This window comes from Vidua macroura, chromosome 6 (genome assembly GCF_024509145.1).
Source record: "Vidua macroura isolate BioBank_ID:100142 chromosome 6, ASM2450914v1, whole genome shotgun sequence".
In the NCBI taxonomy this organism is placed as follows: Eukaryota; Metazoa; Chordata; class Aves; order Passeriformes; family Viduidae; genus Vidua; species Vidua macroura.
This window is the reverse complement of record NC_071576.1, coordinates 4,335,895-4,613,379: the sequence shown is the minus strand read 5'-3', so window position 1 is coordinate 4,613,379 and position 277,485 is coordinate 4,335,895. Positions and strand designations below refer to the sequence as shown.

Below are 277,485 nucleotides of genomic sequence, written 5' to 3'. Positions count from 1 at the left end.
AGGTGCAGTGCTGCTCTGGAGAATTGATTTTGGTCTCCTGGACAATCTGGCTGCCCCATTAACTTGGGAGGTGGCACCTCCTGCATGGCTGAGCCACCCCCTCTTCTCAGCTAGAGCCCTTGGCCAAAATGAATTGGCCAGGACAGAAGCTGAATCTATGAAGTGTTTTGAGTCCCTAATCCAGGAGTTAATGGTGTTTAAAACACATGAAAAATGCAGCTCTTACCTCTTCCTTCCCTCCCACCCCATCTCCCCTAGAGGAGAGAGGAAACATCCTTTCTTTTCACATATTTCTATTTTATTTATGAAGATGCCACAGCATTAGAAATATTGATTGATGAATAATTTCCCCGGATTTTACAGTTCAGAGAGGCAAAGCCAAAAGGGGTTTTCTCCATTGTTTTGAGTGACCATTTCCTCCCCCAAGCCTAACTCTGAAGTTCTTTCTGATGCCTTTTGTCACTGGCTGTCTTTATTGCTGATACAGGCACTTTGACACTTTATTTTCAACTCATGCAGGGGTTAGCAATATTTCCCTGAAAAAAACCACCCTAACGTGCAACAAATCTGTCTTTTGAAAGTTTTAATATTGGATGCACAGTGCTGCAACCAAATGAATTGGGTTGGATCCAGTTTGGTTGGAATCCAGTAGAAAACACACTGCTTCTCTAAAATTAAACAGGTAAAACTTTGGGCTGTGTTTAGAGACACAAAGATAGTAATATAAATGTTATTACCAGTAGCACAGTGAACAGAAAAAATAATGAACCATTTGTTGATAAGGAATATCTCATTTTCTTCCACCATTTCTGTTGTTTATTTAAAGAGCTGAACGACCTGTGACAGCAGGTTACATCTCCCTTTGTGTAGAAAAAAAGCTTATTTTGTAGTTTGTTATCATAACTGGAAGATTCACTGATTAGCTTCGCGTGGTAGAGCATGTTCATCAGGAAGTCAAGATTTTAACTCACCTCTCCTACACCTTCCCTCTAGTCCTTCCTAGCAATTCCACCCCCCAAATTCCCCCCACCCCAGCCATTGCCTCCTGTGAGAGATCATTATTTTTGGTCTCTCCTCACCTGTCCCTGCCCAGCTGAAACACCTTGCACCTGCTGCAGCCCCACTCTGAATGAGTCCCTGCCTGAGAGGGCGTATAAAACCCTCTGTGTGCAGCAGGGACCCCGTGCTGCCCTGGCACTGGGCTTGGGGGAGCAAGAGGAAGCTGAACCACTCTCATCTTTGGGGTTTGGAGTCAAGGTATGGGCTTCTGATTTACTCTTTGGCAAAGTGAATTGATGTGTGAGCCAGGACCTCGTGGTCTAAATGTTTTCTTCTCTTGTTAGTTATGGGGGTTTTTTGGAAAAAAAAATGGAGGAGGAAGGCACAATTAAAGCTGTTTATCTTTCGCTGTACTGGCCAAATAGGTGCTTAAAACAAAGCATCGAAAAAGGAAAATTGAATAAAGCTCTTCTAATTCGGATGTTGTTATTTAAGAAGTTGTTCTCCTTTGCAGAGGGTGTATTAGGGGAAGGTGACCTCTGCAGCTGAAAACACCGGAGGACAATCTGTAATAGATGGAAAACTACTAAAGGGTGCCTCAGGCCTTGTTTTTACAGCTCCTTGTAAGCAAAGAGCGGCACCTCCTCGGGTCGGGCGCTGAGGAAGAGTTGGGCGCGGGAGCCGAGCGCTTGGATGCTCCAACTTCCCTTTGGAGAAGCAGCAAACGCCAAACGCGGCTGCGGGCGGCCCCTCCCGGGGGCTGCGGGTGTCGGGGAGCACGAAGCCCACCAGAGGCAGGCGGGGGCCGGCGGTCGGGCGGAGCGGGCCGGCCCCCGACACCGCCCGCCGGTGGGCGGCCCGCTCCGCTCCGCCCGTGCGGCCGCGGGGCTGGGGGAGCGCGGCGCCGAGGCACCGGGCGGCGGCGGCGGGAGCCAGGTGAGGCCGGGACACACACGCACGCAGCCGGCATCGCACCCCCGTGCCGCGTTTGCCCCGGCGTTGCGCGTTTTGAATTGATTTGTGGCTTTTTCCGACGATGCTCGGCTGCCCGCGGGGCAGCGCATCCTCGGCGCGGCTCTTTGTTCCCGGCGAGCGGCTGGCTGGTCCCTGCAGCCCCGGGGGATGGGGAAGGGGCAGCGGGAGGTGCCGTCCTGCCGGGATGGGGGGGTCCCGGTGGGCTCCCTCGAGAAGTCTTTTGGGGCGGGTGTGTGTTTCTCGCGGGGGTGGTTTGGGGGTGACCGCCGCTGTCCCTCTGTCCTGCTGCGGGCCTGGGCAGGAGGAATGCCCGGGCGGCTGTTCGCACTTGATCCCCTGCTCGGTGGGGAAAGAATGCAATTCTGGGCTGTAAAGTCACCTGTAAATATGACTAAGGAGGACGGGGAGATGGATCTGTGCCCGGCAAGCAGGCGTGCTGGGTGGAATCAAGCCTTGAGCCAGCGCTAATCCCCTTCTCTGGACCCCACGCAGGTTCTGCCCAATCCAAAAGCTCCCGACAAGGTGCATTTAATCTGCCCTTAAACCTTCACCTGCAGGGACTCACGCTCCTCCAGCTCTCCTGTGTGGTGTTTCTGTCAGCGTTAGGTGAGGCGCTGAAATCGGTGAGCGTTTCTTGCTGATTGGAACCCGAGTGCTGTCCCTCTGCTCTCAGGCAGGCTGGGGAGCGGCGTTTCTGTCCTTCTGCTGCTTGGAAACTGCTGCACCCTTTGGCCTCATTCTTCAGCACCCCCCTCCTCCTGTCTTAATCCCTCAGGAATTCGCTAGACCTTAGACTTTTGTGGTGCCGGGGACCTGGCACGGGTCAGAAGCCACGGAGAACTATGCAGCTTTTACTGGCAAATCCAAGTAGGGTTTTCCATAGGTGGTCCGTGTGCAGTTCGGAACAAAGCAAATGATCGCTTGATGGCTGGGGGAATAATGCCTAAAACATGTCATGTCCCTGGCTCCTCAAAGAACTCCAGCTGGAATGCCGAGGCTGGAAGTGGAGGTGATGTATTATGTATTAAGGTGCCTCACTGGGTCTGGTGGGAAGCTGGCCATACAGAATATTAATCTCTCATTTGTTTGCTTTTAAGGATGCATCCTCAAGGGTAGGTGAGGATGTGCCCCTCGGATGTGTGCTTGTCGTAATTTTTCTCACCTGACTTTGTGTCGGTGGCTGGCGTAGAGTCGTGTCACTGCTGGGATTTCACCGGGCTGTTGGAGGTGGTCGAACTGGTCGAGGTCTGTTTACCTGAAGTGTGTGCTGGAAGGGCATCAGATCCCCAGTTCACTCGGGGTTGAACTGGGCAAGGACATAAAGCGAGATGAGATGAAGGCATTTTTCTCGGCTTGTGCACAAAAGTAGGAGTTGGAGCTCTGCAGTGTATTATCTGCTACCTTTTGTATTCAGCACAAGTAATGAGGCTTGGATGGCATACATTAGCACCCTTTAACAGAGCACTTGACGGCTGGTAGTTGCTTGAGTTGTATGTTTTGGCTAAATCTTCACATTAAAAGATTTGCTGCTTTTTTGTCCGGTTCCCTTACGAATTTTAAGTGAATTTCGAATTTTCGGTGAATTTCGGAGCTGAGCACACCCAGGACTGTTCAGGCAGCCCAGGCTGACACCACGCTTGTGCTTGGAGGTGTGAGAAGCTCTTTTCAAAGGCAAGACAGATTTGGCTGGGGCTGACCTGTTCTCTCTGCTTTATGATGCATGCAGCCACTTCAGCTTTCCAGTGTGAGCGTCCTCCCTGTGTCAGAGGGATTGTTAGAGCAGAGTTATTAACTCAAGGGAGTTTAAAACTTGGTGCTTGTTTTTTCCACACTGTTTCAACAATTTGGGTAGAAACATAGCCATAGCTTGTCGAAGACAGAAAATAACAGCTCATTTTTTTTTTTTTTTGGGGGTGGGGGGGGAGGAAGGGAGTTGTTTTCTCTCAGTAAGCTGGCTGGGTGAAGCTCTTAAAAAGCTCTGAGCGGGAGTAGCTGCACACAGCTGGGACAGAGGGGGAGCTTAATCCTTTGCAGCATGTCTCCACAAACCACTGGTCCATGCAAGGAACAGCTATTAAAGGAGAGACATCTGCTCTGCTCTGTGCTGGTCCCCTGCAAACCTGCCCTGCTGGAGTGACCATAACAGGCTGGGGCTCCTTCTGAGCTGGCTTTTGTTGGGCCCCCCCCCAAGAGCTGATCTCAAAGAAGTCCCCAGAATTCAGAGGGGTTAATGGTTTAATAACTACTGCAAGTGCTAATTGTATGGAGCAGGCAAGCAGCCTGGCTCAGAAAGATCCAACTGAGTCTGAGACTGCCTCAGCTGGTGACCAATTTATATTTATTGTCCCTCAGCTTCCTGACTTCCCCATAGAGGTAGATGGTTCTTATTCTTGTGGGCAGCTCCTGGAGATGTCCAGTTTTGGCCCGTTTTCAGCCTAGCAGTCCTTTGTGTGTTTTTTTCCAGCCTACCAGGTGTTAAAAGAAAAGTTATTATTTTCCATGCTGAAGATAAAGCTCCCTGGCTGGCTGCAGTTGCGCTGCCTTTGCGGCTGGAGGAACTGCATCTCCTGGGATTTGCTGTTATTGAGTGCAGGGGAAGTAGCTGGCACTGTCTCTTGCCCTCAGTGTGTGCTTCCTATTGGAAGCAAGGATTAGTTTTCCACTGAGAGCTTGGCCAGTGCTTGGCAGCTGCCTCCAGGGCTTCAGCTCTGAGGATGCCAGGTGAAATCTGGGGACAAGGAGTTCCTGCAGCATGAAATATTGAGTTACTACCTTCAAGCTGGTCACAGGAAAGCTCAGGCTTACTACAGAGGAGGTGCTTGGTCAGGGCAGCGTGTTCCAGCCTGGCTGGGGCTGGAGAGCAGGCTGGCTGTAAAAATAGCCAGATGGGAGGATAAATGTAACCTGGTGCAGCTTGAGGAACAGCCTGCTCTGCAGCCAGATACCTGCAGCTTCTGCATTCAGTGGAAGTGCTTCAGCAAGGTGTCAAACTCTGCTTAAGGAGATAGCCAGGTCACTGCTGTTCATACACTCTCTAATCCAGTCTCTTCCTAAAGCTAAGTAGATCTTAAGCCCTGACTAATCTTCTTTGAAGTGTGAACCTGTGCCATTATCCTGCAGCAAGCTCTGTGCCACTACCTCCTGCTTTCACTCAGTGTGAAGGTCTAGGTTAGCTTACATCTGCCTGTTGTGGATTTCCTGAGCAAATAACTCTCCAATATGATTTTTTTTTCCCTATAGAAATGTAGGATTATGACAAGCAGGGCTTTTCAGACTGGTAGAAACAATATGGAGTGCCCTGAAGGGCCCCAGGAACTCTTTTATCAGGCTGGTATTGAGTGCCCATGTTATCTACCACCCAGAAGGAGGAAAGGGTCTAGTAAATATGGAGTATTTAAATATGGAGCATTGCTGGGAGGAGATGAGCATTTTGGTTCTTCTGCTAACCATGTCCTGAATATTGTGGGCTATTTGAGAGCCTAGAGCTAGAAAGCTACAAAATATCTGTACAGATGTGTATATACATATGTATAATGTATTTTACTGCAAGAGAAGTGTTTTTCAAGTGCAGCTGGAGTTCTGTTTATGTTTAAGCACTGCTGAAAGCATTTGTGCCACCTAAATGCTCCTGACTTCTTGAGAAGTTGTATTTAAAGCCAAACTATTTTTTTAAGTAGAGAAAACTCAACTTCTTGATGTTTCAATATGCCTGCTCATAACAGGCACTTGCTAAAGGGATGTTGAGGTGAACATGATTTATATTCATCTGCATGGTGAGGCAGATGCATGTAGTTAGGCATTAACAATTTAACTTGCATAATATATTCTTAATTCTTTGTAATTAAAAAAGTGCATAAAGAATTAGCCTGGGAAAAGAGCTAAATATTGTCTGTTTTCAGCTATTTTTTTTTAGGGAGGGGATAGAGAAAATAGATGGGTGGCCACCCATCCTTCAGAGATAGAAGATGCTAAAAATAAAATGGAAGGTGTCTAGGCTGGTGAAGAGCTTTTTGGTGGCTTCTGCTTGTCCCTGAGCACCTGGTGCATGTGTGTGGCCTGTGATGGGGAATTATTCCAGCAGCTCAAACTACTGGGAATGAGGCTTCAGGGAGAATGGAAAAAGTGACTCAGTGTGCCCTGAAGGCTCAGCCAGATGCTGGAGCCTGCAGTGGTTAATTCTGAGCTGTGTGGCTGCACTCTCTGGGTACAAATGTGAATAATATTTCTGGATGTGCTGTTTGGGTGGGGAAATGAGGAGTGTGGCAAGTTCAGGGATTTATCCTGGTGCCCATGAGCAGGGAGACTGCACAGGGTGACCATTGCTGGTCTTTGGAAGACTGAGGGGTGGTTCTGACCAACCCCAAACTCTTTCCTTACTGATATTTGTTATTCCTGCAGCCCAAAGGGAAGAGCAGTTCACTTGGGAATGATAAAATCTCACCTCATTCCACCCTTTGCTGTGGGTACCTTCCACTATCCCAGGGTGCTCCAAGCCCCATCCAGCCTGGCCTTGGACACTTACAGGGACCCAGGGACAGCCACAGCTTCTCTGGGTAACCTGTGCCAGGGCCTCACCACCTTCAGTCAATAAGTTATTCCTAATATCTAATCCAAACCTACTCTTTGTCTGGTGAAAGCCATTCCTCCTCGCTCTGTCACTCCATGCCCTTGTCCAAAGTCTCCCTCCAGCTCTCTTGGAACTTTAGGCACTGGAAGGTGCTCCAGTGTGTCCCTGGAGCCTTCTCTTCTCCACCTTCCATCTCTCTCAGCCTGTGTCCATAGCAGAGGTGCTCCAGCCCTATGATCTTCTTGGTGGCTCTTCTTTGGACTTACCCCAACAGGTCAAGCTCTTCCCCATGTTGGGGGTCCCAGAACTGGAGGAACACGTGAGAGAAAGAACTTGAAGCTGCTGATGGCTGGAGGCCCTTGCAGTAGGGCTTGCCTGTGCCCCTGGGCAGCTGCCTCCTGAGCAGCACACCAGATCTGCTGTGGCAGAGGGATGTTTGCTGTGTGGCACTGGCAGGGATGCTCTCCTGCTCTGGAGTGGTGGAGTGGCAAGCCCAGGACTGAGGCACGTGCCCAAGGGAGGTGGCTGGGAGCTGGAGCTGTGTGCCTGGAGGCAGCAGAGCTTGCCAAGGGCAGGCTGTCAGCTGGCTGCATCGCTGCTGGCCCACAGGTTCAGCGCTCTCTTGGAAACCCTCAGCTTGCACGGTGGTTCTGGACATGAAACTTTCTGGAAGTGCCTCCGTGGTGCAGTGCAGCAAGGGCACTGTGCTAATGCAGCAGTGCTGCTCTCTGGGCTGGAGCTTCCCCTGTGGGGCCAAGGACCTCAGCCAGGACATGATGCAGCCCTAAAGCCTCCTGGTGTGGCGCTGGTGCTGGGTTGTCCCCCACAGACCCATCTTGTTCTCTGTGCAGGTTCCTTGGTCTCCTCCTGTGCCAATGCACAGAACGGGGCTGGCCAGAACGAACCTGAGACTTCATGGCCCTGACAAGGATAATTTTTGGACTTGGCTCAGGACAAACAGGTTGATCCACACCATTGCTTGCAGGTCTGATGCCTGCTGGTTAGAGCGTAGCACTCTGCTGCTGGGGTGTGAGAGCTGGGCAAGGTCTGTCCTGGGATTCAGATCAACATTTGGTTTTTGTCTGGCATCTTCAGGTAGGGTAGGCTGAGAAGAGTAAAACAGATGGGGGAATTCATTGTTTGGGATGTGTAGGAGGGGGGGTCTGCTCACAACAGGCCATAGACTTGGTCTCCCATTATTTAAGGCCCCGGGTCTGTGGTTGGTTATGGGTATGTGTAATCTTGGTTCCTTTTTCCCTTTCCAGGTCTCTGGATTTGTCAGCCTTGCAGGCTTCTGGGCACATCTCCTCCCAGCCATGAGGAGATCAAAAGGATTTAATATCTGTGTGGTCACCTGCAGCATCCTGCTCTTGTCCTCCAGCCTGCCATGCCTTGCTCAGCCTCTGGAGGAGGTGGATGTGACAAAGGTCCAGCATGGCCCCTGGGCAGGGAATGGGCTGGAAGATGAAAGGACAGCAGTGGTGGACTTGAAAAACAATCTGGGCCCTTCTGAGCAGCCAGTTTCTGAAGAGCCATGTGCAGTGTCAGCACAGCCATCTGGGACACCCTTAGATGAAGCTTTCACTGCAGAAGAAGTGCTCCCTGCCAGCCTGAGCCGTGTCGTGCCCAGCAGCCAGGGCCTGGGCGGTCACCCCTCTGCTGGGGCACTGCCTGCTGGGCATGAGGAGGAGCTGGCTCCCACTGAGCCACAGCTGGATGAGGATGAAGCCCTCGGGGCCATGCTGACCACAGCTGTGACCACGCTGAGCCCTCCGGTCCAGGAGGAGTCTGGTGGCCGCGTTGGTGAGGCCACAACAGAGAGTGGTGTGGCAGTGGAGCCCAGCTCCGCTGGCCCCTCAGCAAACCCCCTTTCTGAGACCACTGTGGAGGAGGAGGAGGAAGCAGAGAGCAGCTCACACCCCTCAGCTGTGCCCCAGCCCACACTGAACCCCAGCTCTCCCAGCTGGGAAGCAGCAAGTGACCACCCTGTCATCCCAAGTCCCCAGGCTGCAGGTGTGACCTCTGGGCTGGAAATGCTGAGAGCCCGCACAGGGAGCCCTCTGAAATCCCTGGCTCCACCAACATCTGTGGCTGCTAAACATCCCCTTGTGGCAACTGAGGCCTTCCTTCCCCCACAAGCAGGGACAGGTGTCACACAGCAGGAGCTGCCCACTACGGCTGGCACTGTCACCATCCCCCCTATGGACACTGTGGCACCTGACTGGGATGACACAAAACTGGGGGACATCAGTCAAAGGGGAAGCATGTCTCATGAGGAGGTGACAGAGGAGCTGGGGACAACAGAACCATCCCAGACCACCCAGGAAGGTGTGGGGGAGGAAGAGGATGCCACAAGAGCAGTGCCCTCCCCAGTGTCCCCTCCACCAGCGCCTGAGCTTGCCAAGGAGAGCAACTGCACAGTGCCAGTGCAAGGGGAGGAGCTGCCAGCAACTTCCCCAGGCAGCAGTGCTGCTTTCCACGCTGGGAACCTGTCAGAGGCAGGCACAGCTGATCTTGGCTCGCTGGAAAACATAAGTGCAGTCACAGCAGAGGAGGAGAAAAGCGTCCCACCGTCACAGCCGGAGGCTGCTGTGGTGACAGATACCCAGCCTGAGCTCTCTCCTACTCCGGAGAGTTCATGGAAAGGTAAAACTTGCCTGTTACAGACACTTGCCTCCCATTTCTGGGATTTAAAGTGAGCTGTGCCAGCAGCCTCTGAGCCACTGATGTCTCAAATGCCTTTTCAAGGGTGCTCAGGTCTGGAGGTCTGTGCAGAGAGCTGCTGGCACTTCTAACAGCAACTCCTGCTGTGTTCTCCTCACCCCATGGTGAAGCTGTGGCTGCCCAGTGCTTGTCCCAGCTCTTACCTGCAGGCAGAACTCCTCCTGGACAGCCTGCCACAGGCTGATGCTGTCACCTTGCCCTGTACATACCTCCAGAGGTGGCACCTTCAGCCTCATGACAGTATTCCTACTTGGTGTTTAAAATGTAAAAGGAATGCTAAAAAAAAAAAGCTGGTCAGGTGTTGGGCAATGACATGCTTCTAGGTTGATGAGGATTTTTTAATTGCTGGGCATCTTTATTCTTTCCTCTTTGGCTGCAGATGCAAAAGGATGATTTCCCTTCACTGCATCCAAAGGACCTAATTTTTGCTGTAAAAGAAAAGAAGCTAATTGCAGGCTGGTGCTGCAACCTGACTGATTAATTTCTAGATTAATTTCGAAGCACTTGACTTGTCAGCAGGCTGCCTTTCTGCTGTTCCCCAGATGTTGGGGAAACAACACTGTCTATTAAGACTTGTGCAACAAAAATAAACCCTTCTGCATAGCTGGGAGCTGGACACTGGAGGCTGGACCTGCTGCTGGCCCTGTGGCTCTGGAGTTTTTAAAGCATGGAGTTCTATTCCTTTCGTATTGCTTCAGATGTGTGCTCTGCTGCTGTCAGCTGTCCTGTGAGCCTGCCCTGACTCATGTTCTTGCTGTAGGTGCCACTGAGGAGGTGACAACAGCTGCCCAGGAGGCTGATGCTGCTCTGTCAGCTGTGACAGAGGTGCCTGGTGCCACCCAGGGGGCAGGGGCTGCCAGCTTTCCTCAGGAGAACAGCGGGGAGGACACCCAGATGCTGACGGCTCCCAGCGCCACTGAGGTGCTGCTGGCAACTGGTGCTTCCTCCACGGGGAGCCCTGTGGATGCAGAAGGTAGGATTCTGCTTCAGGGACTCACTTCCACACAGGATGGGATGGTACATCTGAGACCAGTGTCACACTCCACTCTTAATGCAACACCCAAATTTAAGTGACTTTTTTTTGCTAACCTTCTACCCTCTGCCTCTAAACCTGCTACTGCTTTCTGCTCATGCCATGAGATGTTGGAATTTGCCAGCATATGGATTTTTTTTGCCCCAAATAAGTGGAGTAGAGGTTAAAAAAAGCCACCCCAAACCAAACCAGCTCCCTACCTGTGCTTGCTAGCAAGCTTCCTTTAGCTTTAGACACTCAAACAATTTTTGATTTATGGAGGGAGAGTTCTTAGTTCTGGAACCCAAGGCAGCCCACAGATTGCTGGTGCTCAGTCCAGAGGATGAAAATGTTTCATCAGGGTTCCATGGGAGCCATGGTGGGGGAAGGACACCCTCCTGCAGTGATATTCCCCTCCACTGAGGAGTGGTGGGTTGTTCTCAGGCTGATGTAGCTCATGCAGAATTGCTTTAAGCATGTTCTGGTAGCTGCTGCTTTGGTGTCACCTTGGCATGTCCATGTTGGAGCCTGTCTTCCTGACAGGAGTGTAGCAAGGGCTCCCTCAGCACGAGGCTGACTTTGAGCTGGAGTATGTTTCTGTAGTAGTGGGGGGACCATTGGAATGAAAATGCTGCTGGGCAGCTTTTCTGGCAATTCTTGTGTTGCAGAGCATAAAAAAAAAAAGCTGTTTACATTGTATCTCTAAATTTAGGGTCTGTTTGTAAGGGGGAGAAGGTTCTTTTGGCAGTTTCCACTAATTGAATTTGCTTCTGGGATTTAATTATTATAATAAAATTCAACCAAGTTTTATCTTTGTAATGAACTGTTAGATCTGTCACTTGGCTCAGTTTTTAACTGGTGGTTTGGTGCTCTGATCTTGCAAGGGTGTGGTGATGAGTAGTCCTTAAAGCAGTGGAATTAAAACCTTTAAGGGTTCCCCCCCTCATTAAAGGGGAACCTTCTTTGCTGGCTGCCCTGGAGGAGAAAGTTTCATTACAGCAGAGTCACATCTCAAAGGAAGCAAAAGTTTAGTAACTTCCTTTGAGTTAAACTCCCATTAATGAGTTTCTTGGGCTTTTATGAAATCTTGTTAGGCTGAATGGTTGCTGTTTCCTGTCTCCTGTAGATCTCACAGATGGGATCCTGGTCACCAGTGAGAAAGCTGTTCCAGCCCCTGGTGGGATGTCTTCTACCCCAGCTGGACAGACAGAGGAGCCAGCCAGCAGAACTGTGGTCCTGGTAACTCCAGCATCAGTGGCCTCCTCTGCCAGGAGAACTGCTGTTCCCCCTGCCAGGAGGACCAGCACAGCTGTGACCTACGGGCTGGACCGCCTGGAGTCTGAAGGTACCCCTGGGCCCCAGGGGCAGGTGGCCTCCTGTGGAGTGCCAGCCCTGCCCTGACAGCCCCCAGTTTGCCTGTTTGGCTCACGCCTGTGTGCACATCTTGCTGTTCCCAATAAAGGTGTTGGACAGCCTGTGCTCTCCCAGGAGGCACAGGAAGCAAGCAGTGAACAGTGTCCTGGAGGCTGCCTGAAATTCCAGTGGCTGTGGTGGATGGGGCTGGGTTTTTTCCTGGCTAGGGAGCAGCACTGGTGTTGCTGTTGCAGCAGGCTCTGGCTCTGCATGCCTGTAATGCTGGTGTGTGCATCCAGTGTGCCAGGGAACACCCACCAAGGGGTGCTGAGGCAAAGCAGATCCTGCCCTGGAGCTGGTCTGCAGCTCTGATCTGCCTTCTATTCACCTCAACCACGATTTTTCCTGCAGAGAACTGTTCCTTGCTCTTTTTCCTACTTGAACTCCTCTCTGCTTGCTCATCCATCCAGTTCTGTGCTCCAGTGTCTGGGCTGATACCACCTGGCAGGAATTAATCTTTCTGCCTGTTTTTGCTCCCCTTCCTTTATCTTGACCTTCTCTTGCCTTAGTATTTTACTGCAAAGGTTGGCAGCTCTCCAGGGGTGGCACTGCCAGATGGTATTTCTCCTCTGAGTAGAGGTGGGGTGCTCTAGACAACAGCTCATCAGCATCTTTTCTCTGCAGGAAGCAATAACTCTCACTCCTGTTAAGTTTAGAGGGCAGCAGAAGCTGGGAGTCTTCCCCACTGCATGTGCCTGGCTTGCTGCTGGCTTTGAAGCCTTCCCTGAGCTCTCTGGGACTCCAACTGCAGCATTTTGCCCTTGCCAGGATGAATCTTGGATGTCTCTGGCAAGGCAGGGATGTGGTACTAATGGGAGAGTGGCAGCATGGGAAGGAAAGGTCGTGTGTGTGGGGAAAACCTGATCCTTCAGGCTGGGAAATAAGGTCTCTGCTTAGCAAGAGCAGTGTGATTCAGGAGGCTAAAGTGTTTTATGGCCCTCTGGGATCTCCTTTAGAAGCCTGGGTTTCTGCATGGGAAGATAAGAGGGATTTCAGTTTCAGCTGAGCATTGGTCTCTCTCAATTTAATGAGACCTTCTGCACAGGCATATAAAAAAAAAAATATATATATATATATCTGCTCCAATACAGGACGGATGCAACTTTCTTGGGTTCCTACTGCGCTCTGTTTTCTCTGCTCTGGGCTCCTCTAAAGGCAAATGTGTAGCTGGGGCCAGGTGCCCTCAGTGATGAGGACTCAAGTGGAAATCTGGGTTTCTTGGCTCTGCAGGTGCCTGTTCTCCAAGGGACATGGGGCTCTTTGTGCATTTGACAACTGGCACAGCTTTTGTGGTCTGAATCTCTTCTGCTCAGCATAAACCTCTGTGCAGGGAGACAGAAGGTTCCCTGGTGCTGGGGAGTATGAATGCACATCTTGTGGAATGGGACAATTACAATTATCATTTGGGGAAAGGCTTTCTGCCTGGGGATGGTGCTGCCCCAGTTAAGCACAAAGGAAGGTTTTTGAGCTACAACTCTGCTCTCTCAACATCTTTTTTTTTCTTAATGGCAATTGGGGGATATCACATCCTTGTGTCCTCGTGGTGGAGTGGCATTTGGAAGCTTAGCTCCTGAAATTACAGTTCCTGGTGTTTACTCTCAGAATATCTAAATGCTGTAAGATCCAAGATATTTGGGGGTGCTTTCCTTTAAAGCTACATGGAGCTCCAGCCAGGATACTCAGGTTTTTGGGGGATGCTGTTGCAGGCACATGATCGGGTCCCTAATGAGGGATCTTGGCCCTTTGGGAGAGGTTCACTGTTGGAAGAAGTGAAGGAGCTGAGTGAGCTCTGCTGCCTTCAGTGGGGTCCTGCTGTCTTGCCTCACTGAAGGCCTGGCTCATCATTAAATATAAACCCCTGCTGCTCAGCTCACTCTGTTTCTTGGGGACCATCTGTGCCAAAGTGCCTGTGGTTAATTGCATCTGTGTATTCACCTACCTGGCTTGGATGCAAAACTGTTTTAAAAATCAAATTGCACAGGCAAAATGAAAATATGTCTAGATGAGCTTATCCTCCTCTCTGGTGGACTCTGGAGAGATGAGCTGGGTGACAGATTTCCTCCTGCCTTGACTCCTTGGTGAGCTGGGTTCTACTTGCCCTTCCTAGTCAGAGAAATCCTATAAAGGGATTATAGGATATGGGGACAGGACACAGCAGAGGATAAAGCTTGCTTGTCTGGGGGAATTGATTATGTATTTTGTCTCTGTGCCTAGACTTTGTCTGTCTCCCTAGCAAGCTGAGCACTGCAGCTTTCTCTGTAGAGCTTCTGGTCCAGAGCTGGCTTACTGAGGATCATTGTGGGAGCCTCCCAACACCCTTCAAAAAGTGACTCTTTGGAAAGGAACCAGATTCCTTTTCAACTTGATTCCTGTGCTGTAACATCTGCCATGGTATTGGCAGAGGTGGCTGCACATCCCCAGCGTGGCAGGGTTTGGCAGGTGGGACTTTCTGAAGTGGCAGGATACGTGCCATGCTCCACCTTCTGCAGAGTCCTTGCAGTTTCCAGCTGGAACCTGCTGGGCAGAGCACACCAGACTCTGGTGCTGTCACTGTGGGTGAGGGTGAGTCTGTATCTGAAAACTCAAGATTTGGTTCTCTTGTGTGCCACCACCCTGCCTGGACAGCAGAGAATTGTGGCACCACAAAAGGGGTTGGGATGGAAGTGACCTCAAAGACCTTCTCATCCCACCCCTCTGCCATGGCAGGGACAGCTCCCACTATCCCAGGCTGCTCCAAGCCCCTTCCAGCCTGGCCTGGGACACTGCCAGGGATCCAGGGGCAGCCACAGCTCCTCTGGGCACCCTGTGCCAGGGCCTCACACCCTCCCAGGGAACAATTCCTTCTTGCAGTCTGTTCTCCTGCTGGGAGTGAGCTGCTCACACAGTTCAGGGGTCAGGAGAGCTGCTGGCTCTGGAGGGTGCTCAGAGCTCTGATTAAAGCAGGAGCTGCTGTGCCTGGTGTGTGGTGTCAGGAGCAGCCAATAGCTCTGAAAATGGCAACTTAAAATCAGTTGCTCCAGAGGAGGAGGCCTTAACCGAGTGGCTCTTGAGTGTGGAGTGTTCCCAATTAATTAGGATGGCTCTCAGCTGGCAGAATTTGGAGTTTCATGTGCATTTGCAGCCTGCTGTGAACTATTTTGTGTACCACAGAACAGCTTAGGTTGGAAAAAACCTTCAAGACTGAGTCCAACTTTTGACCAAACACCTCTGTGTCAACCAGACCACATCCAGTCTTTTCTTAAACACCTTCAGCCATGGTGACTCCACCACCTCCTGGGCAGCCCCTTCCAATGTTTAATCACCTTTTCTGTGAAGAAATTCCTCCTGAATACTTCAGAACTTGTAGCCATTTACATAAATTTATAAAAGATGCTTCAACTCCCCATTTTTCTTCTGAGCTGTGGCACAGCACAAGGAACCTTCTCTTATTTTTTATTGGATGTGAAGGTATTTTTCCCAGAAATTAAGGCTCTGAAGGGGATTGCTATTTGGACCTTGACTGTATGGATTAAGATCTGCCTCATTAAATCTCTACAACCCTGTTAAAAATTTAAGTTAGGATGCAGAGGTGTAAATAAAACAGGCACTTAACCCAGCATGGTTAACTAGCCTGATATTATAGTTCCTCACCAGCTCTTTGGATCTCAACTAAATTGGCAAGGAACATAAGACTTAGAGCACATGCAGAATGAATTATTAAATGGTTTTTGTACACACTTTCCTCTTGCATCTTCTTTATTGCTACCACTGAAATGGGAACTGCTCTGTGTTGACCTCTATCTTCTTCACAGCAGGTGGTGGCCCATTCCTCCTTTTCCTTTGTAGCAGAAAATGGTGAAAAAAGTGTTAATTTTTTCTATCAAACCCAACTTTTTTTTCTTTTTTTCCTCCTCTCTTCTGGAAGTGTTTGATACAGACATGCACAGTTTTTCTGTACAACCAAAGCCAGGGGCCTCACTCCACTCATGGGCAAGAATTCCTTCCTAATCTCCAATCTAACCCTGCCCTGTGTCAGGTGGAAGCCATCCCTCTTGTCCTGTTGTGCACTGGTCCAAATTCCCTCTCCAGCTCTCTGGGACCCCCTTTAGGCACTGGAAGGGTCTCTAAGGTCTCCCTGGAGCCTTCCCTTCTCCAGGCTCTCTGTTCTTTGTAATGTTCTGCCTCCAGCAGGTATTTCTTAGTCTGACCCACCTTTGTTCCTGTTCTCACCAGGCTTTGTTTGAATTTTGAACTGTATTAGATTTTTCATTTGTCCAAGAAAAAAAAAGAGTTCACTTAGCTACAACACTGAATTGATATTTTTCTCCAAGCTTGAACGAAAACAACAGATAAACTCCCCCAGTTGCTATTATTGAAATGTAATTGGGCTGTGTGAGTGAAAGTTTTTAATGAGTTTCTGTTTGTTTTAATCTGAGGATTAAGCAGTTTGCCCTCCTGGCTCGGGGGAGGTGGGTTCAGATAAGCAGGGCTGTGGCAGTAAAGCTCTGCAAGGAACATTTTCTGCTGGAGTTGCTCATGGCTGGGGTTCTTGAGCAGGTGGGAGAATGCTGCTCATGGGGCTTTTTTGGGAGCTTTGGGACCAGGGGTGCTGCAGGAGGGGGATCAAGGATGGGAAGAAGCAGGAGCTCAGACTAGAAATGAGCTGAGTGGACTCAGTTGTGTTCCCTTTGGCTCCTCTTAGTCCTCACAGGACTTGAGTTAAGAGACTGTAGCCCATAATAACAGGCCTGCTCCCCAATATACATCATCTCTGATGGTCCAGCTGGGTTTGTCTAGAAAATAAAGCTGAAATTAAATGTTTTCTTAACTCTTGGCCTGTTGGTTGCTCTGTTCCCAGGCAGTGGGGTTGAATTGAATGCTTCTGGAAGAAAACACCAACAGCTTTTTCCAATGAAAATTGAATAATTGAATTAGTGTCTCTGCTGGTGTTTTTTTTGTTGTTGTGGTTTTTTTTTTTTGTTTGTTTTGTTTTGTGGGTCTTTGTTTGTTTTTTGGTTGTTAGGGGATTTTTTTTTTTTTTTTTGGTGGTTTGGAAAAAAAAAGTCCTATGCCCACAGCCCTTCTCCTGGGGAAAGCATTTTGTTAAGAGGTGTTGTAAACTCTTTATCTGCCTTCATCTGTCTTGTTCTGTCCTGTCCACTCACAGGTCATGGTCATTAAATCTGGACTGATTTGACTGCCCTCACTTGATAAATCACCCCTTTCTTGTCTTCATTTTTGTACTGATTGGTTCAACACCTGTGCACCCAGGGGCAGAAGAGCTGTTCTGCAGCAAGCCAGGGAGCAAACTTGTTATATGCAGTGTGTTCTGCAGCATTTTGGGTATTTTTTTCCCCTTTAAAATAGTCTTGTGTTGCTAAACTGACTCTCTAGCCTGGCTCAGTGTGAGAGCAATTTTGGAGGTGAATGCTGCTGGAGATACAGTTTGGATTCGTTTTAGGAAGAAATACTTGAATTTGGATAAGAGAAAACAACTTCAAGTTCCACCAGGGGAGATTTAGATTGGATATAAGGGCAAAATGTAATCACTGAATGGGTGGTGGTGGAGTTGTCAGCCCTGGAGGAATTTAAGAGATGTGTGGATGTGGCACCTGGGGACAGGGGTTCGTGGTGGCCCTGGCAGTGCTGGGGGAATGGTTGGACTCCATTTGAGAGCTTTTCCAACTTTAATGATTCTGTGATGTGTCAATCTCCCGAAGCTTCTATGGGTGGGGTTATGTCGCCCTACTTTGTGTGTAGGATCTGACCCACCAGGTTTCCTCCCAACATCCTTTTTCCCTGTCCCTGTGCATTTGCCCAGATGCTGAAACTTCCCAAGAGATTGATTTTTTTTCCAGAGCACAGCCAACACCTCATCCTGCAGGTGCCTTGGATGGCTTTGCAGTGCAGGTGCCTGGGCTGGCAGAGCTCATCCCAGGGGGTTTTACCCTGATGCTTGGCAGAGTTTCTGTGCCTGGGTTCTTGCCCCACCATGGCCCAGCACAGGAGCACTGCTTGGTGACAGCCTGTCCACCTTCCTAGCAGCTCTCTCCTTCCAGGCTGGCAAAGGCTCTTGGCAGCATTTTGGAGCTGTTGGATGGTGACATTGACTGATCACGTGAAGGCAACACATTAATAATAAAGGAGTTGTCCTAGAAAGGCCTTCCTGCCTTGACAATCAGCTGTGATCACAAAAGCAGAGCAGAAAGTGAACCTCAGTGGGAGAAAACACTTGGCAGAGGCTCCTGAGTGCCTCTCCCTCCTGCTCTGGCAAGAGATGGGAGCCACAGACCCCCCCATCCCTAATCCTGTTATTTACACAGCACTATTTACATATTTACATGGTGGGATTAGCACACGGGGGTGACCCTGCAGCACTGAGCACCACATGAAATCACAGCTTAAACTGGCACAGAGCACAGCAATCCTCTGTGGTGCCATGTAGACATCTTCATCCACTGAGCCTGGTGTGAGGGAGGATGGGCAGGGAAAGGACAGAGCAAATGACAACTCCAGGTTTTGTCCTGCAACTTCATTCCTTTTTTTTTGGGTGTTTTTTTTTTTTTTTTTTTTTTTTGGGTGATTTTTTTTTTTTTTTGGGTGATTTTTTTTTGGGTGATTTTTTTTTGGGTGATTTTTTTTTGGGTGATTTTTTTTTGGGTGATTTTTTTTTGGGTGATTTTTTTTTTGGGTGATTTTTTTTTTTTTGGTGATTTTTTTTTGGGTGATTTTTTTTTTGGGTGATTTTTTTGGGTGATTTTTTTGAGTGGTTTTTTTTTCGGTGTTTTTTTGTGTTTTTGTTTTTGGTGATTTTTTTTGGTGATTTTTTGGGGTAATTTTTAAAAATTTTTGTTTGTTTTGGTTTTTGTGGGTTTTTGTTTTATTTTTGTTTGGTTTGGGATATATTTGTTTGTTTTAGTTTGGGGGCATGTTTGTTTTGGTTTTATTTTGTTTGATTGGTTTTTGTGGGTTTTGGTTTTAATTTTTGTTTGTTTGGGTTTTTGTATTTTTTTTTGTTTTGTTGTTTTGGTTTTGTTGTTGTTGCACTTTGAGTTCAGTTTGTGCCTCTGAGTGAATCTGTCACCTTCCACTGAGAGCCTCTCACTGCTCAGGACACAGCGAGATCTTTCTGCTGTGTGTTCAGCCTGACAAAATGATGGTTTCCTGGCTCTCCTGAGGAATACAAGTGTTTGCAGACATTAATGGAAAATATCTAAATATAGAAACATCATTCTTCAGTGAAGTTTCTTCAGCTGAAAACCTGGTGTAGCTCCATTGCCTTCAGCAAGGTTATGAGCACCGTGGCTTCAGCTCCAGCATCTTCCAAGCCATCACATCCCCAAAAATTGCTTCTGAGGCTTTTACCTGCTGGCTGCTGGTGGTTTGCTTCAGATCCCACAGGCTGTGGGCTCCTGCTGGGTCAGGGAAATGCCTTCACAAGGGAGGTGTGAGGTGGTCTCATTTCTCCTGCCTAAGCTACAGAAATCATCGTGGATGTGTAGTTTTGTGGTGCAAAGCCTCACTTTTGGAGCAAGCACAAGGTGCTTTTGCCCCCTTGAAACAGCAAATTCCATCCTCTGGATCTCACCTGGATCTGGATCCATTCAGAGTCCCCTGATAAAGCCCACTGGTGGCTGTTTCTATTAATAAAGCTGGAACCCCCCAAAAACTCTGCTTAAAATGTGTTATTTTATCTCAGACTCATTTCCCTGAGGCTCCCCTACAGCTTCCCCAGGTAACAAATGCTAGGACAAGAAGAAACAGCCTCAAGCTGCACCAGGGCAGGCTTAGGTTGGATATCAGGAAAAATTTCTTTAACAAAAGGATGGTCAGGCATTCTGCCAGGCTGCCTGGTCCCTGTCCCTGCAGAGATTGAAAAGATGCGTGGATGTGGCAGTTGGACTCAGTAATCTTAGAGGGCTCTTCCAACCTAAACCATTCCATGTCCCACAAAAATAGTTCACATGGAGCTGCAAATGCACATGCAACTCTGGATTACTTCTGAATTTGCTGGGCTTTGCCCTTTCACTCCTTGCTGCATTCAGCCTTTCCCAATAGTTTTCTTTCAATCTGCTGCTGAGGCCTTTTGAAGGCCAAAAGGTGCCAATTTAGGAGGGAAAAGGTGACTTTCATAGAAGGCTCTTGTATGAAGCACAAACCTCCAGCTTGAGCTTCAGCTGTGTGCTGCTCACTTCCATTTCCCATCTTTATGGGACTGCCCAGCCTGAAGTTGAGCCTCCTCTGCTGAAATCCCACCCTTGTGAAGTTTGTGGGGGTTTTTTTTGGAAGTGTAGCTTCCTCCTTGTGACCACCAAGTGGTGCTCTGCACTGCACCTTGCAGCTAGGCAAGCTCTTGGCATTTCAGGATGGGGCTTAAAAAGCTGTTTTCAGATGCAGGAATGAGCCAGAGAGGAGAAGGGAACAAGCTCAGAGCCTTTTCCTCCTCCCCCCTCCTTGCAGGGGCTGTGCTACAAGGATCTCATTATTCACAGCTTTCTGCTGTGCCTGCCTGGTGATTGATGAGGCTTGGTGATCATCAGATGTGATAAGTAGTCTCAGCACTTTCAATTTGGGTGTTCAGCTTGGCTGCCTGCAGGCTTTGGAGACAGGGAGATGGCTATCTGTGGCTTCAGCACTCCATCCTGGCAGGTGTGTGTCACTTGGATTGCTAAAAATCACAAGAAGCTTCTAAAACCCTCGTCCCAGAGTAATTTTTCAGAGATAAAAATCCGATGCCTGTTTTCTCTTGGCTGGTTTTTGCACCCAGTCTAGGGAAAAGCTCTGTTCATGTGCCTCCTCTCTGGTGTTCTGGCTGTTCATAGTCTCTGCTGGTAAGTTTTGGGATTGTTGATTGCTGTATTTCCCTCTCACAGCAGAGGGAAAACACCTACATTCACTTGTCTTTGCAGGTTTCCTGTGAGCACTCTCCAGGTGCTGCTCTCAGCTTCACAGTTGTGTGTTTTGTGTGAAAACGTGCATTCTGACAGAGAAAATTCTTCTCTTGATTCTAAATGCTGGGCACATTATAATACAGAGACTGCCTATAAAATGTAATGGGAGTTTAATCATCCCTGGGAGCTCCATTAGATGCTGTGTGTGGAAGGAATGATCTTTCCAGGTACCAAAAGCCGTGCTCTAGCAGGATGATGCAGCTAAATCCCAGGAGCAGCTCATTTGTATGGAATACAGGGCTAGGAGTGAAAGGCAGCACTGGGATTGTCTTGTCTGGTGAGCTGAGGAAAACATGCAGTGTTTGGAAGCAAATCCTTGAATTACAGGGGAGGGAGGTGCCATGGCACAGCAGAGTGGGTTTATAACTTGCACTGATTTCTCATGTTCCCATCTCTTGTGATATCCCAATTTGTGGAGGTCATTTAATCCAGGCTGGATTGCCACCAAACCTGTATGAGGTACAACCATGTAGGAATACAAAAAGGTAAAAGACCACATAGGTTTAACACTAACAAAAGGACTTCTATGAACCTCAAACAATACACAATAATTCATTATTTAAGATGGAAACCTTTTCTATCCTTGCAAAGTATATATCTAGGACTTTTCACATCTTGAGCTATCAATAAGTTTTTGTTCTTTCTTGTTCCTTATGATAAATATAAATGTATTCACTTGGTCCTTAACTTCCTAGCTTTCTCGTGAAAAGGTTTAGAAATTTCCCAGCCTTTCTCAGCTTTAGAAAGTGTCTTTTACCTTTTTATATTCCTACACAACCACAGCAGAAATAAAAGAGATATTTGGGTAACAAAGGATGGTTTGGCTGGATTGTTAGTTTTTAGTGCCTGATGCAGGGTGATGGGCTCTCCCAGGCTGACTACACCAGGAGGGAATTTTTCTACAGGGCTGAGCAGAGTTGGTGTAAATTAGATAAAAGTGCATAAATTCTATGTTTCAATTCTCAGCCTTGAAAAAGGAACTGTGAGAAATTCAAAGCATGCCATTGTTCCAGATATTATCTTTCCCTGGTGGGTGGCTCCATTGGCAGCTATTAAATAGCTCCAGTGCAAATTCTGGCATAGGATGTCCCTGAGACTTTGGTAGCTGTAACTTGGGAAAAGAAACTGTGGGAAGACTGGCTCTGTATTTGCCCTGCTCTAGACTTCCTTCAGCATCTGCAGCCAGTTGTGGTTGGAAATAGGAAAAAATAGGAAAAACCCTTTGGTTTGATCCAGTACAGTGGCTCCTGTGTTGCCATTTTAGATTACAGTGATGAAATACTGGCTTAAATAAATATTTTTCCATATGCTAACAGTACAGACAGTTTTGGAATAAATGGGTATCTGCTGTAGTGGAGAATTCATGGAATCACAGAATGGTTTTGGTTGAAAGGGAGCTTAAAGCTCATCTTGTTTCAAACGCCCCCCCTCCCATGGGCAGGGAGACCTTGCACTGAATTCACAGGAATTTCCTCACAGTCCCATTTATCAGCTCTCCTGGGAAGTGTTGGCTGTGCTGCCTTCTTTCCAACACTTTCCAAGGCCAGGTGGGATGGGGCCTGGAGCAACCTGGTCTTGAAAGCAGTGCCCTTCCCAGAGCTGGGAAAGACTCAGTCAGAGTTAAACACAGAACCAACTCATTGCTGCCTCCAAGGCTGGAAATCAGGGGAAGAGCTCTCACTTGAGCTGTGATTAGTTGAGCAGGGAGCTCTGTAGTTACAGATGCCCAGGTGTTGGTGCACATGCACATCCTTGTTTGCACCCTGCTGCTAGGATGCAAAAGATTACTGTATTTGCCACTAATTGGAGAGTCTGAGACAACATCTCCTTGTCCCCCAGCAAGTTGCAGTGGTGATGAGCTCCTCCAGATGAGCCCCTGTGGGTGTCTTTCCTGCCAGAGAGCAGGCACAAGTTCCTTCAGCTGCTCTGCCTCTGGGGGAGCTCAGCCTGGTGCTCCCCTAGAGAGATCTGTGAACTTTCTGCCTGCTGAGATGTTCCCTGACATTTCTTTTCTGTCTCCCTGGGCAGAGGGTGAGGAAGAGGAAGAGGATGAAGAGGAGGAGGAGGAAGAAGAAGAGGAGGAAGAGGAAGATGAGGAGGACAAAGACATAGACCTGATGGATGAAAGCATGGAGGGTGACACGGAGCTGCCAGGCTTCACACTTCCAGGAGAGACCTCCCAGGAGCCCCTGGCTGGCCTGGAGAACCCTGTGGCCCAGCTGGCTGGGGTATCCTACCAGGTTCCTGACACCATTGAGTGGGAGCAGCAGAACCAGGGTCTGGGTAAGAGAAAAGCCCCTTTTTCCTTTACCCCTCACCTCTCCTGCTCTTCGCTCTGCACAAGACAATCCCAAATACCAGCCACGGGTTGGCTCTCAAGCTAACCACAGAGCAGGTTCATTCATGTGGAATCCCAGTTCCACCAGTGAAACTGGGATGTGTCCCAGGCAGCGTGACCTGGCTTGTCATTTTGGGGAAAATATGGACACTCCAATCCTGCTCATTCATTCCTAGAGCTTGGTGTTGTCTTGCTCCAAGGTTGGACAATAAAAAACTTCTCAGCTGAGATTCCTGGGCAAATTTTGGTTCCCTTTGGCCAGGATGGGTTGGTGCAGGGATATTTGTCCTGTGGGGACAAAGGAGTTGGGGATTTGCTCATTAGCCTGTTTGCTACTTCAGCAGCATTTGTCTGAGTTCCACTTTTCTGACATTTTAAGAGGTGCATGGTCCAGCCTTGGGAAGTTGTGGTGGCACAACACAAGTTGTGCTGGCAGTGTGAAGACAAACCTGCAAAGCCTCTATGAAGCTTTATACAAATTATTCCTGCTGTACATATGTGGGAATCCAGGGCATCCCTGTGGCTGCCCTGGAAGGTCTGGGACCCTGGCAGGGGGTCAGGAGCCCCTTGTACAGAGCCCCAGGAGACACTGTCTCTGATCTCTGTCCATGGAAAAGAGTTTTCAATCTTACAGGATGAATTACAAGCTCTGAGTGTTTGATATAAGTAGTAATTAGTGCGGCACGGGTGCAACAGTAGAATTTTAGGATTCTAGATAAGGGGTTAAAAGAAGGCAAGATGGAGGAAATTGGGCGTGCCTTGTCCTTTTTCTTCTTCTTCCTGCCTTCCATGTTTCATTGTGGTGTTGGCATTTTTCTATTGGTTTAGGCTGGGGACTGTTCAACATGGGTGACGGATATTGGCACGTTATTGTAAATATAGCACACGTAGTTTCTAGTATATAATGTTTGTAACATTGAGGGGCAGAGCTCTGCACACTGTCCTGCCAGACAGACCTGCTGCAGGTCAGAGAGAAAATATTTTAGATAAGAAGAAATAAACAACCTTGAAAACCAGCACAGAGGAATTACCACTCCTTCCTTGGCAGCAGGGCTGAAAGACAGAGACTTTCTACAATCTTGGGAGCATCTAAATATCACATACATATAGGCCCTGTGTTTAATGTCTGGACTGATTTACTCCGCCTAGGAGTCAGTGTTTATATGTGTGAAGTCCATGTGATGCAGGTCAAAGCTGGTGTGGGACAAAGGAGATCTTAGGAAGGAACTTGTCCAGCTTGGCAAAGGCTCTGGAATAATTTCCCAGCAGACTCAAATCCCAAGCCAAGCCCTGTCAAATGCAGTGGGAACGTTTCAGGTGAATTTGTGGGAGCTGAACCACATCTACACAGAGGTTTTTATGTCTGACTGTTAGAGTTAGCTGTTCTGAGAAGCCCATCAAATAAAAAAACCTCCAAAGTCTTTTATAATGTTGTGTATCACATATATCTATGTGGTTTCTATCACTTCCCCTGAATGCAGAATTCTGATTTAACCTGGAGGTTCTCCTCTGTGATGCTGTTTTCAGCCTGCTTTAGTGATGTTGGCTTCCTTAATTGAATCAAACACTGTGTGGGTGGTGGCTGTGTCAGGGCTGTGTCACATGTCCTGGTGTCCCCCCAGGACTTGTGTGAGGGGAATCATTCCAAGTCCTTAAGGGTTTCTGCTTGTCTTTGGCAAGCTGGGTGAAAGAGGCATGTGATGCTGTTGTATGTGACAATGTTTGCCATGAACTTTGGGGTCACAGAGGAGGTTCTGTGTCAGACACAGCTCAGCTCATGGTTTGTGCAGGTCTGGACTGGAGTCACAGCTGCATTTCCAGCTGCTGGAGGAAGAGGCTCAGGGCAGGAGTTGCATATTTGGTACAGCAGGCAGGTGAGAAAGCAGCGACCAGGGGCTGATGCTGTTCCTCAGAGCCCTGAAAGGACATCTTTCCAGAAGTTTCAGACAAGGAATAAACAGACTAGGTGGTAAAAGGCAGGATTTCCCCCTCCACCTTACATTTTATTGACTTCCATGCACATTGGAGGAGCCCCTGTGAAGTGTGGGTTGGGTCAGCATCAGAGTGATGGCTCTGAGCACCTGCAGGACTGGGCAGACGAGGATTTTGGTCTTCTCTGGAAGTCACCAGATCCAAGTGGTTGGGATTGCCTTTTGTTTTTAGGCTGCTTCAGCCAGTGCAAGCACCCATGAGGGAGAGGATGAGGCTGTGGCTGAGCTGGGTTCATTTTTAGGAGTTAGATGGGACTTTTGTGCAGTGCTGGCAAAAAAAGAGGGGACGCAGTGGGATCAGCCTCTCTGCTTGTGACTCACCCCTCTGATTCCAGCAGGCAGACTCTTATGTAAAAAGCCATTTATTCTTTTCCTGTCTAGATGACCTCAGTGGCTCTGTGACCCTGCTCCTTCCCCATCTGCAGTGTGCTGGTGCTCAACAGTACTCCTAAGAGAAAGGGAAATTATTTATGTTTTAGAGGCGCAAAGAAAATGGAACTGGATGAGGAGATGAGAGCTAAATGATCTTTAAGATCCCTTCCAACCCAAGTCATTGCATGATTCTGTGATTCTGTGAAAACCAAGGGCTTGTGTGAGCTCACACTGATAACCTAAGGCCATGAAAGGAGCTGAGCCCAGGGGATGAGAGCTGATTTCCTGGGAGTGAGTGAGGAATGGGAGCTGCTTCTGCAGGAGTGCAGCCCTTGCCCTCTCCAGCTTGTGCCAGGTGAGAATTTCTGCCCTGCTCCCAGCTCTGGATTTGTGGGCACACATCAGGCTGCCTCTGTGTCCATACCTGGTCCTGGCTATGTGCTTCTTGATGGAGTGGATTTGGGAGAACAGGAAAGGTGGGAAAAAGCACACAGCTTGTGTCAGCACAAAGTGGGTTGCTAAGAACAAGAGAAATCCCCCCAAACCTGGCAGGAAGCTGGAGGAGCTGCTCCCATTGTTCTGCTGGAGCACCTGGAGACACTCACTGTAAAAGACTTGTTAAGCTTTAGATCTGCTGGCTGGGCTATTTTTCTTTGAAACACTTTTTCTCCAAGTGATTTTCATCTTTGAAGATCCAGTTTTTAAAATCTGGGGACTGCTTTGTAACTGCTGGACATCCCCAGAAGAGCTCTGTGTGTCTCTTCCTTCCCTAAATAGCACTGAGACGTGAAGAATTTCCCTTACTGTGTAAATTAAGCAGGGTTTGGAAGGGGAAGTTGTTCTGCTGCACCTGGGATACAGCCTTGGAAAGGGAGACCTGAAGGAAGGTGACAGCACCCAACAGAGAGCAGGGTGAGGGGACAACATCCAAGCACCAAACTTTTACAGTCGGCATTTTCCATTTTTAAAAGACTTTGCACATATTTCTTCCTCCTGAGGATGCTTCTGTCCTCTAGCCTTCAGAATTCTGACATTTAATGCTAAAATCTATAGTGCAGAAGAGCCCAGAAGTGTTGGAATAGCTGTTCTCAGGCCAGTTATTATCGAGTCTGCTTGCTCTGATGGCTGACACAACTGCAAATCCCTGGAGAAAGAGGAACTTGATCCACAAAACAGCTTGGCAGAGCAAGAGACAGTTTGGATTTTTGTAGTGGTCAATGAGAAGACGCTGGAGGAAACAGAATCATTAAAAATGTCAGTTCTGGGCAGTCAGATGGTCCTACATTAACTCCAGCTGAGCAAAAGCCATTTATTAGTGCCAGTAACGAGACTGACAGTTTTACAGCCCATCAACTGGCTCTCTAACCAGCAATATACAGACAAAGAGTAAAGCAGAAAATGAGAAAATGTGTGCATTTATAAAATAGAATTTGACCATCCAAAAGCCATCCTGCTATCCTGCAGCTCTGGGGAAGCAAGGTCTGAATATGGTTTGGGGTCTGGTTTGGTGTCCTGTTCAAGTGCTTTGCTTCCACAGGTTGCCAGTGAAGGACAGAGCAGCACTTTTGGACCTCTCTGCATTCTCTGTGAGGTGGCTTTGGTGTCTCTACACTTGTTTCTTGATTTGTGTGTAGGTGATATGTGGTAGGCAAACACTGAACACCTGGAGAGCGTCAGAGGAGCACAAAGACCAGGTGGATGACTTGAATTTTCAGGGAATAAATAAAAATACCTGATCTTCCCCTGCTCCATCTTTTGTGATGCATTACCAGGAGAACTGCAGTTGGTTGAGGTGGGTTCAAACCTGCTGAGCAGTTTATGGTCCTTCAGTTATTCCTCATGCATCTTAGAGCGGGTGGTCTTTGCTGTGCAACTCCAAGGAGATCAAACCCCTCTGCTTCTGTTGGTAGTGCCTTCTTCTCCCAGTTCTCAAGAGTGTTTATTCTCTCAGTTCTGTGAGAATTCTTAATTTAACAAGAATGAGCCAAGAGGGAAATGGCCTCAGACTTCCAAGCTATTTCCTGATGCCTTAGTGCTTGCCTGCCATCCACATCCCAAGGTGAATAACTCTAGGGAGCAGCAGGAGATCTAGGGCAATTTACCAAGCCTTTAATTTTACCACACTGGGGCATGCAGTTGTTTGCTTTGTGCATTTAAAATGTATGGAGCTGGTGTTTTATTCTTTCTCCATTTGGGGCCCACTTGATGTAATTTTTCTATGTTTGCTAACACGGCTTTGCACCTTTGTCTTCCTCAACTTATAGTTCCATATTACATCTGAATTTCCTCTCTGTGGTGGCTTGTGTGCATGCTAGGTGCTGTTTTTTATTCTCTGTTTTAACCTAAATTAATTTTTGTCCAGGTCTGCCTTTCTTTAGCTGACCCATGGGGTGCTCTTTGCATCCACCTGTTCATGGCAATGCCACATTACAGGGTTGCAGCTTGTGAGAAGCTGCCTGGTTCCACAGCATTTGTTTTTGATTTCCATCTGCCCATGGAGGAATTGTACACAGGGGAGTTTGGACCATCCCTGTGGATAGGATTTAGAGATTAAACAAAAAAAAAAAAAAAAAAAAAAAAAAAAAAAAACAAAAAAAAAAAAAAAAAAAAAGCAGCAATTTAGGAAGAAGTTATGAAGTGTGACAATATAATTCTCAACGTGTCATTTCCAAAATATAAACCATGTCTGTGTTTCATGTGCTTCTGTGGGTAGGACATTAGTTCTTACTGTAATGGAAGGTTGTATAACTCTCTCAGGTAATGACAAGACACTTGCATAATAAACACACTTCTGGAATGTGATTTTTTTTTTTTAATATAATGGATAAAAAATATTTGCAGCTCTGAGCAGCTACTTACAGAGAAAATAGCTCTCGTTGTATTGCAGATCTGTGGTCACAAATTACACTGCATAAACCATATAACAGATGCCTCTGGTTAATGATGGTGAGGCAGAGGAGCAGAAGGACAGTAGTGGAAGATGATGAATGTTTGAAATGTCATTTTAACAGGAAGATAGGATTAATGCTTTTATGGGCAAAAATAACCAGCATTAGGAAGGCAGGAACTGAGACTCAGAAATTAGTAATATGTTCTTTAATTGCTGCCCCAAATGGATCTATTTTAAGTACTCTTACAGCTTGTGGCATTGGAACATCAGAGTGCCTTTTAATCTTTAATGCATTTATCTCCTTAATCACCCTGGGAAGGCTCATCTGTGTTTTAAAGGTGGTGAGAAAACCACAGAGAGGCCCAGTGACCCCTCTGGTTTCACAAGGGAGCCTTTGCAGAGTGGGGATTTGAAGGAGGGGAATTAAATTACTGCTTGGGCATTGCCTTTCCCTTCTGGAGGCAGGATGTGCACACCTGCATTTCTCCCTGGAATGGACACTCAGAGAGTCACCATCCTGACAGTCCACAGGAATCCCAGGTGGGAGAGGCTGGCAGCAGCCAGGATGAGGAGAGTAACCAGCAAAATTTCCTTCCTTCCTTCCCTACATGTTTCAAGTGCAGCTGCCTGCAGCAACCCTGCCCTCTGTGGCCTTGCCCCATCACAGGTCTTTATGGGAGTTTTGTGGCCATGCAGGGTCTGAGTTCCAGATGGCTGCAGACAGAAATGAGCAGTCTCAGGAACAGAGATGATTATTCTTCCTGTCTTTCTGGGTGCTCCAAATAATTTATACAGTTCCATATGTTCCATGCTAGCTCCCCTTCCCTCTCCCAAGCAGCAGTGAAGCTCCCACCATCAATCTGTGCCTAACTCAGATTTCTGTCCCTCGTGAGGGATGTGCACTCCCTTTGGAATTACATCTTTTTTACTTAAGAGATTGTCCATGGTTGCATCTTAATCCTGGAGCAGACTCATATTTAATCGGGTTTGTCTTGTCCAAGGGAATTCCGCATGCTGTCTGTGAGCAGTGATGATCCTCTCTGCCAGCTCGGGGTGACATTTGCTTTATAACAACAGAGCAGCTCCCAGGAGGGCACAATTCACATCAGAGATGGCTTTTGTTCCTTGTCAGAATCTAATTCCAAGGTGGTTTGGGGAGTGTGTCTCTCTAATATTCCTTCTTTCTTCAACCTGCTCGTTCCCTGCACGGCCCTGTGCTGGGGTCTTGGTCAGTGGGAGACACAAAACTTGGACAAGTCTGAGCCCTGTGGTCTTGACCTACCACCCTTTTGTGCTCTTCCCTTTTTCCATCCAGCACAAGACTGCTGTGCCCTCGGGAAGGAGGCCAGTGTGTTTCCAAGGGAGGACAGGAACAGTGTGTCTGCTCTGTGAGCTGGGATTGAGGAGATTCCAACCACGGAGCATGAACCCCTGATGAGCTGGAGCCACGTCCTTCCTCCTGGAAGCACCTCAGCTCTTGTCCTCAAGGCAGAAATCAAGGCTAAGGGGATAGAGATGAGGGAAGCAATTAAGTCCCCATCCCTGGAGGGATCTAAAAGCTGTATGGATGTGGCACTTGGGGACACGGGTTAGAGGTGGCCTTGGCAGTGCTGAGGAAATGGTTGGTCTTGATCTTTGAGGGGCTTTTCAAACGAAACAGTCCTGTGATCCTATGAGTAAATCAGAAGATTGGAGGGTGTCTTGGTGATTCCCAGCTCAGCTAGCAGAAAGAGGTGACATGAAGCTGTTGCTGACAATAATCGGGCTGATATTTTACCCTGACGTTTTTGTTGGAGTGTATTGGGAAGCAGCAGCACTAAAACAACCTTGGATACATTACTTTGAAACACCAGCCCTTCCACAATGTTTATGCATCCAGTTAAACCTGTGTCAGAGGAAGACTAAGCCCATTTGTTGCCAGCCATTAAGTGCTGCCTCCAGGGGCTGGGGGAGGATTTAGAGGCATTTTCTCATTTTTGGCTCTCCCTGCCCACGGAGAAAATGGAACCCCATCAGACAATGTATTAAACTGAAGTTACTGGCTGTTGCAGGGAGTGAAGAGATCCTGTCCATGGCATTTCTGCTGCTTTTGCTTCAGTTTGGAGCGAGTTGGAATCTGAAATTCAGGGACCTTTCAGAACTTTAGGCCTGTTAAGCCAAAGCTTAGAATTAAACACAGGATTTGACCTGAGACCTTGGAAGAGGTTTCCAAACTTAAGTGCTAGCATAGAGAATGTGGATTTATAGTTTAAAGCAGAGATGTTAAATTAAGAAGAGGAAAGTTTAGAGTTTTAGAGTTTAATATATAGAAAAAAGCAAAGTAGTTACAAAGGTAAACAAGAAGTTTAGAGTGCAGCACTGTAGGTTTGTGTGTCATGATTGGCTAAAAAAAGCTTACACTGTAACATGAGTCCATAAGACAAAATATTTAAGGATTGAGTCAAAAACATAAATATACTTGTTAGCAGCATTTTATTGGTCAATAAATCCTTAAAAAGTCTTGTAACTAAAAATCTTGTGACCTCCTGAACCATGCAGTGAAGATGTGAGCCGATCTCACCCTTCCTGCCTGTGTAGAAGATAACAAAAATAAATCACATAATCTAAAAAACTCAGAGGTCCCATCTCTAACTAATTCAAAATTCCTTCAAAAATCCCCACAGAGAGAGTTGGCATGAAGGCATGGAGAAATCATCTGCCAGGCTGTGGGAGGAGAAAGAGAATTTTGGTCACCATGGCTGGTGTGAGAGGTCCCAGTGACTGGGGAAAGTTTCCAGTGGATGAATCCAAGTCTGAGGGCTGCTGCCAGTCCTGCCTGCCCCAATCCCCACTGCCCTGCTAGGCAAAAAGTCCCTGAAATACCTGCAAGGAGGATTCAGTTTCAGCAGCTTTTCTGGTGGAAACATCTGTGGAAGACTCCCCTGCACAGCTCAGGTAGGGGAGTCTTGGGTGATGTCTGTGTACAGAGAGCATTAGGGAAGGTTTAGTAAGGGGAACCCTTCACCAAAAGTTGTCAAGCTTTGGAACAGGCTGCCCAGGGAAATGATTGTGTCACCAGCCCTGGAAGTGTTCAAAAAACTCGTGGATATGGTTTAGTGATGGAAATGGTGGCTGGTGCTGGGTTGGTGGCTGAACTTGATGATCTTTGTCATCTTTTCCAGCCTTAATGATTCTATAAAATTCTCCCTCTTTGGCTTGCTGGGTAGCACAGCAAGAAGGGCAGCTGCAGCAGCACCAGGCTTCTGGACTTTCCCAGCACAGGAAGACTCCTAAAAGGCTTTCTGCTGCTCCTCCAGTTGCTCTTGTCAGCTCAAAAAAGCAAAGTTGGGAAACTCAGGCACGGATCTGAGCGTTTCTGACCTTCCCCAGCTGTCTGCCTCTATCCATCTGTTTGACACATCCTTTAAAGTTAGGATGTGTCAAAGTTAGTACCTTGGAGCATGACTTGGCATTTGCTGCTCCAGGTAATTTATCTTGGGTTTTTTTTGTTTTTGCCTGGATTCAAGGACAGGGTCCATTAGCCAGTGCAGAGCTCCGTGCTCTGAAGGCTGGGCTGCATCTGCTGCCCAAGCACCATCCAGGTTCCTGCACAGCACAGGGAGGCAGGAATCCTTCTGGGCTGTCAACTGCCTTGGATTGCCTGTCCCCTTGCCTGTCAGCCCCCCTGGAATGTAAATCATGGTGTCTTTGCTCTCTCTTTAGTCTGCAGTAATCCTGTCCTTTGCAGTGCACACATGTCACTTCTCAGTGTGCTTTGCCTCTTCTGCCCCCCTTCACTTTGTACATGTCAGGAAACTTGGCTCCATTTAGGCAGAGGAGCTGGTTTTGGGCCCCTCTCTCCCTTTGGACTTCAGCAGTCACTTAGCTTGATTGAAGAGCCCAGGCAGGGCTGTGCCTTCCCTGGGTGAGAGTTACTCATTTTTCCTTTGTGTGCCTGTCTGGGTGGCCTTTGCCATGTAAAAAGAGGCTTGTCCTTACGTTGGAGAAATCACATTTATTTTGTAATAGTGATCTATACTGCAGTGCCAAAATCTGTCTGTTTTCATGGCATTCAAAAAATGGAGAGAGGGGAATGTGAAGGTTCATCAGCCTTGAATTGCCTCTGTCCTTCTGGGGATTTACATCAGAGGCTGATCTTTGGGGTTAAAATGTTGGCCCCATGGCAGAGCTGCTGAGAGAAAAATGGAGGAAAAGAGCTTTTTGCAACAAGTAGCAGGAAGAGAGAGGGTAATTTATTGAGAGGGTAATTTTAAAATGTTCCTTCCTAATGAGAATGTAGATGCACTTTCTGCTTGGACAGTGCAAACCACAAATGACTGATGCTAAACCTGTCTCCCCTCTGGTGTTCACTCTGATTAAGACCCCTTAAGAATCAAAGGAGATCCGAGTTATTTCCTGGAAGGATGCTCTCTCTCTAAATATATATAGATATATTTATGTAGAAATTCTGCTCTGCCTGAGAGCGAGTTAGGAACATATATTGGAAATAAGCAAGTTGCTCAGATTTTTGTCTGACAATAAAATAATTACCTCAAACCTCCAGCAGTTGTTGTCTTGCAAAGATGCTGAGTATCAACATTAATCACAGACAGGGGTCGATATAGTGAGAATTACTGGAGGCTTTTGCTTTCTTTTTTCTTTTCCCCTCCTTGTTTTTGAGCAATTCTAATCACAGCCTCACCCGAGCCTGGGCTGTAATAAAGTTTCAGCCAGGCTGCTCCCTGATAGCCTGTCATTTATTTTCATATACCAGCAGCACCATCTGTGCTTGAGGCTTTATCAGTGTGAAGTGAGGCCAAGAGGTTCTCCACTCTGAGTCCTTTTTGAGGCTGTTTTTCCCAAATCCCCCTTCCCCCTCTGACCACTCAGGTGTGTGAATGGTTTTGCAGGAGTGGCTGCTCACTCTTCTGTTCCTTGTCCCTGTTTATTTAGCAGTGTCACATGCTGTGCTACTGTCACTGTCCCCTCCAGCTGGATGTGCTGTTGCACCTCTCATTCCAGCCAAGGTGATCCAGAGGATTCTCCAAGGTCCCTGTCAGGAGCACGGCCCAGGAAGCCACCCCTGGCACATGTGGCATCTTGGTGACCCTCCTGTGCTTTTTTTGTGTGTGCCAGTTATTCCAGCATTTCCTTCTGTGCACTTTGGGACAAGTCTGACACCGGCAGAGGATTTCCAAGACCCCTCAATGGCTTTGGTGTGTGCTTTGGTTTAGGACTGAGAAGAGACCTCAGTGTCTGCCCTTCCAGTCCCACCAGAAGCTGTTTCTTCCTGAGAGTGAGGGAGTTACTTTGCCCTGCTCATTCCTGGCTTTCCTTACAACCACCCATAAGAAAATTCAGGAAAATGATAAGATAGAGTTCAGTATAAATATCCTGTCAGGAAAATAACTTCCTCGTGGGTTTTATAATTTTCTGTTGAATCCAACTTAATTTTCTGGTTAAATACAGTCTCTTTTGATTTTTTAGGTTTTAGGGAGTGTTGGGTAGAGGGTCAAGTATCATGTTAGCCCTGGTGAGTACCCTGAGGGAAGCTTTCTGGTTATATCTGCTCTCCCATAGCTAGAGCACGTTCCTGTGTGTGCTGTTTCACCTCTCCAGTCACAGTTTGCAGTGACTCCATGGTCAGTCAGCCCTGCTCCAGTACAGCTGGATGGATTTTTCCAACCTAAACAACCCTGTGATTCTCTAATTGCAGTCTGGAGCAGGAGAGGCAGGGAGTTAATTTAACTTCTGGTAGACAGAGGCAGCCAGGAGCATGTTTTGCTAAGGTGCATGTCTTAATGGAGCAGACAAAGTCAGAATCTGAGCTGGCAAAACTCAGCATTGCTCTGGTGAATGCTGTGAATCCCACAGCCTTGCAGCTGCAGAGGGATCTGCGATCTTTTCTGGGACCATCAGTGGCTCCTTGTGTGTGATTTCAGCCTTTGCCTCCTGACAAGCTCAGAGCAAGAGCCACAGTGGTTGTTTGGGCCAGGTTGAATGTCCCAGACCCTGCCAGATCAGCCCTGCCTGGCTGCAGGCAGGCTCTGAGAGCACCAAGCAGACAGAAATGCCTTTGGGGCAGTGCAGGGCTTGGGCTGCAGCTCCAGGACTCCTTCCCAAGGCACTGCAGGGGATTCTGTCCCACAGCTCACACCCTGGAGCTGTGACTGCAGCTGGTGGGAGCTCCTGGGGCAGTGCATGGGCATGGCCTGGCACAGACAGTGGGACTGGATGATCTTGGAGGTCTTTCCCAGCCCTGCTGGTTCTATGAGATGCTGCAGCACCATCCCTCCAAACCAGAGCAGGCAGCCCCGAACTGGAGTCACCTGCAGGAGGAAAAGCACATTCAGGGGCACTAATTAACAGCAGCAGTGATTAGTTATTAAGGTTTGGTTAGTCACTTCTGTGTGGGCTCTGAATATGAGGGTTTAAAGAACAGGGGGACTTTCTGGGGTTTTTTTAATATAATCTGAATGTTCTTCAAGCTCCTGCCAGCAGCTCCCCTGGATATATTACATAGTGTAGGTGGGCAGGAGAGTTCCCCTGTCCTCATCTCCCTGGGATGAGCCAGGAGAGGTCTGCAGCTACCTGGATTGCTCCTGAGGGTGCTGGAGTCCCCTCTGATGGCCTGACAGCTCAGGTGTTTCCCTCCTCTGCTCTTCACTGCACAGAAGTTAGATTGGATATTATGAAAATATTCATTAACCAAGGCACTGTCCAGCACTGGCACAGGCTGCCCAGGGAAAGGGTGATGTCCCCATCCCTGGAGGGATTAAAAGATGTGCATGTGGCACTTGGGGACAGGGGTTAGAGGTGACCTTGGCAGTGCTGGGGGAATGGTTGGGCTTGGTGATCTTAGATGTCTTTTTCAGTCTAAACAATTCTATAGTTCTGTGGTTCTAAAAGCAGATTTCAGTAGCAGGGTTCCCAGGTGGTGAGTGTTGGACCCATCCTGCCCTGTCCCCAGCCCTGAGCAGGGATGCAGAGATGTTCCCCACCTAAGATGTTCCCCACAGCCCCTCTGAGCTTGGGATGGGTGGGTGTTAATGCTCAGGGTAAATAGGGCTTATTTATGCCTGGGTAAGTAGGAAAGCTTAGATACTGTTTCTGAAATCCTGGAGAACATCCAAGGGACAGTCAAGTTCCAGGGGGAAATTTAGGCTGAGAGTTGTTTTTGTTGTTATTCCTGTAACCACAAGAGAGTGAATTTCAATGGCAAACTGGGGACATGTGGCAAAAAGGAGAAATTAAAGCAAAGCCTCTGCTCCAAATCCTTATGAGAGAAAGGGGAGGATGATATAGTAGGAGCATTGGCCTGGAGGGATGTGAGGGGATAAAGAACAGAGAGAAAAATTATAACCAGCATTTTAACTCTGAATACTCTGTGCCATTCTGCCCCTCTGTGCATCTGGAAAGGGATTGAGCAGAGATGAAAAGGGTTTGAGGAAGAAGGAGGATAATCAAAAGGATAAATTAACATGGATAACCAGAGGAAAAATGGGATTCTGTGCAAGGAGTGCCTGCAGAGATCTTGTCCAGAACCCCAGAGTGACAGGGGGATGTGCAAGGGGAATCTTGCTGTGTGCTGTCCCACCCATAAACTTTTCCTAGGAAAATGCTTTTGGTCACTGCCAGCCTCACTAAGCCAGCCTGACCTTTGCTCTGGCCCAAACTGCTTCATCTCATTACAGCCAGTGTTGCTTTTTCATCTGAGTCCTGGGGCAAATCACTTCCCCACCCTGTGCCTGAGTCCTGGTGTTCACAGGTGGGACAATTCCAGTGCTCTGTGGGGGCTCATTCTTTTGGCTGCTTTTGGGCAGATCCTGGCTCTTTTTTGCATGTTTGTAGAGCATTTATCACGTGTGTGTGTGGTCTCAGGTGGCCTTTCAGCTCTCACAACAATGGAAATTAAGAACAAGAAACTCAGTCTCTCCCTCCTGTGTTACATTTTGCTCATTAAATGCTCGCAGTTGCTGGGACAAAAATCTGAAGCCTGCTGAAGTGGAAGGCTGTGAGCCCTGGATCAGCAGTGAATTGGTGCAGGTAGGAGACTGAGGAAGGGCAGTATCAGCTCTGTTTGCCTTTCTCTGGGAGCATCTGCCTTCAGAGATGGGATGTGGGGCTCAGCTGGTCCAGTACAACCATCCTTATATTCTCTTCCTTTGGCACAAGGTTCCCTCTCCAGCCCTTAACCAGGTGCTGGGGACAGAAAACCCAAAACCTGTCTGGTTTTGCAGACTGGCAGGGAGCTGTGGCTCAGGAAGGGAAAGGACCTTGCAAAGCACTTCCAGTGTCTTTCAAATTCACCAGGTGAATTCACCAGCTTTCATGCCTTTATACAATTTCACAGCACAAAACTAACCAATATTTTGTTCCTCACACAAAACACCAATTTTGTCAGATTATGCCTTTTCTGTCCCAGAGATGGAGCAACTGAGAAGCATTTTAAAAACTTTTATTCTATTTTCAGTCTTATGTGAAGGGTGAGACAATACAGATGTTATAATTTGCGCCATCACAATCAGTAACCAACTATTTCCTAATTACAATATATTTATAAGTGTTTCTTGGCCTATCAGCTTTAGTCACCCCATGCTGTAGGTGCCTTAAAGCCAATCATCTAAAATTACCCCTCGTGAGTCCTACTCCAATGCATCTTTCATAGTTCTATTTCTCCAAAGTATCCAGTCTTATTTGCAAGGCCATCCTTTGAAACTTGTTTCTAGTTCCATTTCTCTCTTAACAATGTCTATCCTATTGCATAGCATTTCTAAGTCAGCATTTCTTATCTCAAAGTTTACATACAAATACATACTATGTAAGCCTTCTGTCAAGCTTTAAGAATTCTCTACAAATCCATTTCCCACAACCAGGGTCCACATAAAACACTTTTATACTGAAGTCAGAGATGTCACCTTGTCAATAATTTAACTGAGAGACCAAAGACAGGCAGCTGAGTGCAGAGTTCAGTGGAAGTCTGTGTCATCCCCTTCCCTAGATGAGGATTTTGCATGTTTTCTTTTGTGCTCAGGCTGCCCTGCAGTTGCTGTTGGACTGAGTTCATTTCCCTCCTGCATGATCTTATCTCAGCTCTTCAAGGCAGAGAAAGAAGCTGGTGCAATAGCACAGAAAGTCATGGCATTTCCAGCAAGGCACCAGGTTTGCTCTGCTCAGCTTCCCAGGGTCTTGTTTGCTGTTCCCAGATACCAAATGGAAGTTTTCCTGAATGCATAAATTACCTGTGGATCCCCAAAGCTGGTTATGGGTCCAACAGCTCACATGGAAATGTGTGTGTTGTTGCTCCTTTGGTTTTGGTAGATCTGTTTATCTCTTTGAAATGGACTTTAAAAATGAGGCTTCAGCTCCTGTATCCCTTTGGGTTCAAGTGAACAGATAACAATTCTCAGTCTGGAGAGATTGGTAAATCAGGATGTTGTGATGAACTGCTCTGAGTCAACAGTTCTTTGGGTCTGTCAGTCAAACCTGTAACTAGGTTATTCAGTTATTGCCCAAATCTGTCAACTGATTCACAATATTACAGGGTAAGGCCAGTAAACTGCTTCTCATGTTTAGGACCAAATTTCAGAAGTGCTCTGCAGTTTCATTGTTTTCTGTACCTACAAAGAATTTCAGATTTCAGGTGGCCCATAGAGGTTTTGTTTGTGCTGTGGAAAATGCAGCTTTTCCCTTGGGAATTCCCTGTGCAGAATATTTGCAGTTAAAAACAAAAACATTGCAGCTACTTCTTTAGAAGACTAAGGGGAGATTTTGACAACTCCAACCTCTTTCTTTGCTAATATTTGTTAACGTTGCAGCTAAAATAAGAGCAGTTCACTTGTGGATCATAGACTCTCACCTTATTTCACCCCCTGCCATGTGCAGGGACACCTTCCATTAGACCAAGTTACTCCAAGCCCCATCCAAGCTGGATTTAACATTCCAGGAATGGGGCAGCCACAGCTTCTCTGGGCAAGCTCTACCAGTGCCTCACCACCCTCAGCATCAAGAATTTCTTCCTGACATCTAATCTAAATAGATTCTCCTTTTAAAACCACAGTGCAATCAGGCCACTACAAAAAATGAGATTAGAAAGTGTCTTCTGCTTATTTCCTCCTTCTGGTTTGTCAGTGACTTCTTTCTGTGTCTCTCTCTGCAGAGTTTGTCTTCCTGGAGGGTTGACACCACCCTTGTCAAGCCAACAGAAAATTTTCTGGCCCATTTGGTGGTCTTTGGAAAGCAAGCAGTACCAAGTGGCCCTCAGCACTTAGATCATAAACAATTGCTGCCTCTTTGAAGGCAGATTGACCTCTGAGCTTTATCCAAATAATGTTGTGAAGGTTCTCTTGCATCAAATTGGTTCTTCATTATTTGAACAGATGATGGCAGCAAAATCAGGAGTTCACTCAGAGATACTCAAAATATCTCCTCAGAGCCACATCATATCACTGTCCTAATCAGAGGGTGGGCTCTGACCTGTTCCAATCAGGGTAATGCCCTTTCAGGGTAAGTAAATTGTTACTGATTATCTTAATCTGCTCGGAGAAACTCCAGATCTGTTCATTTCTGAGCGGAAGGAGTGGGATGGGAGAATGCCACAGCACTGGGTGTGTGTTTGGGATGTATTACATTGCACAGACTGGAGTCACACAGGAGCAGTGCTCTGTGCCATGTGTGAAATAAAGTGTGGATAGCAGAGGACCTGAGGATAAATCTGCCCTTTCACTGCAGGGCTGTGCAGAGCTTGTCTGGGAGGTGATGGTGATTTTATAAAGTTCAGTGGGTGGCAGCAAACATCACCAAGATTTTGGGATATTATTTCGTCTGCAGATTCTCACCTGTAACTGTTGGTAAGTGCTGCAGAGAAAAGAGAGGTTTTGCTTCACAGCAGCCCCTGGAACAGAGCCTCTCCACTGCAACCAAACTTCTTATATGAGGACCTAGGTAAGAGGTACAAGACCAGAGGGATGTGGAGGTAGAGCTAGTGCTTAGTTATGGGGATTTTTGAAGGAATCTTGAATGAGTTAGAGACAGGACCTCTGAGTTTTTTAGATGATGTTGTTTATTTTCTTATCTTCTACATAGATAGGAAGGGTGAGTTCAACTCACATCTTCACTGCATGGCTCAGAAGGTCACAAGACCCTTATTTACAAGACCTTTTAAGGATTTATTGACCAATGAAACACTGTGAGCAAGGATATTTATGGTTTTGACCCAATCCTTAAATATTTTGTCTTATGGACTCATGCTACAGTGTAAGCTTTCGTAGTCAATCATGTTATGACAAACCTATAGTTCTACATTCTAAATTCCTTCTTTACCTTTGTAACTGCTTTTATTTTTTCTATATCTTAAACTCTAAAATTCTGAACTTTCCTTCACTTGATGTGTCTCTGCTTTAAACTATAAATCCACATTCTGGTTTCTAGCACCTAAGTTTGGAAGCCTTTTCCAAGATCTCAGATCAAATCCTGTGTTTAATTCTAAGCTTTGACTTACAGGCCCAAAGTTCTGAGAATTCCCTGAATTTCAGATTCCAACATTTAGTTTGGAGTTTACCCTCTCAAGCCAGGGCACCTTTCTCAAGGGTGGATAAAATCTGAAGGGGACCAGGAGCTGCAGACTCCAAGTGATGGCCAGGCACTGCTCCAGTTTGCTGCTGAGTCCTACCAGTAGTTTTGCACCATCAGCCCTATGAAACCAGGTTTGCTTGTCTGGGGGTTGAATTTGGCCTTGTGCTCTTTCAAAATGCAGATCAAAAGAGGCCAGGTCCTACCATAACCCACACCTTGAAGCTGCCCATCTAGCCAGTAATCAAAATTGCTCCTCTTCTTCAAAGCACTTCCCTTCAGAGTTCTTTTGAAGTGTTTGAAATCAGCCAGTTTTCCCCATGCAAGCTAAAAATGGAGCTGCCTTCTCCACCTTTTGTCTGCCCAAACAATAGCTCCTTCATTTGGATAGACCAGCAGAAGTCACATTCTGCCTCCTGCAAGAATTTTTGTCTGTCAAACTTGCTTTCTTCTCAGCCAGCATAGGCTCAGTGAAGCCTTTTTGTTTGATTGCCATCATCAGGTGTCTGGGTTGTTCTTACTGAGAAATACACATGGAATTATAGCTGTGCTGAAGATATTTTCACATTTTCCCTCTGTTTTCTTTGCTGGCTTTGTGTCTCCATTTGCCTGTAAATGGAATCAGAGAATCACAGAATGGTTCTGGTGGGAAGAGACCCTAAAGAGCATCACTTCCACCCTCCTGCCATGGGCAAGGACACCTTCCACTATCCCAGGTTGTTTCAAGGCATGTCCAACCTGGCCTGGAACACTTCCAGGGATCCAGGGGCAGCCACAGCTTCTGTGGGCAGAAGCCAGGGCCTCCCCACCTTCACAGGGAACAATTTCTTCCTAATATCTAATTTAGCCGTGCTCTCTTTTAGTTTGAAGTCATTCCCCCTTGTCCTGTCCCTCCAGGCCCTTGTAAAAAGTCTCTCTCCACCTCTGCTGTCAGCTCCCTTCAGGTACTGGCAGGGCACAGTGAGGTCACCCCAAAACCTCCTCTTCTCCAGGCTGAACACCCCCAGCTCTCCCAGCCTTTCCTCCCAGCAGAGGGGCTCCATCCCTCTGATCATCTCAGTGGCCTCCTCGGGACCTGCTCCAGCAGGTCAGTGTCCCTCCTGTGCTGGACACTGCACAGCTGGGTACATCCTGTCAGTGCTGCCAGCTTTGGATTCCCAGCCAGCAGATGAAGATGCTTGTTTATATTAGAGAACTGTTGTGAGTGCAATTAATAAACTGCAAAGCAGTTGAAGAGCTAAATATCATTATATAATCAGACCTCCTTCCCAGTAAATGATGTGAAAAATGATTTCTTGTGAAGAATAACAAACTGTGGTGGCTTTTTACCCTAATTGTAGATGCTTGATTCTAATTTGTTGTTTGTCATTTCCATGTAAATGAAGAGTTTTAGCTATAATTACTGCATTTATGGCAAACAAGATACTATCATTTTCCAATGCTCAAAAAGCACTGGCATGTTTAGAAATAGAAGAACTGAATAATTATCCCCCTGGTGCAGCTCTAGGGAGGGGTCTACAAGTCATAGTATCCAAAGAGGTCTTGCACAAAGGCAGCTGATGCCATTAACCCTCCTCTACATTTAGGGAGCCAGCTCAGAAACATGAAGTGACTTTCCCAGAGCACTCAGCAGTGTTCCAGGTGCCCAGATCCTTCTGGGCAGCATCTTCTTGTCATCACTCTCACAACACAAAAGACAGCAGAGACACAGTTTTGGTTGGCACTGAATTTCCTGGTTTGTCCCAGTTATCCCAGTTCAGAGAAGCTGTGGCTGCCCCATCCCTGGCAGTGCCCAAGGCCAGGTTGGACAGGGCTTGGAGCAACCTGGGACAGTGGAAGGTGTCCCTGCCCATGGCAGGGGGTGGAACTGATGGTCTTTAAGGTCCCTTCCAACCCAAACCACTGTGTGACTCTGTGATGATTCTCTGCTCCACCAGAATCTGCCTTTTCCCTTGCACAGTTTCCAGTGTCTGAAGTTACAAATCAGAATTCTGAGGTTTCTGAGCACGGGAGGCTGAGCAGCATCTGACCTGACCCCACACCACTGGCTTGGGGTGAGCCCACATCTGTGTGAAGGCCTCGTTGTGACAAAAACCCAGAGAGTGTATTGTCCCATGGAAACATCAGTCCCCAGTCAGAAAAGAGCTGCAGGATGTCACAGTGTCAAAATATGAGGACTTGTAGTGCTGGGTTTCACCCCATCCCACGCACTCTGCTCCTCTGGAGTTCAGGCTGCTGCCAGTGTTGGGCACAGTGAGACCTTTGCCTGAGAGGTGACTCCAAAATCACCTCAAAATATTCCCCAACCTGAGCCTTTTTCCCTGGGGAACTCTTTTAAGGCAGCTGCCAGGCTCTGTGTGGGGCCTGCCAGCAGTGGGCACGTGTCCCCTGGAGGGGCTGATTTCTCCTGGGAATGGATCCATCACCCTGGTGCCTGGGGAGGGGTGGTTGCCCACAGCCACCCTGGTTCCTGTAAGCACCAAGCAGCCTGGTGGGACAAGAATGATGGCTGATGGATATTTCATTTCAGCCAGAGCTGTAGCAACACTTCCTGATGCATCAGATCCTGTTTGCTTGGCTTCTGCTTGAGCCAGCTCTACATCATCACTTCAAGGAGATGCCTCAGGTTTTAGCTTTTCTATTTTCCAGATTCTGTGCTTCAGTGTGTGGGTCTGGGCTTCATATGAGGGGATGGTGATTTTTCTTCACAGAGTAGGGAGACAAAAACAATTCCTTCTCTAGCTGGGGACCAAGGACAAATGATCCAAATCTCAGGCCCAAGAGTACAAACAACGTGGGCTGAGGAGAGAAAAACAGCAAGGATGGGACTTCATGGGCTAAAGCTGGAATTGGACAATTAAATCCAATATGCAAATGGAGCAGAACTTATAAAAGTGTGAGACCCCATGAGCAGTTGTCCATTTTGTGACCATTTTGGTTCACCAGGGGTGCAGCTCTGGCTGGGCTCTTGTGCTGCCCAAGGTGGATCCATTGAGGCCTTCTAATAAATCTCTGCTTTATTCTTTAACTCTGTCCAGTCTTTGTTCTAGGCCAGCCTTCTCAAGGCATCACAGGGACGTGCACAGGGTGCTTCCCTGCCCCACTGCACATGGCAGGGTTCATTCCAGGAGCAGGGCAGGGAGGGGAAGGCTCATTCCCACCCTTTGGCTCCATGCCCTGTGCCATTGCCTCCCTGTCTGCCTCAATTCCACGGGCCATCGCTTTCCTAGAGCTCAGAGCCTCGGCAGCAATCTGCCAATACCTGGCTCTCCTGTGACCTTCCTGCCCTCCAAGGAGTGCTGCAATTCCTGGAGTTTTCCTGGGTTTTTAGGGGATAAAATCTGTCACTTACTCAGACATTTGTAGACAGAGGAATAAATCGCTGGCAGTGTAAGCACAGTGTGTAAAGTCACTATGCAACTCAGGAGATCCTGCTGTGTCCATGTTCTCTCCTCACTTGGTTTGCTTTGCCCTTTGCTCATTCCCTTTCTTTCTCTGTAATTTTCTGAGGGCCCATTCCCATAGGAGTACCTGGAATGTTAAAAGCAGTTGGGAATGGTTTTGGGAAAACTGACAGACAGCAGGTTTAGATGGGATATTTGGAATAAATTCTTCACTGTGAGGGTGGTGAGGCCCTGGCACAGAGAAGCTGTGGCTGCCCTTGGTTCCCTGGAAGTGTCCAAGATCAGATTGGATGGGGCTTTGATCAACCTGGGACAGTGGAAGGTCTCCTTGCCCATGGCAGGAGGGTTGGAACAGGATGCTTAAAATAATGGCATCCTAAAGAACATTTGTTTACAAAAAATCCCATTTTACTGTGATTTAGTATTTGTACTGTTTCAGCTCCCTGAACATCCCACACAGATGGAGGTGTTTCAGTAGGGGCTATTAAACTATGAAGGAAGGGGCTCTGACACAAGGGAAAGAAACACAAGTGACCTACTAGATATGAGCTATTATATCTTTAATATTCCCACAGTAAGGATGGAAAATGGAATAAGAGACCAATTTACTTGCCCACAGTTATACAAGAAGTCAGGGACAGGTGTCAGGAACTTTAAGGCTCCATTTGGTGTTTGATCACAAGAGAATCACAGTGGGAATTGTTGCTCAGTTCTGGATGCAGGAGGAATGTGGGATAAGACTTGTCCTGTTAGCAAACATAAGCAAGTTCATTTTCCTTTTGTGACTAACACTGGACAATGCTGCTCTTCCCAAGATTTGCAGGAAAATGAGTCTCTGTGATAATCAGATCTTATTTTTAGCATCTAATCGATGCTCAGGGCTTTGTGGTTTAATTAGTGGAATAATTGTTGGCTGAAAACACAGTCTAATACCTGTTTTTTCCTTCAAAGGTCAACTCCATCATTTTTCTTTCCAACCATTTAGCCCTTTATTGATCTTTATGTCATTTCATGGGGAGTGCTGCATCTTGACAGATGAAATAAAGGCCAAAACTTGAAATAAGAAAAAGATATCCTTTTTTTTAAACACAAAAATGGAAAATTCCCTATTTCAGCCCTTGCTGCTGGCAAATCCTTCATACTGTGTCCCAGGAAATAGGATTCTGAAAATTACTTTTGTTCTTTATGGAAGAACGAAAGCAATGGAATTTCCTTCTTTATGGAAGGAAAAAAACAAACCAAGATTCTTTTCCGAGCCTGATTAATATCAGACATAAACTGAAGCACAAAAAGAAATTTTGCAGTGTAGCTGCTGATCCTTTAAAGTAGATAAGGCCATGAGCTCCATCAGGAGGGCAGGAAGATCTCTGTGGTTTGCATCTAGGGAGGGCTGAATGAGAAATGCCCTCTCCTCTCAGTATAGGGGAGTGTCACGTGGCTTCAGCTGGAGCTTTGGAAGGTATTTAATCAAGTAACTGATGCCTTAAGTCTTAGCTTTCACATTTTCCAGATTCTGGACTGCCTTAGTGTGTGACTCTGAACTTCATATAAAGTGTCAGCAAGTTCTCCTCACAGCTCAGTCAGACAAAACAATCCTTTTCCAGCCCCAGAACCAAGGACACCGCTGCAGCTTCAGTCCCAAAAAGTGCAAAGAACAGGGAATGGAGGAGAGCAACCTGGGAGGATGGGACTGCACAACCTGGAGCTGTAACTGGACAATTAACCCCAATATGGAAATGGACCAAAACTTATAAAAGTGGGAAAACTCGTGACCTGGGGTCCCTCTTGGATCCACCTTGGCTGTAGCCACAGCTGGGCTCTTGCACTGCCCAAGGTGAATCCCTCAAAGGCCTTTTAATAAATCCCTCCTTTATTCCTTTAGCTCTGCCCAGCCTCTGTTCCAGGTAGCCTCTCAAGGCATCATAACAGCCACCACTGTTCTGCTGCTGTCCTCCAGCTGAAATGAGATGCTTTTGGAGCAGAGGGATGTATGAGGTGCTCTCCACCTGCAGCTTCTCCACCTTTTCCACTCCTCCCGTCGCTGCGACCTGACATTTAGTTTTTCATTTGCAAAAATCTACTCTGTCTTTGCCAGAATCTGTTCAGTCTTACACCAGACCATGGGAGAGACTGCTGGGTTATGGAGCAGAAAACAGACTTGGAGAAAAATGGACATTAAAAGACAACACAGGACCAAATTCCATCTTGGGCTTTTTTCCTGTAAATTTACAGGGTCAAACCCTCCAGTCATCCCTCAAAACCAGCAGTGATTTTAGAGGGACTTGGTGTCAGAAAGAGCTAAAATATTGGCTTGGGGTAGGCACAGAGATCCCCATATGGTTTGTGAGCTCAGCTCTGGTGTCTGGGATGGGATGGTGCAGTTTTCCCAATGTTTGACCTGCTGGTTCCCTCTGACCTGAGGGGCCTTGGCCACACTGACAGCACAACACGGAGCCTGCTGGCAGGAGGAAGGATTTCTCTTCCAGGGCTGCATCCTCGGCCACTGTAATGTAATTTCCTGTACAAATCAGGAAATTAAGGATGGAGGATCTGCAAAGTAAGGATTGCAGTGCACCTCGAAGCTTCTCCAAAATTCAGCCAGTAAGGTTGAGATCATGGAATCTCAGAATGGTTGGGATTGGAAGTGACCTCAAAGACCCTCTCTGTTCACAGCCCTCTGCAGGGTGGTGGCCAGGGACACCTTCCACTAGCCCAGGTTGCCCCAAGCCCTGTCCAACCTGGCCTTGACTGCACTTGCTGGGGAAGGGTAATGTTTCCCCTCAAGGCATTGCCCTGTAACTCTGCACAAGCCATGCCAAAATTTGTTGGATTTATATTCTGTTGTATTCTAGTTCTTGATAACTTTACCAAATTTTAACTGTTTTTCCATGGTGCTTGTCCCAGACTTTTTAAGAAAACTGACTGAAGAAGTTCATCTGCTCCAGTGGATGAATCATGGGAAGAATAAACCATTAATTTTTTTTTTTTACTGGAGACCTCTGAGAAAAAAATAATTGCACAGCAAAATTTTAGAATTGAGAGTGCAGGGATCAGAAAAACTCTGGAAGAGGTATATCAGTGCTCTGGAAAAAGCACTGGAAAAGCCTGGAAAGCATTCTTTCATAGAACCTGTCTCTTCAGCTGCTGCTTCTAGGTAGTTCTGTTTGGATAGTGGTTTGTAAATAAACAGCACACAAATGCCACCCTAAAAAGGTTATTGGAGCTGCAAAGTCAAGGCCCATGAGTAAAGAAAGATTTTTTTTTCATCTTCAGCAGGATACAGCTTTGATGAGGAGCCTCCAGGGAGATCTCAGAGCCCCTTCCAAGGCCTCAAGGGGTTCCAAGAGAGCTGGAGCACTTTGGACATGGACATGAAGTGACAGGACACAGGGAATAGCTTCAAACTGCCAGAGGGCAGGGTTAGATGGGATATTGGGAAGGAATTCTTGGCTGTGAGGCTAGGCAGGCCCTGGCACAGGTTGCCCAGAGAAGCTGTGGCTGCCCCATCCCTGGAAGTGCCCAAGGCCAGTTTGGATGGGATTTGGGGCAACCTGGGCTAGTGGAAGGTGTGGGGGTGGAACAAGCCTGTCTTTAAGGTCCCTTTAACCCAGACCAGTCTGTGTTTCTCTGAAAGCTGGTGAATATGAACATTTTCAGCAGACAAGAAGCCCATGAGCTGAGGCAGGGTGGGTTCTCACTGCTGGCAAATCCCTGTGTTGCTCCAGGAGCTGTGCCAGGGCAGAGTGAGGGAGAAGCTGATCCCACGTGTGCTCCAGCAGAGGTGTTGCCATTTCCATAAACAAAGTTTGCGTTTCCTCTCCCAGAGCAGGCACAGCTTTTGAACACAGCGTGATCTGTAAATATTTAATCATACAACAAATTGTGACAGCCAGTTCACAGCAACGTCCTGCTGATGCCTTTTAGGATAATGGGAGATTTTATACCTTGGCTTGGTTTTAACATCTTGCACCTGTCTGGGGCCACTGAGGGAGAAACAAATTGTGTGTAGATGTCAATATGTGTTTTGAAGGCCCCACAGAAGAACTGAGTTCACAGGGAAATGCCAAGGCACAAGGAAAGTGCCTTTGCCAGCCTCAGCAAGGGGCTACTCACTGTGGGCAGATAAAGTGGAAAACAGCTTAAAAAGTGAAAGGGAAAAGGAAAAGGAGGAACCAGACCTAATGCCATGGGGAAAGGAGTGTCAAAAGGTCAGGGAAGGAGTTGGGAAGCCCATTTTAGTTCCTGCTTTCTGGGTGAGTGTGGTGAGTTGTCTCCCCATCTCCATTTCTTTTCCAAGAGATTTGGGCAGGTTGAGGCAGTCTTGGGTTGCAAGCAGGCTTGGGTTGCAGCTGGACAGGCAGGGAAAAGGGTGTAGATGGTGCAGTTCAGGGACCAGACAGTGCCACGGTAGCTGTTAAAGTTCACTGGGTTAATTCAAAGTTCACCCAAGCAAAATTTTTATCTGAAAACATAAATGGCAATTGTCAGTTTGACATGTGTTTGATTATCCAGCTGTTGTTCAAGTCTTCTCGAGTTCGGCAATTCATGCATCAACATTCCCATCAGGTAGGTGTAGTTGTTCTGGAATTAAAAATATGCTGCCTTCCAGGCAGATGCCATTTTCTTTATTATTTATTTGTGCTAGTAAGTAAATTGGAACTTGTGCTTTTTTAAGGGAAAGGAGCAGATGCACCCTTGTGCTATTAAGTTGTCAGAGCCGAGTAGATGAAGCACGAAGCATTTCTGCAAAATTGTTCTCACAAGTCTCATTTGGGGAAAAAAGTTTAACCTGCAAGAGAAAAGGATGAAATTGTAGTGGAACAGGGCAGGGTGCTTGGTATATACAGACTGATTGAAAGTAATCAATCTTTTCCTTGTTTTCTGCACTTTAACCAGCTCTCCTTTGCTGAGAGAGTGCAGCTTTGGAGTAGATATAAGAAAAAAATTCTTGACTGTGAGGGTGGTGAGGCCCTGGCACAGGGTGCCCAGAGAAGCTGAGGATCCCCCATCCCTGGCAGTGGCACATTTTCACCACTGGTCTGGGGGTTGTGTTGGAGAGTTATTAAAAGGAAAGGTGATGGATGAACCTTCATCAGTAGCAGGATGGAGTTCTGGAATGAAGCTGTAAGTGCTGGATTTGAAAACCAGGCAACATCTGCAAGGATGAGTGATAACGTGCCATGGAAAAACAGAATTGCTTTAACTGATGATTAAAACAGAGGATATGATTAAAACAAGCTGATTAGATGAAACCAAAGTGACAAGATAAAGCAGCAGGGCATCCAAGAGGGGAGGGAGGAGACACAACTGATGGCAGTAGGGCATGAATTATTGATTGAAATCTCCACCAGAAGTCTTTGCATTTTCTTATCTGGGAAGGGAGAGAATGAATGAGAAGAGAACAGAATTATTAAACAGCTTTATCATTGCACTGGAGTGGGTAATTAGGCAATTAGGATTACTAAAAGTTGGCAAAGCAAGAGGCCCCGAGGACTTGTGCTCCTGATTTCAGAGGAGGGTGGAAAGCAAAGCAGGGAAAAGCCTTGGGTGAGAGATTTGATGGTGCCTTGTGGTGAGGCTGAAAGGCAGAGCCAGGCTCTGGCACCCAGCCCCCTGCAGCTGCCAGGACACAGGGGGGCACAGGAGACCTGGAAAATGAATTTATCTGAAGATGGACAGTCCTTGGAACAGCAGCAGGGAGGGAGATCAGCGGTGAAGGCCTCAACATAAAAGGGATCTGGACCCAAGTGAGTCCAGAGGAGACCACAAAGATGCTCTGAGGGCTGGAGGCAGGCTGGGAGAGGTGGGAGAGTTCAGCCTGGAGAAGAGAAGGCTCTGGGGAGACCTCAGAGCATCTGATTTTGGGCATGCAGTGCCATATACCCTCAGGTGTCACCTGCTGTCCCCTCCTGAGCCTCCTGCCTGCATCTGCCAAAACCTGAACTTCCAGAAGGGTTTTGCTCATGGGGGATTGTAACTGAACCTTTGGGCCAGGCCCCTCCAAAAAGGGCCAGGCAGACACCACAGGCTGCTGCTTACCTCTGCAAATGAGCCTCGCTTCTTTAGCTGGCACCGGAGCTGCTGAATAGCTGGCTGCACATTTTGAAGGGGAAAGCTGGGTAAAACTGCCTAAAAATAGCATATTGCATCTGTAACTGTCTGAATTCATCCTGGGCTGCTCTGAGGCCAGTGCCAGACAAGCATGCTCCTCCTCTGTGCTCCTGACTGGCTTAATGTTAAGCTATATGTTATTTAAAATGAATTTGCAGAGATGCAGACATTATATAAATCACTGAGGAAATGTCAGATTATGGATGTAATTTGCAGAAGTGCTCCACACTCATCTTACTTAGCTCCCCATGAAGCCAAGGGATCAAAATTAAGCTGAGGCAGAGAGTTAGGAGCAGTCACCATCCTAAAAGTGCTGTGGAAGATGAGCCAGCACTGCGGACACTTGTTAGTAATTCACACCCAGATACTCTTGGAATTTCTTCAGGACATTCAGCGATCAGAGAAAGGAGGAATAAAGGGGATGATGAAAAATACATGGACTAGAGTATTTCTTACTAATTATTTGCTTGCCCTCATTGGCGAGTCACCTGGTGTTCTTGGAGAGTGCTGCATTTTCATGGGAAGGTGCCAGCCACAACGTTCCTCTCCCAAGACCAAGCCAGAATATTAATTATGGATTGTGTTGCATAATTAGAGTCTGAAGCCCGGAATTAATTGATGGTAGCTGCTTAGCATAGATATCAGTTCTACCTTGGAATAATGCTCTGTCTCCTAGCCACACACAGATGGGTAAATCACTGGAGCAGCGAGTTCTCAGTTTTGGTGACACTGTGGCTTGTGATCTCCTGCCAGGTGTTAGAACATTGGTGCATTGGTGACATGAGAAGTGTTTGTAATTCATGGTAACCCAGTGCTCCTTGACTTGTCCTGGCCCCAGCCTGACAGGTCTGGGACCTTGGCTGTGACAGCTCCACACTCTCTGTCTGCTCCTTCCTGGTGCAGTCCTGCCAGAGCATTGAAGATTTCTGACCTCCTGGGACCATTATTTTCCTCTAGCCGAGGTCAGAGGCTGTGGCTGCATTAGAGCATCCCCTGGAGAGGCACCTAGTCAGGGAGAGTCGCCTTGGGTTGTTTTTCCTGTGGCCTGGGTTGATTTCCAAAGGCACCTCATGGCTGAAAACAAGGCTGGGTTTAATAACAAACAAATGCGTAATAGCAAATAAAGATTTGTACTATCGAGCTGGTGGGCCCCAGTGGGCGTGCTGCTGTTGTTTGGTGGAGCAGAGGAGAACAAAGCCAGAATCTGTGTTCATTAAAAATAGGTAATAGAATATTCTTAGCTCAGCCCCTGCCTCTGCCTTGGCAGAAATGCTCTGGAGTTAATTGCTGCCGTTGTTCAGCTGCAGGAAAGTGGGTCGGCTATTGATGAGATCACTGCTCCCATGGAATTGTTGGGAGAGGTGTAAAAATAGGCTTTGTGCTCTGTCAGAGTCCAGGACACCCCTCTGGCTGCCCTGGCTGTCTCGAGACCCTGGCAGGGGGCTCAGAGACCCTGGCACAAAGTCAAAAACATCTGTGCCTTCGATTTTAGCCCATGGAAAAAACTGCCAACTTTGTATGAGGAATTACAAGCCACAAGGGTTTTAGTAGTGTGATATTTGAACTAACACAGGGTAGAAAAGTAGAATTTTGGGATTTTTAGACTGGGGTTCAAGGGGATACAAGATGGAGGAATTTGGGCGTGTCCTGGCCTTCTTCTCCTTTGTCTTGTCCTTCATGTCTTGATGGTGGCACTTTTCTATTGGTTTAAGGTAGAGATTCACAGTCTAACACAGATGATGGGAATTGGTAAAGAAATTGTAAACATACACATGTAGTTTTGAGTATATAAGGTGGGAGCCACCCAAGTCTTGAGGGCAGATGGCCGTGGTGGACTTGCTAGCCAGAGCTCGGCAGGTCAGAGAAAGAATGTTTAGGTAAGAAGAAATAAACACCCTTGAAAGCACAATCAGAAGCGTTCCAGGCTCCTTCTTTGGCTGCGTTCGGGCTAGGGAAGCAAAGACTCTTTACGATCGCTCGAGGTCACCCAGACCTTCAGAACCCCGAGAGAAATCAACAGTGCTCAGCTGGGGTTTGGACAAGCTGAGCACTGTGGGTGCATGTGTGGACGCTGTTCCCAAGCCCTGTGGCTCTGCAGCTGTGTGGCTGAGCCACTGTCACCACTCCTCCTGGCAGTGTCACACCCGGAGACCCAGCCCAGGGCAGCCATGGGTTTCCTTCCTCTCCGGGATTCCACTGGGAATTCCCTCAAGCTGTGCCAAGGGAAATAAAGGTTGGATATCAGGAAAAAGTTTTTTACAGAAAGGGTGATAAAGTTCTGGAATTGTCTGCCCAGGAGGTGGTGCAGTCACCATCCCTGGGTGTGTTTAACAAAGCCTGGATGTGGCACTGGGTGCCAGGGTTTAGTTCAGGTGTTGGGGCTGGGTTGGACTTGATGATCCTGAAGGTCTCTTCCAATGCAGTGATTCTGTGAATCTGTGAATCCAGGGCATGCAGGCTTGGGCTGGCAGAGGAGGATTGTGGTGGCACCTCCATAGATTGAGTTTTGTATGGCTTAGCCTATGCAGGCCAGGACTAATGATGGGGAGAGCTGATAAAACAAAACCTCTTGTCCTCTTCTAGTGCTGTGTGTGTCCCTCTCCTGGATAATTAATCTTTTTTTCTCAGCTCCCCATCAGAGATGAGTGCACCTGTGCCTCTTTCACCCATGTTCACCTTTAGCTAATTTGGGATCCTTCTGTTTGGAAGGTGTTGCTAACACTTCAAAGGGAGTATTCAAATGGCTTTGAACATGTGTTGTATCTGAGACATAAAATAATCATTTGCTGCTGGCCCTCCTGTGCCCCCTCCACACTCACAGCAAGGCTCCTTTCTGAAGGGTGCTCTGAGTGCTGCAGGTGCACCTGCAGACACTGATATTGCTAATTCAAGCTTTGAGGGGACGCTTCATAACAAAGCAGGCTTGGAAATCAGGTCTAAATCCATAAACTGTGTGTTACATTTGGGATTTAACACACCCTGGAAAAAATATCCCTCAAAAGGACATTGCTGCATCCAAGAGTCCCCTGTGCCTTTAGCACTGTCCTCCTGGAGAGATGAGAATCCTCGATAAAACACACTTGCTGAGCCCCCCAAAAACCCAATATTTAACTGTTTATTGCTTCTTACCTATGAGCAGGAATTTGTTAAAATCCTGGCAGATCCCTGTGGGCATTTTGCCCTTGGTGCAGTGCAGACACACCCAGTGCCCTGTGGTGTTAGTGAGTCCTGCACCCACTGCTGAGCCCTTGCAGCTCTTTGAGATCAGTGACTATTTCATCCCAAAGCACCTGCCTTTACACAATTTTAATTCCCAGCTGTCATATTTCATATTTAACTGCCAGGAGAAGAAAGTCGCAGTGCTGGCAGCACAAATTTGCTTGGGTTAGTGATTTAGCACCTCCAGTGCCATCCCAGCCCTCTGGAGGCTTCCCAGAGCAGGCAGTGGCTCTTCCAGAAAATCAGGGGAATAAAAGGCAGTGAATAATACATTTTTAGCCATCATTACAGGCTATTCAAAATACAGGGAAGAATATCCACACAGAGGAGGCCACTGGAAGGGGATAACTGCACTGCAAGGTTTTCTCCTGCTCAGACACCGTGGTGTGTGTATGAGAAGTGATGGTCAAAAATCCACAGCCTGAAATACTGGTTTTTATTTTCCTTTTTAAATCACTCTGAAGATGTGAATTGCTCAGCCAGAGGTGAGCTACTTGCCTGCCAACTCACTCCAAGAGTTTCTTGTGTTGATTTGCTGCATTTGTTTTTTTCTCATGAATGAGAAAAGAGGAAATCTAATGTTCAGCCTTATCAGCTTGTCAATTTAATTGCTGTCTATTTTAATGTTATCACTATAATTTGTTACTAATTAATAGCAGTAACATGACTGCAGCTTTTATTTTTCCTTATTTTTCAGTGAGAAGCTGGATGGAGAAGCTGAAAGATAAGGTAGGAGCCTCAGTGTTTCAGTTCCTTTCAAAGCAAAGCCACTTTTACTTGCAGGAATAAATAAATTCTTGTCAGTGCAGTTCTTTATCTCTATACAGACAGTTGAGAAAGGGCTTAAATTCTTTTCTGGGAGGCAAATGAACCAGATGCTGCTGGTATAGAGTGGTGTGAATCCACAATAAATCCCTGATGTTGTTGTAACTAAGGGCAGGAGGGACAGAAGTGTTTGATTGATTTCTCTGCACCAGAAAATGAACTTGTCAGATAACCTGAGTTATTTATTTTTTTTTATTTCCCCTTAACTTATCCTAGAATAGTTTTGGTTGGAAAGGGCCTTTGGAAGTCCATCTAGTCCAGCCCCTCTGCACTGAGCAGGGATATCTTCAGCAGACCAGGTGTTTAGGACCCTGTCCAACCTGACCAAATGTTTCCAGGGACCCCGGGGTAAAGAACTTAGTTCCACCCCTTTTCTCTACGTGCTGAGCTCAGTTCTGGATCCAAATCAAGAGGCTCTGGTGCTGCTCTCTGGTGAGAGGCTGCATGCCATGCCAGTGCCTCTGGATGAGGCCTTTCCTACCTGCACGTGCTGCAAATCCCTGCAAGGAGAATGATCAAACACAGTAAAACTGAAAAACAAGGTACCAGACCCTGATCCTTCCTCCCTGGCATCACAGTGGGCTGGTCCATGGAATCAAGAGCTGTGCCAGCCACAGGCAGTGATGGCTTTTTAAGCTCTGCTGCCCTGGAGCAAATATTGACATTTCAGAATGGTTGTGAAGCCTTCCAAGTGTTGTGTTGCTGACAGCAGAGCCATGAAGCTGGAAATGAGGTGACAGCAAGAACATCTTGTGACTCAACAGGCCTTGGAAATTCTTGAACAGGATCAGAGTCAGTAGAAACAAAAGCCATCACAAGGAGTGGGAGTGATCTCTGAAATCACATCTCTAAGCTTAGGCAGACTCACCTAACCAGCCCAGCCCTCCCACGTGCCCCACACCAAATTTCAGCAGCACTTTTGCCATCAAATCAGAGCAGAGAAACAGGCTCTGGGTGTCTGTTTTCCAGGACTGGGGGGTGGGAGGGTTTCAGGTGGGTTCCTGCCCAGCCCTTGTTGAGTTGCCTTTCTGCCTGCACTAGGAAGGAGGCAAGTCTAGAGCAAGTCTAGAGTCTCCTTGGCCTGGGATTCATCCAGAGCAGATGCTGAAAGGACAGAGAATGGTTTTCCCAGCCAAGGTAAAGAGCAGCCCCCGAGGCTGGTGGTGTGCCTGGAGGGATTGCAGCATGCACAGGTCACCTGCTCATGCCAACACGTGGCACAGCACGAGCTTGGGGACATCGGTGTCTTCTCCCTGGAGCTCTCACATCTTTCCTCTTGTCACCTTGTTGGCCACCCCTGTCCTTCCCTGTTGCAGAGGGGCTGCAGGTTCCTGTCTCCAGCAGAGCTCTGGAGAGTCTGAACCTCGTGCAGGCAGACCCTGGGCTGTGTGGCAGTGCCCAGCACAAGCACTGCTGTAACTGAGGAGCCACTGGTGTCCACTTCAAAGAGAGACTCACTCCTGAGCCACCTCCCTCCTTTGGGATCGCTCACCTGGCTCACATTTTTCCTTAAAAAAGCCCAACAAAAACACTCCCCACCACTCCCAGCCAGTTGCTGGTTCAGCAAATCACTTCCAAATAAACCTGTTCACCCCATTCCCTCCTTTTCCTGAGTTTATCAGCACCAGTCTTATGTGCCCCTCTCATTTGCCCCATCCTCTGTTTTATAATCCCTCCACCCAGAAGAGAATTCCAGCACATCTCTGAGAGAAATGTCCTTCCTTGTCCCTCAGGCATGGGGCTGTGGGACCAGGAGCACAGGGTCAGGGACAGATTTATGTCTGGCCTCCTGCAATCTCTGTGCAAATGCTGCATTTCATGGAGTTCCTTTCAAGTTGTCCTGCTGTTATCTCAAAGCCCAGCAGGGCCAGGAAGGGCACAAGCATGGATTGGGTGTATTAAAAGCATCCCTAAAGAAGCTACATTTTCCACATAAAGGGGTGAAAATGTGGCTCTGGCCTGTGAAATGGGGTTTTCTATCAAGAAAGTGCAGAAGCCCTCAGAAGTTGAGCTGCAAGACACAGAAGGGCTGGATTTGCATCACATCACAGGTTTTTGGGGTATAAAACATTGATCTGGGGGCTGGGGGAAACCTGTAAAAGGCCATGGGCTGGTCAGGTGTGAAAAAGGCTCACAGGCAGGCTGAGGAGTTCATTGTCATTTCTGACATGGACACTCAGCTGGGCAGCAGCTAAAAGCCATTTGCAGCCTCCCCTCACTGCCCGTGCCAGCAACAAAGTTCCAGAAATAGAAAACCCCACGCTGCACTAATTAGGTCACCCAATTAAGGCACCTTAATTGCCTCACGGAGACACAGCCTTCAGCTGTGTCCTCACTAACTCTTTTTTCAGGAATTGGGCTCAGGCATGCAGCCCCTTCCCAGCACCTGAGCTGAACAGGGCTGGGGTTTCTGGGAGGTGTTCAGGGAATCTGAACGATGCAGCTGAAGATCCCTCAAGCTTTGGGATCCAGACACAGAGGAGCTGTTATTGTTTAAAGCACTGAGAGGGATCTGGAGGGGCTTGGGGGAGCAAGCCAGCCTTCCCTGGCATCGTGCCTGCCCCAGATGAAAGCAGTTGTTGCCATTCTCCAGGTAAGTGTACAAAGGCAGGCTAGTGCACCTGAATAGCTTTTTTTTTTTTTTTCTTCCTCCCACTCGGATTATGGAGGAGAAGTAATGATGGTGTGTGTGCTGTGTTGTGTTTTGAGAGCACAGCTGAAGACAGGTGGTTGTAAGCAATGGGCTGAGTCTCGCTAGGAGCTGTCTGATAGTCCTCAGAATTGGTGCCTGTGTCCCATGGCAGGTGTCAAATCGATTTTTGGGGGGTGTAGCAGGCAAAGGGTGAAGCTGTAGTGGCACAGCAGAGGACTGTGGCTGCAGTGTGAGGAGAGGCAGAGCTACAGAGGGGGGAGCCAGGCTGTGCCTGCCTCCCTTGCAACACTGAGCCCACAGCCCAAATTAGGTGAGGATTCTGAAGCAATCTGGCACTTTAAAACTTAGGCTCCTTTTCCTTTAAAGCAGTAAAATATAAAATAGCAAGCACTTGGGAATATTTTCCTGAGGATTTAGCGTGCTTAGATGTGCAATTTTAGATTAGCCATGCTGTCTGTATTTTTTGTTTTAACGGGCAGTGCAGACATGTGGATCACAGTGATTGAATTAGGGCTGGTTTACTTTTGCTGTGCTCCCCTTAAGGCCACCTGAGGGTGCGTGTGCCCTCCCTCTATGTCACCATCCTGCTGCCATGCAGGGAACCCCTTCCCATGCAAAGCCAAAGTGTTTGGCTCAAGGATTTTGAGTACAAAGCCGAGGAGGCCTCAAGATCGCCTTCCTTTGGCAGCCAAGGTTTTCCTTCAGAACAAAAACCACTCCCCCACACTCCCAGCCAGCTGCTGGTGTAGCAAATAAACCTGTTGACCCCATTCCCTCCTCTTCCCAACTGAATTTATCACCACCAGTTTTATTTGTCCCCATCCTCTGTTTTATAATCCCTCCACCCAGATGAGAATTCCAGCATGCAATGGCTCATCTTTGAGAGATCTGTCCCTCTCCTAAAAGCAGGCAGGCACTGCAGGGTCTCAGCTGTCACCAGTAAATATCTCTCAGGAAAAGCTGAGCTGTGCTGAGGACTGGAGTGGGGAATCATCCCGTGCAGGCAGGTGATGGGGGCTCAAATCCAGTAAACTTTGAGGAAATCACTGCAGGGGTATATTGCAGTCCTTGGCTGGTGAAAATGGCTCTGAAAGGATGGCTTTGGGAGTGTTGCTCTGCTCCTCTCTTCTCCATTTAGGCAGGATACATGTCAGGGATGCTGGTTCCTGTGGGAGTTGGAATAGCTGGAGCCCTCTTCATCCTGGGAGCGCTCTACAGCATCAAGATTATGAACCGCCGGAGGAGAAACGGCTCCAAGAGACACAAAAGGAAGGTATGGAAACTGCCAGGGGAAGGTATGGAAACTGTGAACCCTTCTGGCTGGAAGGCAAACACGGCCTGGCTGGGGTCTGTCCGAGCTGGGGCACCTTGGTTACGGGATGGGGACATCTGAATTCTCTGCATTTGGTTCCTTTTTGCACGTGGACCTCTCTGACGTTTGTTCTCCTCCCCCAGCAGAGGGAATTTAACAGCATGCAGGACCGAGTCATGCTCTTGGCCGACAGCTCTGAAGACGAATTTTGAGTGGAACTGCAGTGCCCTTGGGAGAGCCCGTGACTTTTCAGAGGAGGGAGAGAGGGGGGCAAGAAGAACAAGCGACTTTTCTGCTGCCTCGGCTGCCCCGGGCAGGGGTGGTGTCCCCAGCCCAGTGACAATGACAATGCTATGCTCTACGTGTGCCACCCGTGGTGTTTGTTTTGATACAGTAGTGGAGATCTCACACTCACCCCCGGCGCCTCATTCAGAGCCACAGCTGGAGCTGATCCATGTGGATGATTATTTTCCTCTTGCCCTGGTGTACTGTTTTGGTCCTGGCTGGCAGTAATCTAATCATAACAATAGCTCTCACCCATCCCAGGAATGGAAATCTTTACTGTGAATGACTTCTGTCCAATTCATTTTAAATGTTACATTACCTGAGCTAGAGTTCGTTAGTGCTAAGATTAGCTGCTCTGCTTAATTAATGAGTTGTAAGCCTGAACTGTACCCCTGGCTGCCCGTGTACAGAGGTGCCCGTGTACAGGGCTCTTGACACAGTTTGAAGCACATTTCTGCCCTTGGGTGCCCCCACTCTCACCCCTTTCTTCCTTCAGCTCTGCTCCACACTGCTTGAAGACACACAGGAATGGCCTCAGCACTGATTCCACCACGAAATTCCGTGTCCATTTTCAGCCAGCACTGTCTGTTACAGCACAATAAATACCAGCGCTCACCTACTGACGGGTGCTCTTGCCTGCATCTCTTGGCTTTTGGTCAGTGTGCAAGGAGGTGAGAGAAGAGGCAGGTCAGAGACTTCCCCAGCTTCTGCCTCCTCTTGGAAGGTCACTAGCTCCAGGTTCTTCTCCTTCCAAGGCTGCATTCCCATAGGGATGAGAGTGGAGCTTCTGTGCCCCTTGACCCCACTGGAAAATGCATTTTCAGCCCCTGAAGGCTGCGTGAGCAACAGCCCCTTTGGGGGATCTGGATGGGTCTTGTCTCACAGAATCACGGAATGGTTTGGGTTGGAAGGGACTTTTGAGGGACCTTTCCAACCCTGACACCTTCCACTAGACCAGGTTGCTCCAAGCCTCATCCAGTCTGGCCTGGAACACTTCCAGGGATGGGGCAGCCACAGCTCTGGGCAACTGGTCTCCAAACCATGGAATACAGAAAGGCCCGAAGGTTGGGGAGCAGGTGGCAGTCTCTGCTGAGGGATTTGTGGCTAACAGTGGGAAAACAGCAAGAGCTGGAGAGATGTCAGCTGTGGGGGGTGAGATGGCCCCACTGGGAACCCTTGGCTGTAGGGAGAAAGGTGAATTCATAGCACAGATGGGTGCAGGGGGTTGTGGAGGTGCCCTGTTCGTCCTGAGTACTGAGGGACACAGTGCTTGAGGTGTCATAGGCAGGGGAGAATAATGTAGCTTTGCCCAGAAATGCTGTCAAAATAGCCAGGAAAAGGGCTGCACCATTGAGCTCTGCTTCCCACTGTGGAATTACTCAATCTGACATGCAAAACATCCATGTTTCTGAGGTGGGAATCGCTCTTCTGTGGGGAATCATCCTTCCTGCAAGGAACAGTGACTGTTGCCAGAGGAGAAGTGAGCAGAGAAGTAAGGGCAGACCCCACATCTGCTGAGATTCAATCCCTCTGAGCCTTTGGAGGAGTGGGAGGGAGGAGAGGTTGAGGAGGGGCAGGAGCAGGATCTGGTTCCCTGTGGAGGTGGAAAGGCTGTCAGATGGTGGGGAAGTGTCTTGTGGAAGTGTCTTGTGGATTGCAAGGCAGAGACGACTTTCAGGAGCCCCTCCTGAGGTGAGCTCTCTCTTGAGAGGGCCAGGGCCTGCTCTGGACATTAAATCAGATGTGATGGTCAGCTCTGAACAGCCCCTGCTCAGCAGAGCCCAGGCACTCTCCTGTGAGCCTGTGAGCCCCACTGGGTCACCTGGACAAGGACAGGTGGGACACCCTAGTTTCAAAACGCTGCTCTAATGCTCAGTCTTCCAGTCCAACAGCCCTGTGTGGTACCTCAGTCATTCATCCTGCTGGGTGCATGGGGAGCAGGCTGGGGAGACAACGATTTTGGGGGTGATGGGGGGGTCTTCATACCCTAATCTCTCCAGGAGAGGCTTCCCCAGACAGGGCTCCATGGTGCATCTCTGCCTTTTTGTTGCTGAGATGTCAGCCAGGAGGATTTTGCCTAACAGCAGCCCCACATGTTTAACTGACTGGCAATACCATGAAATCCAAAATTCGGGCCTCTTTATCACACAGTAAGTGGTCACTCCAAGTTAAGATGAAGTTTTCCCTCCAGACTGATTTCTCCCTATTTCCTTCTCGTTCCTAAGTCTGTTGGAGCTTGGGGGTGCTTGGGAGGTGTTAACAGTCCAGCTGATCATTCCTGGCTGTCTTGCACTATTGGGAATTGGGAAATGCTGTCCCTTGGGCTCTTGGATGATTTATTCCCAGTAAGGCATGGTGGGGATTGCAAGGTGATAAAATATCTGATAAAATATCTGATAAAACACAGAGCTGCTGGGTCAGTCAGGAGGAGGAGGAGCAGGGATGGCTGAGGAAGGCTGCTGGTTTAAGTAGCCCAGCTCTGGCAGCTCAGGAGGATCCTTATGGATGGCTTGTCAGTTTGATGGGTGGGGAAGGAGGGTGGGGAGGTGCTGTGGCCTTTTGTTGTGCTAATAAATCCCCAGTTTGGGAAACGCTGCCTTTCTGCAGGGGCAATCAGTTTCCCTGTCTCTCTTCTCCCTCTCCAGCATAATGAATTTGAGGAATTAAAGGCAACGCTGCCAGTCAGAATGATGGAAGTGGGGTTTTACTGCATCTGTGGGGGGGGCTGGTGTCCTCAGAAGCAGAGAGGACGTGGCAGGGGTGGCTTGGATGCTGGAAGTCGACAAGGAAGGGAGGACCAGCTGCATGCACAGTTCAGTGTGGGCTCTCTGGTCTCTGCTGGAGACAGGCTTAGGAGTTTGGTGGATTTCCCAAGGGTTTTTCTTGTGATCTGCCTGCACTGCCAGGCCCAACTCTGGCTCTGCAATCCTTTACCCAAGGATGGGACGTGAGCGCTGCTGGCCAGCAGTGCAGGGATGCCAGCTGGTGGCCATTTGGAGGGGAGCTTTCTGTGGAATACTTGGTTTTGGTCAGCCCTGGAGGGTCCCCACGTCTCCAGCTTAACCTGGAAGCAAGGTGGGCAGTCAGAGCCAGCCATGGGAAGCTTGTGGGAGCCTTGGGAGCTCAGAGTTTCCTGCAGTGTCTGCAGGTCCTTAAAGCATAAACACCACTCAGCCCCTTCCCTTCTCATTCAAAGCCAAGAGACTTTGGATTGGGCTCTTAAAGATATCCTCTGCACAGCTCCTGGAGTTGGATTCATTCCCTTGGAATGACCAGATGGCAGCAGGGAGGGGATGGGGGGTTCAGGTGGGAGCTGAAGCTCCAGTGGCCTAACACTGCTGATTTAAACTTTACCTCTGCCTTGCCAAACCAGCAGGTTCTTTTGGAAGAGGCAGGGCATGGAAAGCAGCCAAGAAAAGAACCCTCCTCATCCTCAGTGCTGGGTGAACTGCAAGGCCCTGAGTGCTGAGGGTGGTGACATTGTCACTGCGGTGTCACTGCAGCAATAACAACCCCTGGACCCCACACAGGAGCAGCCACTCACCTCCCTTTGGCATTCTCCTGATAGCACAAGCCAGGATTTCCCTGCAGGCACTGCACAACAGCTTTGGCATCTCCAGCCCCATTTCTGACAGGAGGAACCAACCTGCCTGGCAGCTCTTTCCCCCTTGGAATGCACCTCCACCACTGAGCTGCTGATCCCTAAAGGTGCCTCTGAGGCCAGATCTTCACCCTGGTGAGGCTTCTCTGGACTGCACAGAGTGGTGTGGGCAGTCCTCGTGCTTCCTTGTGGTTTTCTCTTGTGGACAGGAGCAGCTCCTCATCCTGTAACTATGGAATGTAGCACTTTGTTAAGTGAAAACATTGGGAAATAAAAAGCTGTCCATCAGAGCTGATTTTAAGTGCCTGTCTCCCTGATCTGTGCTTCATTCAGTGTCCCAGGCAAAGCTGTGAAGTGATGCTTGGAAGATTTGAGTGTTGTGTTTCTTTCTCCAGGCTGGGCTTGCAGGGGTCAAAGGAGCCGTGGAGAACCTCAGGCTGGCACTTTTTGGGTAGGATTCACCTGGAAGTAGGTGCTTGCCATAGGCTGTGATGACCCCAAAGTGCCTTGGTTTGCAGTGGCAGAAATGAGCCCCAACAGTGACATCTCTGTGCACACCAGGACATTTTTTCTTTCTGTTTTCTGTTTCTGATTTCTCTGTGCCCAGATCTTCCAACACGCCAGTACCAGGCTGTCTGCCTGCCCTTCTCCCATCTCCCTCCACTAACAAGAGCCAGCAACAGCTATTTGTCACTGTGTGTGTTTTCTCTAATGGAAAATGTCTTGTTCAAAACAAGAAATTCCCACGGAAATAGCTGCTTGGGGATTGCATGAACACAATCTTTGCTAATTGGTAGTTGCCAAAAACAATCTGTATATTCATGAAGCTGTTTGCTGCACTGCTGGCTTTTTCCAGTGAAAAAAACAAGACCTGCTGAAAGAAGATAAACAATGACAATGTTGTTTTTTGTTTGTTTTTTTTTTTTTCCCTAGGTCTATTTCCTTAGGAAATTACTCTCTGTGATCTTGCTGCCTCACTCTGAGCCTCTGTCCATCAGCTGGTCTCCTTCTAATGTCCCTGACTCTGCCAACCAAGCCAGGGGCTTGTGAAAATGGGGGAGAGAAGAAACCATAATAAAAAAAACCCCAACCAAACCAAACAACAACAACAACCCAAAAAAAACCCAAAAAACCAAAAGAAAACTAAACAACAACAACAACAAAAAAACAAAAACAAAAAAAAAACCAAACAAAAAAAACCCCAAAACCAAAAGAAAAAAAAAACTGACCAAAAAAAAGAAAAAAAACCCCACAAGAAAAGTGTGTGTGGAGCTGTTCTGAGGCTGCAGAATTCCTGCATTTTCAGCATTTATATGTGGCTTGATGGAGAGGACAAGCTGGGTGTCCTGCAAATCACTGGGGTTCCTGCCCTGTGTGGGTTCCTTGGGGCTGAACAAAGCCCAGGGATGAGTCTGGCACTGGGCTCAGCCTATTTCAGTCACCCTGACTGTGCAGAGCAGCACAGACAGCCCAGCTTGGGGCTGTTTCCATCAATGTATTTGGGAAGGACAAACCAAAGGCATTCCCTGCATGTCCTGGTGGTAGAGGCACACACCAAGATCTGTACTCAGAGCCAGGCACAAAAAACCTCCTTTATCTGAGGCAAATCTCATCCTCCCTCCTGTGAAACCCCTGGCACGTGGAGGGGGTCACAAGCACTTTAAGGTGCACAGAATTTCAGTGCACAGAATTTCAGCTTCCTTAAGGCTTACAGAGGTTTCCCCTTTTTTTCCCCCAGTGGTGATGCCATCCCAAAGGAAGGGTTTGGGTCTCAGCCAGCAGCAGAGAGTCAACAGAGATGTTCCCAGCAGGAATGTTTCCTTTCTTAATGATAAGTGCTGGGCACCCAGTGCAAATCCACATGGTATTTGCAACCCAAGTTTTCCACCTCCCAGGCACTATGGTTTTTTCTGATTTACTTTAAGTCTTTTTGGCTTAGGTCTTAGTCTGATTTCCTGGTAAAAAATCTCTTTCCAGAGCACTGGAAATGTACTTCTGTCCAGAAAATGCTTCTTAGCATGGGCTGAAAGACCTCGATCAGCAGAGCCTTGAGGTCCAGGCAGGAATATTCATGGGTGGAGGGGAGTTGTTCTCTTCTCCCAAGTAACAAGCCACAGGACAAGGGAAAATGACTTCATGTTGCACCAGGGGAGGTTTAGGTTGGGTATTAGGAAAATTTCCTTCACAGAAAGAGTTGTTAGGCAGTGGATTGCTCAGGGCAGTGGTGGAGTGCCCATCCCTGGAGGGATTTCAAAGCCACGTGGATGTGGCACCTGGGGACAGGGGTCGGTGGTGGGGGAAAGGTTGGACTTGATCTCAGAGGTCTTTTCCAGCCTTAATAATTCTGTGGTTCTCTGACACTAAAAAAGTTGCCAAAGACCTGAGCAGCTCCTGGCAGTGCCGGGCTGCAGCTGGGCTGTGCAGGGACATAAATGGAGATTAATGGCAGCTTTTGACTGTCCTTTCCCAAAAATATACCAAAAAAACTCCTGGGTCTTGCACTTGGTGCATGAAGAGGAGTGTAAACCTCTGAGTTGGGCCAGCATTTGGGAGTGGAGCTGTAGTTTTACTAGTTTTCCAAATCTTTAATACAAAGTGACTGGAAGGGCAAGCTACAGTCAACAAGGTTCTTCACTAAGGATTTCATTTCATCTGAGGCAGAGGAAATGGAACTGGGCAACAAAAGAGGCTGATGTGAAAAGATTTTATTTTTCTTTAATGGAGGGAAAATTTGTAGTGTGTTAAAAAAAATTAAATCCCTGCAAAAAAAGTGACCGTACTCATATAAAAAGAAATTCAGAATTAAATCAAGAGTGTCTGATGTAAATTTCAAACATCTTCTCTTACACAAGCAAAGTCTCAATAATGAAAACATTTGCCAGGATCAGGCTGTAACCTGACCTGGGATTTGCAGTCAAAATATTTAGATCACTGGATTTAAATGTACTTTAGATCAAGAAGCTGAAAAATCCTCATTTTAAATAATTTGTCAAGTAGATGTTTTTTTGAATTTTAGCTCTTTTCCCAAGGTTCATTCTTGCTGGTCGATATGCCCTTTAAAAGTTATTGATTTACCTCTGGAAATCATCTGCCCATGGAGTTGTGCTTTATTCTTTCCATAACTTAATCTGCAATTATGGAAGCAATATCAGGATTTCTGATTTAATTTTTTTCCCCAGATTATTTATACTTTTTATTTTTAATATTAAAAAATAGCAAATTACAGTCTTCCATTCCACTGACTTATTGCATGACATTCCTGTCTGGTTAAATCTCACTTGGATACAGGCTGGAATTTGATTGAAATCCCCAGAAATTGGATTTTTGTTACAAGAGCAGCAGCAGGGCTGCAGAATGGGAGCTGCACTGTTGCGTGAACATCCAGGATGGTTTTGTGGTGACAAGGTAATTTGGGCACAAGGAGCTGTTTGTGAGATTAAATAACACACCAGCAATGTCAGTCCTGCATCCCAGAGGAGTTTGGAGCTGCCCCCACTTCAGCAGGAGCAGGAGTGAAGAGTTAACTAGAAAAAAATTGATATTGTATTCAAGACATGGCCAGGACCAAGGAGACCTGCATAAAAAAATACTCTGGTCTTGGGTTTAAAATGGAAAGGAGGGAGGAAGTAAAATGCATCATTGAATCCAGGCTGGAATGAGGGAAAGCTGAGCTGTGCCTCAGTGCTGGGCATGTGGAATTTATTTATGGGCAGGAGGGTGCCAGGACTGCTCCTCTGGACCATGGATTGCATGAGAAATGGTGGCAGAGGTTTGTTGGGTGTTTTGTCCTTGCTGGAAGGGACAGAAGAAGCTTCCAAAGCCACCATGGCTCACAGGATCTGCCTGCTGGGCAGGGGGTCACTGCCAGGGGGCTGCAGGAGAGGGATGCACAATCCAGGGAAGACTTTCCTCTAGAATTGAAAGTGAAGAATGTGGCTTAACAGCATGAAAAACAAAAGGCTAATCAAGGGATTTGGCTGCATGCAAGCTGTACAGCATCTATTAAAAATAAGTATTTAATTGGATATTTGTTTTGCTGTCAGCACGCTGGGCTTAAAAATACACAGCTATTACCCTGAAACATCTGAGTGTGGAAATACTGAGGCAAGAGATACATGGGGGGATTTTTTTTTTTTTTTTTTTTTTTTTTTTTTTGGATAGCAGAGTACAGACTTTGAGGAGACAGGAAATAGGAAAAATATATTATAATTTCACATTTACCTTATAACAAATCATAGTGTTGTGAGCCGCACCAGGGCTTGTGGTGTTGAAGAGCATCCACATTATAAGAATCTGCACAAGACTCTTCTGGACACCCCAGCCTGACAGAAATGTGGAGCTAAAATCTCAGTGTGGATTGCTTGTGAGCTTCACTGCCATGGCAAACCCCGAGCCCTGACACTGGTGCTCATGAGAAAAGCACAGTTTGGGAATTTTCTGTGGAAGAGGGATCTCAACTATGGAAATAAAATGTTGGTGTGATTCTATGGGCTGAACATTGAATCTGAAGAATGGTGAAGGAAAGGCTCTTGCTTACCTGGCTGTTCTTGAGGTTATAAACCCATGGCTGCTGCTTGTAAGACAAAATTGAAGCAATATATGTAATTTTGGGTCTAGTCAGCATCAAATGAGTGTATAAGACACCAAAAATTGATGCAGTGCAGAAGGGAAGTGGTGCAGTGATCAGCCTGGATTTACCAAGTGAACCTGAGCACTGGAAATGCTGCAGATTAATGAAAATCTGCATCCAGCAAACCCAGGGACATTGCCATGGAGCTGCCTGGACCTGCCACACTTCAGGAAGCAATGGAAACGTTTGCATGGCCATGTAACTACAAGAGGCACTGCAAGTGTGAAGTGTCTGGGCAGACACACCTTCCACAAATTCATTTTAAGTTGATTTAAGAGATGGGGAGGGCATGCCCTGCATAGATAAAAGTACCTGACAGAGATTTGGTCATGGCTGAGCATCCTGACAGGTCTTGTGCCACCTGGGAGGAGGGAAACTTGTTTCAGGGGACAAAAGGATGTCTCTGCTTTTAGGAGAGCAGCAGGGCATGAGAAGCCAAGCCCTGGCTGGGATGAAGAGACTGAAGGTCCCATGCCACAAGATTACTAGGTGATCCACTACCAGATTAACTTCATCAGCCTTGGTTTTTCCTTTTCTAAGAGGAAAAGTCCCCTGGCATGCTCATGTCCATCTGCCCACAACAGTCAGTGCTGCAGGGTGTTTTTTCTAAATGGAAGTGCAGTGTCAGAAGACAAAAACGTTTTTCTCTGCAGTTTGTTTCTTCCTCTCTGGTACATCGGAGTGTCCAAAGACCAAATTGAGCACAGATTAATTTTTTTGTTTACTAAAGCAAATAGCCAGCTCCTCACAGGGTGGGTGAGGTGCAAAACTCAGCACCTTCAGCCCCACACCTTCCCACTGTGCTTCCTCCTCTGAAGAAGGAGCTGAAGAAACAGCTGAGACCTGGGTGCAGCAGAGCCCACGCTCGTTTCTCCAAGTCCTTTTGCCCATTTGCCTGCACCCTGCAGATCATTTAGCATGAAGAAAGCAATTTTTTGCCTTTGTTACTGAGAGCAGGGAGAGGGGTAATTGGAGCCTGGGAGGCTCAGTAGCTATGGAGCCATCTCAGCCCTCACAGGTCTCTGATGCGCTGTAAATGCAGAGAGGAGTTACAATTATTACCCATTTCTTGCCCTGGATGATGATTTATCTTGTAGCCACATGAAAGCAAAATCTCTCTGATCTGGTTCTTTTTTTTTTCACCCCTGCACCTGATCAGGATGTGTCATGTTTCAGATTAAAGGGATTTTCTTTGCCAGCACTGAAGGAAAACCTGTGTGTGACGTTCGATTATTCTGCCCTTTAAAATAATATCCCCTGTCAGAAGGGAGTTGTTGCCATGCTGGTGTCCTGAGAAATTGGATGCTGCAGTGGATACCTGGAGCATCTCATGGGGAACCACAGAGCAAATGGTTTAGTGGATCTTTTTAAAGCTCCTTTGGAGGGGGAATGACGATTCATTTGTTGAGGAGTGACCTGGGATGCAGCAAACGAGGCCTGAGTTTCTTCTATTGCTGTAGGAGCAACAGGAAAATGAGTTACAGGCAGGACAACAAATTTGGTGGCTGCCCTGCGACATATGACCTTTGGAATGCCAGAGTGGGGGAAATGTCACACGAGGTCAGAGCCCTTCACCATCCCCTCCCCTGTGCTCTGGTCAACAAGTGGCACTTCAGGATGAGATGTGGGGATTAAAGGAGCTAAATGGGGAGCTTCTGCCTTATTCTGGGATTGGCTTTATTTTTACTCAGGTGACTCCTCAAGAGCTGGGTCCTGAACTGCTTCTTGGGAACAGGCAGCAGCCTCTACTGCATGTCATCACAGCCCTGTAATAGCATTACACCTCTGGAAATAGCCAAGATGTTCTAAACTTGACATTTTCCCTTCCTTTCATGGAATATAATAGCACATCACAGGCGTGGGCTGCATGAGAAACCCTCCTGGCAAGCGGCAGTGCCACTGATGGGGAGGATCGTGCCTGTGATGTCTCTTTGTCTGCTGCTCCCCTCCAACTCCTCTCTATTAACAGATGCTTTTCAAGGCAAAGAGAGAGGCTGCACATAACCTGAACTCCCACTGCTTCAAGGCAAATCAGGCCCTTTTCTTCCAGCAGCCTTTGGAAGTGCAAGTCACAGACTTGCCAAGTCTCACACACAGAGCAGGGGGAGCTGATCTGCTTCTTGCTTCTCCTCCTGGCTCATCCAGCATCCCTCACTCCACTGCAGATTCAGCTGATTTGGGATTCAGCTGATTTCAGTGTCAAGACAGAGAGGAGGTGGCGGCCTGGGGGGTTCCCTTCATGAAACAGCTTTGGGTGGTGACATGGTGTTGTAAAATCACAAATCACAGGATGGTCTGGGTTGGAAGGAACCTTAAAGACCATCCAGTTCCACCCCCTGCCAGGGGCAGGGACACCTTCCACTACACCATGTTGCTTCAAGGCCCATCCAAGCTGGCCTGGAACACTGCCAGGGGTGTGTCAGCCACAGCTTTTCTGTGAAAAATAATGATTTCTGCTTTAGAGATGCTCGAGATGATCTGTAGGACCAGCTGTAAGAGAGGGGAGAGGTCCCAGGAAATAACAAGGATGTTGGCCCAGCATGGTTTTTACGTGCTACCACAGGAGAGCTTCAGCCATGGGCCTGGAGAGCTTTGGTGTCACTGAGGCTGTGAGAGCTGTTTGTGTTTCAGGGCACAGAGAACACCCTGGCTCTGAACACGGATCAGAAGATGCTGCTGAGGAGCAGCTTGTCTCAGTCAGAGATGCTCTGTTGCTCTCCTAAAGTGTGGCAGGCACATTTTCTTTCTCTCAAGATTTTTTCATAGAGGAGCACAGAGAGAAGAAAGAGAAAACAATTTCTATTTCTACTCCTTGTTTTTCCCATGTGGAATGTGTTTGAAAAATTGTTTGCCTGGGGTGATTGCTTGATTGGATTCTGGTGAAGGTTGTTTGAGCCTGATGGCAAATCCAATCCACCTGTGTCTGGACTAGAGCAAATTGTAAAATAGTTAGATATGGTAGTTAGAAAAGTAGGTTTGTAGTTTTAGTATCTCCTTTAAATAGTATATGAATGTATTATAGCATAGTTATAATAAAGAAATCATTCAGCCTTCTGAACTGGAGTCAGACATCAGCATTTCTTCCCACCAAGTTCACCTGCATTTACAAAACTGAAGAAGCTCTCGTTTGGGATGGGGATGTTGCAGCAGGATGCCACCAAATGCTGTCATGGCCACAGAACCTGTTCACACTGTCCTTGCAGCCCCTCTGTCAATTTGTGGTGGCTCCTGGTGAGGTGGACACTGAACCACTGTTTCAATGGTCTATTTAAAAGCACAGAGTCCTTTCAAAAATAGTAATGGCTGCAAATGAAATAATTTGCTGGATACAGACAAGAAGAGGCATCTAACTGCCCATAAAGGACATGATGTCCACCAGTAGCTCTAGAGGCCATAGATGAAATGCTGCTGTGACCTGCTCTGCTGTGACCTGCTCTGCTGAGCATTTCCCTGAGAGCATGCACATTACATTTTTTAAAATAGATATGGCTGTGCCTGCTCACAGGCAACAGGATTTTTTCTTCTGCTCTTAAAAACCTGCCAAGTGCCAGGGGAGTCATCACTAGCTCTGAGAAGCAGCACAGCCTTTCTCCAAAGAAATCAAGCAGCAATGTTTCATGGCTTTATTTAGCTGTATTTATGAGAGACCTTTGCAAAGAACAGGATCCACCCTGGGAGCACCTTTGCCACCCTCATATCACCTGCACAGCTTCCAGGGTTTGGTTTCTCCCAAGAATGGAGGAGTCTCTCCAGCAGTGGAAGCTAGTGAGTGTCTGCTGGAGCACCCCCATGGACCCTCCACTGCTGTGCATCTGGATTAGGGAATTACCTGGGTAAGAAATAAACCTGAGAGTTTGCAGATTCTTCCTCTGATTTACTGCCAGTCCTTGGACTGAGTGCTGGTGCTGAAGGCAGGGGGAAGAGTGGTAAAACAAAGAAAGATAAGGTTTGGTTCTGCTAAAGGAAGCAGCTCACACCACCCTGAGCAGTGTGAAATGGGGAGAGAAAAGGCTCTGCTCAAGTCCTTGGAGTGATCCAACAGGACAATTCAGACTAATAAGGGCTCCTCTGGGCTGTCCTGCACGATGCTCTGCATTACCTGAGCTGGTGCCATGTCCTGTGGATTGTAAAATATATTTCTTATTCAAGGTCTGTGATCCTCTCTACTGCTCTTGCCATTGGTCTGTGCCAAACTCCTGGTGCTGGGAGGGCTTTTTGGAGGGTGCCTGTGGGCCCTGGTTTGGGGCACAAGCAGCCCCTGCTCTCTGACAGCTCAGTCAATAGATGAGTTTTCCAAATGCCAAGGGAATGGAAGCAAGTTTTTTTTTCACCTTCGAGAGCAACTGGTGCAGGTTTTCCCCCTGAATAATGCTTTGTAAAGCCAATGGTTAGAGGGCTGTGGCAATTTTCTTTCTTTTTTTTTTCTTTGCTCTCTGGGTGATTGCTGAGCAGACTAGAGAAGAGCCTGCGGGAGGCGAGCCTTGGATGGTATTTCCAAAGGAAACAGTGCTGAGATCAAAACATCTCCAGCAAAAACTGTCACTCCTGCTGCTCAGATCCTCCTCCCACAGCTCTCCCAGGCTCCCCTGCCTGCTGGGTGACAATTCCAGCTCCTCTCTGGAACTGCCTTGGCTGGAGAACGGAGTTTAAAATGCTCCCAGCTGTGGGAATTTCGCTGTAGCACTGTCCCTGGTTTATGAATGGAGATGGATCTGAAAAGAAGCCCAAACCTCCTCTCCAAGACCATTTTCATCAGACCCTGGGCAGCATCAGGCCCTTTCCAGGTCCTGGCCAGAGTGAGGAGGAGCTGGGGAGATGAGGAACTGGGAAGCTGCCAGGGAGAAAGATGGGAGAGTTGGCTTTGGCCAATACTTGACCTCTCGAGTGCTTCTGCAGTTTTCCAGCCCCTGGGCTGTAACAAATCTCCTCACCCTTGTATGGATTCCTAGGAACTGCAGTTTCCTCACGTTTCTCTGGGGCAAAGGAACCAGCACAGGCTGGGGCTGCACATCCCTGGAGGGCTCTGGAAGTACAAGGTGAACTTAGGAATGGTCACAGAGCCTCAGGGTCTTTTGGAACTTGAGATTTCCACTTACAGACACTTCTGACTCCCTGGGATAAAGTGGTCTTGAACAGAAGGAACAGAGCATTATCTTTTCCAGGGGAACATATGGAAAAATTCAGTTCAACTGGGATTGTGAGGGGTTGAGCTGGCAGGAGCAGCAGAGGACTCAGGTCAGAACTCTGTCAGTGTTGAGCTTCATCCATGGTGAGAAAAACTAATTGATTCATGGTTGTGAGGGCAGATGAAGCAGGGAGCTGCATTTTGAGGTCACCTCTCATGGTTGAAGGTGTGGGGCCTCCTTATAGGGCCGAGACAGGGTGAGTTTCTCTGTCCTGTGATGGCAAAGGGAATCTGTGGAGAATGAACAGCTGCTGAGTGAACGTGCTGCAATTTCAAATCAGCACTGTGGAGCCCAAACTGGATTATCATGGTGAAACAGAGCAGGTAGCAATTTGTTTTTCATGGGATTGATTTCTGTAAGCTGCAATTTTATGGATATATATTTTCCTTTAGAATGATCGGAGATGCATCTTCTCTCCTGCTGGGATTTTACCATAAAAATTTCACCAAGTCTGTGGCATTACTCATGATTACTTCAGCTGAGGCAAAAGGAGAGGTGGCTGCAGCTCTGCCAACACATTTCCATTAGGCAGACTTAGGTCTCCAGTTGTTCATCATTACAAACGAAACCATTATCCAGATTTTTCAGATGGAGAAAGCGAGTCACATTTTGGTGAAAACCTTGTCAAAGTTTATTTGGCCGAGGTGGAAATAGCCCAATGGGTTTGCAACAACACTGCAGCAGCTCATATGTGTGCAAAGCCCAAGAATATCCAAATGTGAAATTAAATCACTAGTGTGAAGAGCTGAAATTCAAGGAGTCATAGCAGTAAAAATCAATCAAGGAGCAGCTTTATTCATATAGTAACTGGAACATGCATAAAATTGCAAACAGGTTCTTCGAAATGTTGTCCAGGGGTGGTTACATGCTGTGATGATTGATGGGTTGAATTCTTAATTCTCCCTTTGGGTTTACTATAAGCTGCTCACACTTATTATGGATCTACTATATTTAATTTTGTTACCAAGTTAATTGTATTTTCCCTAAGAGCTCCAGTAGCCTGCTGTGTATTTCTATGTCTTTGCCAATGAACTGCTCCACTGATTGGCTAATAACTGACTGTAAGAATTTTTCTTTATAAATGCAGTCCCCTTAAATGTTTCTGGTAACGTGGTCTGCATAAGTATTCTTCTGGCTTCTCTTTCAGTTTGCCTTGCTCTGAGCACAGCAATACTTTGAGCTACTTAAAGGTTTAGTGCCCCTTTGTCATATTTACTATCAGGATCTGAACTGCAAATAGAAAAATGACTGCTTTGTAAAAGCCACTCTAATTGCTCCCAAATCTCCCTTAGCGCAAGTGAATCTTGAAACAAAAGCTTAGAAAGACTGCTTTTGTCAAACTGTGCAGTGTAGCTTGGAAATATTAGGGAAATAGCCAGGGAAGCAAGGAAAAACAGCCTTTCAGTACCTAAAGGGGCTACAGGAGAGCTGAAGAGGGACTTTTGACAAGGATCCTTGCTGGATCTGGCCTGGAGATCCAGTGGCTTATCCTTCCTTCACATCCCCTGTTCATGTAACCTCACCCTTTGCTGCCCAGGCTGCTGGAGTGGGTAATTAGATCTGAAATGAAAACCTATAATGGATATGAATCATCCTCTGCACACAATCAAGGTACTTACAAAGGAGAATAAACTTTTAGGGGAGTCTATAAACTTAGGTTTCTGTCCTGGTTCTGGCTGGGATAATTTCTTCTTAGTCCCAGGCTCAGCTTTGAATTCAGTAGGAGAATAAAAGGTTGAATCTTTTATTTTTTTCCATGGTGATAGTGACTGTCCCTTTGGGAGAGTCACTTTGATATTCTCCATCAGGAGAAATCTCAGGGAGACAGGAGATCACACTGAGGATATGCACAAGCTCTGGCAGCCTGGGAGGTTGAACTTGGAAACAGCTGGACAAAGTTCTCTGGCCTCTGCCATGCACTATAAATGCATCTTTTGTTTCACAGCTGAGGAAGCCTGAGGCAAGAGGAGTTGAAATTTGGCCTAATGTCACACTGGCAGCCAGACATTTCCCATGAGTCACAAATCATGGGAATTATTGGGATGCTTTCTAAGACTTTTGAAATTTTTTTTGTTTAATTTTCCTTGAAGTACCAGTTAGGACATGATGCTGAGTGACAGGCATCTATTCAGGGTGTCATCAAGGATCCTTCCCTCAGGGTGGTTAAAAGTGCAGAGGAAATGGTAAGGAAAGGATCTTCAGATACTAATGAAATGGTAAAATGCAAGATGACATTCAAAGGTAGTATGTACAGAGGAATATAGACTTACAAAGCATTTACAAAGAGAAGCTAGCTGTGAGTTGGCTGCTACAATCCAGAAAAGAAATCTTAAAATCTGTGCCAATACTTCCAGAGGTGCTGAAAAATGAAAACAGCATGGGAGGGTTATTAGTAAGAGCAGATAGCAAATCAGAAACCATCACTTGGCTTTTTCTGCACATCCACAGTGTGCAGAAAATGTTGTGTGCAGTGCTGCTCCCCTGGCTCAGAAAGGACATCTCAGATAAAACAAACCAGAGAAAGGCACAGTGAAGGACATCAGAGATGGCCAGAGATATGGAACAACCCCTGTACGAGGAAAAGGGAAGTAAATAAGACCCTTCAGCCTGGAACAGAGATTAACAGGGAGAGAATATGATAGAGTCATGTGAAAGCAGCAGAAGCTGGAGAAGATTTAAGGGAGCAGTTCAACACTGTTTCTCAGAATGAAGAGACAAAGGGACACTGTCTAGTGGTCAAGTGGGAGGTTTTAAAGCAGCAAAATAAATTAACTTTTGCAATATGCATTTTAATGTGAGGAAGTTCTTGTTGTAAGACTGTGTTTATAGAAACACCTACAGACATTCTGAAAAATCAGGGAGGAAAAGTCCTTTTAGGTGCAGCTTAGCAATCACAGAAAAACATCTTGCCACCTGTGTGAGGCATTTGGCTTAGGATGGGCTGAAGCACCCTATGGAACTGGTTATCTTTCTCCATTAATTGCAGCAGGAATGCAAAGCTTCAGTTTAGACTTGACAAGGATGTTTGGAACACCTAAAGGAGGGTGTGATAATTCTTCTCACCCTTTCTGACAAGTTGTTCTCCTTGGAAGTGACTTGCACAAGGCCTGTAGGAAGATAAATCCTTCCAGGTACAAGCTGATGGGCCCAGCTTGTGATCAAGTCAGCAAAAAGCTGGATTCTGTGGCTCAGTGTTGGAAAAGCACAGGAACAGCAGCTGGTGTCCTGGAAAGATAAGAAGCAGATCCAGAAGGGAGCAGAGGAAGGTGGAGGGGTTCAGAGTGCAGGTGGCACAGGAGGAGGGACAGCCCAGCCCTTTGGTACACAACTGGCATTGATTTTTGCCAGGAAATTCCTGGCATTCCATCATTTCCTTGAAAAGGAATTACAAGTGCTAGCTTCCATAATAATTCTGTGTATTACAGATCCCTCTGGGTTTGGTTTGATGTTCTTGTAATCTCTTAAGTAGCAGTTTGAGGCTACTTTTCAAAGTGGTTGCTTGTATTTCTGTTTGGTTTTGGTTTTTTTTTTTTTTTTTTTTTTTTTTTTTTTTTTTTTTTAACACAGACATGATGTGTCTCTGCCTGCACCACATAATTTTGGTCTGGTTTCCCTCCTGTATCTCACTGAGTGATGCTGTCCCAGAGGTTTTGGTCTCTCAGGCTCTGTTAAGATTGATTTTTGGTCCAAGAAAGCAAAGCCTTTGTTAGTGTTTCATTGCCAGGCAAGGCAACCAAAGCAGGAGGAGGGATGATAAGCAGGTTTCTTATCCCCTGTGGTCAGTGATTATCAGTGATTTGTTTTCTGAGGTCCACTCAGTAGGCTTGATTTGGGGATGGTTTGAGCTCTCCAAGCCACCCCTGAAGACACTGAGAGCTGTGCCTTGAACATAGAAAGTGCTAAACCACAGTTCAATATCTGGAAAATTGGTACTTTTGTCTCTGCACCTATGTCCCTACGTGTTAAATGAGGGCTTTCCATGCTAGTGGTATGTTGTGATGTCCAAAAAGTGATTTTGTTTGCAAAATTCCCAGTTTCTCCTGTGATGAGCGTCCCACAGGGAATAATTCATGTTCAGTTCAGTGCAGAGGTTTGGTGCTGTGTGGGAAACAGGGGCTCAGCTCTCCCACAGAGCGTGGAAAAATGATCACTTGGTGTCTTGTGCCCACTGTGTCAGCAGGAAAGAGACTTGCAGGAAAAATAGTGTACAGTAATTTCATGGAATGTGGGCTTGGATTTGGGAGGATAAGTAAAAGCCAGCTTTGAGGCTGGGCTACTTTTTAAGCCTTGGAGATGTGGGAGGGGATGTGTGTGGAAGGAAGGATGGGAATGGCTCTGTGTCCAAGACAAGGGGGGAGAAGGGGATGAAGAGGAAGAGCCATCCTTCAAACTGGGCATAAATAACTCTACCATAACATGATTTAAGGTGAATAACACAGATTTTGGAAGTGAGGCCGCTGCACAGAATAGGGGGGCTTGTCAGGGCTGCTTCATAACAGCAGAGTGGGTACCAGGAATGATTTCACAGGTGGTAAAAGCCCACCCAGCAGAGTCCTGATGGCACAGACAACCTAAAGTCTGGGGCTTCTGACCCTTTTAGGGCTTGGCCTTACAACCTTAACCTTAGTAGTCCCTGTTCTTGATGTAATAAATGGAGAGAATCAACAGAAGTTTCAGATACTCATGACATCTCCTTGAAATGGAAACATTTGATTTATACTACAATTGAATAGCTCACAGGGAGGTAATTTAATAAAAACAAAGGGAAATTACTGGAAACCAGTTATTCTTCACAGCAAATGATAGGAAATGGTTGTTACTTCTCCAGATTTCAATAGTGTCATAGTAACAGCCCTGAGTTTAGTAAATTCATTTCTCTTGAAGATTATACAACAAAATGTGTCACCTCCACATCACACTTGAAATAGAAACCCAGCACTGCCCTGGCTGTCTCAGAAGAAAGTTTCCTGCCCTAGAGTGTGACTTCTGCCAAGTATCACATTAAAAAAATAAAAAATAAAAAAAGAAAGAAAAAAAAGAGAGAAGAGAAGAGAAGAGGAAGAGAAGAGGAAGAGAAGAGGAAGAGAAGAGAAGAGGAAGAGAAGAGAAGAGAAGAGAAGAGAAGAGAAGAGAAGAGAAGAGAAGAGAAGAGAAGAGAAAAGAAAAGAAAAGAAAAGAAAAGAAAAGAAAAGAAAAGAAAAGAAAAGAAAAGAAAAGAAAAGAAAAGAAAAGAAAAGAAAAGAAAAGAAAAGAAAAGAAAAGAAAAGAAAAGAAAAGAGAAAAGAACCCTTCTACAGAACCAGTGCTTTGTGGTACCCTTTCATGTAGATCTCAGGGCCACCCCAAGTACCATTTTTGTCATTGAAAATTGATGCTGCCAGCAGTGTTGGGTATGAATTGAACATTTTTTTCTTCCTGGGTAAAGAAAAATTCCGGAGTTTTTTCTAAAGATAAAGATTCACACATGGCAAGAGGGAGCAGCAGAAAATTAATCACCTCCAGACACTGAAAACATTGTTCATGGTAAGTTTGCATTACTCTGGAAAACAGCAAGAAGTGTTACAATTTAAAAGTAATATACTTAGCTAAAAACATTAACAGCTGGCTCTGTTCTTGACGAAAGGTTTCATAATTTATGTGATTAACAGCAATCAGTTTGGACATTTTCTGGATATTTCAACATGACAGCTCATTCTGGCTGCAGAGCAGGTTGGTCTGTGCTGGTATTTGACAAACCCTGTTAGAAACAAAAGCCAAATTCTGATGACTCTGAAGACCAAAGACCCCATCTAAATGACTTCACTGTAATGTGTGTGATCACTAAAGGAAGAAGCATATTGCCATTTCCCCCCTGGCAGTTTCAATTAAAAAAAAAAAAAAAAAAAAAAGTGTGGCATTTGGCAAACACGGGATAAGGGGCTTTGTAATAAATAAGAATATCAGATGGAAAGTTGCCCAGGGCTTGTTGGCAGTCTGGAAAGCTCTCTAAATAAAATATCAGTGAGAAGGAGAAAATGAGATATCTACACTGGGATCCTACCTCTGAGGGCTGAAGCACAGAAAAGAACCAAGCAGCAGACTCAGATATCTTGAAGGAAGAAGTTTTTAAATGCTTATGGAAGCAGGAACAAATATCATCAGAAAAGTTTGGGTAGCAGCAGAAATCTCTGTGGACACAGAAATAAATCTCCAAATAGAAGAGCTCACGCAGAAATTCAAAGACAGCCATAAAATATGATGGGGAAACCATGGATTTAATTAGAAAACTGTTGGTAAAAGAGATCTGTTGCCCCTCCCAAGCTTCCTCCTTGGACACAGGGATAGATCTCCAAGCAGCAGGGCCAGGTGAGGTGCTGGAAAACAGGAACAGCTTTGCCTCTGGTACAAGGTACTGGCTGAAAAGTTGTACCAGCAGAGGGAGCGGGACACCAGATTTCTTTTCCTACACAAGTGTCTAACTCAAGGAGTTTCCAGACAGAAACCAGATTCTGAAAAGCAGGCTTTACCCACTGATCCTTTAGAGAAAGGGTCACTTGATGTGGGTTTTCTCCCATGGCTATGAAGTAGCTGCAGAGGCAGAAGAATAAAGTCTCCAAATCTGCTTTGCATATTTGCAAAGGAAATGAGGAAAAGCTCATTATATATATATATATATATATATATATATATATATATATATATTTAGGGTACTGGTCAGACTCTTCCAGTGTTGTTTTTAATGTCCTGTCATGAAACATCTCAGATTGGAGGCAGATGAGATTCAGGAGTGAATACTCTGGGCAGGGGGGCTGCAGTATGTGATGAGACCTGTATAAGTCACTGGGTCAAGCTCCTGGGGTTCTTTGGGGGAAGGGAACTGGGCTCCTTGGGCAGGGACTTTGGGAGTGATGCAGTGCTGCTGCTGGGGCCACACACGGAGCATCACAGCAGTCACAAGTCCTACATGTCCATTTGTGAGGCAGAAGAGAAGTGACAGCGCTGGGCTGCAAACCTGGCGTGAGGTGTGCAGGGCTCCAGCCAGATCTGTCACATGGCAAAGGTGCAAAAATGTGACAAACCCGACTGGAGCACATCCAGGCAATCTGAATTCCTGAGGTCCTTCTGCAGAGGGGTCAGGGATGTCAGAGCTGCTTGGCAATGTGACAGAGCCAGCAGGCTGGGCCGGGCACTGAGGGCTGATTGTGATCTGCTTGACTTAGCCCAGCACAGCAAACAGATGGAAAGCAAAGGATAAAAATCAACCTCACCTCCACAGACAGCTCACGCCATAAAAACCTCATTCCCAAGAGCAAAAAGGCTCAGCTTGCAGCTGTGCTGCTCCAAAGGGTGATGCACCATCCTCCTGAGGCTGACAGGGAAAGCAGAGCACAGCTAAAGGTACCACCCCCAGCCTGGGAGCTTTTCTTTCTCCACATATTTATCTTCCTGACTGACCAGAATGTTTTGAAAGGAGATATGCACACACACAGAGATTAATCTGAGTGCTTGCCCCAGGCCTCTGTTGAGTTGTGCTGCCCTATCCCATTCCAGGTACAATTTGGGTAATTCAGAACAGGCAATCAGCAAATCCAGCCTTGGGACACAGCAACAGTCTGCACTTGTGCCTCCTGGAAGTGACTCAGGATGAGACATCCCCGCCCTCAGAAGCACCAGGATGATGTTTTTTTCCCAAGCCAAGCCACTCAGGTATTTAATGGTGACACTGAGGGCTTCATTCACGCAAAACTTCAGAGCAATTTTGGATGTGCTCTGGTTCAGTCTCGGACATCAGAAGGAGCTGAACCTCCATCCTTCCACAGGGTGATCTGAAGGGCCTGTGAAGGGCAGGGGACAGGACTCATTTTACTGCTGGGGCCAGGTCACATCACTTGTTTCAATCTCCATGTTTTGAGAGTGGGTGTGGAGAGATCACTTTCTCCAACAGCACAAGATACTCCAAAAGGAAGGAGGCAGAAGGGGAGAGCTTTCATTTTGGCTTTACTGTCCAGAGTGTGGAGCAGCCTGAAGGAATTGATCTGATGTAGGCAGGGAGAAGTGTGGGAAGGAAAAGCTGAGGATAATACCTTATGTATCACTGGGAACTCTGAGGAACTACAGAACAGATCTGAAGACACCAAAACCTTTGCAGTGATGTGAGATAGATGCTCAGGCCTCAGCCCATCAGCATCTCTCCAGTGTACACAGACAGGAAAGCTCTGCCACAAGGAGGTGGTAGAGATTTTTGAGTTTTTCATGATACTTTTCATGAACTCTTTATCTCCTCAAAACATCATCTGGGAAACTCCATAGGTGCAGGTGTATCAAAAGAGCCAGGAGTTTATCATTTGCAAGAAAGCTGCCTTTAGAAGTGCCCAATAGTGCAGATTTATTGTGTGTGCTCCCTTGTGGGTCCTGCTGATGTCAAAAGCCATTGAAAAACCATCACAGACAACCTCAGAAGAGATTTCTGACACCACATCATGAGCTCAGTACTGTCCTGACCACCACGCATCCAGATACTTCCATGTCAGTGCATCTGCCTGGTCACTTCCAGCCTCTAGACCCAGGGCAGGGATAAATACACAAAATCTTTACCAGATGCTCAAAAAACTGGTGTGGATCTCATGCCAGCTGAGTCCTGAGCCTCAGCACAGAACTCCAGTTCCAAAGCCTGCTCAGGGATCAAGTCCTGGTTTGAATGGGAAGGGCAGGAAAGCAGCTCCTTGGAAATACCAACACAGATTTATTCCAAAAAGTACCCTATGTCCTGTACAAATAATGATTTCATTTTCCTATCCCTACCACTGCAGTCACACTGGAATCTGGAAGTCAGCAGATTTTGTCAGTCTGAATTCTCACTACTCCCAAGAAAGATCTGCCGGTGCATGTGGCCACAGCTCTACTGAAAAGAGCAGAAGAATTTAGTTGGGTGGTTTATCATTCTCAGCTGAAGAAGGGGGAGTTGAAACAATAGAGCAATGGATATTGCTGTGTATCTCTAGCTGCTAAAGGAAAAGGCAAAAACATGGGCAGTACTTTGTAAAAACAGGTCTCAGCCCATCTCCAGGGATGCAGAACACAGTGGCCACGTGCTATTTGCATTTATATGGAATTCTGTAACTTTTAGTCTGATTTTGTCATTGAGACTGAGCAGTCTGGGATGATCCTTAGGGAGCAAATACCTGCAGCAACCTGCTGCAATTTCAACTGAGTCTCTTCTCTGCTTCCCTCCCTTTGAAACAGGCATCAATACATTGACAGTGCTACTGCTAAATAAATGTTTCCAGGAAATGTTTGAGTGTGGGCTCAGGGGAATAACTACGTCCCCTTGCTATTTGCAAACAAAAATGATGAGTGCCCTGAAAGCTCCTTTCTTGCTGCCTTTAGTTGAATGAATGCACTGAGCTGGGGGCTTTCATTTTTATCCAGCGTGGGGGAAATTGTTAATTGCCCTCCCAATTCCTGGTGTCCCAGGTGGATCAGAGCATGGATACATCCATACAAACTGCTTTGGAACATGCAGACTGCTCTGGCAGCTTTCTCCTCCATCCTTAATGCCTTCTTTGTGCCATGGTTTTGGAAAGAATTGATTGTTTCTTGTTCTGCCTCCCATCAATGAAATCAACTGGCATTAAAAAAGCTGCCTCGCTCATTGCCAAATCAGATCCTTTTAATATCTGGTGGTGCTCTGAAGTGTGTTGGAACTGGGTTTCCACTTTTGGTCCAAGCTGGAATCTCCCCAGTGTTCAAACAGAGGTGGAGGGAAAGCTCTTAAAACTGAGCTGCCAACTTGAGGCATCTTTACACTAAATAATTCCATATTGTCAAGGAGTCCTTTCGACCTTGAGCCCATCCTTCATCCTGGTGTGCAGGAGGCAGATTAAGCAAGAACTGGCTTTGCTCCAGTGATTTTCATGGTGCCACTTCAGAGGACAATTAAAGGAACTTCAAATGCCATAGATTTTCTTTTCCCTATCTATGGGTCCAGCTTCTTCATGTTTATGCTGGTTTTACACCAGTGTGATTTGTCTGAATGGAGAACTGGATCCATAACACACAAAATAATTTTCTCCAAATGACAGGAGAGAAGTCCTCTTGGCCATGATTTTTTAAAGGTTCTTTCTAAGGTATAATCCAAGCCAAAATGATACATTCTTGTTTAAAAAAAACAGTGTATTGGAAGGATGAAAACAGCTAATTTGGAACGATCAACTTGTAATTAAGTTTTCACTTAAAACTCTCACTTGGCATTAAACAATCCTCTGTGTGAGTGCTTTTTTCCCTTTTTCACACATTCACAGGCTCACAGGTAAGCTGCATGACAGACCACAGCTGCCTGTTGTTTTTTCTTTTATCTCTCAATCCTCATAACAACACAGGGCAGAACCTCCTCAAAGAGATGAGATGACAGGTTTGGCAGCAACCTCAGCTCATGGTGAAAAATATCCCCACCTCAGGTGGACTGGGGAGGTAGGTGGAGGATGATGGAGGAGAAGGGCATGGAATTGGCATGGGAAAGAGGAGAACTGGGTTGTGTTCCTCAAAGCCTGTGGTTGATCTGCTAAGGGATCTGAGGCAAACACTTCAACTCTCAGCATTTTTTGCCCCCTGCATCTTTCCCTAAATCCTGAAGTCATCAGGCTCTGGGGTGACCTTATTGAGGTTTTCAGTACCTAAAGGGGTTCCAAGAGAGCTGGAGAGAGAATTTGGATAAGGGCATGGAGTGACAGGACAAGAGGGAATGGCTTCACACTGCCAGAGGGCAGGATTAGCTCAGATTTTAGGGAGAAATTCTTCCCTGTGAGGGTGGTGAGGCCCTGGCACAGGGTGCCCAGAGAAGCTGTGGCTGCCCCATCCCTGGCAGTGTCCCAGGCCAGGTTGGGTTGGAGCAACCAGGGATAGTGGAAGGTGTTCCTGCCCATGGCAGGAGGTGGAACAAGAAGATTTTTCAACCCAAACCACTCTCTGTTTCTCTGCTGCCCATGACCATTTGGGCTGTTGGTCCAACATGGGGAGCTCTGAGCTGTCACCTTTGGGTCTTTAGGGTATCTTGCAACACACATAAAGAACTGAAGGAGGAAATGATGCCTCTTGCCTCACAGAGGTGGTGTGGTCAGAAAATGGGCAGATGAGGAGAGGTCTGCCCTTCAGGCTCTGCTCACATGAGGACACTCATGGTCTCATGACAGCCCCATCCAGAGGGATTTGAAAAGCAGCTGTGAAGTACACCCAGACTCTTGTTCCTTTCTATTTGAGGCTGTCTGGGAAAGCTGTGAGCAGCAAAAAAGACACTGGGGCTGTCTGCAGAATCAGCAAGATGATCAGGAGACATTTACATTGTTCTCTCACTTGAGAAGTTATTTTTGCAACCATATGGCCTAGAGTTAAGTGTGGGTTTTTTATTTAATTTTTTTAAACACTGTGGCCAAATTCTGTGGCCAGTAAGGCTTTTTTTTTTTTTTTTTTTTTTTTTTTTGAGAAAAACACTTATTTGTGAGATCTGGGGGAAATTCACCCTGTACAATAAGTTACAGGTTAAATTGATGCTTTTAAAGCTCCTTTCTGGATCAACCCTCACATTTAAGTCACAAAATGGTAAATGCACAAATCTCTCTGCAAAATGACTTCAGCATATTTATGCAAATAGTGACTTTGATGGCCCTGTTAACTTGAAGAGAGGAAACAAATCCCCATGTGCCCCTCACCATGTGTCTTTTTCTTGGTAATAAATGTAGTTAATACATCTTGCTCACCAAGGTTTCCTCTGCACACCTTTAATTGTATCTTGCAAAAAGCCCAATTGCAGAGAAAGTAATTTGCTTGATCCTTCTGAAAAGAAAAATAGTCAGCATAGTATGAATTCAGAAACAATACAGAGCTGCAATTCATTATAAGCTTTCAACCAGACAGAAGGTATCACTGTGCATCCATTGCACAGAGTGATGTTGGAAGGGAACCACAGGCAGGAGCAATTTCAAGAATGGCTTTGCTTGTATTATCATCTAGTGATGTTTAAACATGCACAGCATGTCCTTAAAAGCCTAGGGATAAGAGGAGGAGAGGAGATGAAAAATTAAGCCTGAACTAAGGTGTTTGGAAAGCTTGAAGCTTAGAGTTGTTTCTGGGTACATCAGTTTAACCTTCAAATGAACCAGCCATTCCTTTCCTTCTCTTCAAAGTAACACTTTCAAGTCCCAAAATTTGACTTTGAAGCTGAGATCAATGCTGGTAATGTTCTCATAACACCAACTCCCACTGGAGGTGAAATTGGGAAAGGGGGGGAGACTTGTGGTTTGTTCAGAGATTCCACACAACAAACGAAGCAAGTGATTTTTGCATCAACTGTGCTTCCCTAAGTAGGACAAGGAATTTTAATCCTGCAGAAGAGCTTAGAGTCTCACCAGCTCCTACTGAAGCCCTCTCAAAGCCAACTAATATCTGGTCAGCACCTCTCAAAGCCAACTAATATCTGGTCTGGGTCTCAGCTGCTCTGTCCCACAGTCTGGGAAATCCTGGAGGGGTGAGGGCTGCTTATGGCACTCCACAGATTAGAAGTAAAAGCAAGTATCAGTTGGTGTAAATTTGCCATGCAGGGGTCTGTGCTTCTGTTGGACAAATACAAAAAAGTCTATGCATTGAAAAGCATGAAAAGTCACTGATCTTGTTTCATAGCTATTTTAAAAGGGGATGGTGAAATGAGCTGTGCCTTGAATTCCTGAGTTATTGTGGTGGTTTGATTTATGGCTGATTTGTAACTGCCCTTAGTATTACCCAGCACCAGGGCAAGAGAGAAGAAATCAAGATCAAAAGGGTATTTAATATTGCAAGTGCATTTTCATATCTGCATCCACACACCACAAAACCTTGATCTTCAAAGCACTGTGCAAACACTAACCAGCTAATGACTCCCTGAGCAAAGCTACAGCAACGGCTATTTTTAATACATCTATTATTTGTTTGTGCTCATAAAAGGCAGTTTTGTGCCATCAGCTTATTTAGCCAAGCACAGAACAGAGAAAAACGAATGTGAGCAGAGGAAGAAGCAAAGGATGTGGAATGTCTTGACTGGGTTCCCCATGTTCCAGTTAATGAAAATGACTGGATGGAAAAGGTGTAAGTGAAGGTAAGCGTGACACAGCCACAAAAAAAAAAAAAAAAAAGTGAGTTGATTTCTGGATAGAAGTACAGTTTAAAGGAAAAAGGCTGGTTGCTAATGGTCCTTTCAGTCTAGCAGAGAGAAGCGTGGCAAGGACCTGAGGCACGAAAAGTCAAGTAATTCAAAGCCTAATTGTTGCCAGAGGCAGAATTAGCTTCTAGAATTAGTACCAAATCCAAATGGTGAATTTGTCACTTCTTTTTTTTTCAAATGCAGGCAAGGACTTTGTGGACGTTGTACGGAGAGATGTTAAAGCAGATGTACAACCTGTCTGGGTAGCTGAGGGCAGATATCCCTTTTCTTCCTCTCTCCCAGTGTGGAATAGCAGAGCTGACACCGCTGAGGCACCGTTTCCAAGTGACACAGACAGAGATGGGCTCCTCTGGAGGGACGTGACAAAGGTGTCAGATCAGAGGGCTGGAGCTCCTCTGACATGGGGACAGGCTGGGAGAGCCGGGGCTGTCCAGCCTGGAGAAAAGAAGCCTCTGGAAGGACCTTAGAGCCCCTTCCAGGGCTAAAGGGACTCCAAGAGCGCTTGGCTGGGACTTTGGACAAGGGCATGGAGTGGCAGGACAAGGGGGAATGGCTTCAAACTGCCAGAGGCCTGGGCTAGATGGGATATTGGGAAGAAATTCCTCCCTGTGAGGGTGGAGAGGCCCTGGCACAGGCTGCCCAGAGGAGCTGTGGCTGCCCCTGGATCCCTGGCAATGTTCCAGGCCAGGTGGGACAGGTCTTGGAGCAACCTGGCATAGTGGAAGGTCTCCCTGCCATGGCAGGGAGTGAAAATGGATGAGCTTTGAGGTCCTTCCCAACCCAAACCATCCCATGACATGCACAGCATGGAGCGGTGAAACCTTGTCCCCTCAGGGTCGGAATGAAAGGACTCTCTCCTTCCTCTGGCACCTGCGTGCAGGCCCCGGGGAGGGTGTCACATCTGCGGGCCTGATCCTGCAGGGGCACTTCAGGACACCCTCCCGTCCTGCAGCTCCCGGAGCGCGGGGCAGCGCTGCCCGTGCCGGGGCTTTGGGCAGTGACGGGGTGACAGCGGCGGTCACACAGCCACAGCGACCCAACCGGGGGACAAGAGACCCCTGAGCGTGCCGGGGGCACGATCCGACCCTCCGCCCCGCATCCCGCCCCACCTGAGGCCCGGCGGAGCCGCTCGCTGCCTGCCCGGCCCTCAGCGGAGGGCGGGGGCCGCGCTGCGGAGCCCGTCCTGCACCAGGCGGCGGAGGCAGAGCGAGCGCCCCGCCGGCACCGCGAGCTGCGGCGGCCGCGCTCCTCCTCCCCCTCCTCCTCCTCCTCCTCCTCCTGCTCCTGCTCCTGCTCGCCTCCTCTCCTTCCTCCCCCTCCTCCTGCTCCTGCTGCTGCTCCTGCCCTGCCGGCTGCGCTCGCCGTCCCGCCCGGCCGCCCCGCGCGGCTCCTTCCCTCTATGGATGGGAAGGCAGCACCCAACGGCGTGGCCACCATCGAGGACAGGATCCTGCGCATCACCGGCTACTATGGATATTACCCGGGATACTCCAGCCAGAAAAGTAAGGCTCCCTCCAGCCTCTCCGGCCCTTCGGGGGGGGTGTGTGTGTCGGCAGAGCCCCGAGGGTGCCCGTGCCCCCGCCAAGTGCTGCCGCATCCCTCGGGGTGAGTGTGGGGGCACAGGGCGCGGGGTGCCCGCTGTCCCCCGAGGGGACGCGGCGGCTCTGCGGCTGGAGACGGGGGCGGCGGCGCTTGGCCGCGGAACTTCGCGGCTCCCAGCCTCTCAGGGCTGGCGTCTTAGGGTTTATTTTTCATTTCCACCCCTCCCATCCCCAACCCCGCCGGGGTGGGCGGGGGGGGGGGTTCGCTCTCCGCCTGCCCCGCGCCCGCCGCACCGGGAAAGTTTCGGTCCCGGTGGGTCCCCCCGGGCGGGCGCTTCAGCTCCTGAATTATTCATCTTCCTCCCGAAACTAGTGAGATTTTTCCAGAAAAGTGGGGAGTTACCGACCATGGGGTGTTCCTTCGTGCCGCTGTAATGACAGAGACTTGTGGTTTAGGGGCTTGCTGTTGTTTCGGGGTCTTTCCTTTCTTTGGAGCGCGTTCTATTTATTTATTTCCCTTCAACGAAGACGCAGAAAATAAAGCAGGTGGTCCTTGCAGAAATTCCCCAATTTTCTTGCTTTTGAAGTTTTTAATTAGGAGCAGTGGGTTTCTAGCAGCTGGGAGAGCCTTAGTGGGTTTCTCTGGAATTCTGGCAGTCCCAGCACTCTGTTGGATGGGGAAAGTTTGGCTAATGAAAGAAATGATTCATTTTTACCACCAAGGAAGCGTGTGCAATCAGGTTTTATTGTATTAGTAGTTGCTTTGCAGTTGGCAAAATTATGACATGCCATAGCTTAATGGGCAGAAGAGGAATTGAGGCAAAGTGAGAGGCAAAATAAAGGAAAGGCAAGGACCCCACTTGGGTGAGGTGAGCACCAAGGAGGAGACTTTCTTCTGCATATTCCCTTTGGAATATTCTGCTTTCCAGAGCAGCCAGTGCAGTATTCTCCAGCTCCAATGCAATAATAAACCAAAACACTATTAATAAACTGCTAATATAAGAAAAACACATCTGTGGGCTTTTTATGGTGGAAGAAAGCCATGCATTGGAGCCACTTAATAAATAAAAATTCCAATGTGCAATAGTCAGCTGAAAAATCCAAGTCAAGCCCAGAGGTTTTATCCATCTGTCATTTGTGGCATGCTAACAGCATGACAGGTGTTATGGGCATTTATTTGATGAGGTCACTTGTTTTATCTGCAGTCAGAGGAGTGGGGAAGAAGCGCTGGACAATCTGGAGGTGTGGCTAAATGTCAGTCCAGGGACTAGTTAAGTCTGAGTCAGGTGGGACCTGTGTCCCAAATTCTGTAGTGGCTCCACAGTATCTCTACAGTGTGATTTACCAGAGAAGGGTGAGGATTCTGGCTTAATAGTTGGTTGCAAGTTTGCTTGGGTGGCAGAATGCAATTTTTCAGTCTGCAGCAACACTCCCACTCTCTTATCAAGTTATAGATCTGAATCCAGTGTTGTCAATCCAAGTGCTCTGTGTGGTGCAGTGGGAATGGCAGGAGAGTGCTGCCTGGACAGAGAAAAGCTCTCTTAGACCAGGCTCTGCAGATGCTACAAACTGCATCTGCTGAAAAACTAGAAAAAACATGCCAGGAGAGGCCAAGGCTTTCAGAAGTTCTGACTCTTGGGATTTTACTGCAGGTCTCCTGGCCTTTTGTGCCCTTCTGGCTGGGTGCTAAGGCAAAACAAAATGATCAGTAGCTCATGTTTTGCTGTTTGAAGAAAATCAGCAAAATTTGTGGTTGTCATGTTTAAAGAGGAAAACTGCAGGTGTGTAAATCAGAAGTATTCCAATACTTCAATGCCTTTGGGTAAATGAAATACATGAACCCCTTCTAAGTTGTGAATGCTTTTTAAAACAATCTCCTAAGTTTTGGAACCATCATCATAATTTTTGGAGTGCTTGCAGTTGGCTGATGACTGCTTTACCCTCATGGCTGTGTGGTTTGGGTTTATGAATGTTTCTGCAAAGATGTTCTGGCCTTACCCAAGGTAAAACCAGGCATCCTTCAGGCACCATGAACACACATCCCCCTGGCACTCAGCAAGAGTCACTCTTGGAGGTCCTGGCTTGGAGTTCTTACTCTGTTCCTGTGTCTTGGCCAACTTATTGCCTTTGAGAGGTGCTGCTTCAAAGTTCTGTTGACTGACAGCTCTTGTCATGGCTAATTGTTCACAGAGATGCAGCACTGTAAACATGCAAGGTGGGGAGTTTGTAGCCCTAATTATTAATGGATTTGATATCTCAGTTTATTTCAGTGAGGGCATGATTTTTGTCACCACTATCCAAACTCACTTTTAGTTCAGGTGGACAATGCTGGTGGCACTCAGCATGCTCAGAATTCCAGGGAGGTTGTGTCCATACCCTCCCCAGTGCCAGAGGGACCCTTTTCCTGTCACTGCACGTGCAGTCACCTGCTTGTGCTGTCACCTTGCTCCTGCCTGGCTCTGGAGCATGCCTGAGGATGAGCTGTTGTCCCCAGGGTGGCTTTGTGCTCTCTGCTTCTGAGCAGAGAGCTGGCCAGGCACCAGATGGGGGGACATGATTTGGGTGGTGACAGCCTGCTGATGGTCACCACCTTCCTTGAGGCTGCTCTTTGTCCCCAGGCTGCAGTGCCCAGCTGGGGACAGAGAGATGCATTGAGGGAAGTTGAAGGCAGCAGGGGGTGGCTGCTGTTCTGCTCACTCTTGGGGGGTACCTGGAAGATGAGAAGGAAAGCCCGAGGCTTTGTGAAATGTGCTGGTGATTTGCATCCCTCCTTCAGTGGATTGGCTTTAATTCCATGGTCTAACAGGAGATCATGGCATGGTTTCTGTGGGGAAGGCTGAGGACTGCTCACAAATAGCCATGAAATCTAATGTTAAAGAACTGTGGTGTTCAAGACCTGTTATCAACAAAGAACTGCAATATTTTCTAGTGACTTGTGCCTCATCATCCATATTTGTGTGCATTAACCTACTTCAGACGTGGGGTGTGCATGTGATGATTCTTTTATTAATTTTAAGTCAGGCACTTTGATAATTTTATTTATCCTTAAAAAAGTTGCAAGAGAAGGAAAATATCTGTTTTATTTCTCTGTAAATCATCTGAATGAGCAGGAAAAAATGTATTTTGGTCTGGTATTTACATCTGTGCCTATTGCAAAAATCCTATATCCTGTCTAATAAAATAAAGATACAAATTTTTCCCCCCTCTACTTTGTGCTGAGATGGAAAGGGCTCTTTCTGATCCCAGTCAGCTTGGGATTCATGGCTTGATCCCCCACTTCTTGCATTTTAAATGTGCAGACTCTGTAGGAGATATCTGGCTTTTGTGAAAGGGAGGGGGGGCTGTGTCTCTCTCCCAGCCAATTTCTTTGGAATTCACAATTTCCAGGGCATGGTGCTGTTGTAGATCAGATGTTCCATCCTCTGACCTGGGGCTGCAGATGGTGTTCCCATGTAAGCTCCCCTTGTCTCCATGTTTCCCTGTGTGCAATTTCATTTGGTCTGATGCGACTTTATCATCTACACAAACAGTGGGAGACTCTGTTCCCTCTCATGACCTTTGCTGTGACTTCTCATTCTTCTCTGACTTTTCTGCTGGCAATACAATCACGTTTAGTGTCTCCAGGGTCAAGAGAACCCTTTGGGTTTTTTTGTGCATTTTGAGTTTTGTTTTTTTGTTTTTCTTTCCTTTCCTCCCCCCATTCTTTCCCACTGCCACCCCATCTGCCTTTCATCTCAGTACTGAAACCTTTTTTACTTTCGCACTGCAAAGTTCCTCTCCTTCAAGTCTGTCCTAACACCTCTTCTGTGCCTTCTGCTGAATTAAAACTGCTCCAGTCAACGTTTCTCATCTCTGATCTTCATCAACTTCACCAAATCAAGTTTCTGCCTGTGTTGTCTTTCTGATGGAGCCCTTCCCACTATCCACAAAGCCTTATGTCCTGCAGGATGCTCTCAGCATCTCAGATCTGCATTTCTGTAGTGCTGCTTTTTCAGGCCTGGATGAGCACAGCACAACTGGACTGAAAATGCAGTGGTTCCTCTCATGGGCCATCACCACCTTCTTTTCATCCTGCTTGGAGAGCTTCTCTTAACGTGCACTTGTGGCTAGAGGGTTTGATTCCCACCCCTTCAGGTTATGAACACCCATCTCCTTCAGGCACTTGCTGGACTTTTAAATGAGTTCTTTTGGGCATTAGCCTATGCTGATTCCATCTCCCCTTTTCCTCTCCTTCAGGCCTGACCTGAAGCCATGGAGTTGTGTAAGCTGCTGGAAGCAGAAGGTGCTGTCACGTGTCTGTGCAGCAGCAGGACTGTGACATTGGGCTCACAGTGGGACACTGGGTGACCATGCCTCTGGTGGTGTCTGCCAGGGAGCTGGAGAGCCCTTCCAGCGGCGTGTGACCTTAGCAGGGCTTGGGGAAACGCTGAACCTGTCCTTGCCATGAGCACAGTGGCTGTCAGGACCAAGCTGTGTGTTTTTCCTACTCCCCTGCAGAACAGCTCTAGCAAAGATCTTTGGTTTAATTTGGCAAGTTCAGCCTCAAGTCAGCAATCTGAACTTAAGCACCTACTTAAGTCTGAACTTGCGCTAAACCACCGGGCTTTGAGAATGCGTTCAAAGTTAAGCCCCTGCTTAATTGCTTTGCCTTAATAAGGCTGGGATTAAGGCGTGCTGAGCCAGCATCAGTGGCTTGACAATTCAGCTCTTGCTCCCTGTGCAGAGGAAAAGGCTGTGGAGGGAAAAGCTACCCCTGAAACACTGGAGAGAATTTTCTCTTGGTTATCACAGCAGCTGTGCCAGCAGCTCTGCTGCAGTACAAATCACATGGCAAACCCAGATCATCTCTGTGCTTGCTGAGCACCCTGCTCTCCTGGTGGCTTGTCACTTCCAGAGAGGGGAACAAAGTCTCCTTCTGTTCACTGGAGGCACCCAGCTGCTCCTCCAGCAGTTCCCAGAGCCCTGTCAGGCACCATGGGAGGCTGGAAAGGGGCACTGGAGGAAAACTGCTTTGAAATTTGTGCTGGATGAGGCTGGTTTTGTTGAGCTGTGTTTGAGGGGTCTGGGAGGGAGGAAGCAGTGTCTGAATGTCTCTGTGAGTTGCAGCCTGGGGGCTGTGTTGGCTTGTACCACTTGTGGCAGCTGTCCCTGTGCCACCTGGTAGCATTTGGGTTGCAGGGACTCCAGATGCAAGGCTAGCCTGGAATGAGCTTTATTTCAAAGCCTTCCCTTTCCCCACTGGACAGGGGCTTTCCACAGGAGGGCTGTGCCCTGGGAGGGCATGCAGCAGTGAAGGCTGGATTGCAAATTTCCAGTTTAACAGTGTCACCTCCTTAACTCTGGGGCACAAATGGATGTCATGGCACAGGATGCAGTCCTGTCACAGTTGCTTTTTCTCACAGACTTGTCTCTCTGTTTGGATGAAAAAAAAAAAAAGGCTGTATATCAGCATTGGTAGCAGTAACTTATGAAGTAATTTCTTTCAGCAAAACAGTTTTTATAAATACTCCTTTGCTGACTAATATTGGCAAGACCAGGTTTGTTTTCTTTAGTGGAATAGGGCCAGGCTTTGTGTGGGTTTCTGTTTGTGCTGGAAGGGGATGGCCTGGCAGCCTTGCACTGGTAGCTGGAATATGGGACCTTCCCCTCACCTGGGGACATCAGTTGTTGTGGAAGTTGAAGGGTCTCATCAGCTGGGAGGAGAGGAAACTGCTTCAGCCCTTGGCCTTCCCTCAGGGGCTGATTTATTCCCTTGGGGGCAAATCCCTGAGGAGCTCAGCTGTGGAACTGGGCACGGATACGGTTGTGAACATCTGTGGGCAGGAGGGATGAAGCCAAATTGGGAAGGACACCGTGATGAGCAGGACAGTGAAGAGCATATCCTTGCAAGAGGGGCTGATAGAGCTGGGCCTTCCCACGCCAGGATGGGAACAGGGCTGCTGCTCCAAGCACATCTTGGGAGGATGAACAAGGAAATGCAGGAAAGAAGAGTTATTTAAACTGAAATTGCATGTTGGCACACAGGCAAATGAGTAGGAACAGGCCATGAATAAATTAAGGCTGGAAATTAGCAGAAAGTTGAGAGTAATGGCCAAAAATCTTGCACAGTCTTATGTATTTAAATAAGAATTATTTCCCAAGCTCTAAAGATGCCTCATAAAGACGTCTGCCAAGATTTTAAGAAAAATTGCCCCTATTTGGCAGGGAAAATTGAGACAGTAAGATGGGGGGAGTGATGCTAATTTGCCAGAGGTTGTTCAGAACAAGCCATAACTTTGATGGAGTGATCTCTGTCTCCACTGGTGCCTGCACAGCAAGCCTGGTGCTGTAGCTGGCCTGGTGCTAAAGGTGGAGGAGGTGCTCTCTGTAACTTGGTAGCTTTCTAAATGTGCTCTCTTCTTGCTTTTGAGTTCTTCTGCCCTTCTGTGCTCATTCTGGGTCACCAGTGGTGATCCCAGGGCTCAGTGTTGGGCCCACTCCTGTTTAATAACTTTACTGATGATCTGGCTGAGGGGTTGAGTGTCCCTTCAGTAAGTGTGTGGATGGCACCAAGTTGTGTGGGAGTGTGGATCTGCTGGAGGGCAGGAGGGCTCTGCAGGGGGATCTGGACAGGCTGGATCCATGGGCTGAGGACAGCTGTGTGAGTTTCAGGAAGACCAGGTCATGCACTTTGGCCACGACAACCCCATGCAGAGTTACAGGCTGGGACAGAGTGTTTGGAAAGCTGGAAAAGTAACTGGGGGTGCTGGTCTACAGTGGCTGGACATGAACCCAGGTGTGCCCAGGTGGACAAGAGGCCAATGGCACCTGGCTTGGGTCAGCAGCAGAGTGTCCAGCAGGACCAGGGCAGTGACCATTCCCTGTGCTGGGCACTGCTGAGGCCACACCTCGAGTGCTGTGTCCAGTTCTGGGCCTCTCATGACAAGGAGGACATTGAGGGGCTGGAGTGTGTCCAGGGAGAGGAACAGAGCTGGGGAAAGGTACAAAGATTAAGTCATATAAATAGTGGCTGAGAAAGCTTGGGGGACTTGGCCTGGATAGAAGAAGGCTCAGGGGGAAACTTCTCATTCTCAGAACTCCCTGACAGGGGAATGCAGCTGAGGGGGGGTCAGACTCTGCTCCCAGGGAGCAAGGGACAGGATGAGAGGAAATGGCCTGAAACTGCGCCAAGGGAGGTTCAGGCTGGACATCAGGAGCAATTTCTTCATGGAAAGGGTTGTTAAGCAGTTGGATGGGCTGCCCATGGAGGTGGTGAAGACGTGCGTTCAAGGAACAGCTGCACGTGGCACTCAGTGCTCTGGTCTGGTTGACAGGATGGTGATTAGTCACAGGCTGGACTTGATCTCAGATGTCTTTTCCAACCTCAATGATTCTGTGATTGTCACAGAACGTCTTCCTGGCTGTCTGGCCCTCTGGGTGTTGGCCTGGATGGTGGCACAGTTCCTGACCCACTCCTGCCTCACCTGGTTCACCTGAGTGGCTTTAACCTTGCTCAGCGTGACACCATCATGGCTGCATGGAGCTGCACTTCCTTTTCTTGCTTTGCCTAAAAGTGTGGCTGCAGCACACAGCCCATGGGGAAATGACCTGGACCTGCGATGAGCTCCTCTGTGCTCTTCTGGAGTGCACAGAAGGGATACCCCTCATATTCATTGTCCTTTCAGCACTGTCTCCTTGACATTGCCTTCCCCATCTACTCAGGCAGGCAGCAGCAGGTTTGGTCCTGGTTGAATGTGGTAAAATGATATTGCCAAGTGGCAGATGGTTCTGACAGACTTCTATCCCCCCAGTGCTTGCATTCCTGTTTTTTAATAGTGGTTCTAAAGGTTTGCAATTATTTCTTCTGCACATTTGGAAATTGATGGGCTTTTGCTCAACTGCCTGCATGGGAATTCACCCATGAAAGTGAACTTACTGTTTATGGAAGGATTGGTGGCAAGAATTTTTTCACATAAACCTGCTGCTGAATGATCACAGCAATGAATAATGAAAATGCCTGCAAAACAAAAGAAAGTCAGTGTCTCTTTGTGGCAAATGTGAGAATACGGTGGGGGGAACAAAAAGCAAAGTGCTTAACTGGGTGGTTAAATTACGTACCAAGTGGACCAGCACTACTTAGTGAGACTGAAAATTGTTTTTTCTTGTGGTGAGGTGAAGTGAGACTCCCTGGTGGGCAAACGTTTGGGCTGGCCCTGTGCAGAGTGGCAGATTTCACTGCAGGGAGGTAGAAGCTGTAAGGTTATGCTGAGCTAATGCCCAGGGTATGGCTTTCACAGAGCTGTAAGTGACAGCAGCCCAGGCACTTCCAGTGCCAGCAGTGAATTTATTCCAAGGCATGCAGGATGTGCTCAATTGACAGGATTTGGTGTGCCTGCCACACAAAGACATTACTGATAGTCCTTTAAAAACATATTGATTCTTCATAGACCTCCCTTGCAGATGCTTTTGGTAAATTGGACTTGCCCTTTCCTGCATTCGGCTGGGCTGGATCAGGGGTAGCAGAGTGAGAGAGTGAGAAAGGTGCCTCTGCTGTCCTTTTTGTGCAGACAAGGAAGAAGATTATTTGCTCCTGTCCTGGGGCAAAGGAGGAGGTTTTGGCTCCAGGGTGGAATATGATGTTTCCTGCTGTTTCTGGTAATCTGAAATCTGTTCCTTGTCTCAAAGCTGTCCAGTCTGTTTTTTCTGATACAAGAAGAGCTCCCACGCCTGTTTAAGTTACCAACTACGTTTTAGGGGGAGAGGAAGGGAGAGGCAAGCACCAGCATGGCAGCTCATGAGTCATTAAAACTCCACTAAAACAGGTCTCCCAGATCCACTTTCAGACCAGTTTTAGTCCTGGCATTGAACTCTCCATCCAGAGTGAAAAAGACATTGTAGCTTGAGGCCAGCCCGGTGACTCTTCCAGTTTTATTCCCTTTTGCTGCTTATGGCACTGAACTGCTTGAGCAATTTCCTCATGAAGCTGTATCCAGTACAGCTCCCCCTCTTTGTGTGGAGGCTGAGTCTTCTGGGGCACTTCTAGGGCTAACACACCTCTATTATTAATGGGGTAGTTGGCAACTTAATGAAAAAATATATTGTCCTGCTGGGGACTGATTTTTCCTAGGATTCCTGGGAACACAACTCTGCAGACCCTTTCCAGTTAATGGGCATCATACACCTGAAAGTTCTGAGGACAGCACTGGAATCATCTGTGCCTGTGTAAGACAAGCATGAAACAGGGCTGGAACACATGTTCTCTGTCAGGGAGAGAAAATTAGTCCTCATGATGTGATTTATATTCTGCATCCTGAAGTGAGATGGCAGAGTTGTTACAATGCAGTGGACAAGTGCAGTCATTGCAAGACTTTTCTGAATGCTGGAACTTTAAAATCCTTTCTTAGATGAAGCTTGGCGTGTGGAGTGTGCAGCCCTGGAATTGTGTGGGTGCAGATTGGGGTTTTTCTCTGCAGTGCCAGAAATAACCTGTTGTGTGATACGTTACAGGGGCTAGGATTTGTAGCAGCTTGTGTGCAAGTGGGATGCTTCAAAGTGCTTCACCAGAGGAAATTCTTCAGTGCTGACAGCATGGATAACAGGAAGATGAACTTTCTGTAGTGTTTCTGCACCATGGTTTGGACTTCAACCTGAAGAGGGTTGGTTCTATGTGTGAGAAAGTTTTTGCTCAATGCTCAGTACTCAGTCACAAAGACCAGGTGGAAAATGATTGAACTTAGCATTTACCAGGGACATATTTGATGAAGTTTCCCAATTTTCTATCAAAAAAAAAGTGAGGGAAAAAAAAAAAAGTGAGGAATTAGATAAAAAGAAAAGGAAATATTTCAAGAACATTTCTGCTGAGGAAAAAGAATCGAGGTCTGAAATGTAACTAAAGAAGTGCCACATTTCACATGCATTGGAAAACAAGCCTTGGAGGAAGGAACAAAAGGCATTTTTCAGCTGAAAGACTGAGCTGAGCTGTTGTTGGTGTGCCAAGCCATATGTGTCCTGTCGAGGTGATTAATCCATACAAGCCCTGCCTTCTGTCCCTCTTCTTGGGGGGCCCTGTGGCACCGGGCACGGGTTTGTCTGTGCTTGTGCTCCACAAAGCAGGAGCACTGGGCTGATCTCAGTGTGCAGGGCAGTGCACAGCTGTCCTCTGACCTCCTTATGGAGCTGTGTGTCCAGGAATACAAATTCCTATGCTCATCTGCTCTGGGATGCAGCCCTGACTGGTTGTTCAAAGAGTCAGGAGTTGTCCTTCACCCATAAATGCTCTGCAGCAGGGGAAAGTGGTGAGGAGGCTGCTTAACAGGGTTTTCCAAGGCATCCTGTTTGTTTCAGTGCTGGAAAGGAGGTTAATTAGATCAAATTAGGGCAACTCTATTTCTAGCTGGGGTCTGTGCAGTGTTTTTGTGCACTTCTGCTTTGAAGTGAATTCAGAGCGACTGTTTTGAGCATCCTGAGGGAGAAAGGGGACACTGGCTGTGGCTTTAGAGAAGGCAGCCAGAAGAAAAGGTTTCTACATTTGGGCAGAATCAAGAGAACTTCCTTAAACTTAGATATTCACACCGTGCACAGGTACAGCAGTGACTCCTCTGAGAGCCAAAGACTCTTGGGCAGACCTGGAAATACCACTGGAGAGTGAGTGTCAAGCTGCAGGGCTGTCTGATTTTGTGTGCCTGACTTTTAGAGGCACTGCCTCGAAAATGTGCACCTTAATTATTATTGGTATAAAATATTTTTGCAGTTTAGTGAAGTTTTGTAGCACTTTGTGGAGATAAGAGATTCATTATAGTTTATTGCTTTAAGAAGGCAAAGAAAAGTGGGTGGTGCAGCTCCCAGATTTGCCCTGTGTAGGGGAATGGAGGGTAGAATAAACCCATCACTGTTGTTTTGCACATTATTAACAGATGTTGGCTTTGGGCTCGTATTTTAGCTGGAATCTCAGGTTTGCTGTAGGAACAGTAACTTGGCTGGGTTCAGATTTACTTTAGTTCCAAGGCTGCTCCCAGGTATGGGATGTTCACAGCTGAGGGTGTTTTTGGTTTAGTTGCAGGCAAAACTTAAGCCCTTTTAAACATGATTTTCTGTCTTTGGAGAACAATGTCAAGGTTCTGATAATTTTCAATGTCTTTTTTCTTCCTCTCCTTGGTGAAGGAGTGTGATACCTGGGAAATGATCAACTTAAGGCAGGAGAATCCTCTGGTGCTTTAATGACTGCTGCCCTTCACGTCTTCCATGTGGATGATGGATGGTGTGGGGCTGCCTAAAGCAAGTAATCTCATTCTGCTCATGATCTCCAAGTTTTTCTGTTTCCCCACTCGGTACTGTGGACAGAAACTGTAGTTTAGAGCAGCCTGAGTTGCCAAATATCCACCTTGCACACAAAGACAAGATTCACAGGACTTCATTTGAGGGTTACAGCCATCTTCTGTCCCATCCAGGTGTGTCTGAAAGCCAGCTGGAATTGCACAGTGCAGTTTGAGCTGGCTGTGTAGACACTTGGTGTTCTGCTGTATTTATCCTTTCCCTGTGTATTTTGGTGACTTTAGCCACTCTCCATGGTCCTGATTTTCCTCTTCATCCTATTGGCCTCCCTTCTCTCTGTGTCTGTGTGTTAGACTGGGCTGGTTGAAGGGATGATCTGAAAGGAAATGTATTTGGTGCCTTTGATGTGCAGAGCCTTTTTTTTTTTTCTTTCTTTATAGGTTATGAACAAAAATTGTCTGTGTATTCCCAAACTGAAGAATACATGATTGCTGTTCCAGCCTTCCTCTGAGAACGGGCTTTGACATCATTCATACTCTATAATTCATGGTATTTTTCTAGCAGTCTGTTAAGGTCTGCAGGAGAGTGAAAGGGCTGATTTAGAAAAGCAAGAATTGTCCTGTGCCTTCTGGTAGGTCTGTGACCGAGCAGGCTCCTGCTCTTTGGAGCTGTTACTGGGTCTCTTTTATCATGGAATAATTTCTCCTTCTCTTTGGAGTTGCTACTGGGTCTCTCTTTTATCACAGAATCATTTTTTAAAGGATGATGTTGTTTTCTTTAATGTAAGCACTTGCTCCTTGTCAAACACATCCTCATATGCCCCGTTAGGACTTTGCGCCTCGTTCCGGGGTGTTTTAAAAGCAGATTACAGAACGTCTTGTAACTCTCAGCTGTTGGTTTTTTTAACCTGGTTTCTTAAGGAAACAAGGCTTATATGAACACCCATCTCTCCCCCACTACTCCCTCCCCGTGTAATTTCTGAATCTGTTGGCCAAATCCAAATAGAATTACCAGGAATTAGAGAGCACAAAAGTTCTGAAGCCTTGATGGACCGTATAAAAACACAGCTAGAAATCGGGGGCTCTTGGTTCTCCCACAGTGGGAAAGCTTGGGAAAGCTGTAGGATTACCTCATTCCTGGAGATGAGATGTGCTGCACACAATTTTTGGGGATCTTATCAAAGACACATCTAGCTAACCTCCAGCTTCACACAGTGACCAACAGGAGATGTGTGGGGAAGAGAATAAAGGAGGTTCCTGGTTGTTTCCATCCACCGTTGATCTGTGCTTTGGGAAGTTCTTGGTGTTTGTCTATTTTAGTAGCTTTTGATGGCTGTTTCTTCCATGAGTCTGTAAGGATGTGACGTTGTCCATTTTGCTGTTGTAGGATTTCTTTTCTCTGTTGCTGCTGGCTCTTTGGGTGTGGCTCTTCTGCTGAGGAATGAGGGTGGCTCCCATGAAATCTTGAAAGCAGGTCCTTCCCACCCCCTGATTTTGTGGAGAGAGGGGAGGAGAAAGAGAACAAAATGTTGGCCTGTTAACTGTGAATAAACATCCTGCGGAGCTAACACATGGTTTATTTCATAATTCCTTCCAGCACTGAGATAAGATACTATCCTGGGAGGAGAGAAATTGGCTTTGGACTGTTTGGCTGCTTCCTCAGGCTGTAGTGGGATGCCAGGAGCCTCACAGGGTACACCTGCCTTTGTTTGGGACTTTGAGGTGATGCAGTGAAAGAACATAAAATGATGCCACAGGACAGTTTCAGGTTTTGGACTGAAATTCAATGAATACCAATTGCTGAACCACAGCAATTGGTAAAGATCTGTAGAGCAATGCAGGCGATGGTTGTGAACACTTTGCAGTTTTAAAAAAGGGAGAGAATGGAGTTGTTTTGTTACGGCTACAGAAAATGTTATCAAATATTCATGATGATAATCTCCTCTTATTTGAAATAATAAATCCAAGGTCAGTTTTGTACTTGTAGAAAACTGGTGGCTGACTATTGGTCCCTTATTTCTTCGCTGGTGTAACGTAATAATAATATTTAATATTTTACCTACTTTGCAAGGATGTTATTAGGCTCACAAGTATGTCATGGTACCCAGAGAAGGACAAGTAAGCTTCTCCCTCTTTCTCCTGCAGGTTAGGGAGAGGCTTCTGCAGACATTTCAGAGACCAGGGAAAGAAAACATTGTGTTCAAGAAGGCTGATGTAAGGCATGAAAGTTTTTCTGCTGATGAATATAATGTTAACTGTAACAATGAGGTTTAAAATAGGCAATAAAGAAATGCCACCAGTTCTGTTTATTTTAAAGGCTAAGTCCTTAAAAATTGTTTTTACCACTCATGCCATCCATCGTGTTACCAGTTGTGACATTTGTGACCTGTGTTGCAGATTAGAATTTGACATTGTGGTGGCTGCACTGAGCAAGGAAATATGCCCTAGGGGTTTATAAATAGGATTTAAAGCACCCATCCCATGACTGCATTTTATTATTCTGCTGTATGTGTTTTTGCTATTTATTTATTTTCCCCCAAATTAATGCAAATTTCTAATATCATCATGTGGTGACAATGCGAAGCCTTTTTAGTCACCGCTGCTGCACAAAGTATTGTAAAGTCTGACATCCCTTTGAAGAACTGTTCTTAGCCACTGCTGCTGTTTTTATTTTTGAGTTGTTCTCTGTGGAATATTTTTTATTTTGTCCTTGCATGCCCTGAATTTTCGAAACATTTTCAAATCAATCGAGGTCTTTCCCTCTCCTGTGTTTTCCCTGCTCTTATTAACTTTTACTGGACTGTGCCTTCGAAAATCTAGTTGAAAGTCTTTTTCTCTTGAACTCCAAGGAGTCTTTAGAGAAACATCTGCCAGAAGCACTGACCTACAAAATCTATTAGGCTCTTCCCACTGGTGTGAATTTCATTTATGTAATGCTGCTGGATGGGACAGTTCTGCTCTGGAGATGAAATCCAAAATTCAGTTTTGCTTTCATAAGCATAAGTGCAAAGAAGTGGCTGATAGTGAGATGATGTTAAAGTGCTGAAGGTTGGTTGTTAATTGTGATCATATGTAACTTATCATTTGTAATGTGGCAGAGAAGGGTGTCAAAAACAGGGGAATTAATTGTCCAAGAGAGAAATATTTCTTCCCTCTATTTCTGAGCAAAGCAGTAATTTAATGTAAAATTAGTCTGGGTGATTAATCTTATTATAAACACAGAAATATAAACAGGTGATAGGGAGCATATCACTAGATGACTTTATAGATTTTCATAAATTATTTGATGATCTTTTGAGTTTGATGGTTACAGATATAACTGGCAACTTATTCACACTCTGTATATTCTTTATAAATGTGCTGATAATGGGAAGTACCAGGTAAAGTACCAGAAGTTTATTCCTTTGACCTCCGAAAGATCTTCAGGGGATGGAGATGTGAAGGCATCTGCTCCATCAGAACATAAAAGTGGAAGCAACAGAGGAAGTAAAATGTCATGTGCCTGGAGTGGATCAGAGGAAAAGGGCAACCAGCCCATGAATTTGAGCTTGCAGTTGTCTGGCGTGGACTTGTGAGATGAGCAGAGAAAGTTCTGACATTTTCCTCTTCAATTTTGGGGATTTTGGCCATGGTGACCTTTCACTCAAACTTTATCCCCACTGGATGAGTGAAGTTAAAGCACAGCAGAGCCCATATTCTTCACTACATCAGGAGCAGTATATGGAGTGGCTAATATTATATCCAGCAGCTTGGCGCCGCGTGAGCAAGGAGCTGCTCAGAGCTGGAATAATTTGGAATGCAGCCTTTGGTGCAAATCTGGACCAGGTTTGACCTTTGCCTCAAGGCTGGTGAGAGGATGCCTTAATCCTACTGCCCCAGCACCTGTTTTTAATGCTATGTGTGCCCCCATTTGATTGTGGAGGAAAGTTTTCTAATTCCCTGGGACTTCTTGGACAGTCATCATCTTTATCTTTTTGAAGAGACATCGGAAAGCTGTGAATCCCTTCAGTGCCATTCCTCAGGGAGCCTTGGCATTTCTGAAGTGGGCTGGGGGATGTGCCCCAGACACATTAATAAAGATCCCCATCATGAAGTATCAGGAGGAACTAACAGAATATTTATGCCTGCTTGTTCCCTGACCTTCCATAATTATTATGGATTATTCTATTAGAGCAGAACATTTTATAGTAATTGGGGAGATCGGATGCAAGTATGAAGCCACAGAGGCTGTCCTGAATCTTGGCAAAATCATGGACAAGCATCCAAATTGTGAGTCAGTCTGCCTAGATCTTCCTTGTCAAGTGGGATGTTACCCAGGCTGAATAATGATTTGTCCCTCCAATGAAGTTACACGATGAAAAGTGGCAGAATCTGACTTGGTTCTTTGATATTTTTGCCATCAATGCAGGTTCCAGAGTCAGGAGTTTTGACTGTCTACGGTGTTTGGGATTTGGCCACTTTTACAAAAATTGGAGCTCATTGGTGAGCTCTCTGGTTTGAGCTGTGATCATCTGGTAAGCAGATTGCAGAGCTGGCAGAGGTGTGGAGAAATAATTTGTGTCTTAGTGGGCAGGACCTCCTGGATCATTCTCAGTCTAATCCATCCTGAAAACATCTGTGGTGGGGATTGCTCACCTTCCAAGCATTCTGTTCCAATGCTTCATTCATTGTGGTTTCCTCATGACTAAATCTTTCTTGCTGTAGTTCAGACCCAGTTCTTGTCCTAGTACCTTGTGACTGGTCTGCTCCTCTGCAGCAATATCCTATGATCTCAGAACCTTTTTTCTTGTTTTCGTTAATCTTTACTAAGTAAACCAAATTCTTCCATCAATAATGTGTAGTTATTCTTTCTGGAAACTTGCTTCTTGTCTTTATCTTCTGAAGTCTGTGCAGTAGCCATCACCTTACTTAAAATTTCATTCCTCAGATTGGACCCAGGTCTTCCTTTAGTTGAGATCTCACCTGTGCAGCCCTGCAGAGGAGAATTACTTCATATCCTCGATTGTTCATCTCATTTCTGTGTCTGAATTTTTGGCAACTGTGTAAAAGGCGATGCAGCTTCAGCTTGGGGTTTCCTCTAAACTCCCAGTCCTCTTCTAGAAAACCGCAGTTGTTCCCTGAACTCTGTCTGTACAGCTGATTCTCCACTTAGGTGGGAATAACCTTTCACTTCTGCAAATAATTCTTTATCCAGGTGATTTCTCATGTTGTTAAAATCATTCCAGTTCTTTCTTTAATGTACTTGGAGCCTTCTTTAATATAACTTTAATATAACTTTAAGCATAATAAACTCCCTATTATGGAAATAACAAATCTAAAAGGACCCTCACTTAAAATCCTTTTGCCTGATGGGGACCCATTGATGGCAAGCCCAGGGTTGGCCCTTGAGCACTTTTCCTCCTGGTTAAATTGTTTCCCTGTCCTGTCCTGCTGGGCAGTGTCAGGAGCTGTCCTGGTGTCAAGATCTGTAATGTCTCCTGTCCTTCACTATTCACCAACCTGTTACTCTGTCATGGAAAGAAATGGCATCACTCTGATGGGATTTAGTCTCAAGGAAGCTCTGAGTGGCATTTTCCTGGTTTCTTTTTCATCTCTCCTGTTCGATTATTTGGTCTGGTATTTTGATGGGAACAGAGGACATGGCCTGCTGGTTACATCTGACTGCTCCTATTTATTTTCTTTTCAAGTTTGTATTTTTCCACTCTTTTCCAATTTCTTTCTCCAGCCTAGCATTGTCAAAGATATTTTGGCAACTTGCTCTAGTGGAAGGTGTCCCTGCCCATGGTGGGAGGCTGGAACAATATGGTCTTTTAGGTCCCTTCCACACCACTTATTTGTTTCTGTGAAGCTCCCTGTAACTTTTTTAAGCTAAGTTTAAAAATTCCATTGATTTCCCAAAACTGAGACTGTTGCTTTTTATACTGGACCAAATTGTGGATGTGAAATGCATCCTGGAGCTCCAGCCAGGCCTTGGTTTGGTGCCACCTCATTACTCTTCAGGATTTACTGCTCCACAGAACAGTGGCTGCAGAGGCTCATTAGAGATCCAATATTTCATTGCTCCATTAAGAATTAAAAACATATATGTTAAGATAAAGTTGTGCTTTTCCCTTTCGTTTATGAGGAGATCGAGGCAAGAGCTGGGCAGATAATGAGACAAGATTTTTGGCCAAGTTATCAGTGACTTTGAAATGATCTTTGCAACTTTGTTATCTTTCTTCCCAGCATTTTGCCAGTGCTTGGGAAGTGAAGTCATGTCAGCATATTGCTCACAGATGGTGACATTGTTAGCTGTGGTATATGGCAAGCAAAGGCTCAGGTACCGTTTGGAGTTAGATTTAAATGTGTTGTAAACACTACCCCGACCTTGGCACAGGTTGAGAAATTCACCTACCCAACAAATTACAGGAGACAAAAGGAATCAGGAAGGAGAAGCTGTTTAAATAGCAGAAGAAACGTATTTAATGGTCCTGATAAAGAAGTACTGTGTGTTCAGGAGATGGTTTGAGATTGTCTAATCCAGGCCATCTTGCCTACTCCCTTTTGGCCTGTGTAGCCTTGGGGATTCAAGAATTCCATTAAACAGCAGATTGGCCCACCAGCCAAACATCTCCCACTTGCATCACTGCATGAAAATGCTGCTGAGTTGGACCAAGGGCTGCAGCTGTGTCCATGGGAGGTCTGAACAGTGAAGGGGCTGGAATTCAAAACTAACACCTTGCCCATGGCTGAAAATTCTGAATGATCTGTGATTAGGCTGTAAAGTACAAGAACAGGGAGCAGTGACTCCTGGGGTTAGGTTAGGTCAGGCTGATGGCAGACCTACCTAGAAATGGTATCTAGGAGGAAGTGTCTCCCCGTGGCCACCCAGGGAAAGGACCCAACAAGCTGAACTCCTCATCCTTTGCCACATTCCAAGCCCCAGCTGGATAGGCCATCATCACATTCCTTTCTGAAATTCATGAGGATTATTTTTTAAGCTCATAATCATCAATGTGTCTCTTGTTAGTGTGACTCACTAATATTTTAAGTATTTTTTTCCTCCCCTACTTCTTTGTAACTGAAGCGCTGCATTCTTAGTGGCCTAACTTTGGTTTAAGCTTCCAAATCCTTGCACAGCTCAAAGGGGGATCAGGACTCCTCTGTGCCCCAGTCTCATTTTGCATGGTGTGGAGAAGCTGCCTCAAATAAGCTGCCTGCTGACTTCTGTCTTCCCTAGAACCATCTTTTTTTTTTTTTCATTGAGTCCCAAAGCTTGAGTTTTGCACATTGGTGACAAACCCTTTGTGACTTTGGTGTCTTGGGAGATGGAGAAGAAGCTGATGAAAAGCAGAGTCTTGCTGTCTGCTGCATGGTTTAGAGAGAGGCTCTGATCCTGGCAGAGTTGTCTGTGGGTTGGACATTCAGCTGTTAGTCGGGTTCTAGAGCTGGATTTCTGACTCAGGCAAAACCACTGAAAGAAATGGGAATGCAGAAGTAGCCCTTGGTCTGTTTTTTCCCCTCTGCTGCATTTTGTCTTGTTTAAATCTGCTTGCAAATCGACTGCACTTACGGCACTTTACTGCGTAGAGTGAGTTAATTTTGATCTTGGCCTGTACTTATTTGCAGGTACTCATCCATCAGCCTGTGTTTGTTTCTTTTGCCCTGTTCAATGGCCATTTCTGCACATCTAACTTGGAGACCAGAAAGACTCAAGCGGGGAGAGCAGATCACTTGGGTGTGCTCAGGTTTTGTCTGCTGCTTTGTGGAGTGTGTTGAGTTCTTTGTAGAAAAGCAAACAGCTGACTAATAACTTTAAATGTTATATACTATTTCAAAGTGATTGCAGCACTGTTAATTTAGTGATCACAGGAAGACAGAACTGTTGTGTGAAATTAGAGAGGATTGTATCTTTGTTATTTTCTTTTATCTGAGAAAGCAGGAAAGCCTATTCTATTAGTTTTTTTCTAGAACAGCAATATGTTCTTATCTTAAACATGCCATGTAAGATAAATAATTAATCACAAGGATTAAAAATAGAAATAAATTTAGGTTAGTAATCTTGTGTCTAGATGAATCCTCTCTCCATTAAAAAAAATACAGTGTTACACCAGTGTATACCTTCTGTGAGATCAAAATTAGATCACTGAATATTTAGATGCTCTGTCTGTGTTTGACAATTCTCATGTCTTGGTGCTTTTCAGAAGACTGCTGGAGTCTATTTATAGCACAGATTTTGAGCATCTGACACATAAGCTCCTGTGGACAGTCAGGTTAGTTTTTAGATGCAGAATACATAGAGTTTGCTCAAGATGAAAATGCTTTTTTTTCATATTGCCTTGTTAAACTGTCACCTTCTCCACCAGGCTGGGAAATGTGGCCATTTGTGAGCTTGGGATCAGTCTGAAGTTGCTGCTTATGAATAACTCCTTTACAACGTGGGAATTTATTTCAGGTTCACACTGATGTAACTGGGATCAGAGCCTTGGGATACACAAACACTTCAGGAACAGAGATCACTTTTAGAGTGCTTTGTGGTAACTTGGAGTTTAAATTGGCTTTGAACAAAAATATCATCTGCTATCTGTGCAGGACAAGGCAGAATGGTTTTAAACTAAGGCAGGAAAGATTGGGATTAGATTTTAGGAAGAAATTGTTTACTCAGAGAGTGCTGAGGCCTGGCACAGGCTGCCCCATCCCTGGCAGTGTTCCAGGCCTGGTTGGATGGGGCTTGGAGCAGCCTGGGGTAGTGGAAGGTGTCCCTGCCCATGGCAGGGGGACTGGAGCAAGATAATCTTTAAAGGTCCTTCCAAACACAAACCATTCTGTGAATTCTTGAGAACTTGGAGATGAATCTCCTGGGGTGGCTAGTAGGAGAAATGAAATGTATTCTGCATTCTTCCAGCTCTGTGGAATCTTCTGTTAATGATTTTACTCCTCATTAATCTGACACACATTAAAGAAGACATGATAAATATCTAAATAAAAGCAAGCTCTACATTTTCTCCTCTATGAGATTTCCCTGCTTGTCTGTCTGATCTAATTCATGCAGGTCTAATGCATCCAGATTTCCAAGTGTGCCAGCTTGGAAGGCATGTGGGAAAAGAAGTTTTGATAACTGCTGAACTGAGCCTCCTAGCTATCACTGAACCTCTGAGTTCTTTCTGAATTTTCATGAGGACAGCTCTACCTTGGAAGCACTTCTCAAGTAATTACCTTCTCTGGTAGTTTGGCTCCAGATGTCTCCTTCACATCTGAGCTTTGTGATGTGCCAAGATGAGGAAAGTAAAAGTTTAAAATGCCTTTGGTGTAAGCTCTGCTCAACCTTTATCACTTTTGGTGCTCACCTGCACCAGTGAAAAAGAATCCTGCCTGGACTGGAATTTTCCTAGCAAGCTGTGAAGAACCTCCAGAGCTGCTGGGTTCTGCTGCCACCAGTGCCATACTTAGATTCCAGTGATGTTTGATCCAGGGAACTCTTACCTGGTCAGGATTCCTTGTCTGGGTTTGTCTGGCAGCTGGATCAGCTGGGTCTGTGTCACTGTTCCTAAAGCCTTGTGACTGATGTTTTTAAGGCCAGAAGGGACAATTAAGGTTAATCTGACCTCCTTTTATCTTTGTATTACCTTATATACAAATACCCATTATTATAAAGTCTAACATTTGCTAGATAAACCAAGACACACATTGTAATATAATTTTAATGCAAATGTATTAAAACCATGGTACAGCAGCCAATTTTTCTTGAAGCTATGAGAAGTCCTTGGAGAATCTCTGGGTGAAGTTGGACTCAAGTCTCTGCATCTTAGTGAGGGAATATGAAATTTTATGCCTGAAGCTTGCTGTGAACTTGGACACCATGCTTAGCTCCCAGCCTCGCATGCTTGGACAGAAATTGGTCAGCTCCAGCTCTGGGGAAAGTCATTGCAAGTTCAAAGTGAATATTTACAGATAGTAATCAATGGGAAAGGGAGGACAATTATTTTTAGTTGTGTGATTAAATGCAAACTGTCTCCCAGTGTCCAGGCTTGTTCTAGCACCTCGGCCTTGGTGTGTTCCTGAAGTCAAGCAGATAACTTGCCCATAACTCACCTTCTTTTAGCACTTACTTTTGACCATAATTATGTGATTTAGTTGACTCTATCTCTGAAATAAGTTTTGATTTCATATTCTAAATATAAAAAGGTATCAGCCTTCAAGAGAAATTCTGGTTATCTTTGCACTGTAATTCATGAATAACAGTGGCAATTATTGGAGATCTTCCCCTTGGTTTTATCCAGTGAAAACCCACAGATTTTAATGGAATTGCTGGGGATTTGTTCTGGTGCAATTGAGAGAACCTGGCCCATGTGTTGCCTGTTTCTTCCTAAACACATCTTGTGTTTCAGTCAATGCATCTCGTCCCAGAGCACAAAATCATTAAACCAGAAACTTAAAATCCTGCAAGACAATGCAGGTTGGCTAATTTTAATTTTTTAACTTCATTGACCTTGACCAATGTAAGTTTTTTTCTGCTGTCCTTGTTTACTTCAGCCTTTCATGCCCTTAATCCTCTCCAGTGTTTGTAGGAGGGATGCTTGTGGATACTTACGAGGTGTGGGCCTTCAGCTAAAGTTGGAATGGTGATGGATGTCTGGCCATGGGAATAGAAAATCTCTGTCCATTGGGGTTTATACTAAAATCTGATCATAAAAAACCAATAAAACCACACCAAAGATGAGACATTTTGAAGTTTCTCTTTGGCTGTTCTGCCTTTGATCAGTCTAAATCCAGCCTTGTAAGAGTATTTCATCATACATTTTTGTCTGTTTTGCATACTGCATTGCACATCCATCCAGGATAAGAATAATGCAAGGATAACTGCAAGGATCCAGCTGTTTGTTTGTAGTAGAAATTATTCTTTGATATTGAATTAATGAGTTCTTAATGCAGATCAAAATGATTTATATAAACACTTGGAAAGAAAGGACAGAGTGATGACAAAAAAATTTTCTGGTTATGAAAGAATTGAAAAAACAAGACAAAAAATTCTTTATAATTTTGCAACACAGCAAGGTTTTTTCCCAGCAAATATGAATTGTTTAGAAGTGTTATAAAGAGAACTGCATTTACTTCATGCTGTCTTGATTAGAAGTTTTGGCCTTTCATATATTTCAGCTTGGTATGTTTGCCAAGCACTCTTATTACTTCAATCAATTTAAATTTGCAAGACTGATGATCCTGACAGAATCCATTGGCACATCATGTGATCCTGGAAGCTAAAAATACCATTCTCTATGGGGCTTGCTTATTTCATGCTTCAAAGCCTAAGAAATGTTCGTTTTAGGAGAGGAGAAAAGAAAAAAAAAAAAAAGAAGTTTGCACTTTGTGTGGTACCAGTAACTTCTTGAAGGAAAAATACCCAACGCTTTTCATGGAATGGTGCTTTGTTCCATGGAATTGTGGGGATGTTTTGTTGTTGCAGCAGTGAGCTGTGAGTTGTTTTATGGAAATGCCTGGGGATTCCAGTTGGAGAGTGGGAGACAATGTCTGGATACAGAAAACATCCCCTCTACTGGGGTGTGAGAGGGTGAGAGTAGCAAGGAGGATGGGGCACACTCCCAAACCTGCCTTCAGCAGGGGTAGGAACAGGAGCAGCTCTCATGTCTGTTTTCCTCAGTCCGTGCTGCCAAGCCTCACATCTTCATTAACTAAATGATGTTTCCCTGCCCCAGATGTGATGGCTAAGAGAGAGATACAAGAATTGCACGGAGTCTGCCCTGAACTGTGACTTTTTAATTTTAGAGAGGGTGTTTTAGAGTCTCTGTGGGTCCATCCAGGTGTTTGCTTTGGCCTGTTTTGGGCTGATCTGGCTCCACCACTCACTGTGTGTGTGTGCAAGCCAATACTAGTGGGATGCTTGAATTCTGTCTGTCGAAATCTCTTTAAATTGCCTGTAAATCTCTGAATTGTCCTCCTGTGCATGATAAAAAATGCTGCTGAGAGCTTTCAAACCTCTCCTCTGTCTCCTAGCAGTCACTCAGAGCTGAGGAACATGAAGAAACTCAGTGCTCTGTGGGCTTGCTCTGGTTGTTGCATTGGCATTAACCTTTGCAGCAGCTACAAGCTGCAATTACATCTCCTGAGAACCCCTGAAGTTGTTGCTCAGCTGGAGGTGAAAATAACAGTGCACCCCTGCAGCTGATTTAAAAGGGTGAAAAAGGCCAATGCCCTTGTCCTTCAAGTTGCTGCTTGGGAGGTTTGTTTGGGGAATTTTTGGTATTTTTATTGAAGCAGGCTGTCCCTGGGAATGGCAGAAACTCCATCCTTGGCATTCAAGATTCAGCTGGATAAAGCCACGGCTAACCTGATCTGGTGCTGGCCTTGGTACCACTTTGAGGAAGAATTTGGTGGGAAGGGAGGATATGTTTCCAACATTTCTATGCCTTTATTGCAGAACAGCTGCTTTTTATCCATGCCTGATTAATGAGCAGTGTTTAATTAATGCCTGGCACTCTGTGGGTTTCCAACAATATTTCTGCTGTTGAGAGACAGTGTTATTGTGTTGTGATGTTTTTTTCTTTCCTAATTTTCACCTGCTTCTCTCCACACAGGAAGTTGGGCAGCAGGACAGGAGAGATGTTACTTTATCCTGGAATATATTCTGGTACTATACATATTCTACATGTTACTTCAGATCCTGGAATATATTCTGGTACTTTATCCAGAATATGTTCCAGGATCTGAAGCACTTTTTCCTCTGTTCATCCTTCACATTCAGAGAGCTGAGCTTGATTCTTCATGCTTGGAATATTTTCTTTATTTGTGTTATTCCTTATTCCACAAGTATTTGTGCTGTGTCCTGAGATGAGAACTTTGAGCTAGGATGAGCTGTCATCTTTCAGCTTCACAGATCAGACCTCTCACAGCTGTGCAATGTGGGAAAATTTGGGCTCTCGTAACAAACCATAACAAACTTCTTGTAGCTTTTGATGGGCATTTCCATTTTGTCATTCCGGGCTGTTTTGTGACACTCGAGTGTTAACTTCTGATAGAGCTGACAGAACTTAAAGCTGGTGTGATAAAGCTGAGAAAGCTGGAGGTAAAGTCTGATGCAAATATCTGGAAGAGTACTTAGAGAATTGCCTTGTATAGTGAAGCATTTGACTCAGCATTGTCCTGGCAGGGACTTCAATTATTTGCAAGTGGTAAAGAGTTTTCTAATGGGATGAACAAACACTCAAAGGAAGAGCTAAACAAAAAAATTGCAGTTAGGGCAACAGCAGGTTCTCAGTCCTGGTCTCTTTGCTTTCAGAGGATTTTCTGTGCAAACGGCATCTCAGGGTTGCTGCAAAATCTGGGGATCATTTGCTTTTTGTATGTAAATGTGTTCTCATCCTCCAAAGAGCATGTGAATGAAAAAAGAATTTTTTTTTTAGATGGCCCGGGGAAAATCTTCCTTGAAAAGTCTAATAAGGATCAAATTAGTGCAAATAAGATTTGATTAGCTCCAGAAAGGGCAGTTTCATAGGACTAATCCTTGGCTTTTTTTTTTTTTCCTCCCTTGAACTACTTAGTCATCAGGCAAGGGTAAGATTCCTTTCATCTGCTTGAGGCAGGAGAACAAACAAACTGATGTACTGAGCAACACAGTGTCATCCTTCCTTCCATATCCATCTCTTTGCTGTGGAATGAAAGTTAAAACCTCGTCACATTCGTTCAGGTCTGGCCCGTGCTGATGAAGAATCCTGCTACAATAGGTGCAAAGGGTGCCAGTTAAATCAAATGTTCTGCCTCCAGTGGAGCTTATTGACTCTCCATCTAAATATAAACACTTGTCAAATCTGTACTTTGGAGCTAAATATAAACCTGAGCTTGCTCAAGAGACCGTGTCCACTGCTCCCGTTGGAAGCGTGCAAGCTGGCGTGAGGAGAAGGATCCTGTGTGATCTCCAGGGGTGGAGCAAGAATGTGCTGTGTGTGGGTGGATAATTCAAGGCTTGTTGCCCTGATTTTTAAAAGTGTTAAGTTTTCTTTTATAGTTCTTTTGAAAGTTTTCAAGTTCTCATAAAACTTCTCTCGCCTTCTGATAATGTTTACATATTTGAGAGTCAGAGTTCCCACACAATTTCATGTAGAAATAGAATAGTTTACATATTTCTCTGTGGGTGGAGAGAAATGATTAATTGATCTTTGGACCAGTGTGGTTGGAGAGGTGGTAATTCCATCCTCCAATCCACAGTCACCTTTGGAATTCTATAAATACCAGATGTTTGAATAAAACTGAGTCTTTTTCTCTTTTAAACTTACCAAGTTTCTCTGTACTCATTTCGTGTCCAATAGCGACAAAGGCTGACATTCCTCAGCTGTCCAGTTCCAAGGAGTCTGGGGTAACCTAGAAAAAAGGGTTTTAGGTCAGCTGAATAAGGAACGAGGAGTGCTGGCGTTAGAGGGTTTGTGGTGCTGTGTTATTTTTTGTTTGTTGTTCTGAAGTGCGTTTGGCGTTTGGTACCGCTGATAATGATCTGTCCCTGAAATTCTGCGGAGGATGAAATGGGACAAAGACAAGTGGATGGATTTTTAACTCCTCTTGCTCAGCTTTTTTTTTTTTTTTTTTTACAGAGCTTTGGCTTAGTTTATCAGTAAAGGGAGCTTTTTCCTGTCTCTCTGGAGTCTGTTATTAGGTTTGCAACGAGTCTTTGATGGTGAAAGGAAGCATTGAGTGAAAGTAAACCATTCCTAATCCCAGCAGCAGAGCCTGCTCCTTCCTCGATAACCCAGACACAACAACTGACTCAGAGAACCTGATAGAAATTCATGGGCTCAAATAACATTCTGGCAATTTGAAGCAGACCAAGTTCATCTTAAATTTACTTTGTCCCCTAAAAGATCAGCTTGGTGAGACATGCCCTTCAGGGATAAGTTCCTCTAATCATAAATAAAACATGCACTTTCCAAGGAGGGAAAGGGAAGGAAACAGAACTGAAAGATTCAGCAGTAAATTAAGACTATTACTTTGCTTTACTGTGGTGCTTTTCTTAATAGTGCTGCTGTCAGTTTTGGTTGATGCAGGTAAAGGTTCTGTTTTGATCTCTCCTCAGTCCCTTGAATTTTGCTTTATACCAGCATGAAATGATTCAGGGTGTATTAAGTAGATTTATTTCAGCTCCTAGTATTTAATTATGCTTTTGAAAGAAAGAAAAATTCAAATTTGGGATCAGATTGTCTGCTAGTTATAGTAAGTTCTCTTCCATCTATTACTGCAGCTGCTGAATTTCTGGCTCTCAAACATCTTTATTATAGAGCAAAAAAAATGTGTGAGGCAGGAATCAATGCCTTACATAATCAATCCAGCTTCTGCAGTGAACTTATGCTTTGGCTGGAATATTAACAGAGTGTTTGTTTATCAAAGATGAGGTTTTTCTGTCTTTAGGAAGATTCTTTAACTGCTGGAGCAGATAATCTCCTGTAGGCTGTAGAATAGATACTGAGGTCAGCACAAAGCGCTGTGATTTGCCCTGGCTGGTAAAAAACAGGCACATTTTCTAGGAAAAGCACATTTGGAGAAGCTGTTCTTGTCTTGTGATTAAATGAAATAAAAGATGGTATAAAAGCATTGCTTTGCTTTACCTTTTAGTGGGAACTTTGTGGTTCTCTTCAGAAGGAGATGACTTGGCTGTGGAGTAACATACGTTGATCCAAGAAGACTTCTTCCATGGAGTTTGGTTTGGTGCTGGACATTTGAAAAATGGGAGAAGAATCTGAGCAGCAGCGAGCAGTGGTGACAAACACGCCCTCATGTCCTGGCATTTATTTCAGGGACCACTTTCTCCCTGCTTTCCTTGGACCTGCTGTGCTGTTCTGTTGGATAGCAATAGCACAGGTTGAAAACAATTTCCCCTTGCTCCATTCCATGGACTTTGGCAGATTTTTCCTATCAGTGCCAGCAGAGAATTGCTCCCAGGATCTCAGTCCTCAGGCTGTGTAGGCATTCCAGTTGATGGGAGCTTCCCAGTCTCTGCATCCCATTCTTTGGGCCTCGCATTTCCTAGGAAACAGAGAGCAGTACCAAGCCTTTTGTGGAGCTGCATGTCTAAATCAGCAGTGCCTGGTGAATTGGATTGCTTAATGGAATAAGCACTGCTATAATCCTAAGTAATCACCAATATGCTGGTGTCTCAGGGGAGGAAGGAAAAAAGAACCCATGAAATCATTTTTATTGAAATGGTAACGAAGTAGATTGCCTGTTGTGTGCATCGCTGGGTTTGTCACATTGGGTTGGAGCAGAAGCCATTATTTGTTCAGTGCTGAACTGTTTTCATTTTAAGGAACAGCAAAATTATATCCATTTTTGATTACTTGGAGCTGTAGTAATGGGGCAGATGAGAGCACAATCCTCCTTTTACTCTAGGAAGGGTATTTTTTCTCATACTTTATTTCTCTGTCTTGTTGACACAACACCACAACACAATAATCCAGGGCCTTCATGGAACATTTAGTAATTTTGATCCTCAGATAATTCCACTAAATGTATTGCTGAATCATGGCTCTTTTTGCAGAGGGTACCAGTGTTTCCCAAGGATGCATTCAGCAGGCTTTGCTCTGCTCCTGCTGCTCTGAAGTGTGATTTGTAGCTTCCTGCTTTTAATTGATAATAAACCAGATGCACGTCCCATTTTGCTTGGGATCACTTTTGTTGTATGATGAAGGGCCCAATGCTGTTGCCTGTGGAGCGTGAGATGTGCTGGTTTTCATGGACTGAAGGGTTCTGGTGCACTCCAAAATCTCTGAGGTGACTTCTGGACCATTCCATGCTCGGGAGACATTCTTGTGTCCTGCAGACCTGATGCTCTTCTGGACCAGCTCAGTCTCTGATAAAATTTCCTGCAGTGGCTACTCAAGTCCAGGTCTGCTCTTGGGGTTTTTCTAGAGCAAATCAGAGCATCTCAACTTGAGGCCAACACCAACTTCTTAGCCCTTCCCAACCCCTCCACTGAGGAGGAAGGAGCACAGGGGCCAACACCTTGCACAATTCAAGGAGAAAGAAGTGTCAGACAGAGATTCCAGATGTGTCTGCCCTCCAGGCAGGAGGAGCAGCTAAAGGTGCAGACTGATGAATGCTCTTGCACCCCAGCTTGGGCCACTTGTTGAGTCACATTAACCCCCTTTGAGTAGGGCAAGGCAGTGTCCAGCTCTGCAGAGTGAAATCAGAGAATCAGCATGGAATCGTTTGGTTTGGAAAGGAGCTTAAAGCCCATCTCCTTCACCCTCTGTCATAGACAGGGACACTTCCCACGATCCCAGATTGCTCAAAGCCCCATCCTGCCTGGCCTTGGACACTTCCAGGGATGGGGCAGCCACTGCCAAGGAAGAATGAGATGTACCTCAGTGATTCTCTGTGAAAGTTCCCTGCCAGCAAACCAGTGCATCCTTCAGCTCTGACAGTTCTGGATGTTGTGGGATAGTTTTGCCCAAATAGCAGAGTTCTGCCTGTGGTGGGGGGAGGTTTGGCATCTGTCCATGCTTCTTATTTATCTAAGTACTTGGAGACAGCCCAAGGGGATTTAGAAATTGTTGTGATCTTGGTAGGCTTCTTCTTCCTACATCACCTAAGTGCTTCAGAGTTCTTCAGCTGATCTTGAGAATGAAATACTTCAGTTTCAGGTTTTGGGTATATGGTTGTGTTTGGAAAACTCATCAGTCACAGGATTACAGCTCCTGTTGTTGTTTGGATTGGCAATCTTAATTCAAAGTCCCTCTGTTTTCTTTGTGCCTGGTCCCATAGTGAATGTGACGGTACAGTGAACTTGGCTGTGAAAATCTGGGAAGTTGTTTTAGATGAGGTGCTTATAGTGGTCACACCCTGCTTTTAGGTGGCAAAAATGCTAAAACTGGACCTCTTCTTTCAACCTTAACTTATAGATGTACAATCTCAATTTACCTGGATGTGTTTTCCTTTTTTTTTTTTTCCCTCCTTTCCCAGCCTGTATCAGACATGAATTTTTATCAATGTGTCCTGGGCAGCAAGCAGTGCAGTGTGAAGGGCAGCCAGCTGAGGCAGGGCAGATCTCTGATGGGAGCAGTGGATTTATCACATAAACCACAGCTGGGAATTTTCCAGCTGACAGATGCCAGGAGATGGTGGCAGTTTATAGGAGGGGTGGCATTCCTGTGGGAATGCTCCATCTGAACTGGCAAATGAAGAACATCTTACAGGTCGAAGAAGAAATTCTGACCAAAGGGAATAACCAGTACCATGGTGCTAGGACTGTGCTGCTGGGGCTGAAGACTTGTAATTTTTAGGAATTTAAGATATCAGAGTGGGTGAAATCCACCACGAGAGCAGGTAAGTGCTGAAATGGAGATCACTGGAGTTGAGGAGATTCCATCTTTGGAGACATTAAAAACTCAACTGGGTGACGTCCTGGGCTACCTGACCTACCTGTGATGTGGGGCCCTGGCCTGAGCAGGTTGGACAAGCACGTGGAGGTCATCTCCAGCCTCAGTTACTCTGTCATTGCCACACTCCATCACCTGGACAGCTTGGAGGGCCCAGAGGGGAAGGCAGGAGCCTCATCATAAAGTTGTGATGCTCTGAGACATTCTCTGAGTTAAAAGGAATAAATTTGATGCTCCTACTGGGCCTGAAATTGTGAGAAATCTTTCCAAGCATTGTTTTGTTGTGGGAAAGCACAGTGACCTGGAGGAGATGGAGTGTCCCTCCCAGCCTGGCTGCCTTTGGCAAGGCTTGTCTTCAGCAAATGCTGCAGTCTGTTTCTGGTTCAGCACGTGAGAATCACATCCCAGCTGCTGCAGAGTAAAATTTAAGCACTTTGGGCCAGTCACTTAGTATCTATTTCTGTGTTCTGACAAGGTCACTCCAATGCCTTTTGCTGAGAGGAGATTGAAGATGTTCTTTGTGGCTGAACCAAGTATGGGATATGTCTTACACCAAGGGAGGGTAAACTGACACCAGCCACATTTCTGTGCATGTTTTGGTTATTTCACATACGTGGGAGCAGAATACATTGACAGCAGAGATTACTGCTTCCACACATCAGTAGTGGTCTCCAAAATCCATGGAGCTGATTCACCTGCTTAGAGGATTTCATTTCAGAGCCATAAAGGCTCAGAAGGGATGTCTGAGCACTCCTGCCTTTATGGCACGAGGCGCAAGGTGGGCAGTAGGCACAGCCACTCCTTGCATCACCCCTTCTCCAGGTTTGCAGGTGTCCTGGTGAAAACAGTGTGGCTGTCCTCCAGAGAGGCCGTGTTGGACACCAGGCCATCCATCACAGCACAGCCTGGCAGCTCCTGAGGCTGCACAGTTGTGAAAATCCATGGGCAGGAGAACAAGCTGTTCCACTTCAGGTCTCTGAAGTGGGTTTGTGATGTCGGCACAAAAGCCAGCTCTGTCCTGGAAACAATCTGCTGCTTCTCAGCAAGGGGAGGTGCCAGAGCTGCCTTCTGCCACAGGGATGTTCAGGACAGCTGTTCCTTGTCTGCCCTGAGCAGTGGCTGATCCAGGTGGCCTTTCTGACTAGAAGGCTCTGTCCCTTTTCCTGCTGGTGGGCCCTGCTTGCAGCATTGAATGGTTTTGGTTTTCTGTCTGAGGACTTTCCTCTATAGTGTTGTTTGCCTTTACATCATTTCCCCTCCCTGCCACGTTTGGGGTAAAGTCAGGAGAAGCTTTTTCCCTGCTTTTTCCTTACAGTCAATGCTGGTACTGTGAGGAGCCCAGGGGATGCTGAGAAAAACAAGACAGGATATAAAAACCCTGCACCTTTATGTAACATATCCTTCTTTCCCATTCTGAGAGGAGATCACTGGTGTGCCTGATCTGAGGGGGAGAGGTTATCCATGTTCTGCTCAGCAATGCTTTCTCCTCTTTTCCTTTACTCTGTATTTCCAGCGCGTTCCCCATGGGGGTGATGCCAACTTGTCGTGTGTCATTCAGCACCATTTTACTGCCTCACATAACATGCAAACCCCACAGATAAATTAATGTCAGCAGGAAGCAAAAGCAGCTGATACTTATGTTTGGAAACTGCTATTTCTTTCCTTTAACCACACAGACTTTGAATTCTGAAATACTGTCCCTCTCCTAGGAGCTGTAAATAAGGCAGCTCTGGGTTTTCTAGGCTCTGCCTCTTTGAGGTACAGCACTCAGAGGGTGATGTGTTCATGTAAAAGGGTATCTCACCTCTGGTTTGCTGTGACTGATTTATGGTTGACTTTGCAAGCCAAGTTCTACATGGGTTATAAAGGCATGCAGTGGAAATTCATGGGGAAAGCAGCCTTTTGGAGCAGGTTAGAAATAAATGTCTTAACAAATGGTAATGGCAGTTCCTACCTCAGCTGTAAAACCAGTGCCATAATTTAGAGGTATTAAAATTAAATAGGCTTATAAAGAGGCATCTCTGTAGCACAGACCTTGCTTGCAGCTGCAGCAAGCAATGAAGGGTCTTTGTGGAGCCTTTGGCTCTGCCCTGGAGCTGAATTCACTGGGCACACACGTTGAATATGAAGGAATATACACATCTCTCAGGCAGATCTCAGTTGAAATCTGTGCTGTGTCAGAGAGGTTCCTTTAGAATAAAAATGTGCTCTTTGATTTTGTGAGTAGTTTGGTGAAAAGGGCACAGACCAACAGACCAAAGAAGAAATTGTAGCAGTAGCATACCTTACAAATCAGTTTGTGGAGATGTGGAGTGGCTTTATGGCTCAGAGCAGGGCAAGGCAGCTCTCTGAATCCTTGTCAAGTTGCTGGAATAAAGTATCTACTTATGTGGGCAAAATAGCTCATTGTAATGCTTGAATAGACTGTTATTTAAAGGCCCGTGAGTCTCATTCTATATAGAGCAACATTTCAAGGGGTAAAAAGACTAAATTTATATTGGTATTTTATTAAAATTTATGCTGGCACAGCAGCACTGGAGCTCCAGTGGAAGCTGAGCTGGCTCTTTCATTCAAAGTCGCTGTTCTGCCTGCTTTATAACTTAGTGAAAAATTACCTGTGGAGATGAGGTTTCTCATCCTGATCTCAGCCCACCAGGGTGTTTGGTCTTTTAAGTGCTTCATAACCACTCTCTGCTGCTGTGGATGTTTAAATGATGGGGCTGGAGAAGGTGCTTTCCTGGTGAGGCTTTCTCTATATTTAGGGCTTGATGCTTTATTATCTTACTTAATTATTTCTTTGCTCTTACAGAGGTTGGGGACATGACTTCAGTGCTTCCTGTGGAAAAGCAGGGGAGCTCCTCAGCCTCTGTCCCACCTGGGAAGGGACAGAGGAGGCACAAGGACAAAGAAAAGGATTTGTCTCCCCTGCACAAACCAGCCAGCCAGACAGCCCAAGGGCAGTTTGGCCAATTTTGTGCCCTGGCCCACACTCCTTCCTCAGCTAATTAGCTCCAGTTTGTATTCATGGGAAAGGCTGAAGTCATCTCTGTCATCTCTTGGCTCCAAAGCTGTCACTTGGCCTCTTGCCTTTGTGCTGGCGTCCCCTGCGACGTGCATGGCTCACATCAGAACAGGAGGGAGCCCTTTTTACACTCATCCCACGTTGCTGAGGAAAAGGAAAAATGATACTATAACCCTCTCTGTACCTGGAAACAAAGCTGAGCTCCATTTGCTTCCATACAATGCAGTTGGGATTGCATTGCATCTGTTGTACATCCTCGTTCCTGCAGCCTCTCTGCTCAGGGGTTTGTGTCTGTTGGATTTATGGCTGTAAGGGCCTCACTGAGGAAATGTTGTGAAAGTATTTTGGACAGACTGGGAGGAAATATCAGGCAATTTGGGGATTTTTTTTAAGGGTATGGTGTGTTCTCCTTTGAAATTTATTTCCATTTTTCCTTATTCTCATGTGTTTGGATGAACAGAGCCCTGTGCCCGTTCCCTGAGGTGTTTTTGTTATAAATGCTGGGATAATTTGTCCATGGCAGCCTTGGCCCAGGTGATGTCAGACTTGGCTCAGTGAGGTGACCTTGGAGACAGGAGCCACCTGTCTTCACTGTTCTTTTGATGTTGGAGCCTGGCAAATTCCTGCTAGGGATGGCTGGCTGGCTGTGAATCCCTATTGAAATTCTGGCCCAGTGCTACTCTGAAAACCCTGCAGCAAGTGTTCATGTGTGGAAGAGCTGTAGCCTGAACCCACCACCTGACTTCTGGTTCCAGAGCAAAGTCATTCCACAGGGTGTGGTAGAGGTGGCCCTCACAGATGTTAATGCTTCAGGAGGATTTGCTTTCCCATCCCATGACTTCCCTGTGTGGTTTCATCCTCATGGACGCCAAAGTCACCTCTGAAGTCCGTGTCCTGTATAATATTCCTCACTAGATAGTTACAACCTGCCTGCCTGAAGTCCCTTTTGTAGTTTAATCCATGCCAATGGATCTGCTTTGGATCTTGGAGTCACCTTTCTGGGGCAAGTCACATGTGGCTGATCTGGCTTCACCTCAGGAATGTGGGATGTGGATGAGCAGTCCTCAAATCTGAAGTGCCCCAAGACTCAAGGATGACGTGCATTCCATCAGAGGAGTGAAGCAGCTGCTGGTCAGTGGTGGATAGGAAGCAGGACTTGTGTGGGGTGAAAATACCTTGGAAGTTCTTGAAAGATGAAGGCAGGAAAAGCAATGATTCAGTTCTGCCTTTCTTTGAGAGCTAGAATGTAGGTGTCCTCATTTTTTTTTACCTTGTGACTTTGTCATCCAGAATATGGCCAAAAAGAGAGACTAAAATGAGCAACTTGTTCTCTTTTTTCCCTTCCACCATTGATGAATATATTAGCAAGGACTGTGACCTGAGACTAGAAAACATCTGGCTTCTTTCACCTGTTCTGTCCTTGCTTCTCAGTAGGCAGAGGGAGGGTCTCCTGCAGGGTGCTTTTATGATGTTCAGGTGAGTCCCCCTGGCAGGGCTAGTGTGCTGTGCTCCCAGCACTCCTGATCCCATGTTCTTGCCTGTTTTGCTCAGCATTGTCTTGCTCTGCAGTGGTTTTTGTGATTTGATTACGAATGTGTCAAGGTGGTTACATTTGGGTTCTCTGTCTTTGCTCTGTTCATGCAAAGTCTCCCTGAGCTTCTCCCAGTGCTGTAGGAGCTGTGGGCTCTGTTCCCTTCCCACCTCTATTATTTAGGGCTTGGTACAGCAAAGCTCTTAAGCCCATGGTTTATTCTGAGCCTGCAGATGATTTCACTGAGAGCAGATTTTGGGTCTCTGTTCCAGTTTTTGTTGTGGTTATTTCAATGACAATCAGAGAGCCCAGATAAGACAGGGAGAGCAGCAGACATAAGCCTGAGGTTTTTTAATTGCTCTCATCTCTGCAGCGAAGAAACCAGTGGAAAGATCCTGTGAAGTGATGCAAATACAGAGCAGATGCTCCAGCCAGGCTGGACTGGTTCCAGATCTGTGTCTTGATGAGAAATGTGCTCCTTGGATCTCATTGGCATTGCGGGGAAGGGGTGGGGGAGAGGCTGGGGGGATGCTGGTGGTTCCACAGAGGGACAATGTCTCTGCTGACAGGCCCAAAAGTGGCACTGCCAGTGAGCAGCTCCTTCTGTCAGTGCCCAGCTGCAGCTGAGATGCTCATGAAGCACCTGGCTTCACCCAAGGTCTGTCTGATTTGATGACTAAGCTATTACAAAGTGTGTGGCAGAGAAATGCTGAGGAATTTTCTGCTTTGGAAGGGGATATTGTTGCTTGGTTGATTTGAAAGCCCATTTATGGCATCAGGTCAAAGGCAGTTGCTTCTTCTGCTTTCCAATTAGAAGACTTATTTATTGATGGATGAGTGAGGTGAGGAAGTGAAAATTCTTGATGTATTTTTCCTCCTGGAAGAGCTGGCTTGCTATCACAGTGGTCATTTCTCTTCTCCTCTGATGAAGTCCTTGTTTATCCAGGAATGCTATGGCACTGCTGATGATTGTGGCTGTTTAACTGCTGTGGATATGCCATCTATCAAAACTGGCCTCTGTTCCTTCAGTGACTCATTTTCCTTTTGGAATGTTCTGAGGATGTGCCGTGGAGCAAGTTCTTTCTGTCTGATATTACAGATGAGGAGCTGCACTAAACTTCTCTTCTTCCTTTTCCATGTCTCCCCCTCACAGACACTTCCCATAAGGTTAATTGGGTGTATCTGTGCACCAAAAAATTTTCTGAGTACCCCACATCAGCCACGTGGTGGAAATGCTGTGGAGGGAAGCATCGGGCTCATTTTTTTGGCATCAGTGTCCAGGAGTATCAAGGGGTTCAGGAGTTCAGGGTTTTTAAGTCCTGAAGAGTCAGCACTGAGGAACGCATGAGCTTTCAAACATGTGAAAGAAAGACAGGACAAATTGTTCTCTGGGGCCGTTGTGGATAGGGCAAGAGGTATTTTGTCTCAAGCTGATAAAAGGGAGTTTGGCTTTTTATAAAATAAAAATAAATATAGTAATAATAAAAAAAAAAATAAAAACAATACAATAATAAAAATAATTTAAAAATAACAAAAATAAATATAGTTTCCCATGACTTGGTAGGGAAAAACATGTGAAGCAGTGAGACTGACTGAGAAGGAGACTGTGGGGTAGTCAGTGCTGGTGGCTGTGTGAACAGGATGGATCCTCCTTTATGGGAAGGCAGAGAGGGAAGGGATTGTCATGGTGCATGTGGCAGCAGCCAGGCCAGGCTCTGCAGTGCCCATGCGTGATGATGAAGCATTGAGAGGCTCTTGGATGGCAGAGGATGGAATGGGCAGTGCTGTCTCCAGGTAAATTTTAATGGATTTGGTACACAGGGTGCTCAGAGAGACCCTGAACTCAACATCTGGGCTTATAGGAATAGTTCACATCGTGAGAAGGTTCTTGTGGAAAAGAACCTAAAATTAAAACTCCTGAGATGACTTTTGCTGCATTGTCAGTCTGTGGCACTGAAACACTGTGAGTCAGGCTGCAGGAACTGAGCTTTGTGCTCCCACTTCACCCCGCACAGGCTCTGGGTGCGTTGTGCTGATTTAACTCCCTCAAATGCAGAAAACAAACACAGAAAGAGGGGGTGGGGGGAAAGCACCATAAATATTCTCTGCATTTCTTTCAGCTTTTCAAACTTGCAATTTTAAACACCATGAGCTGTGCGGGGAGTGGAGTTTGGGTGACTGGAGGCAAAACCAGGATTGCTGTGGAAGTAAGAGCAGGAAAAAATCAAGGAAGGTTTTTAAATGGATTGTGGTTTTGTGTCACCTTTTCTTTTGTTGGGGGGGGGGCATGGAGAGACCTTTCCCAGTAATAGGCACAGAACAAAATTCACCTCTAACTGTGCAAGTCAAGGGGGTCTCACAAGCACCTTGGAGCAGAATCTCAGCCTTCTAGAAACATGAAAGTTGTAAAGTTTTAATAAGAGTGCTGGCAGCAGTGTGGGGAGCAGGATTTACCTTCCTGCCCTTAAGGAGAGCCATTAGGTGAGGGTGGGAGGTGTGATTCATCCTGGAGCTGGTGACCAAAAATCCTTTGGAAACAGCAGAGCTGCTGGGCAGGCAGGAGGGAGGGTTTTGTCTCTTTGCTGCACTCAGCCTGGGATGGTGCCATCATCATCTCAACCTCTCTACAGCCAAGGTTTGATGGCAAAAAAAAAAAAAAAAAAAGAGTTAAAATCCTAAAGAAGCCCCTTGAGCATCTGGGGGAAGGGTCTGGGGTTGAGCTCTTTGTTTATGGAAATGTGCCAGTAGCTGTTCTGTGCTCACTTTCCCCTTCCTCTTGTTCAGGTAAGATCACTCTGCCCCATCTTTGCTGTGCATTTTTGGCACTCGTGTGCTTGCACCCTGCCAGGCAAAGGATTTCAGTGGCTGACTAACAAGACAAAGCTGCCAGCCTCAGTGTTCAGCAAATGACCTCAGTTCTTAATCTTCTTTCCTGAAAATACCAGGTTGCTGTAGGAAATGTTACAGGGAAAATGCATCTGAGAAACTGCACCGTGTTCTCAGTAGATGCTAACTTCAGATGCATGAAAAATGTAAGAATTTCTCCCCTTGCTGTATTTTAGCATGATTTCTTGGGAGGCAGTTGATACTGTGTTGGTGAGGATCTGTTTTTTCTTAGCAATCTTTGAACCCCATTGCTCCATTTGAAGCAAATGATACAGATCTTGGGGTTGTTTGAATTCACAAAATATTCAAATTGGAATAGCAATTAATTATTAGTATTAAGATCCCATAAATTCCATTACAATACAGACTAATTTCCATGTCAATACTAACTAATTCTGTTATTTAGTACTGAAATTCAGAGAACTGATGCAGGAAGCCAGTGTGGAGTGGGAAATCCTGAAAAGCCAGGCTTTGCTGCCTCTGCTGTTCTGGATTTGCTTATTTCCATGTGAGACAGAGCCAGGGGGATTCCAGCATGTCCAGCAGTGACAGGAAGTCAAAAGACCAAAAGAAAATAATCAAGGAAAGTTTTCAAATGGATTTCGGTTTTGTGTCACCTTTTTTTTTTTTTTTTTTGGGTGCACCAGAATTTTTCTTCCTCTTACATTCAAATGAGGCCATATCCACCTATTTCTTAGATTCTGCCAAAACTGAAACAAAAATAGTTTTTCATGCAATTCCACATGTGCATCTTGCTGCATGTCCCACATGAGACTTCTGAGCAGTTGTTGATGGTGATTAAAGCAAGTCCTTGGTTTGGTTGACAGCTAAACAATGAAGACTTGGCCAAACTTTCCTTTGTCTGTGGCCACCCTGGGACTACAGACAAAACTGCAGACATGGATTTTTATCTCACATGCCCTGACACCCATCAGGTGCTGGGGTGGAGGCATCTGTCAGACAGACAGACAGACATACACAGACACCCAAACAGGTATCCAGGTGTAGCAAGAAGGTTGGGCAGTAGGGAACAGGGATTTTCACCTTTGAAAAGGCTGTGGTTAGTTGTGTTGGAGCTGCTGACCAGCTCTGGGCCCTGTGGGGTACTCAGAGGGCTGTGGGGCACTGTTCCAAGAGAGTGAGTGGGGGTTTTGAATAGTCACAGCCCATCTTCAGGTAGGAAAATCTAAATCTTGGGAAATCTTTGACAATCTTTCAAATGCACTGCTGCAGCCCAGCTTGTGCCATATCCAGGTAGAGAGAAGTGATTTTACATCAGCCTACAGCCTTAGCTCTGTGTCCACAATGCTTCACTTATCTGCTTCTCCTTCCTGTGATCCTTGCCTAAGAGGGACTTGTGACCGTGGTGATAATTATATCTCTCTATATATGTCTTCATATTCTGCTCCTTGAAGTGTCTGAAAGCTTCCTCTTTGATGTGATTCTGCTCCCCAGAATACATTATACTTTCCCAAAACAAGTACTGTGCTTGTTATAATTATTGCAGAAGTGCTGAGCATTTTCAAGTGCTTTTCATCATCCCCAAATGTGGAAATAGATGACTTGGCACTTTCTTTTTACTGCCAGCTGCTAAAGAGGCCAGTTCTGGATTAGGAGAACACAGTGAAACCATTGCAGAGCAATGTCTGTGGTGGTTGCACAAGACTGGATTTGTGTAAGGGCTGTTACTGTGTAGGGCTGGACGTAGGGGTTTATTTCCTACCTTGTATTAGACTTTAATGGGATTTTAATCTTTAACTTGGTTTCCAGTTGTGCTCAGTTTTCAAGGGCAGGGGCTGGCACAGGGCCTCAAGTGTCTGGTGGAAGAACTGGTGTTTGTGCTGTCAGTCATAGAATCACAGAATCCCAAACTGGGTTGGGCTGGAAGGGACCTTAAAGTCCATCCAGTCCAACCACCTGCCATGAGCAGGGATACCTTCCATTATCCCAGATTGCTCCAAGTCCTGTCCAGCCTGTCCTTGAACATTCCAGGGATGTGGCAGCCACAGCTGTTCTGGGCACCCTGTGCCAGGACCTCACTGGCCTCATCATACAGAAAATTTCTTCCCTATATCTAGTGTGAATCAACTTGGTTTTGGTGTAAAACTTTGCTAATTGTTTGTTGGACCAAGCAAGCCCCACGGTGAGGTGGGACGTGTGCTTCGTGCTGTACTAAGGAAGGGCAGACTTTGTTTGACTGATGCTCTCTTAGTACTCCAGGTCTGTGTTACCATTCCAAGAATTGCACTTCTTGTCACCTTCATTGTGGAGGGATTCCCACATTATTAATAGTTTTTATACCAGTAGGAACTAGCACTAATAATGATCATGGAGTCACTTAGGTTGGAAAATCCCTCCAAGATCATCAAATCCAATCTTTCCCCCAGCACTGCCAAGGCCACCACTGACCCATGTCTCCAAGTGCCACATCCACATGGCTTTGAAATCCCTCCAGGGCTGGTGATGCCACCACTGCCCTGGGCAGCCTGTTTCAGTGCCCTTTCAGTGAAGAAATTTTCCCTAATATCCAGCCTAACCCATTCCTGGTGAAATCTGAGGTCATGTCCCTGTTCCCTGGGAGCAGAGCCCGATCCCCCCGGCTGTCCCCTCCTGTCAGGAGCTGTGCAGAGCCAGAAGGGCCCCCCTGAGCCTCCTTTTCTCCGGGCTGAGCCCCTTCCCAGCTCCCTCAGCTGCTCCTCATGATCTGTCCTGGAGATTTTAAACTGGAGTAAGCATCACCTCCAGTGACCAACATCACCCAGGCCACACAGCTCAGCCCAGGGGGGCTCCCCTACCAAATACTGTCACCACAGCTTTTTTCTAAAATAGTCTTTAAAAGCTTGGCTTTCAGAATTGTACTCAAATTAGCCCGTGGCTGTCTACAGATGGATTTCCATCTCCAGAATGTTGCTTCTCTCCTCAATTTCTAACAAAAGCATTGAGAGCTACTTGCAAAAAGTCGATATTTCAAATTAAATCCCCAATAAAAATTCTCAAGAGAATTCAGCTCCCCAGACAGTATAATTCAATTTGTTGTCCTTAGAAAGAAAGCATACAACCTATTATTTTAGGAAATAGGACATAGATTTTGTTAAGCTGCAGAAACATATTATGAACACAATAAAGCCAGATAATTCTTTGCATACAATTAAAAAAAATCACTAAGCCTTCAATAAACTATTTAATCACTAAGGAAGACTCCTACTCTGAAACACAGAAACTTCTCGAACTGAATTTGGTCTTTGCAGTTGAGCCACTTTAAGTGAAGGCATTTGTGGTTTGCTGGAGAAACTTCTACTTCTGGATTAATACTACTTTTTAAAAATAACCCTGGCCCTTCATAGCTGGAATTGCTTAAGTGTCAGATTTAATGATGATATATCAGTTTGGCTAATGAAAGCCAGTAGCTCTCCCTAAAAGCAAGCTTTGCCTGCAGAAGATTTGCAGCTTCTTACAAAATGAATTTATCTCCAGTGAGGAATGTTGTGCAATGAGTGTGATGTTGTTGGCTGCTTTGGGATTCTCCAGGGGACAGAAAATCCCATTTCACTTGCCAGCTTCAGCTTCTCTCCTGAGAATAATGGATGTTTTTACTACAGGATCAGTGATGTGGCATCAGTTGTGTTGGTCTCTTTCCCTTCTCTTATTTTGCTGCTGCTGCTGGATAAGAAGGTGGAGGTCAATTCTGACACATTCCTGCCGGGATTAGAGGTGGTGGAATCTACTTGGTGTTGATTTATTTTCTTGTTCATTTCTGACAAGTTCAAAACAAGTCCATTTTGTTGTTCATAAGTACTGGTTTGGCCTTTAACCCTTCCCTCTTGTTCTGTACATTGCTGGCTGTTCATTCACAGATTTCAGACACAAGTTCCTATAATCCTTCTGTAGAACTCCTTTTCTCAGGATACCAGGCAGTCAGAGAGGGTTGCTGTCATTTTGTGTGTGAGATGTTCATCTGGTCCTCTTCTGAGTTTTGAACCTTGTGGACCATGCAGAAGGTTAAAGAGATCCAAACTCTTGCCATCTCATTTGAATTAAAATTGAAAGGTAGTCTTTTTGCTAGTTCTGAGCATGCAGCAGGCAGGGTAAGGAAATAATTCCTCAGAAACTCTGGGAAAGTCTGTAGTATGAGCTTAACCCTTCCTAGACATCAGAAGAAGAAGAAGGAGAAGAAGGAGAAGGAGAAAGAAGAAGAAGAAGAGAAAGAGGAGGAAGAGGGAGAGGAAGAAGAAGAAGAAGAAGATCCTTATCCACTGCTGAAATTCTAAAGTCTGAGTTTCCATTGCCTTCCAAGACGATGCCAAATATTGGTATACCAAAGCTAAGTCACTGCAGGAGAGAACACTGAGGAAACCAGGATTTCTAATGGAATTGTCTCTGGTTTTCCCAAATTGTTTGGGGATTTTTCTGTCACAGTTATTTCCCTGTCAGTCCTGTGCTTCAGCTTCTTGTGGGCTGTATGCATGTGTACTGAGGAAATACGGAAAATCAGATGGATCATATTCTGCTTTTCTCCCCTGTCGCAGGGATATTCTTCTTTCTTTCAAAATTTTTCAAAGAGGAACACAGAAGAAAGAAAGAGAAAACAATTTCTATTTCTGCTCCTTGTTTTTCCCATGTGGAATGTGTTTGGAGAATTGTTTACCTGGGGTGATTGCTTGATTGGATTCTGGTGAGGATTGCTTGAGCCTGATGGCCAATCCAACCCACCTGTGTCTGGACTCTTGACAGAAGGTCACGAGTTGTGAATTAGTTAGATATGATAGAAAAAGTAAGTTTGAAGTTTTAGTATCTCCTTTAAATAATATATTAATGTATTATAGTATAGTTATAATAAAGAAATCATTCAGCCTTCTGAACTGGAGTCAGACATCAGCATTTCTTCCCACCAAGTTCACCTACATTTATAATACTCCCCCCCCTGTAAAACCCATAAAATGCATATGTGGACCAAATATTCTTTTAATTTTTTCTTTACCTCCTCAGCTATGTTTTATACTTTCAAGGTTGTGTGTGGTCATCTGGATCAAGTAGCTTTGCAAGAGCTGTTTGTGAGCTGGAGAACAGCTCAGCCTGAGGCTGCTGAGGGCTGGACCTCAGGAGTTTTATATTGCAGAGCCACTGGGATGGCTGAGGGTCCAGGCACTCAAAATAGGTCTCCTCCCAGCTGGGAACCAAGAGTTGGAAGTTATGTCATGACTGGGCAGTAGACAGTATCTGTGTGAACATCATTCAGTGCCTCAGAAATGGATTTTGGTGACTCAGAGGAACCAGCAGCACCACAGTTCTCAGATACCAGCAGGTACTTTGTTTTATATAAAATTTATTTTGTTCTCAGGCAGGGAGCTTGCTGCCCTGTCAGCTGCAGCAGGGAACAGCTCTGTGGTGGGAGTTCTGCTCTGGGCTCCCCACACAGGGGCCAGAGGCTCCAAATGCTCCTCTTCTGCACAGAATCCAAACTAATCTCTTGAGCCTTTGGGTGTGATTGCTACGTGTGGTTCACAAAACTTGCCCCACCTGACCAAAGCAGGGTTAAAGTGTGGAGAATCTAATCTGGAAGAAAAGTGCAATGTGAGTTTGTGAGGGTGTTGGTGACCGTGGCAAATCCAAAGCCCTGAGCTTGCTGTCAGTGATTCTGAGCAGGTGAGCACACAGGTGTGATAGAAAGAGTGAGTTCAGCACGTGTGCTTAGATTTATCTGCATTTAAACAGCATCTGCTGCCCTGTGCTCTGCTGCCCTTCTGAGGCTGTGGCTGCTGCACCCTGAGGTGCTTTGCACGTCACCTCAGCAGTGCAGGACCTGCTGCCTTCTTGCTGTGGGAATGTGCTCCAATTTCATGCCCAGTGTATGAGCTGTGGCAGCTCTAAAAAAGTAATGCAGCTCCCCTGATGCTAAACATCTGTGGTTTGTGCAGAGAGAATGGATAAAGTGAAAATAATGTGTATTTAGAGTGGTTTGACCTTATACTGCTTTCCTTCTAGGAAGTCCAGCTGCAAATGCTCAAGTGCTCCCTACTGGTGCTTGCCAGCCAAGTATTTTTTGAGTGTAGCAGTGAGGAGCAACTTTCTCCTGACTCCCCAAATAAAACTGGTGGAGACCAGTGAAAAACACCTCTGAAAACTCATATAGGCTTTACTGGAACCTTACAAATACCCTGGGCTAAAAGAACATGAGACTTCAAAGGCATGGAGTGTAGCTACAGCCCTCCAGCTTCCTCCTGCTCCTGGGACATGGCTGTGCTGCTCTGAGCCATTTCCTACAAGGTTTCTCTACTGATCACAGGCTGTTCAGCAGGGCAGAGCCTCAGCTTAATCAAATAATCTTTGTTCTATCTAGTATGATTGTCTATATCTGACTATTTATAGCCTGGCGCCATGTGTGCCAGACACGTGTCCCAGATTGTGTCTGAGAGCGTATTTGATAATGGATTTACAATTGCTGGAAAGAAGTGTGGCAATGGGCACAGAATTCTGATGGCTCTGCCTCTGCTGTGCTGTGGTCCAGATCCCTGTTCCTTAAGGATGCTGTGGAAATTGCAGAGGTGCTGCACTGAGAGCTGTGTCTGGGGGCTCCATGCCTTTACTTCCAGGGTGACCTGGAAGTGAGGACTGGGCTAGCAGTCACTTGAAGAGATTTTTGGGGAGGGTTTTTGTGGAGGGACAATGAGTGTGGCTGGTAGATAAGGCTCTATAGGATATGGGGATACCAAGTGGATCTGGATGTTGCACTCACACAGACATTGCTGCCTGGTTTGCAGTTCTCTGTCACTTGCAATCATGATATCAGGGCTGTGTGTCCTCAGTTTGGCAACACAAAACCGAAGCTGGACTAAAGCAGAAGGTCCTGAATGAGATTCTGCTTTATGTGAAGGTCCACTTTGCAGAGTGGATTTTCTATTGGAATGGCTTTAAATGGAGAGGATTGTAAACACTGTAAAAAAATCTCTGAAGTTTATTTCTGCCCTTCAGCTGTGAGGCTTGGAGTGATGCCTCGTGACCCTCCTGCCTGCAGGCTCTGGGGCCGTTTGCTTAATGCATACCTGGCAGAAATATTGGCAGTTCATAAATTGTCATCTTTTCTTGTCATCTCAATTGGGACAGCTCATCTTCACAACAGGTGTGGACAACTGGTGAGACTGAAGTGCTCCGTGCTCATTGCATCTGAATTGAGAGAGGGAAGATCTACCTATGGAGAAGGAATAAATGATACATGGATTAATTGTTACCCCACTGCTTTCTGTTGTGCTCAGCCACAGGTGGAAAACTTCAGCTGCAGCTCGTGTATCACCACTTCAGCTCCTTCAGTTTGAAATGACAGGGAAAGAGCTTTACAAGAGGAATCACAGAACCATAGAATCCCAGAATATCCTTAGTTGCAAGGGACCCACAGAGATTACTGAATCCAACTCCTGGCCCTGCACAGACACCCCAACAATCCCACCCTGTGCCTGAGAGGGTTGTTCAAACACTCTTGGAGCTCTGGCAGCCTCGGGGCTGTGCCCATTCTCTGGGGAGCCTTGGGCAGTGCCCAGCCCTCCAGATCTCTCTTTCCTGGAGAGATGGAACTGTGGCAGAAGTGGAAGCAGTGTTTCTGCACTTGTGTAGAAAAGGGATAAATCTGTAGAAGAACAAGGCATCATCTGTTCTCTTGTGAGAACAGCTTGTTTTGACAGAGATCTGTCCCTTCACATGGGAGAACTTCGTCAACAATGAACAAAAAAAAAGGGAAGAAAAGTTAAAACTTCCTGCATAACCTACAATTCCCACCGGTCCCAAATAAAATGAGATGTAAGCACCTCTCTGACTTTAAATAGCACATGGGTGATCATTCCTCAGTCTGGTGATAGCTTCAGTAAAACTGATTGGATTCAGGGAATTAAACAAAAGAACCAAATCTGTGCTGCTTTCTTCTGCATTGGAGTGGCTGGGGAAGAAATCAATACTTCTTAGCTAAATAGGGACAATATTGTCAGTGCTGGAAGTTATTTTCCATTCTCTGTACTCTGTTTAGAGCCTGAGAATGATCTCGAGTCCATCCAGCCAAGCCTTTGCAGGAGAGACAAGGGGTGATTTGGGGGTTAAGGCTGAAAATGGGCTCAAGGTTTGGTTTCAGTTCTCTGCTGTTCCACAAGCTCCTCGTGTGACCTTGGGAATATTCTTAAGTTTTCTGCAAATATTAGGCAACATTTCCCCTCCCTCCTTTAGATGGGGAGTGACTGTGGGCTGGCAGCTCTGTTGGTGACCACGTTCAGCTAAGTGTGTCTCCTTTGGTTCCTGGTGGGCTGGGATCTTTCTCAGTTCTCTTTGGAGGATGCTGTCTCATCCTTCAGTGACTGAAGCTGCTCTATGAGTTTGTCACTGTTTATTCCCACAGGTTAAGCTGGGAAAATCCTTCTGTGACTCTGCTTGTGGCCAAGGTGTCCTGTTGGAACCCTGGTTGCTGAGAATTTTAGACTTTCTATGTTGTTAGGCACTGACCCCCAAGAGAACACTGCATTTGACCTGAGGCCGTGGAGAAGCTTCCAAAATGGAATGACAGAACTGGGATTATGGGTGTGTAATTTGGATAGAAGTGTGTGATATCACAGGGTGGAAAACTTAGAGTTTAAATTTTTAGAATATAGTAATATATAAAAAGCAAGATGGAGGTTTTAGGGCAGATGCTGGTCCTCCTTCTTCACCTTCTTCTCTGTGGATTTGGGTGGTTTTGTGTAATTGGATAAAAAAGTCCACATTGCAGCCATGGGTGGTTGGTTATTGGGTTAAAAGTAAAAATAATTTAGGTGCCATTTCTTAATTGGACAGTTTATCCATAAAAGGCCTTGTAGAGAGAGAGATGGGGCTCCATTTTTAGTTTGTTGGAGTGAAGTGCTGCAGAACTCAGGGTTTGTGAGACTGTAACAGAGATAAAAACTGATAAACATCTGAGTCCCAACAAGAAGTACTATCTCAAGCATTTAATCCCAACCTTGGCAGAGAAAAGAAGCAAAAGAATCAACAGTGTCCCTGCTTGTCCCTTTCTATGACTTTTCCATATAAACTCAGCCTGGAAAGGGCTCTGCTGTTTCTCTGTGCCAGCTGTAGTCAGTGCCACCTTAACTGGCTGAACACTTTTCAGTGATTTATGATAAATAGAGACACTTTCAAGGGTTTGTGCCTTTTCTTCCCAGGTCCTGCCTGTGCTGACAGTGACCTTATCTACATTTAACTTTGCCTTCTGGATTCTTGAAGACAAGCATAGATTTAAGCAGTCCAAAATGAAAGATTAATCCACGGTTTTAGCTAATCTTCATGCAGAGGAGGCTGCCTGCTCTTCCTATCTGGAGTTGGAGAAATTCTATTATGCTGCAGCATATCTCCAAGGAAGGATTTGAGTGATGATGTTAGCAGCCTATCTTACACTAATTTTTACACTTAATAGCACATGATAAGCTTCTTGTCTGCAGAGTAGCATTTTCTTCTTGAAAAACGACTCCTGTCATTTGTTGTGTTGCAGCATGAAAACATTTTGCATTTTTCTCTCTGAGGAGTTTTAACTATCCCATGTCTGCTGCTTGGTGATTGTTCCCTCTTTGAACCCAACATACACCTGAGGCAGAGCTGTTGCTAAGAGGTTTATAGGAACTTTATTGTCACAGAATTCTCCAAGGACTTCTTGCATTGCACCTGATAGAGTTGCGAGGTCTCTGATCACCTGTCAGTTTTTTAGGACATTCTTTTGGGTCTTCAATTTGTCCCTTCTTACAAAGCATCCTGCCAAAATAATGCCCTTCAAAGATACTGAGCCCTTTCACTGAAAGCCTCTTGAGGGCTTAGAGCTCCTAAAAGCCTTCAAACTGTGGCATTTCTGTACCTGCAGAATAATCACATGCATTTCCCAAAAGACAGTCGCAGTTAATCTCCTCTGAGGCCTCATTAGAGAATGCAAAGATTTTCCTCTGTGGATTTACATCTTGGCCCTCCATCCCAGCACCAAGGGGGTCCCTGTTCACTGTCATTCATCTTTCTGTCCTGCCCTTTTCTTGGAGTAATAGAATCACAGAATTGTTTAGGTTGGAAAATTCTTCTGAAATGGAGTCCAGCTAGTCCTCAGCACTGCCAAAGCCATCACTGACCCTTGTCCCCAAGTGCCACATCCATGTGGCTTTTGAGTGCTTCCAGGCATGGTGGCCCCACCACTTCTCTGGGCAGCCTATTCCAATGCCTGACCACCCTTCTGGCATTTTTGCTCCTTTCCAATTTCCCTCTTTTATTGTGCATTCTTCTTCCATGCTGATTTCCACTGTTTTTCACCTGCCTTTGAGTGACTTTTTGTGGTATCTCTGATTTTTCCTGCTTTTAAACTCTGGTATTTTCTCCTGTCCTTACCAAGTACTATGAATCCTTGTGCTGGCTTTTGCAATCACTCCCTGACTCAATCCACAGTCATTGAAGTGGGCTTTGTAAAGCTGTCTTTTCCTTAAAGCCATTCCTGGGCCTGAAGTCTGCCATGTGGTACACTTAAAACTTTGAAAAATCATTGCCAGAAAGCTTAGGACCATCTGCTCTGTTTTTACAGACTGCTGTGTTGGCTGAAATGATGTGGTCATTAAATCACTGTGATATTTCTCATTGTCAGGTTGAAGTTCTGTCACTCCAGCCTAAAACCAAATTCCTTTTGATTCTGCATGTGTAGGCAAACCATCACTTGGCATTAAATGGGTTGATTAAATGTTCTGTTAAAGTGGGCTCAGTGAAGCAAAGGCTACCCAAACTGCATCACCTTCTCTGCTGGAACATCTTTTTCATGCCTGAGACTTCTGTTAAGATATCAGAGATCCTGTGGAGGAGAGAAGGGTTTTGGGTGATCTAATTGTGACAAGAAAGATGGAGAGAGACTTTTTACAAGGGCCTGAAGTGATAGCACGAGGGGGAATGGTTTAAAGCTGAGAGTAGTTTTAGATTAGATATCAGGATGAAATTCTTCCCTCTGAGGATGATGAGGCCCTGGCACAGGTTGCCCAGAGAAGCTGTGGCTGCCCCTGGATCCCTGGAAGTGTCCAATACCAGGTTGGACAGGGCTCCGTGCAACCTGGGATAGGGGAAGGTGTCCTTGCCCATGGCAGGGGGTTGGAACTGGATGATCTTTGAGGTCTCTTTCATCTCAAGCCATTCTGTGATTTTGTGATTTTCTGATACGATACCTGAGCTCAGTCTTGAGCTCAAAACCATCTGAATTTTTCCAAATTCGAGCTTTTCACAAATCTTCCATTTGCCTTCCAGCATTGCATAAATTTAGTAGTAGCTCAACCAAAAGTGGCATCGGGTACCTGGTGGAGCCTGTGCAGCAAGTTTACGCTCTGCCCTGGAAGGTTTGGGATTCCTGCTGACACCAAGGAGCCCTATTTGTAGGCAAGACAAGAACTGGGCAGCTGTTTCCACGTTGGCAGCTGGAGAGATTGCTTGTGCTTGGGTGTTGTGAGGGCTGACAGCTTCCCCAGCAGCTTGAGCTGCTGTGGAGCTCCCGTTTAATTGTTTTTCCAGAAATTGTACTCTGGAATTGAAACCCCTCTTCAGAAGAAAGTGGCTGCAGGAACTGCTGCTCCTGGGAATGGGTTCTGCTCTACTGAGCCAAGGTAGGCACTTACACCAGTGCCATGGAGAACTCCATTAACCTGGTGATTGAAAACCTGGCCAGAAAAATGTGTTTTGTAGTCACAGCACAAGTCTTCTCTTCTTTTAACCTTGTCTTGAAGCTTTGACTGGTATCTTAACACTCCAACAGAACCAGTTTCTAGGAAGTCTGTTATTGCCTTCCTCATTTTTTGCTGCTTTCAGTAAAACAGATGGATTTCAATGTCTCTGTGGTAAAGCATTTGCTCTAGATTCCCCCATCCCACAGACACTTTCATGAGTTCTTTGTCTCAGAGGAGGTAGATGAGTGACCAGAAGACCTCAGAGAGTTGTCAGAGGCCCTGCAAAAGCCCCTTGGCCCTTGCCTCCTCCTCAGAGCAGTGTTTGGGGGTCTCAGAGGTGCACACCTGATGAGGCCACCCAGCCAGGGCACATATCCAGCTGTTTTCCAGCTCAGATGGGCTCTATGAACTGCTCTTTTATTGAAGATGGGCACAATAATCTTAAGGGCAGATTTTCAATCAGACTTGATTGATGTGTTGGCATCTGAGTGAAAGGTTTGTTTGAAACTGAAGGGCTTCGGAGAGGTTCCTGCTCAAATATTTATGGCTGTATCCAGACAGCTTAGGCTGCATTGGTGGGATAGTTTTTCTTACTGACTAAATAGGTCTTGTGGTCATTTATCAATTTAGGTGGATCTTGGGCCACATTTGGCTTTACTGGTGCTGTTCAGTGAAGGGATAAAACCACCCAGGTGCATCTTTGCTGTGGCAGCTGAGAAGCTTCTGGTCCCAGGGGATTTTCCTGCAGTCCTTGTGTCTTGGTTTGAACAGCCAGGTGTCTGCTAAGAAAGGCAGGAGTCTCCCCTGAAATGGAGAATGCAAACCCCCTCCCTCCGAATTGTTATAATTTTGAAATTAAGGGGCTCTCAGGCAAAGATATGGGAGCAGGAATAACAGTTCTTTATTAGGGAAGAAAATAAAAATAAAATAAAAAATGCAATAATACAAAACAACACTGCCAGAGTTAGAACAGGCCCTGGCAGCCTGTGGGTCAGGGAGGTGGCAGCAGTCCCATTCCATGGGGGCTCAGCCCTCCTGCAGTGCCAGCTGTGCTTCTGCTGGAGCAGGATCCTGGACAAGGCTGGAGTTTTCCTCTGAAGCTCCAGGGCTGCTGGAGATGGGCCTGGGCTTCCTCTGGGAATGCAGTGGGGAAGCCTGGCTGTGGTCTTCCAGATCTCTGATTATATCCAGGTAGGAATGCTTGGCTCCTCCCCCTGGGCACAGCATCTCCCCATGGGATGATGGAATTTTCTCAGCCATACAGGGACACTCACTGACCCATGAACAGAAGAGATCTGGAGGGAGGACTGGTTGTGGAAGAGATAAAGACAGCTGCCCAATGAACAGAAGAGAACTGCCCCATTAGATAGGAATAGAATACACCCCCCATTTCCAACCTCAGACACCTTGTCACAACTGGAATGGAGAATCTGGTCAGGAAGTCCTGTCCTTTGCCAGGTAAGATACAGCTCTGGGCATCATCAGCTGCTCACAGCTCCCAAGAGTATTCCCTGGAAAGTGCTGGAGCACTGGGAGTCACTGGAATCTCCTGGTTTTTACTGATGCTCAGGGAGGTCAGCAGCTTTTCCTCTGCTTCCACAGTTTGCTTGTGCAATGAGTAGGGAATTAGATTCCAGGCTGAGTTTTCAGGTGGATTTGTCCAAGTGTGTTGTATTTCTCTCTTTCCAGATGGAACTATTATTTCTTTCTGAAAATTGAGTTTTCCACACTATCATAGGCTGTTTGGTTAAAAGCTGGAGGAGGTGAAACACTCAGGGCTGCTTGGGTAGGACCTGCAGGGACTGGATGTCTCTGTTGGGCTGGTGGGTGCTCCCTGAAGAACCACACCAGGTCACATAAGTTAGAGCAGCCATTTAACTGCTGTTAATTGCTCTGGCTTAGGTCAGGCTGAGATCAACAATGACTAGAGAATTGTGGAGCTGAGAACAGCCCTCTGATTTACGTTTAGAAGATTCTTCTGGAAGCAAAATTTGAATTTGCATTTTTAATGGATTTCTGAGACAGAACCGTCTGTATGAGGGCTCATTTCCTAACAGTTTGTACTGAATCTGTTGTTGATGTTCTGCAGCTTAAATATGTTTCTATAAGTGAAAGAAATAGTCTCTGGGTACTTTACAGATAGGCTGAATATCAGCTATGATATGACAGCAATAAGCACATCAAACTGTGGGCTACTGGCATCATTGGTATGCTGTGTGTGCAGAGGCTTTGTACATCACTAGGCTTTGTGCCTGACAACTGCAAGGATGTTAATTATTATGCTATAATTCATCAGCTGAAGGATCTTGCAGCACTGTTATTAAGCTAAACTCTGAGGCCTTTGCTAGGTCATTAAGCAAAAACTAAGTAAAGACTAATTAACTCCATTATTAATCAATGAATGAAATATATTCTGAAGTTCTGTTTTAAAAAGGAAGGTAGTGTTTAGTGGAAAGTGAAGGGATTACATAAAATTATTTAAACAAAAAAATAAATTACCCTTCACAGTTTAAATAATTTTGGAAAATAATTCTTTCTGCAGAGTCCTGTGACCCCAGGGCTTACAAGGAACAATGAGAATGGGCTGTAATTTTACCCAGTAAGGCAGGTCCTGTTCACAACCTGTGATCTCTCCCCTTCCTCTTGTCTCATGGCTCTGCTGTGGTTTGTGACTGAGGACCCTCTTTACTGCCCCAGTGTAGTCAAGGCATCACTTTTTCAGATTTCTCCATCCTTAGCTTGGCTTCAAAAAGCTTCTTGACCTTCTTGGCTTTGATTTCCAGGCCCTGAAGTCCACAACCTGTCTTGGGTGAGACCCCAACCCCCAAATGAGCGTGCAAGGAGTGCCCTTGGCCATCTGGACATTATCTGGTCCCGGGTATATGAGTCACTTCTCAAATCCCTGGATTTGTGTTATCCTACAGTCCCTCTGCTCTCCCTGGCTCTTGGGATAGTTTTTTTTCTTCCTTGGCAGGTGACTGAACAGGGACAGGCTGCTTTTCAGGAGTGATTTTCCCCACCAGTCCTGTGGCAGCAGCATGGTCTGACCCTTCAGCAAGTGCCAGGTCCTCCTCACTGGAAGCACTGCTCAGCTCCCAGTTTAGCTCCCCAGAGCTCACACTCAACTCCTGAACCAAACCCAGCCCTAGCTTCGCCTGCTTGGCCCATCCCTGCTGCCAGAGCTGTTTCCAGCTGCCTGGGCCACCTCTAGGTTTGAGTGCCTTTTGGAAGTGCCAGCTCAGTGGCTTCCCACAGGGACAGGAGTTCAAATCTGGGAGCCTATCAGCTGAACAGCCTGTGGGGCTTCCAGGCTTTTTTTAAATTTTTTTTACTTGCTTTTGCATCAGCATCTGACAGGCTCAAATCCCAGGGTGCCAAAGAATTACAGCAAATATTTACTCTCCTTTCTGTTGTGGTAACACCTGGGAGGCCGTCTCTGAAATGTGAGGTGTGTTGTGCTGGAGCACCGTTCCTTCTGCTTGAATTTTAGAGACAGCTCCTGTCCCAAGAGCATTTGATTCCAGCAGACAAGGAGGTTGCAGAGGGGTGAATATATTTAAGAAAAAGTTGTGAGGGCAGAGGCAGACACTGAAGAAAAGCTTCATGAGCTCCCTTCGGCTGCAGCCCGTGGTTTGTGCTGAGCAGGCTGCCAGCTCCTCGGACTGGGCTGACAGGGATGTGTTTTGTAGGCAAACCATGTCTGCCATCGCCCCACCAAAGGAAGGGAAAGTTGGACAAGGCTTTTGTTGCTTTCTTATTTTTTTTTTCCACATTACATAAGTACGTAAGCTGCTAGGATCATTAGAACGAACTTCTCCCCATATTTCAAAACCAATCTCTTGTTTTGACATTCACAATCTGGCTCTTCCCTGGTGTTTTCATGGTGCTCGTGTGGAAACGAGCAGCCTGCGTTCCCTCCTTCTCCTTACGTGACTGGGAAAGAGAAATTCAGGCATCTATTAAATTCCCATTGAGAGACAAGTGCTGAAGTGTGAGCTGCCTAAGGTTTCCTGCATCTTTCCTAATATTTATAGTTCAGCGTTTTAAAGCATATAATCAAGTTTGTTGGGTGAGAAACACATTCCAGCCCATTCCTATTGCCATGGGACAGCCAAGGAGGGAAGCACTGGTGGGTGAGCAGAGAAGTGCAGAGGAGATGGAGCAGGGGACTGACAGTACTGAAGTGTCTATTTCTGGCTCATGCATATTATGGCATAGATATTTCCCAGAAGATGATGTGGCTTTTATTTGAAGGCAGCTCTTTCTGCTGACTCCAGGTGGAAAGGCAGGGTATTTGGGTTATGGCCTATATGTGCACATCATGTTCAGTGTCATAGGGAAAGGGGGCTCAGTCCACGGAGTCACAGAATATCCTGAGCTGAAAGGGACCCACAGGGATCATCAAATACAACTCCTGGCGCTGCACAGACACCCCAACAATCCTACCCTATGCCTGGGAGCATTGTCCAAGTGCTCCTGGAGCTCTGACAGCCTTGGGGATGTGCCCATTCCCTGGGGAGCCTGGGCAGTGCCCAGCACCTCTGGGAGAGAACCTTTCCCTGGGCTTTGTGCAAGGCTGAATCCTGTGACCAGGGAATGGTTGTAAACTCTAAGAGGAGAGGTTTAGATTAGATGTAAGGAAGAAATTCCTGACTGTGAGGGTGGTGAAGCCCTGACACAGGGTGCCAGGGCTGGAAGGTGCTGAAGCTGTGGCTGCCCCATCCAGGTTAGATGGAGCTTGGAGCCACCTGATTTAGGTGAAGGTGTCCCTGCCCTTGGCCGGGGGCTTGGAACTGGATGGTGTTTAAAGTCCCTTCCAACCAGGCCATTCCATGATTTTACGGTTATGGAGGTCACCTTGTCTTTTGCTCTCTGAAGAACACAGTCACTGGATCTCAGCTAAATGGAAGTTTGGAGTTTGCTGCCAACCACTCTGGCCTCCCTGTGCTAATTCACTGCTCTTTAATTACAGTGGAGCTGTTCTACCTTGGCTTTTACAAAGTTGTGTGCAGGCTGGAGGAATGCCATCATCTCTAGGGCTGGCTTGTACAAAGCTGGCCCATCAAATAGGTGCTTTTTGCAAAACCCAGAGCTGTCCCAGGCCTTTTATCCCTGGGCAGCACAGCAAGGCTGGGACACTGCCTGCCCCTATAGTAAAAGTGCAGTGACCCTGGGTCAGAGAAGAAATGCTGATGTCTGGCTCCAGATCAGAAGGCTGAAGGATAGCTTTATTAAAACTATACTATATTACATTAATATACTATTTAAAGAGATACTGTCCTATTCTACATACTTACTTCTTACTTATCTAACTCACAAACTTGTGAATCTCTGCTGAGAGCCCGAGCCACAGCTGGATCCCACTGGTCACTGACCCCAAACAACCTTCACCAGAATCCAACCCAGCAATCCCTGCAGGTGAACAATCTCCACACCACATTCCACATGGGGGAAACAAAGGAGCAGAGATAAAGATTGTTTCCTCTTCTTCTCTCTGTGCTTCTCCTGAGAGACAGAATTATGTCTCTGTGTCCAGAGAATGTGAATGCCACATGCCCATGCTGAGGGCAGGGAGGTTTGTGCTGCAAGGAGGCTCTCGGCTGTCTGAGGGTGTGGTGTGCTCTCCAGGTACCTTGTCTGCCACTCTGTGGCTGCTGTGTGACAGCAGAGATGCAGCAAGCAGCCAGAGCCAGGGCAGAGGGGCACAGGGGCTCTGCTCAGCAGTGCCAGAGTTGTCACTATTTCCCCCTCAGAGCGACAGTCAGAGAGCAGAACAAGCTTTAACCTCTGCACAGATAAGAGGCACACTGTGTCAGCCCTGAGATCTGGCTTCAGCTTCAGATTTATCAGGGAAGAACGTTTGGAAGCTCATCATGGCGTGCCAAATAGTTTCGTGTTATGTCCATCATGAACAAACAGGCTGCATGAAGCTGGGGGGTACACAGGGAGGAGTGGTGCAGAAAGGTCATGTTCTGCCAATGTAAGCAGCACAGGGAAGAAAAAAATTGTAGTAGAGAATATGGCTAACCTTGGTCAGCAATGATGTGCCTAAAGCTGAAATCCATCACTGTTACAGCTCTGCAAGAGGAGAGAGAGAGATAGAGGGAACCTAACAACTGTATGAGTAAGAAAATCCAGTTGCAGCAGCAAGGCTCAGTGCCCTGGCATGGTGCAGATGCTGTATTTTTGTTCTTTTTAGTTCCTTTTTTCCCTCTATCTCAGCATGCCTGCCTTTGTAAGGGCTCTGCTGACCTCTCCATGTGACCCTGGCTGTGTCTGCTCTTCATTGCCTGCTTAAGACAACTTGTCACAAAGTACCCTCAGCCTGTCACCTCCACTGCTCTTTGCACGAGGGAGGCATCCTGTGAGCAGCCACATCCTTTCTGCTCATTTCTCAGATCTCTGCTCAAAAACCTCATCTCCTGTTGAGCCTCCAGACCTCTGCAGCAAGTCTTAATACCCAAAGACAAACTCTTGAGATTGTCTCTCTGAGCTGATGCTTTGCTTTGTGCCTCTGTTCTTACTGCCTGTGGGATCAGAAGTGCTAGGCTAGGTGACTTCCACAGCAAGCAGCAATGTTGAAAAAAAAAAAAAAAGAGTTTTCTTGAATGTTTTCACTCTCTATTTTCACTCTATTTGATCAGAAGTGACCTGAAACTCCTACTTTTCATCCAGCACCCTGGGGAAGCCTTGCTATGAACTATTCCTTCTTCTTTGATGCAAAACACTTTGAATCAGAAAGTGTTTCCAGTTGGGGTTTTTTTGACCATGGCTATCACAGTGGGATGCTGGCTTGTCAGACATGTGATATGTGATCATACAGTCTGTTTGCTTTGGAGTCTGGAGTTCATCTGGAGCAGCACAAAAGTCCTGTCCTGGGATGCTCTTGACTGTGCTGTACATGAAAGGTGTTGAAGCAGAGACCTGGTGGTTTTGGTCAGTTGTAGTGTTAGATACAGATCCTAATGGAACTCATGGCCATGATAAAAATAAATAAATAAATAAACCAAAACAGAACCCCACACTAGAGGGTCTTTTTTCTTTTTCAAACTGAAGCTGCATTTTTGGCCAGGATGCACAAGAACAAGGCCTGTACAGCACAGGGACACCCATGTGGAGCTAAGACAGGTCTAAGCCTTGCTAAAAGCAAACTCACACATCTTTCAGCTGGATCACCTGAGCAGGCTGGCCCTTGTTTCCAGGATAATCACCCTAAAATCTTCCTCCTTTTACCTGCTAGAGTGAATGTTGTGGTAGATCCCACAGCAGGGAGAGGAGTGCCTGGTGCTGTGTTTGTCAGCCTGCTCTGCATATGCTTAGCTGTGCTTCCACAGATAGAAAAGCAGGGAGAAAAGTACCAAAACTACTGGAAATATTTCCTGTTTGTTCAGCTCAGATGCCTCACTTGAGTTTTTGGAACTGGTAAATAGGTGCTGAAGTCAAAGCACTCAGAGTCTGTTGGTATTTTCCTGCTGTGAGGGGCTCTGGCCAGTGCTTGGATTGCTGGAAGAACGGGGCTCAAAGCTGTGCAGTCTTTGAAGACATTGGCAACAAATCCTGCCAAGGAGGAAACTTGGTGAAATGAAGGGGAGGGGAAAAAGAGAGGAGGAAGACAGGAAAATGAGCTGTGACTCTGCAGCGTGGCTATCCTGGCAGTCACCTCTCTCTGACCTGCCTGCTCCATCCCTTCCTTCCCAAAGCACTTCCAGATGGGTGATCCTCCTCTCCCTGCCCCTCCTCCCTCCAAGCACTTGGAACCTTAAATCCTCCTGCACTTCCCTGTCAGCTGTTGTTCATGTCAACTCAAAATATCTGCAAAAAGCCAAACGTGGAACTCCTCCCTTCTGGTTCCCATCCACCCTGGCACGAGGAGCCAAAAACCGTGGGAATGGTGAGTGGGGAGGTGCTCTCATTCTTCAGTGTACACTGAGGGTAGCTAAGCACTGAAATTAATAAACAGGAGGGTTTGAATAGACACCCCCCCCCCCCCCAGCTGCAGTGATTTTTTCCTTGTGGGAGCACTGATCCATAAAGCTTTGAGTCGAGCACTGTGTAAGTTGATTTAAAAATGCATCCAGTTCTGGCTGCAGGCATCTGGCCTGGGGTGGAAGAGGGAATGGCTCAGAGGTCTGTGCTGCCTCTGAGATGTGGTGCCCAGAGCTGTGAGTCTCTGGAAGGGATGGGTGGGTGGTAGTCTGAGTGCTCTGCACTTGGAATGTGGGGCTGGGGCACAGGTGGGTTTATTTTCCCATGGCCACAGGAGTGGAACATCCTCATTGTGGCTTTACAGGGAGCAGAGGTCTGGCCATGGGCAAGTTTTCAAACTGCCTGGTGATTTTGGGGTGTTTCACTTTAAAGACTGTTCCTTTTTCAGAGTTAAAGTTCCATTATCTTCTATCAGCCCCATTTCAGCTTTCACAATGCACAGCTTCCAAATCAACTGTTCTTTTTTTTTTTTTTTTTTAACAAAGCCTGGCTTAGGAAATGTCCCTTGAGACATCTGTGAAAGATTCTTGCTTGCAAAGCTACCTACTGATGTGCTCCTAATTACTGCAATCACATTATTTCAATGATGTCTCCAGTACAGAGGATTTTATCTTATCTTTTCACGTACAGGGTGTTTGTATTAGGATTTTCTTTGGAATTGGAAGTTGTGAGTAGAGTTTCTGGAGTCTTCTAGTGGGGTGTACTCCCTCTTGCTTTAATAAAGGGTGTATGGCCAAGGGAGAGGCAGTTTGTCTCTCTTGCCTGTCATGAGACACACTGCAGAGCAGTGCTGAGGGTCAGGATGGGATTTTTTCAACCCTTTACAGGGTTTAGTTGGGTGTTGCTGTAATTGTCTTGTTCTTCTGGCAGTTTTAAGTTTCACACTGATCCTAAAACTCTTAAGTATCTTTTTGGGACTGACTAGAATAATTTTGGGGGTGTTTTTGGTGTGGTTTGTTTGGGGTTTTTTCCATTTGAGACATCAGGGTAGGAGGAGGAAGAAAGGACAGGCTTGTGATGAAGTCACTGGGCAGCAGCTGAGGCCTCAGTTCAGTTCTGGTTGCCTGCTGTGGTACATTAGCTGGCACTAAACCCAGATATTTGGGGCCAAGTTCTAAAACCAGCAAGGTGAATATTAGAACAGCCATTGTTTTCAGTGGGGAATTGTTTTATTGATTTTTTTTCTTTTTCCATGGGGAGAAAACCTAAATAATTTAAAGTATCTCAGGCTGTGGTCTCGTTTTCCATTCTCTGCTAGCTGCTATTTCTGATGCCTGTTTAAAAAACATGTGAAGCATCACAGTTTCCTAACCTGGCACTGTTTCATGCACTCCTGATGCTTGCCTGGCTTAGAGATCAGTGAAGCAAATGAATCCAGAAGCTGAAAAACTTCTGAGCTGGGCCCCTGGAGCAGAGCAGGTCAGAACTGCCAGAGATGGTGGCTTTTAGAGGGCTTGTGAGCACCAGAGCTGCTTACTCTGGAGAACTGGAAGGAAAACAATAAACTTTGGTTTACCAAATGCCAGAAAAGTCAGCAAGAAACTGTTCACTCTGACTCGAGTTTAGATTGCTTAGAGCAGTGATAAACAGCGGGTCAGTGTGCCCATTAGAGGATTGGTGTAGATGGTTAACATTGTTCAGGAGCTGTATTTTCATCTCTGTGATGTTTTATGACTTCAATGATACCTTGATCTCCACGAGTCTGCTGATGTTCTGTTCCTTCCCAAGGAACTGAGCTGTGATGGTGCTGGACTGGTTTTGGCTTTGTCCACTGGTGGATCTCAGAGCAGTTCTCAGGAATCAGTTATCTGATTTTCTTTTATCTAGGCTCCTGTGAGGCAGATAGAACCATATGTCCCTCTGCCAGCTAAACTGTCCCAGCAGTGTGGCTGTCAGAGGGTCTGTACACGAGACAACGAGTGCTTTGAACCATGTCCTACCCAGGATCTGGTTTCCTCTGAAGACAAAGGAGAGTCTTTCCATGATGAGATATCCCTGTCAGTGCTGCAGCTCCACAAGGTTCCTTCAAACCTTGATGATGAAAGGCAGAGTGAAGCACCAACCTCTGGTAAGGAGCAGAGAGCTGCACTTTGATGTTTTTTTGTGAAGAAATCAAATGGGAAGTTGGGTTGACTCCTGGGATCTCTTTGCTAAGCACACATATATCGTGGGTGTGGGGAGAGGGGGAGTTTTGGGTTGGGTATCAGGGAAAGGCTCTTCCCCCAGAGGGTGCTGGGCACTGCCCAGGCTCCGCAGGGAATGGGCACAGCCCCGAGGCTGCCAGAACTCCAGGAGAGTTTGGACAGTGCTCCCAGGCACAGGGTGGGATTGTTGGGGTGTCTGTGCAGGGCCTGGATTAGGATTCAGTGATCCTTGTGGGTCTCTTCCAGCCCAGGATATTCTATGATTCTCTGTTGGGGACTATTAGGATAATCTAATGGCTTTGTGGAAAACCACAGTGGCCAGGAAATATGGCTGTGCATGGAAGGGGAATCTCTGTGCTGGTAATCAGGCACATAAAAATGAGTGAGGGCAGGATTCCCTTCCAGACCTGATCCCAAAGGGGCTGTCTAGAGGAGCCCAGCTCCCTCCATGGCCCACAGGCTGAGGGTGCCTCAGCAAGACAGTGTGAGCTGTCCTGTGTGACCCTTTCCACAGGCTGAGGGTGCCTCAGCAAGACAGTGTGAGCTGTCCTGTGTGACCCTTTCCACAGGCATTCTCTGTCCAGAGAAGTTTGGATGGGCACAGCCAGGTGGCAAGAGAACCACTGGGAAGAGAGTCTGGCTGCCAGAGCAGACTGAGCACTGCTTGCAGGGATGTCTTGAATGCAGGAAAATCTGTCTTCAGAGTGTGTAAATATTGCTCAGTGTGTGTCCCTCCCTCACCATTTAATTCACATGGAAACACCTTTTGGGATCAGCTGAGCTACATTTGTCAAACTTTACCAGCCCATTTGTTCATGTAAGGGCGCCTGTTTCGCACCTGGATTTTGCCCCCAAAATCCACAGTGTGACCATTGCACACATCCAGTTCAGTGCTCCTGGCAGCACAGCTGGAAATCCCTGCCCTGCTGCTGTTGGGAGCAGCTACATCCTGCCTGTGTGAGAGAATTAGCTCTGATCTCATCGTGCACACCTGCAGTGTAGCTTGGAGCACACAGGGATGCTGGAGCAGCCAGCAAAGCCTGGAAATCCTGCTTGGTGGCAGACTTTGGGGGCCAGTTTGCACTGGTTGTGGTGGACACTGGGAGCAGGACAGGAAGCAAAAGGCTTGAACTGCAGTCGAGGCAGAGTTAGGTTATCTCTGCAGGGCAGAGAATCTCTCAAGCACGTTGTGAAGTCGCTTCAGGAGGGTTTGAACAGCAGGTCAAGCTCACGTCATCCTCCTGCAAGGCTGAGTGGATCCTCTGCCAGAGACATGGATTGAGTGACCTCTGGAGGTGTCTTAGCCCTGTTTCATCATTCAAAGCTGTAGCTTTGAAGAAAAACTATTTTTTTTGTGGGGTGGGGGTGTCCAATTACATGAAATTATATTGCAGGCATTGCCCTCGAGGCCCTTAAAGGCTTAGTCTGGTTGTGGACTGCAGCAGGGATGGGTCAGAGGAGAGAATTACCGAGGTGGTTCAGTGCTGAGCCTTTTAGCTCCATACCCTCAGCATTGCTGGCCACCACCAGGGATGTCCTGGAGAGCTGGCAGGCAGCAGAGGTGAGGTGAAGTGTGTTTCACCTCACTTTTATGGTGGTTTGTAGGATTTGAGATCTCTTGAAGCAAAATCTGTCACACTGGTATCATCAGCACTGAAAAATTTCATATCTGTAAAATGCTCTTTTACTTTGAGGTTTTGGCCACACATCCACACTCAGTGGTCTGAGTGGTCTGCTGCAGAGTTTTGCTCAAGTCATCCCACTAAATATTTCCCCAGGCCTGGCTCTCAGCCTTCAGCAAAGCTGGTCTAGGTGAGTTTGCAGTTGTGTTGTTCCATTCTTTAGGTGCAAATCCAATGTTTCTTACAAGTTCTGGCTCACACAATCTGTGTCTGTGATCAGCCCCAGAACCAGACAGCTTCCATGCAGTATTTTTAGTGGTTAAGTGACCAGTGAAAACCCCTAAATCTGGAAATAATTAAACTTCTACTATAATTTTCAATGTCAGCTGAATACTCGAGGGAGTTTCAACATGATGTATGAATAATTAACACTAGCAGTTTAGAGCAGCTTTCTTGCTAAGACTAAGCACTATGCAAAGGAAGTAAAATAAAAACACCCTTTAAAATTTCCTAAAGGGAAAAGGAAAGGTAAATAATCACTTAATCTCCTGAGATTCTGGTCGAGTCTGAAACTTCCATTTAAATTACTCTATCAATAATTTAATATTTTGATTGCTACAAAATCATGGAATTCAGTAACAATTCCCAGAGCAAATTGTGGCTGTGTCCCCCTGCTTGTGCTCCTCATGTCCTTTCATGATTATACATTTTAAAGGCAGTGGCCCAACATGTTGTATGTATGCCTGAAAAATTCTGGTTTAAAAGTGAAATCACAGTTTAAAATTTTAATTTAAAAGCTGAAAGTCATATCCAGCTTTCCTGGAGGAGGAATGTTGTCCCATTCTAGTATTTTTCTCAGCATGCATCACTTGCTTCTGTTGTGCCATAGGGATGAAAAAGATACACTGGGAGGGAGAGAGTTGGTACTGGTGCTGCAGCTTTCCATCTTTGCCTCTTGATTTTGTATGATTCAGGTCTTGATTTTGCTCTCACCAGAACTCCTACTTGTCTTCTGTGCTCGAGTTCCTTTTAAAGCAAAACAAAAAGCACAGTTCTGCATTAAATACGTCACCAGGAGATTGTACTGCTGTGCATGCTGATGATCATAAAGAAAATACTGAACAGATTTACTTTAACTCTCTAAAGAAATTCACTTCCAGGCTGAATGCCAGCATGAGAAATATTGGCTTAAAAAGGAGCAGTTTTGGAATGTGATAAAGCCCTGGAAATAGGATGAAATTTCCAAATGCTCCAGAGCTATAACAAACAGCTTGTGGTAATAAAGAGTTGGCAAGGATTATCCATGTTTGAGAAGAGATTCTGGGGGATGGAGCAAAATAAAGTCACTTAATATCAGTTAAAGTCTGACCTTGTTAGTGAAGTCACTTTTGTCATGGAGTCATAGAATAGTTTGTGTTCAAAGGGATCTTAAAGACCTTCCCATTCCAACCCTGTGCCCTGGGCAGGGACACCTTCCACTATCCCAGGATGCTCCAAAGGAGTTCTGCTGCAGGGTTCCTTACCTGTGTGGCCAGGTGATTGAAAGAGCTTCATTTGACAGTGACTCATCTGCTTAATATCCATCAGAGTCAGTCTGCTCAGTGAAGAACAGCTCAGCCTATAAATCTCTTTTCTTTCTGTTGCTGCCTTTCAACGACAACATAATTCCATTTAATACATTCTGGTAACACTTGGTTAGTGCTCTAAACTGAGAGGAGATGGGCAAAAATGGATACAAATGCATCTTGGCAACGATTCAGCTGGATCTGAAGAGGAATATTAGAAAGGGACAGTGTATGTGTGTGTGAAAAGCCTCACTGAAGGAGAGCCAGTGAAAATACACTGTTGTTGTGAAGCTATGGTCAGGCAATCTGGCAGCTCTGTGCTGCAAAAAGCAGGATAATTAGCACTTTTTCCTTCAAATAAGGGTGTTTTGGGCACCTTTGATTTCTCTCTCTCACTCTGAATTCGTTCCTAGCTCTTAAAATATTGTTTTTAATTGCTCTTTTCTTTGGAATAATGAATAATTTAGGCTTATAGCATGTAAGAAACGCTATTCTCCCAGACAGGTTTCAAATGTACTTTGCAAACCCAAACCCAACCACTTCATCAGGTGCTGAATTACAGCAATATGTCACTGCAGACTCTTCCTGTCTTCCTGCAAATATATCCAGATACAAATATATCCAGTGTCTGCCCCAGAGCATGCCGTGGGAAGCTGACTTCATCCCAGCTCCATTTGGCACTGCCTGGAGATGCTGATCCATGACCTTGTGATGCCTCAAGTTTTAGCTTTTATATTTTTCACATTCTGTGCTGCTTTAGTGTGTAATTCTGAGCTTCATATTAGGGGATGGTGAGCTCTCTGCACAGAGCAGGGAGACAAAACAATTCCTGCTCTAGCTGGGGACCAAGGACAAATGATCCAAATCTCAGGCCAAAGAGCACAAACAACGTGGGCTGAAGAGAGAAAAACAAGAAGGATGGGACTGCATGGGCTAAAACTGTAATTGGACAATTAACTCCAATATGCAAATGGAGCAGAACTTACAAAAATGTGAGACCCCATGACTGGTCACCCATTTTGTGACCATTTTGGTTCATCTTGGGTGTAGCCCTGGCTGGGCTCTTGTGCTGCCCAAGGTGGATCCATGGAGGCCTCCTAATAAATCCCTACTTTATTCTTTAACTCAGTCTGGTCTCTGTTTTAGGTCAGCCTTCACAAGGCTTTATTTGCAGCCTGGAGAGTGCCTTGTGCAAGCAGCAGCCAAGAAAAACAGGAGAGTATAGCTTGAGTTGAAGGCCCTGCAGATTTCCAGGGAATTTGTGATGCAGGAGGGATGTTTGTGCTCGGAGCTGAGGTATCCAGGTGCAGAGAAGTGCCAGCCTGAGGGACACAAGAGGGAGCTATGGACTCTCCTGAGTTGCTTCTGGGTTCCCCCAGGCAGGAGAAGGAACCTGGGAACACAGGAGCCTCTGGAAAGGCAGACCAGGCATTTGCTGTGCTTGCACTTCCAGGGTGGTTTTGCTACTGGTTAACCCTAAGTGATCTGGAGAAGAAGTTTGAAGGGAAATCATCTTCCCCAGGGAATACAGATTAAAAGTAATAACACCTGGACTCGATCATTTAGAGGTTTTTTCCAACCTAAATGATTCTGTGGTAGTTCCTGAGTCTGATGCCATTGTGGAAATATGAGTTAGATCTGTGGAATTATACCTGCTGTTCTAGTGTTGAGCTTCACTACTTATTCCTTCCTGTTTATTTTGAATTTTATCTGGCTGTAATTCCATGTAATAAATAGGCAATCCTTTAAATTTTGCATTATGTGAAGCTCTGTAAGCATCAGCTCCATCAGCAAAGCTGGGTGAGTCCAGGGCTATCACCAGTGCTTGGAACTCTGCAGATACCCAGTTCCCAAATTCCTGTCTCAACCTCATTTTCTGGATAATTGCATTGCTCACATTATCAGGTGGTCTGGAGCTCTGCATCCCTTAACCATTGGTCCATTCCCTGCTCTGTGTGTTCGACTGTGCTTCTCAAATACCCAGTGTATTTTCACTTGAACAAAATTGCTGCTTTCCCTCCCCCTCTTTCTTTAAAGCTTTTTTAAACACCTCTTGCATTTTTGTCCTCATTCTTGCCTTTCACCCCAGTTCCTGGGTGGATACTACGTGCTATACTTGATACAGTCTGAGCTATAAATAAGAAGCAGTTTGTTGGAAAGTAAAATTAGCAGGCCAGATTCTCAACTGCGCTTCTAAATCTGTGCCCAGGCACCTCAGAGTGTGCCTGTCCTCGTTTCCCAAGGTGCTGAATCCTGTTGTTATCCTTGATTTCAATGGGGATTGGTGACGCTCAGGACTCCTGGAAATCAGGTCACTTTCATATCTGGGTCCTGGGCATGGATGGAAGAGCCTGATCTCCACAAGCATGTTGTCAGTGGAGAGATAAAGGCACGGACAGGTTGGAAGTTTGTTGCAGGTCAGAGCCTTACCAAGCAGCAAAGTGAAGTGGGGGACTTGGGGAGGGAGGTTCCTGTATGTGAAGGGCAACATGAGACTCTCAGTGGGTGACTGTAGAGTCATTTATGTCCCTGTGGTGACAAATGGCAAGTTCTTGAATTCACAGATCACAAAATCCATCATTTTGCTTTGAAATGTGGTCACAGGCTGGAATTGTTACCCTGATCTGAACATTGCTGGAGGGGAATCATCTGCAGATCTGCTGCAGGAATGTTCCTGGTGAGTTATGGCTGGAGGTAACCAAGAACTTTGTCTCCCTGTAATGGTCCTGAAGTGGTGCCAGCTCCATTCCCTTGCAGTCATTGGAAATGTTGCTGTCCATGGGAGTACAACAAGGATTCAGTCAGAAGCCTCAGTGAGAATTTTTTTTAATAAGAATCTAGAATTTAGGCAAATGGAAAAATACAGCTGAGGGTGTATCGTGGTGGCTCCTGGGTTAGTCTTCAGCTCAAATCAAATTGTCCAGCTGAGTGTGTAGCACTGAGTTACCACACTAATGAGCACAACTAGAAATGCCCACAGAGAGAATTCCTGGTCTTTGGTTTTTGACAAGCAATGAACTGATGCAAATCAGAACAGGGACAGCTTGGTTGTGCTCCTGAAGATGGACTCAGCTGGGGGGTGCTGCTGTTTGTGTTTTAAGAGTGTGCAACACCTAGGCATTACCCCAGTGATTAAACTAATTGAAATCACAATTTTCAGCCAGTGCAAAGGGAAATACTTTAGAGGTGCAGATTTTCATACAGATTGCTTCCTGTAACAGGGAGCTGCTCCCGTGCTGCAGAACAACCAAAATACAGCTGGAAATGCTGGGGGAAGCAGCAGCTCTGTTATTTTCCTTCCTGGGGTGGAGGAATTCACGAATGCCACCTAAACCACTGCTGCTGGCCTGGTTGGGGACGCAGGGAACATGTGCCACTCTCTGTCTCTGCTGTGGCCAGTGCCAGGTATTAAAGCTCAGAGAGACTGGGTTGGTCTGAGAACTCTGCCTGGTGCTTCCCAGCCCGGTTTTGAGTCCTCAGCACGTGCTGCTGAGCACCAAAGGATGGATTGCTCAGCAGCTCTGCAGCCTGCCCTCCCCTTCATGCTTCCAAGGCTGCCGAGCCAGGCGGGTGTTAGAAAATGGGCCAGGAAACAATTAATCTTCTCTAGTTCAGAAATTTCTAGAAACACAGGAGGAAGATCATCAGAGTGGCCCTTGTGTCAACTTTACCCGTGCCCTGGCAGCTCATGCAACAGAGCATCACCAGGGGAGGTAATAATGGATTTGTTCTGCTGGAGTCTCCTTATGGGTTCATCTTGCTCTGGGATAAGTTGGGAAAAAGGGCTCTGCAAGTGGAAGAAGTGGTCAAATCTCACCAGAGTGCTGACATCACTTTTGTCTTTCAATTTGCTTTGTGCTTTAGGAAAAAAAAAACAAAAAAAACAAAAAAAACTGTGTGGATTGCCTGGGAGCAGAATAAGAGGGAGCTGCAGCTGGAGCTGGAAGGGAAGGAATGACAGAAGAGGGGCCAGTTTGATAGATGCTTGTTGACAGTGCAAAGAGAAATACTTGCTTTACCTGCCACCACAAAAAATAGTTCTGGGCTTTTGACTGTGTTTTTGGCAGCTGTGCTTTTGTAATTAAATTGTGCCCCTGGTTAGGAAGGCACAGGTAGAGGATGATTGAAAGCCTCAGAGGATGTGGTTGCTGATTTCTTGGTTTACAGCTGTGTAACCCTGGGCTCTGCTCTACAAAACCTGAACATACACAGAGTATCAAGCAGAAAGAGTATCCAAACCAGGTTTTCTTTGTTAGCTCAAGAGCCTCCAACTTCTCCTTCCAAGCCTCCTGTGTGCTTGTGTGCCAAGAGAAGTACTTGGCATCCTGTTCTGCTGCTCCGAGCTCTGCTGGAGGAAGAGCAGCTGCTTCAAGCCCTCTCCCAACACAGCTTTTCCCTCTTTGGGAAGAGTGTTTACACAGCTACTTTAAGCAAGCAGGGATTACAGAAAGAGGAGGTTAAAGCTGAATTTGGTTTATGGGATTTCTGAAAGCTTCCTCTGTTGCCAGCCCCCTCCTGCCGCTCCTTCTGGGATCCTTCAAGGTGGATCTGGTCTGGAGAGGACCAGGAGTTCCTGAGCCTGGAACTCAGGAGCTTGTGCTCCTCTGGAAGGAATGAGGGCTGTGTTTCATGATCAGTTTCCAGGCTTAGTCCATGATGCCAAAGGGCTGGGCTGTGCATGCTCAGCCATTTGTTCTTCTCCTGTTTTTCAGCTCCCCTCTGACCCCAACAAAGCCATCACAAGGTTGTTTGGGGATCAATTGCAAAACAACTTTCCCTTTGCCCATATTAGAGCCCAGCTCAGCATCACTCCTCAGTTCTGGGGTTACCTGATCCAGGCAGGGAAATCTCACACAGTTTAACAAGACCAAGTGCAAGATGCTGCACCTGGGTCAATGCCCAGATTCTTCCATACTTTTATATATTGCTTTTGTCATCCAGGAGAGTCATGTTAAAAACCCCAGATTCTTCTATACTTTTATATATTGCTTTTGTCATCCAGGAGAGTCATGTTAAACACCCCAGATCCCATGATGGGAAGGGCAGGGGACAGGGGAACACATGTAACAGAGAAAGGATTGGTGAAAGAACAAGTGGAATTAAACCCTCTGCAACGTCCTTTTGCAGTAATTGGGTAAGTTAATGCTGAGTTGCTTCAAACCTGGAACAGGATTCCTGGGAGCAGGGAAAACCATCCTGGGTGGCATATCATGGAGTAAAACCAGTTCAAAATACCACTGCTGGGACAATCCCCAAGGGAAAAGCTGCTGTTCAAAAGAGAGCATGGTGTGAGGGAGGTCAGCCAGCTCCACTTGCAACGGAGCTGGAGCAGAACAGGGTGACTTGGAGGTCCTCAGGGTAAGTTCACTGGGTACTCTGAATCATTAGAGCAGTTTTTGTGCCCACTGAATACAGACCTGAGTTGCTGGGTGAGCTGCAGCAGTGCAAGCCTGCAAGCTGAGGAGGCTCAGGTGAGCATAATACATGGAGATCTGTTTTTCCCATTTTCCTTCTTTTTTTCCTTCTGCATGCTCTTGAAGTTTTGGTGGAGAGAGTAAAAGGTGTGTTCAGTGCGACTGAGCCTGCCAGGAGTCTGCATTTTTACCAAGTTCCTGCAGAGAGAGGCCTACAGGCATTTTACGTGCATGAAGAAACTAATGCAAGGTTTTCTTGCTGTCAAGACACATCTGTAGGAAGCAGAAGAGTCTGTGGGCTCTTCCAGGGCCTCTGCACCATATTGCTGCATTCCCATTATCCCTGGAGTGCTGCTTCCTGACCCAAGGGCATAGCCAGGTGGGGATTGGTTCCTTCTCCCACGCAACAAGTGGCAGGACCAGAGGAAATGGCCTCAAGTTGTCCCAAGGGATGTTTAGATTGGGTATTAGGAAAAAAAATTCTTCACTAAAGGGGTGGTCAGGATTTACAATAGGCTGCCCAGGGCAGCAGTGGAATCACCATCCCTGAAAATGTTCCAAATACATGTAAAACCTGTGACAGGGTTTAGTGGTGAACATAGTGGTTCTGGGTTAATGGTTGGACTCCATGAGAGTTCTTTTCCAACCTTAATGACTTTGATTCTGTTATTCTATGATTAATCATGGTCCCCATGTCCCCCAGGGAGCACTTACTGGGAGGAGCCCTTTTGTGCACTGGTGCAGGGAGCAGGATGTGGTGTTTATTCAGAAATGCTGGATTTCAGCTGTTGTGCTCTGACTTACTGCAAGGCTGGGGCAAAACATTGCCAGGCAGTCATCAGGGGAAAGAAAAAAGGTTTTTAAAGACCTTCCTCTGTTTTCACTGACATGGATTTCAGGTGCTGAAAGATTTTGGAAAAAAGGGGCAACCCCTCCTTAGGTGTTTAGAAATAAGAGCTGAGTGAGCAACTCTGTCCAGTTCAGCTGTGTTTCCCCTGCTGAATCTCTCAGGGGATGTGTATTTGGCCTGCTCTGGCCAAATAATCTCTGAAAATCCATGACAATCAGGTACTGTGAGCAGAGGGGCTTGAAGGTGCCAATAGTCAGCAGGGGATGATGTAAGGGAACACCTGGGTGCCACATTAATTGTTGGGGACTGAGTCCTGAGAGCACAGCTCGTTCCCTAACAAGAGATGGGCTTTTCAAATAACTTCACAGAACCCTGCCACAGACTCTGATGTACCTCTGACAAGTTCCACCAGGGCCAGATCAATTCTGTGCTCTGTGGCAGTAAATACGCTTGATTTTAAGTGCTGAGTGAGAATTTATTTCAGATTCAGGGTGGATTTTTAAAAGGGTGGAGTGCACTGGCCTTTCAAGGCTGTGGATGGCCATTGGATCTTGCTGGTGCAGATCTCAGCTCCTGCAAAGCCTTGCAGGGGGAGCCAGTGAAAGCAGGGGTACATCACTCCCCTGATGCCTCAGCTTTTAGCTTTTGTATTTTTCAGATTCTGTGCTGCTTTAGTGTGTGGGTCTGGGCTTCATCTGAGGGGATGGTGAGCTCTCTGCACAGAGCAGGGAGACAAAACAATTCCTTCTCTAGCTGGGGACCAAGGACAAATGATCCAAATCTCAGATCCAAGAGCACAAACAGTGTGGACTGAAGAGAGAAAAACAAGAAGGATGGGATAACCTAAAGCTGTAATTGGACAATTAACTCCAATATGCAAATGGAGCAGAACTTATAAAAGTGAGAGGCCCCATGAGCGGTTGTGTATTTTGTGACCATTTTGGTTCATCTTGGGTGTAGCCCTGGCTGGGCTTTTGTGCTGCCCAAGGTGGATCCATTGAGGCCTCCTAATAAATCCCTACTTTATTCTTTAACTCAGTCTGGTCTCTGTTCTAGGCCAGCCTTCACAAGGCATCTCCCCTGGGAACTGGGAGGCAGCAGGGATCTCCTTACTGGGAGGAGTTTCACTTAGAGCCACCTTGTTTGGAAGCACCACTCAGTTCTGTGGGTGGCCTGAGGACCTGGGGAGACTTTTCATAAAATACTTCCTGTATCCACCAGGTAAAGCTGGTCTGACTGGGTCTCCACTGTCGCTGTGGAGGTGTCCCTGCTTCCCCAGCCCAGGGTGGGGAGGGTGAGCTGTCCTAGTATTGTAAAAAAAGGCAACCCCGACGGGGAAGAAATGATGTCTGGCTCCAGATCAGAAGGCTGAAGGATCTGCTTTATTAAACCTATACTATATTACATTAATATACTATTTAAAGAGATACTGTCCTATTCTACACACTTACTTCTTACTTACCTATCTAACTAACTCACAAACTCGTGACTCTCTGCTGAGTCTGAGCCACAGCTGGATCCCATTGGTCACTGACCCCAAACAACCTTCACCAGAATCCAACCCAGCAATCACTGCAGGTAAACAATCTCCACACCACATTCCACATGGGGAAAGCAAAGGAGCAGAGATAAAAATTGTTTTCTCTTCTTCTCTCTGTGCTTCTCCTGAGAGACAGAATTATGTCTCTGTGTCCAGAGAATGTGAATGCCACATCCAAGTACCCCTTGAAGAGTTTTGTTGTGCATGGAGCTGCCAGTTCCTCTCTGGGAAAGAGATGTTTCAGGTACCCATAAAACCACATTACTAAGAGGTGTAATCATCCTCAAGAAATGCAGGATCTCTTCAGGAAAAGCCTGTTTGACTTTTACTACCCATTTTCTGATATATATCACAGAATGGGTTGGAATTAACTTTTTAAGATCATCCAATTCCCTGCCATGGGCAGGGACACTTTCCATTATCCCAGGTTGCTCCAAGCCCCATCCAACCTGGCCTTGGACACTTCCAGAGATGATGGGGCAGCCACAGCTTCTCTGGGCACCCAGTGCCAGGGCCTCACCACCCTCACAGAGATGAATTTCTAATTAAAATCCAGTCTAAGTCTCCCCTCCTCACTCAGCTTGTCATGTATGTTTAGAACAGAGTCCTTGTCCCCCTCTCACACTGGCAAACCATCACCAGTCATGAGTCAATGTCTGAGTCCTGTCTGTTCTCATCACACCAAGCACAGTCCAACAGGACAAGCCAGACACTTGAGTAATTGACCCAGGGAGAGTATGAAGAGCCAGGCTAATTATGGTGAATACTCAGCTTCAACATTTTCTTTGTGTCACGACTGTTTAATCCTCCCTTAATCCCCTAATGCTGCTCAGTGACTTTTCTTGTGTTATCTTTATTGTCTTGCTAATAAGATGTTGCACGTAGCAGAGATTTACACTGAAAGGTATTAAGGAGGATTATGTGATGATTAGACAAGAAACATTCACAACTGGTTGGAGATTTCTGAGTACCCAAATTTTTAATTTCTACAGCACAAGAACTTTACTGTTTTGTTTTTTTTTTTTTCAAATAATTCATAGAGAAATTCTCCTAGAAAATTCAAAAAGTTGCCACTGTTCAAAAGAATTCTCTTGAGCTGCAGCACTGGTTATGTTCAGGCTGCTACTAGCTGTATTTATAATCTCATTTTCTTTGTTGTTTTTTTTTTTTTTTTCAAAAAGTGGACCCAAATTAAAAGGTGCAAAAAAAGAGGGGGAATTAAACTCACATGGGATCTCTCTCTGCTGGACCAGGTACACATGAGCATCTTCCCTGCTGATGAGTGCAGATGGACTTTGACACTCAGATCACAGATTTCAGAGGGCTCTGTGAGTGCTGGAAAATGTTTTGTGCTGAGCCTTTATAACCACAATAATTTAACATCCAACTCTAAGGCCTGGCTGTGGAGGGGAAGGGCTGATGTCAGATTTTGGGCTGTTATTTCACCATCAGTAAATTGATGTAGCTGGAATTTTGCAGGAGCAAAGGCACCTTTCAATTAGGTCAGCACTTAAAGAGAAAAATTAAAACACTTTAAAATAAAATAGGAGAAACCAAGGGGAGTTTACAGATTTTATGTTTAACTCTCAAGAGCTACTGGAAATTTATCTTATTGTAGGGCCTTAAACAGAACCAGCCACTGCATTGGGATTTGGTCACTGTTTTCCTTCAAAAGCTACAGCTCTGTGTGCTCAGTCTTAAGTTGGGACACAGAGCTTGTGTCCCATCCTGTGAATCCCTGATGCTCTGCCATAAGAGCTTTTCCCAAGACTTCACATTTTCCTGAGGAATCTTCTGTAATCGAGTGTCTGGTGCTGGTGGGTGTGAGGCTGTTTTGACTTTCAGGTATCCATTCCTTCCAAAGAAGACTTACAAATAATGAATAATAAATGGTACTTGCTGACAGCTTTTCTAACATTTCCTTCCTGTCCTTAACAGTGGTCTTGCATTCCCTGTTCTACAGAGATGGGAAACCACTGCCAGCAGTGATTTGAATGCAGTGGTGGGACGCTTCTCTGGGAATTCTACAGAACATTCTACTTCTGACACCCATTCTGAGCTCTCAGCAGGCTCCCTTCACCCTAGTTTTTCTTGTCAGCCCAGCTAATAATAACTGGTGTTTATTATTAGCACCTCTTTGTTATTAGCTCCATGAATAGAGGTTGAGTCACAGAGTCACTGAGTGATTTAGGTTGGAAAATACCTCCAATATCCTTCAGTCCAGCTGTTCCCCCAGCACTGCCAACCCACCACCAACCCATGTCCCCAGGTGCCCCATCCACACTGCCTTTAAATCCCTCCCGTGATGGGGACTGCACCAATTCCCTGAGCAGCCTGTTGCCAGGGCTGACCACCCTTTGGAAAATAGACCTGCTCTGAGCTGTTCAAGTGCACTTCATCCATCCTGGGCTACCTGGTCTGAAAATCGTCCAACAGTGGGAATTTTTTACCTGACATCATCTCATTTAGTGCTTCACTGTGCTCCTTGTGGAACAGTTGACCTGCTGTCCCACTGAACTTCCCATTAATGCAATTAATTAAAGCCTCTTGGTCCTGGCCTTGTCTGCATGGACATGCCTAAGGAATCCTTTCTTTTGGGCAAGAAAATGCACATGAGGATGGCTGGAACCAGATGATCTTTAAGGTCCCTTTCAACCCAAACTGTTCAGATTTTCTGTCTCCCCTCTGTCTTGTTGAAGTTGTTTGACCCCAGACAGAGATGAGGTGCTTTTTTTTAAGACTTCTGATTGCTTGCATCCATTTTCACATCTTCAGATCCTGCTTCAAAAGCTCTGGGAGTTCTACACCCAGCCTTTAAAATCAGAAAGGCTGGGAAATAGAATGCAGTACCACTAACATGGCAACAAACTTCATCTTTTGTTGTAATTTTCCCTAAAAATTATTTCTGTTTCTTCATCCAAGGAACTTTCTGATGCCATCTGGAGTGGTAGGGGTTGCAGTGTTGGATGATGCAAGTTCCTACCCCTACCACAGAGCCTGCCTGGACAGGAATATGCTGGTGGCTAAATTTTGGGACTGGCCAGCCCTGGATTTCTAGCCTGCTATGCAATTCTGATTTATGGTATTGAAAGAAGCCCTAAGCCATCTAATTAACTGCTGGCTACCCAAACCACAGCAAATAGGAGGAGTGATTTACTGTCACACTGACGTGCTCCACAGTCACGATGACAAGCACAAAATGGAAGTTTTCTCAACTCCAGTTCTCTTCTGTGGTAAAGAAGAAGCACTTCATAATTGCAGAACCAGAAAATGGAGACAGCTTATTTCACTCTTGGCAGCTTTGTTAATAAAACATTGGGAAGGCAAATAATTACCTGACACGCAATTACATCCAAGCTGTTTTCCTTAGGAAAAAAAAAGCCACAATAGAAGTGTTGGGCGTCTGATTTTATTATCCTGTCTGGAAAGGCTGTATTGGATATTTGGAATGGATACTCGATTTATGCTTTGTTATTGAGCAGACTGAGTGCTCATTGTCTACTTGGGCTGTGTTTTACTGCCAGGGAGTTTCAGAGTTGCCAGGGTGAAGTAGGAACCTTTCTCCTAAACCCTTAAACGTGGGAAGAGTTTGAAATGCAGGTTGGAGAATGCCCGGATTTTGAGTTTTTCAGAAGCTCGTGGCCTTGCCGTGTTGCCAGCACTGCTTCTCAAATGATCAGATACAGAACCAGAGAATGGGCTAAGTTGGAAGGGACCTTAAAGGTCACCTAAATCCTTCCACTTCCAGCAGGAGGGGTGGGTTGTAGGGAGTCTGGTGAGCTCTGCTTCCTCTAATGAGGTCTGTGCATGCTCCAGGTGAGACTTCTGTGTGTTCCCCATGAGTTTCTTGCTCTTCACTGTCAGAATCACCCCCAGATTGGGGTGACCCTGGGTGGTGGTAAAGTCTCTCCTCTAACCTGTGCCTTCAAAGAAAGACTCAGCAGTCTTCAGTCATCTGGTCTCAAGGCAGTTTATTGTGTGTTATCTCAAGGCACACACACTCCCTGGCATTCTCTCTGACTCCTTCTCCCTCTGCATCTCTCTCCATCTCCCCTGCCCAAGGGGCTGGTGCCATCTTTTATATCACACATTAAGTATTAAATATTTATAGTTTTTCCTCAATGCCTATCACCTATATTGAACAGTGACTTTCTACTCTCAACCAATCTGTGAGTGCCAATATCACCAAGAACATGGAGGTTAGGAAGGAGAAAGAAGGAGGACAGGGCACGCCCAAATCCCTCCATCTTAGAACTTCTGACCCCCATGTACAAAACTCAGACCCCTCTGTACAAGGCCTAAAACCCCCCTGTACAGCACTCAAAAATCCTTCCTTTCACTTTGTGACTACTTCTATTATAATATCTAAACTTTTGTGATTTCTTGTTCTTCCTGCAAAGTTGGTAAATTGTTCCATGGATCAAATTCAAAACCACAGGGGTTTCTGGCTGCCTGCCAGGGTCTCAGAGGCTTCTGACCTGGACACGGAACATCCAAGAGTGTCTGAGGGACACCTTGGGTTCCAACACTTCACCACACCTGGCTGTGGGTAAAGCCCCATAGCTGAAATTTATGATGGGGTACTAAACACCATTTGTCTTGGTGTTTCAGGATTAGGATCCATCCAGCCTGGCAGAGGCTCTGAGGCCACTAACAGTGTGTGCATGAAATAAAGTTCCTCTTGAAGGAAAAATTTCCTTTTTGGTTTTTCATTGAGCAGTTTTCCTTTTCCTTCTGATCCTTCTCTAAATATGAATGAGTTTCTAATGCAGGAGGTAACTTTTTAATATTTTTGTCAACCTGAAATTATAGAATCACAGAATGGTTTGGGTTGGAAGGGACATTAAAGCTCACCTCATTCCAAGCCCCTGCCATGGGCAGGGACACCTTCCACTATCACGGGTTGCTTGAGGTATATCCATATTTTTTTTCTTACATTTTTTTTTCCTTCTTTGATGCAAAATATTGAAGTATCAAAGTTGATACATTTGCTGTTTCCATGAAACACTGCATGACTTTTATTAAAATTGAAGAATCGCTCTCCATGCCCACAATTAATATTTTTCCTTCCATCTTTAATTGCATTGAAACTTTAAATTAATTTCTTGCTGTATGAGATTTCCATATTCCAGCAGAATAAAAAGCTTAAGAAGCTGCTTTTCCAGCTCTGGAGACATCAGCGTGTACCTCCTGATCCTTGTGGGTGGATGGTTTATGTTTCAAAATTTGTGTGATTAAGGAAAATATGAGGTGTATTTTAATTGAAAATTTAATCCTTGTGCTTCCCAGGGAGACTCTGGTTGTCAGGTCTATAAAATCACTTAGTAAATAAAAATCTTCCCAAAAGCACTGTAGCAGAAGATGTTGCTACTTCCAAGTCAGTTGAGTACTTGTGGAGGGAGGGGGTGGGGGAATCATCAGATGTTTTTGGGTTTCAGGTGCATGTTCTTAGGGCCAGAGGCAGAGGGGAAGGAGCTGGACAAAGCAGGGTCAAGGTGGGACTTCCATTAGGCTGAGACACCAACATGTGATGTGGTTGATGCAGTTGAAGATGTCTCTGCTCGTTGCAGAAGGCTGAATTAAATGAGATTTAAAGGTCCCTCCCAACCCAAACAATTCTGTGACAGAGGACCTGGCCACTGGTAGTGATGCCTTAGGATTTTAGCTTTTACATTTTTCAGATTCTTTACTGCATTACTCTAAACTCCATGTGAAGTGTTAGTTAACTGTCTTCATATTTTGGTCAGACAAAACAATCCCTCTAGGCCTGAAATCCAAGGGCACCCTACTGCCTCAGGCCCCAAAAATTATAAACAAAAATTGAATTGGGGGGGGGAAGCAAACTGGAGGTCTATAACTTCATTACCTGAAGCTGTCATTGGAGGATTAACCCCTGATATGTAAATGGATCAAACTTAGAATTGTCTGAAAAACTCGTGACCATCATCCAGCTTGGGTGTAGCCCCTCAGAGGCTTTGACTGCCCACGGTGCACCTACTGAAGGCCTTTAATGAATACTTATTCTTTTATTCTTGTCTAGCCTCTGTTCTAGGTGGCCACTCCAAGGCATCAGTAGCCAAGACACCACTGGCTGTGGGTGGTTGTTGAAATCTGAAATTCAGGGAACTCTCAGAACTTTGGGCCTGTTAAGCAAAAGCTTAGAATTAAACACAGGATTTGATCTGAGACCTTGGAAGAGGCTTCCAAACTTAGGTGCTAGAATAGAGAATGTGGATTTATAGTTTAAAGCAGAGATATGTTAAGCTAAGTGGAGGAAAGTTTAGAGTTTTAGAGTTTAAGATATAGGAAAAATAAAAGCAATTACAAAGGTAAATAAGGAGTTTAGAATGCAGCACTGTAGGTTTGTGTGTCACAACATGATTGGCTAAGAAAGATTACACTGTAGCATGAGTCCATAAGACAAAATATTTAAGGATTGAGTCAAAAACATAAATATCCTTGTTGGCAATGTCTCATTGGTCAATAAATCCTTAAAAAGTCTTGTAAGTAAAAATCTTGTGACCTTCTGAACCATGCAGTGAAGATGTGAGCTGAGCTCACCCTTCCTGCTTGCGTAGAAGATAAGAAAATAAACCACATCATCTAAAAAACTGAGGTCCTGACGTCTCTAACTCATTCAAAATTCCTTCAAAAATCCCCATAGGTGGTCTGAGTGTTTTGGAGTGGTTTCAGTGTGTGGGAGCTGCTGTCCTGCAGCACCACTGTGCATCTTCACATTGTCATCTTGGAGTGGATGTTTAGCTGGTGCTGTTTGTCTTATTCCCAGGACTTGCCTGCTAGGGAAGGCTAAAAATTGATCACATTGTGTTTTTCTGTTACAAAATCAGGGTATTAAAGAGTAAGTTCTTGGGCTGATTCACTGAAAAGAGTAACTCATGTTAATGTCAACCAGAGATCAGTGAACTAACATGCAACCCCCAAGGGTATTAAAATTGCTTCAGGTTTAGTAGGTATTTCTTGCAGTCGTTAGGTGAGATTTTAGAGAGTTACTCTACTTCTTGGCATTTGCAAAATACAGGAAATGCTGGTTACAGTCCAGTTTTGCCTCAGTGAACAAAACATATGAGACTGTAGAGTGCCTTCAATGTGAACATTCTCAGTTAATTCACACCTGCTTCTGAGGGGTCACTTTTGGATCTGGTTTAGCATCTTTGGTGATGTGGACAGGGGGATTGAGGGCAGCACTGAGGGACAAGGTGTGAGCAGCCCTGCCCACCCCATGTGACTGTGGCACACGCTGGTGGGGCTGGAGGACCCTCCTCTGCCTGGCAATCAAATGCTTTGCTGATATTCTCAATGCTGAGCAGGGATATCCGACAGTTTTTAAGCCAGTGAGAGCTCAGACAGAGTAAGGACTTTAGAATTTGAATTTTTAAAATCCATATAACAAAGCAATGAGGTGAAGGGTTCTTTTCTCTGCGAGCCTTGGAAGTTGTTTTGGATTGAGTTTTTCAAATAAAAAAAACTGCATGCTTCTGATTTTGCTAGAAGCAAGTAAAAGTTCAAAGTGAAGTCTTCACTTCACTGTACATAAAAATTCCTTTGTAGGATACATCTGTTTTGATCTCAGTTTGACTGTTTGTCTCTTCTGCATCCTGCATCTAATTTGTATTCCAGTGGGATAAAATGAACTTGATAATGGCCTTTTAGCTTGTCATCTTAAAACACAGGCTCAGCCTGAAAGAGCCAATAAAAGTCATGTTTATGAGAGTCTTACAGTGTAGTGATTGGGAATGGACTGACCTGCTGGCTGCAGGGACATCTGCAAAGTGGATTTTAGATGGATCTTGTAGCTAGTGGTGTTCAAAACTAGCAAACAGCACAGTTTTGGATCTGAGCACTGTTCTAAAATAAGTTAAAATCAAAGAAACACTTTTATGTCTTTATCAGTTTTTCACACACTGTGCTTCCCTTTGGGAGCATTTGCCCTACCATGGGTATCTAAAAGCCATATGACCAGGTGGGAGCAAGTCACATTACTGCCATCACAGCCAGGGGGAAGAAGTGGGTGCATTCAGATTATACCAGGTTATAATACACCTGCAAGAGAGGTTATAGCAGGTTATATATATATATATCTATATCTATCTATATATCTATATAAAGATATAATAGATATAATATATACATTAGATATAACATATACATATATAATATTATATATTATCTCTATAATATATATAATATATACATATTATATATTTTTATATATAGATATACAAAATATATTATATATATAATATATATATGTGTATATCTATATATAAAAAATACACCTGTAAGAGAGGTATACCATGTTATAATACACCTGTAACATTACCAGTTTCTCACCATTCACTTTATAAAGATGTTGGTGTGGCTGGTGCAAACTTTGGCATCCAAAGTCCAATGAGATGGATCCCATTATCTACATGGTAATTCATTGTTCCCTGTACTTGTGCAGCTGTTTTCCTTTAGCAGTGATGATTTGCCCTCCTTGGGTGTGTGGTACCACACCTGTCATCCTCTCTGGATCAGAAAATCTGTGATTGCCTGGATTTCAACTCCAGCTGTGATTGCAGCTTCAGTGAGAGGAGGAAATAACCTTTCCTTGTGCAGCAGGTCCCTGAAATATGGATGAGTAACTAGTGCCAGCAGAGCTGGGGTAAGCCAGGGAGCAGAGTGTGTTTTGATAGCATCAGCCCCTCTGTGCTGGGAGCGTGCAGGGCTTGTTAGTGGATGTGATTCAGCACTCCCCAGTCCTGACTCTGCTGCCAGGGCTGGTTTGCTGTCTGGTTAGTGAGTCAGCAAGCTTGCAGCTTCACCCTGCCCTCGTCTGGATGAATATTTAGTGAGCCCAGGGACACAGAGTGCTGCAGGGAGGCTGGGGAGAAGTGAACGGGATGTGGAGCAGAGGCCTCCAGCCGAGGGGACTGGCATGAGGAGTCTGTCCTGAGACATGCTGTGGTGGGTTCAGTGTTGGCCAGTTCACACCTTATTTGTTGGAACCCAGGGCACAGGGAATGTTTCTGTGTCTGCTCTGAGGGGTCCTGTCCCCCAGAGAAGCACTGCCTTTAACCTTCGCCCATGGAGAGAGCTTCCAAGACTTCGGGATAGACTAGAGTCTACAAGAGTGTGAAATAGATAATAGTTTGTCACAGAGTGAGAAATTTAGGTTTTAGGGTTTTTAAGTATGGAAGTATGTCGCTGTTGGACGTGAAATGAGTACACAGAAGCTTGGTAAGTTCAAAAGAGAAAAAAGAGAGTTTATTTGAACATCTGGTATTTATAGAATTTTAAAGGTGACAGTGGATTGGAGGATGGAATTACCACTTCTCCAACCACACTGGTCAAACTAACAGTCCATCAATTCTCTCTTCTCACAAAGAAGAATGCAAAACAATCATTATTTACATGAACAGTGTGTGAGAACTCCAGTAGAAATATGTAAACATTATCAGAAGGCGAAAGAAGTTTTATGAAAACTTTAAAACTTTCAAAAGAACTATAAATGAAAACTTAACACTTTTAAAAATCAGGGCAACAGAAGTAGATAAGAGGCAAGATGGAGGTCACTGGGCCTTGTCCCAAGCTGTTTCTTCTTCTTCATCTACTCCATTTTTTGCAGTGTTGGTGGCTCAGAGTGATTGCACAAGGAAAGCCATAGTGCAGAGGTTACGTGGACAAACAAGGGATGAGTTATTGGTAGAAAGGTAAAAATAAAGTATGTTTTAAGAGTTAATTGGATGAAACAGCTTTAAAAGACCTTGAAACTGTACATCTTGTAGCCATTTTGCAGTGTTTTCCTGTGCACCAAGTCTGGTATAGACGGTGCACCAACTTTCTGATAAGAGAACAATAAAACAATGACCTAAAGACCGAAAAAAAGTGCATCTCTCAACCCTGACACAGAACTGTTACAGGAGACTTTCCTCCATCAAGGGAGCCCCCTGTGGGGCCCAACGTGAGGGGCAAAACCCGATACTTACTCACTGATTTCCTTTCCTAATAATGCTGGTGCTGGTCTGTCTGCAGAGCTTTGGTGAGTGCCCCATCAGGTTTTGCCTTAACTGGGAGCAGGTGTGGAGGGTGCAAGCCTGCAGCCTGGGTTATCATTTACACAGTGCAGTTACACTGCTCTCATTGTGATTCACACTGCAGGCTCCTTGGCAAATAGGGACTCCTGAGGGAAAATAATTGGATACGTAGATTGATGATAGAATCATTTAGATTGGAAAACACTTCTGAGATCATTGAGTCCAACCATTCCCCCAGTACTGCCAAGCTCATCACATGTCCCCAGGTATCAGATCCACACATCTTTTAGATCCCTCTAGGGATGGGGACTCAATTATTGTCCTGGGCAGCCTGGTCCAGGGCCTGACAAGTCTTTCCATGAAGAAATCTTCCCTAATAATCCAATCTAAACTTCCCCTGGCTTAACTTGAGGTCATCTCCTCTTGTCCTGTCTCTTGTTCCCTGGGAACAAAGCCCAACCTCCCCTGACTGTGCCCTCCTGTCAGGAGTTGTGCAGAGCCAGAAGGTCCCCCCTGAGCCTCCTTTTCTCCAGACTGTTCCCCCCCAGCTCCTTCAGCTGCTTCTCATCAGATTCGTGCTCCAGAACCCGTTATTATTTATTGTTTATTATGAGGAGCATCACCCTGAGAATACCAAAACTTAGAACATGTTCCAGGCTGAAAGCACAGAACTTGAAGCAAACAACAACATATGAAGAACTGTTGTAAAGGTACCTGGAAACTTAGTTTAGTCTTGAATTTTGGAGGCAAACCCCCATATTTTCCCACTCTCGTGCCTTGCATGAACATGAAGTGAGTTAAGGTGGCACAAGCCTGCGGATTTTACATTGATTGTAGTCTTGCAGTAGTTACTTGGAGTAACTGTTTTGCCATCCTGGTGAGTCAGTCATCACATTGCACTTGTGGATGGATTGGAGAGAGGGACAGAGCTTCCTCCTCTCTCTTCCACTCCATATTTATTTTACTCTTTTCTTCAGCACACATAGAGCAGAGATAGAGAGCACAGAGGGGGGATCAGAAATGGAGGAGCAGAAATTGATGGCCAAAGCTCAGTCTTGTGTAGCCAGAGAAGCTGTTGCTTTTCAAACTGAAATCTTGATGGAAGTTCTAAGTACCAATTCCACATAGTTTTAAGCAGTTTTTGTATCTTCTTAATTTCTTGTTTTAGGAAGCAGAGATGGCTAGGGGGAAGATCTGAAAGATTGCTTTGAGGAGTTGAATTTGGCTTCTAACTTAGTGTTGAAACAATGGCTGATTCTCCTTTGAATAAAAAAAGGCAGCAACTCTTAGATTCAGTCACGTTCTGTTGTTAGTGCTGAAATTGTCTGAAAGAAATGTCTGGAATTGCCTGACATTGTCTCATGCATCTCATCCTCACCATTGTTAAGGTTCATTAATGATTCCATTATAAACCCCTATTTGCAGAAATGGTTTTCTAAAAGCAATCTCTGTGTTATATTATTATGTTGTTTATATTATATAAATGCTCAAGGACTAGACATGTATTAATAGGGAGCCTTGTGATTGTGGAGCCAGCAATTACTTGACTGGTGATTACTCTATCACAAACTCTGCTGACTCTCAGCACTTCGGACAGGAGAATAAAATTCCTTCTGCAAATTGGGAAGATAATTTCCTTTGGAATAGTGGTTGTTAACAATGCTGGAAATCCCTCTGAATGCAGATAAGCAGTAAAAGCCAGTTAGCTCAAGGCAGTGCAATTGATGCTTTGGAATGGACTGTCATGGTGGAGAGCCTTGTGAGTCACCAGGGATATAATGAAGATGCTAAAGGAGATCTCCAAGCCTTTCAGGACAGGATGTGCTGGGTGGAAAACCAGACAGCTGTAACCATTTCTCTTCCCTGTACTCCTTCCATGATGTGTCCCACTGGGAGGGATGGCTGTGGGAGTGGGATCAGGTACTTTGTCCCTCACTGTGGGTTAATCACTGTGTCACTGTGCCCCAAGAGAAAAGTGAGGGCACTCAGTCCCCAAAGAGGGACAAGGGAGCAGCTTTACAAGAATGTGCAGGGCAAGATCAAATGATCACGTCCTGCTTGGTTGCTCCAAGGACCCAAGAATTCCTTCCTACCCCTTGGGTACAGTGGGGTCACACGCTGCCTCCTCCATGAGGATACCACAGGACAGTTCTCACCCTCTGCCAGCCTCTTCTGTGGCTGCATCCAGAGGATGATCCAGCTGGGACTCTGCTTCCTTCCCTCTCCTCCCTGAGGGTTAGGGAAGGGACCAGTCCTTGCACACACACCCCAACCACAACACGTTATTGTGTAAATCCTGTGAGATTCCAGCACCGTGCTTGAGGAAGCCCAAGATGGAGAATTCTAACCCAGCTATTCTTCATCCTTTTCAAACCACTTTGGCCTTCCCTAGAGCCAGTGGCTCCTCCCTCCTTGAAGGGATAGTGGGAAAAGAAGGACCAAGCCCTGGGCCAAGAATCTCCAATCTCAGCTGCTGTCAAAAGCACAAAGACTATAGATAAAAAGGGCTAGTACCCTTAAAATTTCAGCAACTTTTCCAGCAGCTTCTGGTAGAGCTAAGCTGCCTTTCTGGTCATTCCCTTTTTATTTCCCATTGTTCCTATAGCAGACACCTTGAATATAAACGGTAAATGTTTCTCCCTACAAATTCTTGGATAAGACTTGATAGTTGATCTCTTGGTGAAGAACTCTGGAGCCAGGGCTCTTAGAGGTGTCAGTAAGAACTTCCTGGCAAAGGAAGCTCCCAGCACAGTGCTGCTTGCACAAGGGGATGAGCTCTTCGAAGAGTTCCAGAAGTTGTGTGGGTTGACACAGGTTCACTCAATGAAACTTTTCCATTGCTCCAAGTGAACAACTTCCAAAAATATTAATATTAATAATAAGGAAGTAGAAGACAGAGAAGGTGTCAGGGAAAGAGGGACGAAACATGTCCTGGCTGTCTCAAGGGAAGTGAGGCAGAAATGTAGACCAACCATAGCCTCTCTATATATATCTATATCTATATATCTATATATATATATAGATATATATGTATATGTATTTCTGTATCTGTCTTAGTTGTGATGATTTTTGTAGGGTGTTAGAAGAACCTCCTGCAGTACCACTGCTTTATTATCAGACACAGACCTGGATGTCACCTGTTCTTTTGCCCAAGGCATTCCTGATTTAGCAGCTCTATAGGAGTCCCATTATTCAAAGTTTACTTAAAATAATTACTATAATCATCCGTATATTGTCACAGTGTAAGGAACCAGAAAATTGCGTTGCATAATTCCCTCGCAGTTGTCTGAGAAATCTCCCGTCTGCGTTGCCAGCACAGCGCAGAGATTTGATGTGAAATCCCAATTTCCTGCAAAGGGGCTGCCACGGTTTTGAGTTCGCGAGGCGCCGCCGCTGATATATTTATATTTTATCTGCCGCGCTCAACAATTGAATGAAAGAGAAGTGTTGGCAGAGGTCAAGCATTGTTTGAACGTGTTGCAAATGGTTTCCCAGGGAAACAGCAAATCAGTACTCATAGGCTCCTGCAGCATCTCCAGAACAACATCCAGCCACCAGCCATAGCCCCGTGTTTGCTGTAGTACTCGGGACCAAGGGCGATGCAGACTAAAGCCAGAGCGAGCAGCTGAGTAGGAGAGCGGTTCCAGAGGATGAGGAAACATTCGGCAAGAGTGGCACCGCTACCATCTTACAATGTTTCTGAAGTAAATTCGCCCGTGCCTGACGGTAAATGCTTTTTTTTTCCCCCCTGTAAATCCCATCCTAGGCAGGAGTTCACTCCGCATGCTCCTCCTGCTCTGTTCCATGCAGAGTAGCAGAAATGTTGTGTGTGTGTGTGTGTGTGTATTTTTAAAGTAATGCTCAGATAGCATTTTTAGCACTTTAATATCATCTGGAATAAGTGGTAGTTAAATTTCTGTTGCCTGTGTTCAACTGCTGTGTGAGTGATTCCTGAGGAAGAAACTGATGTTGAAACGTGAACAACGGATAAAGTTGTTGTACTTCAATTCTGGCTTTTAAAATTATGTGAAATTAGGTCCATGCAATGCTACTGGCTTTTGTGGAGTATTTTACTGTGGTGCTCTAGATTTATTAGATTGTGGTGCTGTAAGTTTATCTTTTCTTGTGAAGACAGAGGCACCAACTTTTTTTGTGCTTGCTGTCCCTCAGCTCAGTATAGTAGTTGTCCCCTTAAACTGCTTTTTTTCCCCCTCGTTTTCAGAAGTGTCAGCTCTTAAGCAATTCTTTAATACAGAAAAACCACAGAAATACAGAAACCACAAGATAGAAATTGGGAATTCTTTTGTATGCTGTTTATCAGACAGGAGAACCTTGTTCCTTTAGGAGTGCCCATCAACTTCATGCCTCAGAGTCACTGGGAATGTGGTGATGTTGTCCAGCAGGAGATTTGACTGCCCCGATAGTGAAACAAACAAAAGTCAGTGTGCTGAAAATTTACAGTAGGTGCACGTGCCATATAAATCAGAGGTCAAAAGGGAAAGCTTTCTTAAAAACACTCCTGATGTTCAGGTTTGAGTTTTTGACTTAAATGTCTGTAGAAATCTCAGGCTTTAACTGTGCCATTTGAGTTTATAATCCTCAGTGTCAGATGTTCTGAAGAGATGCGTGGTACTTCCCCAAGTTGCTTGTTGTGCCAGAAATGAGCTGTTTTCCCACCAGGTGTGTGTGCTGAGGACACTGGAGCTGTAAAACTGCAAGGTGTGTGCGCTGTCTCTGCTTTGAGCCAACCAGCAGTGAAAATGTAATTCCTTTTTGTGAGTTGAATTCATCCAGGAGCAAAACAAAGCAAGAGCCACGGTCCAGCGCTGGTCAGCAGAGCGTGACCTCCAGTTCTTCGATCTATCTGGCTCAGGCTGCCTTCAGCTACAAACAGGGCTGGGGTTTGATAGACCAGGCAGTAGTTTGTGTTGTTTTTCTCAGAATTGTCCGTGTGATATTTAGAATTCTGCAGGCTTAGTAGTTACCTAGTGTTTCTTCCTTGAGGGGAAAATGCCTTAAGGAAAGCTGGAGGAGCTGAGTGCTTATTGCTGGTGCACAGCACCAGGCTTTAGGATGCGTGATATTGTGATTCATACCCTCACCTGCTTTTTTAGGAGCAGTGTTACGGCCAGGTGAGCTGGCTGTGCTGGTGAAATGGAGCGATTTGCTGCTCTTTATTTCCTGAGGGCTCAGACCAGGCTCGTGTCATGCCTGGTGAGGAATGCAGGGCATTAAAGATTGTCCCTGCCTCACAGGGCTCCAAGATAAGCTGTGACTGCCTTCAGCTTCAGCAGTCCAGCTGCTGCCAGGTGCCTCTCTCTTAACCTTCTGCCCATGCTGGGCTGCAGCAGTGTCAAAACTGCACTGCCTGGTTCCTGAGAGAGGGAAAAATCCAGTCTTCATAGGAGGAAAGGGCAATAGACTGGAAATGACTACATGACAGCACTTGTCATATCCAGCAGGCTGCAAATGGAAAGGTTCTTGCTCAGGATGGATCTGGCCAAGCTGAATTAATACAGGACCCATACATTAAATGTGTGTGCAGCCGGTTTTTACAGATCAGCAAAGATTTTAGCATGAATTCCCAAAGAATCCTAATGAGATAGGGCAGCCAGCTTCCCAAAAGCACTGCATCTGTCCCCCCTTTCTTTGCCCAGCATGAGGGGGAGCATTCCAGAGATTCCAGAGCAGCTTGAGCTGTGGGCCTGTGTGCTGGGAGGAGGGCAGGGGAGCAGTGTGCTCTGTGTGGGCAGTTCTCACACCGTTGAGCTTTGTGCCTTCCTGGATCCCTCCTGATAAAACCACAGGAACTGCTGACTCCTGGAGAGTGGAAATCCAGGCAAGAAAAGTCCTTTGGTAGGGAAGGTGCACCCAGTGCTTGGAGAGAAGTGGTCAAAAGTGCTGCTCATGTGGAGGGAAATGGAGCAGAGAGCTGGCCAGAAGGGCTGGCACGTGGGTGAGCGGGAGGATGTGAGGTGTGTGCCAAGCTGGCACCACAGCCACCAAATCCTTTTGAGAAGGTGCCTTCACCTCAGCCTGGCCAGCCCCCACTCCCCAGCATCAGCCAGCTGTGTGGCATGGACACTGCTTGGAGGAGACCTATCCCAAAAATGCCACCATGGAAGGGCAGGGATGAGACCTGTCAGAGCTGTTACCTCAAGGGCAGCGGAGAAGACAGATGGAAGTATCTCCTGGGATTGCAGAATGCAGCAATACAGTGATAAATCCCTACTGTTGCCCCAGCTGCTTACCTGGAAAATGTTCTTTTAACTCACCCTTCCTCAAATGTGCTTAATCAGGCTCTAAGTCAGGCAAGGGAACTGAAGCATGTGCTCAGTGCACTGCAGTGCTGCCATGGCCTGAGTCTGAGGCAGCCAGCCTTGGACTCATCCACATCCATCTAAATCTAGGCCTTGGTAAGTACTGAGAAATTTGGGAGAGCTGGGCACCTGCAGCAGGTGATTCACCTCCCAGGACTGGTATCTGGGGGAGCTGCAATGAATCACTCCCTGGAGGCACCATCAGAGGCAACAGTTTGAGTAGGAAATAAATACAAATACAAATAAATACAACATACAATATAAAATACAAAATAAATACAAAGTGTTGCTGAGCTGTCCATCAGTGTCACCGCTGCTGTTTTGGATCCTGGGACATCCATGAACCAGCCTGGATTTATTGCAGTGTTTCTTTGAAAGTAGAAGCTATATTGTTATTATTTGTTAATGAGGTACATATGAGTGATATCTGGACTGTGGTGTGTGTAAATTCCTTTCACAACAACTTCATGTCAAAGCAGCCTCAAAGTGGCTTTCATTGAAGCTACTCTTGAGTTACAGCAGTGAAAGTAAAAGTGAGAATTTAACTGGGAATGTCTTTTTATTTTTGGAAATGTCACCAAATTCTAGCAAGATTAATTTTCAGAGGATTTTTTTTTTAATAGATTGTTGACCTTTTGGTTTGGAGTAGAGTGTATAAATTGCGAAACAATTGGAAGCACATCTGATATAATTCATTACAAAATTTATAGCAGAGGGGGTTTTTATGCGATGGTGTGCAGCTTTGAATCAAATGATTTGTGTTTATCTTGCTCAGTCAGTGCTGAAGTGGTGGGAAGATGGTCTGATCCTGAGATTGGCTTGAATTCATATTGGATCAGGTATATCTGGGGGGGGGGGGGAAGTCCTGTAGTCTGATGCAGCAAAGGATATCCCTTTGAATGTGCGAGTCCCAAAGGCCTCGCTCAGAAGTTGTCACTGAGGTGGTCTCAGAGGAGTGTTTATGTAAGCAAAAACTTAAAATAAAGGTGTTTCTGTAAGCAAAAACTTAAAGTCCTGGAAGGAGACAGAGGGTCTTAAGTTCCAGTGTTGTTCCCCTCTTTGCCTGGAAAAAAATTCTGTGCTGAAGGAGGAGATGTCCATCCCCTCCCCACAGGAGGTCAGTGTGTTCTGCCTCCAGAGCTGTCATGGTTAATTCTGAGATTTCAACACAGCATTTGTTTTTCAATGGAGAGGCCATCAATGTTTTCTAACAGCAGACTTCAGTCCAAAACCTTCCGCTCCAAATGGATGTTCTAAATTTTTTTTTTTTTTTGTAGGTCATTGTGTGATGTAGAAGTTTTGATTTCAACATATAAAAATCATTCTTCATTTGTAGCACTCCCTTCTACATTTCTTCAAATTCTTAAGTATGCTGTCATGCTTAGTAACTTTCAAATATCAGTAGCCACTGTGTTTCAAAATGCATATTCCAGCTGCCAGTTCCACCACAGATGTTCTCAAATAAGCCTTTTTCCCAGGATCTGCTCTGACACTCCCACACTGGCACTGGTGTGTTATTTTTGGTGTCAAATCAATGAAATCCCTTGTCCATTCTTAAAGAAAAAGCAGTGATACATTTGTTTGAGTTAGGCTGAAATAAGAAAAAATATTTCTGTATTTTTAACTCTATTTTCAAGAAAATGTAGCTGGAACAAAGATTTGGACAGGAATTTGGGGTTTTTCTAGTAATTATTTTTATATGTTTTGAGGAAAGGCCTTCATCCAGAGCAATACAAACAGGAGCCACTTATTTCAGAAAAACAGAATTTGAGAAGTTCTCTAGAGTGGCCTTTGGGCTCCAGGGCTCTGGAAAAAGGCAGTCCACAGCTTGCCTATACCCTGTAGCATGTTCACATCCTTCCTGCTAAGGTCTTTTTTCTGTTTTTATTGTCATTTTTTTAATAGCTGCAGGTATTGCACACCAGGGTTGTTGCAGCCTGGATCCACTTGGTGCTGCTGTCCTTGGTCAGAGGCTTTAGGACACAGCACTGGGTGCAGACCACAGCACAGTGGCTGGTTGGCACAAGAGCTTCCATCTCAGAGCAGGTTCTTCAGCACAAGAGCATGTGGCTGATGTGCAGAAGGATGCATTTAGAGGCTTGTATTAATCAGGGTTGCACGTAGAGGCATCAGACTTGGAGCAATTAATGAGAGAAGCCCCATCTCAGGGACGAGCTGTTGACTGTGGGGGTCTGGGGAATGAGTGGGGAGATGCCTTTGTGCAACTTATTTATCTATTTCCTACTTATAAACTATTCCCTACTTATATTTCCCACTTATAAGTGGGAAATCAACTATTTCCCACTTACAAAAGCCAAGGAGATGCAGGTCTGGGGGGGATTTTTTGACTGGCTAACTTGGATCCCCTCCTTTTACAAATAGGCTGGAACTGCTCCTCTGGAAGGGTTATTTAGGTGTGAGGATGTAGAGTGGCACATCCCTTGATCAGGCACTAAGTGAATTAAAGGATGTGAAATTTAAGTTCTCTTTGTTAATTTTATTGCAAGGATGGGAGGGCACGTGGAAGCTGTTGAGATTCCTGGTTGTAAGCAAAGTTGCTGTCTGCTGATCTGGAGTGAGGGCTGTGTACAGACACTGAAGAGATAATTGGCAGAAATTGCTGATGGATGTCACTAGTAAACCACAACAAAAATATCTGCTTTTTCTGCTTTCTGTTCTTGACAGTAGTTAATCATAGTACAAGAGAAATGCTGTATGCCATCACTGAGTCATTTGTTTTTCATTATAATCTGAAAATCTTTTCCCCTAGGATAAAAAAAAAAAAAAAAAGGCAAAACAAAAAAAACCCGATAACCTTCTCATCCCCTTCAAACATGAAAACTTCCAGAACAAGGCATCACTCTGAACAGACATCTGTGCATTACTAATACAGAGAGACCATTGCAGTGTTTAAATGGAGAACATTCTCTCCAAATGCCTGAGACATGCTGAAAGGAATTTTCTTCACTGAACAAGAAATGCTTATTCCTCAAACCTGTGTAGCCTGCTGCCGGCAAAGCATGTGTGCTTGTTTTCTTGATTTTGCTTGGCTTTAGTAAAATGTAATCATGCTTCACATCCATGGTCAAATTGCTGGTTCTGAGCACATTAAAAGCTGGGGAGTTTGCCAGTGTGTGTGCCCAGACCAATGGGCTGGTTGTACTGGTGTCCTGTGGGTTTGCACCAGTGCAGTGAAGGGCACAATTTGATTTTACAGGCAGTGGCTGGCATAAAATAAGCTATGGACCCAAGTCACTGAGGATTGATGGTATTGCATGCCCTGCTCCCAGCAGTATGCTAGCAGTAGCAAACAATCCAATTAAAGCTGTAATTAATCCAGCCTAATGAGGTTTTGTTGTAAAGTGGACAGAAGCAGCTCTCTTCACCTCTCCCAACAGCAGCACCACTCAACACCTTTTCCATGTGCATCCAGTATTTCCCTGGCTGCAAAACTCACATCATCTGCTCCTTGTTATGCACCAGTAAGAGAAGAATTTCACTGGGAGAGCTTCCTGCCCTCCCCTGCTCAAGGGGAGCTCGTGCACGGCTCTGGGGGCTCGTGGGGTGTGAGGGGGTCCATCACTGGGATGGGTGCTGCTCCTGCAGGGACCACTGCAGGGTAAAAGGAACGTTGGCAATTCTTTCTCCAGGGCCCAATTTAGCAGGAACGTTCAACTGACGTGTTTTCCACACCACAGCAGACCCACTCCTACCTCCATCCATCTGCCAAAGCCCAGCGATGGTTTCCGTGGCAGTGCAATGGAGGCATCCTTTTGTCAGCACAGAGACAATGAGAAATCGGGAGCTGGGATTTTGAGGACACAGTAAAATAAGACTATTTTAATACTGAATGAGTAAAAGGCAGATTGTAGGTGCCTTGAGTGGCCTTTTGGCAAAGCTGCTCTGTCTTCTGACTGTGGTGGTAGCCAGAGGTGACCAGTGCTCTGCAGGGCTTTGGGAATATAACACGCAGAAATTGTTCAGCTCATTTCCATCACCTATTTAACCATCGATTTCATTGTGTAATCAAATAAAGAGAATGTGTTTTGGCGCATCCCATCAAGCCAGATGTTGCTGTCTCTAAATGAGCCAGCACTTTGTGTCAGTAATGCAGTGTCGTGAATGCACAGATGGCTTTTGGAAGGGAATTCAGTTACCTGTTTGAGAGGTTCTAAATTTCCATCAGGGCAGTTGGATAAAAAAGAAAAGAAAAGGACACAATCAATCCTAAGACGATCTGGCCATAGAATTTAGTTCCAAGACTGCATTTTTGTGTTGCATTGGTTATTTCACTGGCAATCCATGTGATCCAGGACCAGAGGGAGCAGCGTGAAGCTGTGTCAGGGGAGGTTCAGGTTGGATTTATAACAGATTCTTCACGCAGAGCGTGGTTGAGGAGTGGTCACAGCACCAAGCCTGACAGAGCTCAAGGAGCATTGGGAAAATGCTCTCAGGCATGTGGTGGGATTCCTGGGGCTGTCCTGTGCAAGGCCAGGACTTGGACTCCATGATCCTTGCAGGTCCCTTCCAGCTCAGGATATTCCATGATCCATGAGCAGCTGTGAGGCCATTGTCCAAATGAAATTGCATAGGTTGGTTCTTATTTTTCCAAATGCTGCTGTCACATGCTAAAGATGTCATATACTTGAAGATGATCTGAAGAGAGTTGGTTTTGAACCTCAGAGTGTAATCCTTTTCTCCAAGCCCCCTGGAAAATAGCAAAGGGATTTTTCTAGCCAAAGCAAGGACACATTTTCTCACTGTGTGAGCTGCATCTGGAAACCATGAGCAGAGAGCCACAAGTCAGGTCTTGCATCTTTCAGAGGGGCAAGGGAGCTGTGCATTGTTTACAGGTGGTGGTGAAAATGCTTCTGAGGGCCAGCATGTGCTTCTTCTTCCTGGCTCAAGTGGACATCATGACAGCAGCAGATGGGGCCACCTCCTCCCCCAGCTGGGACTCAGAATGGTGTTAAAGAACACGGAAAGGCTGGACTTGAGTGATATTAATCACATGGTTTAGGTTAGTCATGGGCACAATTACCTTCCTAAATCAAAGTTCACTGGGATATGTGTATAGTAATTAATGCCAGAAGGGGACAAACTTTGTTAGAGTCCTGTGGAAAGCCATGTGTTCCCCTTGCTGGTTTCTCTTTGGTCTCCATGTGCAGAGAAATGGCTTTACTTCTTAAGCTATAAAGCATCTACATTTGCAGGGTGAGGAAATAGATTTGCTGAAACAGATTAAGAAACGAAGTAATTGTAAAAAAAAGTAATTTAAAAAAAATTTACAATTACTAAAGTAATTGTAAAAAAATGGGAGCATGGCTTTGTTTTTATCCAATAATGAAAAATAATCCAGGTGGGTTTGGCACATTAAGATGTATTGGATACAGTAGTGTGAGGTATTTTCCATTTCTCCCTTTCCTCTTTGGTCAGTCCTGTTAGCAGAGTCTTGCTTTGACACTCAATTACAACCTCCAAGGAACACTTCCAGCAGCAAGATCTGACAGTCTGGCGAGGTTTTTCTTGCTTGTTTTTTCCCCAGTCTCTTCCAGTAGCATTCTCTTAAGATAGCAAATGATGCCCAAAATGTACTTTCATTCTCAGCTGTGATTCATCCCTGCTAAACCCACAAACTGTGTAAGAAGTCCCACCCCGTGTTGACATCTCTGCTCAGGGTGGTTGTTCAAGACCAGGTTGGATGAGGCTTTGAGCACCCTGGTCATGTCCCTGTCCATGGCAGGGGGATGGAACTGGATGATCTTAAGTTCCTTTCCAACCTAGACCATTCTATGATTCTGTTATTCCCTGTATGGAAGTTCAGTGGAAAATGCTGCCCTTGATCCCTCCAAGTTTGGAGGGACTTAGCGGATCCCTGCTCCACAGCTGAGAGTTGTGGAGTGAGACAAAGAACTAGAGTTCCATGAGCTCTGCCTTCCCTTCCTCTCCCATGGGACAACACTGCCCACCTGGGAGGTTTCACTGCTCAGCTGTGCAGATGGTGATTTGTTGTCCCTGCTGCTGGCTCCAGGTTTGGAAAGTGAGCCCAGCATTTATCTCTTCACCTGTCCTATCAACAGATGTCCTTAAAATATGTTCAGATTGAGCAGCATTAGGTGTTCCAGGCTTTCTAGCTGTAACAATGAAATATTGATAAATGGCTGTGCTGTCTGATTGCTTCAGGTATAAGGGAAGAAGAGTTCAGTAAATCAAGCAGTGACTTTCAATTTAATGCAATCTCTTGAATTACAGTTTTGGTCTCACCTGCTGAGTTTGTCAATGCACAGGAGAAGATTCATGTCCCTCTGTTGTACCAGATACAAATAACTCAGAGCTCTTTTTGCACATGGGAAAAAATAGGCTTCCATCAAATTTTGGTTGCATGTCACCTGCTAGACTTCTGCTGAGTATAATGTGAATCTTGTTCTGAAATTAATCTGAATTGAGGCATAACATGTGTCTTTCAATATAACGAAATCTCTTTAAATGATGAATATCAAAATGAGGAGTGATGTGGAGCCAGCCACCTCGGTGGCTTCTTCTCCAAGGACAGGCAGCCAGCAAACACTTCCTCAAAATAAAACCTCTTTAAGTTGTGGACCCGAAAAAATACAAATGTCTTTTTGAACATTTGGCCCCAAAAGTAGTGATTGGCTTAACCTTATGGAGGCTGGGACTAATTTTCAGATGACAAATGAAGGTGTAACTCTCAAGAGTAACTTGCGAGATGTTTACTAAGTCTTACAAAGTAGGTGACGTTATTCTTGTTTAACCAGTGGGAGAGGTAGCTCTTGGAGTTTTGAAATAAGTGGAACAAACTCATTCAGGGAGTTGTGTGGCTGCTAAAGCATTATTTTCTCCATTAAAAAGTAAATTTGTGAGGCTGAATGGTTTTTTAAAGGTCTGAAAACATCCAGTATGCTCTAGAAAGCTCTTTAGAAAGTAATGCTCATCAAAAATTGAGGAGAGGCAACACAGTGCTTATCTTGCTTCTCATCATGTAGGTCTTAATTTTTCAAAGTGGGTTTGTGGTTGTGCTGTCAGAGTGTGGGTTGTTTACTACATTGGCTGGATTTGTAGGACTTTATCATCAGTTGGAATCTAAACTTGGGTGCCCCCCTTGAGTCAGAGTTCCCTCATAATGGACAGAGAAGAAAGGGAAGAGCATCTTGAGAAAGATCACCTGGAGGGGGTCAGCTGCTGGTTCAGTCACTTGTCTACTTGGTAGGTAAAAATTAACCTTGCAGGCTCTAAATAGGCTGAGAGATGATTTTTTTTTCTGTATAATTCTGTGTTTTATACATTGGTCTTTGTTAGACTTGGTGAACCCAGCACACCTTTAAGTCCATGGAAGATTGCATGAACCCACTGGCAAGAGTCCTGTTTCAGTTCTTGAGTCTTGGATACAGCCCTTGCATTGGAATATACTTTAAAGCAGTAGTTGAGTTTGATGTGTTTTGCTCAAAGTGCACTGGAATGGCTCGTGTTGCAACAAAGCATGTTCCCCTCTGGGATTTCTGCCACAGTTGTTACACGTGTGGCACCTTATGCATGGGGTTTGTGTCTATTTTTGTATTCTTTTCAATATGAAGTAGTTGGGATTATCATGTTAAATCCTTCCAAGTCACGGCAAGGTCAGTGGCTGCTCTGGGTATGGGTATCTTCCACAAGTTTAAATGAGATGGTCACCAGTTGGAGTAGCAGCTGCAAAACAAGCAGTGGGTGATCTCAGCTGGCCATGAACACACATTTATATCTGCCAGAATGGCCTGCCATCCTGACTTTCTGCTGGAGAAGAAGACTCTCTTGTGCTGCTCATGTGTTGACCTCTTACAGAGATACCTTCAATAAATTTGGAAGTCCTTGCACAATCGATTACCAGTCACACTGATGGATTCCAGCACTGCACTCCTTGCTGTTGATTCCTGATTCTTAATGCAGCCCTTCATGCTCTTACTCATTAAGTATGGTGTCCTACTCACTGGAAAATTTTTCATCTGGTACCACTGGTATTTCTGGGACCTGGGGCTTCTCTGCTACCTCATGCCTCCCTGTGAAATGTCTCATCTTGGAGTTGTCTGCATGTAGCAGAGGAAGAAAAAGCAACTTCTCTGAAGATGTGGAGATTCTGATTTGGTGTTTGTAAACGCTTAAAATCGGCATCTTCAATCCTGTAGCAGAAATCTTCATCCAAAAGACCTGTGAGTGACCATGGCTTCATCCCATACAAGAGTCTCAAGGATCATTCTGGAGGATGGAAAGAGGAAGCTCTCCTTTAGAGAGGCTCCCAGCACTGAGGGAGGCAGTGGTTCCTCAGCCCTCCTTCCCACCCTGAGGGGGAATGGTGAGCTCTCCTCTGGCCTGATTCAGTGTCAGTGCTCAGGAAGGGCCCCACGTGAGTACAAATTCCTTTGACTGTGCAGGCCCTGTGGACGGAGCCGTGGGGCTGAGAATACTCTGCAGCATGGGGCTGTCATTTCTTCATGGGGAAGACTGGTTTTCATGCAGCACCTTTTTATCTGTAAGGGGGGAGAGAGTTAAGTATTTATTTACTCACTTATTTGCTTTATCCTGAGCAGAGCTGAAACCTGCATTTTTTTGCCGTGCGCTTCCTTTTGTGTGCATTTCACTGCCAGCCTGTTTGAAAGCCCCGCGTTCCTCCAGGGACTTTCCAGACAAAACTGATGCAAACTCTTTCTTCTCAGGTGCCTCACGATCATCTGTCATCCAATGCAAGCCAGGAGGCAACTGCCCCAGCAGACACAGAGGCATGACTAGGCAGCTCTCCCCTCTATCTGTTGCTGAAGATTCTGCTGCTCCCATTCTTGAGCTGCAGAATCGAAGTCCCTCGGGAATCTGTCGGCACAGCAGAGTCGAGAGGCAGAGCAGATCAGGTAGGAACCACTCCCGGCGCCACCGCGGGCCTGCCGGAGGCCTCTTCCCTCTGTCTCCGCAGAGATGGGGCAGGGCCCGAGCATGCTGAGGTTTGGTTTGCCACGTGCAGGTCCTTCCCGAGCCCGGGGGTGAGCGGGAAGGTGGCACGGACGGGAGGAGAAGCCTGGGATTCGCAGGTACCTGACGTGCGTTAGGTGCCCGGCACAGCGTGAAGATCCTCAGGGCTGGTTAACCCTGGTTAGGGTTTCACAGAGTGGTTGTGTCTCCTCAGCTTCAGCCTGGCCACGCGCCAGGGCCCTGAGGAGCTCCTTCTCAAAGACAGTGATGACCTCAGCTCGTGCCACGGGTGCTCTGATGAAGAGGAAGAGAAGGAGCAGCAGGTGGAAGGATTTCTAGGGAAGACCATCACAGCTCGGATCGTCGGTCAGCTTCGCTGCAGAAGTTTAGCTCAAATGAACCTGTAGGTGTGGTGAACACTGACCTCTTCACCATGGTGTCCATCCATGGGATGGGAGCAGTTACACGTGTGCAGCCACAGGCTTGTGAGTCTGCTAAACCATACTGTTGAGGAGGAGAGACTTTAAATGAGTGGAATAATTTAACTGTCCAAGCTTTCTGGAAGGAAATTATTTGATTGCCCAAGTTCTTTGGAAGACTGCCTATGTAGATACTGTGAGCAAAAAGGGGAGGAAGAACAGGATGGATCTCCCTTGCACTCTGGACCTGGGGGAGCTGAGCCTTCCTCTTGTCACTGGACCTCTGATGGCAGCAAGAGTCATCCATTTCCTCCTTGTGCTGGAAAACAGAGGATCTCATGCTCCAGGAGTACTGTCTTGATGGAAACCCTCAGAAGAATATTGGAGGTGATCACTGCTGCAAGGAGTTGATGCAGCATCTTGCAGTTAAGATCATAGCTAAGATATCAGAAAACCAAATCTCGTTTTTCCGTATATCAGGCTGAAACAACTGTGCATGGTGGCACTAAGGAACATCCAAAATCAGAATCCATCTTCTCCAAGAAAGGGCTCTAGGCCACTTGAGTAGTGTCTGGACATCATACTCTTCTAAGCATTTACTTTGCATTTATTAATTTCCCTTTTGATCCTGATCTTCCCATCCTCATCAGAGAAGTCTTACTATGACTGACCCAATAGGTAAACACATACAAAGAATAAAATTTTCTAGGGTCTAGTAGCCAGAAGAGTTCCGATGAAAAGCTGTAGGTCGTGATTTTCCAGATCTCACTCTTCTGAACACTGCAAGCAAAAGGCTCTTCTGTGACCATCTTGTCAGTAAGAATTGCACTGTGGACCAAAGGACCATGCAGGGGTGTTTCTGCTCACTGCCTTCCACACAGTTTGCCATTGGCCAGTGCCATCTCCTGTGTCACCTGCAGTGTGATCTGCATTCTTACCTGTGCTTCCAGCCTTGTTTCTGTGCTCTTCCCAGGATAAGTCTCTTGGTTTGTTCCAGTCCCATCCAAATGCAGACCCCAAGGATTTCTGCTACCTTGCCAATTGTAAAATGCTGTCTCCCAGCCACTTTGGCTGATCAGTTTGTTTTCTCCTCATTATCATTGGGTGTCTAAACACAAGTGCTTGCTCCAGCCCCAGCTTCATGACTTGGAAATCCCTAAACCTCTTTAACAGGAACCATGTGCCTGCTCACCCTGTGGCTTCGAGTTCAAGCCCTGTCATTATTTTGAAATCCATTTCTTGTCCTTTTGACTCTTTGGCCAGGAATTAGGTGTGCACATCCCATGGATTTTGAAAGCAGCTGTCAAGCTACTCTGTCATGGGGATCAATCACAATTTCACTTAAGTTAATTGCAAAGGCCTAGAGTTAAATGCCTCCAGTGAGCTTAGATGTAGATAGATGTAGATATATGAGGATGGGATCAGCTCCCCTCTCACCATGCCTTTCCATTATCATTAAATATAAAGGGGCCCCAGACAGCATGTTCATCCTGAATACACAGTTATTTGCTAACTACATCACATGGGATGAATCCCACTGATTAAAAACTTACAGCAGCTCCCCACTGTGCATTTATTTGGGCTAAAATTTACACAGGTCTTTAAATCCAAGGTAGGTCTTGCAACAAGTGTGTGTTTCTGTGCCTTTCCCTGACATGGGACTGTAACATCCAAATCAAATGCTGATGGTGGTGTCATGCCTAGTGCCACCAATTGCATCATTATTTTGTAATTGAAAAATAGAAAGCATGGCTAAAAGTGCTTTATTCTTCTATCATTATGTGATTATTTTAAGTGGTAGCTGAAAAAGGACTAATTTCATGGTAGTTTTACTTGGCAGGAAGACCTGCAAGTTGATGCTACTCTAATATATTCTTTTTAAGCCATTCTAACTTGCAAATAAACTGTAATTTACCTTTCAATAGATGTCAGTCATTATTAGTACCATAAAAATATCTACTTTCTCTCAGCAGCCAAGGAGAATGCTAAAAGGATGCTTGCCTTTTCAGACCCGTGGCTGATTATCCTCTGCATGTTTTTAATAAACCTGTAATTTTATTTAAATTCTTGATTCACCACTAAACAATGGAGCCACTGAATACAGATTATTTTTAGGAAAAAACCACATCACACAATTACAACTGCAAAAAGCTCCATGTCCTAGTTAGGAAAATTCTTGATTCCAAATGCACTCCCCGCTATGATAAATCTTTTTTTATGTGTAATGCTGGTTTACAGTAATAGCTTGGAACCCCAGTTTGACATTTCTTTATGGCTAATGTAGCAAAACCAATAATATAAAATGAAATTCAACCTGAGTGTGAAAGGATACCTCTGTCACTTAAAAGTTGGATATAGGACAGTGTATTCTCTCACTCAGTGCATCTATAACTTCTCTCAAAATCATATTGTTTCTTCTATTCATCACATCATGTATTAATGTGGGTGATAATCGATAGGAGTAGTTAAGAATACCTTCAGGCCGTGATTTTTAAAAGATTTTCCTGTTTCTTTTACCAGACTGGTGTGATGTGGTCAGACAGGGTGAATGGTGGGAGCTCGGTGCTGCCCCGTGAGTGCTGCTCAGTGTTAGTGCTTCTTGTTTTCAGCTGGGATCTAGGAAAGCAAAACAGGGATCATGGGCTGCATCTCTGGGAAATCTGTCTGGAGAGCAAGGCACCAGTCAGTGAGATCAAATTCTCCCCACTTGTGTTAGGAAACGTGCACTTAGGTCTGAAAACCTCTGTGCTGAAATGGGAAATGCCAGCTCTCCTGCTGCTCCTTGTTTACGTGCAGAGGTTTATTTCTAGGCATGCCAAGCTTCACTTTTGTCCAGTTTCCTTTGTTAACTTCAGATACGTAAGTACACCAACCTGACTGCAGAAAGCCTTTCTCTGCTTGGGTACATAAAACCAAATGCTTTCTTTCTTCCCCATCCCAGCTTACAAATAAAAGTGATTGTGGAATTAAAGTGTTGAGGAATAAGAACTTGGTGCTGTCTCTGGACTTGCAGGCTCAGAGAGCTCTTCTGTTGCACACACTGATTGCCTCTGTAACGTTGTTGGTTCCAAAGGATGTATTTTTATTCTGGAGGTTTGCTGGCACGGGGAATGAAGGGCTGATAAAGCAAATAGTGACAACAGCTTATTTGTAATGCTGTTACCTCAGCCCTCACTGTTGTGTTTGTGTTTGGTTCTGCCTCCTTGAAGTGACAGAGATGGTATTATTAAAATACTTCTGTGCAGCATTTCAGTATTTATAGGACATAGAGGACTTACAGGGAGAAGGCAAGGGATGATTTGTGACTTGGACCAGAATGGGAGGTTTTGCCAAGAATTATTTTGAATGCATTCATTACATGTACAACTCTTTTTCTATTCTTCCTTTTTTTTCTTTTTCAGGAGAAGAAGGAACACAAACGCACACAGAGAGCAGCAGCCAAGAAGCTGAAGGACAGACACGATGCCAGTCTTGCACATCCACATTTCTCAAGCTAATCTGGAGATTCCTGATCATTTTGTCCGTCTCTTCCTCCTGGGTTGGGACCACACAGTTCGTAAAGATCACTTTTGAGACCTTTGACTGTCCCTTTTTCATGACTTGGTTCTCAACAAACTGGAACATTATGATTTTTCCCATTTATTATTCCGGGCATCTTGCAACTGCGCAGGAAAAGCAGTCTCCAATCAAAAAATTCAGGTAGGATTTATTGTGGCAGTATCCCTTTAAGAAACCTAATTCCTGAGGGCTGAGATCACTGCTGTGCTCAGTTCCACCCGTGGTGTCAGAATAAAGGTCATGCTGCAGAAAACCTCATTCATAAATAGCTCACAGGAGGCTGACAGATGAGTGATGGGTGATGAATAAACGGGTACTTAATTGTTAAAGGGTTTTTTTCATGAGTTGAAAAGGTCAATAATCTGCTTATAATCTTGCCTAATATCTCTATATTTTGTGTTCTTGCCTGGATCAGGTGAATCAGCCCTGGTCCATTTATGATAGAATAGCAGTGTTGGGTTACAACCAAGCCAACTCTTAGCTGAGAAGAAAAATGCTCCGAGCTGAGGAGGTGGTTTCCATGTGGAAGACCATGGCTTGGTCTCTGTGCTGAGCAAGTACAGCAGGATGCAAACTGCCCTTTCCTCCTGCTGGAAATGTATAAATCCCTTTTCAGTAGCCCCTGAGAAATCAGAGAAATCAGAAAATACAAGGTCAAGGGGGAACCCAAAGAAATCATCCAGTCCAACCACCAGGGCCAGCTTAGCTTCACTGTAGCCAGTTCTGAGGAAAACCACATCTAATCTGCCTGCAGGGCTCGGAAGGACCTCACATTCTCTGACAACTGGTTTCACAGTTCCTCCTCCACTTTTCTTATTCCACTGATCTGACAGTGACACGGGAGCTGCTTTAAAGGACAGGACAAAACTCAGCTCACCAAGAGATACCACACCTTGCCCAGGGAGGGAAGAGATTCACGGGGTCATTTTGGGCTGGGATCCAATTCTGTTCCAGTGCAGGCTTGCTTGGAAAAGAACCTGCCTGACTCCAGCAGAATTGTCTGTTCCACCAGGAATTACCCAGCGTGGGGCCCATTCCTGGCTCCTGCTGTCCCTGAGCACACAGGGAATCTTGTTTGTGACTGTCTGGCTGGAGTGCAGCAGGGCCAAACTCTTCCCTCAGCTGCTTTTTGCCAGGATCTGGGATGTAATTTGGCCCTAAATTATCATTTCTGTCAAATCAGTGTGACTGAAATGGAACAGTTGCACTTAATTAAGTGCTTCTCTGCAAACCCTGGTGCTTTGTCTGTTAATGATGCTTCATTCAGATTTCTGCTGGAGTGTTTGTGAGAACATGAACAGTGTCAGCTTGGCTTCTGCATGTGGGGTGAAGTAATAACAATTGCACAGCACATAAGGAAGAAGGTGAGAAGAAATATCCCTGCAGATAAATCCCCTGCAGTTGGGTTCATTGATTATATCTCTATCAGAGCAGAATTTTTGGGCAATGCATAAAAAAAAATCCTATGCTTAAATAATTGATATATTTTCCCCAGCTGTTAAGAATTGAGCTTTTAAAGTTGAGGACACTGTCTTAAATGCCCCAGGAATTTCTGCAGTGGGTCATTGAATGTGTTGACTCAGGAATAGTGTTAGAGGTGATGGGAATCTTCCCAGGGTATTTCTTATTCCAGATATGTCAGGAACTGACAGATATGTCAGATATGTCACGTCCCAAGGAGAAAGTAACTGCTGGTAAATAATGATTTAATCAGGGGGAGCAACTACTCGTTCAGTGCTGTGTTACAGCTTGACTGTCCAAACTCTTACAGATTGATGTGGGATGGGCATCTCCTCAGGATGAGCTCTCCATTTTTTGGTAACTTAAAGGATTGAAAATCTGTGTGTCTAACTTGTAGACAGATTTAATTTGGAAAGAATCTTTGGAGGTCATTTCACCCAGCCTTTTCCCCAGAACAGAGGCATTTTCAAACCTGCATTAATTGTTTGTGTATTTTCTTTATTTGCATTTTTGATATTGTTCCTGTTACAAGGCTTTTTGTAAGACATTTCTGTAAGATTTCTTGCTGCTTCATTTGCCTGCTTTACTCCAGTGCAGTAGCTAATTCTTGTCAATAAACCCATTTGCAGCAGTTCCAGGCTTTCCTCGGAGACCAGAGGTGATTTATCTTTGTGTTTCTGGAGGATGTAGTTACTCTCCAGGAGCTTTAAAGACATCAGGCATTTTGTCCAGCAGATACTCCCAGTGGATCTGAACAAACAATATCTGTGACATCTTGGCAGAGATCAGTGATCCTGGAAGTGACTTGCAGAGTGCTGCCCCAGGCTGGCAAAGCTGCAGAGAGCCAATGCTCCTTTAATAAATCCCACTTGGAACGACAGGAGTCTCAATCCACAACTTTAGATTGGCTTTCTGGAAAATTTAGGCTGCTCAGTACCTAAAGGAGCTGCAAGAGAGATGACAAGGACATGGAAGGGGAATGACTTGAGACTGAGAGAGGGCAGGTTTAAATTAAATATTGAAAATAAATTCTTGACTGTGAGGGTGGTGAGGCTGTGGCACAGGGTGCCCAGAGAAGCTGTGGCTGCCCCTGGAAGTGTTCCAGGCTATGCTGGATGGGGCTTGGAGCAACCTGGGATAGTGGAAGGTGTCCCTGCCCATGGCAGAGCGTTGGATGGGCTTTAAGATCTCTTCCAACCCAAACCACTCTAGCATTCTATTATTACAATATTTGAGATTATAAAATGTGTGTTTCTCTACCTTAGACATTCAATCTTGTGGTCTGAGAAAATAACTCATGGTTATGAACTCACTGCTGCATTGAGGTGAAGTGTCTTGGTTGTCTTGAGGTGGAAGACAGCTCTGGGTATCCCCTCAGTATTGTCAATAAAAGCTATGTCCCTCATAAAGAGTTTCCTTCCAGAAAGAAGAAGGAAACTCCTTGCATTAGTGTTGGATAAGATGATCTGAAGTTCAGGAAGCTCAGAAATAGGAACTCTAACCCTGCCAGCATTCACCACAGCAGAAGAAACTGCACAGACTCGACTTAGGAGCCTGATGCAGTTGTGGTGTGGAATAGGTGGGTGAAATTTTCAATGTCAGTACATTTTGCCTCCCCATCTGGCACCTTGGCTTCTCAAGGACAAGCACTGTGACACTGAGCAGCTTCCTGCCAGGATCCACCCACGGTGTGAGAGCTGAGATTGGAGCTGCAGCTCTTGCCAGCCTGGGGCACTGGCCAGGGAAAGCGTTTGTAGGTGCAGGTTTAATGTGAACAAAACACACTGGGAAGAGCTGGACTTCTTGGATAAGGAGAAGTGAGCATCACCTGAAGTGCAGACTGAGCCATGAGCTGGTATTTGTGTATGAAACCTGTCCCTGCAGGTTTCTCACCCACAGTCCTGTCCCTCCGTGTTGCAGTAGCTCAGTGCAGCTCCCTCAGCCACCTGTGGAACAGCAAACCCAGGCCTGCTCTGCAGAGGGAGCATGAGGAGCACCATCAGCACAAAGCTGGCCTTCCCATGGACCCTTCCTGTGGGACACAGCATTCCTTGGTGCTGCCCCCAAGCCAGGCACTGCACAACCCCCTTTGCTTTTGCTGCAGCTCTCCACCAGACAAAACAGAGCTGGCCCTTTCTGGAATCAGTCAGTGCTGGGGACACAAGTCACCAGCGAGCTTAGCCTCACTCAGTTTGCTGCCTGTCCCCTGCAGTGGAGCTGGCAGGTTTTTTATAGCTGCAGATGCCATCATTTAGGCAGAAGCACTGAATTTGTGCTCCCAGAAGGTGCTGCTGTGTTGTTTGCTGCCCCAGTGTTGCATCCAGGTGATGTCGCTGCATTCTCTGTGTTCCTGTGCCCCAGGTCTCTGCCCATTTGCTGGTTTTTTTTCCTGTGAGCTGTTTAAAACCAGCTGCTGGATTTCACTGCAGAGGCAGCTGTGTGTCAGGAGGGAGCAAACCCATTCCTGTGCAGGGCCTGGCATCAGAATATCTGAGAGGGCACACGAGCTATTTGGTGGGTGCCAGAGGCAAAGCTGCACGGCTGCCTGAGGTGCTGTAATTCCTGAGAGCATGGCATGCTGCCCGGAGCTGAGGACTACCTGCATGTAAAAAGAGTTATTTGTGTTAGAGGGCAGGTTTTAAATAGACTTCTTGTGCATTTGGAAAGAGTTTGTGTCGTAGTTTCAGGGTCAGCTGCCCCTAGATATGTCTGTGCCTCTAAGTCAGCAGCCTGCAGCATTATTTGTGTGGGGAGGGTTCCAGGGAGCCCTCTCTCCTGAGCCCAAGGTTTTAATCACTGCCATGTCTGAAGACTCCTGCAAGTTTAATTTTAGTTGCATGTCAAAGAGGCTGAGTTAACCACTGAGCCACCAGCCCTCACAAAGCCTCAGGCAATCTGACTGGGAAAATAAAATGTTCTCCCAGCTCCTCATTGACTGAGCATTATTCATGGAGCTCTCCTAGGCACAGGGGTGAATTCATCAAGTCTCTGCCTCACTCATCCCGACCCTGTCAGAGACTTGGCTGTATTTTCTTCACTGTGAGTTGAGGAACCTCCAGCCCCTGTTTTGTCTGGTCATTGCTGTGTGTGATGGAGGCCCTTCCACCTGCTTAAACAGCCCATTGCCTGGGGCTTGTGAAGCATTCCCAGATTCTTTTCCTGACTCTGCATCTCTGCTCCTCCCTGCCTCTCCCAAATCCTCCTCTGAGGATTCACACTGTCAGGGCACTTGGATCCACCCTCCTGACTCTGCTCCAGGTTTGGCTGTGTGCAGACATCCCAGGGATCTGCAGGACAACAAAACCTGGCCCACTCTGGCATCTGGGTCCAGCTGTGCAGTTCTGGAGGCAGCCCAGGCACCTTTCTGCCTTACAGCACAGGCTTCTTTCCTCTAAGATCCTGACAGCCCCTGAGGCAGGTTGGACTAAAAATGATGCAGTTGTGCCCCAGAAGTGCTGGCAGAATTCCCACCAGGCAGGTGTGGAGCTCACAGTGCAGGTCTGTTGGTGCCAGGCCATGGGGCACCCTGGCTGTGGTGTCGTGGAATGGGGACACAGCCACAGTGCACCCACCTGTGAGATGGTGAGATGTAGTCTGAGCCCAGAATCACCCTCTGCACCCACCTAAGTCTCAAGGGGAAGTATCTTTTAAAGGTAAACTGCTATATCACTATTATATATATTAAATATATAAAAAAAAATATAAATCAATTATAATATATATTGTAATATATAATACAATAATATAATATAATATAATATAATATAATATAATATAATATAATATAATATAATATAAAATTAATATACTATGGTATTGTATAATTTCTATTATATTAATTATATTGTATTTATTATGTAACATTATATTAACTATGTAATATTACATAATATAGTATAATATTACATAATTATACACACACACACATATATATATACTATATTGATATTTATATACATATATATATATATGTATGTATAAATAAAATAAAGGTAAACTGCTATATCTGCATGTCAAGGAACACTGAAGTGCTGCCAGTGAGTCCCTTCTCACAGGGAAACTTCTCACCTCTAACTCCTGTTGAAATCACAGTTACAAAAGCCTGCAAAGTCAGGCATTAATTTATTTGCTTCATTAATTTGTTTGTTTTACATCTCAGATAAATGATGCACACCTGTAACTGTTCTTTTTCATATTTTAATCATTTTTATCCTGATCTGTGGTGAACAGGACTCCTGAGAGTGTTGAGGTTAACTAGAGTGAAGGAGATAATTAGCAGATCCACCAGCCTGAGTACAGAGTTTGAGAATGGAATTTATTTTTACCAGAAATGACTGCTTTGTACACCAGGCTGTCTTAGTGGCATCAAGAAACAAGTGGTTATTAAGTAGAATCATAAAACCATGTGGGTTAAGATGTAGCTGATCTCAGTTATTACAGAGATGTTATTATTCTACTTTCCTCAAAATGAGAGTGATGGTTTCCAATCTTAAGAGTAAAAACCTGCGATGTCTTTAACAGCAAAATTCCCAAGAATTAGTAAAAATGGTTAAGGGGCCCTGAAAACAATTCTGTCTTCCAAATCAGGATAGTTATCAGACCACCCCCACCACCCCCAAATAACAAACGTTTTTGACATCACATCGCATCTCAGTCTTTGAAGTTGCCAATTCGTTCTGCATAAGGAGTGTGTTAGCAATCTTCCAAACACAGCCATGTTTGGCTGTGAGCACTTTGGAGCCTCGGGGCATTTGGATTATTCTCTCCATGTCCCTTTCCATAGAAGGATGTGCTGCAGGTTGAGGGTACCTTGGTTCACTCCACTGCTTTTTGGGGTCACTTGTGGGACCTCCCGTGTTTTAAGCAGTGCCAGGGTGCCTGCCATGCCAAGAAGTGAAGCACACTGGGAATATCTTCAGGAATACCTTCAACCAAGAGTGCAGAGTTGCTAAAAAACATCCTTCCCAGTTTGGGAAATGCAGAGATTCCTGAAATCCCAAAGAAGCAAACAGCTCACTTGAGCTGTGTGGGACACAGTGTTTGGGAAGCTGGGGGGTTTTGTTTGCAATTTAATCCTCAAGGAAATGTCTCCCAGAAAATAGAGCTTTTCACTGTACAATAAAAAGAAGCTGTTAAATACCTTCCCCTCCCTTTCCCTTCCTTCTCTCACACTCCTGTTTGCCTGCCTCACTCCCACTGCCTGGTGGTTCCCCACCACGCTGTGTCTGGCAGTCTTTTTGAGTATCTTTAGGCAATTCTTAAAGCTTCCTTGGCCACACATAAAAATATATTTCAGTAAGAACAAAAACAGGGCTTGGAGCAATGCAAAAAAAAAAAAAAAAAGAAGAAAACTGGCAAGCTGCAGGAAAAAAAATGGTGATTCTAATCCCTGTGCTCATGGCCTTGAAGGCAGAGTCTGGGAGCTGTCGGAACATTATAGATAACCTTCATTTCTGTGTGTGAGTCCCTGGGATTATTGTTGCACAGAGTGTGATTATTCCAGGTAAGTTACGTCTTTTCTTCTTGAGAAACTGCTGTTTTAAGAAGATTGTGGTTTGTTTTCCCTATGTGAATTAAATAATGGATTCTCTTGGGCGTGTGGAGTCGTTAGGAAAAGCAGGATAAAAGCCTAATGAATGTTTGTTGTGCTGGAGTGAATGCTAAGGAAAACCCTGGCTGAGACTGAAACTCTTTTCTTTCCGTAGGGAATGCAGTCGGATTTTTGGTGAAGATGGTCTGACGCTGAAACTCTTTCTTAAAAGGACTGCTCCCTTTTCTATTCTGTGGACTTTGACTAACTACCTGTATTTACTGGCTTTAAAGAAGCTCACAGCCACAGACGTCTCTGCCCTGTTCTGTTGTAACAAAGCTTTTGTCTTCTTGCTTTCTTGGATTGTGCTCAAAGACAGGTTCATGGGAGCAAGGGTAATGAACGTGCCTCCTTTTCCACTCTCTCATGCTTTCATAATTGCACTTAAACCCATCAGCCATGGTGCTGCCACAGCACTGCTGCACTGGGGCGTAGACACACCATGAAAACTTTTCTCATTTAGTTTTATGATGCCGCCTCAGGATCAGTTAGAGACCTCAGAACTTCAGAGTGGGAATTTCAAGGAGCTATTACAGCCAAGTGAAACTTGATGAATTACAATAGAAGAACTTCCAGTTTCATATAAACCTATTCTGTCTTGGCTTATTGTGCTGAAGTTTGGTTAATTTAATTTTAAACTTAGTGATGAATGCTTAGGTTCTAACCAGAGCAGTTTTATTCCTTGTTTGGATAGACAGATGTTTGCAATGTATGATGTTTATTTCTTGTGCTACCCTGTCACTTTTCACACACACATTTATATGTTCATGTGTAAAAATTGCTTTAAAATTAACACAGCTCTCTTGTGTGGAGGTGCATTTTGCACTGAAGTGTTTCAGGACTCACTGACAGTAAAATGGACCTGCAAAAATTTAAAACAGAACTCGAACAAAATGTTGTGCCCCTGGATCTGGGGAAAGCAAACTTGTTGTGTAATTTTCCATGCACATATTTCCCAACATGCAGCAATTTAAACTCTTGGCTTCACACCTTGGATGAGGAGTAGTGAGGACTTCTGCTAAGTTCATTGGTGCAGATTCCCCTCTGAAATGGCTCAAGGTCGTGTTGGGCACAGTCCTGACTGAATTATTGGAAACCTTGAACTTCCTTAGGCACTGGCTGGGGCCAGGTGTGGTGGCTGTGACCAGAAGGGACCAGCAGCAGCTGGATTTAAGTTCCATGGAAAGCTTGGTGGATCAGGACACTCATTCAAGTCAGTTTGGTTTTTGAAAATGGGCACAGCAGCTTTTTTTTTTTTTCTTTTTTGGATTAATAGTGTGCTAGAAGGGTTCAGAAATGAAAGGAAAAGACATCCTGTTGTACAGGTATCTCATCTGGCTTTTGGAGCAGCCACTGAGCAGAGCACTGTGCTTGCCAGGCTGAGGAGGTGAGCCAGTGCTTGAAGGTAAAGCCAGACACCTGGATATCTATTTGATACACAGCTGAAAATACAGAAAGATCAGGTGAATGTGACCCACCCTCAGCCCACTGACTGACTCAAAGAATAAACAGGGTGTAAAACCCTCAGTTCTCTACAGAAATAACAAGAACAATAACTACCCCCCTCTGCCCCTTGATCATCTGAAAAGATTGAGCATTTTGTACCCTTTAAGCTAATTTTCATCTCAAAGCAGCATCTTTCTGGCAGAGCAAGCATAGCTCTTGTGTTCTCCCAGCTTGCTCTGTTAAAGAAACCTAGAAATAAAAGCTGGTTTCAGTTATTATTTATTTTTCACTGACTAAAAAAGGTTGCCATAAATGTGCATTAGTATGAATTCTGTAAACACCATGGGGTTCACACAGGAAACACCTGGAGGGAAAAGTGAGCAGCAAATCCTGCACATAAACTGGATTTTGTTGTTCACTGGCAGAGCCTGGGTGCACGTTGCTGGAGAGGTAATTCACAGAGTTTTCCAGCCACTCTCCTGACAAAGTAACACTTAATTATGTTAATAACCACGCAGGAGAGTGTTTGAGAGAGCAGCACAGACCCAGCTTTTTGTGCTCTGAGTGCCTCAGCTGCTCTCGCCCGCAGCCCCTCGGAGCGCAGCAGGAATTGGGTTATTTGAACAGAAAGGACATGAAAAGAAATAAAGGTCTAATCCTGTACCCTGAACCATGTTTTTGTGGAAAAGCTGCACCCAGGAGCTCAGCCAGCTTTTCCAAGGAGCTCAGCTCAGCTCAGCTCAGCTCAGCCTTAGAGCTCTGGGGCTGTTGGGCGCATCTGGGTGGCATCAAGGTGGGGATTGACAGAATTCCCAGAATGACCAGGTTGGAAGAGACCTTCAAGATCTTCAAGTCCAACCCAACACCAACATTCAACTAAACCCTGGCACCCAGTGCCACATCCAGGCTTTGTTAAACACACCCAGGGATGGTGACTCCACCACCTCCCCGGGCAGCCATTCCAGAACTTTGTCACCCTTTCTGTAAAAAACTTTTTCCTGATATCCAACCTGTATTTCCCTTGGCACAGCTTCAGACTGTGTCCTCTGGTTGTCAGTGCTGCCTGGAGAGAGAGCCCAACCCCAGCTGAGCACAGCCACCTTTCAGGAGCTGTACAGAGTGCTGAGGTCACCCCTGAGTCTCCTTTTCTCCAGGCTGAGCACCCCCAGCTCCCTCAGCCATTCCTCACAGGGTTTGTGTTCCCAGCCCCTCAGCAGTGCCTGGGACAGCAGTGGCTCTGCAGCACATTCCCAGCTCCCTGCCTGCCCAGTGTGGCTGCAGCAGTCCCCAGACTGGCCACGGATGCCCACGGGCACGTGGGATCTGCCTGACATCCCTGTGATCCCCTGGTGCCCTTCTGCACACCTGAAAGCAGCTGCCAGCTGGGCTGGATTTTTAGATGCCACATCTAAAGACAAACCTGTCTTGCTGGCCACCCTGTGGAATGGCACAGTCCCACCTGTGGGAGCACTGAATAACTGCAGAAGGGCTGCACACAACGTTTTGGCTGCTGTGGCTGTGTTTGAGGCACCAGAGTTGTGTGCTCTGCAGGGAGAGCCACGTGCCATCGGTGGTGAAGCTGTAGCACCCACCCATGACAGAAAAGCACCAGGGGAGGTTTAGGTTGGGTATTGGGAGAGATTTCTTTACAGAAAGGGTTGTCAGGAACTGGAACAGGCTGCCCAGGGAAGTGGTGGGGTCGCCATTCCTGCAAGTGTTCAGGAAATGTGTAGATGTGGCACCTGGGGACATAGTTTAGTGTGGATCTGGCAGTGTTGGGAGAAGGGTTGGACTCAGTGAGGTCTTTTCCAACCTTAACAATTCTCTGGTTCTATTTACCTATAAAAGTAGTGCAGGTAGAGCTCAGGTACCTTGAAGTACCTCCTGCCCTGGGCAAGGACACACAGAACCACCCCTGCCTGCACCCTAACCTTTGCTTGAACTCTTCTGAACATCTCTCTCAAATTACGTATCCATGCTACACTTTGGAAAGTCCAGAAAGCTTTGGCTCCAAGCAAGCACAAATATTTAAAAAACTTTACATATATGAGTAGTTCTGCTGGCTTGTGCTGCTTGGATTTAGACACATACTTAAATGTTTGCATGTTTAAGCCCTTGGTTGGGCTTCAGGTGTGGAGTTGAATCACTGTCTTTTAGGTAGGTACAGAGTAGTTTGGGGACATTTTTCTCCCCTGAAAATGTTGAGTTCAGCCTGGGGAGAGATTTCTTCCCCATCTGTGAATGTTTTCAGTGCCAGATTGGATGGGGCTTGGAGCAACCTGGTCTAGTGGAAGGTGTCCCTGCCATGGCAGGGGGTTGGAACTGGATGATCTTTTAAGTTCCCTTCCAACCCAAACCATTCTGTGATTCTTTACACCTCATTTTCCCCTGTGCTCCACACAGAAAAAAAAAATGTTTCTGATAAACTGTTGGTTGGCCTTGCTCTCTTTCAGGGAAAAAAGGAAAAAAAGAGGCAAGCTAATTTAATTCCTTACCTAGGAGGCTCCAAAAGAAAGTTACTATGGTCTTCCATTAATTAAAAGCCTCGTTTAATGAACTGACAGCCACCTTTGCTTCCCTGTGACCTTGCAGAGCAGCCTGCAGATGTGAGCTCAGGTTTCTAAAGCCAACACCTGAGGCAGGCACAGGTCAGCTGTGCTGATGCCCTGGTATGTAACATGCAAGAGGAGCCTTGAGCACGAAATTTAAATAATGTTTTTGCTGTTTTCAGTCTCGGGAGGTGTTGATGCTCCATGTGTCCATCATTTTTATTGTTTCAGGGGAGGGGGAAGTGCTTGGCTTTATAAGTAATTGATTAAATTAGGGATCTGGCTCTCTAAATTTGGTTTAGACAGACTGGGAGTGAGTTTTTCATGATAGGAAGAAAGGGGATGATGGATCTACTCATTTTCACTGACACAAGGAAAGGACTGAGCAGTGAGGACACCAAGAGTTAAATCTCCATCCTTGCCCTTGGAAGGAGGGCATTACCACATTGGACTCTTCTGTTTTGCCTTCTGAGACTGACACATTGCTGGAAATTCTCCAGCTGACAGCTGAAATCCTGAATTTCTGTGCAGGGCAGGATGTGAAGGGCAGCATGAGGTGAATCCAGCCAGGCAGTGTGTCAGGGCAGGGGGGGTTCTGCACACCCAGAGGAGAGGCTGTGGGTGTTTGAGGGGTCCTGGCTGTCACTGGGCATTGCTTCGAGGCTGGGATTTCTGTGTGGTGTCTCCCAGGATGGCCCCACTGCTGGGATGTGTTATCCTGGGGAGGAAAGGGGGGGAACCTCCTGGTCCCCTCTTGCTAAAACCCTCCCAGATCTCATCACACCACTGAGAGACTGGGGGGGGACTCCAGCCCACAGCACTGGGGGATCTGGATTTCAGCTCCATTTCATGGTGAATTTGGAGTATCAGTGGTACCTTCAGGTTTTGCTGACCTGTGTCTTGGAGCTGGGGTGTTTCACGTGGAAGGAAGTAAGGTGGGACACAGACTTGCAGTGGGGCTTGTGACTTTGGCACAGCCACTGCCATGTGAGGGGACACCTGTGTGCCTCAAGGACTGGTGAAATAGGGCTGATGGTGAGGGGGAAGGACTCAAAGCTGCACCCAGAGATGAGTTTTCCTGGGAAGATGTTGGCCTGGATGCCTACGGGATTTAGGAGCACTGACATTTTTACCTGGAGTCTCAGAGATTGGCCCTGACCTGGAGGGTGATTCTGGGTTCCCCATTGTCCCCTGTGTGGGAACAGCTTCACCTGAGTCAGTCGTGTGTCCCTGTCTTGTGTGTCTCTTGAAACATGGTTTTGCTTCACTGACTGGCTCTGCTGAAGCTATTTTGTGGGATTTTTTTGTGCTTATTGCCTCAGTCTGGCTCACATCTGCCTGGGATGAGTGTCAGTGGTTTTCTGGGACTCTTGGCTAAACTGTGAGCTCTGAAAGGCTGTTTTACAGGAGGGCACATGTTTGGATGGAGATGAAGCCCTTGAAGTCTGTGGGCTGACGCTTAGGTTTATCCAGGGCTAAATATTTCTTAAAGGAAGTTCAGTGATGTTTTCAAGAGGCAAAGTGCCCATGTCACGTTGGTGCTGGCTCAGGAGATGTGCACTGCCTCAGGAAACACTCCATGGAAGTTGGGTTTTCAGTGTCTTTGAAATTCACACTCCACATTTACCTGCTGAGGGCAATTAGGTGGAGAGGGGGAGTTTTTAAAAGAATAAAACACTCTGGGCTCCCTACCACTTCCTTAAGGTCCCTGGAGTCAAGACCCAGGATTTCAGATGTGGTGTAGTTAATGATTCCTGTTCTTTCTCTTTGAAGCTCCTTAGATGCTCTCTCTGGGGTTTTCAAATGAGGCCAAAAACCCTAAGCACAGATGTAAAGCTTCATGAAGAAATTCGGTCATATCTGTCCAAAAAAAAGGGCACAGCCAAAACAGCTGGAAGAGCTCCCTGTGGTATCCTGGTATTCCAAAATACAGGGCTCATTCCACTGGACTAAATTTCCAGGCTGTTTGGCCATCTAATGTTTGCATTTCAAGTCAAATTGGTGGCTCTGCTCAATATTTCTCTTGTTGTACAGTAGAGTGTGATGCCTTAAAATTTCTTGATCTCGCAGTTGCCTCTCCAAGGTGGATGTTTGGCTGACAAAATCCATAATGATGGATGTTCTGTCAATAGGCCCCAGCAGAATTTGCAGTGCTGTAGACCCACATCCCTGTCAGTGCACACACTTTCATTATGCTTCACAATCCTTCCTATTTAAGGGAAAACAAGAAAGCTCCAGGTAATGACGCTTATGAGAAGCCCCTCGCAGTGGTGATCTCAGCTTTACACTGCTTTGCTTTGTCTGTGCAGATAGTGGCAGCAATAATGGCAATCACAGGAATTGTAATGATGGCATATGCAGATGGTTTCCAGGGTGATTCCATTATCGGGGTGGCCTACGCCGTGGGATCAGCCTCCACGTCTGCACTCTATAAGGTAGGTCACAACTGTTTGTTGGCACTCCTGAATTCATTCACATTGCCTGTTTAAAAGACACAAACACAAAGAGAATCGCTGTAAAATAAATGTTTTGTTCTGTTCTCACTCCTGCGTCACTCGCGGTGTGACAATGTCAGGAAATCTGCCGTGAGGGTAATTAGTTGTCATCTGCCAATTACCCAGAATGGCTTTTCTTGATGAGCCTTTAATGAAATCTCCACTGCCACGCCAAGGAGGAGTTGGAGATCATTTTTAAACCATGACAACAAGAGTTTATCAACACTTTTCAAAGGGGCTTTCCATGTGCAGCAGGGAGGAGAGCCAGGGTGGACAGCTCACCCCAGGTCTGCCCTGCACAGCCCTGGCACAGGCTGGGCTCGGAGCCTTGGTGTGAGCCTGGCACAGGCTGTTCATTAGAGACCCTTCTGCTTGGAAGAAATGGCTGCTCTGGAGGGTGAGGGCTGGGAAAGGCAGGGGTTCTGTGTCTCAAGAGCGTGGCTGGGTTTGTTTTCAGCTGCCTGTAGAAAGTTTGGAGTGGGTTGTGGCAGTATCAGAAGCTGCCCTTGCAGCTTTAGACTTGGCTTATCTCGCTCATAAATTTGTTGTGGCCTTTCAAAAGTCACTCAAAGTTCATGAATTGGGGCTCATAGAGGAACAGGTTCTCACAGAGTGAGCTCTTCCAGGCTGGTTTTCCTCTCACAGCAGGGTCATGCTGTGGAAGTCACTGGAGTCTCCTCCCAAATCCCAGCATTGCCACACTCAGCCCAAATCCTCTACACTTTTTGCATGAATGGTGTGTCCTTGAGTTCTTGGCTTACTCTTGGTTTTTCCTGGGTTCTTCTACACTTGCTCCTCATGGCATTTTGTGTAAAGGTTTGTTATGCAGACTCAGCCATCCCCGTGGTAAAGACATGGAGCTAAAACACAGGAAAGGGCAGAAATCCCACCAAAGATCCCCTTGCAAGACTCCTGTGAGGGAAAGGGGCTATGCCAAGTTGTCCTTTGCTCCACTCTCCCCAGGGGAATGGAGTGCTTCCATGACAGGCATGGACTCTAAACCCCTCCTCTCTCCTCTGCTCTCCAGGTTTTGTTCAAAATGTTTCTTGGGAGTGCAAACTTTGGGGAAGCAGCTCATTTCGTGTCCACCCTGGGCTTCTTCAACTTCATCTTCATCTCCATCACCCCAATCATCCTCTACTTCACAAAAGTGGAGTACTGGTACCCCTTCTCTGCTGTGCCGTGGGGTTACCTGTGTGGAGTAGCTGGCCTCTGGTTAGGTAAGTGATAAAACAATTTATTTATTTTTCTAGGTCTTCACCCCTCCAACCCTTTATAAAATTGGCCTCGGGCACAAACAATTTCCCCCTGTCCCCTTAAGCAGCAGAGCTCTCTCACAGATTAATTCTGGTCCCAGTGCAAACTGGTGCTCCTTAGAAATGATTCATGTTTTTCATTACACTTCATGAAACATTACTGTTAATTGAGATACAATTAATAATTGATATGTAAGCATAGTTATAATTAATAATAATTAATAATTAACAGTAATAGCAGGGAGTAAACATGAAGCAGCACTACTAATTGCCCATTTTTTCATCCCTACCATAGTTCCACACCAATGCCCCTGTCTCTGGCACAGCTTGACTGCTTTGAATCCCATTTCAAAGGGTTGCATGTTCCCAGTCAGCTCCTGGGGGATGTTTGTGCACTGACAGGAGCACCCCCAGTGCTGGGCACCTTTCTGGGGCTACTGCAGGCTCTGGGCAGGGCTCACATAAGGCTCCCTCTTTCTGAGCCAGCAAAATACCTGTTGGATTCAGCCCAGGGGCATTTTCATTTCCACATATAACAACATCCTTTCCTTTGGTGAAGTCTCTTTTATTCCATAATTGAAGAGGTTTTTGTCTCACTACGTGTTTATTAAATGGAAGCAAAGAGAATGTCATTGCCCATCCCGTCCTGAGATGTGGCCAGGCTGGCAGCTGAGCTGCTGTGAGCACCTTGAGCTGCTCCAACCACAACTGCAGCTGCCCTGTGAGCTCCTAGAGAACCAAAATTAGGGATAATTTGTCACCCAAGTGTATAAACACAGCCTTATGCAGGGGACTCAGCAGCAGGACTGGGTGGTAGGTGATCAAAAACTTAAATTCAAGGAAAAGTTAAAGAAACTTAAGTGAACTTCAAGGGTTTTTTTAATCTTTCAAGGAAATTGGAGCTCTCTGGGAGTGCTGTCATGTAACAAAGAAAACCCCAAAACAACAAAAGACCTGTTTTTTTGTACCTGATTAAAGCCTGTGCAAAGCCATGGAATATGATAACCTCAGTATTATGGTTTGTGAAAGGTCATTCAGCCCTCTCCTGTGAAGAATTTCCCCTAATTTTATGCTCCTATAGAAAAAAAAACAAAAATCAATCACTTTGCAACAACTCCCTCATTGTGGTGTGGATACTCAATATCACAGATGGTCCCTTTAGGGTCTAGGTGGAGGAGAAATGTCTCAGTCTGGTGTTTCCCCCCATTTTCATGTGTTATTTTCCCTGTTTTTCCCTAGCTTTCAACATCCTGGTTAACGTCGGGGTGGTGCTGACCTACCCCATCCTGATCTCCATCGGCACCGTGCTCAGCGTCCCTGGGAATGCAGGTACCAGTGCCACAGCTGCTGCTGCTGCTGCTGCTGCTGCCAAAATGAGCCCCTGGGAACTCAGAAAGCAGTTTATTGCTTAAATAATTTGTTGGGTGGAAACTTACTCCAGAGTCCTGTCTTGAACAGCTCTCTGCTCTTGAACAGCTCTCTGCTCTTCGGTCTCCTCGGCCTCATCGCTCCTGGGGGTTGGAGCAGCGGGAAGGATCTGGTTTTAGGGGAATGCAGCTGTGAAGCCATGCCTGTGGGAGGCTGCCCCAGGGCTCAGGTGTGCTGTGGGGGCTGCGGGAGGCTGGGCTGGAGGCACGTGGAGCTCTCTGGCCCACGTGCTGCTCTCTCCCCATCCCGGGTTCCTGCAGCCTGAGGGAACGCTCTGCTGATGCAGCCTGTTGTGGATAAAAGAGTTACCATGAAGTGCCTTCTGTCCCAGAAATCACAGAACCACAGGTTCATTAAGGCTGGAAAAGACCTCCAAGATGATCGAGTCCAAGCTTCAACCAAATATCCCTGTGCTCACTAAACCATAAAGTGAAGTGCCATGTCCACTCATTTTTTGGACACTTTGAGGGATGGTGACGCCACCACTGCCCTGGGCAGCCTGTGCCTGTGCCTTACCAGTCTTTCAGAGAATTTTCTCCAAATATCCAATCCATCCCAACTTGGGGTCTTTTCTCTTTGTCCTGTCCCTTGCTCCCTGGGAGCAGAGCCTGGCTGCACCCTCTTCTTGCAGAGAGAGACAAGGTCCCCCCTGAGCCTCCTTTTCTCCAGGCTGAGCCACCTCAGCTCCCTCACAGACCCTCACCATGGAAATCTTGAGGCTTAATCCAGCCCCTCCAGGCTTCCTCAGATCCTGCAGAAGTCAGTGAGGGACAGAGGAGCTGTGGCACCTCCAGTACCATTGTCAGGTCAAAGCTCAGGGAGATCTGAGAGCCCCATGGCCAGGGTCACACCCAGAGTTTGACAAAGGGTCACAGGGACATGCCAGGCTGCCCTTGGCGCCATCGTCCATCCTGCTGCTGTTCTGATTCTGCTGTTGTTTCCTCTCCTTCCAGCCGTGGACCTGTTGAAGCACAAAATGATCTTCAGCGTGGTGCGGCTGGGGGCCACCATCATCATCTGCATCGGGTTCCTGCTGATGCTGCTGCCCGAGGAGTGGGACGAGATCACCCTGAGGTTCATCAACAGCCTGAAGGAGAAGAAGAGCGAGGATCACTCCGAGGACATCACGGAATCCAGCGTCCACACGAGGAGCAGGAGCAGAGCCAACGGGACAGTGTCCATCCCGCTGGCGTAGGGCTGGAGGACTCTCCCTGCAGGCAGATGTATATTCTGTGAATATAGCTTAACTTTCCTCACCACCTGTATGCTTCAAAAAAAATGTCATCTAACCTGAGCAGGGGATGAACTGTAAGATAAGAGAAGTACATCTATAATAAATGTTTACATTTATACACTTAACAAGGAACGGGTGTAAATAACTGCAATAAAATCTTTTGTAATAAACAAACGTTTAAGTTTGTGTCTTTCTGAGCTGGTGAGTTTAAAATGTGGATCAAGTTTACATTGTTTATCTCTCTTTGCTGGCAGAGGTACAGCCCTTTTTGAGGGATACATATCTTGGATATTTCCAGCTAAATCTCAAAATTTAACATCTTGACTTACTTTCAATGAAGGGCCCTTTCAGCGAGCTAGCAGTTTTGGAAAAGCATTTCAAACCTCTCCTGGCATTTTGGAGATTTAATTTCTGACGTTCACATCGATATTCCCAATTATTATCAGAATAAATATTCCATGGTGTGCAGAACATGAGGCCTCTCCTCCCAGACCACACTGAGCTGTGCCTCCTTCCAAAACCCCCTTTCTAGAAGTGGTGCTGGAATTTGAGTGCCTTTAGTAAAGCAAAAAAATAGCTTTATTTACCTTGTTTTTCTCCCAGAAGAGCTGCACTCCCAGCTGAGCTACAAAAGTCTCAGGAGAGATGGAACGCCCTGGATTGCCATTGCTGTCCCTGGGAAGTGCCATTTCCCATTTTCTAGAGCGTTGGGACAAATGAATATTTTTCTGAACCTCTACTGTAGAAAAGTCTTTCAAAAGCCGAATCAAACCAACCAACCTCCCAATCCCTTCCCTAGGCCTGTTGCTGTGTAATTTAGGCTGGTTTGCAGCATTCCTGGGATTGACCACTCCAGATTGTCTTTATTTGAGAGCACTTGATAGGCAGACAAACTTTTTTTTTTTTTAAACGAAGACTAAAACCAAGTAGAAAGTATTTAGGGGTGTTTTTGATGGTATTTCTGCCAGGGGGGAAAAAAATATGTAAATAATAATTTATTTGACTCTTTTGATTTGACTCTTCTATTGGATGTTTTTTAAATCTTTTAATGTCCATGTCTAAACTGTTACTTGCAGCCAGCAGAGCAGAAAAAATACTTGTGTGTATTAAAAAACCCCACAAACTTAGCCTCTTTCATCAAATGGCTGTGAAATTAGGGCAGCAAAAACCAACCCAACCAACTATCCCCTGTGCCCTAAACCCAGAGGTGTAAGGTTTGCATACACACACAAGCCTCTTACATCTCCAGGCCTGCTGCTTTTGAGAGGAGACAGACAAAAAATATTCCAAAAAAGTTGTTTATGAAGATACTGATGGGCTGAAAGTACCCAGCACATGGCAGCTTGGCCTCTCCCCACATTGCTAGATAGTTTTGGGGATGTGTTTTACTGAAATCTTAGCTCCTGCCAAACTGAACACATGGGGAAAACAAAACTTTCTTTTCAACATGTGTTGATGAGTACTTTTTGGCAAGCAGCCTCATGGCAGCGTCGTCAGGTCTGGGACTGGATCCTTCAAAGAACCTCACTGAGAATTCTGCAGGGAAAATCGTTGTGAAATCCCATTGTTTGAGTCAGCTTTCCCCTGCTCAACACATTCCATGGCCAGGGGCACAGGGTGCTAAAAAGACTGTGATCCCAGCAAGGAAGGCTTGAGCAGAGCACCCCTGCTTTGGTTTGATGTTCATAGAATGATTCAGGTTGGAATAGTGCGGATTCTTTGCTTCTTTTCGCCAGGGTTGGGATTAAATGGCCAGAGAGTATTTCTTGTTGGGACTCAGATGTTTGTTAGTTCTCTTCTCTGTTACAGTCTCACAAACCCTGAGTTCTACAGCACTTCACTCCAACAAACTAAAAATGGAGCCCCATCTCTCTCTCTCTACAAGGCCTTTTAAGGGTAAACTGTCCAATTAAGAAATGACACCTAATTTATCTTTACTTTTAACCCAATAACCAACCACCCATGGCTGCAATGTGGACTTTTTTATCCCATTACACAAAACCACCCAAACCCATGGAGAAGAAGGTGAAGAAGAAGGAGCAGCATCTGCCCTAAAACCTCCATCTTGCTTTATACATATTACTATATTCTAAAACTCCAAGTTTTCCACCACGTGATATCACACACTTCTATTCAAACTCCACACCCACAATCCCAGTTCTGTCATTCCATTTTGGAAGCTTCTCCACGGCCTCAGGTCAATGCAGAGTTCTCTTGGGGGTCAGAGTCTGACAGCACAGAAAGTCTGAAATTCTCAGCAACCAGGGCTCCAACAGAATGGTTCTTAAAGATCTTCCAGTCCCATCCCCCTGCCATGGGCAGGGACACCTTCTACTATTCCAGGTTGCTCCAAGCCCCATCCAACCTGGCCTGGAACACTTCCAGGGATGGCACAGCCACAGCTTCTGTGGGCAGTCTGCTCCCAGATGCTTTCCAGGGGTGCTCATCCACCTCAGCAATGCCTTAAACCTCCTCCTTCACCCTCTGCCCAACGTCCAGTTCAAATTCCTCATTAAGCATGGACATAATGATTTTCCCTGGGGTGCAGCTCAGCCTTTCAGCTGGAGAAAACCCCACCAAACCCAAGAAATCAGACAACAAACAGAGGCTCTTTGACCTGATGCAGGTGGTGATCCATCAGAGGAACAGCAAACCGATAATCACCCCCGCCAAGGGGTCGGACGTCGCCGCTTCCACTGCTGTGGGTGTCTCTGGCAGCCCCTTCTACCCTCCCCAGCAAGGTGGGGTTTCACCTCTCTGACAGCCCCTTCTACCCTCCCCAGCAAGGTGGGGTTTCACCTCTCTGACAGCCCCTTCTGCCCTCCCCACCAGTGTGAGGCTCCATTTCTGTGGCACTGTCCCCCAAGGAAAACGCCGCTTTTGATCCGGCAGCTGCGTTATCTGAGTCTCCTTCTCGCTGCGAGGAGAACAGAACGTGTCAGCTTGTCCAACCTCCTGCACCCACAGGAGCTGCCAATCCGAGCCTTCAGTTAGGGCAAACAGATATCACAGAATACCCATCTTTTGGGAAATTCAGAAATACCCATGTATCAGTAGACACCTTTTCAGGTGCAGTTTCTGCCTCCTTGCGTACAGGAGAAACAGCCAAGCATGTTTGTCGTCACTTTTTGCAAGCATTTGCTTCACTAGGTGGGCCTCCAGAAATAAAAACAATGGTCCAGCCTACACAGGGGAAAAAAGTAGCCACATTTTTAATGGATTGGGGTGTTCATCACACTTTTGGCATTCCATGCTCTCCCACAAGTCAAGCGATCATTGAGAGAACACATCACACTTTGGAATCCCTCCCTGACAAGCTGACAGTGAGGACAAGCATCTGTGATTGCTTTTGATGAAAAAATGCATGACTCAGTTTTGCTTGTTCAGAGGTGTTTGGCAAAGCACTCACAATGGCCATTGTTAATTTATCTGCTCTTGCATTTCCTTCCGCTAAAAATCCTGGAAGAGAATCCTGGAAGAGAATCCTGGAAGAGAATCCTGGAAGAGAAGAACGTGCTCTAATATATGAAAAAAAAGTATTTGTTATTTCTCTGCTGTAAAATCTTACGCAAACATGAAAGGTAACGATACAAACTATCATTCTCAACATCCTTTAAGGCTCATCCTTCTGTTTTTCTGTTCTCCTGGAGCACCCCCAGCAGTGCCTGCCCTCTCTGTGCCAGCAGCACGGGCAGTGTTATCAGCACCGCCCGCGGCCCCAGCCTGAGCTAAGATCAATGTCCCCTGTCAAAAGCAGTGACAAGGAGCAGAGGGAGGAACGAGCCGTGTTTCTTGACCCCACAGATGTGTAGTAACAAGCGCTATCAGCCACTGCAGTCTGTGTCCTGTCAGAGTCCAGGACACCCCTCTGGCTGCCCTGGCTGTCTCAAGACCCTGGCAGGGGGCTCAGAGACCCTGGCACGAAGTCAAAAACACCTGTGGCTTTGATTTTAGCCCGTGGAAAAAGCTGCCAACTTTGTATGAGGAATTACAAGCCACAAGGGTTTGAGTAGTGTGGTAGTTGAATTAGCACAGGGTGAAAAAGTAGAATTTTGGGATTTTTAGAATGGGGTTCAGGGGGACAAGATGGAGGGATTTGGGCATGTCCTGACCTTCTTCCCCTTCTCCTTGCCCTCCATGTCTTGCTGTGATGGTGACACTTTTCTATTGGCTTAAGGTAGAGACACACTGTCCAACATAAATGATAGATATTGGCACATTATTGTGAACATAGCACATGTAGTTTTTAGTATAAAATGTAAACACTGCCCTGAGGGCAGACAGAATGCCATGGCCGAGCTGCTGGACAGAGCTCGGCAGGTGAGAGAAAGTTATAGATAAGGAAAAATAAACAGCCTTGAGAAGCTGATCCTATGCATTCCAGACTTCTTTGGTTGCGTGGCCTGGGAAATGAGGGCTTTTACACTCTTGGGGTCATCCCGACACACAGACCCGAGTGTGTCCCAGCCAGGGGATGTTTTCCTCTCCTTGCTGATCCATTAGCTCACGCTGTCGCTGCCTGAACGTGCTGCAAGCAGGATAAACAACAGCCTGCATCACTGGGGTTGTTTCTGCTTTACTCACTGGGGATTTGCATAAAAGCCCAGGCATTATTTTGGCAAAAGTCCATCCCTCACGCTTTCCATCTCCTCCTGTGCCCACGTGTGGTTTTTTTTGGTGATTTAAAATTCATCTTTGAGGAGAAGCTTCAAGGCAGAGGTGATCCACTGCTGCAGTTGGGTGTTGGAGTGGTGCCCCTTGGTTCACCTTTGCCCTGTGTGAAGGTGAGTAACAAACTCTGCCCCAAGTCCTGGCACTGCCCTGCCCTTGGGCTTTTCCCAGTATCTTCCTTAAAGCAAGCACTTAGCAGTCAGTGATTTCATTTTGACTGCAATAAACTCGCTGAAAAATCCAATTCTGGCTGGATCATCATCACTTACAAGTTCCAGCTGAGTTTGGGAGAGACTTTAAAGCAGTAAATTAAATGGGAGAAAGGGATAAAATTCTTCCAGCTCTCCTGGCAGGGGCTGTGGGCTGTCCCTAATGGCACTCTATGGGACCAAAGCTCCTCCAGCCCCATGATTCTACAGCACAGTACTCAGGAGTTTCACTGAACTTCGCATATAGACAAAATAAAATAACATTATCACATTCAATAACCCCCAGTTGAAGAGAAGGATGAGCATCCCTGACCAGGATCCCAGCTTGCCCCAGTGACCTGCAGGAAGGGCATTCTCCTGCAGCCTCCCTCCCACCCCAAACCTTCAGCTGCTGCTCTTGGGCCTCTGCTTTGCGGAGTAAAACTCTCTGAGAAGGGAACATGGGCAGGAAAGGGGATTGGGGAGTGTGGGGAGCCTGTCAGGATTTTGGCAGCACCTGGGTAAAACACCAGATAAAGCACCATGGGCTTGAACATCCACGTGCATTTCCACTGCTCCCACACATCCATCACTGCATTTAATTCATGATTTTCCCAAGCTGCTCAACAGGAATGACCTATTGGAAGGGGGAAGGCAATTAAAATAAAAAGGAAAAATAGACAGTAAGCATTGAGAAACTTGGGAGGGAATCAGGGTGCTGATTTTACATTTTCATTTGAAAAGAAGAAGAAGAAAAAAAAAAAAATACAGGCCAGGCTGCTCTGCTCCCTCGTGCCCTGGGAAAAGCAAAGTCATGGGAGATGTTGGTGCTTTGTGGCTGAAAACATGAACTGGTTGGGATTTTCCAGGGATGAATATTTTCTTTTGGGGGTAATCTGGTCTGGTGGGAATTGTCCCTGCCCATGGCAGGGGGGTGGAACTAGATCTTTAAGGTCCTTTCCAACCCAAACCCTTCTACAATCCAATGCTTTTATGACCTATCAAATATGACTCAGTTTCACCAATATTCTCAGTTAGCTTTGTCCTAAAGCTGCATTTTTTCCAGCAGTGCCCCCAGCCAGCAGCAGAAAAGGTGGGGGAAGCTCCTGGGCCAGGCTTTATTCCCAGGCCAGGCTTTATTCCCATTTACTTAATCCTGCTTCTCCCATGCAGGATGGGAGACACTTTAACCCTTCAGGAGCTCCAGGGATGGAATTTCCTTCCAAAACATGAAGATTTAGCAAAAGAGCTGCTTGAAGAAATACCTGCAGGCCAGCTGAGGTGGTGGCCCTGGTTGAAAATCACTTGTAGGTAAAAATCAAAGTTTCTCCAGGGCTTGGCACTGGCTCCTGAGCTGCTTTCCCCTCCTCTGTCCTCCCTGCAGGGGAATGGCTGGGGAGGGGTCAATGTTTAACCAAGCTGGGAAGGACATCTGTGGGAGCTGGCAGGGAGCTGCCTGGGCTCTGGGTGGCTCACAGAGATCCCTCTCCATGTCCAAGGAGGACGTGCACGAGGGGTTTTCCTGCTCCTCTCAGAGCCCTGGCTCTGCAGGATGGGCCTGAGCTCCTCCAAGGCGCAGCCCAGGGTGACCAGGGTGGCCCCAGTGCCCACCCGGGGGGATGTGCCCACCCTGGCTGCCCTGCAGGGGCTGCCCAGAGAGCCAGGCCAGCCCACACCCTGGGGAAAGCCCATCTTCCACCTGGAACTTCCTCCTCTGCGGGAGACCTGGTACGGGAGAGCCTCTGCAGGTGAGGGTGTCACTGCTGGGACATTGTGAACCTGGGGTCCCTGGGGCTGTGGGTTTGCTGGCTGCACTCTGGGGTGGCTGCAGGGTTGTGCTGCCCTGCATCAGCAGCTTTGTGCCATTTTTTGCCTTTTCCAGGGTGTTTTAGCTTTGGGAAAACTCATTTTTCTCCTTCCACTGTTTTGGAAAGCGCCTCACTCACCAGATCCCAGCTCCTCGCTCTCATCAGGCACCCCCCTGGCAACAGCCCAGCATCACCCTGGCACCCACCTGTGTCCAGGCAAGCCCTTGTGCAGCCCCCCTGTGACCCCATCACAGCCCTGTCCTGCTCACCTGCCCTTGCCAGGCACATCTCTGCCCTGATCAGAATCAGATTCTGGGCAGGAAAATCTCAGCACTGGAATCAATGATGAATTTCCAGGGGCAGAGGATGGCAGAGAGCCTGGCTGTGTGTGCTTCCCCACAAGCAGCCTCTAAACTCCATCCATACCCAAATCCTTCCCAGAGCTCTGCATCCATCTGGAAGAGGAGGTGCAGCTCTCCACAACGAGCTGGATGCTGACAAATGCTTCCCACAGCTCTCAGGGGAGTGTGGGGAGAAACATCCATGAAATCCAGCGGGGTGTGGGGAAGGGCGAGGCAGAGGGAGGAGGATCTGCGCCCCCAGCACTCCCTTCCCTGCTTTTCCATTCCCAAAAATCAATTTCTGACCCAAACCAAGCGGTGTTAAGCACTGCTGCTTCACCAGAGGCTGGATATTTCCTCCAGGATCATTCATCAGGTGGCATCAGGAAGCAGTGAAAGCAAATAAACCTCTAGAGTGATAGCAGTGACATTCCCAGAACTGAGGCTTTGGGGAGAATACAGATCAGATTTTGCCGTAGAAAAACAGGTTTTATGTACTCCACGAGAGCAAGAACAACCAAATATTCTTGTTCTGGAAAATTATCACTGAGCATTTAACAAATGCTTGTTTTTTTTAAAAAAAGTGTATGTTATTAAAAAATTAATAAATGCAATCTTCCATTACTTTCCATTTTCAGAAACAAGATGAGTATGCTCAGGAGGACTTGAGCGAAGTATTAGCTCGAGCTGCTGTCTAAATAAGCAAAGCCTCCCAGAGAATAGGTTTTATTTGCTTTATGAGGGTTCAGCTTGGCTTATTTTAAATCCAGATTCCCCCAGAGGGGAGCATCTGCTGCTGCTGAAGTGCAAGGGTGAAAAACAGGAGAACAGGAGCCACAGGGATGCCTTGAGCTGGGGCTTGGTGATTTGGGGACAGCCAGCCCTCAGTTCTGTATCTGCAGAGGGTAAGGGCAAATGTCCCACAAGCCCCATGCATGGATAGGATGGGGGGGAAAAATTCAAACCCACCCCAAACACAAAGCATCAAACATCCTAAGGGAGAAATATCTTCCTCTAAGCCATACCCTTCACCAGGACAAGCTTCTCCTAAGTCACAGCCACTTCCCTGTGTCATGTCCCTGTTCCCACCTCCATGGGCCACCTCCTTCCCTTTTCCTCTCCCCTCAGAAATTCCCTATGCACCCCCTTGCCTGCAGATACTCCACAAGCCCCTTTTGCTCTAACAAGCTGCCATCCCACCACGTGTTCCCTGCAGATGAGGTTTGTCTCCAGAGGAGCCTCCTGTGCTGGAAATTTTCCCCTCAGGCTCCCATTCCGGCAATGTGTGGAGCAGCCACAGCTTCACTCAGTGGTTAAACATTGCCAGGGCTCTGCAAAACATTTGCCTGATGGAGTCACCACCTCCCATATCCCAGGAGCCTCACAGGAGGAAGAAATTCCTCCCTGTGAGGGTGGCGAGGCCCTGGCAGAGGGCGCCCAGACAAGCTGCCCCATCCTTGGAAGTGTCCAAGTGTTCCAAGGATGGGGCTTGGAGCAACCTGGGATAGTGGAAAGTGACCCTGCCCATGGCAGGGGGTGGGAAAAAAAAAGATCTTTATGTTCACTTTGTGGCATTCACATACCCTCTGAACAGAGACTCGGCTTTCTCAGGATTTCTCCTGAGAGAAGCTGTGAGAGAAGCAGAGAAAAGAGAATCAACACAATTCTTATCTCATTCACTGCTCCTGTGTTTGTGCCCACGTGGAATGGGTTCTGGAGATTGTTTACCCAGGGTGATGCTTTATTGGATTCTGCTGATGGTGTTTGGATTCATTGACCAATTGGATCCACGTGTGTGTCGGGACTCTCAGGAGAGAGTGATGGGTTTTCTAGTTAGCTGGTTAGTGATAGCTCTTGTGAGTGTCATATAGTTATAGTACAATATAGCTTAATGAAGTAATTAATTAGCCTTCTGAAATCATTGGAGTTCAGACTTCATTCTTCCCAGGCGTTGGGGGTCACTTATCTGATATCACTTCCCACCCAAACCACTCCATGACTCTGTGATTGTCTTCTCTCTCTTCCCCAAGACCCCAGCCTGGTGATCTTCCATGAGATTCAAGAAGTCCCCCATAAACTGACCTCCAAATTACTGATTTTCTTGTTAAATTTGACTATTAAATTTGGCATCAGCTCTTCCTGCACTTTATCCCCACCTCTCCTCCCCTGTTACCTCCTCAGCAGCTGTTCAGCCACACCTCACTGAGCTCCATGTAGAAAATGTCATTTGAATGCAGCAGGACACTCTTTTGGGGTGAATAGGTGAGATAAACAGATAAAATGTGGTGTGAAAGAATTACTTCCTGCACTTGCAAGTATTTATTTGTGCAAGAAAAGAACAAAAGGGGCAGTGGTGCCCACCTAAGACCACCAGCACAGAACAGACCTGAGCCCAGATCCCATCCAGGCCTCAGAGAAAGCTCTGTCCTAATAACTAACAGGGGATCACTGGTGTGTGACACGTTCTTTTGGGCTGGTTTCCAGGGTCTGGGAGTGCACCCAGCCCTTTCCCTCCTGCTGCTGCTGCTGCAGCCCAGCTCTGCCACAGTCAGTAAATCAGCAGAGGTATTGCTCAGTTATAGTAAAATATAACTGAGGCAAACCCCGGCTCAGGGAAGAAATGATGGAAAGAAAGAAATTATGGAAATCCCAACCAGTTCATGTTTTCAGCCACAAAGCACCAACATCTCCCATGACTTTGCTTTTCCCAGGGCACGAGGGAGCAGAGCAGCTTGGCCTGTATTTTTTTTTTCTCCTTCTTTACAAATGAAAATGTAAAATCAGCACCCTGATTCCCTCCCAAGTTTCTCAATGCTTACTGTCTATGTTTCTTTTCCAGATCAGAAGGCTGAAGGATAGCTTTATTAAAACTATACTATATTACATTAATATACTATTTAAAGAGATACTATCCTATTCTACATACTTACTTCTTACTTACCTAACTCACAAACTCGTGACTCTGCTGAGAGCCCAACACAGCTGGATCCCATTGGTCACTGACCCCAAACAACCTTCACCAGAATCCAACCCAGCAATCACTGCAGGTAAACAATCTCCACACCACATTCCACATGGGGGAAACAAAGGAGCAGAGATAAAGATTGTTTCCTCTTCTTCTCTCTGTGCTTCTCCTGAGAGACAGAATTATGTCTCTGTGTCCAGAGAATGTGAATGTCACACTCAGTAAAAAATAACAATAATCAAGTGTCAGGGGCTGAGCAGCAGGAAAAGACACAAACTGCTTCCTGGGCCTGACTTTAAGAGTGGGAAGGCAGCAGAGATCAGGGATTTCTTGGCCACCTGATGGTTATAGGGCATGGCATGAGAAGAGTCCCTTGCCTACCCAAATCCCTGGGAGCGGCCACAGGAGACACAAGGATGGTGATGGTCATATTTAGAAGCATGAGGAGTGGTTGTAGAGGGAAGCTGGAGAGGTATTTGCTGGAAATCACAGGCACACCCACTTTACTCCTGCAGCCAACAGAATATTCCATGTGTTACTGGAATACACAGCCAGGGGCTTCACTGGGACACTGAAGCCAACAATAAACAGGGCACAAAGCTATTGCTGAGTGCACCTGATCACCTAAAAGTAACTTGATCCATTTCTTTAACCTTTAAGGGCCCCTCTCTTGGAACACCTTGCCAGGAAAGGATGGGACCAGCATCATCAAGCAGCACCCACCTCGAAGGCCTCAGGTAAGGCGAGTGTGGAAGCTCCCTGGGAGCTGCTCTGGCTGACCCCTCCCCGTAGGCTTTTTGGGGACAGGGCCACGTGTCACAGCACCATGGTGGGGGGAAGCAAATACCCTACAGCAGCACAAGGGGGAAGTTCTACTTTTGGGTGATCACGAGCTTGCTGGAGACACCCAGCAAGGACACGTGTCCCAGTGTGGGACACGGGGCCACCTCTGCTGCGATGTCCCACTGTCCTTGGGGGGGTCTGGGTACCTGCAGGCAAATCCTGGTGCTCCCATGGGGACAGTGTGGCCAAGACAGAGCCCTCTGCAGAGAGGATCCAACTTGCATCACGTGGGGCTGGTTTTGGCTCTTCAGGGAAAGGCAGCGGCTTTGGAGCAGAGATGGTGAAGCAGACAGACCTGCTGTGCACGAGGGGATGGTGAAAGACACAGCAATTATTCTGGGTTTCAGGAATTGCTGTTCATGCCCTGTACCCACCCAAACTCCCTCAGTTTCCCCATCCTGTAGTTCCCAGATCCATTCCTCCCCAAAACCCAAACCCCATGACTCTACCTGGCCTAACAGCCAAGATTTGCCTCCACACAAGGGCTACCCTTACATAACTAAAGCTCAGAAATGTCTTCAAATCTTTATTTCTCCCCCCCTGTACTTGGCACTGGTGAGGCCACAGCTCAAATCCAGTGTTCATTTATGGGCATTTCTTCCCAATATCCAACCTGAATCTGCTTGGAGCAACCTGGTCTAGTGAAAGGTATCCCTGCTCATGACACGGGGTTGGTCCTTAAAGTCCTTCCCAACCCAAAAACTTCAGGTTTCCATGATTCTGTGAACAGGAAACCCACTGGAGCAGGAGACCTCCTTGCTGTGATTATGATCTTTTAAATATAATAAAGAATGGAAGAGCCACCAAATGGGGTCACTTAAACCCACTCCCCTCACGTCTGTGGCTCTGGGTGACACTGGTGGCTTCAGAGCTCAGAGGTGGCCACCAGCTATGGAATAACTTGTCCCTGGGTTTGGTGGCATGATGCAACAGTGGCATCTGATTTGAGCCCACCTACACCCCAACAACTGTCATATGGAATCACAGTTTCCTTCAGAAACCTCTGACCGGCGCGGAATTTTTAATTACGGATTTTATTTCCATCACGGCTGTACTCGTGTATTATTGAGACACTCCTTGTTAACACTCACTTCAGGACAAAGACTCTGTTAATCCTACCCTGTTCTGCTGCTGCTGCTCTTAGGGAGTGTTCACAGCTCCAGCAAAAGCCTTTTTCCTGTGGGAATGCTCTCAAAGGCAGCGGAGCAGGCTGATGTGGCCTTCTCAAGGACTTTGAGGATCTTGGCCAGGGAGTATTTCCAGACAAAAACCTGTGACATTGACAAAAACTAAAGGGAAAAGTCAGTTTTCCAGCCTGGGACAGACAGAGCTTTACCCAAAAGCCTGAAGCTCGGCTTCCCCAGCAGGGCAGGGCGATGAGCTGAGGGCTCTGGGAGGTTTTCTGCCTTCATCCACGCCGCGCTGGTGGCCCTGGTGCCTTCCCGGAGCGACGCCAGCCTGGACCACAGCTTGTGGTGGCACATACTGCCATCTAGTGCCATTTTTCAGTTTCATATTTGGCTTTTTGGGGTTTTATTTGATGCTGAGAGACGTGCACTTGGCGTTGGGGACTAGTGGGGAATTCTCCCTTTACATGACATTGATTTTCCCTGCTGCATTTTCACATGGATCCAAAAGGACAGCTCAGGATTCAGCAGCTGCTCAGTGCAGACAGTCAGAGACATGTCCCTGTTGAGTCTTAACTTTTGTTTTGTTGGGGTTGGGATTAAATGTGTGAGATGGTGTTTTTTGTTTGGATTTAGATGTTTATTAGTTTTTCTTTATACTGTAGTTTTATAAATTGTGATGTTTATAGTATTTTATTTTAATAATTTTTTTAAAAATGGAGTTGTATCTCTTTTTGATAAGGTTTTTAGGGATTAATAGTTTAAGAAATGACACTTAAATTATTTTTATTTTTAACCTAACAACTAATTATTTGTGGACTTTTAAATTTAATTATATAATATTACTTAAACTTATGAAGAAGATGAAGAAGGACTAATTTTTGTTTTTAAATTTTTATCTTGTTTTATATACATTATTATATTTCAAAACTTTAAGTTTTCTACTATGTGATATTATACACTTTTATTTAAACTATATACTCATAATCTTAGTTCCATTATTTAATTTTGGAAGTTTTCTCTACAGTCTCAGGTCAAATGTGTTGCTATTGGACATGAAATGAGTACACAGAAGCTTGGTGAGTTCCAGAGAGAAAACCAGCTGATTTTATTTCTGATCTCACAATATATAGAATTCTAAAAGTGACAGTGGATTGGAGGATGAAATTGCCACCTCTCCAACCACACTGGTCAAACCAACAGTTCATTAATTCTCTCCTCCCACAAAGAAGAATGCAAAACAATCATTATTTACATGAATGGTGCATGAGAACTCCAGTAAACATTATCAGAAGGCTAAAGAAGTTTTATGAGAACTTTAAAACTTTTAAAAGAACTATAAAAGAAAACTTAGCACTTTTAAAAATCAGGGCAACACAAATGCAGTGTTCTTTTGGGGGCCGGTGCCTGTCAGCACAGAAAGCCTAAAATTCTCAGTAACCAGGACTCCAACATGTCCCCATTTATTGGGCACTTGTTCATAATCAAGGAGTTAATGGTATCCCAAATAAAGAAAAAGTCAGGTGTTACAAAGTCCTTTATGGTGTCCTCTTTAATTTTTATGGAAGCTGTACTGAGCTCCCCTCCTAGGAGGGAACTCTAGGTGGAATCACCACCCCTGGAAGTGCTCAAAAATTGTGTAGATGTGGCACTGAGGGACACGGTTTAGTGATGGACCTGGCAGTGCTGGGATAATGGTTGGGCTTGATGGTCTGAGGGGTTTTCTCCAACCTGCTGATTCTGTGGAATCCAAGCCATGGAGTGACCCAGCAACACTTCAGAGCCTGGCGTGATTTAAGGAGGCATCTTTGCTCCTTAAGATAAAAATCCATGCTCAGAGCAGCCTGTAGAGCAAGTCTCTGCCTATTTTCACCAGCCACCAGAAAAGGTGGTGGGGTCTCAATGCTGGGCTGACCCCAAGATTGTAAAAGTCCTTGTTCCCTAGCCCGTGCAGCCAAAGAAGTCTGGAATGCGTAAGATCGAGTTTTCAAGGTTATTTTTCCTTATCTATAACATTCTTTCTCTCACCTGCTGAGGTCTGTCTAGTAAAGAAGCCGTGGCAGTCTGCCTGCCTTCTAGGGCGGCGTCTACATTTTATATCAGAAATTACGTGTGTTATATTTACAATAACGTGCCAATATCTATCATTTATGTTAGACAGTGTGTCTCTACCTTAAGCCAATAGAAAAGTGTCACCATCACACCAAGACACGGAGGACAAGAAGAAGGAGAAGAAGGCCATGACACGCCCAGATTCATCCATCTTGTACCCCTGAATTACATTCTTAAAAACCCTAAAATTCTACTTTTCCACCCTGTGTCAATTCACCTATTACACTACTCAAACCCTCTTGGCTTGTAATTCCTCATATAGAGTTGGCAGCCTCTCCCATGGGCTAAAATTGAAGCCACAGGTGTTTTTGCCTTCTTGCCAAGGTCTCCGAGCCCCTGCCAGGCTCTCGACTCAGCCAGGGCAGCCAGAGGGATGTCCTGGACTCTGACAAAATGGCACTTTGTACCATGCACAGTTTTGTAGGGAGAGGTCTTATTTAGGCCAATGTCAAGACAGGCTGGACAGAGGGAATGGTGCTCTAGGGCTCCTCTAATTGGGATCTGCCCTTTGATGACCTGATAGGATTCTTAAGATTAAATTATACACACTCCAGTTTTGCCATGAAGCAATCTGAGCTGTGGTTTGGCTTCACTCTGGTCTTGGATGGAGCTTTGGGCGCCTTTGGGGCTCAAAGAGAAATACCTGCAGGGATGGAATTACTGTAAAACTGGGGCTTTGCTGCCTGTGCTGTAATGCAAAAGATTTCCCCAGTTTTGGCCACTCCTGAAGGACCAAATGATGCTCATCTCCCTGAGATGCCAAACTCCTTCCTGTGTCCCAAGCAGCTGGGCCAGAACTGGAGCTGGAAAAATTTAGAAAGTCTTTAAATGACAAGGTAGTTTCATATCCAGTTTTATGATCCTGTAGAACAAGCAATGCTAAATATTATAAACACTGGACTTGCAGAGGCTTGAACCTGCCATCCCTCCACAAGCAATCACTCCTGGGAAGCCCTGGAGTCAGCCAGAAGTGGCTACAAGCCCAAAACCAAAGGTAAGTGCATGAGTTTGTGCCCTTCCACAAGCCATTCCTGGCTGCAGGCTCCTTTCCCTCCCACTTTGGGCACCCTGAAGGGCAGAAGCTGGTATTGAACCACTGGCTGTGCTCCTGTCCCTGAGCCCAGGACACTGAGCTGAAGCACTGGCGTGTGGGTGAGAGGATCCAAAATATGGGGAAAGCTTCCTAATCTCCAGCATGACACTTCCCTGGATAAGATGGACCTGCTGAGCCAGGATATTTGATTTTTTAGAGGCTGAAAGTATGAGAGGCATGTTTTAAAATTATTTATTTGAGCACCCATCACTTGCAGTTGGTGGGGAGAAGGGAGAGACCTCCTCGCTCTCCCTGACAGGAATTTGGAGCCAGGTGGGGCTCAGGCTCTGCTCCTAGGGGACAAGGGACGAGAGGAAGTGGCCTCAACTTGTGCCACGATTGGATTTTAGGGAAAATTCCTTCACTGAAAGCATTTTAGGTGTTAGAACAGGCTGCCCAGGGCAGTGATGGAGCCACCATCCCTGGAGGGATTTCAAAGCCACGTGGATGTGGCACTTGGGGACGTGGGTCAGTGGTGGCCTTGGCAGTGCTGGGGGGGACAGTTGGACTCCATGATCTTAGATACCTTTTCCAACTTTTAACAATTCTGTAAAGTCTGATTTAAAGGCTGCAAACACTGTGCGCCACAAACACCCCCTGCAGCCCCAAAAATGCAAAAGCCGTGCTTCCCTTTGGATCATGAGATTATCTTGCAGAACCGACTCAATGCAGAAACACCTCGGGGGGGCAGAAGCACGAATACATTGTTTTAATGAAGTTTTTTCCCCTCCTGCCCCTGAGCTGTGGGATAAACTGCAAGCACAGTGGAAATCTGTGCTGAATTCCTGCAAGGTGGCCACGCCGGGAGAGGCTCCCTGCCTTTGTCTGGGAGTGCCCGAGGGGTTTGTGAGCTGGTGGCTCTTCCTTTCTCTTTCAGAAAGTGCAGGTGTATTTATTTGCATCCTCAAATACCTCGTAGGTGCTGGAGAAGAGGGGGCAAAGCCTGAATCCCCTCCCTGGCAGGAGGCAGCACTTGCACAAGCTTCAGATGCTGGACTTGACCCGCAAGCGACGAGAGGTAATGCCAAGGTGGATTTGGGGAGGGGATGGAGGTATCTCTCCCACAAACCAGGAGGCTTCAGACCTCTTGCTGGGAAGGTGAAAGGAAGCTTTCCCTGAGTCTTAGGCAGAGAACTGGTGGGGAGCATCCCCAGGGCCCCTGTGATCAGCAATTACCTGTGATTTTTCCAACACTTTGCCCTCATTTGGCCGTGACTCACGGAGAAACCAAAAATCCCTGTCCCAGTCGTGTGCTGTCATGTACCCAGTCTGGCAGGTTCCATTTGCTTGGGTTAAACTACTCGACTGTGCAATTATTTCCAGGGCCACCCCCTGATGCTGTGCCAGTCGAGCTATTAAAGCGCGTCCGCGCCTCTGCTGCTTGTGCTGACAACTCATTTGCAAACCCAGGCGGAGCTGAAGAGGAATCTCCACAGGGAGGTGAAAATCAATAAGCAAAACATCAAGGAATTCAGCCCCAGGGATGTCCTTGACACTCCCCAGAGAGGTGACAGCACCAGAAGCCCAGACCCCATCCCTGCTGAGCACAGTCAGCGTTTTCCTGAAGACGACCCTGGTAAGTGGAATAACTTTCCAAGGCGCTGTAAAACTCACCAGCCCTCCTAAATGTCACCAGAGAAGTTTCCCTGTGGAAGATGTTTCCACTGCTCCACCTCCTGCAGTGATGAGAAGCAGGTTCAGGGGGGAAAAGGACAAAGCGTTTCGTCCTGTGTTTGTAGGACAAAGCATTGGAATGCTTCAGAGAACTCTCTGGGGTAAATGTGACACTCACTGAGGCTGATCACTTTTTGGGTTTAGGGTTTTTTTCCCACTGTCCCTACAGAAGTGGATCTCAGCCACCTCTTCATCCTGACCTGTGCAAGGCACGGGCCCTGTCCTGCTTTGCCTGCTTTGACAGCCCTTGGCAGAGGCTGGGAATGTTCCACCAAGGCCGAAAGTGCTTAAATCAGTGAAAAGCTCACCTGAAGGTGAACTTTCACCAGGAGGAAGAGGAACAAACCTGGCTTCCTATTCCCTTGTGGCTCTTCACCTCAGCTCTCTTCCCCTCGGGGATAAAGCCATATTGCCAGACTCTACAATTTCACCAAATGTAATCTTTAGTGTGTTACACCCCCCCCTGCCCCTGCCATGGGGTCTGGTCTTACAGGGAGCTCTCAGGATTTTCCTTACGCGCCTCCAGCTGTCCACAGCCATTCCCAGCTCAACTCCAGGTGACTGTGCAGCTCTGATATTTTATTTCTTTTTCTCTCCCCCAGGAACCACGTGGGGTGGAGGCCTCTCCAGGCAGCCTGGCAGGGCTGAACTCTCTCCAGACAGGAGGGGGAAGGTTGACCTGTGGCTCTGCAGGGAGCCACGGACGAGGGACGTGTTCTGGGACTCCTCCAGCACAGGGTCAGAGGAGTGGGAGAGGGAAGAGAAGATTCACCACAAACCCACGCTCGTGAGGACCAAGACAGAGAGAGTTTCCCTCTTTGATGACTTCTTTGACAGGGATTTCTAGTGGCGTGTCTGGGGGTGGAATCCCCCCAGATGGATGGGCTGAGGTTGGAGGCACTGCTGGCTGTAAGTGGAATTTCTGTGAGCATGGGCCAGTGGAAAGGACATCTGGAAATGAGGAGCTCTCTGATGTGGGGGGAATAAAATCCCTCTGGGTTGTGTGGCTGAATCAAAATATCTGGGGAAGAAAGCCTTGGATGGAGCAACAGTGAAATGGGGGTAGAGAGAGGAGGAGGGGGCTGGGGAAAGTTCTGGGTTAACCCCAAATATCAAATTTCAACTGAAATGAAATGTTTCACTTGCCTTTGAGTTACTCAATCTTCCTGTTTAAATTGGAGTTAACCTTTTCTAAACCACAAACACCAGTTCAAAATGCAAGGTAAAATGATTCATTTAGAAAGTCTTTAAATGACATTTTTTCGCATTTCTAAAATTCCTCTTTGACTTTTGTGGCTTTTTTTTGGGGGGGGGGGTTGTTGTTTTTTGATTTTTTTTTTAAATTGTCTCTCCTCCCCTGTCCTGGACACAGAAATATATATATACTTGTTTCAGAACTAACCTCCAGATTTATGTATAATCTGAAAAATCTGGCTTTGGTTCACTTTTTTTCCCCTGTTCAGGGATTCAGTGCTGGGGAGTGACTGATGGAAATGGAGAAATCTCCATCTTTTCCTGCAGACACTCTCCCAGGGATGCTGATCAAGGCTGCAGCACCTACCAGGGGCTTTAACAAGCTGCCCTGTTGCAATCTGACATTTCCAAGTATATTGGAAAAGATGATTATATGAAGGTGTCTGATCTATCAAAAATGCTCTTGCAGTTTCCATCTCACATAAACTGAATTTTTTTATTAACTGATCTCATTTTCCTTACAATATAATTTGTTACCTGAGAGGGAACTTCACCCAATTCTCCTGTATCCTATCTGGTTGTCCCTGGAGGTCCATAAAGGCCACCAAGTTTGTGGATTCACAGCACTTCTATAAAAGGGGATTTCAGTTAAATATCACAGTTGTTTTAACGTGGCAAACTGGATAAGTAGGGGACTGGTGAAACACAAGGGAGGGAGAGATTTCACCACCAGCCCTGGCCCTGGGGAACAGGCAGCTCTGATTGCCAGCACCAGTTTTGCCTCTGTTTGCAGCTGCAGAGCTGACAAAGGGCATTAACTCTTCCTTGTGCCTCCTGCTTGTCTCCCTCCCTTCCCACTTGGTCTTTCTAGAACTACCGGGGGGGGGGGGGGGGGGGCAAAGCATCTTCAGATCAGCTCCTTGCTTCAGGGCAGGAGCAAATATCATCACCATCACAGCCACTTCCAGCTGGAAACCTGATCCTTTCATTTTCCAAGCCAGAATGACAAGATCTAGAGTCAGTTCTGGGTTACCCAGGACGAGCAGGGCTTGGGCAGCTCGGGACAGAAGAAGCTTGTCCTGCATCCCTGTCCCAAACCTGTGCCCCCTCCCACAAAGCTGTTGTGGTGTGGCTGCACTGCACCCTCCGATTCCTGATTCCCACAGCCAGGAAAAGAGCAAGAGATGCATTTTTACACTTATTTAAGGGAATGGGACACTCATTCCCTTAAATGACTCACTTTCAGCAGTATTTATCTTTATTGAAAATCCCAGGCAGAGCAGGAGCTGGAAATCACAGTCAAAGCCCTAAATCAAGCTGGAGCCTCCAGCCAAGCTGCCCAGGACTGAGCTGCTCTGTCCTGATTTCCCCTCCTTTTGACATCTCTAAATGTATAGCCCATTACAGAATGTCTGCATGCTCTGTGGGGAAAACTGCACTTTGGAGAAAGCCCACACACCAAGTGGGATTTCACCAGAAAAACACAAAAACAAAGCCCAGCACAGGGAAGGAAGAAGAAGAGGAATCATTCTAATGAGAAGGAGAGCTGCTCATGGCTAATGAGTCCATGTCTGGAGCCTGTGTGTTTTAAAAATGCCCCGAGAACTTTGCTGATGAACACAGTCAGTCTGTGTGAACTGGAAATACCGTGAGAGCTTCGAACTCAGTGTTGAGGGTGTGCTGAAAAGGTCAATGATTTAATGGGCTGGAACAATTAATCTGGCACTTGTCTATACACCTGTTCTCTTAATGATGTGACACATCGTCCTTCTGTGTTCCCATCTGTCAACAATTAAGCTATAATTGGTGGAAATGCAATTTATCTCAGATAGAGCTGATTAGTTTTCCAATAATGGCGTTGCCAGCCTTGGGGAAGAGTGCTGCCCACAGAGAAGTATCTGTGGACCACTCGATCCATATCAGAGCCTGTGCAGAGAGACTCTCTGAGCATTAATTTATCAATCTACAGCATGCAAAATCTGCTCTTACGGAAGGGATAAAATCAGCAAAGCTGCTCCCATCGCAGGGGGAATGGCTTCCCACTGGCAGAGGGCAGGGTGAGATGGGATTAGGGAAGAATTCCTGATTCTGAGGTTAGGGAGGCCCTGGCACAGGGTGCCCACAGAAGCTGTGGCTGCCCCTGGATCCCTGGCACTGCCCAAGGCCAGGTTGGACAGGGCTTGGAGCAACCTGGGACAGTGGAAGGTGTCCCTGCCCATGGCAGGGGGTGGAACTGGATGAGCTTTAGGGTCCCTTCCAACCCACACCATTCTGTGAGTCTGTGAAATACTTCTGGTGCTCAAAACTGTTTGACTGTGCTGTTCTTGATTGTGTTAATTCATCACAACCTGTAGAGAGGCATCTCATCCTCTGCTCGTGTTTTCTAAGATCCTTCCAGACACTGGAAATGAAAACATTTTCTTCGTTACTAAAGGTGAAACACAGACTTTTCTACAAACTGCAGAAGATGGGGGAAAAAAACCCCAACCAAGCTCCCACACAGTGTGTTCAGCAACTCAGCAATGGAGACTTTAGAGAGAGGCTTTCAGCTCCCAGCTCCAAATGCTGGAATCATTTGAAGGCTGAGCCAGTACAGCCAGCTCTGGAGAGGACACAACTTGCCACTCACCATATCTGAGCACACACAGCTTGTGTGCTCAGATGTGGTGAGCCAGTCACACCCCACAGAAACCAGAGTCTGTGTTCAGCAGAGCCCCTCACTCCCCTGTGCCTCCCAGGGCTAAAAATGTGTTTCTGTGGCTATGCCACACTACCCAAAGCTTTCAGGCAAGGCTGGACCCTCCCTGCAGGTTAGAGGAGTCTCCACACAGGAGCACTGCTGGGGCACCTGCTTAGCCCAGATTCAGCACCTTCAGAGAATTCAGATTATAATTTTTCACCAAAATGGCAAAGAATGGAGATTTTAACACTGTTGATGATGTGGGTATGGATAGCAGCACATGGTAGAGCCCAGGAGATGTAGGGCAGATAGATCCCTGCCCCAAAGGATATTAGATCTCCCCAGGGAAATGGTTAAAGGATGTTTTTGTCAAACATGGCCAGAGAAAGCCAAGTTCTTCCAGCTCAGGATTAGTTGAACTGGTTTTGCTGAAATGTTAAATCAAAACGATAATGCTCAGCCTGAAGTCAGCGCCAGCATGGCAAAATCATTAGCAATTAAATGTACAATTTATAAGAGGAAATGTCAATGAACTGCGCTGCTGTATTTAAAAAAGGAGCTGGGGTTGCTGTAACACCTCTGTTACTGTTCTTGAGAGAAAAAAAAAATTAATTACACTTAGCAAAGAGAGGTGTTAGGTAAATAAAGCTGAGCAAAGCCACGCTGTAACTGGATCTCGCTGGCTAGTCTGGATTAATGGGATTTTCTAACCTCCCTGGGCTCAGTCCCACCTGGTGCTCAGAGCATTTGACCTCCTCAGGAATGTGAGTCTCTCCTTCCTCATGCACACAGGCATTCAAAGGCAGGGAAAACTCCACCATCTGAGCCACTGGGATACATCCAGCACCCTTATTGTGAAAAATGCGTATTTTACAATTGGCTTTTCGCAAATATTACAATGAATATTTTATGTGTAATGTTAGAAAGTTATGCTGTATTAATTCTCTCAAGTAGTGTGTTAGATATATTTTTAAGTTATAACACAATGTTAAAATAGAAACTATGCTATGTAAGATACTTTTTAACTAGCTCAAGAAAGAGATGAGATAATCAAGAAACACTTTGCACAGAGATAAAAGTGAAAGGGCCCATGAAGAGTTCCTGCCTCCTTATTGGAAAAGACAAACATTCTTCCACCTTCTCTCCACCTTTATGGAACCACCAGGATTAAGGGGAAGAAGTTGACAAAAATCAGAAAAATTCTTAATTTGCAAGGAGTTTATGCATCATGTATGAGATATATGGATATGCACCAGGCTATTGCTTTTAAGGGTTATTCCCTTGTTCACAGGGCATGTTTTTGGCAGCTTAGTGCCCAAAAACATCTGGATGTGCATAATTCTTTCCTTTTTGTTGTCTTGCAATTGTCTTAACTCCAAATTTTTATTACTCTAATTGTATTACTATCTTTATAACCATTTTATTATTATTAAACTTTTGAAAAGTCTAAAAACAAGCGATTGGTGTTTTTCACACTTATTAAACCCTTTCCCTGCCCTGCCTCCCTGGAAGGTGTGTGACAGGCGACTGGGATTGCTGCAATCTGCTTACACAAAGCTGCAGAGAAAAGCCCCCAGGAGCAGCGGCTTGAGCAGCTCCGTTTCAGGCTGTACACGAAGATTAAAGTCTTATCACCAGCTTGAAAAAATACCAAGCGTGGCAGGTTTTTGCTTTGCCTCACCGGGTAGCCTCAGACTGCTGTGCCACAGCACAGCCCCAAACCCCGCTGTTTTCCCACACCCCCACAGCTTCCAGCTTCCTTTAAATAATTCCTGAGAAAGGTCAAGCCATGGCACAAGGGTCCTCTGATGAATTAAGAGGAAGGAGGTTTGTCTCTGAGTCTCTTTTCCTGCTCTGTTCCCGGATTCTGAGATGGCTCTCCCTGGCAGCAGTGCTGGTGCGGGGATCTCCGTCCCAGTGGGAACAAAATCCACCTCCACTGATGCCACAGGGCTGCCCACAGATCCCTCCTGCTCTTGAAAGAGCTAGGGAAAAATATTTGTTTCTTGCCTAGCACAAGGGTTGTAGCTTTTTGCCACCTACTGACACGTTGTGGGAACAGCTCACCCGGAGAATTCCTGCAGGAAGGCTCAGTCCTGCCCTGCCTGAGAGGGACACGAAAATAAAACCAGGAGCGAACAGGGCACTTGGTGAGAGCAGCACTTATCCCACAGAATCTTATAACAAACATCCTGGCCTGGAAGGGACTCCCAAGCATCATCAAATCCAGCTCCTGGCCCTCTGCTGGACCCCCCAACAACCCCCCCTGTGCCTGGGATCACTGTCCAAACAGCCCTGGAGCTCCGGCAGCCTCGGGGCTGTGCCCATTCCCCGGGGAGCCTGGGCAGTGCCCAGCCACTCCCTGGGAGAAGAACATTTTCCTGATATCCAACCTAACCCCCAGTGACACAGCTGCAAGTCCTTAGGCCCAATATTTGATTGGTCCTTGCTGTAATTCCCTCTTTGTCTCAGCCTTTGAGCACCTCATTTCATCATTCCAGAGAAGAGCAACATGTGAGAAATCATTTTTCCTGCTGGCAAAACCAAGCCTTACTTTCTTCCCCTTCTATCTTGCCTCAGTTCATTTATTTTTTTCCCTTTCTCTCCCCCTAAATTCCCTTTCTGGCCGGGTTGGATGGGGCTTGGAGCAACCTGGTTTAGTGGGAGGTGTCCCTGCCTGTGGCAGAGGGTTGGAATTAAAGATGATCTTTAATGTCCCTTCCAACCCAAACCGTTCTGGGATTCTGGGATTCCGTGGCATGAGCCTTTACAAAGTGTCCCCACAGGAGATCTGTGTGCCAGCCCAGGGGAGCTGTAAATCTGGGGGATCCTCCATCTGCCCAGAGCTTCTCCCATGTTTTGCTCCGTGCTTTTGTTCACTCCCACCAGTGCTGATGCTCCCCCTCGGGGATGGGGCAGAGCAAACCCTGCTGTGCTCCTGATCCAGCCCCAAATTCCCCTCTTCCCCCTGACACACAGCTGATACCCACCCTGGCATTAACTGCTGGTCCGTGCAGCTGTGATTTAACATCCAAAACAACCCATTTTACTCGATTAAAATATTAAACAATCACTGTTCCATGAGAAAAGAGGGACAAAAAAGAGCAGTTTTACAGTCACCCCTTGCAGATACACATTTCTAATTAAATACTGGGGACCAAGCAGTTGTCTCTCACTGGTGGCCACTTGTCCCCAGTTCCAAACAGCACCCAAAACAACCAGCATGGCTTTGGACTTCTACAAATTCAGGCTGAGCTTAAAAACCAGCCTTTACTTCTACTTAACACACAAACCACCTCCTTCAATTTAGCCAAGTTGACCTAAAAATACAGCTTTTTGCCACACAAAGATGCCTTTGAGAGTTGCTGGAGCTGATTTTTTTTTTTTTTTCCAGTTTTCTCCTTAGGAAAAAGCTTTGGAAGCTCCGTTTGGCTACATTGCACTACACAGGGACTGTGAGGCCATTGCTGCTGCCCTGGGGTGAGGATTGATAAAATAAGGCACTTATTTTTCTGCAAAATGTGTCTGTAGGTCTTTGCAAAATGTATTTTAGAAATTCTGCTTTTCCCTGAGAATCTCCCACTCTTAAAAAACAAATAAACACAAAGCCACTGAGGTTGAGAGCAGGGGTTTGGTTTGGGATTTTTCTCTGGTTTTCATTTATTGGAATCCCACTTTTCAGCCACAAGAAGCTACTGCTGCTATTTTTGTAAAGATGATTTATAACAATGACCTGGCAAGATATTACTAAAAGTAATCACAAAAATGTGGCAGAAAAATGCTAAAGTAGGAAAAAAGAGAAAAAAAAAAAAAGAAAAAAAAAAAAAGAGAAGGCCTTCTATCTGCTGCAACCTTTTCTTTCAACTTTTATTTCAATTTGCCCTAATATCTTCCTAATAAACCTCCTCTGGTGCACCTTGGGGTGATTTCCTCTTGTCCTGTCACTTGTTCCTGGGAGAAGAAACCACCCCCAGCCTGGCTAAGCCTCATTTATATCCAGGGGTGGCTTCAGGCATAAACAAAATCATCCATCTCCTGGAGAAAGAGTGGTGGGGAGTTAAAGTCCTGGTCCTGCTGGTGCTGGAGTCTTGCCCCGCCAGATGGGACCAAAATTAGGGTTTATGGGGCTGGAGTCAGTGCCAACTTTTGCCTCAGCAGCTGATGGTCACTGCTCTGACTTGTTTTCCCAGCTCTGCCCATTCTTTTCCTTTCTTCCATCACATGACAAGAGCCCCTGCCTCAAATCCCAATCTTTGGTGTTTAAAGCTTGAGGTTTTTCTCCCTCTCTCAGCTGACAGGAAAAATCCAGGAGTGAATCCCCAGCTGGGCTAAAGCACCTTCCAGAACATAAAGGGGTCCCCAGAAGAGTTAGAAGGGAACTTTTGACAAGGGGAAATGGCTTTAAATTGACATAGGGAGGTTTAGATGGGATATTGGGAAGAAATTCTTCCCTGGAAGGTCCTGGCACAGGGTGCCCAGAGAAGCTGTGGCTGCCCCATCCCTGGAATCTTCTCCTACCATGGAAACACAGATATTGATCAGCACATTATACAAGGTTAACCCTAATTTTTTCCTCTTTGGATGCAACACACTGAAGAGTTTTCTGATCCAGGTGTTTAAATGACAGGAGTCCAGTCTTCATCTGTGTAAGGAGGACAAAAAAAATTACAAAACACTAAAATGATTTTAAAAACCCCAACAAAATTACAGAGAAATATCTGAGCTGGAATTAGGCAGATGTAAAGAGGGAAAAGGCTTTTTTTTTTTCCCCTTCAGCAAGAAAAGTCGTGTAAGTGGTTACACTGTGGAAATAGTTAAAATGAGTGAGTTCTTACCCCTTCATTTCCCAGCTCTTGAGTACTCAGATTCTGTACCTGATGTTCTAGTTAAGCACAATGAGACCTGCCTTTGTGCTCACACCAGGAATTGGAGAGGGGCACTGAGATCTGGAGCAGGGAGTGAACCTGTGAGAAGAAAAACCTCCCCAGAAAATCACTGCTCTCAGCCCAGATGTGTCCAGCTTCAGGAAAAGAACACCTGCCCGAGGCCACCCTTCCTATTTGGTTCTGGAGTGAAGTCACTGGAGCCGGGCTGGGAGAGCTGGGGGTGCTCACCTGGAGAGGAGAAGCTCCAGGGAGAGCTGAGAGCCCCTTGCAGGGCCTGAAGGGGCTCCAGGAGAGCTGGAGAGGGACTGGGGACAAGGGATGGAGGGACAGGAGCCAGGGAATGGCTCCCAGTGCCAGAGGGCAGGGATGGATGGGAGATTGGGAACAATTCCTGACTCTGAAGATGATGAAGCCCTGGCACAGGGTGCCCAGAGAAGCTGTGGCTGCCCCTGGATCCCTGGAATTGTCCAAGGTGAGGTTGGACAGGGCTTGGGATAGGAGAAGGTGTCCCCACAGCAGGGATTTGGGATCTTTAATGTCCCTTCCAACCCAAACAACCCTGTGACCCTTTGCCTTTGGGGCTCAAGGCACCCACGGTCACTGAGGGCTGCTTTTGAAAGTGCGGCTCTTCTGCAACAAAGGTTTCACAAAATCTCTGAGCACATCATAAAATTTGGCTCAATGTCCCAGAGCACTTCCCATCAGACAGCCTCTGTCAGGAGAGAAATAATGAAATGCTTTTAGGGCAACGTTTTCCCTGAAGTCACCTCCCTTCAGTGCCACACTTTGCCAGCCATAAGCAGAATGCCCTGATGGACCACAGCGCTGAGTCAGGTGTAAAATCGAGCCTTCCCTGTCCCGCAGGGCTGCCTGCAGCCCCCCCAGCTCCTGGCCCATGGCTATCATCTTCCATCCCTTCCCTAATGGCCTGCTTTGATGGCCAGGTGTAACAGGATTCAGCGGTGCTGATTGCACTGATTAACACGCAAATCACGCCCGGAGCCTGGATGCTTCCTGCAATTAATCATCCTCTTGGCACATTTCAAAGAGCCCAAGGAAGATGATTAAAAAAAAAAAAAAAAAAAAGAAAAAAAATACAAAGAAAGACCTCAGACAGAAAAACAAAGCAAACAGCCGCCCCCAAACGTGTGAACAACATCACCTCGGGCTTTCTGCTGATGGTTTTGCTCACCACCACCTTCCCAGGTGAAGGAAGGTGTTCCTTTGGTGACCAAATAAATGCACACGGAGCCCCTGACCTTGAGGAAATGTCCCTGCTTTCAGAGGACAGGCAGTAACCCAACACCTGGAGAAGCAGCGCATTCCCCACACAATTAAAGCCTGTTCACATGAAACCCAGCCTTTCACCCAAACTGAGATCTGGGGTTAAATGTGCTGGGACACGGGGAGAGCAGAGCCTGGTCACAGAGAACAGCGTGGGGTCTCTTCCCATCCTCTGAGCTGACCTTCTCAGCCCTGAGCAGGTTCCTAGCTTGCCACATCTCCTGTTGCAGTGAAAGTTTCCCCAATTTTGATGGATTGTGGCACCTTGGTCCTTTGCAGCACCTCTCCCCTCTGTGTTTTGTCAGGGAAGTGCATGGATTGGAGTTCAGATCCAGGATGAAGCTGATGAGGTAGAGCTGTGGCCATGGTGAAGGCTCTGAGGGATCTCTGAGCATCTGTTGGAGTCCAGGACACCCCTCTGGCTGTCTTGAGACCCTGGCAGGGGTCTCGGAGACCCTGGCATGAAATCAAAACCATCTGTAGCTTCGATTTTAGCCTGTAAAGAAAGCTGTCCATTTTGTATGAAAAATTACAAGCCACAAAAGTTTTAGTAGTGTAATATTTAAACTAACACAAGGTAGAAAAGTAAAATTGTAGGATTTTTAGAATATAATTCAAGAGGTCAAAATGGAGGAATTTAAACGTGTCCTAGCCTTCTTCTCCTTCGTCTTGTCCTCCATGTCTTAGTGTAATGGTGACACTTTTCTATTAGTTCAAAGTAGAGACCCACAGTCTAACATGAGTAATGGGTATCAGTAATAAATATATAAACATAGACATGTAGTTTTAAGTATATAAAGTAAGAGCAGCCCAAAGCTCAAGAGCAGATGGCCACGGCCTCCTTGCTAGCCAGAGCTCGGCAAGTCAAAGAAAGAATATTTAGATAAGAAAAAAATAAGCAACCTTAAAAAAGCAATTAGACACATTCCAAGCTCCTTCTTTAGCTGTGCAGGCTAGAGAGAAAAGACTCTTTACAATCTCAAAGTCACCCTAACATTCAAAACCCCAAGAAATCGACAGCCATCCATCTCCCCGATGTCCTTCAGAGTGGACAGAGGTGGCTCAGAGGGATGCAGCCCACACCTCTGGCCTCCAGAAGAAAAGGCTTTGGCACAAATTTTCACTCTTTGTTCCCCTCTCAGTGCCTGGCCAGACAGAGACAATAACCCCAAAAATCTTTCTAAGGACATAGGGAGCTTAACTGAAAGAAAGCGAAGGAATTTCCAAATGGAAAAGTAGGATTTATCATTTCAGGTTTGCCAGGTAAAGCTTAAGCTTGTTTGCCAAGATGGATTTGGGAGATGTGATTCGTTCCCTTCTCTTAAACATGAGAACATTTATCTGCCTGCTTACACCATCCCAGTGGAGGCTCAGCTCTCTGAGGGCTTCATAAAATGCTGCTGAGCACCCCTGGGTGAGGAGGAGATCCTTCCCTGGCCACATGCATGTCAGGGGTGATGCCTAGAGGGGAACAGAGGCTGGGCAGAGCTAAAGGAATAAAGGAGGGATTTATTAAAAGGCCTTTGAGGGATTCACCTTGGGCAGTGCAAGAGCCCAGCTGTGGCTACAGCCAAGGTGGATCCAAGATGGACCCCAGGTCACGAGTTTTCCCACTTTTATAAGATTTGGTCCATTTCCATATTGGGGTTAATTGTCCAGTTACAGCTCCAGGTTGTGCAGTCCCATCCTCCCAGGTTGCTCTCCTCCATTCTCTGTTGTTTGCACTTTTTGGGGCTGAAGCTGCAGTGGTGTCCTTGGTTCTGGGGCTGGAAAAGGATTGTTTTGTCTGACTGAGCTGTGAGGAGAACTTGCTGACACTTTATATGAAGTTCAGAGTCACACACTAAGGCAGTCCAGAATCTGAAAAATATGAAAGATAAAACTTAAGGCATCAGGGGTTTGGTGGACACAGAAGTTGGGAGCAGCTTCTGGAGAAGTCTCTCTGCTTTCCTGCTCCTCTGGGAGAGCCCTCGCTGCCACACCAGCCTGGAGGAAGAAAAATTAATCAGAGGGGGCTGGAAAGCCAGAGGCTGAAGGGCAGGTGATTTTGTTCCTGGAGGAGATGGACACAAGAGCAGGGCTCAGTCTGGGTCATTTTATAACTGAGTTGGAAGCTGCTCCATGGGGGAGCACCCAGGGAGGGCAGCCAGCACTGCCAGTGGTCAGCTGGGAGCTGGAACAGGTCACTTATGGTGGCTGAGCTGCTCTCACAGCCAAAATACCAAGGTCCTGCCCTTGTTCCCAGCCTTTCCTCTGCTAGCTGAACCCTTCTGGGAGCTGCCTCAGTTTGTCACCCCGGCAGAAACACATCACCAGATGTGTATTTCTGCTGAGGGACACAATCCTCTCAGAGGAGGGCACACGCCTGCCTGCAGACAGGGCTGATCTTCCACCCTCTTTCTGCCTTTCTCTGGGCTCTGGTAGCCCATTCTGCACCAGGAGTTTGTTTTTTTCACCACCTCTCAACCCGTTCAGGCATCTCCTTCTGGCCACACAGAGCTGCTCAGCTGAATGAGGCGCTGCCCTTTGAGGGCAGACCCTCCTGATCCCTCTGCAAGGGGCATCACGTTGTTGTCATGCTTTGCAGCCCCAAATTATCTGTGAAATTCCCCTGCCAGCCCCCCAGAGTGCCCATCTCTGTGTGTGCAGGAGACACTGGGGACAGTTCATGGGCTTCACACCTGATTTCCCATGCCTGGCACTTTCCTCTGCTCCTATCCCTCCTATCCTGTGCCTGTGTTACCCCACCCTATTTGAGGCACTTAGCATCAAGGAAGAATCTGTTTCACCAGGCTTGGTTTGCCCCAAGTGTGTAAAGCTTTTATACATATATATATATATATATATATATATATATATATATATATAATATATATATAAAAAGAAAAATATATAAAATAGAAATCGTTTCTATTATTGATATTTTATTAATGTTTATACTATATAAATATATTATATATTATATAATAAATATAAAAATATAGGCGTTCTGTGCCCTCTGCCCTGCTTCATCCATCAGCACAGCCTTGCCTCCCTGCTTCCCCCCATATTTCCTATTAAAAACCAAGTGCAGAGATTAGAGCTGTGCATCCCAACCTTCTCTTGCCTCATTTCTATGTAAAGCTCTTATCAGCAAACCCGAGCTGCTGCTGCTGATTCACCCAACACAGACAAGTGGAATCACCGAGTGGGATCACCCAGGCAGTGGTGGAGCAGGCTCCCAGCAGAATCCAGATGGGATGCAGATACTCCAGATCTCCTGGAAGCAGCCTGGTGATACTTCTTGAGCCACATAAAGAGCACGGTGGGACACAGCTGTAGGAGCCAGAGGACTGGAAAAGCAGCTGGAAGCTTTACAGAACCTTTCAGAAGGAGGAAAGTCTTGCTGTAAATTTTGACTTCCAAAGGTGCCCAGGTGGTCACATGGAGCAAAAAGCAGCTCCACTTTTTGTGGCTCCACCTTGCTTTGGATGCAAGGTTTCTCTTGAAAAGACTAATGTTTTGTGTAGAGTCTGTATCTTGAGATTTTTGAGTGAATACCAAGTGCTCCGAGCACCAGTGTGGAGAATTTTGGAACCATTTAGGTTGGAAAAGCCCTCTAAGATCACCCAGTTCCCCCAGCACTGCCAAAGCCACCACAAACCCATGTCCCCAAGTGGCTTTGAAATCCCTCCAGGGACGGGGACTCCATCACTTCCCTGGACTTGACAACCTTTTCAGTGAAGAACTTTCTACCCGTATCCAATCCAAACCTCCCCTGGCACAACTTGGGGTTGTTTCCTCTTGTCCTGTCCCTTGTGACCTGGGAGATGAGTCCAGGAGGAGTCAAAGCCCCCGTCCCTGCACCCACGTGTTCCCAGGCAAACTGATGCCAACCCCATCAGTGCCTTCACTGTCTGCAGGCAAATGGGTGAAATTCTTGCTGCCAAACAAGCAGAAATGTCCAGGACACACGGGGATATGACTGTGGCTGTAATTCCATGGTCAGGGAGTCATCCTGCTCTCACTGCTGGAGAAGGGGAGCCATGTCCCAAGGCAGGATGGCTGCGATGGGCAGCAGGGATTTAGAAGTGGCAATTGAAAGCTATTGCCTGTTCCAGAGAGGCTTCAGAGAGCTGCCCCAGCTGAGACAGCTTCTGGCGTAGCTGCTGTTTCAGGAGGTGGTTTGCTTTATTACTGTTTTGTTAGCTGTAACCTGCTGTGGTTCACCATTTCCCCCTCAAGTCCTAATTTTAAGGAAAAATTCAGTTTCTGTTTGGCGAAGCGAGGCGGTCTAAGCCTCGAGCCTCATCTGAGTCACAGGAGTCAGAGGCTCCATCCTGTGTCAGGCCCAGCTTTAAGGATTAACCCCCGTGGCTGCAGAAAGTCCCCAGCAAAATCTGCTCTGGCTCAAGTCCATGAGATCGGGCTGCTGTAATGAGCAAGTGCTGACAAATGGCAACTCCCAAACCAAATCCTCGCTTTGCCCTTTTCTGTGCCTTTCCCCTGCCATGTGATCTGGTGTTTTAAGCAGGATAATGCTTGCTCAGGCTGTTCTTGTTTGCACAGAGAGAAGAAAAGGGTGGAGGATGAGCAGACTTCCTAAGGACACCCCTCCAGCACATCCCTCCCATCTGTACAAGGTTTGGACAATCCATGTTCTCCAAGGCATGATGACAGCACCTGCCTCTGAAGAAGCAGCAGTTCTGATTTCCAGAATTCATGAATCCAAAGGATTCCAGCACACCCAGCCTCTCCTGCCTCAGTTTCCCCTTTTTCCTTCCTCTGAGGGCTGCAGCTCCTCCCCAGCCTGTCGTGAGCCAGTTTGCCCAGAGCTGACTGACAATGCATCCAATGCACGCTGACAGAAAGGAGTTTTGGGGCTGGATACAACCAAAAGAAACCCCAGAAAATTATCTTTGCATTTCAAGGAGCACAAATTTGCAGCTTAAAGAAATCTAAATCTCCCTGGAAACTATTTACCAAGGAAAACTTACCCACAGTAATCCATCCTTTGAGTGTTAGAACAGCTTGAAACTAAAAGTTTGCAGAGCTCAAGGAGGGGAAGAGGGATGAAGCCGGCAAAAGTTCATTAAGAAGATATTTTAAAAAGTTTTTCCGGAATTTGATTTTTATTTCCACGCTTGGATTAAGCTCTTCAGCTGGTGAGGAAAGTACAGGAGAAGTCACTGTCAGGATCTGTGAGGAAAAAATGGGCTCTTTCTGTAGGTTCAAAATGTTCCTGGGATTTTGAGGCTCAGAGTTTTCCGAGAGCAATTCTTCCAAATGACTTTCCAAGAACACACAGTAAACTGCAAAACACAGAGAACTACAAAATTCCTGTTGGAGAGATAGAAAAGTTATTTTCTATCCACACAGATAGAGCCAGAACACTGAAGTTTGACATTTCAATAAATGTATTTTTTGGCCTGTTTTGACACGGTACGAAGGACTGAGAATACTGAGATTATAGAGCCCAATGCAAGGCAGCACCTCTGTAAATGTCTGCTCCATATTCCATTTGTCAGTTTATAAATGGAGCCACTGGAGTAATCTCTGCTTCACTGACAGCCTGGAGATTGCCAGATTTTCAATTTCCCTTCAATAAAACAAAACAAAACAAAAAAAAAACCCAAGGAGAACACTTTAGCTTTTTAATCATATCCAGACCTGTTTCCTGTAATGAAGAACTTCTTTTCCAATCCCAAGAGAGCAATTCTTTGAATGTTACTTTCAGATGGTGAGATAAAAATCTCTGCTATTTGCAGGAAAAGGCTCTGACTGCCATTTGTGGCTTGAACCACTTCCCAGTTTATTTACTTTCTGAGGCTGTTTACATTTTCAGGCAGCCCAGCTCACTCATCCCTAACAAGCTCAGTTTATTGCTGCAAGAAACACAGCCCTGTGCCAGCCACAGGAGAGACTTCAGACCTAAGGACACCAAAAGGCTTTTGGATCAAGACACCTGAATTTAAAAAAAATGGGTGGAAAAGGAAAAAAAAAAAAAAAAATCCCATTTTGTGTTGAATTCTATCTCTGAGCGGCAGCAGGAGCCACGGATGGTGCAAGCCCTTCATTAGGGCTGACCCTGAAACTGCTTTTCATTCCTGGAGAGCTGCAGGACTCCCAGATCAGCATGGAGAGGGGAGATGAGGGAGAAGGACATCCTTAATTTGTCTGAAGAGCAGCTGCTTTTCTTCTTCATATAATTATCTCCTCCAGCAAAGCCTCCTGCTCGGAGTCAATGGGGTTGGAGCACACTTAGCCCAATTCAGGAGTGACACATCAACCCCTTTCATCAAATGCATCCAGCTCCGAGGGCTCCTTTGTTTGTTCTTGCTGATATTAAAGATTAATTTTGATTTAGACTAAGAGCCTTTTCCATCCCTCGGGAGGGAGCCGTGGCAACACCAGAGGATTCAATTAACTGTGTGCTCTAAATTACTCATGGAAAGGAGTGTGTTCACGTGGACAGGGCAGGGATTTTCAGGGTACTGTCTGGAAGGGATTGCATAGCTAATATAATAAATATAATATAATAAATATAATTAATAAACAATAGATTTAAAATATAATTATAATAGAAGTTATATATAATTATATTGTATTATATATAATATATATGATATGATATGATATGATATGATATGATATGATATTAATTTTTTTCCTACAGTAATCCTTATGGGTCCCTTCCAACTCAGGTTATTCTATGAGTCTATATGATTATTATTATATATAAGTAATAACTTCAGCTTTGCATAAATCTTTCTTGCTTTAGCAAAGCTGGTCACCTACTTTTTCAACCTTCTTCTTAACCAGTATTTTACAAACAAACAAACAAAAAAAAGAGAGCAGCAGGTGGCATCTTGTTACAGATAGAAAGTAGAAAACCAGTTGTTATTAAGCTCCTGTACTCAATCTTTGGCCACTACCTCCTCTTTGTCACCTTCTCTCAGTCTTCGACACCTGGAAAGAAGCATTCACTTCAGCAGAAAGTAATCTTCATTTCATGCTTTTGCTTTCCTTTATTTTTTTTTTTCAAGAAAATGCCCCAAATCAAGGCAATAGCTGGTGCAGAAAATAGGAAAAAACCTCTCTGAGAAGTTAAGAAGCTGTTTAGAACATTTTTTGCTGATGCTCTCAAGGCTCAGTTTTGATTGTGATAGATAATTTCTTAAATCCAGGATGGAACCTGTGGTGGATGCAGAGCTGGAATTTAAATCTGTGTCTCCCACCTGGAGGTTACATACTCCAGCCACCTGCAAGGGCTGGAGAATCATTCACTGGAATAACATAATCATGGAAAGGTTTGGGCTGGAAGGAACCATCTCTTTCCACCCCCTGCCATGGCAGGGACACCTTCCACTATCCCAGGGTACTCCAAGCCCTTGTCCAGCCTGGCCTTGGACACTGCCAGGGATCCAGGGCAGCCAGAGCTTCCCTGGGCACCCTGTGCCAGGGCCTCAGCACCCTCAAGAGTCAAGAATTTCTTCCTCATCTCCAACCTAAATCCACCCTCTGTCAGTTTGAAGCCATTCCCCCTTGTCCTGTCACTCCACGCCCTTGTAAAAAAGCTCCTCTTCGGGTACTGGGAGCTGTAAGGAATCATAAAAGAAACTGGAAGGAGAAAAGCCCTGGAGCTCCTGGCACATGAGCAGCGGTCTCTGGCAGGTTGGTTACAGCCCTCAGCCACCTGCACACCACACACAGCCACAACTGCTGGCAAATTCCCAGGCTTTTAGGAGCCTGGACAAAATGGTAGAGGGAATAAAGCTCAAAGTACATGGAAAATACTTTGAGAGGATTTTAAAAGTACATTTTTTTCTAAGTACACACAGGACTCCTCTGTATGCTTTAAAGAGCTGTCAGCATTGCAAGGGCTGCAAGCAGTTCTCAATTCTTGCTTACTTGCAACTAAAATAATCAACTCCCCTCCTTACCTCCCAGGAAAATCCAGAGTGTCTGTGTCAGTCATGACTTAACAGCCATAAAAAAGGACTCATTTCAGTTCAGCTGTGACACTGCTCAGATAAATGATGTTCAAGATGCCCCTGACACAGGCATAGCAGTTTTTTAAATCAAGCCATGATAGACAGTTTTCTCTTGTAAAAATTTTCCCACCATTTCTTTTTCAGAGAATCCCAGAATGGTTTGGGTTGGAAGAGACCTTCAAGACCACCCCCTGCCATGGGCAGGGGCACTTTCCACTGGCCCAGGTTGCTCCAAGCCCCATCCAGCCTGGCCTTGAGCAAGTGTGTATTTGTATTTTGTAGACAAAGCAAAACAATCACTGGAACATTCCCATTGAAAAGGAAATAGATAAACAACGTAACCATTTATTTGACTGCATTGTATTTAGACAACTTGTACATTTCGTAACCCCACTGGTTTTGTTCTCATCAAAAAGGATAAAGGGACAGAAGAATATAATCCACTCAAAACAGCAGTCCAGTATTTTGAGATACACTTGCTATTTTCTTAGATGCCCACCTGATACCTGAACTCCAACACAGGTTGTAATGTTTATACAAGACCTGAAGTTTTTTCAACACAGCACTGAGTTGTAGCAATGTCTTGCAGTGCCCTGAAAAATAGTTTGACATACTCTGCAACACCAATCTGATGATGCCTTGAAGGTGATGAACCCAATCGTTTCTTAAAAAACAACATAATGAATGCAAACATCCAGACTGACATGTCAGCCAGTAGCAACATTTGGGCAAATTTAAATATAAAAGCAATCAACTCCTTAGTTAGATTTGTCAATGCAAAAAGGCGAGGGGGAGAGAACTGTGTTTAGCAACAGACAGGAGAAATAACCAACTTTTCCTTGCCAGATTCCTTTTGAAAACCTATGCAAATTCAAGGCTTCCCACCTGATTTCCTAATCCCAAGCAGCACAGAGAACAAATCTGTTTCATAGGATCCAGCACATGCAGCTCCTGCAGTGAACTCTGCGACACAGCAGCCATGGCAGAACCTTTCAGGCCATTTGATCTTTGAAAAACAAAAAAAGAGAGATCTACACCTATTTTGCTCAGTATTTTCAACACAGGCACGACAGCAACCACTTCTTACAATAACCAACCAGAACTGTATTTGAAGTTTGCTCCAGAGGGATGTTTTTTGGCAGCGAGGAGGGATTTCGGCTCACTTGCCAGTCGGCTTTTGAATCTGAAGACACCCACGGCTTAAATATTAACCAATAGAAAACTTGCCTGTCTGGCTTTGCAGACTGAAACCCCAGCAAGACACACAAGGCAGCCCAGTTTGCAATTTGTGAATCAAGCCCAACAGCTGCTTGCAAGGTCTGAAACCTCCCTGATCCACCTCCAGGGCAGTCCCTACATCCTGGACCAGCTGAGGGAAACGTGACTCAAGGGATTGGCTACCAACATTGAAGTCTTAACACTGACCAAAACTGCTGAAAATCCACCCAGAAAAACTGGCAGCCCTGAGGGAGCAGGGTAACAAGAGGTTTTATGGCGTCACAAGGCAGCAGTGCCTACAAACAGGCTTTAGGCTGAGCTCCAGCATGTCCTGGGAGTAACAGACCCCACTTACAACACTTTGTCTTGGGCACCCTTTTGAAGATGAGTTTTCTTTACTGAGGGGAACAGACGCCCTCGACAGCACAGATGGCGTCTCTGCAAGCAGAAAACTCAGCAGGGCCAACTTCCATTAAAAATCTTTATTTTCAAATACAACTCATGATTTGTACATGGTAAGAAACTCCATCACCATGTGCGATTGGTCTGTGCAAAAGGCGGCTTTGCTCAAATCCAGTTTTCCTGCACAGGGCTCTTTTCCAAATGATACTGGAGGTAGGGGTTTTGTTGGTTTTTAGTGTACAGTAATTAGTAAAAATGAAAACAAACAAACAAAAAACCCCCAAAACCAACCCCACAACTCAAACCAAACCCTAAAAAGGAAAAAAAAAAAAAAAAAAAAAAAAAGGGTAGTAAGGCAAATCTGGAGAATTCGCTCGATTCTGTGAGAGTGGATTCACTGAGAGTTCATCCTTTTGATCCCTGTAAGGACCATTCACCTCAGAGCTGGACTTGATCCTGGTGGGTCCCTTCCAACTCTGAATATTTTGAGATCTCTGATTACAGAGGTGCGTCCACAAGTCACCTAATACCTTTAATTTTGTCTTTCAAAAAAAAAAAAAACAAACAAAAAAAACCCAACCCCCCAAAAAAACCAAACCAAACCAAACCAAACCAAAAAAAACCAAAAAACCTCCCCACAAAACAAAACAAAAAAACCACAGAAAAACTCAACCCAATTGATTCACAGACCCGGGCTATGGAATCACACGGAACAAGAAAGCCTCGACGCTGTCATTACTGAAAAAATTGATGGGTATTGGTAAAATCTATGTAAGTCCAATTAAAGAAAGAAAAAAAAATAAAAGAAAAACAGAGCAAGAGTGAATGCAAGAAAGAGAGACAGAATTCCTTCCCCACTGCTTTGATTCTAGAGGGGAAAAAAATCCCCCAATAATTTAGCTCATGTAAGTTGAGAAAATGAGAGCAGCTGAAAATGAATATGATACACCTTGAAATTCACTTCCAAGACCAAGAACCAAAGATTGAAGCATTTTAGAACACTGAAGCAATCTGAATCTGAAAAAAAAAAATTGTTCCAACTATCTTAAAATAGCTGTTTCTCAGAGCTTCTAGCAATAATTTTGATTAAATAAAAATCATACCAATTTACATTAATTCTCTATATCTTCTTTTAAAAGAAGTCCCTCACTCTTTTAATGACAAAAGTGCATCCAAACCCAGCAGAGATTCACTGGTGCCACCAGGTTCTTTTAGCAGCTACTCAAGGTTTTCAAAAATAGCTTACACTTCTTGCTGTAAGAAGGGCCTTCCAAACCCTTGTTTGGGAGAAGTATCCGAATTATAAAAATCTGAAGTAATTTATTATCAAATCCAGAATTTAAATAAAAGCAGATTTTTTTTTTTTCCTTGCAAAGACAACTGAAGAAAGTAAAAGAATAAAAGCATGCACTCCAAACTTAGAGGTGAAGACAAATATACTTATCTATACAGGCACTGGCAGACGCAATTTAATGGTTACTCGTTGTAACACACACCCCACCCTACAATACATTTTTTCATTCACTAATCACTGAGGTACCAATATTTAAGAATGGAAAAATTCAATATTGAAAAATAAAACCTAAAATTGAAGCCTTTTTTTTCTTTTTCTTCTTCTTCTTCCCCAGAAAACTATGGCAATTTTTGTATGAAATGTTAGTATACTTATAGAATTTTACAATCTACATTGGCTTTATTTTGAATTTTCGGGAACCAAAAGCGGCGTTCCCATCCAGGTTTTCTCTGATCGAACGTTCAACTGTGTGGATGTCCTAAAGAGTCAGCAGACTTGCAAATGAATGAACACATCTTGGCTATCACCTGGCACATCTGGCTGGTACCAAAAGGACTCGGAGTCTGAGACAATCGGCTTTAATTCGGAACAAATGCGCCATGCCAAAGTGCAACGAATGTGTGCGACACTCAATGGGACACTGACAGGTTTAAGAGCTGCATGGAAAGTACTAAAGTCCACCTTGCAAAGCAATTTGGGACAAATTGCATTGCATGCAAAGGACAACTCTGCGCTGCTGGGACGTCGCTTGCTGGCCGGGATGGGGTCTCCTAACGCAGCCATAGTTTCAGACGCAGTGCATCCACTCCATTTAAATAGTATCTGAACAGCCTCTTGTCTCGCACAAAACCAAGGTTTTCATAAAGTTTCAAAGCAGACTTATTTGTGATTTCTGTTTCCAATACAACCTTTAAGGGAGAAAAGAAATAAAAAAGAAAGAAAAAAAGCGTGTCGTGTTAGTTGGCAGTTGCAAGTACGTGATTGCTGAACCAATTCCCAAGGTTTTATTTAAAGGTATGCTTGTTAGCAATGAATGGAAGTCATTTCTTCTTATCTTTACTTAATTAAGCAATATTTCCACATTAAGCATCCATTCCCACATTAAAAAAAAAATATAATATAGCAGTTCATCCACAACTGTAATTGTAAACAACATTCAAGGTTTTAGTTCTTGGCTGTAAACACCTTATAACAAAGGTAAAAACCACATCAACAAACAAATCCCAAACATCCTCTGTCTCCCAACATCCTCCCCCAAAACCCAAGCTACCAAACAGGTTAGGGTCCAAAATATACTTTGAATGAGTAACTGAACTTCTGCATGTCACAAGAACTTGGCACATGAGGATTTAATGATTTCATATCTTTGACCCCTGATTCCTTGCAGTTAGATGTAGACAAAAGCTTTGAATTGACACCAGCATTTGCAGTGAATATTTGTGCTCAACACAGGAATCACAGAGTGGTCTGGGTTGGAAGACACCTTCAAGATCATCGAGTTCCATCCCCCTGCCATGGAGGGACACTTTCCAATATCCCAGGTTGCTCCAAGCCTGATCCAACTTGGGTACCAGCAAATACCCTAAACCCAAATCACAGTGCTCACCAGAAGAATAAGGAGAGCTGTCTGTATTTTTCCCCCTCTGTTGGTAAGACCCCATTTGCAGAAAGACCTGTCAGAAATAACTCAGACCAAACCCAAGTCCAAGAGCGGTCCAAATTAAGTCAAAATTGTCTCAGAATTGTCAAGCACAGGCAAAAAAAAAAAAAAACCAAAAAAAAACCAAAAAAAACCTATGCTGGCCTTAACAAGACATTAATCACAAAACTTCAGAATTTTTCAGAATTGTTTCTCTCTTTTCTCCACATGCACTGACCAGAGCTCTACCATAACTGACAAGCACTGCATCACCTCCACATAATAAAAACTAATTCTGCCTCTTGTCTGGTGTCCAAGTCAATTATTTAATGTTCTGCTATTAGCAAAAACACAGGCTGAACTAACAAGGCCTGGCCTCTACACACCCCCTGACAGTGAACATCCACATATTAAATAACAGGAGCTGATGGTCACTGTAGAAAGACCACAGAATGAAAATACAGGACCAAAACATCAGCCTGGATTTGTAGAACAGCAAAGTCCATCTACTTCATGGCTTCTGTGGCCTCCCTTCCTTCAGGCACACATTCCCACTCCCTTTTCCCTGGCCTCTCCTGCCAGCTCTCAAGGCTGGTTCCTGAGCTCCTTCCAAAGCCACCTGGCAGAAAATGTTTCCTTTTTCTCTCCATGGGGTTTGTTTTCTGCAGTCTGAGGAGTGGCTAGGCCAGTGTGAAAGGGGGAGGCAGCCAGTGGTTAGAGTGGCCTGAAACTTGAGTCAAATATATACATTAAAAGGATTTTTAAATCTTATTGGAGGTGACCAGTCTGGTTGCCACATTCCAATGAGCAATTCCACCTCTGTTTCTCTGTGTAAGGATGTTAAAAGAACAATGAAGCTGGGGATAACAACCCAATGGACAATATAAGACTTGGAAACAGTTTTACAAAAAGGAACAGAGTCACGCATTGAAATATTAATCATCAGAGTTCTTAAATTACAGCAGGGCAGTTTTGTAGCTGCACACTTAAGACAACCTAATTCACTTCTGAGTTTTGTGACAAGAATGAGAGATTGAATTTCTCTGTTTGGCACTTCCCAGAACATTACTAGCAAGTCCTGTGGGCTGGTGGAGTACTCCTAACATCCTTCATCCATTAAAATGGATAACTATTAATCTGTAAGAAATTATGGAAGCACCACCATTTTGCTGGAGAGGGCTATTTTCTACACATTGTACAACTCCTTAACTCCAATTTAAACAAAACATTGAAGCCAAAGAAGGAATCTGACCTGTGCAGAGGATTATTTATTTGAACTCTCAGCTACCAAGGGCATTCACTCTCTCAATGGTTCAGTAACCTGGCAGAGTGATGTAACAACTCTCTATTCAACTGCAAGCACCAACACCTGGCAATGCTAAAACACTTCCAGCACTGCAGGTGATTGAGCTGAAGGGAGTGGTTAAATGTTGAAATACAGGTTTGTTGGAATCCCACTACCTGAGTGCATGCTCATCTTGAAAGCAAATGCAAGAGATTTGCTCTGGTATTTCTAAGGAAGTCTCGGCACAATGAAAAGTAATTCCCTGATCTCAACATACTGCAGCTGAAGACATGTTTCTGTTATCTGAAAAGGAAACACAGGCATATTTTATTCAGATTTCATTAGCTTCCTTTGGTGAAGAATGTATCTCTTCCTGTGTGAGATTTTCAATCAAGCTCCAAACCTTCAACTGTTACATTTATTTCTGCTCTTGTGGGTTGATTTTGTTGTACACATATGCCTGTTAAATCCTCTGATAACACAGCAACACCCCCAGTGAAGGGCAGCAAAGCTCTGATGAGATTTAACAGCATTTGCTGCTCAAGCTGCAACTTTCTGAAGGTTGTGACATTCTCTTTTATCTTAAATTTAATAAACCGAACATTTTAGCTCAACTCTAATATTAACTGGGTTTAGAAGCAAAAAGATTTCTATATTAAGAGTGGAGTGCAATGTTCCTTGTTGCTACATTTTCACACCTTTAATTTATGCCTGAACTGAAGCCAATTGGAGTGGTCAAGCCTTCTTGCTTCTCCAGCTCAAACTCTGAAGGAACTCAAGTTTAAAACCCAAGTCATAGAATGGATACAGCCAAATCAAATGAAAAAGTCCTCTCAGCACTCAGAGGAGGTTGCTATTCTTACTTTTACATCTGACACATCATCAGACTCAAGTTATGAGAGATTGTCCAGGGTCCTTAATAAATTTAACTGCCTTAACTTTTAAAGACAGGCACTACCCAAAACTTAAAGCTCATACTTTTTATGTTTTATAGACTAAGGAGAAACTAAAAATATCAGTAATGTAATGATTTCAAATAGGATTCCATAAAAATACACAATTCATTTTTACTAGTGCTGAATTAAAATGACACACCTACTAGTGTGGTCAAAAACCCTACTCTAAATCACCCTGATGTTCCAGTGGAAGTCCCATGATAATCTGTGGTTCCCTTTCATGTTCTACATTTTTGCTTAAAAAAGGTTTTTCAAGTCCCACTTACTGGAGTCTTATTTTCATTAGTTACCAATCCATTCACTTCATATTCCTGAAATATTGTTTCAGGAATATGAAGTGAATGGTCTGTATGCAGATTCCTCAGTCATTTGTTACAGACGGAAAAGCTGCGTATGAACAACTCCTCCTTTCTAATTGTAACTAAGGGATGTAACAGTTCCACAGGATGGTCTTCAGCTACAGTTTTGGGAAATTGCTTGCCAGCAAAAACAGTGCAAAAAGCAGCCAGCCACCCACCTTGCTGCAGTCAGCACATGCTTTTCTTTTTTTAAACTGGAAGAAAAATACTTCCAAAACTTTGGAGCTGAAAGCAGAACTATTCGCCTTCACCTGATTTATTTCCATGGTTCACCTTTTCTATGCAACCAGCCCATAGTTATCCTAAATCACTGTGATCTACTGGAAACTCAGCCCAGTACAGTTCACTACTCCAAATATCTGAATTCATGATCAAATACCTGAGAAAGTCACAAAGGTAAAAAAAAAAAAAAAATAGAAATCAGAGATGCCTAAGTTTTGTAATGTTATATGCAGACACTCCAGCTGGAAGCTGCTGTGTGAGTACTTTCTCCAGGCCTGAAGGTTATTTCTGGCTGAAGCACCCACCCCCAACAGCAGATCACTTCCCTGGTTTCTATTCTAATGTAGGCCATGGCCAGCTCCATGGCCAGCTCCTCCCCTGCACACAGATTCCATTCCACTCAATTCACCTCCTCACTTACTCCACAGCTTTCCCAGAGAAAATCTTCCACACCCCTGAGGAAGACTCTGCAGCCTGCACAAGCTGCCTCTCAGGCAGGGTGCTGACCACTGTAGACCACTCATTCCATAGGCCTGCCTTGGTTTATTCCCACTAAAACAGCCTACAGGGGGAAAAAATGTCCTTAAACACCAGAACATTGCAGCAGGCTTTGAAATGCCACCTATCAGCTGTGATTTGTCAAGATTTTCATCTGTGGTGTTGTATAAATCCTTTGTTTTTCAGGACTCAACGCTGGTACCTCCAAAGCCAAATTTGTAATACTTTGAAAAGCAACACAGAGTGAGGCATTTATCAGATTCTATGCCACAAATTATTAAAATTAAGTCTATTTACTGCATCTATTCCATAATTAAATTGAAGGGAAGAGTTTCCAAGCAGCCTTTGGAAATTTTTCACGACACCCACAGCTGCATATTCATGTTTTTAATCCTATTCCAAGCAAGTTTCAGAAAATAGCATTTTGTTTTTAATTGCACTCCATCTTATCTCAAAAAACAGTATCTTTTTATTTTCATCAGGATTCTGATTTTATTAAAAGATGTAGAAAAATACCTTAAAAGCTGCAGGGATGATTAAACTATTTCTATGCCTCACACGGCCAAATTATTGTGATGCACTACTTTGTGTTTGATGAGCTTTAAGCAGCAATTAACCAGAAACTGATCTCCTGACAACTGTTGTGAAAACTGGTGAGACCCAAGAGGTGGGCAGAGCTTTCCATGGGTGCCTAGTTAGATTTCTCAGATTCTGGTCTGACTGAAAGCTCAGCACTCCACCACATAGTACAAGTAACCAACACCCTTATTTTACACCATTTTGGGTATGTGGAAGAAGCCTACTTGGTGGCAAAGGAAAAAAAAACCACAAACATGAAAACATTGGCTGTTTGGTTGTGGATAACCTGTATGTGTTAAAGAACAACATAAATAAAAATAAGTGTGGGTGTGCCTCAGTTGATGGTGCGGAAAAATAATCAGTAAAATACTCTGCTTCTATTCCATGCTCCCTAAAGGGCTCCCAGTTCAAAATTTAGTGCCAGCACAAGACTCAGCTGGTGCAAAAGCCCCCAAAAAGCAGGGGATGAGTTTGGAATCATCATTCTACAAACAGCAGCCCCAAAACCATGGCTGCCCCCATCCAGCACACAATTCAAGGAGTCTGAACTGTAGTGCCTTTGAATAAAGAGACAGAATCTGAGAAATGCCCTCTGCCCCTGGTCCAAAGCATTTATACAGCACCAGACAGGAAAATCTGTGACTAAGACTTAATGAGACCTTACTGCAGACCTGTAACCCTTATCATATTTATTTCATGTTTATGGAGATAAAAAAAAAAAACAGGAAAAAGGGATCTTGGATTAATATGATTTCCAGTGGTGGAGGAAAAAGACAGACACTGAAGAGGTTACTGTTAGAGGTCACCTGTTAGACAGTCCAATCTAGAAATGAATTTCCATGAGGAGTAGCACACAGACATTCAGAAATTATACAGTAATTACTGCAACTCAGAGCTTGAGTAGAAACATCCAGTTCTGCTCCTGACTCTCTAATAACAGTGGGCAATTCACTTCCCTTCTCTGCATCTCACTTCTGCAGCTGTGGTGTGAACACTGTAAACCTGATCCTCAAGTATTTACCAATTTTTTCAAAAACTTGACTAGTCTAGAAATGGGAAATCAACTCAAAACCACAGTGGGGAGAACAAGTCAACCAGCCTCTTCTTGATTAATTCAGTAGGCAAGTAGTAAAGGAGATTAGAGGAAAGCATTTTAGAAACCAGGGTAGAAGCAAGAAGCCAAAATAAAGAACTTAAAAGAATTACAGACTGCACTGTACTGCCCAACTACAACATAATTTAGAAGGTGAGGTGGAAGAAGACACCAGTAAGCAGAGGCATGAAGGGATCTGAGGGAAAGAATAAATCTCCCAATGAACGAAGCTAGAGCACAGGCAGGGATGCTGCAGGAAGAGAAACACAACAAGTGGAAAAATAAACTGGAGTGTGTGTCAAAAGTCCTGTGACACCAATTGTAGCTTTGCATAAGAAATTTCCCCACGGGGCAGTGGGACAATTGAGGGAGCAGTGGGACAATTGAGGGAGCAGCTGAAGTGAGGTAACAGAGAGATCAAAGGCTCATTAACTATGACACACTGAAATGACAGTGCTCACGTATCAGGAACAACTGCACTGTGCCAAGGAGCTGGAAGTTAAAGGGACAGAACCTGGTTAAGGAGGATGGATGGATGGATGCAGGGAGAGTCCCTCACAAGTTAAACAAGGCACATAACAATAGAGCTGCTTTATGTATATATTTATATTAAAAAAAAAAGCAAAGCAGGAACTGGAATCTGGTGAAGGAGTAACTACTTATAGGGCAGGGAAATTTGCCAGTGGCTCAGTCACTCCCCCTGCACGTCTGTGTTGCTGTGCTAACCTACTGCAGCCCTGTTCTGTGCAGTGTCAGAACAGCCTGAGGAGTGGCTGTGATAAATCCACATTCTGCAACAGCACAGCACACACTGTTCTGTGCCTGGGTGTACTCTGAAGGGATGGCAGGGCCACACAGGACATGCTCATCCCACTGCTCAGCTGCACCTCAGACTGGGGCCCTTGCAGGAAAAAGGGCCTGAGTGAAGGCTGAGGGAGCTTCACAAGGTAAATTGCTGAATTTCAGCACTTAGGACAAATTTAAAATCTCCTGATTGTGCCATACTTTTTTTAGAGGTTGTTTTCCCTTTTATTATAAAGGAGCTTCTTACCAACTTATTTCCCACTTAAAAAAAGTCCTGTAGAAGAAAAACCTGTGAAATGAATCCACATACCAGAGAGTGCAAACCATTTACATTATGAAAGTTTTGATTATAAAATCTTACCTCATCACAATCTCCTTCAACCATAGCATAAATAGCTTTCTTAACCAAGTTTGTACCTGAAACACAGATTTCAGTAAGTGTCAGAGTTGCAGTGCAAAACAAAAATGCCAGTTTACATATGACTAATGTGTGCTACCTACATGGCATGACACCTGGGGAAAGGAGGGAGGAAAGAAAAACAAGGAGTTGCAGTCAAGCTGCAGTCTCAAGTTTGAACACTAAAATAATCTGTGAAGTTATCCAGAGACTCAGCTCAAGTGCAAGATTCTTGTAACACAAGGATATTAGAAACTGGCTGCTATGCTCAACATGGTGTTAAATATAGCCTTCCAAGATGTGATTCATTCCTTTTTGTTGCATTTAAAGTCAAAATCTGCTGGCATGTACTTGAAGGACATTCATCTTCCATGGGAATTTCCTCTTACTAAAACAAATACTTGTATTAGTAACAGAACTTATGAAACCACTCTTTTTATGGCTCACTCCCATTTGGGTTTGCTAGTATTTAATAATATTCTTGAAGCCCATCCCTTCCCCTCAGTCAAGCATTAGTTTAATTTTTTAATAATTATTTTTCATCTATTTCACAACAGTTCTACAAATGTAATATCCCTACCTGTCTGTAGAATTGGGGTGAAATTGAAAGTTGATTTCAAAGTTATTAGTGGAAAAAACTGCTGTTCAGTGAAATTGCATAAATCTCACTTCCATAAGAAGGCTATGGAAAAGGAAAAAAAACCCCAAGGAATCTACAGAATGTTTTAAAATATTCTCAAAACTTTAATCAATACAGATTTTCATTGAAGGTGATGATACAACTGTTCTACATTTAAAGCAGATCTTCAGATTAACAGCATACTTTGAGAAACAGCAAGGTGGCAAATATAGGAAAAGTCAATATATATAATGCTAAAGTAAGCAAGGCTTTAAAGATAAATTCTATGTATGTGATTCTAATTTAACAAACTGACTAAAGTGAGGGAAAAGTCCTGCAGTGATCTTCATAATAACAGCATTAGCTCTTATTTACTTCTGAATCCAAGCACCTGCAATTAAATTATGGCAGACTCCTTCATGACTCAGCTAAAAGGAAGGAGAGACAGTGATTTCTCAGTATCCTCTTCCTCTGCTCCACTACAGAAACCAACAATGGCTTTTGAATTGCACTGGGGAAAGAAAAAATCTGCACATGCTTGAACAGTCATGGTAATGTGTTTTTTTGGAGGGTTTTTTTTCTGGAAGAAAGCAAACACAATGGTACATTCTGCAATGGATCACTGTAGTTTTTGATTGCAAGTAATTTTCTGTCTTTAATCACAGAAGCATGAGCTGTTCAGTGTGGATGAGTGGTGAAGCACAGTTCTAAGCTTTGGAGCTGACGTCTACATTTAGTTAAGAATACCTTACATAATGTAATTTTACAATAACCAGCATGAAAAAATTAAGTTCCATAAGAAGAGATATTTAATTAAGCCAACTTGGCTAACTGGAGTTAGAATGAAAATCCCTTCACCAGGGCAAAACTGATTCATGAGAAAGGGCAAACTCCCTGCCAAGAGTGATTTCTTTACCACGTACCTTCCCAACAAAACAGATCTCCATTTCAATCATTCAAGTAACAATACACAGCTATTTTTCTTCCCTGATTAATACAATAATGAGCTCCATACATTCTCTCTGATGGGTAATATATGCATAATTTATAGAGGGAAGTCAGGAAGTAAGTTCACTGTAAAAAAGGAGCCTGAACACAACATGGAAATACAGTGATGAGGGCACAAATAAAACCACAAAGCAGTACCCACTGTTATTTGGCAGTGGTAGAGGCAGAGGTAAGGGGCTGCTGCCTGCCTTTCTTTTTAGCCTTATCAGATCCCAGGTGTGAACCTCACAGGGCATTTCAGGTTATTTTAACAAAATCAGAAAAGCCACTGGGGAGCTCGTGTGGTTGAGTAAGGTGAGGATGACACACAAAGCACCATATCCTGAAGTTCAGTTCAGCTTAAATCTTTATGACAGCTACAGTTATGCCAGCTAGAGCATTTAAGGAAGAAAGAACAAAAAAGGCTATTCTTACCAATTCCTTTTCTTCTGTATTTGGAATCCACTGCTAACATGGCTATATAACCTCTGCGGAACATCTTTTTGTGCATATCCAGCTTGCAGACGATGGCACCTACACACTCCTCACCTACCATGGCCTTAAAGACAAACATACACGGATGGAATTCTCAGTTTGGGATCCACAGTGCTACCAAAAGCAGTAAACCAGTTCATTTTTCAAGTGAAAGAGCCACAGAAAATTTGTTTGTATAAAGCTATGAAAAAGGTAACGATGTAAATTTTCAAAGCGTCTCCAAAAGTATTGCTAAGATTAAAAGATTTAATTGCTTTATTACATTCCAATAAAGTTCCAGGACAATTAACAACCAATAAATTATTCCTGGAGGGAACCACATTATCATTTCACAAAGTCTACAGGTAAGAACATGTGTGATTAAAAAGGGAAAATAAATAAAATAAAAGATCAGGTTAAGGCATAAATTACCCTTTCATATGGGCTTCTACAGAGGAAAAATGTCCATTCCTGTTTTATAGTGTTCTGAATTTTCCTGTACAAGGGCTGTGCTAAATAACATGCTTAATTTTTCTCTAGTTTTAATGTCAAGGCCACAAAGGATCAGAGAAAAGTGTTGCTGCATTTAATCTTTAGACACTGTCGTTTTCAGTCATATGACACCGGGAGAACAAACAAAAAAGCACAGTTAATTTCACACATTTTAACTATTGGGAGATTTCGTTTGTTCAGAGCTTTGCACTGGCAGTTAATCCCATGGCATTGTCACAGTAACTGTGGTCAGGGAGATGTAGGCACTCTGAAATATTAACAAGAAAAACCCCAAAAAGGAAAGGACCCAACTCCTCCCCAAACACTCATCAAACCACTTGCACACCCAGTATGTTCACCAACATTTTAGCATGAGAGAGAGGAAAACTAAGTAATGTTAACTGAAGGATTAGGCAGCACAAGGGATTAATGACATTATAACCTGCAGCAGTAGAACTGAGTAATGCTGCAGAGTGGGAGAGCATCCAAGGGGAAAACAAATTCCTGTACACTCAGGAAAGATGGGCAGAGATAAAAAGAACCTCATAATTTTACATATGGGTGTGTGAGTGGATCCACAGCCTTTGACAGACCTGCAGGGAGGACCAGCCTTGGGCTCAAGTGCAGCAGCTAAACCAGGACTACAGCACATGATTGGCACAAGCATGTGCTGGCACAAGAGCTGTGGACAATCCAAATTTACAACTCTAAGACATGTCAAATGAAAAGGACTTGCTAGAGCCAGCACTGCCAGACCTCAGAGCAGCCACCTGTGAAGCCAGAGCTCACTGCTCCAAAGTCTGTGGTATAAACTCAACTGCCTGAACCCTCGTGCACAGCTTGTAGCTAAAGCTCCAAGGACAGAAGATTCCTTCCTGCAGGTCATACTGCAGGCACAGTCTCTTCACCTCAAAAAGAATCAAATCTTTGAGCACCTCCACGTGGATGCTGGGTTATTAACCAAGTCAGCTGTCAACCAGGAGCTGCAGCAAAGGTGAAATGAAGCAGCCAAAAAAAGTACAAGCTGCAGTTCCAAAGCCCTATGATACAGCATGATTATAACCCCATTCCTAATGTAGCTGAAGCAAATATAACTATTGCTAAGTTTTTATTTGGCAGGAAAACACATTTCAGCAGTATCCAAGAACAACCCTGAACAATCTAACGAGTGGTTTTTAAAATAACAAACAAAAACTGCAGCATGATCTAACTGGACTGAAACACAGAGCCTCTAAGCAGTCTTTCATTTGTTCCAAAACACAGGTTATTCCACAGAAAAGAGGAGCTGTGCCCATAATCAAGCAGCGTATGCAAAGTTTTAGCTCAAGGCAAGTTCTGTATCTCGGCTCAAACCTGAGAAAAGCAGGGAGTTAAATAAAGAGTATCATCAGACAAACTGCTCAGTACATTGCTATAATTATGCAGACTACCTAGATGTAATCTTATACCTCACTAAAAAAAAAAAAGCACACCACAAACTAGCATGTTATAGTTGTGCTTTGCCCTGGAGTGAACACATGCAAACTGTTGATCCTAACAGTTATGTGGAGAACTTTCATTATATAAATATTTTTAAATTTTTTTTTTTACATGCTTCAGGAGTAGTGATGCTAGATGCTTCTATCTAGATGCTTCCTATCTGAGCTCTTTCTTGTCCAGGGCACTTTTCAGAAAAGTTATACTCATGAATCATATATTTAAAATGCTAAATGAACAGCAAAGAATTTTGTTTTAGTGATCAAAGAAGCAAATACCCACTGGTTTTACCACTGCTGCCAGAGAACTGAATAAAGAATGACTCTGTTACCAGTTCTCCAAACCCTTAAATCTATTTCTCTCTCTTTAGGCAGGTAAGTCTGGCAGTTAATCTACAGCTGTTCCACTCACAAAGGAGTGCTGCATTTCCACCTTATTTAGAGGGGTTTTTGTTGCCTTTCCTCTCCTTTCTCCTTCTTTCCAACCTTATCTAAAGCTGGAAATGAACCTAAACCGTGATGTGAAACCTTGCAGTTTAATTTCCTGGAGAAAGTTAAACTGTGTGAATAAAAAAGACCCAGACTGAAACAGGGAGAGATGTGAGGAGGGAGGAAAAGTAGCTCCCACACAACATCATTTAGGAAAAGATAATCATGGGCCAAATTTTCCTTTCAGGTATATGAGAGTACTTCTAAGCATGCAATTTTCTACAAACAGAATTCAGCCTCAGTCACTACTATATGTTATAAGCTCCACAGAGTACTATAAGATTTACTCCAATACTAAGTTATTAGCAGCAGGATTAACATGCATCAATCCAAATCCAATATTTGTATCATCTTTGTTCCTATGAATAAGTTTAAATGCTTAAAACAAACCAGATTTTAATATACTGGAAGAGCTAGTAGAGAAATGTCTGTAAATCAGCAAGAACATTACTTTTCACAGAATTAATCAATTTGTATTAATTTCATTATCAAAGATGGCATTATGTCTGCCAGCCACAGTCTGAGTATGCATTTAATAGCCAGATCTGGTGAATTTTGTTTAAAGGAGATTAAAAGAGCCAACTAGCCCCAAAAGGGAAATATTTTGCAATTCAAACACAGCAGAACCTGCACTGCTGCACTGCATTTTTCCTTTCACACCTGCACCAAAGTATCCCAGGCAGAGCTGGGTGGGAGCTGGCTCACATTTAGGATCGTGTTACCGAATGCCATTAGTGCATACACTCAGGGTAATTAATGGTTTTATCCTCACTCTGGCACTTCAGCCATAGCTCTCCCCAGTACCTGGCAAATCACCACCTCCCTCTGCTTCCCTCCATGAACCTGGACAGCAGCAATTCCCTCCTGTGTGAGGAGCACCCCCTGGAATAACTGCCCTGGCTGCTGTCACCTGCTCAGGTGCTGCAGGGACTTCAGTTTTCACAGAGCCACCAACAGCGAGAGACTGTCTGAAAGTGTGATCACTCCTAAAACCAAACTGGAATACAAAGTTTGCAAATTCTCCTACAAAACTACTTCTTCCTACGTCTGCCACGAGGCAAGGAAGACTTCTCAGACAACCTCCTAACTTTTCTGGTTCTTCCTTTAACCCCCAGGTTTTTCACAACTGAAGAACAGGGATGATGTCTTACAAGTCTTAATTTCAACATACCAAGACTCTTGAATCAAATCCAATTTTAAAAAATGCAAAGCATTAGTATAAAACAAGACTTAACTGCAGTCATTTAGGATTTACAACACATTTAAAACCACTTACATGGAATTAATAGGTTATTTTTAAACTTGTGAAAGTTTAAATTATAAATGCTGCTGTAGCTAGTGGCAAAGTTAAGAACCCAATAAAAGCATAGATTTTCTAGATTTTTCTTAAAAGGCAGCTGAGTGGTACAGTGAATTACAGGAGAGGTTACAACACTCAGCCTTTTATTACATTCTGTCTTATCCAAACTCTGGCACAGAGCAAGGTTTCCTAAGCTCACCTCTCCCACGCTAAAGGATTTTGAAAACAATTTTCTGAAATATTTAATTTATCAGTCTGAAATGAAAGCTGCAGAACTTTAGCACAGCTAAGACTAGAAGCTACAAAACCACTTTAAAAGAAAGCTACAACGTTGAAAATGCATTTACAATCCATCTGGGAACAAAGATGTAAGTTGGCTTAAAAATACTTCACATGAAACACAAGATGCCCCTTGCCCCTGTCATTTTTTGACAGAAGAGTGGGTATCATTTGAGGAGAAGCTGGGCTGACAGAGCTTCTGAGAATAAATAAAAACCAGGCATTTACTGGGCACCCACACCTCATACACAGTGCAAACCTGCTCTTCTGAAGACAGGCAAAACATGAGTTGGGCGAGACAGTTGGGAGTTTTGCAGAATCCCAGAATGGTTTGGGTTGGAAAAGACCTTAAAGATCATCTAGTTCCAACCCCCTGCCATGCACAGGGACACCTTCCACTGGAAGTTTATGGAGGAAAATGTTATTACCTTGCCACAGTCCAGACAGTGCTGCACTGGGACACCTCAGTGCCACATACACTGAGCAGTATTCCCAAGCTGCTACCCCTGAAGTCAGGATAACAGTTATGTGGATAAATTAGATATTGGGTTTAACAGGGTTGTAAGACTTCCAGTATCTCCAGGTCCTTTTGAAGTGGAATATTAACTTCTTGAGTATACAGTTAGGAAGTGGTCTGAGCCTGAAAATCTCTGGTCACTGCTGACCAGTCAGGGTTGGTCTCTGCCTTCCCTCCAGCTGTGCACTCCCACCTCTTCTCTTGCACCAGTGCCTGGGACATCCTACAGGAATAGATTTGGAGCTCTAAACCAACAGAGCATCACCCCAAAACAGCTCAATACACACACATTCACAAGTGTATGCTGGTCAGAGGGGTACCTTGGCTCCCAAAAATCACAGAAACACAGGGGCTGGCACAAGGCAGGAAGAGGGAGTTGAAGAGAAAGGAAAAACAAGCACCAGTCTGGGCTGCACCAGCCCTTAGAGCAGCTGGGCAACTTGGGAAGGCCAAACCAAAATTCAGCAAGTTTCAGATCCGTGCAATAAAGTTAATAATGTCCCCAGAAATTAGCTTTGCATTGTCAACACAGTGAAATTATGCTTTAGATGGTTCACCAAATAAACCACCAGAAAGAGACAAGTGCTGATTATTTAGGGGAAATACACATCCCATCTCAAATTTCAGTGGTGTCAGTCCTTTCCCCTCACAGGGAGAGGAAAGGAAAGGTCCCATGACAGCACAGGGAGGACAGGTGAATGTGCTCTGGAAGACTTTTCAAATGGTGATGGTGAAATTCAGCAAAGGAATTGACTGAAGCCTTACAGATCTTTTTCCAAATACAATCAAATCACAGGCTAACTCCTCTTCCCAAAACACTCAAAACCCAGCCAAAACCTGAAACCAGAAGGGTGTGGGGCCACAATGCATTAAATCAAATGGTTCTATGAGATCAGGCACTAAGCTTCATGTTCACCATCCTGACACTTCTTGTTAATTGCAATATGCAGTCCCTGACTGAAGATAAATATTTTAAAGTAATTTACTGGACAGAAGTAGTTCAGGAATCCATTAACTGCAGGAACAAATTATATTTTATAGAACAGAAAGTTTTCAAGGCAACCTCTAAGAAACAAACCTCAAAATTATTAAAACCAGTCACAATAAACCCCAACCCCCCACACATGAATTTGACTCATCATGCTGCAAGACCTTCAAATTATTAAGCAGATAACAATTTTCTGGCTTTAGACATTCACAGCCATATATTATTCTCGATACTTTTATGTACTTTACATTGTTTCACCTTTCAAAGAAATGGCAAATACATCAAGAAAAGTTTTGTTGATTCTTCATGGCTATCAAAAAATGAAGCTGTCACTACAAAATAAGCTTTCTCTCCCTTGAGTGATATCTTACTCTTTAAATGCACTTATTAGAAATCATCTGTTTTAGTTCTCTGTCAAACAACTTGTCACTGCTCTTCTCACAACAAAATTCTCCAGTTATTCCCTGACCAAAAAAAAAAACAAAAAACCAACCAAACCCGTAATCACTGAAAGTCTAAACAAATTGTGATCTAAGAGTATCCAACATTGCCTTGGCATTACCAGGGCTACACCTGATGCTCAAAGGATGGACTTTTGTAATTCTTGAGCATTTTACTCTCAGTATGAGGTAAATCAGTCACAGGAAGAGCTCAGCATTTGAACATCACTGTGCTCTGATCAGCATCCTTGTAATGGCAAACGTGACTCTGCATCCAGCAATGCTCTCCAATGTTTCCATATTCTGTTTTGTTCCAGAAGGTCAACATTTTACTTTGCTCAACTTCCTGTAATCCTACTGCACTCCCTTCAGCAGGGTTTTAAGAGGCACAGTTCTGCAAATCCTCCTACAAACCATATCAATCCTGCTATAAATTCTGGCAGATCCCAACCCAGGACCATTCAGGAAGTTGAAGGCCAGATTAGCCTCCCTTAGCCTCACCTCTTGTACTCATATTCTACCAAAATTTCACAGATACCCCTGAACTGAAGGGTGTCTTGGCTCTGGCTAAATCAGACCTTTCAGAAGGGTGCCCAGCCTTAATTAAAACATCAAGAGAGACAAATTCATCATCTTCTTTAGCAAGGAAGTGCCACACACTCCCCTAAACGTTTTGTTTTGCAGCTGTGAGTGTTCCTATGAGTTAATCAAGCACAGTAAGCTCTTGCTATGCACATACACTCCTCAGGCAAACTTCTACTCAGTTTCATTTACCTGTGGATGCACTGTCATCCTAAAAGCGTGCAACTGAGACACAAAAAGTGCTAAACATTTAGGAAGGCAGGGGGGCAGCTAGACCAGCCCTTCAATAGTGCAGTAAGAAGAATACAACACTAAATATTGTTAGTGCAGGGAGCCAACGTGAGAATTCCTGCGTGCTGCGAGCACTCTCACACCTGTAAAAGCAACACAGCTGGACTTGTCTTTGTCAAAGTAAGCTCACAGATCAAAAAGTCTACTAAGCCTTTCACAGTGCCTCTCCACCTATCACTTAACATTTATGTGCCAGCCCTGCTTTAGTCAGTTTTAAAACCATTGTGCAAGAATTAGCAAGCAGTTACAAGGCATTAGTGGACTAAGTACTTTCTTTTTTAAATCCAAGCCCAGGAACTGAGACAGAATCATAAAATGAGCTACCAAAGGTCACAAAAGTCAATGTCAAAACCAAGATTAGAAGCCCTGAATTCCTGGATCCTAGCCCTGTGCTCAAACCCTTTCCCCAGCATTTAAAACATTTATTAACAAATGTAGAACTTCGGGCACGTGCTTTACTGGTACCTGCACGGGTCACAAAGGGACAGGTATTCCCAAAAAAAGCTTGGCCTTACCCGCAAAAAGATTATTTGAAGTATTTCCACAAACGCCAACCCTTCCATCCTCTCCTCCCCAGCCCCAAACCACTCCCACCTCCTGCCCTCCCTGCTCCTTCCGGCACTTACCAAAAAGCAAAGTTGTGGCCAGTTGTGGATAAAATACCTGTATGTGTAAATGGAGTAGGGTTCAGACAGATCTTTGGTGATCAGTCTCATGATATCGGGCATCTGCAGCTCTGACTCATACTGGACGTATCGTATCGTTAGGTCCTCCTCGGGCTGACAGTCCGTTCCCGAGCCTTTCAAACTGCAGGCTGCTGCTAAGGACCCGGAGAGTAGCTGCAGGGACTCCTCCTCCTCCTCCTCCCCTCCTTCATCCCCCTCCTCCTGCTCTTCCTCCTCCAAGCCAGTCTCTCCTGCCAGCCCATTGCGGGCTGCAGTCTTAGCAGCAGCAGTCGTGGTGGTGGCAGCAGGCTGGCTCCTGTCCCCTTTAGCTGGGGGAGAAGGAGGAGGAGAGGGTGCAGTCCTTCCCTGGGGAGGGAGGTGGTTGGCGTGGGGGGACGAGCAGGGCGCTGCGGTGGGGGGCGACGACTGCTGCTGTCCGGAGCCCATTGTTTTGCTGGCTCGCTTGTTCTCCAGCCCCTCGGGGGCCGCCCCAGCCTCCGAGCCGAGGATCTTGCCCTTGAGGGAGGCCCGCAGGTGCCGCAGCTCGGGGCTGATGAGGCCGTTGAGCTGGTGGTTGTGGTGCGGGGGGTGGTGGTGGTGGCGGTGGTGGTGGCGGTGCTGCTGCGGGCCCCCCTTGCCGCCCTCGCTGCCTCCTCCTCGCTGCTGCTGCTGCTCCCGTCCGCCCGCGGGTCCCTCCTCTTCCTCCTCCTCCTCTTCGGCCTCCTCGTCCTGGGCGCCGGTGCAGGCGGCGGCGGCGGCGGCGGCATAGGAGGTGGCAGAGGAGGAGGAGGAGGAAGCAGCCCCCCCCCCCTCCTCCTCCTCCTCCCGGGAAGGGGGAGAGCGTGTCCCCCTGCGGGGACAGGACGCTGCTAGGCCCCGGCGGTACCTCGGCCATATCCTACGGGAGAGACCGACACAAACTCACCGGGGAGGGGGAGGAGGGCGCCAAACCCAACGGGGGGCGACGGGAAGGCGGAGGGGAGGCGCGGCGGCCTCACGGGCCGCGCTCGGCGGGGCGCGGAGGGGGTGGGGGGGGGGGGGGGCGCGAACAAAGGCACGCACGGTGCCCGGGCCGCGCCTCGCCGCCCCGCCGCCCCCTCTGGCGGCTGCCCCGCTCCCCCCGCGGGCGCGGGCGGGGCCGTTCCCGGAGCGCTCGGGGCCCGGGGTCCCCCCGCCGCCGCCACTCACCGCCGCGTCTGGGCAGCTCCCGCTCCGCCGCCGCCAAGCGCGGCCGCCGCGGCCGTAAAACCCGCGGCCAGTTCCTGTCGGCCCTTACGACACTTCCTCCCTTGGCGGCGGCGCCTGGCGACGGCGGGGCGGGGCCGGCGCCCTCAGACGGGACCCGGGGCGGGGAGCGGGACACGGACACGGACAGGGGAGCGGAGCCGGCTGGGTTGGAAAAGCCCTCTGAGGTCCTTGAGCCCAGCCGATGACTGAACACATCCAGGCTCGGAGTGTCCTGAGCTGGCAGGACCCCCGGGGATCATGGAGTCCCCCGCCTGGCCCTGCAGGGACACGCCAGCGATGCCGCCCTGTGCCTGAGAGCGCTGTCCCAGCTCCGAATTCTGTCAGGCTTGGCGCCGTGCCCATGCCCTGGGGAGCCTGTTCAGTGCCCAGCACCCTCTGGGGGAAGGACCTTTCCTGATATCCAGCCTAAACCTGTCGTGCCTCAGCTTCCCGCTGTTCCCTCGGCTGCTGTCACCCAGAGTGCCCAGATCAGAGCCTGCCCCTGGCTGCTCTCCTGGGGAAGCTTTGGCTGCTCTGAGGTCTGGCCTCTGCTCCGGGCTGGACAGACCAAGTGTCCTCAGCTGCTCCTCATGAGGCCCCTGCAGACCCGTCCCCATCTCCTCTGGATCCTCTGGAATGGCTTCGTGCCTTTTGCTTTCAACACCTCCAGGGATGGTGAACCCACCACGCCCCGGGGCAGTCCATTCCAATATCTAATCACCTTTCCAGTGAAGAAATTCTTCCTGACATCCAACCTAACCATCTCCTGGCACATCTGAGGAGTATGTCCTGTTGTCCTGTCCCTGTTCCCTGAGAGCAGAGCCCGACACCCCTGGCTGTCCCCTCCTGTCAGGAGTTGTGCAGAGCCACAGAGGTCCCCCCTGAGCCTCCTTTTCTCCAGGCTGAGCCCCCTCAGCTGCTCCTCATCAAACTTGTGCTCCAGACCCTTCCCCAGCTCCATTCCCTTCCCTGGACTTGTTCCAGTCCCTAAATGTCCTCCCTGGATTGAGGGGCACAGCGCTGGCAGTGTGGCCTCAGCAGTGCCCAGCACAAGGGACAGCCACTGTCTGTCTGCTCTGGGTTTTGTTTGCTCAGCCCAACGAGGACGTTCCCAGCTGTGTTTAGTCTGGGGACAGGCGCCAGAGGTGTTTTGGTGACACTCTGTTGCAGATCAGAGCTCAGGAGTTGTTGCTGTTCCTTCCCAAAGCTGCACGAGGGACGTCATCCCTGCCTGGATAAGCCTTGGGCTGCCTTGTGTGACTGGTAACAGTGGAAATTCAGCAAGGCTGAAAGACTCTCAAGCCATCTCTGCTGCTCTTGTGCCTCAAATAAATTCTTTTAAGAGTGCTACTGGATGCCCCGGCAACAAACAAGTCCTTTAGATGTGAATATTATATTAATTTCACACAAGGTCCCTCAAAATGCAGAGAAATTGTGGTGGTTTTTTTCCTTTTCTCACATGAAGCTTTGCAGGGCACTCATAAGACTTGCTCATTTTTGTTTGCTACAGTTATTTTTCAAGGAAGTGACAGGTCTGGGCTTAAAAGTAAAAAACCAGGAACTGCTCTACATGTCCTAACAGGAGTCTTGAATTAGGAAGAATAAATAGTGTGGGGTTACAGCCTCCTGTTTACTAAGTGCTTAATGCTGAAGTAAAGTGGAAAAAAAGTAGAAGACCTGTTGGAAATCGAGGGAATTAAAGGCTTTTATTCAAAGCAATTACTTATAGAAATACTGAAATTTTGAGAAAGAAATGGGTATCTGAATCCTTTTACATTTATTTATTCTTTTCCAAGTCTCCTTTGCCCCATCCCTGGAAGTGTCCAAGACCAGGTTGGATGAGATTTGGAGCAGCCTGGGATAGTGGAAGGTGTCCCTGTCAATGGCAAGAGCATTGGAACAAAATGATTTTTAAGGTGCCTTCCAACCCAAACCATTCTGTGATTATTCTATGATTCAGAAAGGTTAATTCATCTTATCTCTCTCCATGTTGGCTTCGTGCTCTGCAGATCTGTTTTTAAACACTTCTCTGTGCTCCACAGAGGTGTTCACATACAAAACTGTGCTCAAAGGTTCCCTTTTTATTTTTGTGTCTGTGTTATCAGGCACCAAAGGACCCTTGTGGGCCCAATGGAGTTGCTCTGACACAAGTTCACTGGCCTGGGGAAGTTTAAACAGAAAGAGCAAACAAATGTCAGCGCAGGACTGGCCCAAATTCTGCTCTCACTTGCCATGTAGCTGCTATGGGATTGGGAGAGTCAGAGCCACGTGTTAGGGTGATGTCTGTGTGAAGAAGACAATCCAGGCCAGGAAACATTGTTAGAAAGGGTGAAGATGATCTAAATGATCATGAAAGCCTGGTCTGCTGGAAGGTGTTCCTGTCCATGGCATGGGGGTTGGAATAAAAAGATCTTTAAGGCCCCTTCCAACCCAAACCATTCCATGGTTCTATGATTCTGTGGCTACTGCTGAGATATGCTCAGTCTAAGTTCCTACTGTGCTTAAGGCTGTCTTAATTCTCCTCTCTGTTATGAAAACAGCTGCTTTGAAAATGCATGTTCTCAGCCAGAACCCATGCCTTTTTATTCTTCCCCCTAATTGGAGGTACATTTTGCTCCTTAGTTTTCCTCTCACTGCTTTTTGAACATCCCTCAGCTGTGAGCACACTGCCCATCACAAACCACATGTTCTGAGGCAGGGATGGGGCTCAGACACAGGCCTTGCTGTTTGTCATTCTTTGTTCAGTAACTCTGTGACCATGCAGGTATCCATGGTTAATTTGTTAAGAAAACAGCAACTTAGCAAAATTTGGAAACTTAGTTCCAATATCTGTGTGAAGGAAGGGAGCTGCTGGTGGCCTTCCTCTTCTCTTCAGTGCTCAAGGCAAGTACCTACACTTTGATTTCGTTTCACAGTTGCTCTCAAGGTATTATTATAGTAGAAAATGGACATCTAAACTTGCCTTTGTTCCCTGTGGTAACAAGGTGACATCCCAGCTGCGCCAGAAATAAGGATACCGGGGACAAATATTGAGCTGTACTTAGTCTGGGCAATAAAATATAGGAGAAGGTCAGTGCTTAATAAAGAAGTTGTTTTTTCTCAAAGAAGGAAAAGTAATTTGACATGAATGTGTGACACGGAAGTAGAACTGAAAAGTTCTCTGTTGTTCTTCACTTATTAACAAACATTCTTTTAAAAAGTTACTCCTAATGGTGACTGCATTACTTGAGCTCTGAGGACACCAGCAAAGCAGTTATAAAAATAGTTAACTCTATTTTTCCTTTCCACCTGTCCAGATCAAAAATAAATTATATATTTTGGAATCTGCTTTTTCACATGGGCAAATAACAGTTTTTTTGTGGGACTTGTCAGTGCTATGGCCCTGAGAGTGTTCCCCATCCTGGGGTTTGCCCATTTGGGGTCAAGGTCAGCTTTGAGATTGATGCCTTGTGAAGGCTGACCTAGAGCAGAGACTGGACAGAGCTAAAGAATAAAGCAGGGATTTATTAGGAGGCCTCAATGGATCCACCTTGGGCAGCACAAGAGCCCAGCCAGGGCTGCACCCCTGGTGAACCAAAATGGTCCCAAAATGGACAACTGGTCACAGGGTCTCACACTTTTATAAGTTCTGCTCCATTTGCATATTGGAGTTAATTGTCCAATTCCAGCTCCAGCCCATGCAGTCCCACCCTTCTTGTTTTTCTCTCTTCACATTGTTTGTGCTCTTGGGCCTGAGATTTGGATCATTTCTCCTTGGTCCCCAGCTAGAGCAGGAATTGTTTTGTCCCCCTGCTCTGTGCAGAGAGCTCACCATCCCCTAATATGAAGCTCAGAATTACACACTAAAGCAGCACAGAATCTGAAAAATAGAAAAGCTGAAACCTGAGGCATGAAGATAGGTCCAGCATGACATTCCTGCTTCACCCTGTGCTCCCCATGGACTTGTTGGGCCATCTGGGCTCAGCTGAGCCTGGTCACTGTCACCAAGGTGTCTCTGCTTGCTTTGCTCAGGTGTGTTGGGCTGTGCCTGTGACAGCCAGGCCACCCTGGTGTCCTCACCTGTTCTACCCATCCCACCTCGCTGCCATGCTCAGTCCCCAGCTTCCCTTCCCTTCTGGAGCAGAGTCCAACTCTGCCATTTCCTGAGAGCAAGCCCACACCTCGCCATGGTGAGCAGGAATGTGCTGATTCCTTTTTTGTGATGCTTTCAAAATTTAGAGACAGGCACTGTGTGGGCAAAGATACTGTCATTCCACTGAAGCAGCCTGGCTCTGGTCCTCTGCAGCTCCAATAAATACTAGGGAATAGCAAAGATACCTGCAGGTCTGAAATCTCTGCACTGAACTCCACATTTAGAGAGGAAATGCAACGTGTGCTGGCAGAGGTGACAATACCAGGTCTGTCCAAGTTTCTGAAGCAGCAAACAGAAAATCATATAAAAAGCAACACAGGGTTACAGGCACAGGGAAGGAGGAAATCAGGAAAACCAAAATGTGTATGCTTCAAATAGTGATGTTCAGTTCCCACTGAGGAAAGTGGCTGTTTGAGGGCAGGGAGGTGCTCAGGGAGGGAATCTGCCATGTAAAAGAGGTTAATGGGGAAAGGCTGCGGTTTGGGAAGTGTTGTAACGAGAGAAATCACAAGAGGGGAGTGTTGTACAGCACTCCAGCATCTGCAATTCCCACAGCACTGACCCCGTGCCATAATCCAAGTTTATTTTACCAGAGGAATATACAAAAGTCACCGCCTGCATCTCTTTTGACAGCAGTAACATTTTCCTCCGTGTGAGACAAGGATTTGTCATGTCAAGATCAATAAGCAGGAGAATTGCCATCTCCACCTCTGCAGCTGTGTTGAAACCAAGTGTGAAACGACAGTGAGAGAGGTTTGACAGGTTAAAAAAAAGGAACACAAACCAGAGATGTGTGAAGGATGAGTCAGTCATGACAATATTTATTTCATTTCTTGGTCTTACCTCTTTTTTCATCCTATAAGTGAAATCATGTGAGTCTTTGATCACTGACTGGGAGCTGGCTGCTTTTTCACTGTCTACTGTCAGTGCCAGAAAGAAATCATGACTCAGCAAGAGGAAAAGGTGTGTCCATAACCCCATTCTCCTTCTGATAAGGTGCTCTTAAGCTTTTCAGGAAGCTTCCTTCTGTCTGCTACCCTGCCAAGACTACTTTTACTTCTCCCTGTCTCCTGAGGACACAGTGCCCTTCAGTAGTACTGGAAAAACAACACAAAGAGCAGGGAAAATCTCTTTCTGTTGAACCCAGGTTTGATATGTGCTTAGAAACCCAGTGAAAATGCACTTAAGAGCAGAGATGCTGCTCCAGAGATGATTTCATGGAAGAGGATTGACTCCACTGTGCCTGGCATTTGGCCTGAGAAGCTGATGGGCAATGACTAATTTCAAATGATGCACTGCACTGTGGATAGGTGGAGACAGCTCTCCTCTTCCCAAATCTTGATTGAGAACAGGGAAAGAAGGAAGAGTTTGGGGGAAGGTGCAAGTGTGACTTCCAGGAAAGCTCAGTGTATGGCTGCAAAGCTGATGCTGGCAGCTGATCTCAGCTGGACCCAGCTGCACTGGGAGCAGCCTTGGCACAGCAGGTTTGGTGCTGTGAGATTTGGGCATGTCTGGCTTTCTCATCCATCATTGTTCCCTGCTCCCAGCGTTGCACAAGGAGGGATTTGCACTTGGGCAAGGCAATATGTTGATCTGCTTGCATGAGCTGCTCACCCACACACTCTGACCCATCCCACTTCACTGTGTGAAAGGAGCACAGCGGCAGGAAATTCAGTAGTAACAGCCATCAACAGTGTCAGGCTCAGTCTGACCACTTTGGCTGGGTTTGCTTTATAGCTGTCAAGGAGAACAGTTACAGCATATTAAAAAAAACATGTGATGCTCTAAGTGAGCTTGCTGAAAGCTGTACAATAGAGACAGACCAAAACTGTAGTGTTTTGGAAAGAAAGCAAACCAAATCCAAACCCCAATAATAATCTGCCTAAAGCTGATTAAAATACCATGTAGCAATTTAGGTCATTAAAATATGATCATCTTTTTAGAATGTTCTCTGCTAGTTCCTGATTTGCTGATAAATTCTCTAAGGTATGAAATATTTGATGAGTAAGTACCTTAAAAAACTGAAGGTGAGGATGGAAATTTAGTAAAAAAGGGGAGGGTTGAAAGGAGTTAGGGAATTACAGACGCATCAGTTTACCTTCAATTTCCTGAGAAATCCTGGAACAAATAACCAAACAATTTTTAAGCATGTAAGAGAGGACAAGGAGATTAGGGGGAGTCAACATGGATTTGTCAAGAACAAATCATGTCAAATCAACCTCATTTCCTTCCATGGCAGAATAACAGGCTATGGGACAGAGTTGTGAGTCTTGATATTAGTTAGATTTTTGTTGGGAAAGACATAAACAAGACAAGGAAATGTTGTAAATATGGAGTTATAAAGAGCTGAGTGCAAAGTGTTTCAGAGATTCACCAGGAAGGTGTAAGAGATGTGCACTGACCAGGAGAATTCTGAAAAATGTGACCTGTATGAACAGTGACGTCCTGTAATAAACTCCTAGAGAGGTTATCATGGAAACCTCTCAAAAATCACTCAGCTCATCTCTGCCCTGTTATACAGGAACAGACTGGACAAGGTTCTTGAGGTCTTTTTGTACTCTGCTTCTATTAAAACTCCAGCCATATAATAATCTTTGATTGTCTGAAGTGGATTTTACACCACAGAATCACGGGTGCAACAGGAAGCTCAGGCCATATCACTCACATTAATGTCACTGGCAGAGCACTGAGAACAGAATTAGCAAAGCACTTTGTGACTGCCAATCTAATTTAGTAAAAGTTACATTACCTGAGTATTAATCAGTGTTCCAGCATAAAATGGTGTACAAAAGTGTTGCTTTCTTCTCTTCTATGAAAAATTCCCCTTTCGACAGGATTCCCTTAGGGAGCAGAGGGAAAATAGCTGGCCTGGGAAGTGAAATTCCTGTTTGCTCCACACCACACTGCACCAGTGCTGGGCCTCTCACTCTCCCTTCACCGTGGCATAGATATTTGAGATAACTAGAAACAGAAAGTCCAAAGTGCTGCAGGGAATTAGGCAACTGAAAACACCATCCTTGCTAAAATTTATTACTGTGCATGCATAAACCCATTTTTATGCACTTAAGGCCAGTACATCCAGTCCTGATATTTTACATGGGATATTTTACATTTACATGGTTCATGACCTTAAGCTTAGATGTGGGTTTAAGTGTATTGCTGGCTGGGATCTCATAGTTTTGCCTGGATTTTTAGTTCTCCCATTCACACTGAATCAATTGCTGATGCCACTGAACAATAACTCAGCTCTGGTTTCCCCAGGGGAGGAATCCAGCTCGGAATGACTATTCTACGCTGAGGCTCAGTTGGCCCATGCAGGGCCAGAGATAAGCAGAGGTATTTTGCTTTTGGGGAGGAAACCCAAGTTTCCACACTCCCTTCTGAGGCAGAAAAGAGCTGCCTGCAGTGCTCAGAATAGTTCAAGGGATTTTTTTTAATGCTTTCAAAAATATCCTCCAAGTGAGCCTTGGCAGTGTCTTCTGCACCACCTGCTACTGATACTCTGGAAATCAGGAGTGGATGAGGGATGGTTGGAATAAAAGTTCCCCAGGAATGTCACCTTTGCACTTGTTTTGATACTCAGCAAAGGCAAAGAAAAATAACAAGGCACTTTTTCCTCTGGATGCTTTTACTCTGTTCTTTCTTTCAAAAGTCTGACTGGTGAGGTTTTAACCACAAAGCTTCAGGACAGAGGATGTTTTGTTTATCTTTGCTTCCTGGATGATCTCTGGACATTGGTTTTGCTCTGTGCATGCACAGAGTGACCATCTAGCACAGGCAGTGCAGTGCTTCTGCCCAAAACATCAGAGGTCTGGAACACGAGCCTGGTGAGGGCAAAGGACAGCTGGGAGGTTGGGAAGCTGAACTTCGTGTGTTTTGTTAGCTCAGAGGGCAGGAGGTGGGGCTGGGGGCATGCTTGGATGGACAGCAGCTCTTGGATATTGGTCACACTGGGCACAAGTTTGTCAGATCCGTCATCCAGAACAAGGTTTACAAATATCCCATGCAAACCTCGAAACCCAAAGGAGTAATGAGTGTGAGTGGAAAAGAAGAAATGGTCAGAAGCCAGCCTAATTCAAGAGGTAGAGAACTCAAACCTCTCCTACAATTACAAATGGGAGTACAGGTTTGGATCCAATTCAGTCTGGGCATCATTTCCACACTTTCAGTTAGTGGTATCCAGTGTAAATACTGAAAATCAGGGATGGCACAAGGTGAGCTTTTCTCATCTGTGAACCACAGGGTGGCCTGGGTTGGAAGGGACCTTAAAGCCCATCCAGTTCCAATCCCCTGCCATGGGCAGGGACACCTTCCACTATCCCAGGGTGCTCCAAACCTCCTCCAACCTGGCCTGGAACACTGCCAGGGATGGGGCAGCCACAGCTTCTCTTGGCAACCTGTGCCAGGGCCTTCTCACCCTCACAGCCAAGAATTTTTTCCAAATGTCCAATCTAATCCTACTCTCTGCCAGTGTGAACCCTGCTTACACTACATGAGAACAGTCAGTCTGGCTTAGGCCATGGACTGACAATTATTTGGCCCAGAGACGTGTGATTTTGCAGTGAGATCAAGAATTGCAATTTCCTGATGCATGAGGGGTGTCCAAGTGGCTGCATCAGGACTGGCTGGGCACTTCAGCACTCTGGATGAGTGTTGGATGCTGCAGACACTGGCCCCAGCACACAGAACTCCCAAATCCTGTGCCTGCAGGCTGACAGCCCAGCTGAGCTCACTCCAGCCCCTGCACTGAAGGATCCTTGATTATTGCCTAATTTGAGCCTGGGGACTCAGCCATAACGAGTGGGTGATTGAATGAATCATGCCTCACTTTCTCTTCCCCAACACAGCAATTCACCCACATTTGTTCATTACTCAGACTTGTTTGCCAAATAATTTATGCACATAATTTCGGGATCGGTAATTCATTCACATGCAGCCTGGGTGAGTGTTTAGCAATTGAAATGAGAAAGTCAAGATGTTTTGTTTGGGCTCACAAGTTTTTGTTTCTTGATTAAACTCTCAAAACCGTGTTGTAGGGGTGACTGCTCGTGTCAGTGAATTCAGAATGTAATTTCTGCATTTACCCTCTAATACACACATACATTCATGATGTCTTCACTTGCTAGTAAACACGTTGATTGCAAAGTCTGTGACAGGAGAACACCAAAGGAGCCTAAATTAAGCTAATAATTTAAAACAATGAAACATATGGAAAACTAACCTGTTGTGTGATCTTTTAATTCTGTGCAAAAGAAAAAAGGCTACACTGAAATCTGGCCAAAAAGTAAAGTGATAAAATGAGTACTGGATGCTTTCCAGCATCCTCTGAAATGTTCAGGGTAGAAAATGTCAAACTGCTTGAATTTGAATCATTTAAAGAGAAAAAAATAAGCATCAGAAGTGTAACCAAGAAATCTCCTGGATGTGGTGATGCTTAGCAGAGGAATGGAAAGTGGTAAATGTGACACCAGATTTTAACACTGTTGTGTCATGATGGAAATCCATAACTCATAAATCCGTCTTGGGTACCCCAGTTCTGGTTCCTTTATGGATGTGGAGGGGGTATATGTACATATATACATACAGGGGGGTGGCAAAAGGCTGTAGATTAGGTGGAATTGGGAATGACAATTGTTTATGTGTGTTCAAGAGAACCAGAGGGAAGCAGCAACTGAGGGTTTCCAACTGTCTGCAAGTACTTGGCTCAGGAAGTTCCCAAGAGGAAAATTATTGGAGTCTGAGAGAGTATCAGAGGAAGCATCACTTTAGGCTCATCCTGCTCCTGTACTTCTCCTAGATGTTCACTTTGGCCAGTGCTGGAGGCAAGACAAAAATCGAGTGTGGGTTGGATGAGTCTGGATCAGTGTGGTTGTGGAGCTGGGAGAGACAGGAGGTGCCCTGGAAACCACAGCCTGGCAGCTCTTCTTTCTGTAGCAGGCAAACTGGCAGGGATACTTGGATATACTGGAGACTCTGGAAGATCAGTCACTGCAGAGAGATTTTTAGCAGTTTTATTGCAATTTTTAAAAGAAATTTCTTTATTATGGTGTAAGACGAAAGCCCTGCTAGGGATTTCTAATTGTTTAAAGAAAGGAGAGAAAATACAGAAACAATGGTCATTTTTCACTGCAGAGGGGTTATCAAGCAGGATCCCCTAAAGGTCTAGATAAGCTCTTCAGGAGCTGCCCAGAAAAGAAGGGGATTTCTGAGGTGCCACAGCTTGCTGGTATCACACAATTACATGGGATGGTTTAACCTAAATATTTTTGTCAAGGGAAGAGAATGGATCTGCACTCCTGGTGACTGTAGGGTAAACTCCAGGGGAATTCTGTCTTGGTAAGTTCCAAATAATAAACACGGGAAAGAATAATTAACCATGTATATGTAATCATAGACTGGTGGGTATTACCTGCTCAGGAAAAAAAATCTGGGTGGGAGTATTGATAACTCCATGGAGACAAGAATTTAATTCCCTGCAAAATGCAATAAGATAAATAAACCACTAGGCAGAGAAGGGAAAATCTGTGTCTTAATGATTTAATTTTTTAAAAAAATACCATCAGAATTACTAATAGACTTTAAGTAGCCAGGTAGCTTCCAAAATGTTCTCTGCTCTCATATTCTCATAGCATGAACATTCACATGACCAGCCTCTCATGTATTTGTGCAAGCAAATGTGATGTCAAGAGCATTGGAGAGATAGGGCTGGTCCTGTTTTGGAGCAGTCAGCAGTGACCAGGAGGTTCCTTGGCCTTCAGATGAGCAATATGTCAGCTGTGAGCACTTTTGGAACCAAGTGTTTGTCTTGGCTGTCCCGTTTTTCCTGGAGGCCGTGCGGAGCCATGGCCGTGTCCAAGCTGGTGCAGATGGCACCTGCCGGCAGAGTTAGGTCTTCATTCACAAATGGAAGGTGACAGGGAGCTGCTGCCAGCCCTGACCCACCTTCCCCATCACCTTTGCTGGGAGGGAGATCAGCTTCACACCGAGCCCAAGACTTGGCAGCTCGGCTCGATTCCTTCAGTGGCTCCCAAACAGCTCTGTCCAAATTCCCAGGGATGTGGGAGTGCTCAGCTCCAAACCAGAGCTCGGCTCCTCGCTGGGAGCCCTCCTGATGGAGCTGGATGCTGTGGGAATTCCCAGCCCTGTGGAGGTCAGCAGTCACTGATATTGGTCTGGATGTGAATTTAAAGGCTCAGAGCTTTGCTCCCAAGCCCCTGCACACAAAACCCTCTGTGTTGGGCCTTGCAGCTGGTGCTGGCTGCAGAAGGCTGCCCATCTGTGCAGAGGGAGAAGCCATCAGCACTGACTCACTGCTCCACCACCTCCTGCTTTTGGCAGAAACCGGCACAAGCAGACTCAAAGGACCCTGGCAGAACAGAGCACTTGCAGTGAGGGGTGGGGGTTGATGCTGAAGGGATGTGACATCAAACCATGCTCAGAGCAGTCATTCCCAGGTGGGTAAGTGGTGTCCATGGGCCTGTGTGGACTCATGGAATCAGTGCATGCACTCCCTGTACCCTCAGTGAGCTGATCTGCTGGAGGGCAGGAGGGTTCTGAGAGGGATCTGCATGGACTGGATCTGTGGGCCAAGACCAACATGTGAGGTTCAACAAGGCCAAGGGCTGGGTCCTGCCCATGGGTCAGAACAGCCCCATGGAGTGCTCCAGGCTGGGGCAGAGTGGCTGGAAAGCTGCCCAGCAGGAAAGGACCCAGTGCTGCTGGTGGCAGCAGCTGAACATGAGTCCAGATGTGTCCATGTGGGCAAGAGGCCAATGGCAACTGGCTTGAATGGGGAATAGTGTGGCCACAGGACCAGGGCAGTGACTGTTCCCCTGTGCTGGGCACTGCTGAGGCTGCACCTGGAGTGCTGTGCCCAGTTCTGGGCCCCTCAGAACAAGAAGGACATTGAGGGGCTGGAGTGTGTCCAGAGAAAGGAATGGAGCTGGGGAAGGGTCTGGAGCACCTGGAGAGGCTGAGGGAGCTGGGAAGGGACTCAGCCTGGAGAAAAGGAGGCTCAGGGGGGACCTTGTGGCTCTGCACAGCTCCTGACAGGAGGGGACAGCCGGGGGGATCGGGCTCTGCTCTCAGTAATAAGAGGCAGGACAAGAGGAAATGGCCTCAAGCTGCATCAAAGGAGCTTCATGTTGGTCATCAGAGGAATTTCTTCACAGAAGGGTTGTCAAGCATTGGAATGGGTTGTTCAGGGAAGTGATGGGGTCCCCATCCCTGGAGGTGTTCAAGAAATGACAGGATGTGGCACTCAGGGCTCTGGTCTGGTTGACAAAGTGGTGACCAGTCAAAGGCTGGCCTCAATGATCTTACAGGTCTTTTCCAACTTTAATGATTGTGTGATTCTGTGAAAGCAGGTTTCAGACGGCAGGAGTGAACTTTTAGATCAGTTTGGCTGGCGAAACACAATGTCTACAGGCCCCAATCCCTAGAGCTGGAATAAACACCCTTGGCTCCCTTTTCATGCACTGAAAGACACTTTTTAATCCTGAGGTCTGTGTTCATCCTGCAGTCACTGGGTGAAGTTTGGATGGTCTTGCCCTAGGGATGCATATTCATAATAAAGAGCCTGAGTAACCAGCTCAGATCATGGAAATATAGAATCATTAAAGCTGAAAAAGACCTCTAAGGTCATCAAGTCCAGCAATTAATACAGCACTACCAAGGATGAATTTAGGACACCTCTTAAAGATCTGGGAGAAGATCCTCACCCTGCAGATGCAGGGACCCATCTCTGGAGTTTACAGCTTTAAGGAGCCTGAAAACAAAAACATCCTTGAGGCAGAAAATGCCTACCCAGACATGCAGCAAAAGACTGCTGTTGGAACCCTGGATGCTGAGAATTTTAAACTTTCTGCTGAAGGGCACAGACCCTCAAGAAAATACTACATTTGACCTGAGGCCATGAAGAAGGCTTCCAAAATTGATTGATAGCACTGGGATTGCAGGTGTGTAGTTTGATTAGAAGCGTGTGATATCACAGGGTGGGAAACTTAGAGTTTAAGGCTTTAGAATATAGTAATAAATATAAAGCAAGATGGAGGTTTTGGGACAGAGACTGGTCCTTCTTTATCTTCTTCTTCCTTCTTCTGCATGGGTTTGGGTGGTATTTTGTAATTGGGCAGAAAAGTCAGCATTGTGGACTTTGAGTGATTAGTTATTGGGTTAAAAGTGAAAATAATTTAGGTGTCATTTCTTAATTGGATAGTTTAGCCTTAAAAGACCTTGTAAAGAAAGATGGTTAACCATTTTGTACCTTGTTAGTGAAATCCTGCAGAACTCGCTGCTTGTGAGACTGCAGCATAGATAAGAAATAATAAACACCTGAGTCTGAACACAAAACATCGTCTTCAGTCCCGACCTTGACTGGTCGGGAGGCAGAAAAAAAGCAGCTGAGACCCGGCAGACTGCCTTGCTCCTAATCTTCCCCTCCAGCCAAGAGTCATGGTCCTCAAGGAGAGGGGTGACGCTGTTGAGCCAGGGGCAGGCGAAACGACTCGCACGATTTCAGAAGGCAAAATGAGCGTTTATTCAAAAGCACTTCTCTCTTTTATAGGGAGCATCGTGAACATTAATTCCATTGGTCTTCAAGTAAAAACATTTCACCTGATTGTTACACTGGACTTAGGTCAGTGTGGTAGAACATATCTATAAACGATATGAACGGAAAGCAAGATAACAGATTGTTTACATTCCTCTCGGACTTTTTCCCAGGCTTAGCCTGGCAGAAATCTTTCTCTTTTTCTGAACTGAGAGTATCCCCAGAGGGGGATCCCGTGCGGGTAGCAGGGCAGAGCCAGAGCCCTTCTCTTGCAGAGGAGGAGAGTTTGTAACACCGCCACAGCTCATTTTCCCAAAGCTGTGGTGCAGGCACACTCTTGTGGCTGCACGGAGCCAGTGCACGCTGCTCGGGGCCAGCTCTGCTCCCGCAGGAGCCCAGGGGACTTGGCGGCTCCTCCTGCCCTGCCGAGAAGGCAGCGGCTCCTTCACTGCAGCCACAATGGTCCAGGATGCTGTGGCAGCCGCCAAGGATGCTCTGAGAGCCTGCCTGAGTGCTTTCATCCAGCTCCGGCTCAGAGCAGGGTGTGTGCCCTGAGGCGGTGAATAATTTAGCGCTGCGGATATTAACGCTGTGCCTCGGGAACGAGCCTGGTTCTGGGAAAAGGGACACCCCAGCTGCTGGGCTGGGGGTGGGGTTTGGGGTCCCCAATCCATTAAGAGTTATGGGATTCATGTCACCCCACAAAGGGCATCCTGTATGACTTTATTGATCCTGGGGAGAGGCTCTTACTTCTCCTGGGAATGCCTCCTCAACCTGCCCAGGGGAGCAGCTTTGGATGCTCTCCATCTCCCACCCTCTGCTGCAGGTGCTGGATCTCCTCTGCCTCTGCTCTTTGGGGTTTTGCTAAAGGAGCAGCAAAACCCTTCCTTGCTGGCAGCCTAGGTGAAAACTCATCAGCACTGCTTGTACTGAGTGAGGAAAAAACTGTTGGCAATTGGTTGTGAAAATCAAAATGTCACCAAGTGGTGCTGAAAGTGGATTTTCTCCCTTTCCCTTCCCTTTAAAAAAAAAAAAAATTCCTTTGCTCTCAGACATGCAGATCCCATTCAGGAGGCTCCACTGTGCATTGTCTGAGGTCTGGAGTACAACAGAGACACAGCACCAGTGACCCCACTGAGTTCTTTGTAGTCTGGGCAAAACCTCCTTTTCCCCTGCTTTTGGGAGTGCTCAGAGTCAAGAGGAGTCCTCTTGGTTTTTTTGCCTCCTTCTCACCTGCTTGCAGCACATCCCTGCCCTCTGGAAAACACAGAGGCTGTGGCTCTGCTGTACCAACTCCATGGGCTCTGCTGCTCATCCAGACCCTCTGCTTCCCAAAAATCATCTCGGTGTAGCTCTCATCTGTGGGTTTCAGAGCAGGCTGTGTAAGGACAGGGATCCCTGAGACATCTCTGAGAAAAGCTGTCTCATGCTGCCAGTCTGAGCTACATATGTACATGAAAAGAGAGAAATGGATGGGAAATCACTGGGATTGAAGTGGAATTACAAATGCCAGCATCAGTTGTCTGCTTTGGATGCATTCAAATACATACTTCAACAGCAGGCTGTTCTCTGAGAGACCCTGGGCTTGTTCCTGTGTATTAATCACCTTGTTCCCATTCTGCTCTAACTGAAGGGATCATTTCAGAAAGTTGCAGTTAAAAACCACCCCCAAACTGAGCCACCCAAGCCCAGGCTTGAACTGTTTGGTGGGGCTGTAGGACAGGAAAGTGGTTTGAACAAACACTGGGGCAGTGCCTTGTGATGAGACTGTCAGAAAATCCCAGAGACTCCGGATCCCTGAATTCCAGAACCCCAGAATGGTTTGGGTTGGAAAGGGACCTTAAAGTCCATCAAGTTCCAACTCCCTGCCATGGGCAGGGACACCTTCCACTATCCCAGGTTGCTCCAAGCCCTGTCCAGCCTGGTCTTGAACACTTCCAGGGATCCAGGGGCATCCACAGCTTCTCTGGGCACCCTGTGCCAGGGCCTCACCTCCTTCACAGGGAAGAATTTCTTCCCAATATCCCATTTAACCCTGTCTCTGTCAGTTTAAAGCCATTTCCTCTTGTCCTGTCATTCCATGTCTTTGTCCCAAGTCTCTCTCCAGCTCTCCTGGAGCCTCTTTAGGCTCTGGAAGGGGCTCTGAGCTCTCCCTGGAGGTTTCTCTTCCCCAGGTGAGCACCCCCAGCTGTCCCAGCCTGGCTCCAGAGCCAGGGGGCTCCAGCCCTTGGAGAATGTTTGTGCCCTCCTCTGGATTCACTCCAGTATCTCCACATCCTGCTCGAGCTGGGGGCCTCAGACCTGAACGCAGTACTGCAGGTGGGTTTCTAAATATTAATTTTTTTTATTTTCTTGCTGATGGGAAACATGGCATATTTGCATTTTTGAGCCTGAATAGTTTTAATTCAGTTTTTTATTGTACAAGCTCAAGAGGAACATTTACTTTGTTTTCACTGATTAGTTATACAATTATTCCTTTCAGATACCACATGAACCATGAACCATAATATTGTATTCTTTGCTAATACATTTTGGCTGAGGTATTTACATGAAAACACAATACATAAATGTAATGAATTTTTCAAATGAACACATCGGTAATATAAAGTAATCTTTTTTTTTTTTTTTTTTTTCCTGTACACCAAAAATTCATTAAACTTTTCTCAATTAGCAAACTGACTTTTCTAAATAAGCTGCTGATTGAGCACGAGCCACGAGCTGGATTTGATAACGTTGGATGGTGCCTGTCACCAGGGAGGGAGAGATTATCTCTGCCAGCCCAGGGCAGGCATCTTCTGCTGGATCTGACACCTCTTGGAGGGGGTGCCACTTCCAGCTGCTCACCAGTGAGGAGCCAGGGCTTGCTAATGCCTAAATGAGAATAATCTTCTGTCTAGGAGGTGAAATGAAGTCCTGGGCCGAGTCCAACCTTCAGGCCTGTATCAGCATCTGTGCTGTGGCCAGCCAGGTCAGGGAGAGGAGAAAACTGGGAATGAGGGAGGACAAAACCTGGTTAATTTTCAGCTGGATGAAGGCACAGATGTGGCTGTTCATGTTCCTGCAGAGCTACAAGTGTGGTAGAAGTGTTCAGAGCTGGGTTAGATGGGGTTTGAGGCAGCCTGGCATATGGAGGGTGTCCCTGCCCATGGCAGGGGCTGGAACTGGATGAGCTTGAAGGTCCAACCCAAACCATCCTGTGACTCTGTGATTATGTTCAGTGATGGCACAAACTGTTACAGCCTGGAGAAGTAAAGCCAACCTCCTTCTGAAGTCAGCACTGTACTCTTTTATTTCTTTTTAAATTTTATTAGCCTTCTTTTGATTTTCCATAGAATCCAGAGGTAGTAATTCCTTTTGTGGAGTCCTTTAAATATTCTCTGCAGAAACCAGGGACTGATGCTGAAATCTCGGCCTCACTGAAGTTAGTGGGGAGCTTGCTCCTGGCTTTGTTGGGGGGATTTGGCTCTGGCCGAGTCTTTTTGTGTGAAGTGGAATAAATCCATCAGGAGTGGAGTGTCTCAGCACAATGAACACCTCCCAGTGCCTTTCACATAGATCACACTGTTATATCATGTGCCTGACCTACTTTGCTTTAATAAGCTCATCTGTGTGCAGTGGAAGATAAGCAAAACCACTCTTGTGACACGAAAATCCATCCTGTCTATCAACACGTGTGTGCTGCTCCTGGCAGGGGCTGATCCTGGGCTGATAAGGGCTGCTTTTCCCTCTCATGGAAGTAAAACTTCCACTGGCATCCAGTGAGGCTCAGACTGGGAGGCCCTGGAAAAGGTTGCCCAGGAAAGCTGTGGTACCCCATCCCTGGAAGTGTTCCAGGCCAGGTTGGATGGGGTTTGGAGCAACCTGGGATAGTGGAAGTGTCCCTGCCCATGGCAGGGAGCTGGGACTGGATGATCTTGAAGGTTCCTTCCAACCAAAAACATTCTGGGATTCTGTGATTTGACCCCATTACAGGGCTGGGAAGGACAAGCAGTCAGCTTCAGGGCCTGGACATGGACAAAGAGCAAGGAATGGGATCAGTGGTGGGATTCCAAAATTGTGTCAGGTTGTTCCGCGTGTTGGGATATGCAGGGCTCAAGAGGGCCTTTGTGTCCATCTCCTCCTGGGTAAGCCATGAGTGTTTCTCTTTGAACCATCTGTTTTCCTGGTACAACTCCCCAGGGCCGCCATGGGGCCTCCCAGGGTTGCTGCTCCCATGGGACAATCCAGGCTCTTTCTCCTGCAGAGCATCTTCGTGCTCAGGTTTCCCACCAGGCTGCAGCTGGGCACGGGCAGCCCCATCTCCAGCATCTCTGCCTCTGCATGGGCAGGATCAGAGAATCACAGAATATTCTGGATTGGGAGGGACCCACCAGGAGCATCAAATGCAACTCCTGGCCCTGCACAGCCGCAAGAATCCCTGTGCCTGAGAGCATTGTCCAAATCCTCCCTGAACTTTGGCTCACCTGGTGACTGGAGCTCTTCCCTGGAGAGCCTGGATCTCCCATCCTACCCAAAGATCGATGTTCCCATGGAAAATCCCAGCCTTTCCTGGGAAAGCTTCCCCCATCAGCTGTGCTAGATATGTCAGGGTGGGTGTAATGGCTCTCAGTGTCAGAGGCATCCCTGAGACAGCCCCTCTGAGTTCAAAGCTTTTCAGCAGTGCACAAAAGCTGGTTTGGCTCCCAAAATCGCTCCCGCACGCGACGCTGCAGATGACAAAGCTCATTACCTGGGTCACGTTCTGGGGCCTAGCTGGCAAATTCCTTTGTGAGAGAAAATCCTGCCTGCTATGGAATGCCCTAAACCAGCCCTGAACCTGCTTTTCTTGGGCTGGGAAGAGGTGGGAGCACAGACAGACCTGGCTGAGCAGCAGGGAGGTGAGCAGGACCCTTGTTGTGAGCATGAGCACAGAACCAGGGTGCATCTTGTGGTGCCCTCCCTCTTTTTATCTTTTCTTCCTTCTTTATTTATTTACTTGTTTATTTGTTCTTTACTCCTTTTTTTTTTTTTTTTTTTTTTTTTTTTTTTTTTTTTTTTTAAACAGCGAGAAGGAAAATAAATAAATAAAGCTAACAGTGTAGAGGACAGAGATTTGCTTTTCATGTGCTCCCT

At 45.9% G+C, this 277,485-nt stretch overlaps 4 protein-coding genes across 8 annotated transcripts; 3 read left to right on the top strand and 1 right to left on the bottom strand.

Annotated features, from left to right (window-relative positions):
* Positions 1-1,857: 1,857 nt before the first annotated feature.
* ARMH4 (armadillo like helical domain containing 4) lies at positions 1,858-61,472 on the top strand. Of its 2 annotated transcripts, none has more exons than XM_053981399.1 (8): positions 1,858-1,935; positions 7,807-9,187; positions 10,026-10,238; positions 11,404-11,622; positions 22,649-22,903; positions 53,193-53,224; positions 57,112-57,246; positions 57,432-61,472. In XM_053981399.1, exons 2-8 carry the CDS (start codon positions 7,858-7,860, stop codon positions 57,495-57,497), a joined length of 2,250 nt encoding a protein of 749 aa, XP_053837374.1. In that variant the 5' UTR covers positions 1,858-1,935; positions 7,807-7,857; the 3' UTR covers positions 57,498-61,472. The 2 variants fall into 2 exon arrangements, with proteins under 2 accessions (XP_053837374.1, XP_053837372.1); XM_053981397.1 differs by having other exon boundaries at positions 57,429-61,472.
* A 23,982-nt stretch (positions 61,473-85,454) lies between these two features.
* SLC35F4 (solute carrier family 35 member F4) lies at positions 85,455-202,449 on the top strand. 4 transcript variants are annotated; one of them, XM_053981293.1, is made up of 8 exons: positions 85,455-85,657; positions 180,599-180,787; positions 184,666-184,963; positions 191,989-192,208; positions 198,178-198,303; positions 199,391-199,583; positions 200,859-200,948; positions 202,001-202,449. In XM_053981293.1, the coding sequence occupies exons 1-8, from the start codon at positions 85,555-85,557 to the stop codon at positions 202,240-202,242; spliced, it is 1,461 nt and encodes a 486-aa protein (XP_053837268.1). In that variant the 5' UTR covers positions 85,455-85,554; the 3' UTR covers positions 202,243-202,449. The 4 variants fall into 4 exon arrangements, with proteins under 4 accessions (XP_053837268.1, XP_053837270.1, XP_053837269.1 ...); XM_053981294.1 differs by lacking the exon at positions 85,455-85,657 and adding an exon at positions 118,907-119,799; XM_053981295.1 differs by lacking the exon at positions 180,599-180,787.
* A 6,243-nt stretch (positions 202,450-208,692) lies between these two features.
* On the top strand, positions 208,693-219,950 carry CCDC198 (coiled-coil domain containing 198). Its single transcript, XM_053981534.1, has 6 exons — positions 208,693-208,888; positions 212,915-212,991; positions 217,244-217,330; positions 218,349-218,447; positions 218,840-219,005; positions 219,706-219,950. Exons 1-6 carry the CDS (start codon positions 208,693-208,695, stop codon positions 219,948-219,950), a joined length of 870 nt encoding a protein of 289 aa, XP_053837509.1.
* Positions 219,951-238,805: 18,855 nt separating this feature from the next.
* NAA30 (N-alpha-acetyltransferase 30, NatC catalytic subunit) lies at positions 238,806-258,720 on the bottom strand. The gene is given in 6 exon segments (XM_053980200.1): positions 238,806-240,942; positions 247,831-247,886; positions 249,908-250,031; positions 257,426-258,277; positions 258,279-258,362; positions 258,653-258,720. Coding segments are annotated over 5 exon segments (1,251 nt in total). The 5' UTR covers positions 258,360-258,362; positions 258,653-258,720; the 3' UTR covers positions 238,806-240,804.
* Positions 258,721-277,485: the final 18,765 nt, after the last annotated feature.

Bases quoted from the DNA above. Each gene is read 5' to 3' on its own strand.
- ARMH4 (XM_053981397.1), top strand. From the start codon at position 7,858: ATGAGGAGATCAAAAGGATTTAATATCTGTGTGGTCACCTGCAGCATC. The intron at 11,623-22,648 runs GTACCCCTGGGC...CTCCCTGGGCAG, and splicing joins GGACCGCCTGGAGTCTGAAG to AGGGTGAGGAAGAGGAAGAG. The intron at 22,904-53,192 runs GTAAGAGAAAAG...CTTATTTTTCAG, and splicing joins GCAGCAGAACCAGGGTCTGG to TGAGAAGCTGGATGGAGAAG.
- CCDC198 (XM_053981534.1), top strand. From the start codon at position 208,693: ATGGGCCTGAGCTCCTCCAAGGCGCAGCCCAGGGTGACCAGGGTGGCC. The intron at 212,992-217,243 runs GTAAGGCGAGTG...CTGGACTTGCAG, and splicing joins ACCCACCTCGAAGGCCTCAG to AGGCTTGAACCTGCCATCCC. The intron at 218,448-218,839 runs GTAATGCCAAGG...TTGCAAACCCAG, and splicing joins TGACCCGCAAGCGACGAGAG to GCGGAGCTGAAGAGGAATCT.
- SLC35F4 (XM_053981293.1), top strand. From the start codon at position 85,555: ATGGATGGGAAGGCAGCACCCAACGGCGTGGCCACCATCGAGGACAGG. The intron at 192,209-198,177 runs GTAATGAACGTG...TTGTCTGTGCAG, and splicing joins ACAGGTTCATGGGAGCAAGG to ATAGTGGCAGCAATAATGGC. The intron at 200,949-202,000 runs GTACCAGTGCCA...CTCTCCTTCCAG, and splicing joins CAGCGTCCCTGGGAATGCAG to CCGTGGACCTGTTGAAGCAC.